Source organism: Haliotis asinina, chromosome 5 (genome assembly GCF_037392515.1).
Source record: "Haliotis asinina isolate JCU_RB_2024 chromosome 5, JCU_Hal_asi_v2, whole genome shotgun sequence".
NCBI classification, from domain to species: Eukaryota; Metazoa; Mollusca; class Gastropoda; order Lepetellida; family Haliotidae; genus Haliotis; species Haliotis asinina.
In genome coordinates, this window is record NC_090284.1 from 34,841,033 (window position 1) to 35,129,390 (window position 288,358).

At 39.8% G+C, this 288,358-nt stretch overlaps 5 protein-coding genes and 2 long non-coding RNA genes across 31 annotated transcripts; 4 read left to right on the plus strand and 3 right to left on the minus strand.

The window, feature by feature from the left end:
* Positions 1-322: 322 nt before the first annotated feature.
* On the minus strand, positions 323-151,265 carry LOC137284156 (paired box protein Pax-2a-like). 25 transcript variants are annotated; one of them, XM_067815867.1, is made up of 14 exons: positions 151,104-151,265; positions 82,475-82,660; positions 81,460-81,547; positions 65,397-65,432; positions 35,477-35,642; positions 28,787-28,984; positions 19,459-19,658; positions 13,487-13,554; positions 13,133-13,346; positions 12,584-12,691; positions 10,513-10,734; positions 8,220-8,336; positions 3,317-3,424; positions 323-3,061 (listed from the first exon to the last, which is right to left on the minus strand). In XM_067815867.1, the coding sequence occupies exons 3-14, from the start codon at positions 81,503-81,505 to the stop codon at positions 2,991-2,993; spliced, it is 1,554 nt and encodes a 517-aa protein (XP_067671968.1). In that variant the 5' UTR covers positions 81,506-81,547; positions 82,475-82,660; positions 151,104-151,265; the 3' UTR covers positions 323-2,990. The 25 variants fall into 25 exon arrangements, with proteins under 25 accessions (XP_067671968.1, XP_067671967.1, XP_067671960.1 ...); XM_067815866.1 differs by having other exon boundaries at positions 12,584-12,697; positions 151,104-151,234; XM_067815859.1 differs by lacking the exon at positions 151,104-151,265 and adding an exon at positions 82,795-82,940 and having other exon boundaries at positions 323-3,036; positions 12,584-12,697.
* LOC137284559 (uncharacterized) lies at positions 111,147-121,545 on the plus strand. The gene is made up of 2 exons (XR_010956912.1): positions 111,147-111,387; positions 120,995-121,545. It is a non-coding gene; the product is annotated as an uncharacterized lncRNA (long non-coding RNA).
* Positions 151,266-156,045: 4,780 nt separating the features above from the next.
* On the minus strand, positions 156,046-255,909 carry LOC137284153 (telomere length regulation protein TEL2 homolog). The gene is made up of 19 exons (XM_067815844.1): positions 255,433-255,909; positions 254,349-254,543; positions 253,380-253,534; positions 252,943-253,090; positions 252,186-252,288; positions 247,293-247,361; positions 242,954-243,095; positions 242,458-242,594; positions 238,143-238,222; positions 237,034-237,138; positions 234,262-234,442; positions 211,618-211,734; positions 211,424-211,495; positions 197,327-197,583; positions 195,546-195,645; positions 163,547-163,611; positions 163,124-163,239; positions 159,747-159,829; positions 156,046-156,283 (listed from the first exon to the last, which is right to left on the minus strand). Exons 1-19 carry the CDS (start codon positions 255,807-255,809, stop codon positions 156,263-156,265), a joined length of 2,523 nt encoding a protein of 840 aa, XP_067671945.1. The 5' UTR covers positions 255,810-255,909; the 3' UTR covers positions 156,046-156,262.
* On the plus strand, positions 181,228-182,271 carry LOC137284159 (olfactory receptor 51M1-like). Its single transcript, XM_067815875.1, has one exon. It carries the CDS (start codon positions 181,228-181,230, stop codon positions 182,269-182,271), a length of 1,044 nt encoding a protein of 347 aa, XP_067671976.1.
* A 216-nt stretch (positions 255,910-256,125) lies between the features above and the next one.
* Positions 256,126-259,856, plus strand: LOC137284571 (dynein axonemal light chain 4-like). The gene is made up of 3 exons (XM_067816421.1): positions 256,126-256,311; positions 258,226-258,309; positions 258,748-259,856. The coding sequence occupies exons 1-3, from the start codon at positions 256,240-256,242 to the stop codon at positions 258,910-258,912; spliced, it is 321 nt and encodes a 106-aa protein (XP_067672522.1). The 5' UTR covers positions 256,126-256,239; the 3' UTR covers positions 258,913-259,856.
* A 774-nt stretch (positions 259,857-260,630) lies between these two features.
* LOC137284134 (uncharacterized) lies at positions 260,631-263,494 on the minus strand. Its single transcript, XM_067815819.1, has one exon. It carries the CDS (start codon positions 263,257-263,259, stop codon positions 261,403-261,405), a length of 1,857 nt encoding a protein of 618 aa, XP_067671920.1. The 5' UTR covers positions 263,260-263,494; the 3' UTR covers positions 260,631-261,402.
* A 10,516-nt stretch (positions 263,495-274,010) lies between these two features.
* Positions 274,011-276,640, plus strand: LOC137283230 (uncharacterized). Its single transcript, XR_010956855.1, has 3 exons — positions 274,011-274,080; positions 276,089-276,277; positions 276,482-276,640. It is a non-coding gene; the product is annotated as an uncharacterized lncRNA (long non-coding RNA).
* The last annotated feature ends 11,718 nt before the right edge of the window (positions 276,641-288,358 follow it).

Below are 288,358 nucleotides of genomic sequence, written 5' to 3' on the forward strand. Positions count from 1 at the left end.
TTGGATGGACGCCTTATATATATATGTACTAAGATCTAGTCTCGGAAATGAACATATTTTACAGGAGAAAAGCAGTTTCTAAAATATAATAATGAAATATAGTGAAAAGGACCCCAGGGACTCTCATCATATTCAGAGACTGCGGACATTTTACACAAGCCACATAATCTAGACTTGCATGGGCTTTCTTGGTTATATTTGTTTCAGGGTGTGTATGGCTGACGAGAGACGCCTTGGTGATTTGGCAAACTTTCAACGTTTACCGCGGCGCCTATGCTTGAATCTCAGCACCTCAGACTGAAAACAAAATACAATCAACGCATTGTAAAAGAATAATATGACAATTTATTCATGTGAGTTCCACACATATACACGATTTAGATACACAAACAGAATAGACTATTGTTTAACCTCGAGTACCGTTCACAAACACTGAAACAGGCGGATCTGTCAGACACAAGGTCCAACAACGTAAAAAACAATATAAGAGTATTGAGCAAAACTTGAACAATTAAAGATCATATTTCCATTAAACTCATGAGGTGTAAGCATACACACCATCATGTATACAGCGTGGTTTATAAGCCTTTCCGTATATAGATGATTATAGGCGACTTATAATTCTGTACAATTAGAAATAATAAGCTTCATAAATTATGCGTTTCTAAATAATTCTTGTACCATTTATGCAAAAGAAAAGTTTGCTTTAAAAGGATTCAGATCTTTATGCGCATTTGCTATTTGTGAATATATTTAAGAAGGTTCAACAAAATGAGACAACAGAGACAAACATGGAAAGGAGTGTATTTCCATCCTGAAACAGTTTTGATTGTTGGAATTTGATTGAGCATGTAAGGTGCAAATAAGTATGTATTCGATAATTCTATAAGGTATATAAGAGTGTATCAAAACTGAATCTACAATATTTTGATGAAGAGTGTGTCTACGTAGATCAGCAGTGGACACCATACAGCAGATCATTAGTCGATGCAATTACAGGCATGGTTGAAAATGAATAATTACTTAAAGGAATACATGACGTGGGAAGAAGAAGAAAGAGGTCAAACTGTGATGGAATCTTACCGATCTAAAGAAAATGAATAATTTGGATACATTTTGAAGAAGCAGACCTTTCACTCTGTAAGTAGTTCTATTTTCAAATTAATAGTCTTAAATAAATGCAATTTATACTGGGAGTTATGCTTTATTTTTAAAAGGTTAAAACCTGTAAAATAATGCAGAGAGCTTTAAAAGTTTGTTTCGTATAAAAGCTACAATGAAATATACTTGCTATATACAGAAAGCAAATTGAGCACTTAATGGCCGACACGGGCCCCATGTGTGAATATGGAGGGGTGTTCTAACTACTATACCCCCACACCATATGCAGTGATAATGCGTCAAGATAAAAAAAAATGCCATTTATGACACAGAAAAACTGGTAAAATGGCATTGATGGCAAGATTTACTAACAAATACAACGAAAACGGTTATGGCTATGTTTGCATTCGCGCATTCTGTCATGTGTTTTCACATGAATGTGAAAGATAAATTGTACAATTATCTTGTATCTACAAATAAAATATACACACGGAATAACCGCAGTTGACTCACAGTATAATACCTCAATAATCTAGAATTTGTTTGACATAAATGAGAGCTTTTACCCGATATCTGCAAGAAATCTGGAACAGATTTTACACGTTAGATTCGATGTTACCGTGGTTATCGCTACGTAACAAACACACAAACGTATATTTGAGCAAGGCGTCTCCTCTTGGGGGAAGATATGTTTCTGCCCCAAAGGAGTAACGTAGGGAGTCCCATTCGGTTCACAAATATGAAACTATACGTCAATACATACTAAATGATTGACTTCAATTCCGCTAAGAATTGTGTTCCGAATGCGTTTCCATAAATACTGGTGATTCGCTCTACGGTCTTCGCTGCATGTTCATGATACATCTAGTATCTATGAGTCTAAGCCTCCATATATCTCTATATCATGACAGTCTATAATGTGTGTGGCAAATGAAATGTTTAATAAATATTGCACACAACAAACATTTTGATTAGTAGGTATCAGATCGACTGTTCGCAACGTCCCTCTGGCGCAGCCATGCTGGATGAAATGTACATGAAATTGATGATGTTAGGTGTCATCTGTATGGCACTACATGTGGGACAGTTTTCACTAAGAGACAACTATTTATTGGACATCCCAACTGTCATCAGCACGTTGTCACACCTATAGTTGAACATAACAGCAGTACAGAGGGCTGACCCAGGACCAGCTACCTCGGTACCAAACACCAATGGCATATATGAACATCTCAATGAAACAGCTCTGTGGAGATTTCTGTGGCAAGACAGCAGATGTAACACTGAGTATTCAAACAAGTACGTCTTAAAATATTTTCTGATGAATATGGATGTAAAATAATCTCTGATAACATAGACGTAACGCTGATATAACATCAGAACTAGATCCTCTTATAATACCATAATTTATGAGTCAATAAGTCTGAATGTGGGACTATCTTGTTATTTGAGACCAGACTTGGAGCGTTTTTATCAGTCACGTGACATAACTGACCAATCAACACAGACGTTACACTGTCCGACTATGTATCACACCGGAGTCTGTTATCTCGACACATGTTGGACACACTGATGACACACTTAAGTCCCTTGGCCTGTCAGGTCACGTGAACTCTTCTCCAAACCAGGAATTCTTCTGAAGATAATGTCGCTAGAAGTAGCGTCTCTATCATCCGTGAAATCAGTACCAGCAATCACGTGGCGATGTCCAGAGCAAGTCCAAGAGCATACATGGTTCAAATCACCCGCGCTATAACACATTTAAATATCCATCAGCCAGTGAAAATATGTGCTGTTGATTTTCAGCCAATCAGTAGGTAGTTTGGGCTGCGAAGACAGCTGCCGCGTGATTGCGTGCTTTATGTCGTAGCTCCTCCAGGCTCATGTCTCTAGGTTTTGCTGGGTGTGGCTGTTGTTGGGGGGTCGCTTCGGACACTGTGTGGATAATAATACGGCGTGTCTGTAATTTAGGAAATGACTTTGCAAGCAGGTACGATGTTTGAGATATATTGTGTTAGTAGACATTAACGATATTAACTGGTCAAACACATAACATTGAAAAGATAAAAAATCACATCGATAATGGTGAATTTAAAATAGTACGATTTGAAACAATTTACGCTGCGCACTTGTGACATTGTCCGATGAAATCTTCACATAAATTAAACATGGACTTATTTCAGTTGAATGTATTGTTTCTGAAATGTGAACTCACTTAATAAACCACTGGGGGTTCCATAACGCATTGCCCAGGAGGGGTCGGTGTAGGGACCAGCGCTGTACTGAGTGTATGGTGTGGAGTTGTACGTGGAATATTCAGCAGCTGCAAAGAGAACATAAAGATCATCAATGCCTGCGTGACGGTTAACACATCGACATCAGAGTCTGTGACTGTGAACACATCGACATCAGTGCCTGTGACGGCGAACACATCGACATATCAGTGTTTCACATAACACAGTGAACACATATATGACATCGCTATCTTAGAACATCGCTCATAAGACTGGTTACACGAGACTGCACCGTGCCTCAGGGTGCGACTTCCAAGTTTGCACAGATCACTCTAGTGCAGTTCTCTGCTTAGCTTTACTTTAATATCAGGACGAACAACAGTTATAAATTCAACATGTAATTGCAACGAAAATAGGATACACAAAGAATCTGAGCCAGCGTGTGTCTTCCGCGTACGTCAATCCAGTTCTATGGATTACATTACCGGGTAAATTTGAATAACCATTCACACATATTGAAAAACACTGTAACAATATCACTAATCAAACTGAAAAAAGGGATTATACAACATGTGTAAGCAACATTTGGTGTATTTTTTCATGTCTTGTATAAACATAAAAACCCCGAAGGTTTGCGTTGGTGTGTTTTAAATAACAATTCATGGGAATTAAAACGTCCTTTCATACTTTATGGTGGTTCCATTTTGTCGTTTACCGATAATATTTGTTTCAGTGAGTGTCATGTTACCCTCTGAAATAATATTTTACCAACTCGTATCACAGTTGTTTGGCCATCTAAACGCAGTGCAACAGTGTGAGTGGACTCAATTTACAGTGCGATTGGTGTACGGCGGAGGGCATATTTGTCTCCGGGCTCGATTAATGGCAATACCATTATATTTTATACCGTCATATGATACCGTATCGCTCATCACTTGTTTGAAATCTCATCGTTATTGTTTCAGTCACTCATTGTTTCGTTTCCCGACAGATCCAACTTTTCGTAATTTCCCTCCTGCTGTTGCCAGCTCCAATGGCCTCAAAATCCAAGATGGCGGATCGTGCGTAAACATTAAAACAATTGCCCCGTGGGGTGAATGCAAACTAAAATCAATAATTGAATAATTTGTCGTCGCGAAAAAATAGTCAGGTTTAGGATACGTCATCTCTGTTTCATGTTAAAATAACAGATGGTTCGCCACGATACGTACACGGGCTCGAGATGACAGCACCACCGTTCGAGTGTTTTCCTGAGCATTTAAATCATGTTTTCGGCCGCTAGGTGTTTCTCGCCCCGCGACACTATTATTTCTAACAACTCTACCTCGTTGACAGTTGAAAGCTCGTCGAAGAAACATAGCAGTGCTTATTTTGCCAACAGATCTCTCTTAATGAAATTTGGTAAATTGAGAACGGGGGATAATTGAATGCTTCTTCCCCATGGCCGTTCCCTGATTGGGTTTCGGATCATCACCGCTCGCATTTCATTGGCAACTGACAGCCGAAATTAGATAAAACCTTAACAATCAAGCCTATTTCCCTCCTCCATTCAAGCCCCACCACTCTAAATAATATTATTTCAATGTCATTATTTTTCGACGTGTTTTTGAGATCGACGCGTCCCGATAGCCTAAGACAATCGCGTTTTATCGCGAATTAATGGAGTCCCCAATTTAGAGCGAATGCAGCAACAACGCGACAAGCTTGCTCCGCTAATTAATAGGAGAAAAGATTTGTAAACTAACAGGCCGCCGAAATTAGAGATGCTCTCGGGGGACCAATTATTGTAGTGGTGCTGTCCGTAACAATGACTGGTCCCTGCTATTAAGTAGAGCGATCGCGACATGACATGTCAAGCAGATTTTCGTATCCAAGCAGTTTGCTCCCCAGGGCTTGTGGCGCGTGGCTGTTGCAGAAGCCGCTGCTATTACTACTCCTATGCGTTCATACGTATTCCATAAAGTTGCCACTGACAAGTGGCCAGTCTCTCCACAAACGCCAACCGGTCAGTCTGATCCTCGTTCTGAACATCAACAGTTTGGAAGAAGAAAACGTTTTCACGTTCGGCAGTGTAGAAAATATATTCGTAACTCTAAACATTTACTGTAGCTGAAAAAGAACTGTGATTCGATTAAAGATTTGATACTGACGGCAACGATTCACACGTGTAGAGCGTTATCTTAACTAAAATCATTTTAGAACGGCAGATCCCTGCTGACGTCATATAGCTTGCAAACGAGGCGCTAAACGAGATCTCGTGAGACATTTTAAGCACTTTTACAGCTGTCGCCCAACTTTTCAATAAATTTTCATCTGCCTTTCTATATTCCCCGTGCAATAACTATTTTAGCTACTGCCACAACGTTTACACTTTAATCACAAAACAATCGGCTAATTTCGCCCCGGCTTCAAGAGTATCGCTTACATTAAAATTTTCCAGAGCACTGTACCACCATATGAATTTTGTCACTAGGAAAACTGATACCAAGCAAAGCTGATCTTCAGCGCCCCAGTCATTAATCATTACAAGCATGGCATGCGCGAAAAACACGCGTTTTGCTACTCGTTGTTGGGGCCAGAGCTCCCTACAGGGTTATCCCACACCTTGGGGAAGGACTTTTGAAAAGACCCAGAAGCTGATTCTCTTACAGAGCACCATTAAGGTGATGTGCATGTATTTTTTTCAGTCGGTGGATCAATGTATAACTAAATACAGCAACGCCAAGGGCAACAGAATTACAATTCATGAAAAAATTAAACTTTAATATTTCCACTTCGTTTTCATTACGTTTGAAAAAAAAATGTAACAGATTTTGTGTCGCATTCAAGTTGAGAACTCTTTTACAATAAATTGGCGACTAATATCACAAGCAAACTAGTGGGTGGGGCTGCTGGCGGGTTTCAGCGTTGTGATGTTGCTGTGTGAGGTGATGGGGAGGCGGGGAGACCCAGGGGAGCCGAGTGCATTAGACTGAATTACTCCGTAACTTCAGTCGATCTAAATCGACTTGGATGTTACTGGGAGTAGCGGTACACGAGAATCACTCAACTTTAATAGCTAAAGCGGCGATTGGAAGCATCTTTGACGATCTATTTGAGGGTTTTCATAAAGACATACATCATGCAGAATCGGGATCTCAATCGCCCGCAGTCCCTCAGTGGGGAAATAACAGGATCGTTCCCCGTTATGATTACAAGCAATTTATCCAATTGTCTGGTAATTGCATTAGCAAGACTCGCAGGCCCTGTCTATTGCGGGGTATCCCAACAGGCCTGAGCGAGACTTGGCCGAGATTTACTGACATTATGCGAGATCCAGCATCAATTTAGTACAGCTCTCTTGCACTTTATTGCCCAGCTATCAGTAGTGGGGCGGGGACATTACAAGCCAGGCAAGCAATTTGTTTGATGGGTTACAGAAAACAAGGCAAATGTTAATAAAATTGTCTGCCACGTGATTAGTTATATCTCAATATTGTAGCTCGTATCATTCGCCCCATGTCAAGGTCTGGGATGCTGAGACTGCTCTGAGGTGGGGGAGGTGGGGGTATGGTGTCGGTTGTGGTCAGTCGTCATCGTCACCTCCCTTCATAATACTGTGCACTGTTTAATTAAGTGTGCGCCACTTTATATGCACTTCCATAGGCTAGTTACTGTCACTGTGAGGGTGTTTCTCAGATGGATAACTTGTACCGAGCTCCGTTTCACTATTTTGATAGCGTCTGTATAAAACAACAGTTAATTCCCTCTCAGCGAAGTCTACAGATCCCTGACCACCTACAAAATCTTGTTGCTCTGAACAGCGAACACACGACACTCGACACGGACACGTGCTAGCTGATATCATGCCCATTTGATACAGTTGATAACAATCACATGCACATAATCGCGGTGCCAATAATGGCAATCAGAAAGGGGCCTCGCAAACAGCAATCAAGGGCATCCGCCCGACCAATTTGAGACGATCGCGCGACCGATGCTGAAGTAACAATGGCCGACTGTCCTCGACTTAATCTCAATCCTGTAATATCCTGGGGGCTGCATGCTTAAGCCTCATTTAGGTAGCCTCTCTGTTGCGAGCAAGCATGGCAATAGGCTTCTAATTCAATACATGATTCCATCTAATTGCTGACGAGGAATTGAGAGCGTTGTGCTGAAGGTTATACGATTAAGGCACGGAAAGCCTTAGATTTTCCCCCTATGGGATGGGCCGTAATGTGGTGTTTGGGCTACGGAGAAAGGCCGTGTTTGATTTGTTGTTTGAGAGTCGGCTTTGAACTATGTCATATTGTGATTGGTTGACAAATAGAACACACATGTAATTGTATCATGTCTGCTTCTTGAAAGTTCGAACAAATACCTTAAAATGATTAATTTTGCTTGTAAACCGCGACACCAAAAGCCTTTCAAGCACTCTCGGGAATGACATAAAATTTGATTTTCATTCAGTGCCCATGCCCTTCTCACTTCAGCAGACGAGACAACGTTTGTTTTCACCTCCGCACACGAGGATAACATATCCGTGCAGGAGGAGGACCACAAACGCTAACTGAAACACGACCAGAACACAGGTAAAACCCGTCCCTCTTACACATGCATGTATCGCGAACGTTTACAACTTTCCTCGAAACATGACTACAGTCCGCAGTAATCGAAATCTCTGGGCCCACTTACACAAAGCGAACTTAGTGTTACAATGATTGTACCTCCCATTCTCCAACATAGGCTTAACGATAGTCGCAGTGCTAAGATCGCTTTGTGCAACTGGACCCTGGATCAACTCCAAAGACAGTATCTTTGAACCACTGAGCAACATTATCGTGACTACACTCTTTAATATGTTGACATCTGGCTAGTAACAGTTCCAGCAGATGAGCTACATACCAGGGACATTGCCGGTCTGATATATTCCTCCGGGTACTTGGGGTAGAACAAGAGGTACAGAGCTGTTGACACCTGCCTGGCCTGTATAGGTCGCCGTGCTGTAGCTGATTGCGGGAGCTGAAAGTTGAAGTCAGGGATTAGCTGCTGCCGAACAAAGCCACTGGCAGGCACAGAGGCTGCATGGAAACAAGCTCTGTCAATTACATGTTGCACTTTATCGATTATCGTATATGGAAGCTGAAGCTGCATCAACACTTTTGCAGAAGTTCTATTTAAAAACGAGCACAAATGAAGCTGATACAAAAGCTCATCTACAGGTTATAGAGATCTAATTTATGGTACATTTGTGTCAGACGGAACGTTATCCTATTCATTCATACTATTTCATTCAGTATCAGAGTGTGTTAAATCAAAACTGATTTGGAAACTACTGCGAGATATAAGTGCGAATTAACTGTAGCTTCTACCATGACATTCACACCCACACAGCAGCACCGACAATAAGACTCGTATATTTAATGGCATGTAGAATATTCGAACAGTTTTTGTGAATTACAAGATGTTGCATTGAAAGGAAAATACTAAAGAGATGAACAAAAGTGGCTGCTGCTGTGCGGGTTATACACGCTTAGTCTAACAGACGTGCTGGTCGTATGTAAGACATACGAGAAAACAGATCAAAGTAAATACAAGATTTGTCGACCATTGGGGGTCTTTGTGAAAACAATGAAATGACGACTGAAACCTTCCCCCAAAGAGTCAGTGATCCATAATCTCTTGTAGCAGGTGTTGATGCCTGCTTTGGCAACACTCTAGTTATATCACTGAATAATGCATGACTATCTCTGAATGCCGGACTAACAGCCCCAGGCAAGTGGATCATTGTGTACCTATTGACAACGATAAGTCTTTCTGATGAGTAATTGACTACATGAAGATCGAAATAACTTCCAAAGTGAAATATACATACGAGTAACGATAGCTTGAAATAAAGTAGTTTTCTTTTGAGCTTTAGGGCATAAAGAAGAAGAAACAATTATATAACAAAAAGCAACAGTTAAATTCTGCAGATTGTATTGTTGATCTTAGAAATGTATCTATGTTCCCTCTTTAAAGGTTGGTGCACAAGTCAGCCTCACAAGATACAACCCGATTACAAGTACTGGCCTGAACATCTTTTAGCTTCCTGCAGTATGAAAGCTTCTATTAAAGTTCCAAATCGATTTTAAGCCCGACTTTTATTTCCCCAAATTACTACAAAATGAAAGTGGGCTCAGAGTAAATAGGCCTGAAGTATGGAAACTCCAGTATACAAGAGTGTGGATCGCTACATGGTTCAACGCCCCCTGGTGGGCCTCAGACATGTGTGTGCACGTGCAATATTGTCACTCAATAGAAAAAATAATTGCGATTCTGGTGATAAAGAGGGGTTTAAGTGAGAACCCGAAGTAATCTGAGAAGTGGTTAGAATTCGTTTTTGAAAATCGAACTAATAAATTTCGCTGCAAATTGGAAAGAGTAATTTATAACAGTATAGAATCTTTAATCCAGATGTAGAGGGCAATGAAGAATTATCTCCCTTTTCGGAACTCTCCCATAGGTGTTCAAACAAAAGATTGGATTATGCATAGCCCTACGGGACTAGTAAAATAAAAACATTTTCCGGGCACTATTAAGGTTTTACATACACGATACCACTGCCAATATGTAAAATAATCCAAACTATTAATTCTCATTTACAATTTGACAAGTGTTTGGTGTCAGTAATTAGGCTGATACTGATAAATAACCAGGAATTAAGACATGTAGCGAGCAACAATTTGTTGGCACGTTAGCAATTTTCATGACACCGGTTCACGAGGAATGGTGTCGAAATTTATCAGATTATTGTTTGTTTGGACTGAGATCAGAACGCGCGGTGAGTCAGCTGTACAAGAATACCTGGTAGGGGAACAACGTGCTGGTAAATGAGAAGTTGGTTACAGTACTCAAGAACTGATCACCCCCTAGCGTGACCACTGCGCATTATGCGTGTCAGGGGCTGAAATAATAGCAGGCCTCCATGGGTATCATCCGTGATAAACAAAACAGAGTGTATCATTTCAGGATTACCGACATGTCGTAAACGATCAAATAATGACGTGCACGTATGTTGTACAACAAATCACATGCTTACTCATGCAACATAACAAAATGTGACGAAAGTATATAAAATACATATCAATATATACATACAAATTTGCGTGCACAATATCAACCAATAAAACGAGCTGTAACAACAAGCGACGCTTACTTGAGAAGGTCTGTCCAATGGGCGGGAGCGGTGCATAGGTCTGACTGATGGGAGCTACCGTGGGTACCGGTTTGAGCTCGGTAAAAGTCGTGCTCCCAGAATTGTTTGGAGTCCCGGGCTTGGAGGGTGGGGAGGGGTTATTGTTGTTGATGTTGTTGTTGTTGGTAGTGGTGTTATTGTTGTTGTTTGATGGTGAGGAGGAGGCGGCTGGGGTCACACTGGCTGCAACACGATACACCGCATGCAGGGTCATGCCACTCAAACGGGATGACGGGAGTACATGTACATTGCACTAGCTAACAATGTAAAATCCACTACATTGCATTACAAATACACACCGCAGATCTCGTTCACAATGAGAATACCTTAATTTATCACACTTTTCAATAAAATCAACATACTGAAATGGAACTAAAACAGCAGTGGCTAATGGCGGTAATTCGCTGTTGACATTTACAATCAGTTATGGCTTGCTCTACCAGATGTGTTTTATATGCACTTGAGTCATACGGCACATCATGTAAACGTTAAAAATATAGAAACTGAATAATAAATATACAAATTATCAACACGTAACAGTATTTATTTCCGTAAGCGAGATCTGCATTGTGCTGACTATATGTCATACCAAAATACAAACTACCAAACACATAAGATAACAACATTAAACAATAAGCATCACAAGCTATATTGCCTTGAACTAGCTACCCTGTGAAAGGAAGGAGTGTTGCATTGGGGCAGAAACAGCTTGGCCAACCTCGGGGACAAACCTGCTCCTTAATCGTGTCTAAGTGGGAAGCACTTCAAAACATTCAGACGACAAGTTTCTATCAATACATTTCCCTGCTTACTAATCATGGCATTGTCTCAACACACAAAGTCAGTTACAGCAACATTTGTCGCCCTTGTTAGGTATTACACACAAATGAGGCAAATGAGCGGACTGACATCCTGCTATTGTTAAGGATATGCGGGCGCCCCTCCCACAAACTCTATGCGAATCATTTGGAAATAATAGCAAAGTCATTCAGATTTTTAATTATTTCTCTCGACAAAATTAATTATGCAGTCTCTGCTGCAAAATATGTATGCCACACGCTGCGATATTCCCGAGACGAATTCATTACGATGGACACTTTCTTTGACATTATTAGTCAACAAGAGTTACGGCCCCTGGTTCCGCTCTTCTGATATCGCGGACAGAAAAAAACCCAGTGCGTGACGAGAGGCGAGATTCTCGGCCACTCTCGCATTATCTCTTGCGATTGCCAATAAATCTCCTTTCATCTTTAATTGCTTACATCTTGATCAAATAGCGTTTCAGTTCACGATAGCACCAGGCAGAAGCAAAGTTGTCTGCGACTAATAAATGCAATTAGTTACAATTGATTCTTTATACGACGGTTTATATATGGCGCATGGAGATTTGGAATGAGCCATCGGCATGCGATGTGAACATCCGTCTCGGGGCCTGATAAAGTTCGGCGACTGAGGAAACTGGGCCGTATTCTTAAAGTCTCTAGAAGACAGGCAATGTGACAAAGAGGGAAATCCTTTCAGAATGCACACATTGATTCGACGCCACACGCGGTCGGCATCTGTAATGCAGTATAATATGTACAATTTACGAAGACGATAGCGTTTCAGTTGGACGGCGACCAGAGTTGGGGCACTTCTGTTATCTCAGGATCCTAACGAGTCTTTTTCAGCTTAATGCAATTTGTTTTCATCTATGGTAATTTCCTTTGCCTTACAGCAGTCATGGAGGAAAGTGATATCCAGATTAGGCGGTTGTTGGGCGAGGACCACTGTGAAAGTAAGAATAACAGGGCCAGCACGTATTTGGGTGTTCAGTGGTCTGTCCCTGTGCTGGGTATGTTAGTGTCCTCAAGATATAACTGATGGTAAAACCAAAACAAATGCTGACTTAACATGATCAGAGCTAGGACTCCACAAGGCGGCAAGCTGTTCTACAGGCCCTTTTCTATTCGCTACGAAAATTATCATGATAATTATAAGAAATAGAAATTTCAGGAAACGGCAAATGAAACAATATAGGGTATGGTTATACCTTCAAAATTACTGGGAGGGGTACTGGCCGTCTGAATGTTGTCATTAGCAACAGGGGAGACAACTGGCTTAGCTTCCGATCCGGCAGGAACTGTGTTTATATGGGCAACTGTACCTCAAAGAAATTCAACACAAACATTCAAGCAACTAAAAAGAACGTGTTGTACAAAAACGTGAAATAAAGGGATTTCACAACATTTACGCTAAAAATAAATATGTGCATTTGAAAACAAGTCAAGTTGAACAACATGCAAGGGAATGTAACTACCCATTGACTTCATGCCATAACATCAGAACCAACCAAGGACCGAGAGAAATAATATATCCAACGCCAAAAATATTGCAGAGGCACCTATTTGATTCTTGGCGAGTTTGCTAGGTACGGAAAGGCTTAGCGTAATTTTTGAGAGTCCGGAACTGGGCGGACAATGCTTTCTGATATTAAGGCAATAAAGTTATACATCATTCCCTATTTTCTGGGCATGCAATTCCTACATGACACGGACAATGACACATACGATACGCTCCATGACATCAAAACAGGGCTCACCTATTGCGGGACTATAAGCTCCACCGGCAGCGTTCTCGCTCGTGTTTCCTGAGTGCAGGTATTCCTGTTTGATTTCTGCTGAGGCTGGGTTAGCTCCAAACTGGCTACTATAAGGGGCGTGAACAGTCGTGAAAACTCCGTTCTGAAGTATATCAGACTCCGTGCTGGCCTCTTCAGCTCGTGGTAGCTTGGCCGGCCGTTCGTACTCCCACATCTGAAGTGAGTTATCATTCTTTAAGAAATAGTCTTAAAAATGTCAGTGTAACACAGAAACATTTTTACGGCATTATTTCGTATACAGTGGAAACGCATTCGATGTGTGATTATTATTTATATAATGGACAACTGACTTACTCCAATTCTGTTTTCACTGCTGCTCGCACCCTCGTTACTGGCGATCCCATCCCGAGACCCGTTGTTCACTGAAATTACAAAAAAAAAAAAAAAAAAAAAAAAAAAAATAATTATTGGAAATTGAGACTGTTATTAAAATGTTTAGTGAAACATGATATATTAATTGAGATGCCACTTGAAGTTCTTGCACTCAATGGCTTCCCATGGGTGACTGGGACTGAATAATCCCTATGATGCCCAAATTTTAAGGGTGAAGGTATTGTTGTGTTGATTTGCATAATCATGGAAGATGAGAATTATTATTTCATGACAGCTAACGCTCAGTCAAAGAAAAAGGATATTGGAATTAGTTAAGGGTGAGCGGTTAATGTTTTCCTTCATTGCGAGTCTATGGGTGATTACCACATTTCTTTAATTGTTTTACGAGTGTCGCCAATTTGCCTAGAACGGAGGATAACTTCCACTCCGATTGTTACAACAACCGCGAAGCAAACAGGAAACTGTCGTGAGAGAATCTCTAGCATGATTCAACCAAATAAATGGCCCTTTCTGGACTTCCAAACTACTTCCGGTCGAGGGGGTAAGCACGCGCAGAAAACGAGTCCCAGAAACGCCTCTTGCTTAGTGCCCTCCACATGAAGTTTTGTAATTACTACTAATTTCCTTCTGTCCTGTAGATTACTCGCCCAGTCCCCAACGCAGTTAATAGAACTCCGCTAGGAACATCCTGTGCTCTATCGTGTCGCGTAATGTACACCATTTCGCCGGAAGTGAATTCAATAGATCGCTCCGCCATTGCTGAAGCCGATATTGCCAACGTCCTTTTGTAGGGAACGAAAATTAACAGCTTTGGATTTATGTCGGCAAAACTTTGCCCGCTTTGACGTTAAATAAGCATTCTGCTTGTTAACGCAAACTCCACAAAGCCCTGGAGCGACTTAAGCTCTCTCAACACGCTGATCGAGTCCAGACGTAACAGTTATTGATGGTTTTATTGACTGTAGCCACACAACACCACGGCATTCATGAAAAAGATTCTGGTGTCGTGAGGCTTTCAGAATCTCTTGTTTCCAATGCATTTCCCCTCTTGCACGCGAGCGTCAAGACAATAGAGCGCCAGTCAAACCCCAAGCAAAATTCTCGGCGGGCGGTTAGACGATGCTCTTAATTGACAAACGGATAAATTTCAAACCGATTAATAGCAGGAACCATACGACGTTTGATATGATAGACATTAGGCGACATGGGTACCCCCTCCACATGAATCCCGCCGCCAAATATAGGATTATTCACGCTACCAACCCCCGCCCTCGGAGCTACTGGACACGGTGTTAAGTGGCACTTCGTTTCCCCAACAAGAAGGCTATTAGTGTATACAGACACTTGAGAATACTTGTGACAACTATTGACCAGTGTATCAACATAGGACCCTTGGTCTACCTAACTCTCGTTGAGATCGCAACATTACGTGGCACAGAAAAGACTATTGGTTGTGTTGGCCAAACATGCACCAGCGACCTCTTTCAGGACCAGTCAAATCGGTCCGACGTGGACCAAGTGTCATGTATCTCGACTTCTCATTTACTACTACGGTCGGCTATAATGATTCAGCGTGTATGTTTACTGAGCCGAAATATATTTGACATTGTGTATGATAAAAAGTGAGTGTACGTCTCTGCATGCGTCATAAAGATAACTCCTGTCAGAATGCGCCGATGACAAAGATAGTAAAGTCACTGGTGGGTACAGGGAAGTGCATGGTATTTGTCTGGGAGGTGTCATGGAACGACTCAAGAATGAGCTAACAAGACCTCAAACATATAAGATCTAAATATTACGACTTTTTGACGGCACATCTACCCAGCTGAGCGAAGCCGGGCGGAACCTCGCACTAAACGTCCCTGCTCGTAACTCTCCACTACGTTGCTCCCTGCTCGCGAGAACACCGCTCTCTTGCAGGATATTCTCAACTGCTCATTTGCGAGTGCTGTGAAAAGCAAAGACACAGCCAGTTTATACCTGACCCCCTGTCGAGGATTTTCCTCTATCTTACAAAGAGACATGATTTCCCACTATCGCGCTTTCACGTTAGATCCTATCGGAAATGGGGTTTCCTCACTGAAGTGCACTTAGTCGAATAACAACCATTTATAGTAGGCGCCGTATAAAGCGAGCACTGCCAACTAGCTCCGCGAATGCTTTATGCCGTGAAGCATTAATTAACGACTGTATTGGAAGCAGAGAAGCAGAATAAATAAGTTTCTATGGACTAGATTCAACGTGTTTTCTCCAATCCTTACAAGCGAGAGAGACCAATTGGCGGGAAGCTTTTTCTGCGATGCCTTCAATGGCGGTCCTGACGATTCATTCTCACCTTCCAAATTGAAAGTGATAGCGAATTAAAGCTCAATAAATTCCATTCTTTACAGTTACTCGGCAAAAACACGTCTGTCTCGCAAGAAATGTATTTCAGCGTTGATGGAGAGCAGGCGACGATGTCAAACTTCACGTGCGTTACAATGGCGGAAGCGCGTGCAGTGTTGATCGTCTGCCACAGTGCACGCGCGGCGGTGTTGGGAGAGAAAGCAGCCGGCTAACACGGGAACATGTTGTACGGAGTGGAGATGGCAGAATGTACAAATTTTGTTTGATGTACGGTTGGTTGCTTCTTTAAGCGCTTTGCTTCATGAGTGGGTCTGCACTTCGCCACACACCACTGGTTATCTTAGCGCGGGGCAAAAAGGGACAGACCCCAGCACAGAGCTTCAATGTCAGCGTATACCCTATTGCGGCTTCGTAAGAGTATCGAACTCGCGGCTCTTAAACGTCGGCTAACACTTTTCTTTGAACCATGAAAAGAGAATCAATATATTATTACGAGTGTGTGTATATACAGGGTTTAGCCTCGGCATTGGCAAACAGCTTGTATGGGTAATAAGCTGCCATAAATGCACCGTCGTGTAGGACAAGAGCTGCGTGAACTCTGGCAAACACACACCGTTTACACAACACCAAGCCTCAAGTGGGCAGACTTAAGATAACTGTTGGGTCACGCCCCCTGGCATCCTGAATGTCTTTAATAGCCTCTCGCAAATACTGAAAAGCAATACCTTGCTTGAACACATTCAGTTTCCTATACAATTAGGCAACCCCTTTCTCATCAATATCCGTTCTGGGCTTGTTGATTTTAAAAAATGAGAGCAGAGTGGAACATGTAAACATTATATTTCTCACTCTGCAGACACGTGTTCGCAAACACAAGCGTCGGACAGCGAGCAGTTGCACACTGTGGAGCGCAGCGAACCAAATAATTGCAAGTTGATGCATACGTCATATCCCATGATGACAACATGAAACATAGCATATTGAAGTACGCATCATAGGCTTCTGGGGGCCCATTTGATCTTCATGCAAGTCTTGCTTGTGTTCGGAATCCAGAACCTTTCGTAGAAGAAGTACAGTCAGGCCGCGTTAATCCGAACACGTCCGTTTTTCATCAAAAACGTTCGGATAGTGAAACGTACGGACTACTGAAACGAACTTGTAATTAGTATTTACCAGGTTTGTGAAAAATGAGTTACATTTGCTGATTTTACAGCTATGATATATATCATGAGAAAACGGCTAAAAAATATCACGAAGAAATGTGTCGGTCAAATCCCTTTGATATTAGACCTGGGCACTATAACCAAAGACTGCCTTTGGTTGAAGAAGGCACTCGACAGGTTCGAGGCCCAACCCGGCAGTTAGTTACAGTGACAGCAATAGAACGACAATGGAATAATCTCTGTCATGTACAATAGTCACCAGACTCCCTCCAACAGTTAACGAGGTATCAGACAATCCGACCCCTGATGGCCTATGGAAACATTGATTCGTCCCCCGCTGGGCCAATGGCCTTCAATGTGCCTTCCGTCGCTTGGTCATCGGGGTGTCAGGTTTCCACCGTAGGGACCAAACGCACTCTACCTGTCCGACAGGTGACGTTTGAAGTTAATTGACCATTTCAGTATTGGTACCGAGGCTCGGCCAGCGTACACACACGTTACATCCAAGACAGCGAGCATTTAGACCATCCATTACAACTCATCTGAGGACAACTCTCGTCCACGTTTGCTTGTCGGCCTTTCAAGCGAAATAAATAATTCAGATGTTGCTTTCACAATCTCCGAGTCAATTTTCGTGATTAAATCGCCGTTAAACTCTCTCTCTCTCTCTTCTCGGATCCAACTCCTGTGAGATGGGGACAAGCGGCAAACAATGCAACAACACAAACTATTATTTATTCATGCTGCTCGAGAGTTAGAAAATTGGGCCACACCCAGTGGTGCTGGGGGTCAGTGATTTCATGACACTACGAGACCTGATAAACTTTAAAGCAACAAATTTAAACATCCCATTTTTAGTTGAAAACGTACACAAAACACATCGCTAAACGCCAAATTATGATATAGAAAAATGCAATTTATTTAATGATATTTTGAATTAATTTTAAGATATTAAACTCGAAAATAGATTTCCGATTTCTTCATACGTTTAAATTTCACCAAGAATTCGATACAAATCGACATTAAATTTTCAGAATTTTACAAGCCCGTCTAAAAGCGGTTTAATGTGTCTGGCTGAATGCCGAGTTTGAGATTACGGCTCTGAAATAGCCTTGTATCATTTCGAATACCCTGAGAATTGGTATTGTTTTACGGGATCATTTTCACTAACACCTGATCCCCAATGTTAAACGGCATGGTGCGCGCGCCTGCCGTAGCATATCTCGATACCCCCGCGTGCTGATACCGGTGTTAAGTGTGGGCCAGCCATACAGCTGTGAAAATGTCACCGATTTCAGAAATATATATCGGACAAGGATCCGCAGTGTAATCTTTAATATCGTGTTTTGGCAGTCACGCGAGTAATTCCTTTAAGCTAGAGTGCGGAAACTCCATGCAGTGGCGATAAAATACATTTTAATAATTGAAACTATTCTGAGAAAGGAAGTGTGAAGGATGTTTTCAAATCACGACATACAACGATAAACTGAAGCATGATATGCCACGTGACGTGTCCTAGCTACCTTGCTAAGCACTAAGTTAACCCGTATTTACGAGTGTTCAAATCAACGCGGGATAGCTATATTAACATATAAGCCTACACGTATGCATTGATATCTATATATATATATATATATATATATATATATATATATATATATATATATATATATATATATATATATATATATATATATATATATCCACATGACCCCCATGTTGAACCGATGGCTCATGGTATTAAATCATGTAAGATGCACAGTCACAATGAATAACCTCATATTTCGTGAGTTAACATATTCAAAAGTCACTTTTCAAACCAATATGAACACACGACAAGCCTTAGAAACGTTCGTGTTTACATACAACTCATACATCTCTCAGAAACATACACAAAAATTTCCAAATATTATAAAGTGAGGGCAGGCCAAGAATGAGAGAAGGGGACACGTAGCTGACTACTACCACTGATACAACTGCCTCGTTTGAACACGCACTTAGTCACCTCACACTATATTGGATGGGACACGTGGATTAAATCCCCCATTTTGAAGTTCCGAGGAATGGAGTGAATGACTTAAGTGCCAGGAACGCTCCGGGATTGCCTGAGGGGAACTTTTATTTCACCGTTTATAAAACCGAATACTTTGCTGGCCCATTATCAGACCATAAAAGACACCAACTCTGAATTTAATATCAAATGAACATTCGAAACATTATATGAAAAAAAAATATGTACATCATGTAGGCTAAACCTGCTCACCGTAAACTAGTATTTAATATTGGCTTTATTCCCATCCAAACACACACATAGCCGTAAACAGTCAGGTGAAAGCTTGATAAAGACATTTCAGAGATGTGACTCTATGAGAAATACTAAATGATTAACGCTATTCCTCCAGTTACACTCAAGTTGAAGCTAACCTTGTTCATTGTCTCCTTTCCTCTTGGCCGTCGTAGGGGTGTTGAGTATCCCGCTGATGGTGTAGCCACCCCCTGAGGAACGCTGAATGATGTCCCCATTGGGTGACGTTGTGGGCTGGCCACTCTCTCCTAAACCGTTTGGACTCGACTGACCGCTCGGAGACATTTTTGCTTTCTCTGCTGCGCGATTCCGCACAATCCTGAAACAAAATATAAACAAATAAGACAATAAGAATATATGGCTTTCATAATATCTATAAAATTCGTGCGTCAAAATGCACAGTGCAACTGGGACTTTTTACAGTTCCATGGTGATCTGTTTTATAGGTAAAAGATAGGAAGCTCCCCGTACGGTAACAAACATCAAACACCATGACAGTGATTGCTTGTTAATCGTTTACAAATGTTTGAAAAACGTTTGATCTTTGTGATATACTTTCAGGGTACTTGATTCAATCTGGCGCATGTCATGCTTCAGAGCAAACGGTTTCTGTCGATGCTGAGAACCCAGACACATACATCTTCTACACAATATAAAAAAAAGCACTCGGATCGCTGACGTAGATACACATATCACATTTTCACAGGTTCACGAAATATATGGAATACTGGACTGGCCTTATGTACAATAACGGAATGTCGATTTAAAATTGTTTTCAATCAATTCATGTGAAATATCTACCCTTTGATCCAAATGTTGAAAGACAGATAAAGGTAAATATTAGTTTTTCTGTTACGTAATGTTGCATGACGACTGAAATGTACATGGGGTGTAACCGTGACGACAGTCTGTGTAAATACAGGCTAGTTTTTGTCAGCGTTAAGTGTGACAGAAGTATGATAATCCCACAAACATTTTCTCTGTACAATCTATGACTTGGATAATGCGAGGCAGATATCAACACCATGGTTACCCATTGAACTATCATCAATTTTACAGGAAGCTGTATTCCCTGTAACGCGCTTCCATCAGGCTAGGGGATATTCAACCTCAAGCGATTGGATAACAGTATGTTTGTATTTCAAACACCGTTCAAAAGCAACAGTTTTTTAATAACATAATTGTCAATGCATTAAAAGACCAGATATATTTTCCTTGACTTTGTTTATGTGTTAAATGCATCAACCGTGTTTATGGACTAGCTCTACAACTCAAACATCGTCTCCTCTAACATATGTTTTGCGAAGAGTGCTTAAACGTTGCTTAAACGCTTACAGAAACTCCCGCTGATACAAGCTGTGCCCAAGTCATCTATATTTCATGTTTCATTACAATGAGGTATTCTGCGTCATTGCAAAAAACATATGTTTAGTGGCGAAAATTGCAACGGAGGAAGCAAAATATATTAACCCTGATTCCACACAACACTTTCATGGCACTGCTATGCAGAAACATGTTTTCCACGCGTTCGGGGCATTATAATGGTTTGCAGGAACCTTTGTATATACAGAAAGTGCCTTGACATGCTGGGGGAAATCGACAACCAGATCCGTCAAAATCAAACGCTCACATGACCTCTGACCTGTGCAACCTAAACAGGTGTAACTAAGGAGGGGAGCGGGGTCCTCGTTTGGAAATGTGTTTCGGCTTTTAAGATTAAAATTCCCTACGGAGGATTGTATGATTGATGAGTGTCACGTGGAATCACATTAAACCAACCTCGTTTCTCTGATGAACTTCCAATGTTTTCCTCGAGAGACGTGAAACGTAAAACAATCCAATCTATACCACTTTTTATAAAACTGAAAATACGTTCCTTGTTCACTGGCTATTTAGAAACTGAAACTCGTAAAGTAAACTAGTGTATGCCCCTGTATGTGAGAGCCAGGTACTACAATTACACAGCCTATTATACAGTCATTATCCTTCAACAACCCGACGTGGACAAACTAAACACTGCCATTACATGTTCCTGGCGTTTGATCTCGTATCAAATGTGTCAAATCGTTTAGAATTCTAACGACAGAAATAAGATAAGAAATGTATTTTAGCGTAGCCTATAAAATCACCAAGAAACATGTGATTTTGCTAAATGGGACATGAAAATTGCCACTGGGATGTATTCGATGCTGAAGTGGAGAGTTGCCCCTCGCCACAAGGGAGCTCTTTAAGATATACGTTAGAGAAGTGCTTGGTGTGAACGCATTTTGTTTCCAGCGTTGCAGCTTCAACGTATTCATATGGCTGCTAAAGCGTTTAAGGCGATGCTGATGAGGTAGCAAGACTCTACAGTTGTCGTAAGTTCTTTTAGGAAGTTGGTTATAACATTGAAATATCTGATGAATTTTAGATTGATATGAAATTATTTCGCTTGGCGCTTAACTAGATATACTGTACGTGTGTGGAAAGATTTACACTAACTCGTTGCGACTATGTGTCAGTTGGTACGATGACGATGAAGTTAATATTAATGCCCACTGATGAAACAACTCACAAGGGAAGAATCAGCACGATAATTATTCATCAACATAAAACCGTTTGAAAACCTGCCACAAAGAAGATTTTCTTCATAAATTGCCGTCTTCACATTTATTCATAACGCCATTCCCATCGGCTTAATAATAAAATATATGACTCTAAAATTGACAATCTGCACGTGCATAGAAATCGTTTATCGAAGACGCAAGACTTGTGTATCACTGTCTGAGAAAATATGAAACCTTAGACGTCTAGACATGTAAGTCAACCAGCCTCATTTGTAGTGAGTATTGGTAAAATACCATTTACCATTAACAAAGCTGCTCCATTTGCACTGAAAATTGGGGTTGGGGAAGTATTATTTTCCAAATACTCCAAGACATTTGGTATCTGCAGTCTTAAGTCATTAAACAGAATACGCCAATAAAACTGTCTGTTACCTTGTTGTGTTACTTACAGACTACGGTATTAAGCACTTCATCGGACGTCGGTGTAGACACTCCATGATGATGTACATACCATAGTGATATTTTAATAACACATATAGCCATTAATATCGGTACCAGGACGATGCAATATTCAAACGAAATAAGAACTTTAAAGTTGTTAAAAAGTACTCTTAGCAGAGGTTGGACCGGTCTGGTTGGCCTCTCATAATACATGTTCTGTCTGGTCTGTCGGGTGGAAATGCGGGTGCGGAGAAGGTCCGCTGACTGACCTGTGATGCCCTAGCACCGGCCCAGTGCGGAGTATGCGAAATGCTACCTATTGCGGGACGACACGCGAAGCTACACCTGAGAACCGTGTGTGTAGTGCGATACTTTTCTTGAGTTCACTGGGGACTTTGAGAAATTAAATTGAATACATCAATAGCAAAGTATTTTCACACAAATCAATTTATACTATCTTCCTTGAAAAGGCAATCAAGGATGATACTTGATAAAATAAATAAATATTTTATAAGTTTGTAAAATAACTTTCGGCAAACGGTATTCCATCCCTGAACTGTTAACAAAAATAAACTGAAATTATTCTAAATTAAAATTTGTTAAAATTTTATTTGTTCAGCTTGAAGTATTTTTGCCTGCGTCTGTAATAATTAATATTGTCTACAATACCGACATTTTCCGATGTATCCAGTGTATTGCTTCAGGGTCTAAAATATTGGTATTTGTCAGTAGGTCGTTAAACTGTCCAAACTACGTGTGTTGGTGTATCAAAGATTGACGGAGACAATGTGAACCACAGAACTGTTGCATGGTGCCGTGACGACTGGTGCCGTCGACAGATTTCACTCGGTTGCTAGAGAGCCAGGTTGCTTGCCGTTATGAATACCTCTTCTAGATAATCGGAGAGCATTTGAAAAATTCATCAGTGCATAGCCCGAAGTCTTTAATCTTTGTGTCATCTGGCTGAGATTAACTTAACCCACAATACTTCATAGTGGTAATGTAATAATTGGTGATACTGTGTGCAAGGCGGAAACACTATAGCGCCTAATTTGGAGGACGATGAACGGTACAAATTTATCTCAGCTATTTGAAGAGTTGTAAATTTAACTTTCTTGACTAAAGAGCAATTAAAATGTACCTTAACGACGGGCTACTGGCACAATGTTCACATTGCTGATGACAAAATATTGCCTCACAAATGCAAGAGTTACGCGACGGTTTCTGCTAGATTTCATCTCTTATACTCGTCCATTGTTGCATTTAGAGAGCGTGTTAAACCGATCGAGAACAAATGTTCAAATATTCCTGCAGAGCGATGGGCAGTACTCATGCGGAATGGTTCAATTAACTTGATAGAAATTTAAGAACGAACAAATTCGGGGCAATGTATTTGCGTTGGCCCATATGGGGTGTTGCCGTGTGGGTATCGGCCAGACATGGCTGAAGTGTCGATCTGTGCTTCCCACACTGACCGGCACATTGGACCAAACCACCAGCTAAACGTCCACATAAAGACACGCAACGGTTGACGACTGCGATGGCGAGAAGATGGAGAAACGGAACACCAGATGGCGTATCACTATAATGTTCTGCTTCAGTAAAACTCTATGGCATTTCAACTCTCGACCAGGCATTTGGGTATGCGATCGAGTCAAGACATTAATTAAACACTCCTAATACCACCCTCCACTTCTGGCAATCATCGGATACTGCGGGATCGAACTCAGTCTTCCAAGGCGACATAATCACGGCGTGGAACCATTTTCCAGATCTACCCTGTGTTGGAGGCATCGAGTCAGCACGACCTGCTTTCTTTGGATGAGATCGGGGGCAATTTGGACAAATAGAATGAAATTTCGCGATTCACTGCCTATTCTCACATGCTCGTGAAATATTACAACACATATCATTTGTAGTTTTCTGGGCCCTTTGGGAGTTTCTCCAGAGTCCGATGATGTATGATATTTGTGCCGCTAAGAACATCAGGGCAAATAATACCAACGTTATCGGTCGGTGACGTATTAAAGCCCAGCCACAACATGTATATATGCATGAGTACGGTGCTATCACCCTATCGCCTGGTAATATTATGCCTGCAATCACACCATATGGTCAGGGCAAAACAATTACGGCGATGAAGCAAATCGGTATACATGCGAAGTGTTAAATGATAATTTCTAAAAAAAGATTATCTTTTTTTTCAGATTTCTTTCAAGGGTAGAACATATAAGGACAACAATGGGATTAGCTTCGGCATGAAGCAAGTACTATTGAAGACATCATTCTGACAGTCATGGAACCCGAAACCAGCGCTTTCCTACCTCAAAGCTATTTATATTTTCACGGACACAAATTGCTTTAGAAAATGAAGATGAATTATTTTCTACCATCGATTCTCTTTCCCAAGTAAAACAGTTCTTCGTTCTTTCGGCAGCTGGGGTAGCCCTCAGCCGGGTTACAAAACGCGTGAATCATAGCGCTACAGTCGGTCATCATAATGGACCGAGAGGAAATGACAAAATTATTATTCCTTTGGCGAAAATTGATTTTAAAGGCATCATTTGTGTCGCAGGCGTTCATTCCCCTTCCAACTAGTTGTTTGATATTCTTTAATGTGAATTCATCGTCCCGTCTTAATTATCATTAGCCCCGAAGGGTATACATTAGTTAAAGAGAGTTTGAATTGGCCAAGAAAAAGAGCGATATTAGCAGCAGCGGACACGGTGCGGGCAGGGGCGTGGCGTTGTCAGTGGTCCGAGTGGTACTTGACCGTTCTATCTTCAACACTTCTACATCTCATATCCCACGACATGTGACGCCAATTAAAACAGATTTAAACTTTAGAAACCTCGGTGAAAAGCAGCGAGGATGCCGGCAAACCGGCAAACGATTAAGTGTGATGCTTTACGTTTCTCTCTTTACATAACAATATTCCACATAACCATGTATTTGGCCCTTAAGCGTGTGAATGTATTTGTTTATTTACAAGTGCAATAGACATGTCTGAAATCGACAAGTTTATATTGCTGTCAATCACCCTTGTTAAGTGCGGTGAGAACACCCGAGCCATTTGCGGTATAAAACTAAGGAATTAATTCCTTCCCTGTCTGATAAAGCCAAAGGATGGTAGGTCCACCATCTAAATACATTTAGCTACTACAAGCCCACTTAATGAAGCGTGGCCTGACGTTGGGTCTGTCCAATTGTTTAAAACCTGACCATCATTGTGGAAAATATGATCGCGTGAGATGACGGGGTGCACACGCGATAACATCTACGTTTCTCGTGAGAAAGGATGGAAGTTTTCGCTTTTAAATACTCGCACTTTATGATGTCTTCCGAATCAGCCTTCTGTTTCCAGCACTAAAACGAATTAAAGCTAACACAGTTTAAAACATCGTTTAAGACTTTATGAAATAGAAATGTGTTCACGGTCAGACAGCCTGAGTCACCTGTGACGGTCCTACTCGATGCCTAACAATGACCAGCAACGATGATGTCTTTGTCGACATGGGCGCTCATGAGGCTCGGAAACCTCATCGCTATTAAACTGAGGGGGGACATGGGAACAAATGGGAGGGTTTTGTACTTCACACCAGGGGTCTGTCTTTATAATAACTTTTAACTGTGCCCTGTCACTAGCGGCCACACAGAACAGGAGAGGTCCTAGATTTACTCTACTGTCAGACCGAATGATTCTTGTTTCAGCCCGAATTATAGACCGCTGCTTTTATAGCCCCCTCGGATTGGAAGCTGGGCCCCCGCGTTAGTTTAACACTGAGCTCGTAGCAGCGATTATCACTGGCTTAGCGGGAAGCGCCGTTGTTTTTCGTCCTCTCCACGAACTGCCAGCAATCGTTAAAGATTGATAAGTGTATTTCGAGACAAGCATACGAAGCCAGGGAGTGTAAAAAGGCATTAAAAGAGGGGTCATGCTACAATGGCCCAGTGGATAGACGGAAGGGGTTTGGGGTACATCAGACGGGTAGGCTGAAAGGCTGACCAACATCACAGAACACTACCTAATCCGTGATCAGAGTAGGACAGAGGTTCTTGTACGCCCAGGACGGGTGTCCACAGAGAGTTATTGGACAATGGTTCTTATTGTCAGTACCTAATTTTGATCAAAGAGATCAGAAGAGTTGTGTGTTTTGAGTATTAGAGAGTGAGTGTGTTAGTTACAGAAGGTCTATCATGAACAACACTTTACCGAGGAGTCAACTGATTGATGAAAGGATATATACGACAACTGGGTGTATCAGTCAATACACAGTTTGTTCCTGGCTTCTAGGCCGTCAGTGATTCTCCAGTGACATGTCAATGATAAAACGATTACCGTTACTTCGCTACACCTGCAACCTTGTCTTACATTAGGTTATTATCGAACGGCGTTTGGCTAGTTGTTGCCAAAACACACTGACATCCAATCCGACCATTCGTCAGTACCCGTCTGTGTTGTAGATCAATATTCGCAGAATGTCCGAAGAAGAATAGAAACTTTAAGCAAGCTAAAACTCTATCTGTCTGCATTCAAGACGTCTATTGTTTGGAAGTTTGACATGTGTCTATATTGCATGTTCACAGTTTTCAGCCGAACCCATTTCCACTTGAGAAATGGCATAACACTTGACTTAAATCCCTGAGTCATGTGGGTCCCCAAATCAGAAACCTGTAAGTACACCCCAGGACCAAGTGTTCGACCCTGACTTGCGTGTGGCAGACTGTTTTGTTTCCTTCAGCCGATAACTGCAGGCGTTTTTCAATACCCGGTGTATTGTTCGTGCTGTAACGTGTTTTCTAGATTAATGCTTTTTCGGGAGACCGTCCAGGCCAGTATGAACTTAGGAAGTGTCGGTTTCAAGTAATAGTGACACTTAAGACTTCTGTTGCAAACTGAAACCCATTCCAGGAAAGGGCCGTACCCAACTGCTTCTGTGTCTGGGGTTGAGTAAGCCCCTGAAGTGCTTATTGCTTGACCCTGCCACTGTCCCCTGAGTCACAGACAAGTTTGTCATGCCACAAGTAACATCTTTGCTGACCTTCATAAAAAAGCAACCGCTTAGAAATTTGGGACGTTCCTTCAGAAATTCTCTTTTCAAATGTCATCTACAATTTAAAGAAATATATCAAACTGGAATCCAAACTGTGTCCAGCATTAGTGTTGTTTGTTTCATTTCGAACTGAAATAGACATCTTCGGGCATAAGTAACTCGTTAAAGTTGTTGTTTTACGTCTCGGGCCACAGTTAGTAAGTTCTAAGATTGTACGTATAATTCCTACCAAACCGTTTTCGTGCCTAAGCACTTTGAAATACTACTGACAAAAAGCTAAAAATCAGACCGAGGGTATTGATTTCGGCACATTTGTTTTCTTTTTGACATGAAGTTATCGATTTCCAAGTTTCAACCATCAATAACCACCTGCCATGGCAGGGTGTAAGACGAGGGAACACCTGACTTGCCATACTGTAAGTCCGGTACATTAAACCTGACTTCTCCTTAACACGTAGTGGCACGAGATGAGGACATTCTAGCAGGCAGTAAGTCCCCAGATGGGCGTACAGACAGAACACGAGGTTGTACCTTAGACCGCCCTACCATGTGGTTCTCGACAGACTGCTTAACCTTGCATTGGCATGTCTGCCAAAGACGTTTTTGACAGATCTCACAAAAACTGTGTTAGTTTTATTGTGAAGGTCCCGGATGAGGATATCTTGGATGATTTAAACGTCTCTCTGGTGATAAAACACCCGTTATCTATGCATCTATGTGATGTACGTACATGAGCTCCGATAAGATAGTGTAGGTAGTCTATTTTCATCGGTGCCATCGATGAATTGTACACAACAGTTGAACACACACATACGTGCAGGGGACACTGAGCGGAGATTAGTATACTTGTCTATATACGTGATTTGAACGATGTCGATAGCATGAAGGTTTGGGATATGGCAGGAAACGCCGTGAGCGGGTTGTATATTGCATGCTTATTTCCCTGATTGTTTCCATGATACAGCATACGTCTCAGGCAAAACATGAAATAGAGTAGCCATGTACGCAAGTGATATGACGTTGTCCTTCTGACCAGTGATAGTGATCGGGACATAGACAACACTTGACATGAAACATCCAACCTGATACTAGACGATACAGACAGCATGGACAAACGGATACTCTCGGGAAATCTCTGATTATAGTGGGCTCCATATCACAGTATTGATTTCACCAAGTAGTCTCGCAATTGTAGAGCTTGTACGAAATCACCCAGACAATACAGACTTGTGCTTCAAACTTCAAAATCAAAACAACTGAATGAGCTTGTGGCATTTCTCTCTGATTGCTTCATTCAAGAAAAGTCATTTACATTTCGTCTTCTCAGCTTAAGTATCCATTTTTAAATTTTGAATTTCGCGCCTAATAATCTTCAGAGATTTCCTGTAATTTGATTGGCCACTCACCTGTTTATTGAACTAACACTGGGCACGTTGTCCTGGGAGCACACGCCCTCTGTAAGTAACCTATCTCGGATCTCCCAGGCAAACATCGTGGGGTTGTCTTGCTTATAGCGGGTTATGGCGTCGACTACTTTTGGAGTCGCCACTTTGGGTTTACTGCCGCCGATAACTCCTGGCTTGATGGAACCTGTCTCATAATACCTGCAACATACGTACATATACATTATACATAATCTGACCCGAATGTCGAGATAGACACATCAAAAGAACACGTATACTTCATTAGAAATCTGAACAGGCTTTGAAGGACTTGGAAACAATTTCAATGTATTCAAAAGTGCTCACTAAATATGTATTACATTTTGATGGAATTTAAAAGAATTTTCTCTACCCAGTAGTGTGTAGCCGTCAAATGATAGTGGGGGAAGGGTGGAGTGTGGGGTGTGGTTGAGGAGGTCGGGAAGAACATTTCCTGTGAGAGACCAATACTTTCGAAAAACAGATATGTGTCTATTTCATTCTGCATTTGTTTCTGAATTTGAATGTAAAATCAAATTTCACAGCCTTAGATACCACCATCAGATATACATGTATTTAGGTTGTATGTATGGTGGTGATAGCGGGTTTACTAGGTTCGGCATAATACACTCAAGAATAACGCTTTGTCGAGCATGACTGTGGTAGTAAAGTAATCTCACATATTAGCATAAATTTCAAGCTTAATTGACAGTCTGTTTTTGTACAACATTTTTCCACACGCGTTGCGGTTCGTTTTACAAGTGGCAAGATGCTTTCATGCCTGTCTACGATGTGCTTTAATGATGTGAAACATGCACTTGTAACTACCTGGTATGTTGTACGTCGTTTCAGTTTGAATACACGTACATGTTACATGCTTTAGTCAACATGTAATACGCATCAATTGACGGTGAAGCTTTTTATAGAGTAATAACTCAGGTCCGAACCAATGGCACATTTTATGTGAGCTATAACTCAGAATGTCTGGTACAGCGTTAATACTGCGGGTGCGGGGGCTTGTCATTTCCAATTAAACCTCGTAACACTACCCTGACAGAGCAACAGACATCAATACAGCTGAAATGTGATACACAAATAAATAAACAGAGGAGAAAATTAACAGAAATCGCCAGAATCGAATTTCTTGAAAACAAATCACGCCCGATCAGATTATGAGAATTTGCCTTTTTCCTGAGCTCCGTTCAATCGATTCTCAAACATGGTACCATAGAATCTAATCTATCGGTTCATCAGGAGCTGCGTGTATTTAACGTTAGAGAATAATGAAGACTCAATGTTGATGCTAGACTAAAACGGGGCGGGCAAAGACAATATATAGTTGTTGAAACGAATAGCTGGCTTGGCGCCACACAAGACAAACTTGCAGCTGTTACGCTTTCTGTCCGGCATTCAAAACTACTAACTAGGAAACTCGCAAAGTTTGTCGATAAACTAGAAAATGAAGTAAAAGCATGCTTGCCGGGGGCGATGGAGGGATCTATTGCCAAGAGTCCACTAACAATAAAGTTCATTACTAAACAACGGAATCGATGAGTTGTTTGAAGGATGGAGGCGCTGTCATTGTACAGTTCCTATCGTATGCAATCGACATCTCTTTCTGGGAAAATAAACAACACACATCGAATGGTATCCTGTCATCTGAAAATTGTTCAGATAAGAAATACACAGATAAGATCATTTATACCTAATAAATTATATGTAAAGTCGCCGAGATTAATTCATGATATTTAGTGCTTGAGGACCCTTTGACATGATCCCGACCAAAGCAACATATTCATGTAGTTCACTCCGAACATAGCAGAAACAAATATCACATTACACGGTAGCAGGCCTTATTCATATTCATTTAATATCCCGCTGTAATCTGCCCACATCTGATGCTCCAACAGCTGGGTGAATATATATATTTTCCAATAATGTTGTTCATTAACAGGTTCGTTAAGAGCGTCTACAACAGTCCACAATGCGCGCACACTCGTAATTTGAATGGTATTTGCAGCGACGCTAGTATTAGGGTCCGGGCTGTTGAGTAAACTGCAGCTACATCGGATATTAATCTCATTCCGAAAATGATATTTCCAAGTTGAATACATCGAGATTTAATGTAGCTGAGAATGCAAATGATTCTAAATGTAATGTATGCCGAAACGAGCAACAACTGTCCTCAACCTAGACAGTATAGGCACAGCAGTCTTCATTCATTACATTGCCATACTCCGACCTGAAGGTATGTGCATGGGTTGGTGTGCAATCAGAACATAAGCTGTTGGATACGGGGTATTTGATTACAAAACACAAAACGCTCGGATTACAATTACTGTTTTTCAACAAGCACCATACTTCTCAACATTGAATGAATATATTTCATGTATCACCTCTCAAGAGAGCTTCGCGTCATTAACTGCGCTTATATACAGATATTTAAAATCGATTGAAAGAAACAAGAATCATTTTCATATTCAATCAACTTGGAGGTCTCCTTTTAGTTTCATATTGAACAAACAACTAAACAAATGCACATTTATAGATAAGAGGGTGATCTTCTACAACAATATCTACCCAGTTAGGTAATCTGCCACGTTCTATTATTCATGTCGTTTATCTAGTCCACAAATACTGTTTAATTCTAACAAGCCACGAGTAAGCGTTTTTCAGGGGCTCAACATGTTTATTCATGAATCCCATTTAACAGAGAAGGTTTTATAGAGGATCATTACCTTCACCGTGTTCCATTAAGCTTCCTTATGTAGTACTGAATTATTTATCGTCATGAAAATTAGTAAATAAATAATAATAACTGTCAATATCATAACCAATTTCATGCTTGACAACCACGGAAAACAAAGGCAATTTTCGGGATAATTGTCAACAGTTTTCACATTTGAGAGTTTCTTTTGTTGGAATGGTCAACGAAAGCAGTGAGTTGAGAGAGTACAGGATAGGTAAAAGGCACTCAACTAGAATCTCGCGTATTAAAATGTAAGCTACTCTGAATAAATGTTTTGCCGATGTCATATTTATCTATGAGCATAGCCAGTCAGGCTTCTCGCAACAGCTTAGCGTTTTTTTCTTAGTGATGAAGTATTTTATCCGCACGTGAAACCATGTGGTGGGCGAGGAGTTTGGGATGTCCATGCCCCATCACTTGTCTCCTGCCATCTAAATGAGAGTATCAGAACCTCAACACTAACTACAGGTATTAAACATGGAACAGCCATCGACGCTGGGGAAACACATACGTTAATACCGAAATCTGATTTCAATTGTCTAAATCCCACGCTGAATAAATTATAGGACGGGTATATATTTTAATGATTACGTAGATACATTGATATTGCATTACTTCAAAATTCGGAATGAGCGAACGTTAAAATATATACTGATAATAACAGCATTGATAAGTAAACCATTATAATAACAAACTTTCTATTAAGATTGTCCATGTGTATGAGCTTCAACACGCTACCTCGGAAAGTTAAATATCTCATTATTAGAATAAATGTTAGATTGTACTGTCTATTCAAGGGGGCAGGTGTGCGGTGGGGGGGGGGGGGGGGGCTGGTGGGGTTGGGCAGGGGACATGAGGGTTTAACTACAACGGTCAGTGGTGGGGATTTAGCGTGAAACGAGAGCTGGCGAAGGATGTTTGATAACGGGTATTCTGTGTGGTTCTGGGGAATCCATCATATACACGCACACACCACGTCAAGGGGGAACAATAGTCAACAAAGACGCTTGTGATTGTCTTTCGGCGATTAGAGGCAAGATATGGCGAATCACGCAACCAAGCCCGCCTTCTATGCTCTGGTGACGGCCCCAGCGGCTGCTCCACGCAACATCGGCATGGAAAGAGGTTTAAAGTCCAACATGGCCAATTTGAAAGCGATTTCGGGTAATTTCTCCTCATTTGAAACTTGTTCAATGTCTGTGAAATGTGTTTGAAGCGCCTTCACGCTAATAACATGTACATTCCAACCTTCCAAACCCCACCGGAGCTAATTCCAATAAATTCACGCACAGGTACAGGGTAAACGTTAACGTCTCTTTCAAGTCATTAGCTTTGATTAAGGTGATTGTTGCGTCCATCTGTTTCTCTGTGTCTTTAACACCACAAGTCACAAAGTGCACAGACCCTAAGGTGTTGGCTAGTTGGAGAGTCTTCACAACACATCAAGGCACCATAGTCGTGATTGTGAATGCTTCATGGTTTGGGATACAGCACCAATAAGTCTTGTCTGTGTCGTATGATTGTTCAACAGCAAAACTCTAAACTGGAATTACTTTAATTGCTGTGATTTTGTTAATTGATGTATTAACAGTGAGGCAGCTGAGATCTAAGATCCGTATGTCCTAAACATTGCCGTGGGCCGAAAGTACAACATTCGAAATTCACAAAAGCATCTAGTGCATTAAGCTAGCCATTTATCGAAACTAATGTGTTAATTTAAACATGACACCAAGTTTAATAGAAGTTTTCATGGGAATAAAAACTATTCTACTGCCTTTGTAGATTTAATTGTGTAAACTCAAACCGGTTACTTTGTCACCATGCATTATCACATGACTGTCATTTATCAATATAAACCCATCAAAATAAGTCTCCTTTGAAGTGAAAAACAAAATAAAAGCCATATTCACAGGAAATAACACATTTTCCTGCTACTTTTTTTGCGACAGAACATGCGAATAAACCTATGCGTTATGTTTCTGATTACACGGAAGCTATTTCCTTACAACGCTGTGCATAAATAGCCTACAGATATTTTTAATCGCCTCCCCCCTCCCTACCATCCCCAAGAACACTGGATTAAAGATAATGTTTCAGGTGGTTTCACCACCTTCAATCGGCGTCCATCTCTGCAAGAGTGCAGCAGAGTTTGATGCGACAATAATGTGTATTAATCCACAACTCTTTAATAACCAACTGCACTATCACTGCTCAACAGCGAGCCAGTAAAATACTGTTTTCCTACAGCAATCTCTGTCACCCTGATGTCAGTGCGCGATCAGGAAGAGAGATTGCTGTAGCCTTGAGCACCAGAGAGAAATATGGAGCTTCTAGAGAGACAATAACGGTGGTTAGAAAGGTGGCTGTTTGGAAGCAGACGGCCACGCCCGCTTCAACAATGGTTAAAAACTGCTTGAACACACGACTGCGGCGAATTAGGGAGTACGGGTACATTTTGGAGAGAATCTGAGATCCTTATCGAAGCAAATTTGTATTGTTGTCCTATCTTTGGGCGCGTGTAACAAAGTGCTGTCTTAGTTCTGCAACTGGTAGACGGGAGACCAAACCCTTTCAGTCAAAGACGAGGTCCTTCCGAGCATCAAGTCGAAATATATTGGAATATTTTGAATATTTCGAATATTTCAACACATTGTGGGAAATACCTCGGATAAACATGAATGAAACTGTATGAGTATTCAAATCAAACATTCGAATTGTGATATAAATGGGACTACGTAATTTGTTAGATGAATATGTCTCTCAGCAGGTTGTCAAACGTAACACATATAGACACGAATTCCAAATTTCATGACTGTAACACCAGAGGTAGTTGGATAATCTTTATGTAATTTTGTAATTTTATCTTTTGTAATTTATCCTTTAACATATCCATTAACAAGAAGAAGATACACAGGAAACTCAGTTATTTAAATTACAGTGCCTCTTGGTTAATATTTACATGGATTTCGAAAAAAGAGATAGCAAATAATTTTCTGGCCACATGCACCAGAACACGAAAGACGGGAACGATCGGAGCGTCGTATAGGGACCAAAACAGAGTATAATTTGACAAGTACAAACAATTATGTCAAACCCAGTGTGCCTAACAATGGACCATATCTTTAAAGTGGCTGAGGAGCAATGTAGATTGCATTCCTTTATAGTGTGTCATGTATGACAATTCCACGACACTTGAGAACCACGTATAGACATCGCAATTATCTATGGGAGATGTCTACACTGCGAACCTGGGTATACTACACACAGACCGGGTCGACAACATTTTTTAAATTTAATTTACAGGTATCTGCGTGTTAAATTCAAGTTTTCAAAAGGTAATGTATAATGTATAACATTCTCTAGATCTGTGATTTGCCTTTAATCTGAATGTACATAATTATAGAGACGTCACAACGTTTGTCAAAGTACAGAACAACAAATGTGATGAATCACAAGAAACACTGCGGCAGACAAAGCATTAAAATTATTGAAAGGTGTCATATTGGAGAAAAATTAAAATACCAATAATTTTGTTATGTGTTCCATACCCTTTCTATTGAAATTTATTTCAACGCACAAGTGTACGATATTATAACACCCAAATGTCTGTTGACAATTTCAAACAATTAAATATAAAGAAAAAAAACATTCAAAATCAAATGGCCATCACTTTCCCAAGATAATGTTTGTTGGATTCGTTTAAGAAGATGCAAGATACTGGTATCTGATGATATGATGACATGTTGACAGAGGGAGGAGATACCAGTGGGAGGACTTTCTTCGTTTGAGAGGGGGATATGGACTGCGATAAAACAAAAACCGCTGAAGACACATTTAGATAAAGTTAGCCTTACGGAGAAGGGGCACTGCGGGGTAACAATGCCGTAGTACACGCTGGTAATGGAGTTGACGTTGGCCTCACGTACCTGCCGAGAATTTTGCTGACACAGCCGTGAGATACACGAAGTTGTCTTGAAATATCACAGGGACGTACACCCTGGTGGGCGAGGTCCACGATCCGGGTACGAACTACATCGGGCAGCGGTCTGCCATTGACAAACACCCCTCCTAACTGATTCACTCCGCCGTGGCCTGAAATGGAAAGAAATAATTGTTGAGCAAATTACAAAAAAGAAAACAAACTACCTTACACAAATTGAGACGGGATGTTGTCTTGGAGCGAAACCGGTATTCGGTTTGTCATCAACCTGAAAAGTCATAACTCGAAAACGTACACAAGTCAGTGATTATATTTATTGTGGTTTAATAAATCGCGAGAAGAGTCGTACACGAAAACGCTGACATAATTATATTGATATCCCAAAGATGTGCTTTCATTATTAAAAAGACTGTTGCATATTCAATTTCCGTTGTACAATTTCAGCGCAAAGCACCAGATAAATATCATCTGTAGACAGAAGCAAAAAACGGAGGTGGTCGTCATTGTAAATGGGTTTCTTTAGTAAGTGTATTTTGTATGCGCTGCGGCTAAGTGGTGTATGATGTCATTAAACATACATCAGGGCAGTGTATACATATTAAGATCATATCGATATATGTCCGTTTAAAAATACATGTGGGAACACAGAAGTATCGCTCATCTACCGTTTATCATTTGAAAAAAGAACATATATACTCAGCGCTGATTTGATTTACATTGAAAAGCTTTAAAGGAAAATTGGAAATCATTTTGCTGAAAAGGATGCATATTTTGTACACGTAAGAACTGTTACCATATGAGTACACGAAGCCTAAATATTCTCGTTAAGAAATATCCATTAACAATTTATAACGACGTGTGATGTAAGAATGCAATAAATAGATTAATCTAATGTAACTCAGGTTGTAACAGAAAGGGGAGAGACTGCTAATGATTCTTCAATTAACGTATGTCAGATGCTAACAAAATGTTATTGTAAGCTGTTGTAAAACTGCCGAGCAGAGAGCTGTTGTCGGCGATGGTTGTATTGAAGGAAATGACTTTACAAGTACTGGGGATGAATTCCCTCAATTCAACATGAACCAGATCCAGCTATTTAACTCCCTGTCGCTGAATATCCTCTTCAGGTGTTTCAAGCATCACCGTTTTCGGGGTTTTCAACCGACCGGAGTTTAAGAGGCCTTTTGTTATACCGCTGAAATAGCAGCAAGCTCGAAGGGCGACGAGTCCTTTAAAAACTGGCTTAACACAAAAATAATGAGAGCCGGGGCTGGAATATACATCATTCAGACATCTCGCCCAAAATAAAAGCCTATCATCTCAACATTAGAGGGAAAATGACTTACTTACTCACAGCTGAACTCCCCTTAGGCTCGATAGGTTGTAAACATTGCCAAAATATCTCTGTCCCATACAAAGTTGTTTTCAAAGTGTTACGTAAAGACACAATGACATAGCAAAATAAATATTCAGACATAAAATAATTATCCCGTTTGTAGACGGACTGTTGGAATTGGGATTGATCTCAGATATTGAACAAGTAGAGGACAATCCAACACAGAAGTTATGTTCTTGAGGCTTTAAACCAGCATTATAAATAAAGGAAGATAAATTTATCAAAATTTAAGTTCGCTCAATTTTGGCCGATACATTTGAAAAATTATGTTATTTCTGTAAATGGAATAGATAAAATATTTGTTTGGTAACAAAGATATGTATATTCCTAAATTGTAATAGACATGCCCAAACTGTAAACGCTGAGAAACGTTGTTACTGAGCGCGCTGTTTCGCACACGACAAAAAGTCACTTCCTAACTTGTCATCGACCGGAAAACCTTTAAGTTCATTCAAAATTTTCAGAAAAAAAATATGAACGATTAAACCTCGTAAAATCAATGCATCCACGAAAACTGAAACGTCCTTAGAATTTGAGAATTAAATACCCGGCTATTTCGCATTTATTTTAGCGAAGTACATATTGTATAAAAATTATAAATATAATTATCCAGTCAAAATTACCGATCTGATTATTTCTGCCCGTTAAAAGACATTGTTCCATTGAAAGTGACCAAAATTAAAAATAAAACATTTTGTTGTCAACTCTTCCCGTAAAGTCGCGCTTGGCAATCGATATAATCTAATGTCATGTTCACTGCATGATGAAATAGACACCGACGTTGTCAATATGCATATGCCAATACTCTGACAATGATGACAACCAACAATAAATATTTACCTTGATATGGATCAAAAGTCTGAGGAGGCCTGAAGGCAAACGATGGGTGAAACGATCCCCATGAAGGGTGATGCATTGTGTCCTGTTCCCAAAACATATTAACGGACGCCGGATGGACACTATGACTAGATAGGCACAAGAGTCATCAACGTTAGAAAAGTGAAGTCCAGTCTGTAGGCCAAACACCACCGTCACCCGAGTCAGCTAGGAGCGCACTGACGGGGTGGGGAGGGACCGGGGTTCTAAGCCCACTCAACAAAATAATATCCGTTGCACAAAAGATTACGAGTGTACCGGTGACGGGGAAACAGTAAAGAGTATAGTATGGGGTGCACAGGTTGACTAATGTCAACAATGTCCGCCTCTGCCAGTATAGGCCCGTCCAAGCTTGAAACAATCTCAAGAGTAAAACAGCAAGTCTTGGATTGGAATATGCGGGTGGGACAAGGAGCCCGCTCACGTGGACCTGATCCTGCGATAAGTTAATTAGCTATAAACAAACCGCGAGCTGTTCGCCTGATCAGATGAAACGAGCACCACTTTGAAAGGCAGGCATTTCTCGGGTTGCGACTCAGCCCCTGGTTCTGCCTGTCAGCGAGGCTCATTCAGCGATTGGTTGATGTTACCTTCCCTCAAATCGTTTATTTTCTGCTCGGTCCGCCTCGAGTGATATATCTGTTTCCCTTCTCTCTCGGGTGTAGGCCTGCTCCTGAACGCTACTGAGGGGAGGGGGACCTGCCATAGATATATTGACTTTAAACTGCCACTTGGCACGTAAACGTAGGATTAAACCTCTCCTCCAGATACATATTTCATATCTCGGGCTTGCGTTCGTCAATCGCGATAGTGTTTCTCAAACAGATATGACACAAAGTGATATTTTTGCAGAATATTGACAGTATTGAATACCATGAATAGCATTACATAGAAACGGTTAAGTTTAGAGGATAATTGACAGATTAAAAAAAACCCAACTTGTGTTTCGATGAACGTGATAATATTAACACGTCAAATTGCTCCAACTCGGGTAATTGTTGTGACTATTGTTTTCCGTCGTGGGACAGACAGGTTGAACTGTTTTGTCGCTGACTTTGTTGACGTCTCCGGTTTTAATACCTCGGTATTACGACTTCGTGAAAAATTGATATTGATAATTGAGCAAGTGTGAATGAGGGGACCTACGTCTCATGCAAGTAACACAGACAATTATGTGTGGAAAATTGATAGAACAGAACAAAACGGACAGCTCGAGACCACTGACTGGTCAATATCACCAGGGCAGGGGATAATCACGAGAAAGTGAAATTGATCGAACGTGTAAATAAACACGGATATTGATAGTTCAAGTGTATTTGCGTTGTCAATCATGAGAGAAGGGACGAGGTCGAAGATATCCATATAATGACAAATTTAGAAGAAATAAAAAACCGAGGTAACCCCTTACACGTGCTACAAGTGTTGATGTTTAATGTAGATGAAGTGAAGGATGTCACGCATGATGGGGTGGGGATATCAACTTGCAACTCGACACCTGTTTTGAGGGACCAATACTTTTAACACGAAGCCCAGGGACACGACATGAGGACGTGTGCAAGAAGATGACGGTGAAAAAACCCATCTCGGTAAAATCGCGAGCAGACTCCAGTTTAATACCGATATTTCCGCCGTTTTCGGCAAAACAATGTTATTTATTACTTAAAGCACTACCCGTGTGAATTCCATTGCAATGAACATGGGGTGTACATTTCAGCGGTGTGTACAGGCGACTGATAGCATCAACATCAGTTCCATCAACTGCAGTGTAGAGTAAGAACTGATTTGCCTACGGTGTGATACGGGGACTCTCAACCCTCTATTGCGTCGGAGATGGATTTGTATTTCATTGAATACCTGACAGTTTTCCTATTGATACATATCGGATATTGACATTCAAATTCAGCAACAGTGAAAGCGTGTATTTGCAAACACCATATCATCCAATGCTGGAGAACCGCAAACCTATTCTGTTTGCAATGAACGTGAAATCGACAGACAGCAGCAAGGGTTAGGTAGAATGCTAACATACCTTTGATAGACACGAGATCTGTGCTGCTTGATTTAGCAAGTAAATAAAGACACAGACTACGGATCAGGGAGCTTGGCCATCTCGAATCCAGTTACCACATTCCACACAATTATAAAAACGTGAAAGTCACTATGCCTCTAATCGAATTGACTCTACCATCCATTGAACACAGTAACGCACGGGCTCAAGTGTATCGTAGCGGACCACGGCTCTCTGTAATGCAATTTACACAAGTACTACAATGTCGATCAACTTTGAAAGAGATTTCTTTTTGGAGGTGTTCATTTCACTAGTCTGTGGTCATGAATGACAAGCATGCTCCGCTTGGAATCACGCGACTCCATGACAACATAACCAGACCCTGACCAATAGCTCGGCCTCACGGGGTACATACATCTACAGCATGTACATTTCACCGATATGTACAGCCGGGCGGGATTACGCAAGACTGACAGGTTTCAGAAACACGTGAGAAAATGTTGAAACGGACTTACTTTTGCACTGGTGATAAAAATCCATCATGTTTAGATTAGGATTTGGGTGGTGATATCGATAAGCAGCGGCGGCAGCGAGGTCCATGTTGCTGAAGGTTTGCCCGTGCATCCGTGTATTTCCGGGTTGGTGATGGTAGGCGCGGGTGATGAGGCTTGTCAGGTGTATCTGCTCGGATGGCCGAGTCGACTCTCACTTTTACTTAAAGTCAAGTGTCACCCTCTAACTGCCTGGCCAAAATACTTCACTCATGCACATCATAAAATATTTCTACGGTTTGGAGATAGATGACACAAATTCAATGACAAGCGAGCGATTTATCAACTGATTGCTTATCTGTTCAATGATCGATTACTCGGGTCCCTCCCGTTTCAGGTCTTGCGTGTAATTTATTTGTGCTCGTACGGACCCATGATCCGCCCACCGCGTCATATATGGCAGTCACGTGACGACCGGAGCTGTCAATCACGCTCCAATCGGCGCGCTTCCTGCCTCCCTTGTTAACCAAAGGTTTGAGAACAAACAACGAGTGGTTGTTATATTTGGCAATGTGTTTATGACAGTTTTGACGTCTTTATGAGAAGTTGACAATGTCTCCCAGTCGAGTGTCGCTGCAAGTTATATCAATGGTGTGCTTGCTGGGTCGGATCAGTGGATTTTCTCTCCATCTCATGCGTTCATTCCAAGCTAATTTTCGTTTGCATTGAAAACTTACGGAGCTTGTAAACGGGAAAACTAGCAAGCAACGATAAGACCTGTATTGACACCATTTATTCAAGTCGCTATTGTAATTCATTTCAGGCAAAACTAATATACGCTCATGATTTTTTTTCTAGAAAATGATGCTGTTTCATTGGTTCTAAAAAACAACCTGTTTTTTTCAGAACATCATAAATATATTTATCTACTTAAGCCTGATATCCATACATAAATATATGAAAACCTTCAACAGAGCATACATACAAACAGCAAACCATTAGATCGTTGATTTTTGTGAATTAAATCAGCACGGTTGTGTCATTATGAAGGTGTTCTATGCGATAATTGTCTTCGTTAACTAGAATCGCGAAAAAGAATGAGCAAGCATTTCATTCAAAATGATTAATGAAAGTGGTTTAGCAAAATGATTTATACTTGGGAATTGTATGAATGTTTTTCTACAAATTGTCCGCCAGATGTAGAGGGTTGGGGGTGGCGAGATACACCAGACCGACGTCCAGGTTGTCGCTGCTGCAACTCACAAACTTGTGCATCAGACGTAAAATTGAATGATTTAACTAAAGAAAAAGGTGGGGCTAGAAATAAAACGCTTCCCACTTGAACACGACCATGCGGGCTGGCGGACAATACACAGAGTTATCCCATTTGGGCGATTTGTTAAAGTGAGTCTTCATATCGCCATACGCCGCTGAAATGTACACACAAATATGAACACGACAAGACGTCAATTTCAAATCGTACCAGTGTTTTCCATTTCATTTATCAAGGGATGACACATTAATTTCCTAAATGCTGGACGCGGTGCGTGCCTCGGGCTTCTGTATGGCTGTAATCCCCTACAAGACCAACACATAATATCCACGCGAGCCGCAAAAGCAATTGACAATCTAAATTTTGACAATTGTGGCCAAGATTATACAAGGGATGATTTAATAAAGGTGTTAGACAATAGTAAGACAGTGAAATGCACCATTCTTATTTCATTAAAACCGACTAATATTTCCGATTGTTTCTACTTATGCGGAAACGTATCCCCTAGAAAAAGCTTGAAGTGGAACGAGCCTGGCGCGTGCATTGTTGTCATCAATTTGTTCGCCTTAAAAGCTAATCTTCCTATCCGTTGGTGCTAAACCTGACGCAAGATGTTGCTATTGAAAGGATTTGTTGACTCTAGCCATCTCATCCCATTGTGGCGCCGATACTGAGATGTTAAGATGACAAACACTTGTCACTCAAGGAGCAAGGAACAAGATTGGGCACAAACAACTCTAGGAATTAGCAAGGGATAATAGCCTGGCCACGAGGCTTCAACAGATTAACTCACGTCTTGTATTCATCTGTTTGATCGCAGACTGTTGTAATAAGTAAACAGGTAGAATTAGACAGAGAAAAAGACTCTTTAAGTCGCCATTGTCATTATTAGGATGCGACAGCTCGTGAACACTACATAGATATTACTGCTGATTAGACCTAGGCTGATTGGCAATCTGTTACTTGAGGCTATTGGCAAAAGCTTCAGTTTTGAATGCTTCACATGGTGAAATTATTGTCGTTTTTTATCAGTGTTTAGCAATACGTAACATCTGTGTGAGCCACATGTTTCTGCCTTTCCAATCATTTCCACCGTTATTGTCTACTGTAGGGGTGTTGAGTGTAACTGTTTGTGTGGAGCAGCGAGTGAGTCATGACTGTAGATATTAAAGTGTACCAACACACGGGTCACAAGGATGAGACTCGTCAATTTTAACAACAAAAAATTGGCATCAGAATATGATTGACGTCTACACATGACGCGCGGTTATAAATCGAGACATTATTTGAAATTTGGGACTCTTTTCAATTTGATGATTTATCCATTACTACTTGTTGGAATTCATGCATTCGAGGTGGAAACACACTGGCATGATAACATTTGTGATCACATCAAGCTAAACAAACATGTACCCGTAGTGCTCGTCGGATTGTATGGGCAATGTCATTTTCATTTGGAGCGAAATCCCTACTTGAAGTCCGCATCTTATGAAAGAAGCCGCCCATTGAAGGCAAGATGCTTGAGGTATCTATATGGTAATGCATGATCGTCAATTTCAAACTCATACAATAACCGGGAGTATGAGGACGGAAATTGAATGTGAAGGAAAGAGGAAGGTAGAGAGGATGAGAATCGGTGGATATGGGTCCGTATTCGGAAGGGGGAGAAGAAAGACGCCGGTTCCCCCTCTTGCAATATCCCCTGCGTTTAGAAGAGGTAACAATGCGGAGGGAGTAAATTACATGTAGCTACAATAGATGTTGTCAGTAGAGCGTAGTCGCTCAGTCTAGGTCCTTTGCCCCCCTCTCTAACACTCTCCATAAAGGGTGAAAGGCCGATGGTGAATATTCATTAAATTTGAAATATTTCTCTCCCCTGGTGCGAAGGGCGGCTAGAACAAGGTTTGCATGGCTTGGGCAAGATTTTTGAGAGGTGTCGCTCACATTACAAAGTCGGGGGATACAAAACTTGTTTCATTTTTGAAAAGGTTCGTTGCGAAGTATGAAGGTCGGTGTCAAGCTTAAAGTGATCTATAGCTTAGGCTAGGTGAGCAACAGAGTCCTTCTGAAGGCAGAAACGATCGACACCCGGTTCCCAGTGAGTGTTAATATTAGGTGGATTTGTTCACTTAGTTCCTGCATTTAAATCATGTTCTGAAAGAAACAACACGAAATGACAATCTGTACAGTGAGCAACTTTATTTTGTAAAACTATGGCGTCGAGCTGCATTGATGAGATAACCCATCCTTCTGGTGATACATTACTTCAATTTAGTTTTTCATATATTTCATGTCTTTGTTGTATATAACTGTTTAATAATACCATTTACGTTTTTGCTTATAATCTCATGATGTTGATTGACACTCTTCTAATCTGGCTTAAAATATCCCCGAACTACGGAAAAAAATAATAACTCATTACACCCCTCAGAGCTTCGCTCAGATTGAATGTCAAATACTCAGTATGTCCACGGGATTGATAATATATTTACATTTTTGTGATAAGGGTGAAAGAATACGAAAACTAGTATGTAAATACATGTAAATGATGGTACGAGGCGCTGCTAGACTGAAGGGTTGCAGAGACTTTAATGCTGTTAAGCTATGAACCACTCACGCGTCAGTATTGTCAGTGTCCTCCAGAAAATGAGATGCTCTCGTGTTCATATCTATACGTTCAACACAAACATTTATGTATTTGTTGTAACAATCTGATGTGATGACAACAGATTACAGAAAGGATATCTCCGTGTTAATTATTAACCGTAATTAGACACAATGGCCGACAACACCGAACACGGCTCTATTTCAAGCAGTTAATATCATTGTCGGTTTGCATTACAAAGTACTAGTATCTCACCTTCTGTCAGACAGTACGTGTGTGTCCACTTCACGCAAATAATACACGTGTACATGTATTCTCTTCGGTCAATTTCTGCTCCTTTTACCGTCAGTTTTAATATATATGTATTGTTTTAAGAAATTAATAAAGTTGTTGAACGAAATGGTATATATATCCTAATTTATCAAAATTACAAAACTACATCACAGATACACAATCAATAATAATTGATAATAAAAACCAAATTAGAAATGAACTGGATCAGATCTCAGGAAACAACAAAACTGAACAACATTACCAAAAACAACAACAACAACAACAGAAGATATGTACATCGATGTTGTAATCACTCTATGCAACAGGGGGGAGTAAATATAACCCGCCATTTTTGTAATGAAGCACTGATGAGTCTATTGCGAGTTCATGTCAGTAACACTATTCTTCCATATCCGATGTCGCCGTAATGTACATCAGTCTAGCTTAATGCATGTACGCGCGTGCATTACATGCTGTAGACGATAATCAGGTATTTGGATACGTGGAGCTTCGTGAGAAATGTACATGAGAGTGGCAACGTGGTTTTGGAGGACCCAGGATGCATACATTAGGAATGTGTATTCACTTGGAAAGTGACAAGTGTACATGTCAAAATAGCCTACATTTACATGCGACGTACATATTTAATTCATGGGCAACTAGCCCCGTGAAATGGACTAGCCTTATAGCATTTATAAGTGTCTATGGTGTGCATAATTTCATTCTCGTTAGCAAAGACAATACAATTGCTTACTTATATTTCTATTAAAACATGTTTATGATTTAGCCTACAAAATTCATAGCAAATGATCAAAATGTGTAGGGAATGAATTCGATGGTGAGTCGTTCTCTCAACTCGATAAGAAGGCCCCAAGGTCTAAATTTCTTCTATGATAGCCAGCAAAGTTAATCATTTAGGTTAATGTGTCGTTATCAGCTTATCGATACAATGCTATCTGTTGAAACAAATATCTCACAAAAGTCTTGTCGTTTCTGATAGACACACCACCCTTCAATGATCAGCTGAGATCTAGCAGGTGAACCGTCATCTTTGGCCGATCTGTCATTCATATCGAACATAACATAACTAGCAGACAAATTACACAGCAGTAAAAATGAATAACTTAATTATATCAAGGAAATAATATTTTATTTATGGCGTCGTAATTACCTTTCATATCACCGATAGATTGCTCCATAAGTTAAAATCGATGTGTTTTATTGTCCTTGTTTATACTTGTTAAACATGGAATACGAATCTCTCTACCTGAATACAGTATGAACAAAGGTGCTTATCTATCTATATATCTACCTGCATACTTATTCCCGTTTCCGTGTACCTACCTATGTATCATTGAAACCATCTATCTATCGCACATCTTTCAACTGTTGTCAAATCAAATAAAACCTTTGGTACCCAAAAGAAAACTTACTACTTGTTAGCACTGTTTAATAAAACCTGACATACTAACTAATGATAATAATTTATTTTGAAAATAAACGTGAACGGAAAAAAAATACTGAATCAAATAAAAGAGATGAAAACCCGTGCAATAACATTTTATGAACCCGTTTGAAGATTAAAAATACGTCATTATTATAAGATAAAAGTGCTGGCGACATGTGCCCGCAAGGGATTTCACAGAAGGATCATATGGTAGACGCCAACGCCAGGCGTGATGAAACGAAAAGCTGATCATACGCAATGCTTCTCGCAAACGTTTCAAAACAAAGATGACATCTCTCAAATAAACACTCAGCATACTTCTGCTCTTGCAGTCATATTACTTTTAAGGGACCATACTTTATTTTTTAATTAAAAAACCCCAAAACAACATAGTTGTACAATAACATAGACATGCATTCCCAAAGGTAAGCTACTTTCCCCGCAGGTGCATATCTAATAATGTCCTAAATAAAGCCAAGCGGGTTTTATACAAATATTTAAATTTCTTCGGACACGCAATTTACAAGTGGAAGTGATCGCACAGCTGTTGGACATTACTTTGGGGACTAAAAACATTTCAATTCATTTTTATGAAAATTTACGATAATTTGTATATTTCATGCCCGGCCTGTTCACTGATGAAATGAATTAATCTTGTCGGTGCGCCAACATGGGGTGTCAGTTTCACGTGGTGTCGATTTCAACCACGCGAAAAGTGTGGGCCGAAGTGAATCTTGTTTATGCTTTGATGTACGTGACAACGACACATGGACTAAGCACACCACCATCGTCATCTCCCTGTACCCAGGACACAACAGACCTGCAGCTGGAAGACGCACAACCGAAAGACATGAAATAGGATAGGATGTAGTATTATTTTATTTACGATAATTGTACCATATTAAGCTCTCTTCAAACATCATATATAGACAGTAAACAGTCAAAATGCTTTTTGTCGAACAGGAAATTGCGAGTAACATGTCACAACACATGTGTTTGAAAATAATAAAAACATTGCGCTGTGAATTGCATACATATCTATAAATATAGAAACCGGTAAAATTTAATGTACTGTGTTTAACAATCAGCTAGAATCATTGGATGATGATAAATCCAGTTCAAAACAATTTACTCCAAGCAATTACAAACGGAAGTAGGCTTTGCCCAAACACGAACGGAAACCACAGAAAAAGACTCAAGGAAAATTTTGTTTCTTTTGAAATTTAATGTTTTCGGGATTGGTGATCCTGAACCGATTCTTGATAAACGCGACTGATAGTGCCCCGTTTAACAGGGTCTTTCCCAACGCGGGTGGGAGATGGGTCAAAGCGCATGAATACCAAGTTCAAATACAAGGAGTTCGGGTACTCAAGTAGGCGTGGCCTTGCGTGCCCAAGTAGCCACGCCCCCTTTGTAGAAGAAATAGATACTTAGCCATGCCTTTACTCAGTTTTTGGGAGGTCTACTACGAATCGGCGTTACTTCATTCACTCATTTCGATCATTTCATAAAATCTTGATGGAATCTTACCAAGGAGCTGAAAGGCCATTTTCAGTGTTTCGATAACACATTATATGTGTGAAAAAACCCCTGATATCATGTCGTACAAGTAATTTCAAGCATAGAAAGCATATTGAATAACAGTACTAGATTGATGTTACAGTTTTCCACAATAGAAGACAAAACAAGTTTAACACAGAAGTACATAGTTCTGCTACAGCGGCGCCCCAGTCACATGTAGTAAGTCTTGTATTCTTTCCCCGTATGAACAGTATCAACAAAACGGCTAGGTCAATATATGATCGTCACCTACTTATAACCTCAACGCAATGTACCCAGTATTCTATAAGGTTCTGAATCCAAGGAATTCAGAGGAGTAGAGAGGATCCTCTCAAATAAAGTCACACAATTGAGAAATATTGTCCCCGGAGACAAGGCCGATTTTCTCATTCAATTTTCCGTTAGGATTCGCTCGGCGGCCTACACATCCATCAAACCTCTCTCCCCCTCCCTCTCGGCTCTAAGACGCAAACCCTTGGGAATTGCCACTTGGAACCTTATAGTAACTGTATAAAAGGGTCGCGTCTTTTATTAGACTCTGATGATTACAATAAATTCGTGCAAGGATCGGAAACAATTTCAGCAAAGTTTGGCAAAACAAGAAAAAAACTCGTTCAACATTAAGTGTGACACTTCTCGCAACACGAAAACACAAATGACTCTGGTAGGATCATTTATTATGCTTTCGGTTTTGATGTGCTATTACAGAAGAACTATGATGACTTCCCGGCAATCCGAGCTTTTGCTGAATAATAAGGGAAATTTGATCAAGCGGTCTTGAAACGAATTGAAACGGAGAATGAAACTGCGCAAAATTGCACGAAAATTAAAACATTTTTCATGATCACTTCAATAATAACAAATTATTGAAAAGAGTTCCTCTTTTGACATACCTAACAAGAGACCACCTCAAATCTGTTTTGATATACTTGAAACTCGTTCGCGTAATTATTATAACCTTAATATATTCATCAAGACAACTTCATATAAAATGTAATTCGATCAAAAGATGAACTGCTTTTAACTTTCAACGTGTGTGGGTATTCTAGAGTGATCGAGAATATATTTTATGATTTTCCTGTACATTACCTATATTCTGAATCGTAATGCCGGCGTGACAACCAGCAATGGCAGAAAACAAAGAAAGGAAACTGATAGCAAAAGGAGAGATTCCTTTATCTCAGCTGTCTGATGAAGGCAAGGTCATGGCTGAGCATCGGTAATATGCTGAAATCTACATCAGAAACACAACAAGACATGTACGACTGACAGTCACGTCAATCATGTGACAGTTGAACCCTACAGGAAGCAAGAGAAATCCGTCCTACAGTACAGTGCAAGGCAGGACTGATGAGTTAGTGTGGGCTAGTATGGTGATATATTCAATAACACAGCTCTTTACCACTTGTTCTTCACCTTGAGTAAAGCCATGCAGCATGGCCCATAAACATGTGTTTTTTAACACACGTTTCAGGCGTTAGAAAAAATACATCATACGTGTTCCACACTCAGCTGGAAGGAAGTACACGGCATCATCACAGCATAGGTATTATTGTGTAATTATGATGATTTTAATCGCCTGTTACATTTCCACCGTACAAACTTTAATCATAAAAATTTATAGAACTACGTGTAGCATTTCCCCGACGTATCATGAAAGTTTTATGGAAAGAGAATATCAGTAATAAAACCATAATAAACAGAGTTTTATGATCTGTAACTTGAAAAATCAATTGCAAAATGTTAAACCTTTGAAACTGAACCCATTCCAGTCGAACCTGTCAGCTGTCGAAAATGTATATTTCAGTATAAGTGCGCTATAAAGACATTTCTCATGCTTCAATAATTGTCTAATTATTTTTTCTGTGGTTTTCTTTTCAGGGGAGATCGATCTAGTGTTGCTAGCGTTGTATACAAAGGTAAACATAGTATGGATGTGTTTGTAAGCATGTCCTCACGACAGGGGAAGGGAAAATATCCACAAATTCTGGCCACGGCTCAATGCGCTGCTAAAACACACGGGACAATTACTGCATGTGCTGATATCGACATGTCATAGACCTGAAACATCCGGTCAAGAGCAAGGGCAACCCTTGCTAGATTCACAATTACCAAAGTCACACAAATACAGTGTATCGACGAGTGATGGTTAATTTGACGACCTAAATAAGAGGGAAATTGCTATATAATGTTCTCTTAGCAATGCAGTGCTTGCCTTAATGCCCTGTCAGAGACAAGTGCTCTCAGTGTTGTTGATATAAACAACCCCTCATCGATGTATTTTCTCTGCATGGGGTCGGGGTTAGACACTTCCGAGTGCACATTATTTATATGTCGATGACTTCTTACAAAGACAGTACTTGTGACCAAAACTTTCCACTTTCATTAATAACAAGATGATGAAATAAGATGTAAGTTTTAAGAAATATCCCATTACCTTTAATCCGTCCCGTCCGTCGTTGGAAAAACCCTGCACATGAGCTGGGAGATTGGGGCTGAAAGTGGTAAGGGGGAAAGTTGGACGGAAAGTACCCCCCTCCGTCTGAGGACTGTCCCACATTAGGATAGGCACACGACGAGGAGAAGTCATACTTGCAGTGTGTGTTTAGTTGAGGGTATGTTGGTCGATACGTATAGGTCACTCCATCCCCAAAATACAGCATGTCCATGATGACTGAACACTTTGCTGCTGTGTCCGTAGTATAGAGAGTCCGGTACAGACAGGTTCAAATACACGTGAGACAGAAGGATTATAATCCGGCGCGTGCGCTGTCAGTCACAAGTGCGAAATGTACATCCAGTCAGCTGATGTAGATAATGCTACCGAGCGCAGCACCCAAATCCTCTCCGCCCTCTCTCTCTCTCTAACGCTCGACTCACCGAGGGATGAAGTTGCAGTCGCGAGCCAGTTTGCTAGGGGGAAGCACGGCATGAATTTTCATGCAAGCGAGACGCTCCATGACAAATTACTCTGTGTCTTAACTTCCCTTAGAAGTGCTGGTGTCTTCATCATAGATACGCGAGGCGAAAATCAGAATGCAAATGTTGATAGTGATACGCTCCTTCAGTGAGAGTGATTGATACCTCGCCACACTTGTGACGGGCGTTCGCGAGGCTTGTTCTCCCTGCAATTACAACTAATTCTTCACCGTAGAGGCACCGCGCCACGACTTAGCCAGGCCCACCACCACTGTTCTCTAGTGCACGCACACCTCGTGGCAACATGTAACAAAATTTGTCTCCTATTTCTGGGAATTATTTTTTTTTTAAACAGCGACCGACGTAGTTGGAGCAAGCGGTTGAATGCCACGACACATAGGAGAGAAAGGCTAGATGACTTTATGCATGAGGTCGCTCCAATCAGTATTAAACCGATCTAACCGAATCAATTGACAATACACAGAAATACCTCACGTGGTAGGAAAGTAATCATCTGCAATACGGGGAATTGTTGTGATCATATACTTAGTGTTTATCACAGATTTGCATGCCTACGGTCTTACACAGATGCGGTAACTCATACAGAGGATAGTGACAAATATTCGGAAACTTAGACTGATAATCGTACAATCCATTATCATTAGACAGTGTGTAAATCCGTACGGAGTTATCTGTATAAGAGTGAAGTGGAAGCGTGCTCAATGTGACGACTCCACATAAAACGACTGTAATACCATACCAGTCTCACGAAACCTTTCCACCCTACATGTACAATGACATCCTCCAAATATTGATGTTTCATTTAACATTGTATCTGGCAAGTATGTGCTAGATTTAATGAGTTGAAATAACAATAATACTTTCATACTACTAGTTTTGTGGAACACGTTATTCACTTTCAGTGTAGTTAATGACAATATTACAACGGCGCTTGTTTCGCCATCGGTCAGCTTGCCGAGTGTCGCTGATTCTAATTCAAACAGATTTTCATAATCATCACTGCTACGATAAAAGCTATGAAGGCCGCATGAATGCGACATTTCTGGCTTAAAATTGATTGTTTCTGAATCTTTTCCATCTCCCTGAAAACCAAGCAAAACCCATGGGTGGCTTCAACACGCCCTGGCCCCAAACAATTGATTTGTGTAAGCGCTAATGTGCGTTTTGATGCGATACTACTAGGCAGTAATAGACCAATAACTACCGATTAAAACCGTGAGATTCTTCCTCTCAATCTGACACTAATATTCATATTTCCCCGACAAAATGGTGGACTTTTACTCGTTTCCAACTGTAATCAGCACCGACATTAAAAGCAATCGGAATGTCTCTATGTCCGCAATGGAAAATCATGGGAGTTTCCCTTGGGACGACGAGTGTCCCACCACCGTGCTCCCAACACAGTAAAGGTTATCGTTTCAACTGCGATTAATCCCTGCTATCGAATTTCATGCACATTTAAAAATGAAAGCATTTAATATTTTCATCTTGACGAGAGGTTATCTCTCCGCGACGAGGGGACTTCTAGTTTTACATCTTCCATTCCACTTCATTAACCACGGTAAAGGAGGAGCTTTTTACTTTTCTTTAAGAAAAGTTGATTCATTGATTCTTTGAGCTGAGAAATTGGTAGTGTTCAGAGAATGACACACCGAAACGTCCGAAAGAGAGTATTGTGGTGTAAATTCATGTAAAATTCCATACTGTGTACAGACATTATAACAGATAACAGTTCAGTTTATGTAATTCATTGTTTCCATTGGTATACTCAGGTTTAAGCGAGGACATATACATGAAAACATATCTCGTTATACCTGTATTACTTATACTTTAATTTGTGTCGGAGAAGAAAGAATTAGAAAGTAATTATGGCATATTTTCAGAAACCACAACGCTATCGGAAAAAATGCTCTCAATCTGTTTATTTCCGATTTAACATCGTATATTTTACCCATCTATATCTTAGCATTTGTCACCTAGGGAGAGGGCTTATGAGGTGTCACGTGGTTACCCTCACACAATAAATTTACCGTTTGGAGCAAAAATGTGACGGAATAGTTTTTCCCTGACGATCAGGGTTTGTGACACGGGGAGTTCGCTGAGGAGCAAATTTATCGCAATGCTCGAAAAGTTTTCATTTGACGAAATAATTAGCATGGAGAGAGCATTAATAAACTTGTATTCGCTTTAATTAGGTTTAGCGTAGCGTGAGCGATGTTTCGACGCAACTGCAAAACGGGAGTCCTTCAATAAAGGGTCCTGTTCATTTGGAGGGGCAGATAAGTCTATGCATCGCGCCACTGGGCTGAAAAATTGCATTATTCTCCCCATCAACATTTTCGACTCGCGGTCTTTCTTGTAGCTGGCATGGAGGGACACGTCGGGGTGTGGATACGGTGTAGAAAACTCGAGGACAAATAAGAAGGAAATTAACAGACAGTTGAAATGCCAACCTAATCAGACCAACTCCCCGGCGACAATGGCCCTGTGCGGTCCGGGGCGAGATCCGAGTTCGGACGTGACCCGGGAGACAACCGAATGAGCCATGCTTGGTGGCGCTCCAGATTAAATCCCATTCCCGGTTTTTATCACCTCTTTTCTCTCGTTCCTGCGTCCAATTTCTCCCTAGATTTGTAGATGTGGCGGGTTAAATGTTCACCTTAGTTAAATCAATCTTGACAGTTGTTTTACTCCAGCATTCAAACGATGGTGATGAAATCTTGCGGCGAATATCCGGATTAAACTCGGCCACACGGAACGCTTAACACCCCTTGTATTGAATTGAATGTCGGGTATATTTTACACTGTTCCCACCTATACAGGCCAACTGACGTTTTTAACGCTCATTCACAGTGTCGTGAGTGTGTAAATAAGCTGTTTTATCCCACACATAAACACTTCAAACAACAGAAATACTGATGATTGTATTTCTAAACAGCTATAATCTACTATAGAACTTACACATCATACGAAGCTCGTGCATGCACTTTTGTTACGAAGACAAATCGAACATTGTAAGAGAACGTTGTCCGAATTCTATCTCATTGTCAGTATATAAATATTTGTGTTTATTGTAGAAAGTGGAGAAGCGACTAAGATCGTAACTTCATAATGACAGTATTTTCCATGATAAACTCTCTGTTTAATGTGGACACAACTTATCAGGTATTCTTGATACGAATAGTCGAAGATGAATCATTCAAAGACAGCGTTCGTATCAACTCTTCAAAAATAAAGTGACACCTTTCAAACACATACTTTTCCGTTTTGTTTCAGGACGAGGACCAGCCAGCAAGGCCTTTTGTTGACTTTAACTATCAATAAACGCGTCAATATGAAACTTGAACAAGGGACGCTCTCCTCAATAGGAAGGCTGACAATACCCTGCCACAATGTGAATGCGACATAACGTGTTCCTCCCTACTGGACGACCTTCTTTATTTTCCTCATTTTCCTTGATTATGCAAACCTGCTTGAGTGTGAACATTCATTATCTACAACAATCAACACACCATGAAAAGCCGCGCAGAACACAAGGGCCAAGTTCTTGTAGAGTGAGGAGCAGGAAGGGAGGCGACGTTGCCGGGACCTTCCAACTATGATATTAATCTCCATCCAGGTGCATTGTTCTTAGTAAATACAACTAGTATGGAGAACACTAAAGGCTAATTAATATTGCAACACCCCATTATAGTTTTCTTAATGACAACCGTGTATTTACCGTGGAGGTACCGTGAGAAATCCTACATTCGCATAGATAGTGCTAGTAATTAAGCGTTCTCTCTGAAAGAGGATTTCCCATGTCAGATAGTTTTATTATTTTCCTTAATGTTTTGAAATAGTTGGTTTTCCCGGGAGCCCGAGATAGTTCTACGTTTAATTGATATTTGTACAATAATGTAAAAATGTATTGACAGCTGAAGCATCATAAAATATTAAGCGGTCAGTGATAATAAGAGTATTGTCTTCTTGCTCCCCCTCCAACAAAAACACACAAAAAGAAACAAACTCAAATAAGAAAATATACAACTCCCAATCGGCCCTGCCAAAGAACCAAATACAAAATGAAACAAAAAAGCACCCCGAAAACAAAAACAACAAGAACAAAATAAAATACGGAAAAGAAACACAAAACTATACTGTAACAAGATGGGTAGTCTTTCGAACTAAACATTCGTTCATTTTGCTTTATCGACGGTCACAATGTAAAAATATATCCTTACATATTTCTAAAATGTTTATTTCACTTCTCATACGTATTCATGTATTTGGTAAAAACAATCGCTGCTGGGGAAATCCCCGCTATGAAGAAGACCATCCGTTCCAGTCAGTGAGAAATGAACATTTTGTTGCGGTTCGTTTCTTTCCCTTCGTGTTTTTTTGTGTTAAACTCAGATCGAACTCCCAACAAGTACGAACGTTTCTAAAGGCGCGTGATAATGTTGTGGTATGTATTTCAACCCTTTGTATATTTCAATCAGCTTGGTTTTGTTGTATGCTTATTCGCTCTTAATGAGATTCAATGAATGATAAAAAAACTCCCCTTGCACTTCAACATGGCGTACTTTCAATGTCACTCGCTTCGCTGCCAAAATAAGCAGACTCACGGAACTATGAGCATTGTATTGTTATCCAAATACATTGCTTTGTGGTTCGAAACCAATATTCACAACATGAATAGATATGTTAATATTTTCGTTTAGAAACGTAAATAGGATGTTTAATTAATATCAGACCGTACGACACATATCATGACAAAGATTTTGTTTATGTAAATAATCAAACATTTTAAACTGAAGAAGCCAATGGAAATACCATCAGAAGCCGGCTATATGTCAAATCAGCATATCTATGTTCCAACATGTTTTGACAATATTTTAATTAAATATAAACGCCTACCGAAATAAATGTCTTGTGAGAAGATTTACTCTCGATATGCAAGGGGAGTTTTAGTGACATACCAGTCTAATATCTCGGCAAAAGCGTGTGTGTTTGGTTATATTGAAATAGGATGCGGCACGACTCTTGTAAATTACACATGTGAAATGTACATGAAGCATCAAAGGGTCACAGAGCGAAATATACACCTAGTTGACGACAATTTGATGAGTTTTCAAAGCGATATGACTAGGTGCTAAGAAAATTACGAGCTCCTTGCAATTATATTCGCTTTTCACTGCTGGGGGTTCCTAAGGGAAATTGCTACTGTGAAAATGAGAGGTGATCTTACAAAAAGGCACACACACATAAACACGCAGATATATAAATATACAGCGCACGTGCTTGTTATCTATATACCGACAGATGAGACCATAAACTGACGAATATGCCTATCTATAAAATATCCGGGAGCATTCTAAACGGTATTCCACATTGCCTAGCCATAACCCGACTTGTGGCGCGGACAATCTCGCCGTGCGTTCTTATCGTATATCTAACCCCAATAACATCGAGAATTAAATAAAAAGCACAAATCTAGTATCTGCAGGATCTCCTTATGTAAGGATAACAGCTGAAGACAGAGTTTTTCTGTTCTTTCAACTGCTGTGAAGGACAGGCTGTTTGTAATAGATTTCGCGAAACTGACAAGATTGTCCCTTTCTTGATTTTAATCACAAGGATACGGCTAGATATACCGTTGTTGTTTTTTCCTCTAACTTGTGTATAGGCAATTTCGGTTCATCCCTACACGTGTGCAAACTGTGTACATTGTGTTTATAGGCATATGACAGTTGTACTTGTTTTTATGTTGCCTGCCAAATCATGACTTTTTATCGAAACGCTTCTGTCAGTATTAATCTTTCTAAGAACAAATAGGAACATTTATTTTTGCTGTTGTCTCTGCTAAAAAATATCTATTCACTATCCATGTCATGTAAACACCACCCCACCCCACAAGCCCCAAGATCAAGGAGATATCAACTTTGAAAATTGCAGACGCATGTTTTTCATCTCTAATCAGACTACAAATGACAAAAAATAACATGGCATATTTCTATGTTAAATTTCAATCATGTTATAACACATAAAATGAAAACGACCGGGACAGATATTGTCGAGTTCGTTGCCTTAACTGCCTTAGAGTGAACATTTTAGCTGGCCTTGTTGGCAGCAAGGGATCTTTTGTGTGAACGCTCTCTTTCTATCGCACTCTAATACGAGGGAGCTGATGCTCATTTCTTGTGTAAGTGGGCGGGGCCGAAAATAGGCCCCGCCTTATAGAGGCTGGCTTATAAAACAGTGCGCCCCGCCTCTTAACCCAGAGCTGCAAGATCCGCCCCCTAATTTCTCCCGCAACGCTTTAGAGGAAGCAAGTTACCGCCTTCACGAGCATGATCGGTCGCGGGCGCTGAGAAGTGCGCGGTGGTCAGTGTTTAACTGTCCACAAAACGGTCAGTTATTGACAAGGAGGAGTAATGAATTACGGTAATGTACGGAGAGAAATTGATTCATATTTTTGTATACACAGACGTCGTATTGTAGCTGAAGGAATGAAGCCGCCGCTTATCATTGTTATCTTATGACTGAAACAATTGTAATGAGCTGGCAGTTGCGATTAGTGTCTCTGGTTCTAATCAGAGATTCACAGTTTTCAAAAAATAAAAGCTTTAGACCATTAAAGTCACTTAATGAAACAGAAGCCGAGCTGTACAGCGAGATAACATCGAGGATATTTCTACGATGTTATTGGCGTATTTAAATTGAGATATATAGATATCAGTATTTTGCAAGACGATATGTAAGCAGTGTTCCAGGACTGGTATAGTCACTCCAGATTTCGGAGCGATTCACCGAGAGCGCTATACTGCGGCCGATGTTCCCACAGTGGCGATATGAACGTTACATTACTCCTCTACATTAATGGCAAAATATTAGATGAGATTTATGAAAATTTAAAAATATTATAAACTGTTATCTGTAACAACGTCGATTGTCACTGACATGCCATTCACTCTCCAGCCGACATAGGGCCTTCCATGTAGATAAGCACCCTGCCTCCATGCATTGTGGCCGCTATATTGTACTTATCGGGAGTTAAATTTGAATTATATATCACGTTCAAAATCCTCTGCAGATAAGAACGTTATCCTAGGAGATTTTTCATGGAAATTATTAATCTCATAGACATTTCTTTAAAAATTAAACTATGAAGTCAGTTTTCGATCATAATGATTTTGTTCTAAGATATTACACATTGGAATGAAATTATCAGATATACATCACGAATATATCATTTCCCTGGGAAAGTTAAAAAGACGCTAGAAAAAATAAAGAGTTATGTTTCATAGGATGAAAAAGTATCTTTAATTCATGCATTTTTAAAAAATACACTGTACCCTGACAATATTTTAATTCCACATTAACAGTTTGTTCACATGGAAATAGTCCACATAATGTGAAGGACCTATACAACTTGTTAATTCCTACACATAACAGAACGGCACAGATCAGTTGTGTATCTTTAACGACATTATCTCCCACAGAACGAAAGGAAACTACCATGTCACCGTGTTTTCAAACTGTTAGCATACGTATCTGTGTTTATGAAATAAACCAGAAATCAAGCAGCTTTCAATTCTGATCGCGCAATCAATGACATCTCTACATGTACTCACGCATTGACATTTTAAACAAACATCTGTGTAAACATGCAGTCGAGCGGCACCGTGTAAACATCTCCCTGTCCATTTCAGTTTGTATATTTTCGTGTGTCAATAACGCTTGTCGTTATACATGTTATAGGAGAAGTGAGCATGCAAAGAGGATATATTTGAACATTTAGATGACTACTCTATCTGGTGTTGTTCTAAGTAATAAATGGGAAAACCCTGTTGTATATCACAATGTCTCGAAAATCGATTCTACTTTGAATAATGCGTTGCTAGCTGAAAGGCATGCAAACGCCTGATAAACATACTATACTGTGTTATTACATGTATCAACTGTATAAATACAATTATGTTTATTATTATTTTTAACAATGATAAAGAAGCCAAGTATATACCATAAAACATGATTCAAAGTTTAGTCTTGACCTAAATGGTGAGTAAAAAAGTCAACATCAGTAGTGCGCACAATTATTCAAGTATAATAATTTATTGGACAATCGTGGTAAGATTTATATAACCTTCTGATCCATGTTGGAGATAAGCGGAATTTGTAACTGCCCCTGCTAAAGTGTTGTTATTTCTAACTTTCACTTATTAGCTCATACGCCCATCTGTTAGTTAATTTGAAATTATCATTTAATAATTTCCAAGTCATAAATTTTAAAGTTGAAAAAAAAATACAGCGGAAGCAGAAGAGTGGAGATGTATGGAAAGTTGTCCGGCACAAAAGGGGGCGAGTTGAGGTGCTTTGGATGCTAGCCATGCGTGATTCCGTCACCACGAGATCTTTGTTACATTACTGCAACGACACTGATGGCTTAAGTACATTGCTTAAGACGTTATCTTATAAAATATTAAAGTCACATCTGACCACAGTCGATAATTACAATGCAAACATTAGCATGGCGCCGGTGGTCCAAGGGAGATAACTAGTATTGTCTTAACTTGTCTCCATGACTTGACCAATGAGATCCGTGACCGTATCAAGTCTTAAGCAAACAAACGCAACTCCTCCCCTACCCTTTAAAATATCATCAGTGGTTGAAACACTGCAGTTGTGACACTGATGTGAAAAGGTAACAGAATAAGAGAATTCGGAAAATAATTGAAGAGCGTTTAGCGTCAAATATTTTTCATGGAATCACATTGCCCAGTTCGTTGCAGCATAGTGGATGATACGGGAAGCAAGTGTCGCAAAATGTTTGTTATATAGGTAACGCACGTACAACACTAACATCATCCTGACTTGCTTTTTGCTGCCGGATAGACACCCTGAATTGTATGAAGGATGAAATCAGATATGCTAGGCGCTACAGACACATCCTGAGTGACGGGGTATGCCAGGTGGTAGACGTGGCAAGATGTTCGCTTCACACACAGACACGCCACAAAGTAGTAAGTGAGTGAGTGAGTTAAGATTTACATTCACATCGGCAATATTTCAACCATATCGTGATAGATATTCAATTTACCATAAATTATGTAATTATTGTAAAATGCCTGTCAACGAATGAGAGTAAAACAACTAGAATATCTCTGTAATTCATGTAAAACTACCACGTAAGTCTGAAATATTTTAACTAGAGAACTCAATACAATACAGAACCAGACTATATAGTGCCAACAACTGAAGGAAAGGACAGATACCATAGCTGCTGGATTGACGACAAAATAGGTGCTCATGGCAAAAGTGTTTTTCTTTTTGAAAAATGTTATTGAGCTGTCAAAACAGAATTAGCAGAGAAGGGGAATATTTAAAAAATAGCTCGGACAAGGAGAGGGAGGATGTCAGCAACGCTGACTTTGTCAAATATTGTCAGTGATTGTCGATCTTCCCTACGAAAGAATAGAAACTCCTGAGTGAGACTCTGCGGGTCATCACGTAAATTATGGGCATTTAGTGTCACAACCTCATCTTCCGTCTACACACAACTCGCCAGTCTGGAGTCGGGGACAACTGGGTCGGAAGCTTTAACAGCCTCCACTCTATCAACACTAATTAGATAGCGGGACAACAGAATATGGGCATGCAGTTCTTCATTGTCCAGCAATCATAGCACAGATCTCGGTTTCTTTAGATCACGTGACCTAGTATTGTTTGTCACGTGACACTTCATTGTACGGTCCCAGTGAACACTATGATGCAGTGATGGCAACAAGAAGCCGCCTAGTGGCGAAACGTTGCACGTGCAAATACCGGTTGGTGTGAATACGTTGTGAGCGTGTTGTGGCGGTCTGTGAAAGGACACATTACGCGGATGTAAGGCAGTCCAGGTTAAATGAGTCCATCTGAGTAGTGGGAACAATAGCTGAACATTCGGTGCTGAGGGAAACACAAGGAATTGCCACATGACTGTTTGTCTGGAGGTCACAGCATCACAGGCAGAAACAGGGGAGATAACATGTCTTGCAAAATAATATAGTTTTCTGGCATCGTTAGACGTTGTGTAGCTTGTAAACCTTTCTCCCTTGAAATTTTACTTAGGGACCGAAAACGGAATTTACTGGACGTTCATAAAAAAATAATATATCTGTTATGACATAAACCAGTACACTCTCAACCAGTAAGACCTCACGTCTCCCCACTGTCCACCCACAAACCCTCTATCGTCTACCACTAGCACAGTGGCTCCACGTCTCCCTATAGTCAACCAACAAACCCTCTATCATCTACCACTAGCGCAGTGGCTCCACGTCTCCCTATGGTCAACCAACAAACCCTCTATTGTCTACCACTAGCACAGTGGCTCCACATCTCCCTATAGTCAACCAACAAACCCTCTATCATCTACCACTAGCACAGTGGCTCCACGTCTCCCTATAGTCAACCAACAAACCCTCTATCGTCTACCACTAGCACAGTGGCTCCACATCTCCCTATAGTCAACCAACAAACCCTCTATCATCTACCACTAGCACAGTGGCTCCACATCTCCCTACTGTCCACCAATAACCCTCTATCACCTACCACCAGCACAGTGGCTCCACATCTCCCTTTTGTCCACCAATAACCCTCTATCATCTACCACTAGCACAGTGGTTCCACATCCCCCTACTGTCCACCAATAACCCTCTATCATCTACCACCAGCACAGTGACTCCACATCCCCCTACTGTCAACCAATAACCCTCTATCATCTACCACCAGCACAGTGGCTCCACATCTCCCTTTTGTCCACCAATAACCCTCTATCATCTACCACCAGCACAGTGACTCCACATCCCCCTACTGTCAACCAATAACCCTCTATCATCTACCACCAGCACAGTGGTTCCACATCTCCCTTTTGTCCACCAATAACCCTCTATCATCTACCACCAGCACAGTGACTCCACATCCCCCTACTGTCAACCAATAACCCTCTATCATCTACCACCAGCACAGTGGTTCCACATCTCCCTTTTGTCCACCAATAACCCTCTATCATCTACCACCAGCACAGTGACTCCACATCTCCCTTTTGTCCACCAATAACCCTCTATCATCTACCACCAGCACAGTGACTCCACATCCCCCTACTGTCAACCAATAACCCTCTATCATCTACCACCAGCACAGTGGTTCCACATCTCCCTTTTGTCCACCAATAACCCTCTATCATCTACCACCAGCACAGTGGTTCCACATCTCCCAACTGTCAACCAACAAACCCTCTATCATAAGAAAACCTAACAAACACTAGGACAGTGGTTCAACGTCTCCCTACTGTAAGCTATAAAATGTCCCGTCATCTGCCACAACCCTTTGTTCCCCACGCCACAACTACCAAGCAATGCACTATCTACCACATACAGCACAGTGCCACCCCCCACCCACCCTTCCAAAACGTTCCAGCACCAAACCATCACCTACCGCCAGCAGAGCGCTCCCCATACTCATACTACTATCAGTCGCCATCTCCTCAACTTGAAAGAGCTAGTTACCAATTTCACGTGTTCTCCCAGAACAATAAACTGTAGTACATCAAACGCTGGTCCAAGAGTCGAGCCGAGACATTATCGCATGTTCCTGTGAAACATCGAGCTGGGATCTACTGAAAGTGGCATCGCACGTTATCATCGTTTCCCATTTAAACTCAAACAATGACACAAAGGGAGGGGGTCATTCTCGGGGAAAATATCGCTTATGGAAAATGTAATATTGTTCCGAGAAAGGCGTTAAAGGTAGCCCTAAAACATTTGCTTCATTCTGCCTCCCACATCAAAGGGTTGACACCTGTTTCAGATAAAATCGTTATACATTCCTTATGGTGGCAAACATCAATTAGGACAGAATCATAAGGAACCTTCACCAGGTAAATTGTTCCATGAACGACATCACCTCCGCCTACAAAGTCCACACCATACATAAATGGATGTGAATTCTGAGCGATTTCCATAAATATCTAGTTTTAACTTATCACTTACCATATACTCCCATAAACTCCCATAAATCACCTACCAAGTGTCACTACAAAAGGAATCAACTCTAAATGTGCACTAACTACCAGTCATTTAGTAAACCCTGGTTTAATGGATACAAATATGCAGTCATCACACAATGATAAGTGTAAAGGGAAGTTCTAGGTGTATCTCTCATCATATCGACGCTTGTACACTTCTTAGGATTCGCCTGGTTAAGTAATCAATTGAAAAGTTGTATAGAACAAACATGTGACAAAATACTCCCAACAAGATTGTAATAAAACCCCGGATCGAGTCTTCTAGATTCACGACAGAGTTAATAGTAGCCATAGACGATATATAATTCTTATGCATTTTGGAGGTGATTTATTACGGAGATAACCTGCGTGTGTAACTTGATGCCTCTCCCTGGCAGCTATGTAGGGCTACACGTTCAGTCGTCCTATGTTAAAGAATGTGTCAAGTCATGGACAACTGTTCTATCTACCCGTGACGTCCAGGTAATGCTATACTTAAACAGGTAGCTGCTGATAGCAGCCCCTTCTCGTCTCAGAAACTAACGGGGTGCGAATATAGCGTGGGACTGCTGTTAAATGATGGCGACTTACAAATACATATTATATGCATTCCATAATGGTTCAGTTATCCGAGATCTGCATGCAGCTGGAATACGAACCTCTGGTGACGTCATAATTGAAACAGTATTTAATTATCGATAACCCTGTGGGTTTTATTTCATGTAAAAAAGCAGGAAGCGGTTTTGAATTTAGATGAAACCAACCTCACATTTTGTTTAAAAAAATCGCAAATGGTTAATATCTTATCTTAGCTTTGGGTTTTCTGTTTCAGTCTGAATAACATTATCAGCGGATGCAGATGGGGACAAAACCTTCTACATGCCATATTTGTGATTATATAATTTAACAAAGACTTTTTAGCGGGACAGACACGACATATTCAACCACTCCCGCCGAACGACATGCGCAGACACCGATGCGTCATACATTTCATGTTCGAAGTAAACAGTGGAGGAGTGGGCGGAGCAATACAAAGCTCAATCAACCTTCATGAGCCGGATATTCCGGAGACACTCGACACATACGACGTAAAACCCCATGGCCTATTAGAATCTCCCCATGCTGCTTCGTGGCCCTGCTTTTGTTTATATCCTGTAAAGCAAACCAACAAAGCATTTCTAAGACGGGAATATGTGGTCAACAAAGCACGTACGGAGTGGCCCTGATGAAAATCTTCAAGGTATAATTTGACCGTCATTAAACCAAGGTGGAGTAGAGGTAAAGAGATATTAAAATATTGCGAGTGTAACGTGAAATGTGAAAACACCTATCCTCACTATAGTGTTGGTATTCACAATAACCATGAGTTGTGAAGGACACAAGGATCTCCAAGCGCCATGGCTTCTATGAGTTGTCACAACTTTTGATGGGGGTTCTTATTTCATTTTATCAGACCAACTGTGAGATATTTGAAAAATACAGTTGTTAGCCAGACTGTATGAGTCGAACACGCGAAATATTGTATGACCAAGAGACCGATGTTTACACCGAGATTCACTCAGCCCCGACGCCGGACGCCTGAGTGAGATTTGTCACGGTCGGTGGTGCAGAGACAGACAAGAAAAGTGACATGTCGTATCTGTGACATACAAGTCGTGTATATATATATATATATATATATATATATATATATATATATATATATATATATATATATATATATATATATATATATATAAGGTATGTGAAACCCACTACTGTTTCACATGTCATGCCCTATTTGCTACACCGCTACACCAGTGTAAGGAACACGACCAAGGTATCTACGTGAAATCAATGTTCACTAACTTGGACGGGATTCTACTATTCTGCTCATTCAGAAAGACACAGAAACTGACGAAGAAAACATTGTACACTTGAAACACAAAGAGTTATTGGTTGTTCAATATATGTTCACCAGACCGACAGCTCCGCCTTACGGAAGATGGTACCACCATTTCGGAAATAGAGCAATTACGATAGATTTCAAATGAAAAATTCGATTTCAAAATCGACATGGCTAACAGTACACTTAGAATCCCTGTTCGACAGGTAGTAAATCGTGTACTATTTCCCATAGTGTCAGCAGAAACACAATGCTCGACACCTGCAGAGCACGGTTACAATGGACATTCCTCGCCTGGTTATTGTATATTTGGAGATCAGGTGTAAACGTGTATAATGTTGCGCGTTTATCTACCTGTTTGTGTGCTCAGTGCGTTTTGAAAGACACCGATCAAAGACCATCAGCTGCTTAAGACCAATTTAAGCCTCCAAGGACAAAACAATGTCCAAATATTGCTTTAGAAGCCCCAGGGGATCCCTAGACTTGTTCTTTTATAAGCCTGTCGAGATGATTTAAAGAATGCGAATTGAAATTGGTGTTTTTGAAGGGACACCTGGTCTACTCCCAAGCCGAGAAGTAGACGCTCTGTCAGAAGAAGCTGGACGGAATGTGACAGGGGAGTTATCTCCCCCTACCCCTTGCTGGGACTATTACTGTTGTGTCTGAAATGTCCTATAGAAATGTGACATAGCTTTACTTTAATTTGTTATCACAAGTGTGCTGCTGTGTTGATATTTTGAATTCATTATAAATATTATTCATCATGACTTTATTTGGTGCTCCGAGCAAAATTTATGGTCCCATTTACTATGTAACCTAAACAAATGGCATATTACGTAAACACATGCCAACTTCAAACAAATTATTGAATAAATGACACGTCAGGCGAAATAGGTGTGCGCCATTTGGGCGACTGCATGATCGTAAATGAATGGGCGCCAACTAAACAGCTGGTTTAGCAAATGAACTTCAACGAAAACAATGCTCAACGCAAAGAAATGAAACCCTATCATTCCCAATGCTACAGAAGTGGTATTAGAAAGAACTTTAAACATTTGTTAAACATGCGAGTGAGTGATGGAACTTCTACAAGTAAACGCTGAAACAGCCAAGTCACTCACCGTTGTCCTGGGTAGTAACCTTGGTCCACTGCATATCTAGAACAAAGAATACAGTTTAGGCATTTCACTTATGTCAATTTTCCTTGAAAGGAATCCTCTGAACCTTTTCTTGATTTCCAAAACAAGCACGGAGCATAAGCCAGAGGCAATCATGCCAAACGGATATTGATTAAGTCCCAACAAATACCTGACCGTAGGCGGGACTTTTAGGTCAAGGTCAAAGGTTAACCATATATCAAAGATGGCGGATCGATGTGTATAACTTTATTTGGCCACAGGTGTTTCCAGACTGTCACAACAAGCAAGCTGCTCTCGCACTCCCGCGTTTAAATGAAATGCAAAACCTGAGAAGGATTCCGGCAAATCACAATGATGGGCGTTGCTAGTGGTTACGTCATTAATTACACGTTGTCATATTGATTGTGAATCATTGCTATGACACCAATATGAAATATACCTAATGGAATTGAAAAACATACCGTATCTCAATATGTTTGTCAGGGTAATCGCGCAGAAGACAGCTGTATTTCCCACATAGTCGTTATTGATTGCACGAAGTAGTCGAAATTATATAACAGACATGTGCTTGAACTTGGTTCTGGACTTCATGATCTCACATTTATACCGCTGTAGTGTAAGGGAAACAGATCGGCACGACAGTTTTGTATGTTGTAAGAACAAGCACAGAGCAAGGCACCATCGGTGTCTTACCTGGTAACTAACATCTTGTCGATCACACCAGGTGCTTTGCCTCGACTGACATGATACGCGGAAATCTACATGTGTCAATTGCACTACACACGTCTGTTGACGTGATGTATGGGAAGGCCCTGCAACACGACCCGCTATCTATACACGATACTCACATCACTCAAATGATTTATATGAAAGGTCGTACGCTTGGATATCTGATTACAAAAGCCAAAGTGAAATTTTACGGAGAATAAAACCATCCCGATCAATGTGAGAAAAGAAACTAGTTTCCTTGTGGACAGAATGTAAAGTTACCATAATCACACACGCTTGGATTTCCTGGGATGAATATTGCGCTTATTTTCCACATGGCATTGTATGTGCTTACGTGTATAGTATTACTTTATCTGAATGACACGAGGGTTTTATGCACTTTAAAAGATATTTTATCTTGGGATTGGGACCCAGAATAAGCAGTTTCTAGCAGTTAGGACAATCATCCTGTTTCAGCATGTCTGCATGGCATACTGACGGCAATGACGCTGCGTTAGCTGAAATACGCGATGTTTTAGCAGTTTGAGCAATGTAAAGGGAAATATCGATTGATTGTGGAATTCGTCATGAGTGAGTGAGGTATAATTACACGTTACTATTTAAGCTTATACGTACACAATGTCTTCAGACTCCTCCGATACCCTCTGAACCAGTGCTATCTTTCATATGCCCACTGTTGTCAAATCTTTGAGACATACACTGTTATCAAATCTCTCATGCGTATGCCGTTGTAAAATCGTATGGACATCCACTGTTTAAATATCTTATAGATATACACTGTTAACGGTCACAGAGGTTCAGTGGAGTCAACTCCTACTGATATACACTGTTGTCGGTCAAAAAGTTCGGTGTTGTCAACTCCTGATATATAGGCTGTTGTCGGTCACAGAGGTTCGGTGTTGTGAAATCACACACGTTTTCACAATGATACGCAGTATTTTAAATCTTTCTAATACATATTGTTGCCAAATCTTTCACGCGCAAACTGTGATCAAATCTAAAAGATGCACTCTAAACTCAAAGTTTTTATACGCCCAATGTTGTCGAATCGTTCATATACACACCGTTGTCAAATCTGCCATATAGACGTTGTTGCAAACTCATCCATATACACACTGTCATAAAATCTTCCATATACAGAGTGTTGACAAATCTGTCCCATAGACACTGTTGTCAGATATTATATATACACAATGTTGTCAAATGTGTCATATAGACACTGTTGTCAAATGTGTCATAGAGACACTGTTGTCAAATCTGTCATCTAGACACTGTTCTCAAATCTGTCATAGAGACACTGTTGTCAAATCTGTCATATACACACTGTTCTCAAATCTGTCACATAGAAACTGTTGTCAAATCTGTCCTATAGTCACTGCTATCAAATCTGTCATATAGTAGACTGTCACGAAGACATTGTTGTCAAATCTGTCATGTCGGCAGTGTTGTCAATCTTTCTAATACAAATTGTTGTCAGACCCTCTCAGACACAATATGTGACACAAACCTTACAGATACAAAACAATGTCAAATCTTTCAGATACACACAGCAGGCAAATCATACAGATACACTGTTCTCAAACCCCGCATAGACAAAACAATGTCAACCCTTACAGATACCAAACGTTGACAACCCTTGCAGAGACAAAACAATATTAAATCTTACAGATACTCACTGTTGTCAACCCTTGCGGAGACAAAACAATACTACACACTGTTCGCAAACACTGCAGCCAAACCAATGTCAATTCTTACAGGTACACACTGTTGACAACCCTTGCAGAGACAAAACAATATCAAAATCTCACAGATACACACAGTTCTCAAACCTTGCAGAGACAAACAATGTCAAATCTTTCAGATACACATTGCTCTCAAACCTTGCAGAGACAAAAATGTCAAGATGCATTTTTTTCATCAAATCTCACAAATGTACATTCTTGCCAAACCTTACATATGTTGCTTTCTATCACATATTACAAACGTACACTGATGTCATATTTCACAGACATGCAGTGTTGCCAGTTCTTTAACAACACCATGATGTCTAGTCAAATACCACCCTTCCTGCCGTTTATGTCCAGGTGGTATAAACGGGTGTGTTGGAGACAGGGAAATATTTCGGTGAGTGAACATTAAACCGCCGATTAGGCATCAAAGAAGTCCCGCCAGGTACGGACAGAGGACAGCGTTCTATCTGTCCATGTATCAGTACCTGGAAGGACGTCATTATCGACACCAGCGCCAAATCACAACCATAATCTACAGCGGTATTCCACAACCTACAATAAATGTTGTCTGTGAAGGAAAAGGGAACTACCTATTAATCAAGCGGCGGTGCGCGTGTAGCTCAGTGCTCGTCTCTAACGATGACGTACATTGTACGTACACGGAAACACACGAATCCCGTACGTCTGTCTTATAACACACATCAACATACAGTTTGAACATTAATATCAGATAACTGCATGTCATAACGACAGTGAGCACTTAAGGGTTTTTTTTGTAGCAGCATGACATTTTGCAATTAATGTTCACAACGTAATTCTAAATTCCGGCCGTAAATTGTAAATGAGTAGACAAGGTACACATTTCCAGTCTATACTTTACACAATACCACACAAAACGTAAGAAGTCAGAGGTGTAACATGACCTTATGATATAACAATATATGACAGGTAAGGAGGGAGAGCTGTGTACTAATCCATGTGACCATACACTTACATAAAATACCGTCCACGATCCCATGAATTCCCCATATAATGGACTGGCTTGCCCAAACCTTGCGTTTGTTTCGTGAGAATGGAGACTATTTGGGCTAGTTGATAAAACTCTGGTGGTGTACAAATGTGTTTTGAAATAGTAGAGGAGCGGTCTTTGTCAGCTGTAATTGCCCGGGAACCTATTTTCAATAAGATTCTGCAATCTGTAGGTAAGGTCGATCCCTGTCGAGTGTTGTTGTATCCGCTTCACTGAACATCTTTTGTCAACAAATGAGGAATTCGACGGTCATCATTTTGAATGTAAAATGGCATTCATTTCCAGAAAACGCTCTTCTTCTTCTTTTGATAAATGAATAAATCGCCTCGCATTCTTAGGTCTAAGCCCGTGGCACAAAGTTTAAATATTCAGGCTACAGAAAGACTTTAAATATTTTTTTAGTGTGTTAAACATTGTTCTGTCTCATAAACAGTTTCACCTGTATTTCATCTGACAGCGGGTTCTTGTCATATTTGTCCATGACAATTCGACCCAATTAACTCTCGACTAAAAATAAAACTAAAAATGGCATATGTACATAATCACAAAATGCAACGTTTCCACTATTTAACTACAAACAAGTCTGAAGCTTGTCGACAGAAACACGCAGAGAAATTCAACGATGCAGTATGAACTGTTTCCGTGACTTGCTTGCTTCGTTATAATCGGTTACGTGTGAAATAAGCCAATTGATGAGATATTAAACATGTTTTATCCCATGAACACCCAGTCGACAACACTTGTACATTGACATACACGGTTAGGTGCACACTGGGTATTGTGACACATTGTAGTTGTGACATACAATTTATGTTTGCCTTCATCTCCACCATTATAAAGACCATGCTAGGATTCATGCAGTATAATGGTGACATATGTCATTATAATGAGACCATGAAACAGATGGAGAATATTCGCTACGTTTACAGATATCTACTACAACTACGTAGGTTTAACATTTAGTGGCCGTAACTCTTTGATTGAATCACCATGGCTTCTGACCGTCCTTATTCTGCCGCTGGAATCACAATACTGTCACAGTCAGCTGAGAGATCACTGTTGCGTGCAACGACATCGTCGGCATAGCAGTGACGTCATGTCAGAATAAGATCCGAGGTATCGACGTTCTACTGCTAATTTTAGAAAACCCAAAAACAACAATAGCTAAAACTGGATTGTAATGAGAATTGAGTTTCTTATCCCCCCTAGAAGATCCTCCAAGCTGTTAAATGTGTTAAGGACAAGCTAATTGCATGTGCGTTGATGTGAACTGATGTTTTACTCTGGGATTAATTATTCTTGTACATTTCTAACCATGCAACTACCGTTGAAATTGAAATACGATTGCAAATGGTACCTGGCAAATATATCGCTAACAGATCTGATCCTAGATGACACAATAATACACATGGCTGCTATTCTCACAAAGGGTGTCAATAACTGATATTCCTGGTATCTCTCTGGAATGGCAGCCCTGGAAAACTGTTGAAATATACGGTATGATGTACGTTATTTGGAATGTGCAAATGGGATATTCATGTGTGCCATTCAAAGGATATGACGTAATAATCAATTTGGTAGTAATATACAAGTACGAAATATTAAATTTATGAGCAACACAATGAACCAGTCATTATATAACGAATCAACATAACAAAACAATAAACAAGATAGAAGTCAAAATGTATCAAGCGCATATTTCCGGTAATTGAATCGTGATGTAGTTAGTTTACTGATCAGTATTCTAGCTATATGACCCCGGTCTGTAAATAATTGTGTCTGGACCAGGAAATCCAGTGGTCAATAGCATGAGCATCAATTTATGCAGCTGGGATACGACGACACGTGTCAACCATGACAGCGAGCCTGACCACCGATCCCGTTGATCGCCTCTTACGACAAACATTGGTTACTGAAGATCAATGCTAACCCGGATCTTCACGGATTCCTCGTGCTGCAACATTGACTGTCAGTGCGAATATGTGGCAAGTCTAGATTTCCACAGTTTGAAGAACGTCTCTGTATTCCTTTTCATTATATTTTATAATCATAATTTAAGAACTGTTTATTTCAGAGACTAGGCGTTAATCTACTCAGTTAAACCCCCTACGGCTTACACAACACAGAGTAAACAAGACATGCATGTCGGGTAGTTTCACACCTATAATGTAATATAAATATACCATGCCGTATAGCATCATGTCTTACATCTATAAAAAATATTTGGCGTCATCTATGACTTAATGCGTTAGCAAATACACGTGGCACAAAATGAACAGGGTCCTGGAAGTGTTCCTATAACGATGATGGATCTATGTTTAGATTATAGCAATTATCATGTGGTCTTATGAAAAAGAGGAAACGTGGTTAGTTTACAGTAACTGTCACATGGTCATATGAAAATGATGGGGATATGTTCATATGACAAGGTGGTGTCACCTTTGGCAAGAGGGTTTGTTCAAACTCCCCCCCCCCCTTCAACCCTGCATAAAAATGGGTACCCGGTGGAATAAGTAACTATTAACATTCCAACGCCTCAGAGGCAGCTTGGGTGATCTGGGGTAATAATTATCACATTTTGTGCATGTGACTTGTACGTGGAAAAGGCACATTATAAGGCTGGGCATCATGTGTATGAACCTGGGGTCATGTGTATCCGACACGGGGTATGTGGAAACTTGGCACTGGATATATGACTCGGGGTATAAGGAGACTTGACCATGGATACATGACACGGGGTATGTGGAAACTTGGCACTGGATATATGACTCGGGGCATAAGGAGACTTGACCATGGATACATGACACGGGGTATGTGGAAACTTGGCACTGGATATATGACTCGGGGTATAAGGAGACTTGACCATGGATACATGACACGGGGTATGTGGAAACTTGGCACTGGATATATGACTCGGGGCATAAGGAGACTTGACCATGGATACATGACACGGGGTATGTGGAAACTTGGCACTGGTTATATGACTCGGGGCATAAGGAGACTTGACCATGGATACATGACACGGGGTATGTGGAAACTTGGCACTGGATATATGACTCGGGGTATAAGGAGACTTGACCATGGATACATGACACGGGGTATGTGGAAACTTGGCACTGGATATATGACTCGGGGTATAAGGAGACTTGACCATGGATACATGACACGGGGTATGTGGAAACTTGGCACTGGATATATGACTCGGGGTATAAGGAGACTTGACCATGGATACATGACACGGGGTATGTGGAAACTTGGCACTGGATATATGACTCGGGGTATAAGGAGACTTGACCATGGATACATGACACGGGGTATGTGGAAACTTGGCACTGGATATATGACTCGGGGCATAAGGAGACTTGACCATGGATACATGACACGGGGTATGTGGAAACTTGGCACTGGATATATGACTCGGGGCATAAGGAGACTTGACCATGGATACATGACACGGGGTATGTGGAAACTTGGCACTGGATATATGACTCGGGGTATAAGGAGACTTGACCATGGACACATGACACGGGGTATGTGGAAACTTGGCACTGGATATATGACTCGGGGCATAAGGAGACTTGACCATGGACACATGACACGGGGTATGTGGAAACTTGGCACTGGATATATGACTCGCGGCATAAGGAGACTTGACCATGGACACATGACACGGGGTATGTGGAAACTTGGCACTGGATATATGACTCGGGGCATAAGGAGACTTGACCATGGATACATGACACGGGGTATGTGGAAACTTGGCACTGGATATATGACTCGGGGCATAAGGAGACTTGACCATGGATACATGACACGGGGTATGTGGAAACTTGGCACTGGATATATGACTCGGGGCATAAGGAGACTTGACCATGGACACATGACACGGGGTATGTGGAAACTTGGCACTGGATATATGACTCGGGGCATAAGGAGACTTGACCATGGATACATGACACGGGGATATGGAAACTTGGCACTGGATATATGACACGGGGCATATGGAAACCTAGTACTGGAAATATGACAGGGCAAGGAGAAGTGTACTGTCCGCAACCTGGGAATGCTACTATAAACAGTTGTCTGACACTGACGTTGATACGTCTAATCCTTTCTTGGAATTCTCAATCCCTGAACACTTGAAATAATCTGAAAGTAATGTCTAACCCCTCTGAATTCGTCATCAACATCACAATAAACCTAATTATACTAATGACATCAAGGTTAAATCGGCATTCAAGTTAATCCTATCTAATTCCCGCGAGCAAACAGAGTCAAAGATGTTTAATTAATTTGATGCTGTTTACACGCTAATTGTAATCGGGGTTAAAGAATTGTAACATACAACGACTGAAGTGTTTGTAAGCGACTTTAAATCAATAAAGGCTACTTGTCCCAACGCTATTTTGTTACCCAGATGAACCTTTTAAACAACACAGGTCAGTTCGGTGTGATTTCCAGGACGTTGTTGCCAGGGCAATGACAGTGCCATGACAACAGCGGGATGGAGACAGAATGAGTGGAGGGTCGGAGGGAGGGGGTGTCACTGTCTTGTCAGGTGGACGGTGAAAAGTGAAGTAGGTATGACAACTGGTGGGTGAAGGATGGGCGGTCATCGTGCTGTAGGACGACTGATGACCGGTGTCGGGAAGCGACACGCCAGCTAATGGCCTCTGTACAGTTATTGTTGAAACCGCTGCAGGAGCCGTACACTTGTTGCTTTGACCTCCGAGACAGGTCAGCACTGGCCCGGACACGAGAGAACTCGAGCTTGACCCTCACTTATTCAGAAGTTAGTTTAACAGTCGGTATTATTGTCATGAACCATTCAGTAAACCCAAACAGTACCATGACCCTGTGGGACAACTATAACTATAACAACTATAGGTAGCTTTAGTTCGTCTGCACACATGTGTAGACGCGGGGATAATTGACACAACTGGTAGACGTGAATAACTTTAGCTCAATTACACAATTACATTTACCAGTGAAATATATAAACTATTACGGTTGTACTTAAGGTTTCGAGAACCATGTCCATGTTTAATGATTTACTATTGGAATAGATTATTTGACCTAAATTATGTCCGCGATATTGGCGACGAGAGGCACTCCCAGCTGTGTGGTGCCAAACCTGCAGATTCCACAGTTCACCATTAATCGTGGTCCACATCTAGCTGGGGTCATGTCCAAGACGTCCGACCCACACACATCGTTCTGTAAGAGGACAACTATACACGCATCATTCAGCAGCTAGCAAGACCTGTTTAATTAGTGAATACAGGTACCTACTGAAGCAGTAAATACCGGCTTAAGTTACGTAATTAATCCTGCTTGTTCTTTACACCACTGTTACAGATCTAGTGTTACCAGAGTAGAGTCTTTCCTCAAGCTACACCTTGTTCAACACAAAGGGCTTGGATTTTATCGTAAACAATCTCCTTCTTTTCGAGCCATCCCAAAACGGAGGAACGAGAGAAGGCGAAGGCTTGAAATCAGGTGTCAAAATGGCTCGAGGTAAAGAAATGCGACCAGCGCAGAAGCCTTCGCTCCCACCGACAACCCAATTTATCATCGGGTCTATCTTTTATATCTGCCATTTATTTCGCCTGGGGCAAGCATAATAAAAGCTCCGACTGAAAGCACTGTGATGGGAGCCCCGTTGTAATTTTGCCCTCGTAGACCAGTTTAATGTCTTCTTCACCCCCCTAACCCCCTGCGAGTTTATTTGAATGACAATACGTTGGCGTAGAAACCCGCTGGATGCCATGTGATGGTTTCCACGCCACATTCCACTGGGATGTACAGTCCACCAAACAGGTAAGCGACGCGGCTTAGCGTGGCCTCACCGGCGGCCATGCTTGGTCGAGTCGCGATCAAAATAAACGGAGCCAATGTTGGCTGATGAAGGACTTTCAACAGCCACTTGAAATGCCTCAGTCAGAGAGTCACTCATACGTAACATCCACAACTTGTCTGACCTTGCCAGCCTGACCTCGCTGCCTTCTCAACGTCGTAATCAGAAGGGTTATTGCTATAATTAATTCACACATAAACAGTAATACCCAAAGAAATAAAAAGCTATACATTCCAGGTGTGACAATAATGCATACCAAGACTTTCATCTGGTTGAATATGCTTTCCTGAACCTGTTTGCTTTCGATAGGTTTCATTGTCACTTTGGTCTGCGTCTGTGCGACTCCTGATCGCGGCTGAAGTACAAACTATTCTGGTACGGCAGAAATCTTGGCTGAAGGGTCGGTAGTACAAGCAATATTGTAATTCATAATACATTTATACAGTGAACGTAGCTGAATGGGAAAAGCTTTACAGTTGACACTTCAAAGGTGACAGTCAATACACACAGTATTTAACAAGCAAGGCTTATGGGGGATTGGGGCACCGCGTGGGGAGCGTGTACGTCAGTATTTACAACACAGAAACTTGCACTGTAAGGCATAAAGGCAACATTCACTAACACTCCCATGGAGTGCAATGTCAGAACCTGTACCAGCAATAATACCCCCCGGCCATTCACCGAGGGAGCTGAGCAGGAGTCCGCTCCAAGGGCACAATTGTCACCCCCAGGCCCCTGCCCGTCACCTTCGCTCCTATACAATCTGCCAAAATGGCTGATGACTCTCGCACAATGCTTATCGACAGTAACTACTTTGCTAATAGCTCAAATGAATTCAGGTACTGGGCGAAATTGCTTTTTAGCCCCCTGATGACCTTGTACCACCACTAAGCCTTGAGTCTCTTGTTGTGAAAGGCTCAAATAGTCTACATTCCTCATAAACCATGCACATTTACAGATTGGGTCAAGTTTTTAAATGTCTTTTTCTCTCTAACTTCTCGTTCCAAATCTTAGAACAGAATTCCAGTGTTTACATTCTTAAACGCAGTTCCAGTCTTAAGTATCAACATTACAAATAGGCACACATTATAAACGTTAAAACATACGCATGTACATCCGACACAGAAAACTAACTTTCCACAAGCCAGAAATAAAAACGTCAAACGATTGCCAATTTACAGTTATCCCCTGAACCTAATAGAACAGACTGCAAGATTACGATTTTCACTATCAAGCCTGTCCTCATCTGATATAGTGAAGCACATATCCTGTTTTGGGAGTTCTATAAATACACCTAAATGGTAGGGGATCAACCAGCTAACTAGGCGTGTCCCCTGGGGGTACATCCAAATCCACGGATTACATCCTTCCCGCCAGTAATGACGACATAAGACACACCGATTCCCATTTCAAAAGATAATTTAAAAATCTATTGGTGGTTCTTATTGTCAGCAAAGACAAAAGATGTCTGGCTTGATGAATGGAGCAACTGATGACAGTGTATTCAGAAACGCATGTGTTAAACAAGTTGAGACACCGGAGAGGGAAGGAACACAATATCTTGAATAATGACACCCTGCTTGATGGCTTCAATTGGACCGAACACACAACTGGTATTACTTACACTGGGAGCTGTAGTACCCTGACAATTGACGGTAGTGGTTTTGTCAGGTTAATGAAGGTTGTAAAGACTACACATTCAGAGCAGGATCTTACACAAGATATTACACAGCAGTCAGCGACATATGGGATGATATGTTCTGCAAGATATATGATGCACGGGGTAGACATGTACATACACGTTAAGCGTTTAAAATCTAGTTAAACATCCGTCGTCATATATGCACGAACTTGATTCTGGTGGACTCCATAAACAAGGATAATTATCTTTTAAATAGAAAATGCAGACTTGATTGCTTCATAGTTTTCCATTGAAACCAAATGTCCACCCACTGGCCTATTAAGCCATGTCACCATTCCATATTTCCATAGCAATCCTGAAAACTGCCTGCCCTTACTTGAGTTAGCCTACACAGAAGAGGATGTCGGTACTCAAGGCAAGTGTCACGTCTCAAAACCATATTGTCTTACCCACATGAACCACCCAACCAAATTTGGAACCCCTATGGTTGGCAAAAATGAGTCAAAATCACTTGACAGGACGGATAAAAGACTTGGAGGCGAACATATTTCTACAATTCTCAATAGAAAAACCTTCTGTTACAAAGGAGCTCTTGTCTGTCGAATCAACCCCCCTGCACTTCAATTCTGCTGACAAATCCAAGCTGAGGAACATCTTCTTGTATGTATGCTCGGGCTTATGCTATTGTGGGACGTCTAATACTGCTAGTTGGTTTGGGCCCAGCATGGGTTCCGTGTTGAAAAATTTGATGGCCTAAACATGTGATAGCTGAGCGATCCTGAAAGAGCGTTCGTCACACTAGGGTGAATCTGTCATCATTCCCCCTCATTGCCCAATAGAAACTCTTGAAAAACATTTCTTAAAAAGCTTATCAGCAGATATAGCCTCATATATGCGAGGTTCTGCTTGGCTGGGCTTCTGCAACACACTGCAAATGGTTTTGGATATATTTTATACAAGAAAGGTTAGCCTCAAAAGGAGGAACATAGTTCATTTAACAAAGAAATGCCGACTTGAATTACAATATGGCTAAATGACAGGTTGATCCTATTCACGAGTCACTAGACAAAAGTTGGATAAAGTCCTGACAGGCAGATATATGCCATTACTTGGGGACTGAAGACCGGGTATAGAAGGATCGCCATATTGTTTTCTTAGTGTAGGCCACTTCACCCTCTGTCCCAACGATCAAAGTCGGTCTATATTTTCTTACAGTATCTCCTTCTGAAAGGACTATTTCGTCTAATGGTAACTTGATGGTTTCTTTATACATAGGATGCTTGATGGTTATATACATAGGATGCAGTCGTTCCCCTGTAGTGACAGATTGATGAAGTAGTAGTAGACATTTCACTTGTTCAAGACCATCGTCAAAAAGTGATTTTCTGTTCAGCAGTAGCGAGATGAAACACGCCTCTACTGATGGAGCATGGTAGGATCTGCATGACATAAAAAGTAATCCCAGTCATCTGTTCAGACAATGATCCTTCCATGATAAATGAAGAGAGGGATTAATTGAAAAAAATACTATATTTCCTTGTGTGCGTTCCCTGGACACAGGGGTTGTTGGAGCCCTCAAGTTCCCTGGTGTCTTTATAAACACTGAAAAGCTTACGCGGTGACTGTATTAAACCAATTCCAACAGCAACGACACACATAAAGGTATTAAATATTGGTCAATATTGACACGACGGGCTAGTTCATAAACGCTTGCTGCACTGTGTCAGTCGATCTAGTTCATTGCAATTTTGGTTAACTGCTGTCAGTCAAGCAATAAACAGACAAATTGTTAAATGTATCAGGTGAATGGCTTGCCACTAAATGGAATGTGTGCACTGATGATGTCAAAAAGATGCCAATTACATGCCCATTGTTAATGGAAACAGACACAATAGCATTTATGCTGGATATTGTATGTTTTCCCAATACATCTGTTCCCTGTCTGGCTTTCACAGAGTTGATGTATGCAGCGATATTTCAAATACAGCACATTCCAAGTAGATGATCATTAGGTGGAGAATAACGGAATCGCGCACGCTTGTCAATTGAAATACCACCGACATGTTTCTGGACAATAACTTTAACTAACAACTATAAACTATTTATACTTTATACCATTGTACATTGCACATCACGGCATGTTTCAGTAAAAACAAGAGCTGAAACGTCTTCTTATCCCCGATTTGTTCAGAAGTATCAAACATACCGAACATAAATCATCATACCTTGCCCACAGCTAGAAATGGTTGTCTCGGTAATTTCCCCCATAAATGATGAACGTAGTTTAAGTAACAATCATATGGAAATTTAAGCCGACCACAAGGAGAGGTGTTGTGTCCTTTACTATTAACTGTATACAGACACAGAAGAGATACGTTATAAATAAGTTATTATTCTTGGCCGCTAGGCAGCACTTCAGGGCTGCTTGAGTACTGGTGTTTTCTTCCCTATTATTCCCTTCTCACAAACAAACCAGCAGTAATTGTCAATGGAGATGACACAACAATTGTGACTTATTTATTCATGGGAAATATGGTTAATAATTCAGGTATTTCTCCAGGGACCCGTAAGAAAGTAGGCGACTGTTGCACCTGTCAATTAGAGTAAATTAGCAACACGCCGAAGTGTCTCTTGCCTTCACATATGAAAAGGAGGTGCGTGTTTATGTGAAATGTATCTATATATTTTGCGAGACACACAAGTTGAATGGCGATGTCCTCGAAATGTATTTAAAGTTTATGTATGATAGAGAGCTGAATTTAAATGAAACATATTTAACTTTACACACATGTATAAGTATGTTGACTTTGTAAGAACTGTTAGACACTTTAAAAATCCGTATCTGAATGAATGTAAATGGGATAAAAATACTGCATCAACTCAAATTATTAGGATGTCAACAGAGGCTGTAGATAAATCATTACTTGCAATCCAAGTAATATCTCGACAGACAGAAAGTCATTAAAATACATTTCATCATGAAAACTTAATGTCTTCATTTGTGATGTTTTATTGCCTACAAGTTAAGAACACGTTAACAGTCTCGTTATTATTTGATCATGGTACCAAAACAAATTGAGATCGATCATCTACTTTCAATGGGATTAATTAAAGAATAAACATTAAACAGGATCGGTGGTCTAGTGATGCAGTATCGATCATGTCATCAATACCAAAACTATGTTCTGGAATTCACGCTTCGAAAGTCGTGATCGATTTGCTTCGGTTTGATCTTGTTGGGGGGTAATGTCCGTTTTTTAGCAACATACAGAGTCTCATTATCACCCATTAATAATTTCACTCAGCACACTTGAAGGTGTCTATTGCGGTCTTTACGATAAATGTCTATTTCAGAGGTCTAAACATATTCCGAAATATTTATTTTCACAATGTGACGCCAAAGGAATTGTCTTAGATTTTGCGTCATAAACATCAGCAACGTTCATGTCACGGGTTAATGGTCGATTTCATAATATGTTGATAGCAACTTCCCAGTTGTCAACAGTGATTGGTCTGCCAGCAGCTTACGGATATAGGTTTGTCAGTGTAATACCCAACATTTATAATCAATGCAATCTTTGAAACGAGTCACTTCATGTTGACGGCTCACATTTTCAATTACAATTCAGTGCTAGACTGGTCCCGAGACACAGGTTAAAACTATTTTAAAGTATGATGTCCACAGCGAATGTCATCCCAGTTCGATAGGTGTCACTGGGGACACTGAAATCGACAGGAGAATCGATGTGTCATACTGATTCATGCCCCAGACATCCTTGCTGGGAACAGCAACATCTAGCAGATTCTCTCATATACTTCCCATATCACACATCATATACATGTGGCTGTGTTTACCAGTTAGAAACTACAACAGTGTTTGTTAACATGCAAAGGTATTCGTGCGTTTTACATCTAACAGGGGTCATAGTTCATTCATCAACATGAAGGAAATGTGCCTGCTTCGGGACATGTAGATTATCACAATAAAGTATTTTAGACCGTTCGCCTTAATCCAGCCAGTGGAGACATCAGACCGAGGGAGTTGAATTTATTACATTCGTGGCGTTGACGTGTAAATTAAAATTCAGCAAAAGGGGGTAAAAAATAGAGCATTATGTTAGATTAATGTACGGTATGTCTGAATGTCTCTTGATGTGTTAGCGAATATGTAGAAGGTGACAATGACAAATACTCATATGTGAAAGTACTCGTTCCGTACATAGAGATCCATGCACCCAGCAAATGGAGTCAGTGGTTCATGCTTCATATACTAGCAGTTCTTCCAAGAGACCAGAGGTGACCAGCAATGACCAGAAGTCACCGACACAACATACTGTGAATATGCTTTAATAACGCGCTAAGCCATCAACAAATTTCTTTTAATCATTCTATTTGAGTTGACCTTACGTACGCCCTTGGCTTTGGCCAAATAGGTCTCATCGCACCATGTAACTTTAGCAGATACAAATCAAGTGTCAGGTAGAAATAAGAAACGCTAAAGCAACCCTAGACGGTAGCATTTAACCATAAACGTTTTACATATTTAATATAAACTAAACAGGTGACATAAACCATGGCAACACATTAGATTGCGAATACCTTCCACACGTGGGGTACCCGTAGGTCAGGAATAGCCCGCAGCGAACTGATAACTATGTCGACCGTCCCGTGTCATCTGCAGTCAACAGGGCACGGGATAATGTATAACCCTGTATAACGCCTACTTCGTATACGAATCTTGTAGAATACCCTCGCGTTACTGAGGATTTATAAACTATATGAAATGGTACCTTACGATAGGAGGTTTCACATTTAATCATCTTTTTTCAAAATTAAGTAATTAAACAAGAGACACGGGCACACTAAAATGCAAAGGTAATGTCTGGTGGGGTGTAAATCTATACAGCATGTCAGTGGGGAACACAGCATTACCAGATAAGACAATGTATGGAGAAAAGAGGCGTTAATGTGAAGAGAAGTGGAACGCATCTCGACGGTTCATCACAACACTAAGATGCATGGCAGGGTGCAAGGTGAGATGAACTCAATATATCTACCTTGTTTCTCCATAGTAATGTTGGGCTGGGTTGCAACTTGATTCATTGTAGCGTTTTCTCTCGCTTGAAATTGTAGGTTCCACTCAATCTTGGGGAAATAACATGAAAACAGGGGATTCATCAAAATTGTCAAGCCAACACATCGCTTTGAAATTGACATGAAAAGGTAAGGTAATACACAGCTACTGACAAGTTTTTTACGAGAACACGTCTCATGATATCCTCTTTGAATAACAAGTATAAAAACACTCTTCAAATTTACGAAAATATGCAACTATGATATTTCCCATATAAATCCATTATTTTGTTATCGGTTAGGAAATAGATATTATAAGAAAACATCAATTTGAGAAATGTCTTGTGGAATACAGAATACAACTACATGTGTAGAAAAATCGTCATAAAAACAAACTTTCATAAATAAGCATTTCAGAACTCATATGACATATCCCAAATCGACAAATGTTTCACTTCACTCAAAATTAATTTGATTTAATTTTGAGTAAATAAAATGAAGTATTCCATGACAGTATGGTAGTGAAAGTTGTATATCATGTTGTTTCAAGGCAGTATTCTATGTAGTTGTACTTACCGGTGTCAACATGGTGCATAAGTAAGATGCTACAACAAAGGTAGCATATATTAAGATGAAAGTAATCCGTGGTATGTAACTCCAAGTTTATCACGGGCTTCTGGGGTTATGAGTATTTAACACCCCAATCCAGACGTGTATATCACAAACTAATATTGCCAAACCAAATACGCGATAGGACAAGAGTGTTTACTTGCAGGCTATCTTAAAGAAAACTCAGCTACCAACTGAGAGTAGATGTTGTTCAACTGCGATAGGGTCGGGTGTCCGTGTCGCCCTAGCACCATGCATATGTGACGAGAGACAGACTGAACTGATGCAAGGACTATCCTGACGTTGACAAGACGGCGATTTGCTGCTTGAGTGCCGATTCAGGGACCGTGGCGAGATATTACGAAGCAAAGTGAAAAACACAGGACATACCTTTGCCTTCTTTATTGGGCTGCGACATTATAGGCTTGAGTGAGCGAGGGTCGACGGCTTCTCTCTCCGTCCTATTGGTTGTCTGACTTCTCCCTTCCTTAACCAAGTGTAACAGCTGAACGCAGGACAAGTCCTCAATCACAGCTAACACTGTCCATACGCCACACACAAGCAGCCCGGGGACACCTGAAACAGCCCCTGGAGAGTAGAGGACAACTCCGGATCTAACTCACGCACCAAGGTTGGAAGGAAAACAAGCTTCCTAACCCGTCTCCGACTTCAAGTTACAGGTGTATTCCCACCCACCTACCTGTGTTTACCTGTTCAAGTTGTTGATCAAAGGGGCTGCCGCGATCCACGGCTGACTGGCGATACTTTATCGATATAACTATTCCAAGACACACCAGCTCCTACCCGCAAGTCTTGGACTGAGCTACAATCTCGTGTCGGCCAGCTTGTTGCTTCTAGTCCTTACAAGGATTGTACCCCATTGTATCACTCGGCCCTTTTCCCCGAGTCATGCATATTAAAAGTTGTTCCCGGACCGTGATTGGCCGAGCGTATCGCGGGCGCCATAAGCCGCCTCTAGCCGAGCCGTGCTGGAGTTGAAGCAAAGGCGACATACCTTTCAAAACCGAGGATTTCTATTCCCAATCAACCTTTTCTTGCCTTTACAGCTTACTATAAACTAAGTTTATTCGCTACTCGTGCTTTGATGTGTGTTGTGTAGCCTGTATAGGTATATTATTACGCACTATTTGATACAAGACCTGCTTCATGTATTCCTATTCCTTTACCCTCGGGGGAGATTTGGTGACGTGGTATATACTGGCGTGTTCGGTGAAACTTAACAAGCAGTTAGCTACAGTTTCGAGATGTCCGCTTTGCTTATACACATTCGTGTACAATAACTGGCTGAAATTTACCGCTGTGAATATACCTATGTTGGTCGCGTTAAACGACTTCCCAGGTGTGTCTTGACAGCTTGCACGGGACGGGCTACCTGTAGTGAAACCAACAAGATATGTCCTATAACCACCTTTAACTGATCGACGAGGCACATTAACCCTAGCTTCACACCAACTGGAGACGACTGCAAGTAACCAGCAACACGGATGTTTCGGGGTTTCCAACTGACATCACGAAATTGACATAGCTGATATATTCCATATTATTGACCTATATTATTGTAATCTCATAACCATCAGCTGCCAGTGTTAATGTCTATGTGTGACAGGTGATAAACATGGTCAGCTTTTTTGCAAGCGCATATATTTTATTATGCGCAGGATCTGTTTGGTCAATGATATTGAAATGAGATGTAGAACTGCTTAGACAAGACACCACGGAGAAACATTGTCGTGCAAGTGATATTCAGTTGCTTTTAGAACTGAGATCAACAACTGTACAGCTGACATGAACATGGTGTGTACAACTACAGATTCCTGTTTATACAGCATTCAGAACCAGTATCAACACATCCTCCATTAATCGCTACTGTAAATGTGATCAAGTGGCAAGCGAAGTAATTAAAGCAATGCTGAAGCTGTCGTTTCAGAATGTTTTCCTAGCTACAAAAACATACCTGCAATTACTACAACTTGTCAAACCCTGTCAACATTCCGTCACTCAAGCGCTAAGTACCACTATTGTCTCACAACCATAGTAATTCTCCATTCAGGTAGTTTGGGGAGCGCAGACTGCCTCTGGCTGGGCGAATAGAACCACTGATACCCCCACCCCTGCAATCTACCCTGCCCCCGTAATTGTACCCTTTTTTAATGCTAGCCAACTGTTATCCCGCCCAAGGCATATTTAATTTCAGTGATTATGTCATCAATTTTCTATTTACGACCACCAACCAACATACCTATCTATTTACTGTTAAACTGACCCGTTTTCTGAGATTTGTGCGGAAAAGTAATTTCAGAAAAAAATGACGCAAGTTTAAAAACACGCACCTCCTCATGCATATATAGGGCAAAGGAGCTACGACATATTCAAGGGGTAATATGTTTATCTGAAAAATAGTTTTCAAACTTGTGACATTCGCGACCTATAATTTACGTATTGAAATCATATGCGTACCCCTAAGTGATACTGACAACATAAACATGCCACACAGGACCAACACTAATCACAAACGAGGCTGCGTCTTAAAACCTATTTTTATGTTTTCCCCCACCCCACGAAAAACAAGTCCATACCACTCCCCTTCCCCCGGGGTAAAGAGGTCAACTGTCATCTTGTTTATGGGATATTCTCGAGGTTTACTCGTGTTTTCACACCCGGGCTAGCTAGCCCTTACAAATGCAACGTACAGCGAAGCCGTGGAGTACAGTTATTACTAAAACACTATTGTGAGACTATTCTATTTCTGGATACAATAACGACCAGGCCGCTCAAAGAATTTGCAATTCATTTTGAAGAGGGAAACCCCCCGAAGTGAGAAGCCAGCTGAATAGAAATATTTGATCACGGAGATATATTTGCCGAATAGATGTTAGTATTTCGACGAAGTGGAGGCCGTCGTTTCTCAACCATTGAAAAAAGCCTCAACACGTCTTTCGCTCTTTTGTTAATAGAAGAGAATTGTGAATTAGAAATTGTTCCCACATTTGGTGTCAAAGTATGATGTTGACATTGTAGATAGACTGTGTGAATACATGTCGATTTCACACTTCAGTATGTTAATAGGATTAGCGGATTAGCATGAATTTTAATTTTGCGTATTCTACACTAAAAACGTGTTTATTGCTTTTAGAATCAATAAGGAAAGTCGTCTTTTCATTGGATTTTATATGGCGCTTTAAAAGGTGAATTGAAATTGCTTCATAAACTCGACAACAGACTGAAAAAAATGAACAGTAAAGAAGAGTGTTGAAGAGTGTATCCTGTATTGAAGAGCGTATCCAGTACTGAAAAGTGTATCCAGTGTCGAAGTGTCAATTCTTATTGAAATGTATGTCAGCTAATTATTTTAACGCACTAATTAAAACAATCTAGTTGATATATTTACAAACAGATGTATATATTTCTCATTACATCACCTCTTCTCTCTCTCTATCTCTATCTCACATAAAACACAAAATTGTGCATTAAAGAAATTGACTATTAAATATTTTTTGAAAGTGCAATGTATTATTTCTAACACTTTTCATCTAAAAAAATAGTAAAAAACTAGAACTTAGTAATTCTACATGTGATACACTGACGAGAGAAAAATGAACAATTACACATAGGGGATCAATGTATGACTCTTCACCAACAGTCGTCAATACATATGTTATTAAAAAATCAGGACAGAGATAAGTCTACATAATGACGGCAGAACTTCAGCCGGTGTGGACCTACATTGTGCTTGTGCTATCCAATGACACTGAAAGACTTGAATAGATCGAAAACACCGTGCCCTTGATACCCTGTGGCCCCGGGCAGACATATCGCTTATATTGGTGTATGTTTGAAATGTTTTAGCTCGTTACGTACTTGTTTTTTCTGAATAAAACAAAGCAACAAAACAAATAAAAGTTAGTGGTACGTTATTGGAGTTTTTGCGAGGCATATTACATAGTTTAAAAATCATCGCATGTTCCCAATATTTTTAACAAAATACTCAACGATATGTTGATTATATAAATGGAAGCAAACACCAGTAATCCAATATACATATAGTCTTAAGAGAAATAGAATTCTGAATTATTAACATAATCGATCACGCAAGACACTCGTTTGTCAATCAACCGTTCTCGGAGAGACTGTGAAGGTATTCGGAGCTGGAGAAACATCTCCGACACGTCTTGTTAGCACGGGCGTGCGTGATGGCTGCGCATATCGTGCGTGAAATGACCAGTCGAGCCGTTTGACCGTGACTAACATGCTACTCTAAACCGTTGACTTTCACGCCGTTCATAATTTTGTTCATACAGTATGAATGAGCGACAGACGGGTTTGTAATAGCTTCCTACATGCCCGGCCGTGACGCGAGACAGTTGCGTGCCTTTCTCAGTATCCTGGTCCCATTAATACATAAATACCACACTTAGCCAACTACAACCAGCCTTGTGATAAATATATACCGAGAATAATAAGTTAAGCGCCAGCCTATTCAAAACTAAGATGTGAAGTTGTGAAAATGTTAGGCTGAACTAATTGGGAAGACCAATCCATACTTAGACAAGGTTAATCTGGTAACTGTTTTAGGGATGTCATAATCAATGGTATTTACAATTAAAGGAAATATTGTTACAGATAAGATGACACTACTTTTTAAACCAAATAATAAATATTCCTTTTGTGCTTATTCAAGACTATTAAATTTAGGTTTCACTTGTTAAAAGTGACAATTATGTGACCATATAACAGTCATTTTTGACTTTCAGTTTTCAAAAGAAGGTAACCTTTTGAGGAAAACAAGCGCATGCATCTTGTTGAAAGTAAAAGATAATTTCCATTACGGTTTTGTTTTTAAACAAAAGTGCTAAACCAAATTATGATAGGAAATCTTTCAGAAAAAAACGGGCTATGTGCCAACCTATATTTTTGTAAAATATACTGGGTGGCGCTTAACTTTTTATTCACGGTACATTTGAAAAAAGTACATTAAGCAGAAAAGATAAATCTGCTCTGTGAGAGGCTTACTATGGTGCAATAAAAATATACATATACAATACCTGACTGGCTGTACCATATCGACACTGATCTGCTGCAGTATTTCCAGGAACAGCATGTCAATAATATTTGCCACCTGGCTGTCCTCAACGACGCATGCCAATTCCTTGGCGGTTCCAGTATGCTTCATGTACAACACTGTACAGCTTCACAAACAAGCTGTTTTCACCCTACATAGAGGAATAGTTAATCCTCGATAACGTGAACTGCAGACTACAGTTACGGTCAGACAACAAATATATATGTACATAGCTACGTCCAGAAAACAATATAGATACGTCCGGGCAACATATATGGCTACGTCCAGACAACAATATAGATACAAGACAACATATATGGCTACGTCCAGACAACAATATAGATACAAGACAACATATATGGCTACGTCCAGACAACAATATAGATACGACCAGACAACATATATGGCTACGTCCAGACAACAATATAGATACGTCCGGGCAACATACATATGTGTGTAGCCACGTCCAGACACCATATACTAATGGGAACAAATATGGCAACACATGAAAGTACAAATATTCCAATATTCATTTCCAGGTTTCTTCACAAGGTATACATTCCACTGTGGGTGAAATTCTGGAAAAAGATAGGAACACTTTTATTTTCATGTGTTCCCTTATTTGTTTCCATGAGTATATGCACATCCAGGCGACAAACATGACTACCTATAAGATTCGTAATATTAAAAAAAACACCCCGTTGATCAGAACAAAGACAAACATATTCATCTTGATGAATGAGATTTTTGTACATGTGTTGACAACCCCAAGGCAACGATAGGTCTTCGCTATCCAACAAAGGGTGAATGACTGGGGAGGAAACAGTTTATTATCTCCGTGTCTCTTTAGATATAACCTATAAAACTTATAAATCAGTATTTATGTAAAGACTAAATTACACAGGCACAATGGAGGAGTGTACCTCACTTTGAAATTTGTATCCCCTCAATTTAACGACAGAATATATGTACAGGCATCATGAAGCTTTGCACTGGGCACAACCTGCACATTCTCTTAGAAAAGCAAGAAAAAGTAAAACCATGGTTACACAAAACTATACATAAAAAGACAACAATATACTCAGACAACTGAGGAGTTTCAGTACAGAATTATGGTAGCTGATTTGGGCTTTCTCGTCTCGCGTTGTCGCTTTCTCGTCTTGCGATATCGCTTTCTCGTCTTGCGATATCGCTTTCTCGCATCCAGATTTTAAGGCGAGAAAGCGATGGTCCAAATCAGCCACCATACAGAATAGTACTGACAAAAGATTGCCTAAATGCCACTTATTAGAAGGTACTCTAATAGGCATATTTCTTTGTAGACGATTTTTGATTTATATTAGCTCGGTTTATCTATGTTTTGCCACCATCTGCAACAATGTGCGGTGTACTGAAACGCCATGGTCGATGCTATTTCATGTTTCTTACGTGCTCGGTGAATTACATTTTGTATTTTGTATGTATCTTTGCTTCGATTTATTTGAATTGAACTGTATGTTCCGAACTATTGGCCCGCGGTCTCAAAACTACATCTTGTATTCAGGACAGTATAACAACATCATCACTTTTACATCAGAGCATGACGGGATGTTTTATAACTTACAGGTTTTACAACTTGCAGTCATTACAGGTAAACCTTAAACATCCAATTATGGAAACACACGAGACGAGAAAAGAGTGACCTTTGTTAGATGTATGTAGTATGTTCCAGATATACTGTATATTATGTTATTACACTCTGCTAGGAAGTAAAGGGGATGGACATATAGTGTTCATTCTGTCCTTCCGTCCGTCCCGAAACTTTGTCTGGAGCACATCTCTTAAAGTTTACATGCTAGGTTCACTAAACTTCACACATATGTTGACCATTACCCATAAATGTGTCATTTACTTTTTGAAGTTTTTCAGAATTTTGTTTGGTGCTGTTTCCATGGAAACACTTTTAAATATGTATGAGGGTTTTGTCCGGAGCATATCTCTTAACGTTTTCATACTAGGATCACCAAACTTCATGTACATGTTAATCATTACTTATAGACGTGCCTTTCATTATTTTGAAGTTTTTCAGATTTTTTTGTTGTTTCCACTGAAACATAATTTAGTTAAACAGTAGATGGCAAAACTATCATCTGACATGTGTATAAAGTTTAGCAGAGTCAACGAGAAAGTCTTGTGAGCTGCTGATCCTTGTTACATTATATATATCAATATCAGCCATTTCCATGTCGAAAAGTTGGGGTATGTGAACTGTGCTCACTTCTACACTTGTTTTCATAGCATAAAATTATTGAATATATAAATATAAAGAGAAGCAATATTCCAGCTATATAGCAGTGGTTTAAATAATCGAGCCTGGACCAGACAATCCAGTGATCAACAGCATGAGCACCAGTCTTTGCAATTGGAAACCGATGACATGTCTCAACCAAGTCAGCGATCCCTACCACCCGATCCCGTTAGTCGCCTCTTACGACAAGCATTGGTCGCTGAAGACATATTCTACACTGGAGTTTCACGGGTCCAAAGTAACAAGACAGTGAGCACCATTAAAGTAGGAAATATGCATGTTATGTGCTCAGTTAACATGACCATAACAAACAAACAAACAAACAAACAAACCTGAAGTTTATGAATTACAACTAACGTCAAAAGATGGATGATGGATCTCAAGCAAAGTTAGTTATGCTGTCTGAGCTTATAAATAATTAGTGTCTCTTTGTATAACGTTAGTGGAGATCACTGATATCGATGGGTGCCTGTACTGTCTGTCCACGGTCAAGCTCAGCACACTAACATAAGACTAGTACCTCATGGTACAGAGTCAACATTTGTCTGTGTGAACCAGTTAGGGGTGCACTGTCCACCTCGCGGTTACAAGCATGGTTATGGTGTATACAAGATGTTACAACGCTCTAATTACTTCGCACAATATTAGAATATTTAACAGAATAAGAAAAAGCTGTATTGTATTTCGTTAAATATAAAATAGCTGCACAAAGAAATAATTTGATTTTCACTACCGTTTTCTGGTACAGTGGCACCAAGAGGATTAAACGTAAACAAGCAATTATGTACTTAAAAGTCATAAGAGTTTCAGCTAAACCCATTATAAAATGTATATATGATTTATCAAACACTGATTATGCAAACTGTCCTAAAGAGGAGAGCTTGCCCCGACGTACCACTATTAACTACAACTGTAAAGCGTTCATCTAACAAACAAACAACGCGGAAGACACGGTCAAGTCCAAATAGGCAGTTGCATGAGACATCATGTTTTGTGATTGGTCAGTAAACAATATTTTGTAAACGTCCTCTGCATGTCCACCAAAATATTGGAAAACTTTCCTTGAGATCCTGAATGGCTTTAAGTCGCTCTTCTTCGAGGAAGGAAATACCATTCTCAATCTTTATTTAAATATAAAATACAAAAGAAGCCGGTTTCACAGTTGCCCTATATATCTTTTGTTAGTAAGCAAATCAGCATGAGAGCATTTACTATTTCACCTTTGAGGATCTCAGATGTGCGATATGCCTGAAGTTGAAGTTAAATTCCAATCCGCGAGTTTTTGCCAATCCGCGATGAATGTATGATTCACATGCACAAAAAGACACGCAAGAGTGAATGAGGGAGTTTAGTTTTACGCCGCAATCAGCAATATCCATGCTATTCCTGCGACAGTTTGTAAATAATCGAATCTGGACCAGACAATCCTAAGATCAACAGTGTGAGTATCGGTCTACGCCATTGGGATACGATGACAATTGTAAACCAAGTCAACAAGTCTGAAATCCCTTACCCGTCAGTCGCTTCTTACGGCAAGCATGGGTTGCTGAAGGTCAATTCTTACGCGGATCTTCGCGGGTCAGACAAACACGAGTATTTTTAAACTTGCTGATATTCTTACATCAGTGTCTTATATTCAAATTTGACAGAGATTGTATCATCCAAGGTGTGCAGCATTTCACATTTGTTGTGCCAGTAAACATCATATGACATTCACTTTGAATTACTTGCTGAAACAGACCTGAACCTCTGAAGACAACGGCGTAATGGCATTTCCGGCCTTCACGTCATGACACGAAACGCCTGATGGGTCAACGGATGAACTTTTCTCTTTAGTTTGCCACGTGTGTCAATGATATACAAAACCCAAAGATATTTTGACACAATTAGGCTATTCTTGGTTCTCGTCTGAGCTTACCAAAAGATCAGTCTATCATGGCAGTAGCACTGCTGACAGATGTATGAAGAGATTAACATTTGATTGTTTGGAGGTACTGTGCTATTCATTGAAGAGAGAGTTATAATAAATTGAAATGGGTGAACAAACAGCGTAGCCAGAAGTTGTTTAACACTATCCCATGCTCACCTGAAACACGGCTGTGCTCGTGGAAGAAAGGTACACCCTATACTTACAGGACAAAAAGAAAAACGGAACTGATTATATACTGTTGTACAACAAATCAGTCCTTAAGATGTTCATGCGAAATCTATAGATTATCATTATGTATCCATCTCTTTATAGTGCGGCGCTAAAGTAATGACAAGGCCCATTTACAGCGATTGCCATTTGTTTAATCACAAGCAACAACCAGATGGATTAAGCATGTTAAAGGTTGTGGTCTACATTAAGCAGCATGTACCTACAGTGACCTACATTAAGGAACATGTACCCCCTGTGATCTACATTAAGGAACATGTACCCCTTGTGACCTACATTAAGGAACACGTGCCCCCAGTGACATACCTTAAGAAACATGTACCACCAGTGACCTATATTAAGAGCCATGTACCCCCTGTGATCTACATTAAGAAACATGTACCTCCTGTGACCTACATTAAGAAACATGTACCCCCTGTGACCTAAATTAAGGGCCATGTATCCCCGTGAGCTACATTAAGGAACATGCACCAAATGACCTACATTAAGGAACGTACCCCTGTGACCTACATTAAGGAACATGTCCCCTCGGTGACCTAACTAAGGAACATGTACCCCGCACCTGATCTGCAGAAACTGTGACAGTACACCCGTCTTCATCTTTTGTGAATATAATACAGCATGTAGTTTTATAACAACTGCCAAGAAATGAAACACCCTAAGAATCAAAGTTGTCATCATTCTCTCGCTACACATTGCTAACTCAAACTGCTAACACATTCAGGTTTTCTACCTAATTGTTTCATTTAAATAAGTTACGATGAAATAGAAAACAGCTTTTGCACACATGAAAAAGATGCAGGCACACGACTTCCATTCTGCATGTGTTTGTACAGATTTACAGACAAAGAGGATTTTGCAGCTACATCATGTGGGCAAGATATATTCGGATCCAGGCAACACAAACTTGTGACTGACGGCATAGGAACCATTGAAAGTTGAAAGTGCTTATGCAGAAGAGATCAAGGCTTACCCAACCCACCCTGTTTTACAGGTAAAGAATGTAACCCATATTTCACTAAATAAACCCAAGTTTTATAGGAAAATAATTTAACCCACATTTCAGTCCGTTAGCTCAAGCATTATAGGTAGAGCGTCTACACACATTTCAGCCGTTTATACGCAGTTTTACCGGCAATTAATATAGCTAACATTTCACTCCGTCCGACAAAAATATTGTAGGTGAAGAAATTAATCCAAATTTCATCCCGTAAGCCCAAGTTTTATAGGTAATGAGTTTTACCCACGGAGTGAGCAAGATTGAGTCATTCTGCCCTAAGCCTTGCCATATTGGTTCACAGATAAGGAGTATCACTCAGAACAATGGAACTGGATAACATTTGTTTTCAACACCACTATGTTACAATTCAAAACTGGAGTGATAATTTAGTGTGGAATTCGATACAGTCGCTACATTTGGCGCATTGTGATGAAGGCAAGATTTGGGGAATAGTGGACAGGGCCGATAACTCCACTCCAAGCTGACGCAAAAATGGAACAAAAATCAATAACGGTACAATTTTTGGATCTGTGTTGAGGTCCACCGAATGACATTGTCACTTTTACATTTACCTTGACGTGCAGTCTGCTGGACAGACACGAACTGAATATACGGAACGGGTGATGTGTGCAAATATGTGCTCTTGGCTCGCATGAAAATGGGTGTGAGACGACCGATCTCCTGGCTGGCTGTCAGTCGAGGTTTTATACATTCATCAGCACGAAGCCAGTGTACACCGCTGATATGAAGTTGAGATATACACATTGGCAACAGGTGTGTCTTTGTAATTAGCATATCATCACCAAGGCCAAAATTTTATACCAGTCGCAATGTTCGAGGACAGACATTTTATTACTCAATGTGACATTTAGAAAATGATCATTAACTCGATCAAACGAACAATAATGATGTTTTCCAATCTTTTTCAAAAATAATTATGAAAAAAAAAATGTTTTAACTTCCTCCACAACTTATTACAACATCACCACCTGAAGCGGACAAGATGCAAAACGGAGACTTTGATAGCCACAATACTTTATCCTAGCTAAAATTACTTTCTGTAATTTAACGTAATTTTTATTTATCCCCGGAAGAGATGGAACGTTTGGTGAATAGAGTCTGTATATTAGTTTTACAGACTCAAACTAACTTTACAAGCATTCAGTATTGCTCTTTCATTTCACGTTTGTCTAGGAGAATGTTACACATGTTGAGAATTGACAAAAGACATTTAGAACACTCGCTATACACTAACTTAACTTCAGAGGGTGTAGGGTGGATGGGGGCTGGGTTCGGGTGAGGGTGGGTGGAGGTTTGTGTTCGAATGGAGTGAATAGAGAAGGGGATGGCAATGAGTGCTGGATGAATATGATAAAGGTGGGGTGGGGGTTGGGGTGGGGGGAAGGCTGGGGAAAGGGGGTATAGGTTAGGGGGAGTGTCCTCATGAAAACCCCTAATGTGGCACCCATTCTGTCGGCGTTTCGAGTTTACAGGATGTTTTACAAAGAGGAAAGCGCAAATAATTTGTAGGAATAACATTTCATAAGAAATCGTTTATCCGTGCAATTGTATAGGCCCATACAAGCCTCCCAGCAGGAGGCGGCTTCATGACATGTATATTGCATGACTCACTGGGAAACATGGCAGATCCATCATGAAACATATGTGAACATTGTCCCGTCCCCGGCACTCATTGTCCGTGATGGTATCAACACTTGCTGCTGCTGCTGTTGCTGCTGCTGCTGAAGGGAGCTATCCTGACATTCAATGCACTCAATACCATCAACACATTATTTTCAAAACCGTCTTGATCACCACCACCATGGCTCTCACCATCTAATATAACACATAACGCCGTGTCAGTTGCAATTTATTGTGAGCAATTTGAATATTATTTGTCAGTGGTGATATTGTTATGATTCGAAAAGTTGTGCAGCACAGGAGGCTTATGAAACATAATTTTTGGTATGTTCAATAAACGCTCAAACTGGAATCTAAACAATAGAAGCAATAATTGTTATGATGTCTACCTTTACTAAGCCCAAGGAAAGTGAACATCCATATTAAGATTCTAAACAATGGCCGGAAATAAATGTGGTGCACTAAGGACTAACGTGAGAATTTTGAAGGCGAGTAGTAAAATGTTAACCCTTGACAAAGTATGTGCAAGTGGTTTTGATAATAACAGATACGTTCATGTGAATGATTAATTCTAAATGATCTGAAATACCAAGCGACTTCTGCCACGTCGTTCCACAACAGATTGTGTGCGAGAGCAAGTCGTCTCCTGTCATTAACCAAATCGCTTATGACAAGGTCTCGTGGATGGCATCTAGGCTGTCATGGCAGTTTCACCATCCAGAAGAAAGCAAAACGATTTTCTTTTATGAAAGTGAACAAAAGGTTATTGGTCATCAGGTACTGTGGATAGACTCGCCGTATCTCTCGCTGAGCTCTCCACAAGCGCTGCAACTTGTCTGCATTCAGCCCAACAATCAACCACTGTAATTATCTGAATGTTTCCTTTCCGGGTCTCTAGGGTCAATACTGAAAACATGGCAGGCCATTTAACGACTGTCTTCTTTTCTTATTGATTTCTTATTTTCGTATCTACCTTAAAATGGATCAAAACTGTTTTATGACATTTCAAAATAGGTTTAGATATGTTTATCTGCCCTGGGTATTTATTATCAGATTAAAATTTATTACAGTAATTCTACTCATTTTGTTAACTGAAATGTTTGAGGTTGCAAGGTATGCATTCATGCTTTTCGAAATACGTAATAATTGTCAGTGATTTTAAATAGGACGTAAATACATGTTCATGTCAAATAACCTCCCCGTGAACTGTAAACGTTCCCAGAACATTTCAATCGCAAATTATACAGATATGTAACACCAGGAGAGAGAGCTGAACCCGAACCAAAAGTGCCTGAACTCCACAGCACCATGTTCCGAGGATGATGTGCTGCAGTTCTGTGGGAGCGATAAGATGCAGTTCGATGTGGGGACGATGTGCTGCAGATCTTTGTGGGACGATGTGTTGCAGATCTTTGTGGGGACGATGTGTTGCAGATCTTTGTGGGAACGATGTGTTGCAGATCTTTGTGGGAACGATGTGTTGCAGATCTTTGTGGGAACGATGTGTTGCAGATCTTTGTGGGGACGATGTGTTGCAGGTCTTTGTGGGGCCGACGTGTTGCAGGTCTTTGTGGGGACGATGTGCTGCAGATCTTTGTGGGGACGATGCAGATCTTCGTGGGGACGATGTGTTGCAGGTCTTTGTGGGGACGATGTGCTACATAGCTGTGTAGGAACGGTCTGCAGTGTATTATGTAAAGGTCATCTGTTAGTGCTGAACTGTTCTTCCGGTACGTGGAGCTGACAGTGCTGTGGTTTTACTTTGGTTATGGGTATACGCAGACATATTGACAGATAGAATAATCAATTGATATCAGTCTCGGGTATGCCCCAGTCCAACATTACCCCAACAATGCTTCTTTTTCACTGGCCCACATGTCACTGGCAGCAATAATTAAGTCAACAAAAACACACCCCTCTCGAAGTTGTATTGACATTATATCAATACCAACCTAATTACAGTTATTATTTATGTAGTAGCATGAATGGACACGGCTATTATACTACAGTACTACTAAAAGTACGATTTTTTCATCATGTCTAGCGTCCCCTGAATCAATGCTGGGCAAAGATACACTTTGCTTACATTTTGAGTAACAAAGCGATTTATTGATTAGTGGAAATGACAAAGGCAATGCATTGACAATGAGGTTACTTTGCTCCGTGTCGTTTACTGAACAAATAGCAAGAATGTGAAATGCATGTTGAACACATTCCAGCATGTCCCCCTCCATTACTCAGTCAGTCGAGAAGAGCATGAAGCCTTCTTTCTTAGTTTGTCTATTTTACGACCGCTGTAGTACGAAAATTGTGTTAGCGTAAAAAGTGAAGTGTTTATGTAACTCAGCAATGACTGGAAATACTATTTGTTTAAGAAACAGAGTGAACACAAATTATTTATATGGTTTACGGTAGTGCTTGATTGTTTTGAATCTTTTCAACTGTGTAAAATAAAAGGGTTTTTGTCTGTCATCCGGGGAATCAGTATCACATGTGCAAATACCACAAGAACAGCAAGCTGACTGCCTAAGCTAAATTTGAACTAGTCACACATGTCGTTGTTTTCTTTAGAAAAGACAAAATAGAGAACGCCTCTTGTCTGTGTTTAGGGTGCTCCAATGCACCTGTTTAGGAGAATATTCAACTGAACGAAAAAAAGAGAATGTGTCCATACTATTAATACCAACTCATATCTACTTGATTTTTATCGAAATAATTCTTTTTTACGAAAATGTTGGGAAACATTTTGTTTTCAGGCTATATACATAATACAAATGGTTCTCTGGATGGTTTGAAAGATACTGTGTCCTGATCCCGATGAAACTATTATAAAGCGATGGCTACATATACAGTGGTTGATTACCCTAGACGATCAGGGAGTACTGTTTACGATAATACTCTTGCGTACAAATAACCACAAGGATAAAATAAGAGCTAAGCAAAGGTCGGTTTGTTCTGAAGAGATGATAAAATGCCAAGGCAGTTCACAGCTCTAGTACCCCAGCAGTGTCTTCAGTGCCATGACAATACAACACAAACTGAGGTGCCCCATAGATTCAATTCCTGACACATGATGTGTTAATTACACACAGACACACACACACATACACAGACACACACACACACAGACACAGACACACACACACAGAGAGAGAGACACACACATATATATATACACACACAGACACAGACACAGACATACACACATATACACACACAGACACACACACAAGCATTACATGTATACATAGACTGATACTATCATTCCCGGTAAAACAGGAATTCCTATATTGGGGAGCGAATACAAAGGGCTGTTCTAAATAGTCACTTAATCTGTTCACTTTAGTGAACACAGAACACACCATACTCCGACATTATATCCATCAAGCCGTAGATTCTTGACCTCAATCAAACATGGTTTCAATCCACTGAAACTCAGTGAATATTGAATGAGTTGCTTCATTGCCGTCCTACCCTTTACCTGACGGTTTAAGATACCTCACCACGTGTAAGCTCTCAAATTTGACGGTGTTCCATACCATATTTTTTTGTATACGTGTATACTAAATAACATGACTAGCATACGTGATACACTTGCAGAAAACAAAGCTGGATTCAACATGGGTATTCTGCTATAGACCATATAGTTATTTCACATGTTAATTATGTTCACATAATACAAAACTGTTTATTGAAGAAGAAAAAGGCTTTATGTAGCCTTTGTAGATTTGGGGATGTTTATATTCATTTGGATTAAGAGGGAGGATAAGACAGCTTCCGAGTATTTCCAGTTCTGTAAAATCTTGTGTTAGAAGTAATAATAGTATGTTCACTGATTATTTTGAACGTCCAATTGGTTTGCGACGGGGTTGTATTTTAAGTCGTTTTCATTTTTGTCTTCATAAATGAACTTTCTTTAGAAACTGCTGATAATGGCAAATATGGTGTTCAGCTGTTCCCTGACTGACTGAGTTTGGTTTTACGCCGCTTTTAGCAATGTCCCAGCAATATCACGGTGTGGCATACCAGAAGTGAACTTCACACATTGTACCCATGTTGGGATTCGAACTCGGGTTTTCGACGTGACAAGCCAACGCTTTAACCACTAGGCTACCCCCAGTGCCCTAGCTCTTCCCTGGTATGATCGAAATGTTGTTATTATTATTTGCTGACATGATGTGATTTTAGTTTCCAATGTTATTACTGGTCTTCAAAGACAACTTAACATTTTAGAACAGTATGAAGATGCGTGGGGTCTGACGTGAAAATACCAAATATTGCTGCTTTTAGCAGAGGTGGGCGCCTGTCGAAGCACGAAGGGAAATAATGTTTTACGATAGATTCGTATAGATATCTCGGTATTCTCTTTACATCCCCAGGTAAGTTTCATGACTGTATACAGGATGTCATCTAGGGGTAAAAATATAAACTAAATATTGTCGACTCTTCTGTCTTTTTAGGTATTTGAGAAGCAGTTACAACCAATTCGTTTATATGGTGACGAAGTGTGAGGTGATAATTTTTATAAAACTGAAAATGTCCATATCACTGGATGTGACAAGTTTTTAAACGTAAGTGCTCAGAGACCAAATGTCATTGTATACCATTGAATGTGGCCGAGATCCACTGTACATAAATGCACAATGTCGACTTGTGAAATTCTGGCCAAAACTTACGTGTGTGTGTCAGAGAATGCCAAAGTAAGCTTATGACATGTTACTTCATTATGAATCTTATATTTCTTATGTTTGTAGCCTCCTACTTTAATATGCTTTTGAGTATGTATGGTTGCCTCAATGTGTTTGTGATATATTAGGTTTCTTTAAATGTTTAAGCATTTTGCAGTTAATACGTGTTATCAGTCATGGAATGGTATTATGTAAGAAGTTTTCTATATGGAAGCCCGCTAGAACCAGAACAGTATCTCACTCTAGGTGTCGAATTATAAACGTGAAAGTTAAACGAGGGAAGGTGATTGGAAATGAATAAAGTTAGCGATTATGTCAATCGTGTAACAATGGAACTGAAGCTAATCATAATTTTATCCTTGTATGTAAATAATATAGGAATATAAGACAGTGTTATCTACAATGCATGTATAACCATAATGTTCACAAATTTGGAAAAGTTAAACCATTCAAAGCGTAGTGATGTAAAGAAAATTTATGTAAATGTTTGTCAAAGCTTAATGTTAAGAGTAGCATATATAAATCTGTAGCATATATAAAGCACCCGTGTACATTGTGTTTAATTCCTGTTCGATGTAAACGTGTAACACTATGTGTATGTGGGCCAATGGCCTTCGTACAAATAAACAACTTGACTTGACTCAACACAGTTAAGTGTAAGATCTATAGACTACTCAAATACGAAGCATGGATCACAAACCGATGCACAGGTGACATATGTAGTAACAGAAATAGTAACAGAGCCTTATCCTGCTGTAGAGAAAACAAAGCGTTATCCACGTGGTAACCAACCTCTGCTCTTCCAGCCAAATAATGAAAGACTACATTTGATCATGTGATACGACAATAGTAACACTGGAAGTAAATCACAGATTCAAACCAATGTTCAGAGTACAGCCAAGTTGCGAAATGCCGAGTACCATTATATATTGGCCAGGTTACCTTGTATGAAAGCCAGGCTCTTATTGGGAGCTCAATGTACAGGTAATGCGTGGAACGAGTGTTACATTGTGTAATACAGGAGCTGTGAGCACCATCACTTTATCCATGTTGCTCCGTTTGTAGATCAACGTTAAGATTACGTGTAGTACTGGCTGGCTGACCAACGACTGGACAATGAATCAGTATGCAGTATGGGTTTTGATTTAATTACATGTTCGACTTGCCTTCGAAAGAACGATGTCTAAGAATATTTTGGTCCGGCTTGCGTGGTGTCGTGTTTCTTAAACAGACAGACTATGAAATTAGTTCATCGCGGAGTAAAAGGCACATGAACCACACTGCGGACGTAAACTCCTGAATAACATCTGGGTTAGGGCACAAAGACTTGACTAATACTGGCAACAGAAACTCATTTCACTATCAGGAAACCTTTCCTTGTTGACATGGCACAATAAAATATACGAAAAAACAACAAATTAATGGAAATGACAAGAATACACTTCCTGATAATTACAATACAAGGAAGTAACAACAAAAGGCAGTTTTCATGTTTATTATTCCAAACAATGATTTACATTTTCAGACTAGTTGTGAAAACAGTAAATTGCTAAGAAAAACGTAGATAATTTTATAAAATGTTACACACTGCGGATTTTCCTCCTCAAAAGTGGACGCTATCGGTTTCAAAATCAGCATGGGGTGCTTGAAACACAGACCATTTCGAAATAGACACGTCAACCCGCTGGGAGTATCGGATTACAACATAATCTTGTTGCCTCTAACTTAGGTCAATTCCGGCATGGGATAATCAACTTCCTTCATGTTCAATTTTCCTCAACCCCGTCTTGAACTCAGACTCGGTGAAATAAAGAACAGTCTGAAACCGACACCCTTCCTTTTGAAGAATAAAACTTTGAAATGGAAAACTAAATTGATGGACCCATCATAATTAAATGGCAAACTTTACACCTAGACTTCTTGCATTTCGCCTGTCCGCGCAACTGACGCTTATTTAATACTCTAAAAAGGTCGTAATGTTTTATGAACAGAAATCTGATTAAGACGTTTTTGAAATCTCGGGGTTAAAACTGGGATCTGATCCTTAAAGTAGATTAGGCAGTATTGTTAAAGCCATCAAATATATAATACAGAATAGATATGACATCATTCTGGGGATTGTTAAAACACAATTACATTGCTACAGACTCCCTGGCTTCCTTCTGACGCTCAAACACAGGTACTTTCATAGACATTTGTTGTGAATGAGCTGAGTATCAAAGAGTGACTGATACGAGTTCAAATATAGACAGTGATTTAGGTATCAAAGGGTGAGTGACTTAGGTTCAAAGTTAGTGAGTGAGTTAGGTATCAAAGAGGTCCAATGTTAACTTGGTCCGACATTTTCAACATTATCTAAGTAACATAACTGTCTGTCAGATCTAAATAGGTACAACTTCGTAGAATTTAACGTAAGGCTTTTGAGACAATATCAAGCACCGTGTCTGTGGGTCGTCTGAATTGAACTTGATGGGACTGAACCGTCTGTGTGAGGCACGTATCACCACGGTTTTACAGCAGGCTGCTTGGCTTGAGTATGCATGCTGCATGACAGGATGGTACATACACAGCCTGCGTGTAGTATTTTGTATATCAACATTACTTAACCTAACATACATTACTCTTTCATTATTCATGAAAATGATAAATCGGTGGTGCATAAGTATAACAAAAAAGTATATACAAAATATACAACAAGTTGACCACATGATATATCAATAAGAGTGTTTACAAACAATTTGAATAAACTTGGGTACATTTTGATGGGTAGATATTTTACTTGAAAAACTTTGAATTTTGACAAACTCGGTCAGGAACAATAAGCTTCTTTTAACTATGATGTACACTCGTCTGCAAAATATTTACATTTACATGAATAGTGAAACTCATCTCCGACCAAATATGAATCCGATAAATTCCAAAATCTGTGTTGATCAGATCGCCGTGTGACGCACGTATCACCCAAGTTCTACAAAACTTGGCGCGGGTGCATTTACGTGCATGTAGAATGTGTTATCAACATTTACTTAACTTAGACAACCTAACCAGATTGAAAATGTTAGCACATTCGGCTTGTTTTCACAAAAGTACTCTGAATCTTTTATAGTTAAACCAGAGCATGAAATCAGCACTTTTAGCATGACCTTGACACGGAAAACAAGGCCACTGATCCGACCCACATAACGTGGGAAGTCGAGTGTGACGTACACAAAAGACTTATTTATAGAAACTTTTTGTCCATCATAAGTTCACATTTTGATTGTTCATACGTAACCCCGTCTGATGATAGATAAAGAACAGTATCCGTACTTGTGAGATTGCATTACTCTTTTTAATGTTTTCTAGAATTTACTCCTTGCACGTGTGTGTCGTAAACAGGTATGTTCGCACTAAACTGCAATTACTACAAACCAAGGAAATATTATTTCAAGATATAAATGATCTGTACATTCAGGATGAATCATGTCGTGATCACAATTATATAATCTACATGAACCATTTCCTCCTGTGTTAGCAAGTCCTTCTATGGACCATCTCTTAAGGACCATCATCTCGACCAGCTAGAATTTCCAGCAAGCATACGATAAGACAATGGAAATCACGAAGTGATTTGTACAAGAGATATGGGGGCTTATTGTTTTACTGGCATGTCTTGCCTAGTTTGTATGCATGACTTTTTTTTGGTGTATTTTCAGATACAGGCATAAGAGTATGTCTGTTGGTGCCAGTTGGTAAATATAAGAGGACTATGTCCGTCTTATCGTAAACCTATACAGTTTTCAAGCACCGCAATTCTTCTCCACACGAGCGGAGAACAACAAACACGATTGTAGAGAGTGCGGATCTAAGCAACCAAATGTTGCGTTTTAGGTGGAAGTTTCCTCTTTTGTAAAACGTGACATCATACAAATGTCACGTGGCCGTAACAGCTGCGTTGGTAATATTGCTGCTGAAACCATATTGAAAACTTAAATGTCTGTGTTTTATTATGTCCTTGTCACGACGTGTACCAACATCACGAAATACAGTTTGATGAAATAAGCACATTTCAATGAGCAGTGAGACGCTGAGTAGTAGAGTGAAACACAGTTTGATGAAATAAGTACATTTCAGTGAGCAGTGATACACTGACTAGTAGACTGGAACACTGACACTAGGTTACAGGAACAGTCAATGAAGCGTCAAAATACACGTGTTACAAATTTGTGGTGTGTAATGTTTGCAGTTCCCTATTTATACGTTATATCGTTATGATCAACTCTTCATTTCTCGCGAAACTGGCTTTGAGCTACTTCTCAACAATCAAATATGCAATCATTGTTGGGTGGCACTTGTAATGGTTCACACCATACAAGCCATACAAACATACACGAAAACGACAATCGCACGGGACAAACATCTGTATATATGCAAATAAACTGGTATGGCACAAGTATACATGTATCCAACGGGAGTCAAGGTATCAGACAAACATAACGATGTCTTAAAACATACAGGTATCAGACAAACATGCATGTCAAGAATACATGCACGCATCACATACGTGCACATGTATCAAAAATACGGATCATACTACCAGAGGTATCACAAAAACAAACAGGTAGCGCATAAAAAGTTTCAGCAACATCTCCCTGTCGTCATTAATCCATCATTCCGTCGATCACGAACAATTCTATGACTTATGTAGGCTTGCGTGTTTAGTTTTGAAATCTGGAGCATTAGTAGGCTAAAATAAGACATTTTAATATCACATCTTTCCTTTACCAAGTCTTGTCCACGAGGGGAGCCAAGTGGTACGCGTGTTTAGTACATATCTACAGCTTCTACCAATGTTGACGATAATGTCACGTTCACATTTGGAAATGGTGAATGTCCCGTTTGTCGAAGATTTGATGTCCCGGGACAAACACTGACACCCACCCGGATGTATTTCCTCACCATGAATGGACAATGATATGTATCACTTCTCATGCAGGGGGTGTAGTATTAATGTGTTCTACAATATTATTCAACTCGGAGTATGCATATTTCATCAGCTATGATGATTACGTCTCATGCCAGCTTTAATGGATCGCTGACTGAGCGCTGCATGGGGCCTAGTCTGCAAATAAGCCAACATACCAAAGACAAAAAAACTTATTCTTTATTCACGCGTCAACATTTTTCATGTTAATTTGTGTTAGCAATCTCAACAAAACAGGTTTTACTTACTCATAACGAAACAATAATATCATTTTTTATGAGAACTTATCTTGTCCATGAGAAAAATGTGTCTGTAATTTGAAATGAACATGCATGTAGATTTCAGTCACTTGATGCGTCAAACTGCCAGTTTCAAGGCTCCAACGGGGCACTTGCGTATTTTCCGCTTGAGTGCACGTGGCTGCCTGCTGCAGAGGCATCATTCAGCCCGACTGCAACATCGGCGTTTGGGTCAAAGGTCATGCCGTGGATGTATCACAGAAATATTTAGAAACGAATTATATAGTAGTTTATGTCGAGTATAAAAATTAAGCAAAACTTCATCATACAACTCATCTCATCACGTTTTCACGGGTGATGTCTTGGTCCTGTTGTTGAAAGACCTCAATCATCCAATAAACCTCAATAATCATACCGGCACAGTGTCACTGAAATCGATACGTAGCAGTAAAGTGTTGGACGAGTAGGACTTCCTGGAGTGAGTGAGTGAGTGAGTGAGTGAGTGAGTATAGATTTGCGTTAGCTTTGTAAACAATATTTCAGCAATATGACAATAAGGACACCACAAATGGACTTCAGAGAGTGCACCCATGTGGGGATTAAGAGCCGGAGTCTCCGTTGTGACGAATCTTTAACTATCAGGTCCTTCATCTCACTGACCAGTCATGGCAATTAATGGTACGATTCCAAGTATTCAGCATTGACCTGAAGGGTGTGTGTGTGTGTGTGTGTGTGTGTGTGTGTGTGTGTGTGTGTGTGTGTGTGTGTGTGTGTGTGTGTGTGTTGGGGTGTGTCTATGGGGTGTGGGTGTGGGTGGGGCGTGTTAGAGGTGGGGTTGGGGGGGCGTGCGTGCGTGTGTGTGTCCAGAGGTCCCTCGAGCACAGAAAGAAGTCACTAACCGAGATGGCGATCTCCGTTACCATGGAGTCGATAGCCTTGGACAAATTGTGTATCAAGTGTAACTGTGAAAAGAGTGTGAAACAGTATACGTTTTTGCTTATGTGGGAAGGCTAGAAGCAGATGGTGTCAGCAGGCAACAGAAGTACCCTTGACCTTTCGTATAACGTAGACGAGCCCTTGCTCAGTTTTATGTCGGGAAAATGTCCGCCGCAATATCTTCAGTACCGCATATATCTATCAATACTTTTGTTTCATTTTTTGCACTTTATAAAATAAATCAATATACATAGAATGACAAAGTGCTAAACAATTGGCATTCCATGTCAGTGTTTACTTACTTTCTCTCATACGAGGGCTCTATAGAACAGAATTTTGAATTTACAATTTACATATTTATTTAACAAGGAAACACAGTTAAAGGATTATCTGCATATTATTCATTTAAAAACATGTTTAATTTATTTCCAGCAAAAGTATTTGCATTTTGTTTAATTTTCAATCAATTTTACTAATAAAAATGACACATAGCTTATTGAAAGTGTTGAAAGATACATATTTGATGATTAATTATCATCCGTTGAGAAACTGGCTACGTTTAAAGAATCCTGGATTAATAATGGCATGGATTTATTCAATAAGAACCATGTATGAAAATGACTTTCTAAGTGATGTGTTCACTTTTCACACAAACGTCTGCTATTCACTAGTGGTCCACGAGACGGGGAAAATAAGAAGTTTCTTCCTGAAGACTGTGTGGCGACGCTTTACTTTATTATAACATTTCTCTGAGTTGTGTTGTTGTTTGGGGTTTGTCACGGCATCTGTTAAGACAAAATAAGAACAAAACGTCTGTCTGTAAGATACATGCAGGATACCTGTAGGATACTTGCAGGATTGTGCAGAACATCATTCGCATAGATGTATATTAAACAGTCATGTGACAATGTGGTCATGAGTTACCTATAACACAGATCTATATATCGAGGATTTTCTGTTGGTAGAGAACTACGTGTTGCATATCTGTTTACATGACAACATACGTCAAAATGTGTCGCTGTACCGTACAAAAAAGAAATAGTGATCATGTAACATATAGCATATAGTATACAGAAGCCCCTCTAATACCCCCTGGGTGGGGAAATAGGGCCGACTGTCCTCTCACAATGTAGGAGGTTGTCTACAATATACATGACGGTTTCACACCCGGATGCATTATAAACAATACAACACAAAACCTAGAGAAACTAACACACCTAGCGAGACGGTGTGTCTTATACATGTTCTCGGGCAGAAGTAACACAATTTGAAAGGATAGTTATCCCCAAGCGCCTCTTTAAATCTTGCAGCCCTACATGTTTGTGTAACTCGTATCACACCCACGTAATAGGGCGTTTGTCATATAATGTCGTACGAAGATGCTGTTCTACAAGGACGCTGTTCTACAAGGACGCTGTAGTGCAAGGACACCGTCATGCAGGAACGCCATCATAGAAAAAGGTTGTCCTTCAAGGGCGCTGTCATGCAGAAACGCCATCATACATGGAGGCTGTAGTGCAAGGACGCCGTCGTACAAGGATGCTGTCGTACAAGGGCGCTGTAGTAGAAGTTCGCTGTCATGTTTGAACGGTGTCGTACAAGGACGTTGCAGTACAAGACGCTGTCATGGAAGGACGCCGTAGCACAAGGACGCTGTCATGTAGGAACGCCGTCATACAAGGACGCCGTCGCGGTAGCTGAGTGGTTAAGATGGCTGACTGTGTGTGCTGGCGATTAGGTGCTTGACTCTGAATGGGTGGGTTTAAATCCCGGAGGGGACTCAAACCAGCTAAATACAAGGATCGGTACTTTACTGAGAATGGCATTGTGTGTTCCCAGACTCCGAATAGCTATTGTTTCAGCCCCTGCCAGATTGGGTAACAATAGTTGGGTATGGTTGGGCATAAACATGTCTGTTGTTTAACACCGCATCCAGCAATATTCCCGCTATATCACTTCCATCTGTAAATAATGGAGACAATCGACTTTTTGACACAACGAACAATTAAGATCTGTTGACCCGTGTCAATCAAGTCACAAACCTGACCACAAGGTCCCTTTTCGCACGACAAACTCGGTTACTCGGGTTGTTCTGAACCGGGTCGAACATAAAATGTTTATGAGTAGAATATGAGAGATAAAAGTGCATTTACAACTTTAATAATCATGTTCACATTTAATGAACTATGCTGCCTTTCCGCTGCAAGCTTTTCGCTGTTCTCTCAGTGTTACATCAACATCCTTGTCAAGAATGAAATCAATAATCGAATTTCAAAGCCTCATAAATCAAGCGACGGAAATCAACACGTGTGCTAAAGGAAACAGGTGCTACTAATCACTGGTCTAGATATTAACAAAGACCACCACATGGCTAATTCCCGATCAAACGATATGTCAGAACCTTCATGTGGGACATTAAATCGACATGAGATTTTAAAGTCCCAATCAGACGGAACAATAATATGGCAGTCGAAATGCGTGGAATGTTGGCGCGAATCTTGATATTGAGGAGATGGTTGCAGATAAACACCCGGCCTACAGACCTCTCATCAAAGAGAGGGGGTGGTGATTAATAAACCCTTTATAACTAGTCTTCTTCAACGTTCGTCAACGCCTTCGTCGCCATCATCATCATCATCATCATCATCATCATCATCATCATCATCATCATTATCGTCATCATCGTCGTCGTCGTCAACATCATTATCATCATCATCATCCATAAGCACAGTCCTGATTTGAAAACAAAAAATGCAGTTATGATGACATGAGCGTCTTCATGAATACATATACATGAATATATTTCCCATGATCGCCATAAAGATCATCAATCCCCGCAAGCTTATACAATAGAGGCCAACTACGATATCGGTATAGCCCACTCTACCAGCATTACGTGCAATTCTATGCCTACACGCAGCTTTTGAATCAGATTCACAGTCTGCCCGCATCTATCTGCATGCATCATTTGAAGTGACCAGGTATTCTCTGTTTATGTAAATGGACGAAGCTGGCTGTCAGTCTAGAAGTATTTTCAGGATAAATATACATCTGTCACGAGAGAGATTAGAACCGCCAAAGTGCGGCATGACAAACATTACAATGTGCTTGCTTTCAAGGCTCCTGACGCTCCGGATCCATGTTCTCTCATCATAAATGATGCAGTCTTGAAGCAGGTCCAGCTGATTTGGTTGAGTGGTTCTAACCCCATCGTGAGGCAGACTAAAGGCTGACATACAGGACTTGAAACAGTCTATCGTCTCAATCTCCGATGAAAACAAATGACCTTGAGACGATGGTCTCTGGGATTCCACGGGAATAATTCTTATACAAGTAGCAATACTTCTGGTGGACAGCCGTCCGGAAGGTGATATCATGTTGATCTGCTTAGGCAACGTGGTGAGGACGTCGTGGTGAGGACGTCGTGTTGAGGACCTTTAACATCACCAAAATGAACTCTTTACCCCAGTGGGATCCGATCACTCCTGTACCGATGGCAGATGGATTATACTGAATAATATTCTGCAGCGAACACCATTTATGTAGTTCTACTCTAGGCCTAATGTAAAGATAGCATCAAAATCACGTAATATGATACACTCAGCCTTATCACCCATACTGCATATCTTGACCATGTTGAACACCAGTGCTTGTCACCACCCATTGGACAATGTGATCAATACTCGTGCAGTTTGTCTATGAACATGTGGACACTGTTTCAACAGTGGACTGAATCCAGTATGTTTTTAGTAACCTGATACCTCCTGTAGCTAGTTCCACATAAACAAGAATTTTTGGCGGGTGGGAGGTGTCATACTAATTACTGACTAACAAGTTTACTGCTGGTAACAGATCCTAAAAGATGGGGACATTTCTAGCATTTGGCCTAGGACTAGTTCAGCATAGTTGGGCTGGGCAATTTGTAGATAACCCGCGTATGTACCATATCTATAACTTTAATTATAGCAGTGTGAGGCCAGTATACTCTTCCTAGACACACGTCTGGGGCGTTGATGCAGCAAACAAGGAAAACATGTTACCTAACACATTTAAGGTGTGATCGATGTACTTTAGATTCTTCGTAGATAGGGTCAGAACTTTCCAAACAGCCATCGAAATTTAGCCGACATCCAGAACGATTTAAGGCAAAGTAAATAATATTCCAATCGCTACATTTATCTGCATAATTAATGGTAGAAAATGTCATTAACTGTAATCTGGTAATGCCAAAGAAGTCGCAGAACTCTCGAATACCGTTAAGTAGAGGCGAACAAAACTGAAAAGGACGTTCAAAAATAGAATAAGAGTAAAGAAAGATAATATTACGCCTACGCTAAATCGTGCTTTAACTAGCACCTTTTGGCGGTAGTAAAGTCAGAAGGATACAAAAATGGTACCGTACTGATCGTAATAAATGTCTTCTACTTTCTTGTAAATCAATTTACTAAGCTACTAATCGACTGCATACTGATACTCAGATTCCATGAAATATTCTCAACACTCCCAAAGAATATATATATAAATAACCTACACCTGAGAACACAGACACTTAACTTTGTATAGACCCACCTTTACGTGAGAACAGAATCACTTATCCCAGTACACACCCATCTATACCTCAGAACACAATCACTTATCCCAGTACACACCCATCTATACCTCAGAACACAATCACTTATCCCAGTACACACCCATCTATACCTGTACACAATCACTTATACCAGTACACACCCATCTATACCTGTACACAATCACTTATACCAGTACACACCCATCTATAACTCAGAACACAATCACTTATACCAGTACACACCCATCTATACCTGTACACAATCACTTATCTCAGTACACACCCATCTATAACTCAGAACACAATCACTTAACCCAGTACACACCCATCTATACCTGTACACACAATCACTTATTCCAGTACACACCCATATATACTTCAGACAACAATCACTTATCTCAGTACACACCCATCTATACCTGAGAACACAATCCCTTATCCCAGTACACACCCATTATTATTTCAGACCACAATCACTTATTCCAGTACACACCCATATATACTTCAGACCACAATCACTTATCTCAGTACACACCCATCTATCCCTGAGAACACAATCACTTATCCCAGTACACACACATATATACCTGAGAACACAGACACTTATCCCTGACATATCCATCTAACTTCGATAAAAGCCACGTTAATCGAGTAATACATACACTGCTAAATACGTACCCGAGTAAATACAGACACCCATGCATATATCAATCTACCCGAGAACATATCCACCTTCCCGATGACATACCCGCTTCCTCCAAAGGACAAGTGCAGGTCCGCCTAGAAGAACATGTATGCTACCATACATCAAGTTAGCTGCTAGGCTAAGTCAGATTGTCTCCGCTCAATTCTACCCTGATGAATACGGTAGTGGGAGGGGAGGGATGCACCTCACTCTGAAACCCAAGCTTACCCGCGATCCCGGCGATCACAATGCGAAGGTTAACCCAGGATATTTATGGGATCTTCTCGTTTACAGATTCCAAAAATTCTTTAACGTTTTCTTGGCACCACGCAGCCGGTATAGGTCGCTACGCCCGGCCAGCTGATTGGTCACAGGAATCATATACATATCCCTTTTCAGAGGTTGTGACTCAGCTGATTATGCAGGAAGACATCTAACGTGTGAAAGTACAGTGAGGATGCTCGAATTTCAAAGTGTTCCAACTGAACAGCAAATGTAATTCCAACCTATTGTATTCCATTTCTCTTCACAATAAACAAATTATGCAACATAACAATTACATAATGGTAGCAGGCAGCGGAACTGAAAATATCGTTTCATTAAAAATATGAAACAGCTGGAGGTGGAACCCAACTGACCATGGTCCAACTCACAATGGGCACGTGTTATATTGTTTATGGTTATAACACTACCTTACAAGATGCACCGCTTGGTGTAGTCTGTGGCATTAATGTGTTCAATGGAAGTAAGTTCTAAACACACAAGGGCTTCACAGTTGTATAGATACCATATATGGAACAAGTGCTTCAGTTTTTGAACACCAGTTACACTAAATGCTTGGACGGTTTGATGGGTAGTCCTCCATCCCCAGTTTTATCCCAGGCGGAACTAATGATCCCGTCATCAGAGGGGTGGCTTGTCCCCAGCGTCTAGAGAGTGCTCATGAAACAGCATCTGGACAGGTTTGGGTGTTGTCAAGGAGGTGTCTACCTAACGACCTGTCCCAACCTCTTGCCAAACCCGTTCTACCCTCGTTTCATACCCCGTTAATTACAGGTAAATTCCTTTCAGCAGGTAAGTGTAGCAATCAGTACATGTGCATGGGTGGAAGCTGTAGATCATTGAAGGTCAGGGAAGGATACGGTATGTGTTAATGAGGGTAAAGCCCAGTCTTATCATCATTTCTCCTTTTTGATATCAATCTCGTTGCTTGAAAATGACATAATATCAAAGTTGACTGACAGTTATCGTATGAGGCAAATGTATATTGGAGAGTGTTATAATTCCAACCATGGCGGGTAGCACACACATTATGTAGGGTTGCCCCCACGGGCTATTGTGTGTTGGGTCATGGCTTCACACTCAAGGAACCTAGTTAGGAGCCCGTGGGATTTTGTGTCAGCATCCTCGTCATCTGTGTATCTGAATAAACGAGAGATGCGCATGCACTTATATTCAGACAAGATGTATATAAGTGTTAGAGAAATATAAATAGACTGCATGTATGTAAAGACATGAGACGAAATATTATAGACGTGAGATATACTGAGACATGTGACTGAGAGGTGACAGAATGAGGTCAGAGTGGATGTAAGAGGAGCTACAGAGCGTGAGAACACATGTAACATGTAAGAGATGTAACATAGCACGTAGATCTGTAGAATGTTTAGACAGAAATGTCCCGATGTGATACTGCAAACAAGGTTAAATACTTTAAGGCCAAGATGAATCTACTTTTGTAGATTAACTTATAAAGTGAGAATTCATGAAATGACTGAAATATATTGTTACACAACCATGAAGCAAACTGGCCGACCCTCTTTGCCATTTCACGATATGACTGATTTTACAATCTGACTGTAACATACACTGAATGCTTTAAGCGAGTCTAAACTTTTGATGAGCAGCATATAGTGAACATGTGTGGAGGATGTTACTCAATAGTATCGAGGGCAAGGTAAACGGTAGTTGTAGTAGTTAGTATGTATTACAAGATTAGTGGTTCCATGTCTTGTCACAGGATTGCTACTTCCGCCAGTTACATACTTTAAACACTGTGATCTGAGATTCTAAAGATTCTATGGTCCAAACCTGGGACTGGCCAGTTATTTCACGGAGGAGCTTGGTTTAGTCTGAGGTTGTATTGTACAATGCGGACCTTTGTTTTAATTAGCAGTTCATGACCTCCTCACCTGGTATAATAAATGACTTGAAACTGTTTTTTCCTATTTGACTGAATAATTCTTCTTTCTCCTATTTTAGTGTCTAGATCTCTGTCCTCCTTTTACTCTGTAAGACGTAATGAGATCCATAGTCGTTGTACTAATTAATACAAGAAAAAGGGCCAAGGCGGGGCTTCATAAACGAAAATGATGGCATCCTTTTCTTTGTTATGATAACTTATTATATGTCAATAAAGGGAATGGAAAAGAATTCATATAACAAAGAACACACAACTGAAGCAATGCCAAGCATACCAGCAGTAACATGATGTACTGTATCATGAATATATCTGATGGCACATGATGGCACACCATTAACATATAACAAGATAATGTGCACTGCAATCATAAATTAGCCTTGGATCTTTGGCGACATTAACTGTGATTACTGTCACGCTCAGATACACAGACATAGTGGATCTATTATCAGGTAAATAGGAAATATGTTTCGCATTTCTACGAATTTCGAATATTAGAAATATTTGCAGTAAGATGAGACATATAGATGAACTAGTCCCTCATCCTAGTTAGCCCACTTTTATCCAACCAGTGTTAGAACCGAAACGTCAGTTGTGTAAGTGTAATAAAGGCCTTGATTGTTTGTGCACCAACTTCATGCCTCTCAAAGCTGGTAACATATGAGGTAAACAGAATATTGAATAAAATATATTAGTCAAAGAAGGGTGGAGTTAGTTACACGACATCGTACACCATTGGCTGCATATGTGATCATTAAATTAGTGGCATATGAGAATATACATGACCATGCACGTCAGTTAATGTCTCCATTGTCTAAAAGATATGAAAACATCCGAGGAAGGGACGTAACCGCTGTGTGCGAATGCATACCCGCTGTAGCCCAGGTGTCACGAGATGCTTATCTGATTCACGCCGCCGCCGCGTCAGACAGCGAGCTTCAGACATGTCCGGACGGGACTGAAGTTGTTTCTAGTTTTACCTCTCCTAACTATGTACCCCCAGCTGTGAGGTAGAAGCGATCGATTAACAGTTCACTGAAATGCACGTGCATGTCATGAGAACAACAACGGTCGCCATGGCAACATATTGGACGATTACGTTGTCGTTATTTTGGTTTTGTTACCGACAAGTTGCAATCGTTGTGTGTTGTATGATAGGTGAATTGTGCAGATGAACGAAGAGCTGTTTTAAATAGAACCACTCTTGCTAACATCTCCATTACAGGTGCAGTGACCACGCGTCTTGAACAGCTTATTGCTTTCTTTAGTCATCACCGGAAACATACCATTATTTATATATAACTTTTACACGATCTGGCACAGGGAAGTCAAGAATGGGGCTTCTTTTGCTCTGACAATGTATAAATTGTGTAGTTATCAATAATTTGCTCAATAAACGGCAACGTTATCTGATTTCTGCATAGTTTAAAGTCGGGCGATGCCAAGACGTTACAAATTAATCGTTGTGAAAACATAGTAAAGTGGGTGAAATGGCAGAATTATTTGAGAATTTAACCATCGGTGTAAAATACATGCAATGATGATATATATATACCGGCATTTATTACTAGTATTATTAAGATACACCACAACGTTGTGATGTGTCTTCTAGTATTGCTAGAAATGATACGAGGTAAGGTTAGTCAGGTACTTTGCCATATCCAGTAATATACGTCACATCCACACTTTCTATATCCCTGTGATGATCAACCTTACAACCGAAGAATAAATTTACTGCAAAAAGAGATTTCAATGTAAATCCCATTGGTGTTATCAAAAATACCAAATCTACATCAAAGGTTCTTGTTGGCTTCTCATGACGAAGGAACTGGGAACAACACAGGACCCACAAATAACATTTATTAAAAGATGAATTCTTCATCAAAATCAGTGAATCGTCAACTGACTTCGTGGAAACAAAATATAAAAAAAACTGTACATGTATTTAGTCATCAAAGCGTAACCGAATGTTTAAATTTGTATAAAGCAAAAACGCGGAGTATCATTTGAGATAACAAGCCACCTTATCAGTATACAAGCAGGTTAGGAGTATTAATAAAACTTTAAGTTCAAATATGATTTGGCAAACGACAATAAGTTTCTAAAGCTGTTACCCTTAAATATTGTGATTTATGAAATTTCACTAAGGTGAATCAGTGTGATGGTAGAGCGCCCGTCCAATGACTGCGCGTTGTATATGGTCCTTACAAACTTGTTAATATCACAATGTCGTTCTTTTGTTTATTATATATGCTTATTGCACACACTATTGTGAATTCCCTATTTCGTTTTAGGAATTGAAACACGATGTCAAGTTTGTACATGTACTATTTTAATATCTAGTGTTTACGTAATGGAATAAAACACCTTGTATGGGAGACTGTGAGATTGTTTGAGCGGCTGAACCTTGGAACCTATTACAGGCAAATCCTGTCTACCACTTACAACCCATTCTAGATATATGCGAGATGACGGATATTAAACATGTGAGTTTACTAATTTGAAAAAGAAATCATGAAATTATAGTCTAACGACATACACCCATGCTTGTCTACTCCAGGAGTGAGAAGAATGGGAAATGGTCCGCTCATTGAAACTTATTGGAGCATTAATTGTAATTGCCCGTCACATAAGATGCTGTACAGGAACGACTTCAGTGTAGAAACGCATGAGTGGATAATGTGTACTTTCAGCTGGAATGAAATGAGAATAATTATCTTGTCAAATTATCATAAAATATCAACTATTTGAACATTTACTGAAACTGTGTTTCTGAAGTTCATGACCTTGGATTACTGACACACATCTTCTTCAAACTGACTAAGGTTGTGTCAAGTAATCCACCCTGCTGCTTCTCAGTGTCTGCCTGCAGGTAACACAACATTCAACACAATTCCATGAAGCATATTTTGTTCAACTATTCGAAACGTATATGAGAATAGTTCTATTAAAAGCTCCCATTGAAGGATGAAAAATATGTGTTTCGTGAAACAAAACAGAAGACATCCAGCTGTGACTCAGATTTGATGTGTATGTGACAAGAAATGGTATGAGTTATTATGTTGGGGAAATCATGACATCTTTTCATGCGTTGACAGATTCGGAATCTTAAGAAATATTTGTGATTTAGGTTTTATGACGGAGGATATAAGACAGGTATATTGTATGATGTTTGAATTGTTTATAAACATATACAACTAATAACCCGATTTACTAAAATGTCCTTTGTTTCAGGTCACCCATCTTTGCAACTAGTGTATAAACACTAAGCAATGACGATACTGTTTATTCACATGATTGCCTATGTATTACAAGTCGGTATCGACTTGCAGTTTTAACATACTTGTTTCCGTTACTTATTTCTCCTCAATGAATTATTCAACAACACCGTGATTATCCACGCTATAATTACACCGATGCTATGCAGTCTGAGAGGTGATGTGTAATTATTTAGTTTTATGACTGACAATATTTCAGTACCACCGACCAGCGGGATAACACCATCTTCATTCTAATTAGATTCCTGAGTTAACTGTTCAGTAAGAAGTTCAAGATATCTCTGTAGATTCACGGTTCATCAGCTGACATCAAACGCTAGATGTAGTAGGTCTCCGGCTACCACAAACAACACATGGCCATATCTGCTGCCTGGTAGACAGACGCAATGAATGTAGTTAAAGAATGTTCAAATATTCATACAAGACCATTTCAGCTGTTACAGTTTAAATGTCGACCAGAGTGCACATGGGAGAACCAAATAGTTGTTTGACAGTTATAAATAAAACAGAATAAAACATATGCCTGATGTAAATTGTAACACATTTCTTTTAAATATCAACGATGTTAGTTAATGAAATTGGTTGAAATAAACAGATTAACAGAAATCGTTTTCATGAGAACTGCTCATGTTCACACACTTGTTTAGTTCACCTAAAAATCAAACTGCATCGAGTAAAGTTGAATACGATCGGAAGATGACGAATAGATCATCTGGTAATAGATATTAATACCTTTCATTTACATTCTGTTATTTTCTTACATGTATTTGATCATCATGACGACGATGGAGTCAAGAAGAATACTTTCTAAAATCTACATTACATGTTCTGAAATCTCTCTAGTATATTTGCCCGAGTCGGTGACAAAGTATACAAGACAAGAGGACAAAGTCTTCCATATTGCCTACATTGATAAATACTGGTCGTACAAATATAAGAAACCTGATACTATGGAAACGTGAAAATATTTTCTTTCGAAATTAATCTAAATCAATAAAGATGCCAAACTAGACTTACCTATTTTCCGGGTTTGGTGAATAAATATCGTATGTGTGATCTGCTCTGGAAAATAGCTTTACTCTATTTATGAAGTTAAAACTGATGTCACTCGGTTTTATATTAGCAAAGTACAAACACTGAGTTTTATTTTAATATCTATATTATTGAACTCATGACAATAATCTTTTAAACATTGCGACTATTTTACAATACATCTGTTCTTGTGTGAACAGTACCTTTAAACAGTATGGAATATGTTTCAAGAATATAGTTTAGAATAGTTGAATGAAGTATGTCTGTACAAGTGAGTCTAAACCTTTGATAAATAGTAGGTATGATTTCCGTATATATATATGAAATTTAGCTTGATGAAATTGCATAACGTTTTCGGAATGCTCTCGGGAAGCGAGCACTACCCAAAATTCAATCCAAGTCAAAGGTGTTGCTATTGAAACTGAAGCAAAGTTCAATAATTTAAAAATAAACTTTTCAACAAATTTAGTATCTAAACACCATTGAACTGCTAGATCTATCCATGAACCTATTTTTGTGAAACATGATTGTTCCGGTTCAAGATCTTCCCATGATGCGACATACTGCACGGACCTTAAAAACCCGGTCTTCCACTAATGGTATCTTCCCATTTATATCTACTACTAGCTACTGTTACTACTAAAATATTCTGTAAACAGATTCTGAACAATTACCTCACCAGAATATTTTCAGGCACATTTATACACGACGTGCCCCGAGTTGATAAAGACGACACATGACAGTAACGTGAGATTCTCCAGAATTTCAGTAGACAGCCTCCGATGCCATAAGTAGGAATGTGGGATATCCAGACGACTCTTATATGTATACTGTGTATTGTACAACGCATTACGACAAAAGGAACGTTATCAGTAGATATTACAATAATCAAATAATCAAACTGAAAATTAATTGTGGCGCACATTCCTGAAAACATATTTCTGTGAAAGTGGTTTACTGCAAGACATACCAATCTAACTAAACATTGCATGGGATGTTATTTCTGTGATAATAGGGTGACTCGCGTGACGTGTGATTCACAGATGGGAATAATAGAGGAACATGAAAGCAATAAATGACCAAATCAACATGTGTATTGTATACACCTGAAACATCACATCCTACAGGCAATCAGTACAAAGAGCTCGCTACATTAAATTAGATATAATAAATAAAATAATACCTTTTTTACATACAGTGCAAGTAAAATAATATATATTATTTATAGGGTGAAACGTATTATCAGGCTTAAATTAATTAAACGTAAATTTAAGTAGATATATTACCAAAACTTTATATAGATGCATCATATCTGTAGATATACTAGACGCAATTGAGTGTGTTTTGAATTAACTAATAATATCATATCCCCCAAATGCCCACTGCAATTTATAAAATTCATTTATGACAATATTACAGTGAAATAAATATGGTAAAAAACAATGATGATAAATATTAAGCAAGTCCTTATAAATTAATCCACGCATGACTTGCCACATTTATGACGGGCGGGGCTTAACAGATGAATATGTACACTTGCAAATGAGGAGGGCTGGCGGTGCACGCCTCCCTCTACATATGCATACATTTGTCGCGAACACTACCGGAATCCGTGTATTCCCTTTGAGCGTGCATAGGTGTGTAAAAAAGCTTTATAAAAGGAATTATTAATATCATTATTTTCACTGAAACATGAAAATATTCAGAATATAGCGATCTATTTACATGGACCAGTGCTCATGATGTAACTCACTGGATTATCTGTCTCCATTAGAAACCACAGACATCATGCAGGTGCCATTTTAGTGACTGCAGTGTTAAACAACAAACAAACATACAGAAGTATGAGAAGTGTGTGATGCCTCGACTCACTGAATGTATGTATTCCTGTTCGGAGATGTCGACGAAGCTATAGAGATATTGTGCATGTTTATCGTTTATCAGTTTAGGGTCTAACGCGCAAGTGTCCGCTTCCTCCTCTGTCGTTCATCACGCTCGAGTGTGAAATGCACGTGTCCGTCCCCAGTGTCCCCAGTGTATGTCATTTGTTACGTTAAAGTCTGACACGCATGTCCTCTGCCTGTTACGTATTACGCTTTGGTATCTGTCGTGTATTACGAGTCTCGCACGCAAGCGTCCACAGAAACGGACGAAGAAGAACATTCGCGGCATTGAAAAAATGTTATGATTTAAAAATTATGAGAGAGTTTAGTCATTACACAATGACCATCAAAGGGTTAAAGAACTTCTGGTTAGATTTAATGTTGATTTTAACGCTAAAATTTCCACATATATATGCGCAGACCAAATCTGTTTTTGCCATATTTTAGTAAAACTCAGTGAAACAAATTCCAGCGTTTTCACATCATTCCGTCTCACAAAGTCTACGTGGAAGCGTACCATCCCTCAGCATGAAACTCATGAAAAACACAAACCAAAATGTTACCCCCTTCTCAACAGGTTATGCGCAGAAATGACAGCCACGGCATATTTCTGTGCTCTTAGATACATTATGACTTGCTGTATATTACCAGAGAGCAGTTATTAGATTATGCAAGACAAGATATGATAAATAAATCTGAATTTTAACGAGTATATTTTTCCCTTCATTTGACACTGTGATGAGGGAATGCGAGCCAACTGTCTGCATGACTTGTTTCGTTTTGTTAAGAGCTCGGGTGGGCCAACTTTTCACACCTCTCCATTCGGCAAGATCAAACGATATCATATAATGGAGTGAAAACATGCTCCGACAATGCTGATTCTTATCGACAAAGTTTCCTTGCATTGTCCTCATCGTGATTCGGCAAATTTCATAAGAAAATATATTCTCAAACTTGGGGCAAAATATGTATATTTGTAGAATACAAAGTACGATTTCAAGCGATATAGTGCTAAATATTTAACTACGGCGAAACATTGTTTTCCTGTTGTCTACAGCTTAACGATATTCAGTATAGAGAAAGACAGTATGCTAATTTGGCTGTACAGACAAAACCTCCTTTGGGCCTGTAGGTAATGTCAAGTTCATCTACGGAAAGTATACATTTTGGTTAAAAATATTCTGATAAAATATAACAATCGAATTTCAAACAATGTCCTGAGTGGAAGTACTGAACTTACCGACACTATAACCGTACATTAGTTTTCGTGTTTACATATGTGGAACCACGTCATCACTGCTTGGGTTTTACTCAATGCAGATTTACGAATACTGATTCAGTATGAAGCGAAAACTCCCAAATTGTATTTTCCTGTGTCAAAAGAGTTTGGGTTATCTATCACGTTCAGAGATGACATGGCATTTGTATGAACACGTTACTTGATGTATCCTACGTAATACTATATATAGCTTAGTTATACAGTTGATATCAAGATTTGGATAAGAAAATTGTGTTAGCTAAAGATATACTATCTGTATCAAGAATTATCGTATTTGACAAATTTTTTTGAATAGAGATGTTATTCAAAATCACTTAAAACATAATCAGTTGTGTCAAAGACACATTGAAAGCGGAAAAGAAGACTGTTCGTACTTCAATATCACAACAATATGGGAGCATCGCCAAACTATACTCATCCGCTTTCTGTACCTGAACCTGAGTAGAGGCGCCGTCTATGTAGGTATTTGTAAACAGGTTCATACCTATTTTTGTTCATGGATAACCGTGAACAGAAGGTACACTGAAGAGACAAACAATTCTTGCAACAGCACCTTACTGTCGGACCACATGTTAATGTCAGCCTGTCAGCAGCACATGAATGACATAAACAAAAGAAGAAAACAAAACGACAAACAACGAAAGAAACAAACATACAAGCAAACAAAACCCAAAACACGACCCATAACTTAAGAGATGTAACGAAGAATTACATTCCGAGATTGCTTTGGTTTGATCCATTCCATGAAAATACGGTATGAAATATTCCGTGCAGGATATTCCAGGTAAACATTTAATACGACATGTGTCTCCGTCCCACTGTATGGCAGACAACAACCTGGGAGAACCTCGTCTAATAATAGGCATAGATTATGAGTGTCATTAAAAGAATCTTTCAAGCATGTTTAAGTCATGATCCTACTTTCAGTAACCCGCAACACAGGGCAATGTCAGCTGTGCTTCACTAACTACAATGACTAAACTGTTTTCAGAAAACCAGACGAAATCTCCGACGTCACCTTCAGCATCGCGCCGCATCTGCATGTCCACGCTGACCACAATCACGATGGTTTCAGGAGCCAAGGAAGACGGCCCCTGCTCTGTACGGGGGATCATCTGACATAAACATAGTTTATTTATTCGCCTGACATCTTGTAAGGCTAACACGATATAGTATATGTAGGTATCTACAACGACCTATGTACGCACTTACACAGATCGGATGTAAAATGCACGCATGAACCTGTAGTTGATAGAATTTTTATAGAAATGGCTGGCTTACTTTGCGATAAAATAACTGTAGGATCAAACACACAAAATGCATTATATGTGTTTATATGTTTATATGTTTATAATTATACATGTAAACAGTAGAAGACAAATATGAAAATAAATGCATAGAAAGTGCAAACTTAACGGAAGAATATTGCTAAGACCTGATATTGGTATTGGTAAATATCCACAACGACAAACTATCAACACAAGGCAATGAATATCATAATGTAGGGTGGCAGTTATGTACGTATGTGACTCCACAGACACAGAATAGAATAATCATACAAATGGAACTAACACTGTTTTACGGAGATATATTCAGCTCATGGAGCAAAGACCATTCCCGTTTTTAACAAACATCTCCAGTTTCAAAACACATAAAGAAAATATATACCGCAGAACCCGCCGTGGACACTCGGTCAGGAAATGAACACCAGAAACGAGTTGATTCTACGCTGAATTTACACAAGAAAGAAATGGTAAAGTAATATTCAACACATTTTGTGAATAAAAATCCACAAACAATTGTGTTCCCGTGGTTATCTGTCTGAAATGTGCCAGTAATGTTTCCAGCGTCTTACTTGAATTGTTGAATATCGTTCCATGACAGACCGGAAACAGAGGCAGGTTACAATCCATTTACACAATAACATTCTTTTATTGCTTCCCAAACAGATCATTGCACAGAAGTACTAAACAACGAACATGCCTTTAATGACGTGTAATCATACTAATCATTCACATTAAACAATGACAGAAGAGGATACCGGTTCTCTTTATCAAATATGCCATATTTGTTTCACACTGTAGATCAATCCATCTGTAGGAACTTGGGATGACAACATGAACAATTACGATACGCGAAATTTGAGTTCAGTTAGTAGTCGATATAGTTCACATATGTACACAGTCAAACTTACAAGTACGTTATAAATACATGAATGAACACTTTGTTCAATACAAACAGTGTTGAGGTGAAATAGGCGTAATGCTGAGATAAACGGATTAGCATATTTCTTTGCCATGGTGCAACAGCTCCATCCTTGCTTATCTCAATTTCCTTTTTAATAGAGTCAGACTCTCGTCGCAGTTTTGAGTCACGGTCTGTGGGTCTAGTCAGGTCGTCAATGTGAATTATTCGAGGGGCGGATATGGCGGAGTGAACGCCTAACTGTGGACTAAACACCACAAAACAAGATGGTGGATAATCATAGTATTTACAAGCACGGGGCATGACTGACAGCCCGGCACTGAGCGTCATATGTCAAAATATCATTAGTCATGGAGGTATATGTACCGAGTGATATAGACATTTGTTCATTTCACTCGATCAAAGATGCTCCACCTTGCGCACCGAAGGGCCATTTCCAGATGAAATTACTTCTATATATGGACGTTTGTAAATAGTTTAAGATGCCTAGAATTCCGGAAAACAAAACGTGCATGTACACAAGAAATGAACAAAGCAGGAACAGATGAAACGAGGTGGTCTTAATAAATACAAGTATTTGTACAGAATGAAATGTTGTACGACTACTGTCGATTTGATTTACCGTATAAAACAACACCGACGCTTCATTCATTATAACCCGAACGGAAACATGAATATTGTTGTTCTGAAACAAACAAGGCATCAGACAGTGTCCATTTACAGTCCAGTGTACCATGGCCCGAGTAGCGCCCTGAACTAAGGCACACTAGTGGAAAAAACTGTTATATTAATATTTAGTCTTACTAAGGCAAACACAATGCGTTGTACATAAAAAAAACCCCATCCAACAGCATCACGGTCAAATATGGCTAGTCAGTAAATGTAGAACTCTGTGAACCATGTATTTATACGCGTTTAACACACTACTTCCTTTGGAGCAAAACCAAGCCATGTGCTGGAACACTGGCATGTCTGTCAACTATGATACCCTATGTACCCGTGAACAATGTGCATCTCTCCGTCCATCTCATGCAATATACATGCATTGCAGACAAGATGAAACAAGCATATGATCAACAGATGAATGATGTCAGATCCAGTACAGTGTACACAGGGACAACAGATGAATGATGTCAGATCCGGTTCATTGTTCCCAGTGACAACAGATGAATGATGTTAGATTTGGTTCAGTGTATCTAGGGAGAACAGATGAATGATGTCAGATCCAGCACAGTCTACCCAGGGAATACAGGTGAATGATGTCAGATTCGGTACTTGGAAGAACACATTGAGTACATGCGGGTGGATTAGCGGGTGGGAAGGTGATGGAGTGTGAGGAGATGGGAGCGTCAGTGTATAAAGAATTGAGTAGGCGATGGCGCAATATACAACTGCTGCAAGTAGTGGCCGGCAGAACACAAGGCAACACACGATAATACAAAACTAAATTATATTTCCAATATTAGGTTATTAATACTTAACCGTCATTCAAACGACAATAGTTGATATATCACTCACGCTTTAAGGATATATAACTGCCTTAACCCCGAAATGAGATTTTTATAACTCGCCCAGAACACAAGTATGCCATGCACGGAGATGTCATTTCACAAACCTCATCTGGGGTAGCACCTGCAGACAAGGGCGATGCTATCGACATGAAATACGACACTTCAGATATCAATCAGGTATCTAGATTTATTGCGCGTACCCTTTATATTCCTCAACCTGAACATCACAGGATGCACAACAAGCCTAGAGGAATTTCCGAGCAAAGACGGAAATATATGCTAGATATACTGTATCAGCTTACTGAAATATCGGTAATATTTAGGCACTTTGACAGTTTGTGAATTATTGGAAATTCTACCCGCTGGTACTGAAGTCATGACAAAGGGCAGTTATGTCACGTGACACACCTAAATTAGAGAGACTCCACTCACCGTGTTTTGAAAAGTGTGTTATACCACCCATCACCCTTCCACCCCCATGTGCATTATATACCTAACAGGGAAACCTTTCCACTATCCAACACAAAAACGACGTCGGTTCCAAATGCATTCCCGTGCTTCAAATACTCAATAACACCCGGAAATTGGCCAACATGATGTTTATCGACATTGTAAACTAAAAAGTAAACCAAAGGGGTTTTACTGTCTGCACTCGTTTACATCGAGAAGGGGTACAGCAGTGAAGTGTCATCAGCTGGCCGTTTCAGCTGGTTCCCATGGTAGCATCTGGAGTTGCTCATTTCTAACTTTACGTCAGAATATGATTTGAATAACGTCACCACTGTTAATGACACAACAAAACAATTGTTTACGTGTCGATACGCAGTGAATAGTCTTGCAGTTTCCGGGAATCTAATACCATTTGATCATGTTTTTCAACCAATCAGATTACAGAACACAGTAACTTTTGGTTTACAATTAGGATTACACTTTCTTAGAAAAGGTACAAATTCCAGTACTTTTGTTGGGTTGAGTCCCATCCGGGATTACCCCACACATGATCGCCAGCACACCATGTCAGACACCTATTCCCCTAAGCCTGTCTCAACCAAACAAATGTAGTAGAACCTATGCTAGAATATATTCATCACTCCAACATACAACCGTCTATTCCAAGTAGGGATACCTTCCACACGCCAATATAGAACGATGTATTCCAAACAGGCATACCTTCCATTCTCCAACATACAACCGTCTATTCCAAGTAGGGATACCTTCCACTCTCCAACATACAACCGTCTATTCCAAGTAGGGATACCTTCCACACTCCAATATACAACCGTCTATTCCAAGTAGGGATACCTTCCACTCTCCAACATACAACCGTCTATTCCAAGTAGGGATACCTTCCACACGCCAATATAGAACGATGTATTCCAAACAGGCATACCTTCCATTCTCCAACATACAACCGTCTATTCCAAGTAGGGATACCTTCCACTCTCCAACATACAACCGTCTATTCCAAGTAGGGATACCTTCCACACTCCAATATAGAACGATGTATTCCAAACAGGCATACCTTCCACACTCCAACATACAACCGTCTATTCCAAGTAGGGATACCTTCCACTCTCCAACATACAACCGTCTATTCCAAGTAGGGATACCTTCCACACTCCAATATAGAACGATGTATTCCAAACAGGCATACCTTCCATTCTCCAACATACAACCGTCTATTCCAAGCAGGGATACCTTCCACTCTCCAACATACAACCGTCTATTCCAAGTAGGGATACCTTCCACACTCCAATATAGAACGATGTATTCCAAACAGGCATACCTTCCACTCTCCAACATACAACCGTCTATTCCAAGTAGGGATACCTTCCACTCTCCAACATACAACCGTCTATTCCAAGTAGGGATACCTTCCACACTCCAATATAGAACGATGTATTCCAAACAGGCATACCTTCCATTCTCCAACATACAACCGTCTATTCCAAGTAGGGATACCTTCCACTCTCCAACAAACAACCGTCTATTCCAAGCAGGGATACCTTCCACACTCCAATATAGAACAATGTATTCCAAACAGGCATAACTTCCACACTCCAACATAGAACAGTGTTTTCCAAGTAGGGATACCTTCCATTCTCCAACATACAACCGTCTATTCCAAGCAGGGATACCTTCCACACTCCAACATACAACCGTCTATTCCAAGTAGGGATACCTTCCACACTCCAATATAGAACGATGTATTCCAAACAGGCATACCCTTCCATTCTCCAACATACAACCGTCTATTCCAAGTAGGTATAACTTCCACTCTCCAACATACAACCGTCTATTCCAAGCAGGGATACCTTCCACACTCCAATATAGAACGATGTATTCCAAACAGGCACACCTTCCATTCTCCAACATAGAACAGTGTTTTCCAAGTAGGGATACCTTCCACTCTCCAACATACAAACGTCTATTCCAAGTAGGGTTACCTTCCACACTCCAATATACAACCGTCTATTCCAAGTAGGGATACCTTCCACACTCCAATATAGAACGATGTATTCCAAACAGGCATACCTTCCACTCTCCAACATACAACCGTCTATTCCAAGTAGGGATACCTTCCACACTCCAATATAGAACGATGTATTCCAAACAGGCATACCTTCCATTCTCCAACATACAACCGTCTATTCCAAGTAGGGATGCCTTCCACTCTCCAACATACAACCGTCTATTCCAAGCAGGGATACCTTCCACACTCTAATATAGAACGATGTATTCCAAACAGGCATACCTTCCACACTCCAACATAGAACAGTGTTTTCCAAGTAGGGATACCTTCCACTCTCCAACATACAACCGTCTATTCCAAGTAGGGATACCTTCCACACTCCAATATAGAACGATGTATTCCAAACAGGCATACCTTCCATTCTCCAACATACAACCGTCTATTCCAAGTAGGGATACCTTCCACTCTCCAACATACAACCGTCTATTCCAAGTAGGGATACCTTCCACACTCCAACATACAACCGTCTATTCCAAGTAGGGATACCTTCCACACTCTAAAATACAACCGTCTATTCCAAGTAGGGATACCTTCCACACTCCAATATAGAACGATGTATTCCAAACAGGCATACCTTCCATTCTCCAACATACAACCGTCTATTCCAAGTAGGGATACCTTCCACTCTCCAACATACAACCGTCTATTCCAAGCAGGGATACCTTCCACACTCCAATATAGAACGATGTATTCCAAACAGGCATACCTTCCACACTCCAACATAGAACAGTGTTTTCCAAGTAGGGATACCTTCCACTCTCCAACATACAACCGTCTATTCCAAGCAGGGATACCTTCCACACTCCAAAATACAACCGTCTATTCCAAGTAGGGATACCTTCCACACTCCAATATAGAACGATGTATTCCAAACAGGCATACCTTCCACTCTCCAACATACAACCGTCTATTCCAAGTAGGGATACCTTCCATTCTCCAACATACAACCGTCTATTCCAAACAGGCATACCTTCCATTCTCCAACATACAACCGTCTATTCCAAGTAGGGATACCTTCCACACTCCAACATACAACCGTCTATTCCAAGTAGGGATACCTTCCACACTCCAATATAGAACGAGGTAATCCAAACAGGCATACCTTCCATTCTCCAACATACAACCGTCTATTCCAAACAGGCATACCTTCCATTCTCCAACATACAACCGTCTATTCCAAGTAGGGATACCTTCCACACTCCAACATACAACCGTCTATTCCAAGTAGGGATACCTTCCACACTCCAATATAGAACGATGTATTCCAAACAGGCATACCTTCCATTCTCCAACATACAACCGTCTATTCCAAGTAGGGATACCTTCCACTCTCCAACATACAACCGTCTATTCCAAGCAGGGATACCTTCCACACTCCAATATAGAACGATGTATTCCAAACAGGCATACCTTCCACACTCCAACATAGAACAGTGTTTTCCAAGTAGGGATACCTTCCACTCTCCAACATACAACCGTCTATTCCAAGCAGGGATACCTTCCACACTCCAACATACAACCGTCTATTCCAAGTAGGTATAACTTCCACTCTCCAACATACAACCGTCTATTCCAAGCAGGGATACCTTCCACACTCCAATATAGAACGATGTATTCCAAACAGGCATACCTTCCATTCTCCAACATAGAACAATGTTTTCCAAGTAGGGATACCTTCCACGCTCCAATATACAACCGTCTATTCCAAGCAGGGATACCTTCCACATTCCAACACACAACCGTCTATTCAAAGCAGGGATGCCTTCCACACTCCAACATACAACCGTCTATTCCAAGCAGGGATGCCTTCCACACTCCAACATACAACCGTCTATTCAAAGCAGGGATACCTTCCACACTCCAATATAGAACAATGTATTCCAAACAGGGATACCTTCCACACTCCAACATACAACCGTCTATTCCAAGCAGGGATGCCTTCCACACTCCAACACAAAACGATGCTAGTATGCTCAACAAAAGCGATGAATACCGAAAAAGAAAACCTTCCACATTCAAGCAAACAACGTTTTCCACGCGAAAAGATCTTCCACTCTGCCACCTACCATAATATATTCCCTGTGAGAAGACCTTCAAGTATATGCATACTGAGTGAGAGAATGGGACACACGTTCCAGAATACCACAGTGAATAAGCATGTGGATTCCCTGTTCTTTTAACTGTATGACAATATATACCCAGAAACACCCTCCCATTCTTCCAACAACATACAGTGCAACATAATACTGTTGTAGAGTAAGTGAGTGAGTATGTGAGTGTTGTTTGCGCCACCCGTTGCAATATTCAATATTCAAGCTAATATCAAGGTGAAAGACAGAAGAAATGAATTTCAAATACTGTACCTCATCAGGGAGACAAGAAAATAGCTTCACTGTAGAACAACACTTCATTGTCAAAGACAAGAATATAGCTTCACACTCTGTGCAACGTTTTATTTTCAGAAACAAGAACATAGCTTTACTGCGTGTACCACACAGCATTGTCAGATACAGGAACATGGCTTCACTGAGTGTACAACACTGCATTGTGCATTGTCAGAGCCCAGAACAGCTTAACTGTGAGTACCAAACTGCATTGTCAGAACATATCTTTACTGTGAGTACAACATGGCAGTGTGCATTGCCAGAGACAAGAGCATAGCTTCATTGTTCGTACAACATTGCATTGTTAGAGACAAGAACAATGTCAGAGAAAAGAACACAACTCCTCTGGGAGTACAACATCGCATTATCAGGGACAAGAACATAACTTCACAGAACATGGCTCCTCTGTGAGTCAGAGATAAAGCATGGCTTCACCGTGTCACAGAAAAGAACATGGTTCCGCTGTTCCGAGAAAAAAACATGCTGCTTGACTGTGTGTCAGACAATAACATAGCTCCACAGTGTGTCAGAGAAAAGAACATAGCTCCACTGTGTGTACCACACTGCATTGTCATACCACACGGCTTAAAAACAACACATATTGGGTATATAATTATCATTGAAGTACACTGACAAGATACTAGAATATAAACATAAGACCTTCATCAGACTACTTCCTGTATTACCCTGACATAGCAGTGTACACTTTGTGTGTACTGGCTGTGAGTCTGTACCAAGACATAGCAGTGTACACTTTGTGTGTATTGGCTGTGAGTCTGTACCAAGACATAGAAGTGTACACTTTGTGTGTACTGGCTGTGAGTCTGTACCAAGACATAGAAGTGTACACTTCGTGTGTACTGGCTGTGAGTCTGTACCACGACATAGAAGTGTACACTTCGTGTGTACTGGTTGTGAGTCTGTACCAAGACATAGAAGTGTACACTTTGTGTGTACTGGCTGTGAGTCTGTACCAAGACATAGAAGTGTACACTTCGTGTGTACTGGCTGTGAGTCTGTACCAAGACATAGAAGTGTACACTTCGTGTGTACTGGCTGTGAGTCTGTACCAAGACATAGAAGTGTACACTTCGTGTGTACTGGCTGTGAGTCTGTTCCCTGACATAGAAGTGTACACTTTGTGTGTACAGGCTGTGAGTCTGTTCCCTGACATAGAAGTGTACACTTCGTGTGTACTGGCTGTGAATGTGTGCGTTGACAAGATGACAAGATGCTCTGCCTTGTTCCTAGAAAGAGAACGGCTCACATAGGCATGTCAATACAACGTTCCATACCGCGTGTAAGATGAGGGTTTTAGCTTCAATGAAAACAATTTGCTTTGGAATTGGGAACATAAAACCAGCAGTATACCCGCTATACTAAAACGTATTCTCCACGTTTGCCAGATGTCAACATGGCTTCAGGTGCTTTACACATCTCCAGGTATTAGTACAATAAGCTCATTTACAAATGTTCAACAGATATGCTATCAGCTTTTGCAAGTTTTATTTGAGCGATATTTATCAATTTTAAGCATGTCATCCGAGATGAAGAGACTATGACTTGATACCTTAATTCATCTCAAACTGACATGTTTGTTGTCTGGGATGACAGACTGATATCGAGTTCAGTTTAGGATGTTAATTTTAAACTTTGGAAAGGTTGTCTTCCTTATGCGACAAACGCTTGGCCACATGTTACAGTCTGAAAAACATAAAGACAATTTTCTTAACGTTTTCAAAAATAGAAATCGCTCAGGGCTACGTTTAACTTCGAAAAAGGGGATTAATAAGTTCTTTAAAATGTAATATGGACCACTTTGTGCGACAAAGCGGAAAATCTTACTCGATTCAATCATCATATTTCTCAATTAGTAATTTGTGTGTACTAGACTAACGCTTTAAGCAGGCAGGCGGTACGGAAAGCAATTTCTTTCGTTGCTCATTTCAAAGTTTGGAGAAAGGGGTAGCTATGATGCACCAGTAACAGCAGCGGCTGCATTGTCATACCGTTGTTTGTGTTGAAGATGGGAACTTACAGCAGAGGGTTAGGTGTTTACGCCAGGGGAACTCACCGCTGGGTAGTGCTACAGATGCCCCGCAGAGTAATTGATCAATCTTTTCAAAAATAGAGCAATATCATCAGTTTGTGAAAGGCGTTTCAAAGTTACAAAGTAAGAGGACACCCGGGATCTTAACTCAGGTCTGCGTCACCAAGTAGCAAAGTGACCTGTGTGAAACCCGACGCTATTCGTCAGATATGATCAAGTTACAAGCCACATCTTTATGGACAAATCCATTTGGGGTTAGCGTCCACAAGACCGGCGTGATGGTCTTGCCGCGATGCCATCGGTCGTGACATCAAGTAGCGGTTTCTTTGAGGTTTTTGTGTGTCAAGGGGGGTAAGAGATTTGGTATGAACCCTCACAAGGGGAACACTGACGATGACAGCCACCATGACACCTTGCTGCCCGTCAGTGATGAGATTGTCACCATGCATTTACGTTCCGTCGTCTCATGTTCTTGTGCACATAAAGGATTCCTCCACCGATGGCCAGTGTAGCGTTAAATCGGTTTTTGAGCTCCTTGGGGTAAGCGAGTATACAATAGCAAGCGAGTTAAATTTGGAGGTGATATATCGAAAGACATTGTCTTGCCTGAGAGAAGATCATAAGCTTAGCGGACCATCAACTATATTAGCAGACAACCAGCCATTGACAATAGATAGGGAATATGAACGCAACAGATTTTTTGTCAATCAGAGCTATTCTGGCTATTCTGGACAAAAGTCTATCTGTTAATTCTTAAGTACTATTGGTACTGGGTTGGAGATTTCCATCAATGTCCCAGTCGGTGATCGCCAGATTAATATTTAAGGAACATGTCTACATAGAAATTGTAACAGCAAAAATAGTATTCAAATGAAATTTTAGTCTTTTTCTCAAGGAACATTAATCCTATGGCATTTGGGTACTCAAGTGAAATATTGAAATTAGAATTTGGTTAATTTTTTTTATGAATAAAAGTATTCTTTCAAAGAATGAAAACAATGAGAGCCTATTTCACGTTTTACTTCTGGCCTACAATAAGAGGTTATCACCAGCGGGAAGTATAACATTGTATTTAGAAAACAAAGCGATAAAAAAATGATTGTTAAATGTCACTAAAGACAGTTTCCGACATCTCAACATTCATACTTGAAGCTCCATACATATGGAGAAATTGCAATCTTGATCATGAGATTGTGTCGACGAATGATAGCGTTACCTTGAATCCGTTCCAGTTCCTCGTGAAGGTGTTGATTTCACCTATAAATAATGGTCCATGTCAACCTAGGGTCGGGAGGGGTATAGGGACACACTCCCGCTCTACTTCATATCCACACAAAGTAGTTTCTTTGAGGAAATGTTCATTTTTATGCTGGAAAGTTTAGAGGAAGTTTTCATGTCAAAAACCGAGGGGGGCGGGTTATACATCAGGCAGAGATAAGGAGATGAATTATTTTCCGTCATTGAGTAAATAAAGTTCTTTTGTTGAGTTTTGAAAACAGAGTTTCATGGTGGTAATATATTGTCACTGAGGGCGCACACAAATACACAGACAGACACACAGACAGACAGAGACACACAGACAGACAGACAGACACACACAGACACACAAGCACAGACGAGAAGATATACGAGTAAGTGGGTGAGTTAAAATGTAACATCGCATAGGCAATATTAGTCATAGAGCGACGAAAACAAGGTAATCAATTTTAAATACCTGTCGACAATATACGATATATGTATGTGTGTATTGTGTATATATTCACAATTAGCGCAAAAGCAGTCAGAATCGAAGAGAAAAATGACTAATAGCTGTATATGCGTAGGCCATTTTTAAATGACATGTTTGCCTAAAGAAATACGTTAAAAGAAATTGGTTGAAAATATTACCTGTGTCCGGAAAATAGATATGTATTTAAAATTTATAATTATCATAGGGAATAAGGGAACACATGATGGTACAAGTGAGTATACATACATACATATACACACCTTATTTAAAACCCATCTATCTATCTATCCATCCATCCATCCATCCATCTATCTATCTCAAGCCCTCAATACACAAACTGTCCCCACCGTTATATAGGTGTATTGGGGTATTGTCTTTCCTGCTCCACTCATCTATTCTCCTTTCCAATACGTAGAACGGATACTTCAACTGCCAGTGCCTGGAACTTACGGACAGTATCTGTCGGACGCAGCAGATTTCCAGGAAGTGACCGGAGACGCACTCGGATATTTTACCGGCGCATCACTCAGTATCACTTCATTTCCCATAATAAGGTCGAGGCCAGTCAATCAGAATAGTTAGGTGTTTTGTTGAAAACCATAGACTTTTCAGGGTAAACCGTGCTGACCATTTGTGGACTGCCAATTTTGGGATGGCCATTTTGGGCTGGCCAATGTACACATGTGTGTTAACAAAGGGGAGCTGACCAATAGTAGTTCATGTCAAGTGATTTGGGTTATCCTGCTCTTGAATCCCAGAGATGTGGTGCTCTTGTCACAAACCTCCCAGCTCACATTTTCCATCATCTTTTGACTTAATCATATATGAAATCATTTAAATGAACAAACCTGAATAGGTATTCATAGTGAATGCGTCAGTGAAAACTATATTTCGATCGTTGATATAAATAATCAAATGAATGAATAATGTAACGTCGCTCATGCTTCTTGCATATCCTGTGATGTTATGGCTGCTGTTGGGAACTGATATGTCGTCTATATACATTACAATGACTTTTTCTCAATCAGTGAGACATTTGTACCCTTCCTAGATGTTTGTTGTAGTGAATCACATGGCTGTTGTGTTATCTGCCTCTCTTTCCATTTTCTGTATTACATATACGACTGCAGTCTTGGTGTTCTGTTTTGGATACTGTCCTAAGTTATCCTTGAGAAACACTGGGTAACGCAGGTTCAGTACAGTCAACCCTAATCTAATCACAATCAAGTGAACTCCAGATGTGGTAGCACCACCGCCCGGTGTGAGGTAGATCTGTGGTAGTGGATGTCAGTGAACTCTAGATATGGTAGCACCACCACTCGGTGTGTGGTATATCTGTGGTAGTGGATGTCAGTGAACTCTAGATATGGTAGCACCACCACTCGGTGTGTGGTATATCTGTGGTAGTGGATGTCAGTGAACTCTAGATATGGTAGCACCACCACTCGGTGTGTGGTATATCTGTGGTAGTGGATGTCAGTGAACTCTAGATATGGTAGCACCACCACTCGGTGTGTGGTATATCTGTGGTAGTGGATGTCAGTGAACTCTAGATATGGTAGCACCACCACTCGGTGTGTGGTATATCTGTGGTAGTGGATGTCAGTGAACTCTAGATATGGTAGCACCACCACTCGGTGTGTGGTATATCTGTGGTAGTGGATGTCAGTGAACCCTAGATATGGTAGCACCACCACTCGGTGTGTGGTATATCTGTGGTAGTGGATGTCAGTGAACCCTAGATATGGTAGCACCACCACTCGGTGTGTGGTATATCTGTGGTAGTGGATGTCAGTGAACTCTAGATATGGTAGCACCACCACTCGGTGTGTGGTATATCTGTGGTAGTGGATGTCAGTGAACTCTAGATATGGTAGCACCACCACTCGGTGTGTGGTATATCTGTGGTAGTGGATGTCAGTGAACCCTAGATATGGTAGCACCACCACTCGGTGTGTGGTATATCTGTGGTAGTGGATGTCAGTGAACTATAGATATGGTTGAACCGCCACCCGGCGCGCAGTATATCAGAACATCAAGATGTCTTTTTGTACAAACCGAACAAGATAAAATATAAAGACGGAATGGAAGCACAAGATAACAATCCATATTGACGGTCCAATGAATTTTGTTTGCCATTATTTCAAGACAAGTTGTAAGATAACATAAAATGTTCATTTTGATACAAAATCAATATGAGAACACACTAAACACGTGATCTGCGGGCGGACGGAACACGTCTCTTGTTTGTGTTATTGTTTACGAGATGGGAAGCACTACTTAACCGTACCATGAAAAAGTAAGTTTTAGATAATGTATATAGCAATAATGACTTACTCAGTGTTAAAAAAAACACACAGTTAAGTTCAATTTTTAAAAAAAAACAAAAAACTCTCAAAAAAACCCCGTATGAGCAAGTTCCTTTGAAACCACTTCCACGAACGATATGTCACATGCCTCTCTGAATGTGTTGATGTACGTTTGATTTTATGGAACCAATGACAGTCTCCGTCGTATTTTACGTAACAGTTTGTCCCCAACAAGCATACGGCACCCGCGCGGCGAGCGACCTCAGATGACCTCATGCCCAGAGGTGACGAATCGAGGAGTGTATATGGTAAAGGGGCCATATTGTCACACCATCACCACGCTTGACTTGATCAGTCACTGGAGTGAAACGCCAGTCATCAGGACCGACCAGGCCTGTCCAGCAGAAAACAGCTGGCCAATGGCACGCACAACATTGACACACCAATCAATGACGAGAGATGACAGTTCGGAAACTGTTAAGTGACGATAGCACTTAATTACATTGTGCAAAAAACATTTACACACGCCGACGACGCTTCGCCATCTACTCCTTGTTTATGACTTAGAGAGTTCAACTGACAGGTTTTGTTGAATGTTTATACAACTGTAGTTACGATCGTTTGAAAGGTGTAACCGTGTACAAAGAATATGTCTATATTTAACCAAGTATCTCGGCAAATGATGGTCATGTACATTGTGAGATTCGATAAGTATGCAGTATAAAATATAGTAATGGAATACCCTATGTTTGCTGGCTATGCCCAGAAACTCATTCTGTGTGTTGGAAATGAAAATGTATAATTTTGAAAAATAAGGGAACCTAACCCTCAATCTGGATAGGAAGTACAAGCATTTACAAACTTTTTTCCGAGCTGCTAAATTCATTTCGCCTCAATGGTTTATAGGTTATTAGGAGTTTCCTTACACAGTGTACTTTTCTTCTCCGACCTCCAATCCGATAATTTCTAACCATAGTCAACCATAATCGCAAGGATCAGTTTCTGTTTCCTATTGGTTAGTGGGACATCATCTTATGAACACACCACCATCTCTTTTTACCGCTACTCCTAACAACGCACGGGATGCACATGCACAACGCAGTTACCATATTCGCGTGCATGAGAGTTCATTCTTGATTTTGACCGTTTTCTAGAAGGTTTATAAATCACTGATAACTAATTTTGACAATCATCACACAGTTGTTAGTGTTTGTTTCTTGCCGTATTCTGTTTGAAAATGACATTCGAACACATGCACATTCTACGTCAAACACTAGAGATCTTTCAAGAGCGAACTGTACCAACAATTGAAAGAAAGTGCAAGTGGTGACTTTCAAAATAGTCATTGTTATCATGTGAACATTGATTGACTCCGCTATACATGCATTTGTTTCAAACGAAATTAAAAATGAAGTTCCCCTGCTTTGCTTGAAAAGTATAAAAGAGACTTGAGTCAAAACGAAACCCTCAACACGAATGATTTACACGATGTGGCAGAAACGGTTTTCGTCAATGACCTTCTAAACTAAGACATAGGTGGTTCAGTGTATAATGGTACTGATCTTTGTTTGTACTGAAAAACTCATACCCACGTCATGTGTAATAACACGATACACTGTTCTCCCCGTACACAATCTGTTTAGGCTCATAGTGTGTAGCGTCAATATTTGTCTATAGGTATGTTACGTGAATGAGTGAGTAAAGGATATATATTGGCAGGTACATATATTACTTGTGTTTTCGGACTTGAAACAATAGAACAGTAATAACAGTTCACGCATTAACGTCGTCGTGTTGATAAAAGCGACAAAACCCCTTTCCACATCCCCAATTAATCTCCCCTCCAAAGCAGCAGCCGACTGTACAGTTATGACCATATGATAAGTATGTATTTGTTTTGACAGTGTCACCGCTGTACGGCGTAATTTGTAAACAGCGAGTCTAGACCCGACAATTCGGAAAATCCAGTGATTGCCACCGTTCGACCAGATAACATGTTTTTTATGAATCACTATTAACTAGTGATAACAGCAGACTTTGAGCGTCTTCCTCCCCACCGGTGGCACATGTCATAAACATGCAAAGTCTGGCCAGTGTTGCACCAGAAATAATGGCAAAACGCACGGTACACGTCAAAATAGGGAATTGCATCGGACATCACTTCTGTCACTGATGCATCAACTGTGGAAATGTCCTCCAAATGTAAAACATTTTGAAAGCTTTGTCAAGGCCTTGAACATCGTAACCTTGATCAAACAAGTTCTGAACAAAAGTATGACACTCTTTGAAGTCTAGATAAACCGAGCATGCTCTGGGGTACCTCAAAAGGCTGGGGTGTTGGAATATTGCTAGACATGAAAGTTTGAAAGTTGAAATCATTCCTTTCGTCCTAGTGCCTAGAGGGGAGTTTTTGTCACTATGAAGCTCTATGCAAGGATCTAACTCTGTCAGAGACCTCACCGATCTCCTTAATTTCCACGTCAGGTAGGTGAGTCCGTGGTAGGGAATCGCTATTGCATGGTTATTGAAGGATACTAGGTAATCGATATACCCGAAGCTTAAAGTTAAACATCTTGGTCAAATTACCTTGTTTTGATTTTGCCGACCCCAGCAGAAATTATCAGTTTGCATAAAGAAACTGATCTGCAGGAAGGGGAAGACAGTTACAGCCCATGGGCTTCTTGCTTCTTGTCCACATGTTTAACATCCAGCATCCATTTCACACACTGTAAATTTCACTTCAAATAACATTAACTTTAAGGACTGACAATTGTCCTGAACCTGTGAAAAAAGATAACGCAGGTATACCATGTAAGTATATCAGACAGGTAAACCACGATGACAGTGAATCTGATTTCTCTGGCATGTTTAACTGATGTTTCAGAGCAATGTCATTTATTAACAGGGCCAAACCTTCGTGGCCTTCTTAATTGTGATTGTGAAATGAACCTAGTTCTGTAGTTTTGTATGTGATATGCACGACAGTGTTTGAACAGACGGGATAGTTAATGGACGGTGTTCACAGCGATGGGGCCAAGGGTAAGTTTGGGTGCACACTTGACAGCGAGGTAATCCGACTGTACCAACAAACCCACAGCTGATTCCCTCGTAAAAAGAACCTTCAGATATCTTATATTTCTTATTGTCCATATATATTTTAAGGCCTTTATAAGCAATAATTATGTACGTAAAGAATACAATGGAATTTAAAATCTGTATGCCCGTGTCGCTTTCTACAATACAACAGTCCACGGTTCGTTAATCAACTTAAACTAACACCGGATTAAATACCCTGAATCGCTGCCGACCATCTAGTCAAAAGTCTCAAGCATCATTCACTATTCGATCATAAATTGCATCTACAAAGGCAACATTGTCAGGTCTTGGATTTGAGGAGAGTTTTACGTTGACAGAACAGGTGCAATGTACTTGGCTTTCTCCTGCCCTGTACACGGGCTGACATGGGCAAGACCATGTGTTAAACACCACCCGTCGGGGCTGGACAAAGCTGGCATACTCTCACAGCTGACTTTACCTGCCACGTGAAGAGTAGGGGGAGTGGGAGAGACATAGAGGGACCCTGGCAGCAGAAACTTTTCCCATCGGCAACACTACTGTTAATATTCTTTCAACAAATAGCTCTTTACAAAACATATATTTCGCATCAAATAACCCTTTAAGATGTGGATGACTTTGTATAGGGTCCGGGATTGCGGTGGAGTTCTCCCTTTGTGGGAACGAGATTGACGTGAGGGGCAGTGTACTCTGTTTCAAGGTTTACACTCGACAGTCGTGTCAAATCAATATACCCTACGGCAAATGAACTGTTAAACAAACAAAATAAATAAAATAAATAAAATAGATAAATAAATAAATAAATAATATTTCTTTGTTGGTTTAAGCTTATGTTTGGGCACAGTATAGAGCTAGGGGTTATTCTACTCCGTTTTCAAGTGCTAAAGCAAAACATGTATGTCCAGTAAAGTAAGGAACTTGAATTATGTGTTTCCAAATCTCTCTGACAGGCAAATCGGGGGTCGAGCAGTTGGCATCTGAAATAACTCGTCAATGCCAGTTGGGTATGGGTCCTGCTGTGGTGTCTCCGTCAGTGATAGTGGGGTATTGGTACCTTTGTGGTGGCTCTGTCACTGTTAGTGGAGTATTGGCCCTGTACAGGTGGTTCCGTCAGTGATAGTGGCCCTGACCTGCACATATGGCTGTGACGAGCTGAGGCCCTGGCCTTTGTGACGACTTGTGTCCTTGCCACCATACAAACGTCAAAACCGATATGGAAACTAAATCGTTGGCACACTTTGGATCGACATCTAAGAACCAAAGCAATATTCAACTTTGTCTAAAGACCTATCTAGATATGTTTCTGATGCTAATGATGTAGTGTACAGATGGAAAGATAAAATGTTATTATTCGAACCATCCATATCTGTCCCAAGGTAATGAAGCATGTCTCATTATCACGAAGTCAGGACAAACTACCCCACGTTTCTCACGCACTGAGACGCCCCGGGGTAAACATACAGAGGAACACAACCATCTGCATCCTAGTGCATATATGAATACACGTGTCCCGTGAGTTCCCAGCATACCTCACCTGACGTTTCTACTTCTCTATCCTTCTTTCATCTACATCCTAGCTCTTCTCCCTATGCATCCACGTTCATCCTACCTCGTCTGTTATTAGTTTTAGCACCACCACCCGCGATGAGACTTCCCTCCACTTATATCTCTCTACCGCTCATCAGTAGGGTGAGAACATTGTATATATGTATTAAGAAGGCACGTAGATGCTTTCCATGTAGCTCAGGAACTGACGGCCTTATCGTCTGCTATGGTTCATGCAACACGCACGAGTAAAATAGCAGACGACAATATTTCGCTGGTGGTCCGTGTAGCATCGATACCGGTAAACCACGGAGGAAACAGAATTACACGCGTGATTCACCGGAGGAGCTCGGAGGCTGGCGTGCAGTGAGGTGATTCTGCTGGAAGTTTATCTGATGGCAAATATGCATTGAGGGGCTATATTGACTGGCTTTGTGTGGCTGTCACCGTGGACCCATCAATAGCATTCGATGGTCCAACTTTCCCATGGACAGCCAGTCTTCCAATACCACCAATCATCTTTTGGAGTGCTCCTGTGGAGTCGTGAGTCGCTGAGGCGGACAGGAGGTCGAGCTGCAGCAGTCAGCCATCAACTTATAACGGAGGTGACAGCTATAAAGTCAATTGATGTGGTAATTAGTTCGAGTATAGTTGATTAGATCTGTTAATTGCTATCATCCTTGATGAAATAATGAAAAAAATAACCGGTACAACAATGGAAATGAAACTGATTATACATTGCTTGTTTCTTGAAAGTTTGGTGGCCATTTCAAAGTTGACAGTTTGCCATGACAATCCGTCATGGACTAAATACAATTTCGTCAATCATAAAAATGTGTGTTGTTGTTGTTTCTGTTGCCTATTAATGATTTGCGAAACCACACAATCACAGGTTCTTTCTCTGCAGTCAACGTCGCCGCCGATACAAACGATGCAATCTTTCAGGGTCAGAGCACAAAAGCTAGTCGCCACCAGATACAGATTGTACGCGCACAAACATTCAGTCACCATGAACCGTTAGTGTGATTAGTTTACTGAAAAATACTATAAAAAGTGATGCTCTATCGCGGCTCACGTCACATCTCTCATGACGCCGGAGTCAGTGCCCGGTATTACAAGTGATGCTCTATCATCGCTCACGTCAAATCTCTCAGGACGCCGGAGTCAGCGGCCGGTGTTACAAGTGATGCTCTGTCATAGCTCACGTCAAATCTCTCAGGACGCCGGAGTCAGCGGCCGGTGTTACAAGTGATGCTCTGTCATAGCTCACGTCAAATCTCTCAGGACGCCGGAGTCAGCGGTCGGTGTTACAACTGATGTTCTATCATAGCTCTCGTCAAATCTCTCAGGACGCCGGAGTCAGTGGCCGGTGTTACAAGTGATGCTCTGTCATAGCTCACGTCAAATCTCTCAGGACGCCGGAGTCAGTGGCCGGTGTTACAAGTGATGCTCTATCATAGCTCACATCACATCTCTCAGGACGCCACCTGATTATTGATACACCCAGAACATACTGATTGAGCTAGCACATACAGAGTGGGGTGAAATTAGAATTTCACACAGATCTTTCCTTGTCCCTATACATTTCACTATATACACCTGGAAGAATCCAACTGAACGTTGACCGAAACGTTTGATTATGCATAGCTCACCCATATTGTTCCAGCTGCCGGACCTAATTTTTATGGGTTGGGGTCAGTACATGTTAAACTGTAGTCACGAATTAAATCTTGCACGAAAACGTTTGCAAAATTGCAAATTCATGTGGACCAGCTTCGGAGCGTTTACAATACAACTGCCATGTTCATCCCAAGATGAGGCGTGTGCGACCACTTAGCACCGGTCCTCAAAGACATACATTAGCTTCCAGAAGACAGACCACACACTGATCAACACCGAGACAGAGAACAATGCTCATGACAACAGAATGTGTCTTCACTTCATGGTCTGGGTCTAATCGACTCACAAGAACTCGCAACATTTTACCAACGTGGGGAACATTAGGTCAGGCACGACATAATGGTGCCACCGGGTCAGACAACAGTGCATGGAAAAAGAAGACTATGCCGGACTGGCGCTGCCCTGTGGATGAGCTTCCAGCTGCAGTCATACAGATGCAAGGATGTCAAAAGGTTCCTGTCAAACCCTATGGCCACCATACGCTTCCACACAGCATATGACGGCGCTTTATGAGTAGACAGCTGGACTATACAGGATGTCATATGTAAATGTATGATGGTTAACAGTATATTCTTCCTCATCGGTTGATGTCCTTATTGACAAGAACAACGCATATGCAGATGCGCCAAAACAGTCCGGAACACAATAGTAAGTATCACAATTTCGTGGAATCCACAGACATGGGAATAAAGGGAAAAAGAAAGACCAAAATACACTGATACCCCATATACAATGCAGACAAAGCTAGTACAGCATCTGCCTGAGTGTGAGAGGCGGCATCACGACCAGACGTGATTCTGATTCTGTAGAATCAACACAGACCACAGGACAAGGAGAGTATCAGGATTGGTTCTATGTGCATGGACTGGTTCGAGCCATCTTCATGTCACCTTTGTCATAAATATTGTTTTACTTTTGGGTATTATTTAGTTAAATAAAGAACATTTTTAACGTTAGTAACAATTATCTCGCAATGACAACACAGTTTTCGTCTGCGTGTTACAACAACCAACACGTTTCTGCATTCGATCAGTACATAAAGATCCTGTAAAGGCGCGCCAGATCAGAAGGTACCTTGGTCCTTAAACCTGCATGGCCTGTCATAGCAAAAGCTAAATTTGACGCACTGTGATTTATTGGGCGTAATACCTCGAGCTCTCGAGGGATTTGCTTCTTTAGGCTATATCTCAAGTCCGGCATTTCATACACATAGCCCAAAGGTCACATTCCAATTGGAAGATAAAACATCAAGACATCATGTGGACGGAAGACAGTCTAATGCGCATGTGTCACCATCCGCTTCCGGTTGATAAAATACTTCTGTGACGAGCGGAATGATCTACAATGAGACCTGAGTAATGGATGGCAGTTCCAGGGGCGTGTGACGTTCAGTTAGAAAGGATTCTGCCGACGGCGTTAGGGAAAGAGATTGTGCGCCTCCCCTTCCCCTAAATGAGTAAACACATCGAAGAATACCGATAATTGATTGTATGTTTACGTTGGAATATGTAACAAAAGAGTATCGCCTTTGCCCATCACTACCCTTTAAAACAGTTACATCCAGCCCGCCGGTAGAGGTCAAGGGGTTACATCCGTTGTCTCTGCAACTAGGTCGGTGTGCGGGTGGCCGTGTAAACTCGTTACAATAGAGCTCATTACAGCGACACAAGAAACTAGGTGTCGCTGACGTCATGAAGCATTAAAGTGATTTGAGTCTCGGCTTACCTAGAGATAAATTTCATGTGACGATGGATTACAGTTTCGTTTAACATGGCGTGAAAAAAAGTGTGACAATGCGACACCTTGTGATGAATTTTGTTTAGAATACAAGTTACGGTTATCAAAACAAGTCTCATGAATCAACTCGAAGTGAAAAGAAAGGAATTGTGGGATTATGTAAATGTGACACCGAGTATCCAGTTACTTCGTCACCGTCCTGCGATAGCTGGAATATCATCACTGTAAAACCTGCATATACCCCTACTTCCAGCTGACAGGTCGGCGCACATGGCTCCTGACTTCTCAAGGTATCGGCGGTCATACGTTACCATATTAGCTGCATACAGCAGTCAAGGCTATAGACAACTCATTCATGTTAATTAACGTTTGGACGCGAGTTCTTATCGATCAAAACTATACCATGGCAACAACAGCCTTAAGAAATACACGAGTGACTAGGTCTGTCAGTGTCATATCCAAGAAAGGTATTTCATATGATGACGACATGTTTCTGTGACTATTCAGTTTCTTCTGACATCGTTCAATGATTGACACAGATAGTGGATGAGTGAGTTGGTGTGTGGGTGTTATGGTGCATCCTGTTAGTCTGCTGGATATACACCATGCACTAAAGAGCTGGAGGTGGTGTACCCCATCTTTCAGTGCCCAGTCACAGTCCACACGTTTCTCAAAAACATATGTGATTTCTTGACATGGATTAGAACACCTAGTAAAATCATTATCATCATTATGTGACAGGTGGGCGTGTTCAAGCATCAGCGTCCGCAACATCCTCGTCATTATCAACAAGACAAATCAGTCGCGTCAGTGGATCTGACCTATATTCAGGAAGAAACTAGAAGACAATGCATATAATTCATCCACCACCCACTGAGACTCCTTTTGAAATATTCATGTATAGGACACAGTCCATCATCATATTTGCTACATAGAAGATATCTGTCACTTGAGACCAACAAAACAAAACCCAAACAATTCCAAGCCATTCGCCAATAACGAAGTAATGTATAATGTATTAGGGGCTCTGCTAGACAGAGTCTTGATGCTTGTGTCGCCGTCTCCAGGTAGCACTGCTACTTATGTATACGCCTAGGGGATGGCCGATTCTAGATTATTTAACTTTCACCAAAAGGGGGTATAAATTGTACTTAGAATCAATACTTTTCAATACTCTGTCTTGTGAGACAAGACAGTTTGTTATTCTGTTACGGGGTTTGGGGTAAGAGGTTGATGGGGTTGCTTGTATATGCATCAAAAACAATTTAAATAATTAGTCCCAAGAAATGCTTAAAAACATGCTTTTGTTTTTGATTGCTGCAGAAAAAACAAATGATCTATTATCAACAATACATCATGGCCAGATAGATTTTGGAGTGAGACACAAAAATAAAAAATTATTTACTAAGAGAGCGCGTTGACAAAGACAAAGTTTATCAGTCATGGCCTCTAGTCACAACCAGTCACGCTTCCAGAGGTAATATAAATTGATTACATTCTCTGTTTTATCCCCTGCCACTAGGTAGGTAGGAGTTGTGCAGATGGTTTGTTGTTAATCTGTTTTTTTAGGGTACACGACTACTGCTAGCAAATACCTACGTCAGATAATCCGGACTAAGCATACTGAGGGTTCGATGACATGCCAGACTGACCAGCCGAACCATGAGGTCCCTTTTCTGACCAGCACCACTGGTTGCTGTGGACCTGTACTTGAGACACCAGCGGCTCCGTGAAATAGGTGGAGATATGGGAATCTCGCTGTCTGTCTGTTTGTCAGGGTCTGTTGACGAAACAGAAGACTGAAACCATTCAGCCCTCCTAAATAATATGTGTACAGATGTCTGGCCATGGGTTGGTCCCTTTATATGTTTTGTAACTGTTTATATTCTTTCCGGTTTCCATCAAATAAACTTCCAGTCAGTGAACTGGCGATGAAGCAAGAAGTCATCGACTAGATGTTTGGATTTCCTTATCTTTCATATAGTTTTCTTATTCCGCGCAACTAAAACCAAGGCTGAACATTTGTCGACTTTTGATTCCGCATCTTTTAAGTGATACATCTGAGGATAGACACGTATTTCATGCTTGGAATTTACTGGACGCAATGGGAATGCAACTCAATAAATTATTTTCTGTATTCTCGTAACTTGTCACTAAACAACATGTTTTCTGCCATACAGAAGTGCCAGTGAATGTGTGTATTTCCTTATTGATTGAAATGCTGGTAGTGACGACTTCCCAACATGAAGTGGGAGATTGTGTGTTACGTCCTCGTGTTACTACATGATACAAATATGTGATGTAGGTAGTATAACGCACTATGTAGGTAGTATAACGCACTATGTAGGTAGTATAACGCACTATGTAGGTAGTATAACGCACTATGTAGGTAGTATAATGGACTATGTAGGTAGTATAATGCACTATGTAGGTAGTATAATGGACTGTGTAGGTAGTATAATGGACTGTGTAGGTAGTATAAGGGACTATGTAGGTAGTATAACGCACTATGTAGGTAGTATAACGCACTATGTAGGTAGTATAACGCACTATGTAGGTAGTATAACGCACTATGTAGGTAGTATAATGCACTATGTAGGTAGTATAACGCACTATGTAGGTAGTATAACGCACTATGTAGGTAGTATAATGCACTGTGTAGGTAGTATAAAGCAGTATGTAGGTAGTATAATGCACTGTGTAGGTAGTATAACGCACTATGTAGGTAGTATATATAATGCACTATGTAGGTAGTATAATGTACAATGTAGGTAGTATAATACACTATGTAGGTAGTATGACGCACTATGTAGGTAGTATAATGCACTGTGTAGGTAGTATAACGCACTATGTAGGTAGTATATATAATGCACTATGTAGGTAGTATAATGGACTATGTAGGTAGTATACTACACTATGTAGGTAGTATAACGCACGATGTAGGTAGTATAATGCACTGTGTAGGTAGTATAACGCACTATGTAGATAGTATAATGCACTGTGTAGGTAGTATAACGCACTATGTAGGTAGTATAACGCACTATGTAGGTAGTATAACGCACTATGTAGGTAGTATAATGCACTATGTAGGTAGTATAATGCACTATGTAGGTAGTATAATACACTATGTAGGTAGTATAATGCACTGTGTAGGTAGTATAACGCACTATGTAGGTAGTATATATAATGCACTATGTAGGTAGTATAATGGACTATGTAGGTAGTATACTACACTATGTAGGTAGTATAACGCACTATGTAGGTAGTATAATGCACTGTGTAGGTAGTATAACGCACGATGTAGGTAGTATAACGCACTATGTAGGTAGTATAACGCACTATGTAGGTAGTATAATGCACTGTGTAGGTAGTATAACGCACTATGTAGGTAGTATATATAATGCACTATGTAGATAGTATAATGCACTATGTAGGAAGTATAATACACTATGTATACGTAGGTAGTATAATGCACTGTGTAGGTAGTATAACGCACTATGTAGGTAGTATATATAATGCACTATGTAGGTAGTATAATACACTATGTAGGTAGTATAATGCACAATGTAGGTAGTATAATACACTATGTAGGTAGTATAATGGACTATGTAGGTAGTATAATGGACTATGTAGGTAGTATAACGCACTATGTAGGTAGTATAATGCACTATGTAGGTAGTATAATACACTGTCTCGGTGTTAAGACCCATCTGACATTCCAGGATATATTTGTAAGTGAGTGAATCATCGTGTTTTGATATCAGATTAATGAGACATAAGAGCGCCAAAGGACATGGGGAGAACGCTACCAGTTTGGTCAAGTCCAGGAACAGTCATAACGTAGAAGGGTGATAAACCAGTTACACTGACGAACCAAACTCCATAACTTAGCAGGTATTGGTGAGGGCACTCCATAACCACATGAAATTATGAATCGAGATTATCATCGAGCTGTTTGCCAATAGGTCTGAGATAAGCAACTGTTATATAGGTCGTCATCAGAACAACTAATCCTGTCTTGTCCTGACACAAAATATAGCATCAAGGCAAGAAATCATCATCTCATGAAGCTGTTATCGGCTTTCAGATTGGAAATGAGAATCATATATTGATGGTCGGTAATATTTTGTTAATACTTGCCCCTAACTGCCAGTCCCAGTGTGCAGAAGATTTGAACGAAGTGCCAATTTGAACCTGCACGAGCTCAATGATGAAGCGCTGAATCAATGAATCAACGCTACAGAGAACGTCTTAATAGCAGAATCATATCAATCTCATAAATCAAAACAATGTGCTGCCGATGTGTATAAGTATAGGTAACCAAATGAAACCCGTAGTGTTTATCATAACAATTGTCACGAGAAATAATAAAAAATATATGCCTTGCTGGAAGATACGTTTTGCATCAGACCTCGGTAGTCACCATACATATATGTTGAACAAAACGCTTCCATACTTCCTGATATACTGACAAAAAGTTGATGATCTATAATTTGGAGGATATTTTTTAGCAAACTCTATTTACTCTACAAATAAAAAATCCCTTCCGTAATTACTTTATTCGGTATAAAATATTTTTCCAGTGAAAAATATGTGTTTGACAGATTTATAAAAAGCAGTTAATATTATCATTTTATCACAATTATTCACTTTTTGTTCGGTCTGCAGACTCACATTGTCAGTGTGTTGGCATCATAATTCATCTCGATCATTAGAATATGGCAGACATGGTGCACAAAGAAACGCTGCATTACAAATACAACAAGGGTTCTTAGAGAGAACTAATATGTAGTTGCAATGTTCGTGTATATAGTACACACATTGCTCGAAACCAACTGTAAATACATCTGATAAGTGTCTGATAAAGGCAATACAAGCCGTCACTGATGGGGACATGGCACACCCCTGAAATGATTAATACAAATATCTATGAAGTTTCCATGTATTAAAACAGAATGCCAGAAATAACAGTACGCTCACCGTCAGATGACATTTCCAAGAAATACTAGGCATACTTTTGCCACATAGCTGTGTGATAAATGGTGGCAATCGTGAAAATTGTCATGACTAAAGTTATATGTGTATATGAATATATACAATGAATATTGATGTAAAGTTTGTGTTCTTGTACCAACATTGAAACCCCCTGTATTTTAGTCACGTTAGCTTCCCCACCATATGTACTTTTACTACACGTGTATCTGTCAACACTGCATAAATCAAAAGTAAAAAATAAAAATTACAAAAATCTCCAAATATGTACGTAATTCATAATGAATCAAGAAAGAATTTCCTGAACGGATACAAAATGTATTATTCAATTGTCATTTATCGATCTCATTAGTATTACATACATCCTACTGAAATGAACGATCTCCCACCCAGAAGAATGTTGGTTATCTATACTTCACGATAACCTATAATGATCAGTGGCAGTCAAACGGATATATTTTTACTTGGATTAAACGTTTCTATCCAACCTACCGGATAAAAAAACCCAACATATTTGCAACAAAACATCTCTCTACGATTGTATCCATCCTCCGTATACATCCTCATACATGTATTCCAAATTATTGTTACTTAACAGAGGATGGCGAAGCATCGAAAAAAGTACTTGCATTAAGTTGTTCAGCTTTGTGACCCCCAAGATGTACTGGAATGACAACAGAGGATTCTTTGATGACCTTCTATTTGGTTACATTTTGGGCACACTGAATAGTATCAGAAAGAAGCCTATTCCTCCATCCAACAAACTAATTACGGCCTCCATAACCCGAAGTTTGTTAAACGACATTGCATTATATAGAGTTCCCAAACTGGTTATTTCTGGACATCAGTGGAGATTTTATTGGGGGGTTCTTCATGGGGTGTTTATACAAGTGGGTTGAAGTGCCCATGCGTTATATGTCCGTAATAAACCTTTAATCCCTATTCAGCTTGAAAGCAATATTCCTCCGATTAAAATTCAATGTATATGGAGACAAACCCACAGCGATGAATTACCACAAAACGCCACATCTATCCCAGCTCTGTACAATAGGCTCGTCTAAGCTGCATTGAAATTCTAGTTAAAAATAATGCTGATTTATGTTGTAATATTCATGTTACATGAGAACAAAAACTGCACTTTCTCATAAGACGGTAGTGAAAACACATCATTTCACAGTAAAAAAAAACAAGCAACCGCCACACCCGAGTGAAGCGTCTTCGTGTCAAATCCTTTTTACGACATATTAAATCTAAACACCTCTTTATAAGGAAGAGTTTGTAGGAGCTGTACCTATGGAAATCTGCGGGATGAGACCTTCAGAAATTAGGCAGATGGTTCAGCTATCTACAGATAGGGGCCACACAGACACTTTGATAGGGTCTGGTTTTTGTGTTGCCCTAAACTGCTTCAAAACATTTAAGAACACCTTATATATGCGCACCGAACAGTTCATATTTTTTAGGCCAAGGATAAATTACATGGGTTTGTTTTCCTAAAGAATATAACTTAAACTTAGAGTGATTAATAAGAAATATCACCGATCATGCTCAATGCGTTTTAGACAATCCGTTGGTTATCAGTTTGGTAAACAATGGATTTATGTTTTTAGCTAAACTGGATTGATTGTGGAAAGTTATTCTCAGTCAATACTGTTTAATAAATATCTAACTTGTTTGACTTTTTGAAAAGACAAGCAGTGCAATGTGCATTGCCGACACTTTGCTAGTCCACTGTATTCACATCCTCCCCTGGCGTGAAGTATATTTCATGGTGAAATGGTTCATACACAGATGATCGTACTGTGAAGAAAATAGGCCACGTCTATATTTAACACTCCCTTCAATATTTCCACTCCTTTTCGTCACAATATATGATCAGTTTCTGTGACGATATGTACCTGCAAATTGTAAACCGCAGGTGAACCATGTTACAGGTTCCATTTAATTATAACAATTTCACTTAAAGATGCTAATTCAAAAATGAAAAATAAAAAAATAAAAATAAAAAACCCCAACAAAATAGCACATCAGTTTATATTGGACATCACTCTGAAATGAACGGCGACAATGATGTATTTGTAACTTAACACAAGTCATGCGAAAGTTATGCATGAATGTATTTATAGGAGAGCTCAGGGGTTGATACACGTGTACACCCTGAAGTAAATGGTTTTGTACTCAGTTGTTTTCGGGCATGGGTGGTAACTAAATACTAGTATCTATTATTGTTTGAGTTGAAACCTACACGCTGTATTCATCACTACTGGTGCTGACAGATATGTACCAACACGTATTTCTGTGGGTGTTATCTACAAATTACCAATTTTAATTAATGTGCATGGTTGAAACATCTTGTCATATTAGTATAGCTACACCGGACATATGCTGATAATTGCGTCAACGGCCACTTAATACTGACACATAACTTCAGTATTTGATATTGTTGAAGAGTTAAAAATAAAATTTAGAACATTCTTCTTGAAAATCTCTTAGAATATATAAATCCAAGCAGTATATCATTCCAAGAAAGAAATAGTAAAACATTCAGTTAAAAAAACAAATCGTGTCCAGTGTATTTAAACTTCATTACAAACAAAATGGGAAGGAAAACAATATGATATTCACAATCAAATAAGAACTTAGACAAAAAAAAAAAAAACCCACTCGTCCGTTTTCCAGACCCTTTTCGGGTAATGATAAACTTTTTTAACTTCAAGTTTGAAATACTGACAAAAGGCGGAGACACTTGTGTCACTGGTCAGTACCAACCGTACTTACACGACACACTTTTTGAAGAAATACCATCATAGTGAAAAGTATTTTTTTCGGGGTATAAAACGGGTACCTCATGTTATTTCAATTCAATCATTTTACAAAGATGGATACAACTGTTTCACCTAACATTATGAAAAACGATTATGAATATATTATGAAGATGATAATGTAGAGCATAGATTAGCTACTATTTTAGTAAATAATGTAACTGGATTGAAACAACCCCATAACATTCTCGTTTTATGAAGTGTCAGCGTCAGTAACCATGTTATTGATCTCACCGGAAGCCTGATCGAAGGGAGGCTACTCTAGCCTCATACTTAATATTCGATAATATGCAAACTTCGTGCAGTTTCGCCGATCGAGACTGCGTGTGCAGGAGAGTAAAGCCTTACACTCATTAAAGGTATAATTTATTGTAATTCATTCTTTATTTTCCCACACACATCTATTCAAGCCCACGAGACAATGCGCATTATCCAGTCAGTCTTATGTAATGGCGACATGAACACCGGTCAAACATAATCACACCGGCAGGTGAAATACTCAAATTTGATGACAGATGTACAACCTACCTTGCAACAAGCACTTGGACTAAGTCGATCCTGGTAAATTGCAAACCCGTTGCTTCTCCCCTCTGCTTCCCTAGCCCGATGTTTCACACACCAAAGATATACACGCCTCAATATAAGATCACCAGGAGGTTGCACGAGCACCGACAAAAGCACGTGCCATATGAAATTCATGTTGACATCAATCGTCCAAAAAGTTGCTTGACGTGCAAGAACTGTGATGTTCTTTCTGAAGTGATAGGTGATCTAGTTGATATATTCAAACTTTACAAAATAAAATACAACTTTGAAACTGAAATATGAGGTGGCATTTTAGAAGCTGGACGTCAGATATAGCAAATATATATATGGATGACAGATTCTTTAATTCGGCAGGCGAAACGTCGTGCTCTAGAATTACAGAAGTTGTCACCCATATATACTTGTTGTATCAATATGTGTGTCGTCCATTCAAATACCCCGCACATATCATTTATTTGAACAGTGCTACTGCTGTGAACAGTTTCTTCAACAAATACACTGTGTTGAGTATATGTGCGTGCGTGCGTGCGTGCGTGCGTGTTTGTGTCGGGGTAGTGGGGTTTTTTGTCAAATAATATTTATTTTCTCTGCTGGATATGTAACCATCTGGTTATGATTATTTGTTTGTCGTTATTCTGCTAAATAAACTGAACAGACCTGAAATTTCATTGAGTGTGTGTGAGACTAAATAAACGGAAGCATGTTTTGTTACCATAAAAAAGCATCGTAGCTAAGACATTTGAAATACATTACACTCAGTTTATCCGATGCAATATCGGGTTATGCGCGGGCCAAGCGGTTTAAAACACTCATCAGGATCAACATTAGCACTACTCATTTTGATCTACAACCATTGAAGGCAAAACGGCTTATACAAATGTCAACAGATTTGTTTCATCAAAATGCAAAGACCTTACAAGGGTACAATAAGTGAGCCTGTGGCGAAATACTATTATTTATGTACGCATCATTACCGTTACATTATGCCAGTAAACATGTGTCGGTGTCTATCGATATTCTCTCATACACGCTAAGCTTATTATCAAGTGCTCTCAATTATGTCTATTAGTGTCAAGTCATTTAACATTAAGAAGACAAAGCTCCCTCTCGCTTCCCTTATCCTGCCATTAGGGAATATCGCCATACATTCACTGAGATGCATATAGCAGCTCGACTTTACAATGTTCTCATGACCAGCGTCACATGTAAATGGATTTGAACTATTGTTGTGTCAAAAGTAACCACTATACTATGAAAAGCTCAAAAGATGGTTTTCGCTTGCTTAAAATGTGCTTACATTGAATAGTACCAAGTCTGTTTTCTAAACATGGCAAGTGAGTGACGCTGGTTTGTGGTCCACCACCAACGTCTCTGAAGTCTATATGTATCTAAGAGTTATGATTGAATACGTGAGTGATATAGAAGCTAATATCTACTCATAATGTGGTGTGATAAACTGATCTCAGGGTGATACTCAAGGTGGACAGTGGACAAGAAGGTCGGGAGTCATGTATATGTTAGATTGTTACAGATTGACATACAAACAGGTTAGCCTGCGAGTAAATGAGTGAGTGGGATTTCACCAGTATTCCATCAATATCACGAAACACCAGAAATGGGCTTAACACATTGTACCCATATGGGGAATAGAACCAGGTATTCAGTGAGACGAGCGGACGACTAAAGCATTAGGTTACCCCACCGGTCCAGACTGTCTGTGAGTGTTGGTAATTGTACCGCCAGTATTCAACGCACTACTGTCATTACGGAGCAATTGGTTTACTGATATAAGACACATGATACTATACGCCACAGAATGTGGGATGTAGATGAGGAGATGATCTACAACTAGGACCACAACTGGCAATGTCATGACACGTCATATAAAAAGTCGAACTATCCCCTCTGACCGACTATTTGACATTTCTGCAAAACAGTTGTTGAAACATAAGTCGAAAGTTGAAGAGATAGACAACAGGTAAATACGGCGTGGTAACTGTTGTCGTCAAGCTCATTTGCGTGTCTTGGCTGTGTTACAATAGCAGACGCAGCTGTATCGCGACATGTGCACGCTACACTCAGCAGACAAATGCCTGATGGAATGATACTCATCATTGGAGGATCAAAAGGGTGGACAGCCCCCACTATGGTATACATTATGTTGGATTCCCATAGAACTAAACTACTCAAAACTACTATCTCGCCGTAGTTGTGCTTGGCCGACTGAGATCTCATGTCGTGTTAATGCCATCTAGTCCAAGTACAGGACATTGCGAGCAGGGGGCACGCCAACACTGTGACAGAAATACCCAGGTCATGGACGGAACCAATACCGAAACTAAGAAACATGAACGTAAACGCCTAATACAACAAAAGCCAGTGTCGCACCTTGAAGGGAGCAAACACATCCAGTTGCTCACGTCTGTACACTGTGGATCACATGATCTACATGTCTAGTAAGGTAAAAATCATCACAATGAGTTACTCTTCAAAAGAATATTATACAAAGGTAACTAATACGGTTCGCTTGAGCAAGGCACATGAAGTTTGTTTTTTTTCCGAAAAAACAACCAATTTGTTGGCCGGGGATTCCGGAGTGCCCACTGATGTACCACATGACCTACAGCGTGCGGGCCCGGGCGCACGTGCAGGACAGACAGGCTGATCCATGACTGTGCACGAATTCATATGACCGAGCATTTGTGGGCATGACATTCATGGTAGTGATTTATCACAAAACGGGGCAAAGAGATCTCCAATGAACTTTACCACAGATCCTTTTAGAACTGTAATCACCGTAAAATTGCTTGTTTACGAGCATATCGGGTTTGGTTGTTGGTTGCGTGACCAGCTCGCACATACGGCGGGGTGGTCATAGAGTTATTTGTTTACCGTGTAAACTGTTAATCTAGCTTATGGTGAAACGCACACCCTCCTTCAGTGGGTCAGGGGGTAGAAAGTGGGCGTGGTCGCGACTAATCACACGGGTGCTCGGGAATCTATACTCCTGTAAAGCCCTGAATACCTGTAGGCATAATTACAGTGCTCGATCTATACAAGTAATGTCTCTTTAACTCAAACTTCAAAGGCAATAGAACACTTGGTTTAAATTAAAGATTTGTTCGCTTGACATGTCCTTATTTCCGAAATCCCGCTTTCCTCGTGGACCTGACCTTTCCGAAAGAAGAATGGCCACCAATGTTGGTACGACTAGCATTATTTTGGTCCACCATTGTAAAGGACAAACAAGATATCACACGTTTAAAGCCCCTGCAATGTCGTAAAGTGAGAGCATAATCTGAAACTACTCGTTCGGGGACAAAAGAAACACAACTTTGTCACAAACTCGAACACAGACTGGATTAAGACAGGCTGAGTGTACAAGGACATGTACGTTACTAATGAATGAATATGATAGTCTTGAATTCTAAGAGAAACATAAATGGGTTAATCGTGTTGTTTGAGTGTCTGAGATCGGAGTACGCTGCACTCAGGTTTACAACTAATGGTAAATATATTGAAAGGGAGACGTTAACCTGTAGCGTATTCAGTCGCTGATAAGGTTTTCAGTTTTTCCTTCAGATCACAAATCGAACAATGCCTGGTTGTAAGGTTCAAAGAGATGTTAATTATATACACATCCTGACGATGGGAAATGCATTTTCCAGGGAGACTCTAACAAGTTGTCAGTATTCCTCATTATAGTTTATATTCTGAGAAAATATTTTCTGGATAATGTAAATGACAGTTTGAGGTCATTCTCCAGAGACACTGAAAGCATCCGTGGAAATATTGTAAGTTCATTCAGTACGGGATAACCATATACATGTGCAAATTTGAATTCGCGACAAATCATATCTACCCAAACCAAGCTATTTGTCATCCTGTTTCTGCAGACTAGTTTTGCACTTCCGTTGTACGACTCCGTTCACGATTTAGAGGTCAAAGGGAAGCAACTGTTCCCATGTTCATGAATCATTATTGACCACTGGTCTCGATATATATTTACACAACAAGCGCTGTTAACGGAGATAAAACACTCATGCTTACAGCGTATCAAAAGATAATGCAACTTTCACAGTTTCATTACTTACCTTCGGGAAGATTTTACAATCGCTTCTCCCAATTTCATCTGGTGTCAGTCAGCGACAATACATCTGTGACATACACCAGGTAAACAGGCGTGTAGTAAGCCAATTTAAACAAGCGTGTAGAAAGCCAACTTTTCCGTGTATGCCCTATAAGTTTGCAAAACTCTATGTATACATATATTATTAAAGGTTTGCCCAACTTTATTTTCAAAATCATATATGTATGCCCATACTTTTTGTTTTATAATGGTACCTACGCCCCGTTCAACTGAGAATTCCGAGTTCTGTCCCAGGTACATGGGATTACAGAGTGGTTGCCCGAATACTTTGAATATGATCAAAGCACAAACACTACAATATAGAACTGACTTATAGTAGACCCAGCGCGTGTAGTCTTTTCATGACAAACAGTTCACATGGTGACCAAGTTTCAAAGGTCATTTAACAAAATTTCTCTCTGTATCACGCATGCACGCACGCGCACGATCTGATCGGCATATGCTTCCACATAGGTTTATTGTTTATTTCAAAGAGTAAACAAACTGGAAGTAATCAGCTGTACAAGTACAGTACATGGTACACAGTGTCGGGGTGCTCCATTATATGTTTATGTTCACTAGAAGTCAAACTGGGAGAATACCCAGTTTATACAGGTGGTCCCACTAGATACAGGTCCTTGGTGGCATCCACTGAAAGAACCACAAAGCACCAAGAAGCGGGCAACAAATAAAGGAACATTATTGAAGGCAATATTAATTCTAACATCTGACACACAACCAGTCCTGGTATCCAAGGGGCCCTTTTGCAGTGTTAACAAAAAATTAAAACATTACTGTCATTTCATATGTTTATTTCATTCAGACACCATTCAGACACCACAATATTGTGCTTCTCAGTCTATATGGGGTTCCCTTGATTCACCTCGACCCTATGACCTCTACAAGGGGGGCGACTGGTCCTATCTTTTCCTGCTGACTGCTACTGGTGCAACATGAGGACCTTCTCCATCAGTCATTTCTTGGGATCATCTCTTGTGAGAAGTCTTGTAAGTCATGATTTAGTATGGAACTCCTGTTGGAAATAAACACACATGAATATTGAGCTGATCACGCGCTGACATGAACTTTTATGAACATTCAAATCTCTTTCAGGAACTTTCTCCAAATTCAGCTTGCAACAAGACAACAATATATTGTTCCCCTGTAGCTCACCTGGTCATGAAGTTATCATCTGAAATGTCAATGAATACTGGTGACATATAAATTGCAGTCAATTTCCTTTCACAAACAAAAAAAAATATACAGTATATGAAATGATAATATTTTAAGAACACTTCTCAAACTTCAGTAATAAAAATAACATGTAATACTGTATGATACTGTTTAACAACTTTACAATAAGTACCAAACTGTCAAAGTTTCTGAACACAAAGTTTTGGTGCTAAATTTATGTTTCTAATGTGGTTGTTTCCAAGTTTTGGTATTTTAATGACATAAAACAACCGCTGTCTTTTCACAATTATAATCAGGCATGTGATATAATTTCCACTGACTTACTTTCTAATTTAGGGCAGCATAAATAATTTTCATGAATTCATTTTTTGTAAGATCGAAGTACAATTTTGCACATTTTACACATTTGTGAGGATTCATCTTACCTACAATCACTTAATTTCTGTTTAACTTTCCATTGTTTATTAATTGAATGGCAACAACTTAATCAACATATATACAGTGCCGTGAAATACTTGAACATGGCAGCCTATGGGATTGCACATTGTGGAACCATATGTAAGTTGTCATTATGTCATTAGCTAAATAGTAGTTGGAGAAATGAACTGAAATTATGTGTGCAAAGAAGAGATGATTTCACATTTTACAAAGGCCCATCCTAAACTCACTTCATGAAAATTATCTATGCGACACTGAAATAACATGCAAGTGTATGGAAATTATGTCAAGTGTCAAAATATAATTGGCAACATTCCCTAGACGTTTCCACTTCATCTTCCAGTGATCAACGGCATGAGCATTGATCTGTGCAACTGGGAACCAATGACATGTGTCAACCAAGTCAGCAAGTCTGACCACCTGATCCTGTTAGCCGCCTCTTACGACAAGCAGAGTCTCTGTTTATGGCAAGCATGGGTTGCTGAAGGCTTTCTCTACCCCGGACCTTCACCGGCCTGCTATGATCAGAGTGAAATGACAAGCAAGACATGAAGCCAGTCTGGAGTTTATGCTGTTCAACAGGAGAACTGTTGGTACTGGGTGAGACTGGTCACATAATCTGCAGCTCCCCTCTTTAACACGAGGAATGCTACTGCAATCAAGACCCAGCAGATCAGCATACACTTTGAATAATGACATAAATGTCATGAGATCAAGGCACAAGTTGTGACAAACATTGTCCATCTTTCTTGCTGGCTTGCTGACTAGAATGTAGTGTTTGTCTTAAATTCAGGTTCATTTAGGATTACATAAGCAGGTCATCTCCAATGATGTACAGCATGGTTGTTAAGTCCAGTTATGTAAGCCTCAATCAATATTAGTTTTCTTGTGTCCATAATATAACATGACAGAACTGAGATCATCACATAAAATACAGAAACATTTCAAATGGAGTGAAAGTGCATGTATCATTTAATAATAATCTTTACAAAATGTCAGCACAAGTGTTCATGTCTCCTTGGGAAGAGTATAATATACTTGGACTAATTAGTATACAGTGATTCACTAACTATCAGCCTCACGCATCCAAAGTTTGCTCTAGAGATGGTCAAGGAAATGAAACATTTTGCTATGGTGCAAAGCTCACTTGAACTGTTGAATCCCGTGGCTACACTGAAAGCCACTACAGGAACTCTGATACTCAGTCAGTTAACAGTCAGTCACAGTCCTTGATGACTGATTTCATCACAAAGTAAAGCTTTTATATGTGTGTATGTATTAAACAAATGTACTTTGTCAGTAAGTGTTTTGTCTTTATACATATTCAAGCAATATGTGTTGCATGCACAATTGCATGCTGGTCAAAGGGAGATAACTCCATTAACTTCTGTGTAACTTGGACTGCTGACTAATGTACTGTCGGAAATACAAACAAACTTTTTTTTTTCATTTATATCTACAATCTACTTAGAGAGATTTGTGGAGAAATTAATTATGCGATTTTTTTGTATGTCCAAAGCCACTTATTTGGAGCAGACCATGACTTTATGTGCAATGATATTGCATTACAAATAACACTTTTTAACTGCCCATTCTAAAATTAAAGTTTTAGAATGGGCATCATTACTAACGACATTTGTCGTATACATTAACAACTATAATACTGAAACTATTAAGGATGATGCTTCAGAGGAGTCTCACTATCACTATAAAAGGAAACAGGTTGAAGGGGTCGTCTGGTGTGTCATAGACACAGACTAAGCTTTTTTATATCATCATACATTTTACATGATCTCAACATAAACTTTACGAAAAAAGACACAGTAGATGTTTATCAACAGATGAGACATATTCAACACACATGGAAAGGCATAAAATACATTTCAGATGACGCCTTGTGTCTGTCAGCAGCACATGCGTTTCAGCTCAGGTGAGTTGACGGTTCATTATCATACCTGGCTGAGCAACCTAACAGCCATCATAGTCAGATGTATTGTTTTAAGCAGCTAGTCATATTTTTTTCTATGTTTTGTGCAATTTTATAAGTAAACATGCCTTTTTGGATATCCTATCACGCATCACAGTGAATGCCCAGTTAGGCCGAGGTGGGTTATTTTGACCTGTACTATTTTCAATTGTCCAAATTTTAGGTATACAGAGCAGAGGCAAAAAACCAGGTTTTTTTTATTTCCTACAGTACTTTAATTCAGACTTTCTTGTCTGTCCCAAGCCAGTCTGCATTAGACAGACTGCACTGTATTGAGGTGTCCAGTTCAAATGTAGGTAGCTGATCAAACATTCGCAGTTTTATTGTATGATCGGTGTGAGCAAACACTTAACATCACATCAGCATTGTTTCAGCCACACAGCAAACATCATCAGATGTGTGTTAGGTCTTTGAATGTCATTTAGAAGTGAAAATACATAAGAATGAAGATTTTTATGGATATCAACTTCTTTATGAGAGAACACAACGTTTCGGAGTTAATGCTTACTCCTTCATCAGGTGATGAAGGAGTAAGCATTAACTCCGAAACGTTGTGTTCTCTCATAAAGAAGATGTGTGTTCATTTCTTTATATTTAATGTGTGGCTGCATCTAAATTATTTAAAGAAGAATATTTTTAGTTGTCGAATTGTTAGCTAAGATCTAGACAATTTGAAAATTGAATTTTTGTATATTTTGAAAGGTTCAGACGTGTGTTGTATGGTAAACAAACATTGTGTTTGTCTTTGTAGCTATAAACACTGAAATGCTAAATGTTCCACCTATGTAAAATTTGATTTGTTGAGACTCTAATACACACAGAGTATGACAGACTGCACTCCAAGTCTTGATAGCAGTAAAACTTTTGATCAACATACCTGTTTGACCACATTCCCCAAGAGCACCAATGCCTGGAGTGCCAGTTTTTGGCACTCAGAGTCAGGGTCTCTGTCCATCAGCCCTGTCATACAAACATCAGAGATAAACCAAGGATGGATTGATTACCACAAGACCATTTTAAACTTTACATGTGTACCAGCAAATTCTGACACTACTAGCAGGTAAATTAAATCAGTGATAATAATGATATGCAGGTGCACACTTTTTTGTACCGGATATAGGTATCATTGGTTAGTTGGTGTTAAAGGCCTCACTCAGCAATATTCAGCTGTATGTTGGCGGTCTGTAGATAATCAAGTCTGGACAAGCATCAATCTACACAACTGGGATATGACGAATCTGACCACCTAGTCCCAAAAGTTGCCTCATGGGTTGCTGAAGACCAATTCTAATGCAGATGTTCATGGGCAGGTAAAGGTATGAAACCAGTACCATGGATAGTGATATTACACAAGAAGAGTACTTCCATGAAACCTGACAAGGAAGGCAAAACTGCAGTACTGAGTTTGTTTCATATTTGTCAATATGGAACAAAGATATGTATTCAACATATATATTGTCTATTAAAGGTCACATGCAACGTAAAACACAACTTTGCAGATTCTGGTACCTTTTGGTGTGCACTTGCCGAAACAAATCATAAAAAATGCCAATTCAACCTACAAAGTTGAAAAAAAAACGCGATTGAAAAAAAGCCTGCGAAATTGGAGTTCAAATGTTTCACTAAATACTGTTTCAACAGCTGTGCTGCGCTGCATCCATAACGCATGCGCAGTGAATAGGTTTGCAGAGCTTGAAACAGTATGCATGCCCGGTGTATGAGGTCATGAGCAGTGGTCTAATCTCGGTTGTGTACACAAACAAGTAAATAATCTACTCATTACGTAAAACAACTTGCTGATTGTGGTAAGCAGTCTCTGTCACAGAGAAAGCTCAGTGTCTGGTTTATTCACACCTATATGTCTGTCTGCCTGTCTGCTAAAGACAACATGCAATACACAGCTTCAATCATTGACCACGTGCAATTTGAACTTAACACCTACCAGACTATACGCCATAAACAAAATAATTTGATTTATGACTCGTGCACCCGAGTCCCGTGTCTGCCACATTATGTAGCTAGGCACGTGTGATACACATGACATGTGTTTATGTCTGTGGGTTGCAAACAAACTACATTCATTTTTTTAGGATGACTGGATCTGACGGAGACTGGTGCAAACTCTTGTCAGTTTCAAGTCCTGATTTGTACTTGGACGAATGACAGATTCCAGCCACGCAGTAGTTTACCATCTCTACTGACATGATTTTTGATTGGATCGAGTGCAAATTCAGAGAACATGTATTTTCCAAACCCAACATCTCTATATACATTCTTCACGGATAATGATTTCTTTTTGTGTATATGATTTTGTTTGACAACAGTATATAAATCCACACTGAAACGACAAATCAAGTACACAAAAAGAAGTTGTTGTCCATAAAGAATCTTACTTTTTTTGTGACTGGCTATACTTCTAAATTGCCCATCAAACAGATCATCTTTCTGTACACACAATGAACCCTCAGCATATAAGCAAATGAAACAGCCAATCGGAAGCTGTCGTTACACTTGAGTGCATATCCACCTGCTATGACTGGGTTCGGTCTCCCGAGGACTTCGTTTCGGGGGAAGTAAGCCCAAGTACAAATATTGCACTTTTGAATCGCGATTGTACGCTTATAATTGTGTTTATTTTTTTTTTTTAAAGCAGCAATGTATATTATATGTCATAAATATGTGATAAATGTACTTTAATTATGTTTGATTTTTTGGTTGCATGTGACCTTTAACAAAAATACTTTGCAGAACATGAGAATATTTGGACCAGTGTTTTTTTTGTATGCTGATTGTCTCTCTGATAACACTATTATTGGTTTGTAAAAGAAAAGCCATCTAATGGAAAAATAGTAAATCATGGCACTTACAAGTAAGTATGACTAACACTGTGATTGTACATGGTAAGGTCAGTAAAATACCTTTATAACGAACTCCAAGGGACCACTGAAATTAGTTTGTTATATCCGTAGTTTGTTATTCACGAAAATCCATTGAAAGAACAACAAAAACACACTACAATGTATATAGTACAATACAGCAACAATGTACTCAGCTTATTCATGCATTCATTCATATGACCATTACATACGTTTCACTGCAAAATCAGTTATCTTGCTTTGTCCACGCTTGGCCGACTGCATGCGCGCCACAGCTTCTTTCAAAGATTAATTACTGGTAACTGGAACTCCCTGGTTCACCATACACTGATTTCAAAGTGAGCACCGCTAATTGGCAGTGACACTGATTCAGTTCGCTCAGTTTGATATTCACACCGTTAATTAGTGTTTCCTGGGACTCTTGGGGATTGCAAATGAGTTCGCTATAGCCAGTAAGTTCGTTATAGAGAATTCATTATTCACGACGTTTTTATATGATAACTTATAGTGGTTTATTCGGGACTTTTAAAACAGTTCACTATAGTCATCAGTTCGTTATATCCGTGTTCGTTATAAAAGTATTCTACTGTAGTATATTTTATGGAGAGCTACGGAAAGCTGGAACTTATTCTGTGGTATGTTAATCATAGTTCTTCAAAAAGTCTGTGGGCACATTGGGGAGTACCGACAGTTGTATGGGAAACCACCTGTGACTGTTTGGTTTGCTGCATGTTTTAATGCTTTTCATTGCACTCAGCAATATTCCAGCTATATGGCCCTGATCTGTAAATTATCAAGTCCAGACCAGACAGTCCAGTGATCAACATTAGCAGCACTGATCTATGCATTAAGGATGGATGACATGTGTCACCCAAGTCAGCGAGCCTGACCAGCCGATCCCATTAGTTGCCTCTTATGACAAGCATGGGAAAAAAACAGCAAATCGGTATTTTTCATGGTTGACTTCTAATGATGGGTCAGCCCTTAACATATGTGCGAGTTCCTTATAACACCTCCAAAAAGTAATGGTTTCATTATTGCAAAAGTGTTTATTGCGTTATTGTAAAAATGTTGTGGGTGAACTGATGTCCTACAGACAGGAAATCATTTGTACATGTCATGAGGGACTAGGAAATCTAGCAGGAGAGGTCATGTCCACAAGATACAGGTCCAGCATCAGAAACTCGGTGCACTAGGACACTCATAACCTTTCACATGATGGCCATACCCATAGGCTGACAGCCATTTTCATTCACAAACAGAAGACATGAGGGCAGACAATGGAGAAACATACACAAGTTTGACTGACTAGGTTGTGGGCAGAGAGACGATAATGACAGGACAAAGACAGTGCTCATGGACAGTACCGAGCACCTACCTTCCAGCCACAGCTTCATCTCTGTCACCTCTACCTGTAGGTCTGACATCAGACTGTGACATGGCACCACCAGGATGATCATTGATGTGGCAAACAGCACTGCTTGGCGTACAAACCTACATGAATACATTGAAAGTCATTCAGTTTGACATGAATGTATACAAATTTGACATACAGATCTCCATGAATACATGGAAAGTCAGAGATAAGATACATTAAGAATCACTAATACATGTATGAGGCAAACAGCACCGCTTGGCGTAAAAAAGCAAGATTAATGTGATACTTTGTACCACATTAACAGTCACTATGATGAAGCAAACAGTACTCCATATTTGCTAGTTGTGCACCTAACAGTGTACCACCAGAGGACTGTTCATATGATATGTGAATGTACTGATACTGACTGACACAAATACTTACACGTCAGTATGGAACCTGAGACCCCAGGTGAACTCCAGCAAACATCTGCCCATCTGCCCACTTGTCTGCAACAAACAAGTTCTCACACAACACCAATATCAACACAGAACGTCACAGGAACATCACATACCATGTGAGTATCACATGTCATAGGAACATCATATACACCACAGGAGCATCACATATGAGAGGAATATCATATACACCACAGGAGCATCACATATGAGAGGAACATCATATACACCACAGGAGCATCACATATGAGAGGAACATCATATACACCACAGGAGCATCACATATGAGAGGAACATCATATACACCACAAGAGCATCACATGTCACAGGAATATCATATACCATGGGAGCATCACACGAGACAGGAACATCATATACCATGGGAGCATCAAATGTCACAGGAACATCACATGCACCACAGGGGCATCACATGTCACAGGAACGTCATATAAACCACAGGAACACCATGTATGACAGGAACATCATATACACCATAAGAGCATCACATGTCACAGGAACATCATATACATCACAGGAGCATCACATGTCACAGGAACATCACATAACATGGGAGCATCAAATGTCACAGGAACATCACATACACCACAGGAACATCACTTATGACAGGAACATTATATGTACCACAGTAGCATCACATATGACAGGGACATCATATACCATGGGAGCATCACATGTCACGGGAACATCACATACCATGGGAGCATCACATTTGACAGGGACATCACATACCATGGGACCATCACATGTCACAGAAACATCATATACCATGGGACCATCACATGTCACTGGAACATCACATACCATGGGAGCATCACATTTGACAGGGACATTATATAAACGACAGGAGCATCACATGTCACAGGAACATCATATACCATGGGAGCATCACATGTCACAGGAACATCACATGTCACAGGAACATCACATGCCATGGCAGGATCACATGTCACAGGAACATCAGATACATATTATATGTCACAGTTCATCATATATGGTCGATTTCAATGAAAAGTGTACACACCTAGGTATAAAATATCCAAAATAGAATTGCTTGCACCTTGTAATATATATCTTTTTACTGATGTAAAGTCAACATATTTACCTCTTATGAAAATCAACCGCCATCATTAATCTCTAAAAGAAATTTTTTAAGTTGCCTACAAATACCAAAATGATTCCTTGTATATCCTGTGAATAGAGGGATTGTATGTTTGCCAAACATCGAAAATCACTGTTCTGCATGCACCATATGTTAATGACTCTGGAAACTCTGGAGCCGCCATATCATGACTTCTTTCATGTTTCATAACCTCAAGCTTTACGAAAATACAGCCATCTTGGTACCTTTGTTTAATGTAAGTGAGATAGCTCCACTTAGTGTTCTTTTCACAAACATCAGAGAGACAACCGGTGGAAGTTTGAAAATGCATTCAAAACTAAATTTTCAGTTGAAGATAAAAGAAAGTGTCCTTGTAGGTAACAAATATCAAATCTTTGAAGCACATTTAGAAGTTCTATAGTTCCTTGTCTTTCATGAATGTTCATATATTTCACACTAAATCATATCTGGTTTATTAAAACATCTGACAGTTCGGAAATTGGTTAGATAAATACACAGGACATGTGAATAAAGATTGTTTACAACCATGAACACAGACATTTTTCTGGGCTGTCTTCCTTATATTCTGGAGTATAACGTTCCGGGCTTGTTCTAGTCCTATCATCAGGCAGAACTGTTCTACCTGATGATGGCGATAGAACAAGCCCTGAAATGTTGTAATCCAGAAAAAATGATGTAATGAAGCATATTTTTTATGTGTTTAAAGGGGCACTGATGCAGAGCAATTTCTGTGGACTGGTTGTTTCTTTTGTTATTGTTTTTCTCCTGTGAGTACCTGGATGATATCCCAGAATTCGTGACTGGTTCGTGATCTCTGCTGCACCACACATATGCGCAATTGACAGCTTATGTGTAGACTGATCAACAAAGATGAAGTCATTTTGCTTCGTTATTGTGAAAACAAATGAAACACCTTGAAGTTTACTCATCTGACAGTGGTATAAAAAAAAAACCTGTTAGGACTAAAAAATAACAAAGACAGTGTACCTCTTTATATTTTGTCTCATAAACCTAATTTGTTCCTTGTCACATTTGTATGCATTTTAAAAGTTTTTTTTTTTTTTTTTTTTTTTTTTATTATTCATTCAACTCAGTAGACAGTTACACAAATAAATGATGCAACAGCACAAGTACACAATAAGACAAAAGTTCATATGGATAAAAGTTATACATACTGGATATATGGCAGCAGTGGTGACCATTTTCTGTCAAATGGTAACATTTTATTATTCTTAGTCGCAATAAACTTTTCAGTTTTGAATATATCACCCAGTATTTTTAGAAATGCGTCCAGTGATAACTTGGTGTTTTTAATACTTGATACATGAATGTATTTTTTACCAGCAAGAAGTATATGGTTCATTAAGTCAGTATTATTTCCACCAATTAAGACTGTATATTTTGTCAGGGTAAATGTTTCTGTTGTTTTATTGTCAATATATTCTTTCAGTTTCAACCAGAATGTTTTCACACATTCACATTCCCAATAAATGTGTATCAAATTTTCAGACACTAAGTTACAAAAAGAGCAAAGTTCATCATCAACTAATTTCATTTTCAGTAATTCTTTTTTTGTGTATATAATATTATGAATAAATTTAAATTGAAAGTCAATCAATTTAGTATCTTTTGTGCATCTTCTATAATTTTTAAAAATATGTTCCCATGGGATTACAGTGTCAAAGAGTTGTTGCCTTTTTTCACATGTAGAAGGGAAATTTTCAGTACTTATAAGGTTATCATAGAAATATCTTGACCTCTTTGGTGCTGAAAGTAAACATATCAGTGAAGTGCTGAGGTAGTGATTATGAACAATCAATAGATTATTTCTAATAGTATCTTTCCATTTTCTTGGTATATCTGAAAGAACCTGGTAGTAATCAAGAACTGTGCCTTTGATTTTGTAAGTTTTCTTAAGTTCATTAAATGACAAAATACCTTGATCATTACACAAGTCTCTTATAGAGTGAATACCCTTAAAATACCAATGTCTTATAATAAAATTACTATTTTGGAATTGATGGTTGAACCAAAGGGGTTGAGATAGGATTTGATTAATATCTGTAAAATCAGTTTTATGTGTTCTATAAAATATTCCCCATGCTGCCAACACATCTTTCCAATAGGGATTAATTATTTTCACATAATTTTCAATGTTGGCTCCAAGCAGAAATACATCCTTGAATGGAAAGGTACTAGGGCTAGTGTTTTTATTTTGGAGATATTTATTTAATACTGACAGTTTTAATGAGTTTATGCATACCTCTACATTAACCATTCTGAGTCCCCCTTCTTCATATTTTCTAATAAGTGTTGTTCGCTTTATCTTATCGCGCTTATCATTCCAGATGAATTTATAAAATATATCGTTTAATTTATCAATGAATTCCTTTGGAGGATTTGGGAGTGAAGTGAATATATGCACTAATGATGAGAGTGCTAAAGTTTTAATAACCGTTATTTTCCCTATTAATGTCAAATTTCTTTTTCTCCAATTCCCTAGAGTTCTATTAATAATTTCTAGTCTTTTTCTTGTATTAATTACCCAAGGTTATTCAAGTTAGGATTAAGCTTTATTCCTAGTACATCAAAATCCCCACTGTGCCAATCAAGCTTAAGATCCTGACATATTTTACATCTTGTTACTACCTGCCATTGAACCTATCCATATTGCTTTAGTCTTCTCTACGTTTATTCTTAAACCAGACATTTTGTAGAAATTATTTAGGGTGTCAATTGCTATGCTTAAGCTTTCTTCACCTCCATCAAGAAATAATTCAGTATCATCTGCATATTGCCCAATTTTATGTTCAGTATTATTCAACGTCATTCCTTTTATTGCACTGTTCTTACGGATCATTATTCCTAAAATTTCTGCCACTAAAAGGAATATGTAGGGAGAAACCGGGTCACCTTGTCTACAGCCCCTTTCATTGTGAAAAAACTGAGATAGATGACCATTTTGTATAACACAATATGTAGGATTATTGATTAATATTTTGATCCATTTTTCCATATTGGGTCCAAAGCCAAATTTTCCTATTGTTAGAATTATAAATTCTTTAGAGACAGTGTCAAAAGCTTTTTCAAAGTCAATAAGTAACAACAGTCCCTTTTTACCCTGTAATTTTGCTTCAAACATAATATCATATAACAGTCTATGTTCTCACTAATACATCTTCCAGGAATAAACCCTGTCTGAGTTTCATGAATTAATGTATTCAAAGTTTTTTTAATTCTATTGGCTATACATGTACTGAGTATTTTATACACAGAATTTAGTAGGGAAATTGGGCGCCAGTTTTGTAACAACTGTCTATTTTTGTTAGCTTTTGGAATACATGTGATGACGCCTCTTTTGATTGTTGGACTTAACATATTTTGCCTGAACGTTTCTGATATATATCTACAAACCCAAATATGGAGATCTTTCCAGAAAAATTTAAAGAATTCTATTGGGAAACCATCTATTCCTGGGCTTTTGTTATTTTTCATTGATTTAACAGCTTGTGTTATCTCATCTATTGTAATGTCACCCTCAAGAGTTTCAGCTTCAACAGTTGTTAGTTTTGGTGTAATAATATCATTGAATATCTCAATATATTTACTTGCTATTGTACCACCTGATGCATATAAATTTTCATAAAATTTTCTCTGCTCATATAAAATAGCCTTACCATCTGATATTACTTCTCCTCCATCATTAATGACAGTATTCATAAGCTTACTGGTATAATTTCTGTTTTCGAGATGACAGAAATATTTGGTTGTTTTTTCTCCTTCCTCGTACCACTGAATTCTATTTCTTATTTGTATACCTCTTATTTCAGCTTCTTTTAATTCATTTTAATGCATTTTAAAAGTTAATACAAAAAAACCCACATGTTCTGCTTATACTTACAGTGAATTTCTAACATGATTTTAATATCTAAACATTGTATAGATTGCCATTGTGAAACAAGAAATAAATTTAAACAAAATTCAAATATTAAATTCAAGGCAGAGGAAAGTTATAGCAACAATGTGAGGCTATCACCTCGTTCAGGAATGTATCCATCTATATCCACATAAAAGAACGATATTCCATTCATCTGCAGCTGGTAAATAATCCTGCTCTATGTCTTGTGTCTTTCAACTGTCCCATATGCGAAAAAGTGACACATGTTTTGAGAATTTTTCACACTGGTGTATACATAATCTCACTGGTCACCCAGGACAGTACACCTGGCAGCTAACTTTATGATGTCCGCCATTTAGTTAGCCAATAATGAGCAACAATCAATCAGTCAAGGTGGCGGTTAATTCTTTGTAGGAAGGATGTTGTTTTTACACTCGTACTTTACGACAGGATGTATTCAGTATAGATTACGTAAACCTACACTCAAAAACACTGCCTTTTTGACAAATCTGCTGTGGAAGTAATTAATCAATCAGTGTGTTATCGGTTAATCCTTTGATCAATGCTTGTTTTTATAAAGCAGAGGATAAACCCCCTTGCATCACTTACATGCACACATTACATAACATGCAATACATTCGTTACATCAGACCTTAATTTATAATGTTGAGTATTTACTCCAGACAGGAAAATTGCTTTAAAGGTCACATATACTCTAATAGGGTACAAATGCAAAATCAGTTGCTGACATCGTTATAAATGAAACCCCGTCATTAAAACTGCTCATTTTCATCTTCAATTACCTTAAATTGACCTTTTTGTCAACAGTGCAAAATTCTCAGCCGAAAACGAAATTTCAACCAATCAGAGCGGCGCGTCTCCGTGACGTAATAGTGGGTATAGAAATGAGGGTCTGTGCAGTATTCATCTACATTTCAAGGGTTAAACTATTTCGTTTACAGGTTTGTACGAACCTGAAATCGCGAAAACTGTTGAGAAAAATTAAAGCTATATGTTCTCACAATCTACTTTTATTAAGTTTTGTCTCCTGCTTTGCCTAGATTTTGAGTTACAACCCTTGTTTTCATAGACGATTCTGTCAAAATCACTTGGTGTCGCTAGGTTGTAATGCGTGTTAGGTGGTATAAACCTACACGTTATTTGTTATCATTCACTTGATGCTCAGGTAATGAATTTATAACAGGTATAATTAGTGGTAACGCCACTTATATTACCCGACAAAGGCCCCAATTTGGCATTTGTTTTGTCTGGATCGATCAAAGGATTAACCGATAACACGCGGATTGATTAATTAGTTTTATGGGGATTTAAATGGGGGATTTGTCAAAAAGTAGTGTTTATGTATGTACACTTTCTAATCTATACTGAATACACTCTGTCGTGTCTGTGTCTATGTAAAACAACACCCTTCTTTCAAAGGATTAACCGCCAATACATTGATTGCTCATTATTGGCTAACTAAATAACTTTTTAAAAAGAATGACGCACATTATGCAATTAGTTGCCAGGTGTGCTATCTTGGGTAACCAATGAAACTATACAGCAATGTGAAAAACCTGAAACGATACATCACGTTTTCGTATATTAGACTGTTAAAAGACACATCACTTGGGATATCTGCAGATGAATTATATATCACTTGTTTTTGTGGATATTGATGGATACATTCTTCGAAGAAGGTAATAGCCTGACATTGCTCCTATAACTTTAATTTTAATATTTGCATTTTTGTTTTTAATAAGTTGTCGTAGCTTTCAAAAGAATCATTGTTTTCATCGTTAAGTGTAATGATGCAGACGACATACACTAGGGTGTGCGTGCGAATTATGATTCATATAGGAAAACTATGAAATGTCTACATATTACATTCCTCTTATACATTCGCAGATCACTTCTTTTTATCAAGTTTCAAAATGCATACAAGTATGATTATAAAGTAATTAGGATTATGAGTCCAAGTATAAAGACGTATATTGACAAGTGTCTACATACTGGTGAGTGAACCTTACAAACCAAGTAAATTTAGCAAGTGAAGAAATTTATCGTGCAGCATTTTCACTTCGACCCCGACCTTGCTTAGGTTATGTTACAGGTTGTGTCATGCAAACTCCTTTTGGTAATGATTCAAATACATATTTATGTAGTTTTGAGTTTCTAACGTGATGAGGACAAACCATACATAATCTTATTAATTCAAATGGATTTGACTTCACGATTTTCAAAAATGGCGGCGCCCTGTCTTGGGATGAATGCTATTTAAGTTTGTTTTCACCGACTTACAAAAGGACAATTACTTCTACTGGTAGTAAAATATGTATTTTATTGATGGACAACAGGATTTTACATGACACTCCTTATAACATAACAATTTCACTCTTGGAATCGGTCAATATATGGGGTCAATATAAGATTACTTACGATAATATTGTCACTTCGACCACAACTTTGTTTCCGAGGAAGAAAGCATTATATCCATGCAAAAAACTTTTGGTCAACAATGTGTAGTAAGCAGTCTTGATTTTATAAACTCGATGAAACTTGAACTCCATTTTCTATCTTGGAAGTGTGGTAGGCGGCGAACCATCCGATTAAGTATACACCACAGGCTTCCACAAAGCTCACTTCGTGCACACTAACAACCAATCTAAGCACAAACTACGGAGTCTGGTGGAAATCTGTGCATATTGACACCATCCCCCGACCCGAAGAAACAATTGACGGCAACACAACAATTCGGCATGTCTTTGGTGACGTCGAGAAATCAGCAAAATGACGAGCTTCCTACACATTTTCTATACATTTAACTGGAAACCGTTCCTTCTAAGACGTCACTGTAGAGCTCTGGCGACAGTGTTACGTAACCTGTCTGCGGTTTCGTTTGCAGGCGAGAGAGAAGCAGACGGCTTTTTAGCAACTTTTAAGCGCTTGGTATGAATTAACCACAAGTTTGATTTTTTTTTTAAAAAATGGTATTTCGTTTCGTTAACTTTGGTTAAAATCTGAGGGCGCTTCAAATGGTACTCCCTAGAATTTAACAAATGGTATGGGGGCTTCCAGTTGCGCTTCGTAAACTTTGGTTATAGAAATGGTTATAAAAAGGGTAAAAGACAGGGGTGCTCCAATTGGTACTCCTTAGAAAGAAACAAACAGCATAGGGACTTCAACAACTTTGGTTAAATATGTGTAAAAATGGTACCTTTTAGACTCACCAATCGTCTTGGGTACTTAGAGGGGCGCTGTATAAACTTTTCATTTCTGATAACAAATCAGAGGAGTGCTATACTGGTACTTCCTGGACTTTGAAGAGAGAAAGACAAGATGAGGGTCCAACTTAATAGCTCCTACAAAAACAAGGCTTGTTTTGTGTCTAAGGTTGCATTACGTCAGGGACGTTCGTTAACAATAATCATTTTAATAGTTCATTGTTATCTTTTTCAAAACTAACAATGGTGAACCAAACCCACATATTTCAAATAATTTTGTACACAAATTGAGAAACAAGACTAAAATATGTCACTTGTCAGTGCATTTCTTATTCTGAACATAACGAGGGAAAAGATAGAGAAACATTCTACATCAATTAATTACACATTAATGCTGTAAAAAGTAATATATAACATAACTTTGTGCTGCATTTACATAAACTTTACATGAGAAGTGTAATTGAATGCTATATTTGTAGGTAACTTTATGAATTAAGCCCTAGACAATATCTGGGGATTTATGCATGAAAAATTTGTGAATCAGATTAATAAACTTCTGTTCATCCAGTTTGACTAGTATTTAACACACAACATGTTTGCAACAAAACAATAGTAAAATAAAAGTCAAAACGAATTAAAATGGCCAGTTTTTGTCTGGCATAAGCCTAATTTTTAATTAAAAATAGTCATGTTATATATGGCCGAAATCATCTCACTTCTGCCAGTGTGATGGGCACACTGAAATAAATGAAGATAGTCGTGCTAAATTGTTATGGGCCCAAACATGATGTGTACAATTTTCGTTACAGTTGACCACATGTCTGAAATGCATACTTACCTACTTACCTACAGTGTACACACACTCACACCCACACGGATGGCGTATGGCATAACATGTTATTAGCAAATAAACAACATTAAACACTGTTTTATTTTTATGTGTCTTCTGACCTACCACACCTAATTCATGAGTACTAAATTAACATGTCTGCCCTTATCTTCGTCTTTCAAAAGCAATTCGGATAAAGAAGCCTGATATGATTTCTAAATGTAAAAAGGTCAAATCAGGGTTCCTTAGCTGGAAGCCATACTAAATATCAGATCTGGAACTAGCTTGACCCTTCTGAATGACACGGACATAAAGAAACACAAGCCAGCATAGCATGATTCACATGTCTTACAATGAAGATATTAATATGTGGGACACAGTACTGTAATTTCTCTTCTATGACTGGACACTGGGGAGAAAGATATCCTAATGTGTCTCCTTGGTGCACTGATGTTAACACATTACTGGCACAACGCAGGTGGCCAATGTGGAGCTCAGAATATCACAAAGCTGCTGTACAAGTACATGGAAACAATACAGTGACAAATCTATAGCTCACCAGAACTAACAAGTGTCATCACTAGGAGACAAATCAATACGGGTCAAATTGTTTCTCTATTTGTCCATTGTTGAGTCTGTGCTAGTCCATTGTTGTCAAAAACTGTATACATGTGCTCACATCTATATTGTCAAGGCGAGGAATCTGGTATTCCAACTGTCTGTGTAGGGACGACTGAGAGCAGGATAATGCTGCTCGTCGGAAACGCCCTGAGTTTGAGCTGGAACTCTGTTCACCTCATTCATGTCTATTTGTTTTTTAAGTGTTGTGTATGCAACTAAAGGAGTTTAAACACAATGTATTCGTTCGTCTTCATCATACAATTCATCTAAATTCTCCAGTCACCGTGTATATGTGTTGAGTGTGAGTTTAGCTTTACGCCACACTCAGCAATATTCCAGGTATACGGAAGCAGTCAGTAAATAGTGAAGTCTGGACCAGACAGTCCAGTGACTAACAACATGAGCATCAATCTGCACAATCAGGAACCCATGACAGGTGTCAACCAAGTTATCGAGGTTGACCACCCGATCCCGTTAGTCACTTCTTACGAAAAGCATAGTTGTCTTTCATGGCATGCATGGGTTGCTGAAGGTGTATTCTACCATGGGACCTACACATCATCTGACAGTTACTTGATGTTTTTTTAGACTAAGTTTGAATTGTTTCCATGGAAATCATGAAAAAATAAAATAAATGCTATATATCTGTAAATAGCAAAAGGCACCACTTCAAGATCTGTCTCATATATCTGCCATGATCTGTTGAAAGATATCTTATGGTTTTCGAGTTGCACTCCGGAAACAAAGCCCATCCCTATGTTTCCATGGAAACCGGGAAAAATGAAAATGCCAAAACTTTGTAAATAGCAAAAGGCACCCCTCTGGGATCTGCCACACATATCTGCCAAGTTTTGCTGAAAGATATTAAGAAGTTTTCGAGTTGTGCTCCAGAAATGAAGCTCATCCATCCCTATTGAGACTAGGTCTGAATCGCTTCCATGGAAAATGGGAAAATGATAAATCAATAAACAGTGAAAGGCACCACTTTAGGGTCTGTCTCACATATCTGCCAAGTTTTGATGAAGGATATTAAGAAGATTTTGAGTTCTGCTCTGGAAACGAAACACACCTCTCACTTTTAAGACTAAGTCCGAAATGTTTCCATGGAAACCAAAAAAAACAATAATTCATAAAAACCTGTAAACAGCAAAAGACTCCACCTTTGCTTCTGACTGACATATCTAGCAAGTTTGGCAGAAAAATAAAAATGGTTTTTGAGTTATGCTCTGGAAACAAAGGCCACCCCACAATTTGACCAAAGTGTTCCATGATAAAACAATAATATAAAAATGTCAAGAATGTGTAATTTGGAAAAGGCGCAACCATAGGTTCAGGTTATTATATCAATCAATTTTAGTCTAAAAATACTGAACGGTTTTTGAGTTATGCTCAGGAAACAAAACAGACAGATGAGGTGTGGCATTACATGCCAGAGGGATAAAAATATTATTAGTAAGCCAAGAATATTAAGAGAAACAATTACTGAATTCATACATTTTTCAAAGCTTTAAGTTTTACCTACTAACAATTTGGGCTGCAGAGAAACCCGCATTTTCTTTAAATCAATAAAACATACTTGATACTAACAGACCTACCTACTTACCTACCTAACTACTACCTAGATGTATTTATGTTTATATTTCCCAACAGATGCTTACATCTACATAAACAAACAAACAAACAAACCCACACACACACACACACACACACACACACACACACACACACACACACACACACAATATTGAACATAAACTGAAGCTATTGAAGGTTTAACTGTATCCGCTAAAATGCAATCCAACAGTTATATTCATATTGCATACATATTCACTGAAGTTTACAATGTAAATATTAAGTCTCGAGAAGTCTAAAATTAATGCAAGGAAAGAAGACCAAAATGGTAATTCTATCTATATCTGGACTGTGATACTGAAGCTTTCTCTTTCTGAGACTAAGAAAAAAGAATTAAAACACTGTAAAGAAACTGAAAACTGCAACCTTATGGACACATTTCATTACGTCACAGCCTCAGATATAGCAGCTACAATCATTATCCTGTGCTCATCTATCACACCAAGCCATCACTGCCTATCAGACCTGGCCAGCTGGTGCTGCTGCTGCTGCCACCGCTGTGTTGGATTCGGATAGGAAATGAAAGCCACTGTATACTTATGATGATCACAAGCTCATGCAGCTAAGGTAAGAAATCATGTTTTAATCAATTGTTATTTTAATAATATATTGGTCTAGGATCATATAATCAAATTCTGGTTTGAAGTTTAACTTCATCTGTCAGTGATACAAAATGTTAGGACTGAAAATCTAACCCATAGTCAATGTATGTCTTTCTATTTTTGTCTTAAAATTCTTATGTTTTACTATTAGATTTTATGCATTTTGGAACTTCATTAAAGTACACAATCTGTTACTTTTATATGTATAACATGACTGTAATATCTAAACATTTTGTGACAAGTACAATAACATTTCACACACAGGCTTTAATTGCAACCTAGTGTGTTTCTCATTTAACTTCACACTGAAGAAAAATGAAGTGAAATAATTCTGCTGATGCAAAAACTGATTACAGTTATTGCAATAACATCGGTCTAATACTTGTTGGAGGAATGTATTCATCAGTATCCTCATCATGGAATGATAGGCCATCTATCTGCAACTGACAAACAAACATGTTCTATGTCATGTCATTCAACAGCTGATATGCATGTATATAATATTCTAATGTGTGATAGCTTCTCAACTGGTCACATGACTGGTTCAGGTTTTTTACACTGTTTTATAGCTAAATTGGTTACTCACCCTAGTCTTTGAATGGCAGTTAGAATTGAGACACATAAAGGCAAAAAGTTCATAGGTGTCAACTTCTTTACTATGATGGTCACAACTGCCTGATAAAGGAATAAGAAAATACTCCAAAACATAGCCATTACAATATGGAACACCTGTTTGACAATGGTTCAAACACAATGGTTCTGCAAGATTTCACTATGTAGATTTATTAGCTGCCATGTACAGACAACTTAAACACAAAATAAGAATCTGCAATTCAGCTGTGTGACCTTGTACAATTTCATTTATGGCCTTATTAAGAAATGAAATGCAGATTAAACCTTTGACAACTATTTGCATGATGTTGATCATTCTTTAAAAAAGTAACCAGTTAGACAATAAGGAATGATCAACCAGCGTACTGATGGTCCATGACATGATTAAATATTGAGGTAAAAAACAAAAAATAGGATCAAATTGGCTATGAATAGGATGAGAAAAACACAAAATAGGATCAAATTGGCTATGAATAGGATGAGAAAAACAAAAAATAGGATCAAATTGGCTATGAATAGGATGAGAAAAACAAAAAATAGGATCAAATTGGCTATGAATAGGATGAGAACAACAAAAGGAGCCAACACTGCTGGGATACTCTATAACAATCAGACAAGAACTAAAGGGGATATTTTCAAATATCAGTATCTGATGGACATTTACTGTTCTTAGAGTCCCATTGTTAGGTTGAGGAATTTCTGCAAGGTTGCCCAGTGTCCATTACAGTCGAGGGGGCAGAGAAATTTAATTGTATGTGGGAAACATGTTTCCATGTTTCAGAGGCTTATAATTTGGTATATCGAAAAATAAAGAATCAGTTTAATCCACAACACATGTGGAACCTCTTTTGAGCTGATTGCTCTAAAGTTTCTTGTATCTGTTGGAATGATGTATCTTTCATTTGATTTATGGAATCTGATTCAGTTAATACTTCTTGATTGATGTCTGGAAGCAGTTTTAAAACTGGTCTGTTAATAGTTTCAAGGGAACCAGTCTATAGCAAGGGAAAACACTTCAAAAACATTGGGTGGCTTTTCACCTCAAATAAAGGTAGTAAAATACAAATGTGATGCTCTCAGGTAGTTTAGATCATGCTGATCACGATGAATGTGTCAATGGATGCTGAAAACATGTTCAAAAACTACAATCAGCTAATTAATATTCAGGTTACATAAGTTTGCAAAACATATGAGTTGTGTATAGCTTGAATGCACAAGTTCTGGTACAGTAGGTCTGCTGATGTAGAGGGAACTTGTGCTACTTTGGATGGAGTGTTTTGACGTTCGAATCAACATGCTCAAGTTTTTTCTCTTTCTTGTTATGGTGACATCTATGAAAACGTGTGAGGTGAATCTTTTAAGAGATCTTTGTTTTGGTCAGGAAGGCTTGAATGATTTCTTGTCGGCCCTGTTTGATCAACTTATTTTTCTTGTCTTTGTTGATGTCAGTGATTTTCCCAGAGTCTTGGTTCCAATCTCTTCCTTCATGCGGTGGTACTTGGAGAGTTCGGTCAACACCAGACGGAACTCTTCCTCGGAGAGTTTACTGTACGTGAGCAGCAACGATATGTGGTCGTCGATTGTGTTCAGCTTGGCTTTGGCCCGAACCCTGATCTGGTCATGTGTTAAGGATTCCTGACAGACCTGATAACCCGGTGGTGACGGGGGCGACGCCTACCATGTCTAATCCCATGCCGGCAACCACGACTGCGTGTTGACCCCCATCAATCACATTTGTTGCCTTATGTGTAATCCCAGTTGCATGTCACGTTCTCATTCCATTTGGTGTTTAATGTCACGTTTCTGTTCCATTCACAGTTTCAAGCGTTCGATCCATGTCATCCATGGCCAGATACAATCCTTTTTTTTAAGTTAGCAAATAAGCTTTAATTGGTTCTCTCTCAATTTTGTATGAAAATACTTTAAACTGATGAGGTCTAAGTGTTCAGGTAAATAAATGTGGTAGAGTTGAATAAGATCAGTCTCGAGGCTGGCAGAAGGGACTGTTCCTGGTTGTACATAAGTATGACAACGTTTATGTTGATGGCGATCATACCAGTGTATTTTTGACCCAAACCGTACTCTCACATCTTTTGTGGGGGCATCTCTGAGAAAAGTTTTTTGATAATACGTGTAGCACATGGACCCATAAGCTTTCATCAGGAAGTTTTTTCACTTGTATCGCTTTATAGCGTTTTTTCTAGACAGCTGACTAACATGTTACCTATTTGTTCTGGTAATGGTGTGACATACATCCACTTTCCTGGAGCCACATAACTTTGCAGTAGTAATGCATTATTTTTAGTTCGTTGACATTATCATCCTGATCTAGGACAAGATAAGGACCAGAACAGTAATCCAGTTCAATTGAGATTTGATGACCAATTCTCGTTGCTGGTAGACATTTTCTGTACCAAGTTGATCGAATCCTTGTGTGTTCCCAAGATCAGAGAATGCAATGGTGGTGCTTTGTTATTGGTTTGAAATGTCACTCATGGTTATACTCACGAGAAAATTATATGTAATTGATTTTCCATCAATCTTTGATTGACGTATTTGATTCTGATAAAGTTGAGATCTTCATGCAAAAGAAAAGCCCTGATCTGAATGGGTCCTCTTGCCAAAACATGGACACCGTCGAGGCTTGCTAAAGGTGCAGATCCTGGTCACAGAATGATCAGGCAATGTCAGCACTGGTGTCCGTCATCCCAGGATGACAGTCCATTCAAAAGAGACTATGACGTGGAAGTGTTGACGAGATAGACTTCGATGATGAGCGTAGTGTGTAATTTGATGTTGTAATCCGTATCGAACAAATACTGCTGGTAATTGGGTATGTCAGTCAGTAAAGATACAGATAAAGATACTTGACGGAAGCTAATATGCTCCTCGTGTGACCCAGTATTCGCATTACTAGAATGGTTTTCTCTCTTGATGGAAGTTAAAACATGAGACATAACCATTTTGTAAAAGTAGGAAGGATGCTGTGATGGTGGTGTTGAGCAACAAGTTGGGCTCTTAGAAATCAGCCAGCGATTCTCACTGGCATGCATTGTTTTGTAAGTGGAGGAAGTACAAGGTGTTTTCTTGCTGAGCAGATTGAATCCCTCGGTGTCACAGAGATCGCAGAGAGTGACGCTGGGACGATGGTTCATCATGTACTACGTTCCATTACAAAATAGTTTTCAATTGGTTTTGGGATAATTTCCCAGACACGTACTTCAAACCCATGAAATGGATGTTGTTGGGTAAGAAGATGGTAGAGAGTGAGATCGTGTCTCCCACGGTCATGGTGACGTCATGGTAAACGGAGCAAATGTGGTATTGTTGTTGTTTGGACCCCTTTCACGATATCAACATCAGATGATGATGGTTGTTGCCGAGGTAAAGTTGGATGACCAGCATGGAATTCGCCAGCAGATTTTCCAGGACGTCAAACACACTGTTGAATTCTGCCACCACCTCTAATCCCACGTTTTGTATCTCGGGTTTACTTGAGAGCATGTGGGTTATTTCACATGATAGTATGTTGACAACCACGATGCGTCTCTGCAATGGGACATAAGCCAACAGCAGTGTTCTGCTGTTGATGACTTTGGTCAGGTAGTGATCTTTGTTTTCTGTGAACCCGATCTCAGAGAGCTTGAACACTCATCGTTTGTCGTCTGTGAAGATGAGCATGTGCGGGTTGTCTTGAGTGACAATTGTCCTCTCGATGTCATCACGGTCGAGCAGCTTGCCGCCGAACGCCGTGGTTATCATTCATTTGTCCTTGATGCATTGACGTTGCTATATCCACTGCCAACAGGCACTTGGATGCATTTATAAATGTTGTTTTTCAGTTGCAGGGTGTACAGCTTGCTCTTGATGCCGGGTTCATCAAAGCTGCGTGTGTCCCCTAGGTTGGAGTTCGCCAGGGTAGCACATAACCTCAGCCGCATGTCCATTCCGTGACCCAAAGCTGGAGTCATTGTTTGACATGCAGCATGACCCTGAGGTAGCTGATATTCACTGTTTCTGCTTTATATCTCACACAGATAGATGGAGTTCCATGAGGGTGCCCCTCATTAACTTTTTGTACTATAAGAATGGGAACAATTCAAATTGATTGTCATTGAATTTTTCTGTTTTCATGGCCACAGTTCTCAACAGTGTGTAAGGGCATTTGCCTTGCATGTTGTCCAACATGCTCAGCAGATCGAGATGAATGCACAGTTCATGATATAGAATGAGGTTGGGTAGTTGCGTGCCCATTAATTCACATTAATTAAGAGTTTAGTTTCAGAGCATTACATCCGCAACTGCTTTGCTAATTTCTTCTTCTACTGATAGTTCAGCTTAAGATGAATGTCTCACTCCGAATCCATATACAGTAAGCAAACTCAATTGATCCTAGTTTGTAATGAGGGTAATCTTTATTATTTCATTTCAAAGTTTAAGGTTTTATGTCATAATTTTTCATGGGTACCTCAACAAAGTTTCTCTATGATTTCTGTCATTTTCATAAATTATTCAAGTTTTAGCATACTTTAATTTACACCGTGTATGACAAGTTCACTGGCAGTGAGATGTTAGATGCTACCATATGTTTTCTACCTGTATGCTGATGATATTTCCTTTAACACTAGCTTACTGACCTGCTGATCAAGACAAAAACTGATATATTAATGGGGTTTGGCACAAGTTTATTACTGCTTCACCAAGAGATGTTATAATGAAAGCAGATGTCAAATTTGAGTACTAAATTTGAACAATTTGAACTTGTTTGGGAAAAATCCAAATGAATATAGGCACCAACCAATAAATTGATTAATTAAAGCTACCCTGGTTACCCAGGTCTAAAGATTGCTACATCTGCCAGCCAAAATGGCCATCAAACCAATAATTATTCGCAATATTTTTATATCCCTCACTTGTTGACTCTGCTTTTCAGACTTAAGTAATGAATGTGTTGTTTTGTTTCAGGGCTAACACCAGGGAATACATGTGGAGGGCCCTCTCAACATACTGCTTTTAATAAAATACTTGTGATAATCATGGCAATCAGTGCTCCAACACCCCCCCACAAAAGGCGACACTGAAGACACTTTGTTCATATATGACAAGCAATGTCCGACAACTGGAACACATCTTCTTCCCACTTCAACATGACCACACTGTTTGGAACGGCTCCTATAGAGGCAGCTGCTCAGTTCATATTTATGTTTATTTCCCTACTACTTGCCGGGGGAGGTAACTGTCTTGTCATCACAGTTGTCCTGAGACAATGCCAGCTTCATGAAACAACATACTACATCCAGCTGTGCCTTGCTGTAGCTAATCTTCTGTTCACTGTGTTTAACTTGCCCACTGTGATGTCAGTATTGAGTGTTGTGCACACGGGATTTACTGGTCCCTGGTGCCAGATACAAGGCTTCATCACGTTCACCACTGGAATTGCCAGCATGATGCTCTACACACTCTCCTCTCTCGATAGATTAATCTTCATCTTGCATCCCTTCTGGTACATCAACTCAAGCTGGGCTAAGCGTCCACATATCTACATCATATCCATGATTACGTTTGTCCTTGTCATTGGCACTGTTCCTCTGGCCAAGCAGAGCTTCAGCTTCCATGAAGGCATGATGGTGTGCACTCTTGTGACAACATTCAACTTTAGGAAACACACATACATCACAATCATAGGCACTGTTCTCTTCATCATCTGCATCTTCATCCTTATCATTACCCAGATCTCAATATTCCTGACAGTCCGGTCCAAGATCAAGAACATCCCCCGTCTGACTCGCCCGTTGAACCAGCAGTCCAGCCAGCACCTGCTGATGACATGGAAAGCCAATCTGAAGGCCCTCAAGCCCATCAGTCTTACCATCATCATCTTCCTGCTCACATGGTTGGCCTATAGTGCTGTTATTATTGTGGACAAAAGGGCCCAGAACTTCCGTAACTCAACCCAATTCAAGGCAACTTCCCGTGCTATCTGCCTCGTCTTCCTGACTCTACCCCAATTCTGCAACCCTTTAATTTACACAATGACTGACAAGAAGTTCTGTGATGCTCTCACTAGGCTTTTAAATATTAGAAGTTTCCCTGACAACAACATGCAGCCACAGACAACTCAAACCTCACGTGAACAGACATCACGGTTCTAGATATTCACAGTGCCACAGTGTTGGAGATGAGGGGCAATGAACTTCAACAACCATTGTCACTTAGAAGACATCATTCCCTGCTGCAAATTATCAAATAAAACTGAAATAATAATAAACAACAAGAAGGTCGTAATTTAAGATGAAATTAAATGTCAAAGAAAACATGACCTCATCCTCTCTTGACATCTTGCTCCTCCTCCATTAAAACAAACACACAAATATTTTCAAGACTCACTTTGACCTTGACAGAAATGTCATACTGTATAAAATATGTAAAAATAGTAATAAATTAATTGCTCAGTGAAAAATATTCAAGGGATCTCTTGAAAGTCTGTGAAGAAAATCCAGTGAACTGTTCTTGAGATATCTCGCGGACAATGTTAACATGCAGTTTAACATGCTGAAATCTTCAAAGTGTCACTGTGACTTTAAATACTATGTGAAGGTCACCAAAATTAACTGGGCCCAGTGCCTTCCCTGGATGAAGCTTGAAGAAAGTCCAGTGAATGGCTCTTGAGATATCTTACTGATCAGGGTAAAATATTAATGTTATACTTCACACGACAGTTCCTTGCCTAATTAGTTATCCGTCAGACTAATTTGTGTGTCAAATATAATCATGGCAGTCATTTCCTTTAGGATATTCATAAATTCACATCATTTCTAAACTGCTATATACAGTTATACAGTGTACAAAAATTCAAATCTGAGAGTATTTGTAACAATGAAATGCACGTTATTGCCCATTGTGTTTCAAGAATCATTTAACAAATCTTGTAAGGCTAATTATGTTTAATAACTTACATGGACAATCAGAATCACAACTTTCAATTTGAAGTTGACTTTAGCTCGTGAGATAATGACTAAATTAATCGAACGTAAAATGTATGTGACCAAAATGTCCGTTACCAGCTTGTGCAACACTAACTGAAGAAACTGTTGCAGAGTGGTTTTGTGTAAGGTTCATGAACCAGTACCCATGTGACAGACAGCATATGTTCAAAATGAGTCTTGGAGACCTGAACTTGGTTGCAGAGAAGTGAACAAATGAAATGTCACATCCATCCAAGATACAAGCTGGGTAAGGGTAACTGAATTATGTTCCTCTTAAATTCCCATCATAATTTTACAAAAAACATAAACACAACCATATGTTCATGCTGCAGATCGTTTTGATATCTACAGATTGTCAATGCTGCTTGTGGAGCCTTTTAATGATTTCCTAATAGGATGTTCAAATTTAGTTAAATAAATAAAACACAGGTTTATACATTTACTGTACAAAGCAGAAAACATATTTCCCATCCATTACTTAGTGCACTTTATTTGTCTCTCTCTATATATATACATATTAATGTAAACAAAATCACAGTATTATTTTATAATCTATTTTTCCCCAGGTTTGGGGGTGGGGGATAACAGCGTTGAGGGGACCAATTAATGGAGGATTAGTGATGGAAGCCAGAGATTAATATTTCTTGTGCTTGTTGTGGAATGTTTCCTACCATTTGCCCTGATGATGGTTTTGATGGGTGTGGCTGTGGTGAAGTATGTGTCGATGCCTGCTTGTTGCTTGAGTAGACGGCTAATGTGGTGTGATGTTTTGCCAATGTAAGGAAGTGAAATGCAAACAGGAGATGAGTCAGACTTAGTAGTTTTGGGTTTAGGTGCGGGGTTGATAGTGGAGTTGATGATGCGGTCAACAAGTTTAGTGGGATAGTTGTTGAGTTGGGTAAAGAAGTGCCTGAGATGATTCAGTTCAGGTTTAGTGGGGAGAGAGGATAAGTTTACAACACGGCGGGTGAGGGTGGAGATGACGCCGGTTTTAGTTCTGAGAGGGTGATTAGAATCAAAGTGGAGGTATTGGTCAGTACAATATTTCTCATCAAAATCTGTACACAATCCTAAAATGTGACTGAAAATATGGAAATGAAATTGTTCAATCATACTTTCCAATCTTTTTTTCTATGTGTACTTTGCTGTGGAATCCTAATTTACAAACTTCCACAATTCTGGATTTATGAACTGCCAGCATTTATGTCGAGGTATGTCACACAACCATACCACAAAGAAGATCCAAGATACAGTCTGCACCTTTAGAGATATTTAACTACTAATTACTAATGAACCTAAGGTGCAAAGAACATTTACTAAGTTCAAAGTTGTCAGTAAAATTACATATGGCCATTATTGGTTCTTTAACAATGGTGATCTTTGTTTTATTTGATTTGAGATGACATCTCTGGAGGACAAAACATCAATTCTGATCTATTTCCTTTTCTGAGATACCTACTAATGTCATCAAAAATATATTAAAGCTGTTTATTTTAATGTGCTAAAATTCATAACAAAAGTTTACAAAACACACACAAAATGCCCCAAAGCTTTCTCTTTCTGCAAACCAGTGTGCAGTTCAATATGGAGGTCATTTTCAAATTAATAATCAACAAACCTTACACAATTTGTCCCCAAACCAACACATTGATGAACACTACTTTGGCGCAATCTTCAAACATTGGTCACCTCCTCAAAAGGTGATGATTTCTACATCAAATTTGGGTTAAATGTATGTTTCAATATTCATTCCAGTGACATGAATAGTCGTCTGAGAATTTTGTAAAATATTCTGTTCCAAGACTGAATACTGCCGCACCAGGGTGTGACCAAGGCACCATTTGTTTTTTCAAATTCTCAAGATGTTACAATAACTTTTTTATGTGTTATGATACCAGAAATGTTCACTTTCAGAATGATTTTAAGTAAATATATTATTTTTAGAAAAAGCAGGAAGGCAAGAGCCAAGAAACTAAGTCAGTACCAAGTGATTGCTCTGTCATGATATGTATGTAGTTTTTGAATGCCTAGCTCTGCTTTAAAACCACATGAATCTATTATGTCAGTTAAGTAAGTATAATTATTTATAATTGAATAGTTTATTATTCATTTTATTGCCTTTCTACATTTATCAAAGGACATAAGTTTCTTAAAAAGCATACCTTCCTATTATTTCCAATAATTTAATTATAATGACAGTTGTAATTACTGTATTATTATAATACACTAATGTGTCTCCCATACATGTAAAAGAATTGTGTTGTAACAAAAATTCAAAACAAATAATGTTCTCCTAGTTAAGAAATACAATTTTATTTCATTCTGTCCAGGAATCCAGGAAGTCACTATTCTAGTTTTCGTCTCGATCCACACAGAGTAAGGTAATTCAGTTCCACAAAGTCTCATGTCTTAAAAGAAATTCTGAAATATTTAAGTCATGGTTTTACAGACACTCCTAATAATTTTGATATTTTGGATATTGCGTGATAGACATCTGCTGACACAGTCCATTTGAATTTTGCATTAAGTTACAGATACTGTACTGCAGAGAAGGCCTTCAGATTGTGCTTTTTAAACTTGAAAACATTCTAGAGTGTGTGACAAATTTAAGAATATCTACAAACAAAGGCGCCAGTAACCACCACATAGTTCCTTAATGTAACACGTTTTGCTATTTTGGTAGACTCTAACCAAAACAGATTAAGTTGTGTAAATCACAAACTTGGCAGCAATACTTTTGTTGTTTTATTTGTTTCATCTTTTGTTTTTGTGTAATGAGACTGTTCACTGAATCTGTCATTTGATGCAATTTATTGATGGGTTATTTAACAGAATACTTGTTTACTTTGGCCAGAATTGGATGGGTAGGCGCATGCACATGTAACGCCAGCTCTCGCACAAAAAGCCCTACAAAGCTACTTATGGAGTTCCGAGCTAGTCCCTGATGGATTAAAAAGTAAGTTTCTAACCAACTGAAATAATTCTTGTGAACCCTCTGACCATTACCCCTTCGAAAATTTGACTTTGGAACAGAAAAATCACCTCACATGTGAATATTTCAAGTGTGACAGGTCAAAGGTGAAGTTGTGTGAAGCATGCCATACAGGTATCATGGAGTGGTGTGACTACAGGTGTGTTGACTTTCATTTATCAGCTGTGTTTTCTCTCTCATTAACTATGCTGCCAAAAAAGATTTTACTGAAATAAATGCTGACATACATGAACTTCGTCACATGATTTCAGAAATGCCCACGAAACTGATATTAAAGAGCTTTTGAAGGCCACTGTTGATGAGTGTATTAAATCTCTAAGAGAAAACCTAAAGGCTGAAATTTCACGGGCTGTTGTGTCCAAAATTGGCACTGACCAGGTTAAGAGTGATGTTATGGCACTACAAAATGAAATGACAAACTCTGTAAGGACTTAATAGACAAAGAAGCTAAACTTGACAATTTGGAGATGAAATTATTAGAAGTACAGGCGTGGACAAATGAAGATGTCAAGTAAAGCAATCAGAATGAACAATTCCCAAGGAAAAACAGTATTAAAGTGTTTAATATACGCTAAAACAGAGGGTGAAGACTTGAGAGAGAAATTCGCAGATTTCAGGAGATCTAAGGCCAATCTTGACGTAGGCCAGAGCAACATACTGGCAATTCATAGAATCGACCATGCCAATAAGTTGATTATCAAGCCCAGTCTCATCAAATTTGCTTCATCCGGAGCGAAGTCAACAGTAATTCGGTTGAGGAAACAAATAAGGAGAGATCCGAGGTGAGGTTATCTGATGACATGACAAAGGCTAATGTCGCACTTATCAACAGACTTAAGAATCACGATGGCATTGACGATGCATGGTACTTCAACGGGCGGGTATACGGAACCACAACTGAGGGTTATAAGTGTCCCTCCAACTCCCTATTTCACTGATAGGGCATATAACATTAACATTCTATGCCTCCAGCACGATGGAGCATGTTAGTTTATTTGAAATCTTACTGATGTTTCAAGTTTCAGTTGAATGCCTTCATATAGGTGAAGTAAGCCTATAATGTGTCGTGTGATGTATAAAGTGTCTTACGACAATCCACATAATGTGCTACATGGTGTCATATACTGTCGGAAAATACAACACATAGGTCCATGATGTCACCATCAGGTGTGACATAATATGTTTAAATGTTATCTTCAGGACATACGAAGATAACTATGGACACCATATTCCAAGACACAACTTTTTTTACTCGAGGTTTTTGTTTCTTTGTTCTTTGGGTTTTCTTTCTTTTTTGGAGGGATGATTACAGACTTAATTTTATGTTCATTTGTGGAAGATATTCCAATCCATCCATCGTTGTGTTATCATGTGCTTGCGTACTATAAGCAGCAAATATGGAGATGACACTGATTACTATGTTACTATAATTGGATTCCTGGATCCAATTTATAACAGTGAATACTGCTTTATGTTATTTAAGTTTGAACACACTCCATGATTACAATTATTTGAGGAAAGGGCCACTCTCCAAGGGATATCAATCATTCATGTTGTATTTTTATTCTCTCTCTCGCTCTCTTTCTCTCATATGCAGACTCACGTCGCTTGCATACAATATATAAACAATGAGTAATTTGTGTATTTTATCCTGGGGGCCTCCAGTCTGATTCAGTAAAGTGAAGAGATATTTTCAGTTTTCTAAGAAAGAAAAAATCTTCCATTATATTTCTTCAAGAGACACATAGTACACTAGAAAATTAACAGCACTGGGCAGCTACATGGGGCTACAGAGGTTTCTTTTCACATGGAACCAGTAACAGTGCGGGAACATTAAGATTGATCAAAAAATAATTTAGAATATGAAGTTCATGAAATAATTTCGGATGATAATGGTTGCTTTGTTATATCTGACATTACAATAGAAAATATTAGATTTTCAGTAACAAATATATACCGACCAAATAAAGATTTGCCAGATTTATTCCAAAATCTCTTCTCGGAATTACATCATTTATCCGGGGCTATTATTTCATGTGGAGACTGGAATGTAGTTCAAGACTATTACTTAGATACCTGTAATATAAAGCACAGAAATAATACTGGGGCATTTGAGAAAATTAATGAAATAAAAACTAAGCTAGGGTTGGTCGATCCTTATAGAATTTTTAACCCTGACAAACAATAATATACATGGCAACAAAGCAGACTTGACTATTTTCTTGTCTCTGAATAAGTTATGTCCCTTATCAAACGTGTATCCATAGATATCAGTTACAGGTCTGATCATTCTATTGTTTCACTTGAGCTTGTGTTGAGTCCCAAACAGCGTGGACTGGGCTACTGGGAATTCAATTCGTCCCTATTCTACAACTGTGACTATGTCCATCTTGCTAAATTAACTATACGCGATACTATACTTGAATACCATATCTCTGGAGATTTGGGTAACTTAGAAAATATTGAATTATCAGTGAACGATCAATTATTTTTTGACATACTTAAAATGAATATAAGAACTAAAACTGTAGGGTATTCAATTAAGCGAAAAAAACAAAATGAAAAAGAAGAGAAAATGGTGGAACGTGAAATATATGAAATGGAAGCCAGATTTTCAACCTTGAGTAGTAAGGAAAATAAAGATTTATGCTCCAAAAAAGAAAAACTTGAAAATATTAGAACCGCTAAAGTGAAAGGGCTCATATTTCGGAGTAAGGCTAGATGGTACGAAGAGGAAGAAAAAGATATGGAAATATTTTACGAATTCAGAAAAGAGAAATTATATCAATAAAAATATGGGTTTACTTATAACACCAAGTTTTGACAAAAATGGAAGACATATTACGAGAATCTTCCAATTTTCGTAATAATTTGTATAGAAGTAAACATGCAAGTGACTGGTTATCCCCCTTTTCACACACGTTTTTATGGCGCTTCATAACCCATATAAATGTTTCTTTATACGTTTGAATACCATCCTTTTCAAGTTTATTTGGGGTGGCAAATGTGAGAAAATTAAAAGAAATATGTTAATAAGTGACAATGAAAAGGGGGGTTTGAAAATGATAAGTATTATGTCATTCTGCAACTATATGAGGATTAAATGGATTAACAGACTATACAATGCAAAGGGACTATGGCAGCACTTAGTATTCCAACACTATCTCCATAAAGGGGATATCAATCTCTTTAACTTTGAAAGACATAAACTTTTATCCTACTCAAGAAATATTAAAAATTTGTTTTAGAAAGATGTTGTAGTATGTTACACTTGTATTAATAAAACACAGACTGAAAGCATTAGAGACTTTATATGTCTACCAATTTTATACCATATACTGATATAAGTCTCTTTGTTTCACGGTATAAAAAAGGAATGAAAACTATGCAAGATATTATAACAGATACTGGTGATGTGAAACCATTTCTTATACTAAAAGTGGAATTTAATCTTCATGAAACATATCTCATATATTTAAGATTTTTTAAGTATATACCTAAACAATATCTTGATCTTGCTAAGGCAACACCTCATTATGATGAATTAGCCAACACTGACTTCTATTCTTAAACAAATATGTAACTCAGCTGACTGTAAATTTGTCTGTTCACAGCTATGTGACACTCACACAATTTCACTGGATCATCTTCAACTCAAGTGGGAATATAAGCTTGATGCTGTTTTATCAGACACTTATTTTGCTGACTGTTTTACAATGATAAACGCATTCTCTTCCCACAGTGGTTACTTCTCGCATCTTCCTACGTAACCTCTGTTCTAATACGACCCTTTCATGGTGCAAGTGTTCAAGACTCATGATTGGAGGCAATCAGATTTAGTAGTGCAATCAGCGACCTTGTTTCAAAAGTGATCGTTCACAAGATCTCGGTAAGTTCCGGATGCATCATGAAAACTAGAACCTCTTCCCGAGCGCGATACTCAAATATTTCTTCTAGACAGAACACAGTCATGTCATTTTTGTTTCTCCACATTGTTTGCATTTGTCAAGTTGAATCTAAGTCGATGTAACACGTGTTCTGATTGGACAGAAAAAAGGGAGATAAATCTGTTGCCATTTTTTTGCTGCTATAGGATTTTATGAGAACCGCGAAATATGGCTGTATTAGAACACAGGTTCGTAGGAAGATATGACAAGTCACCTCTGCGGGAAGAGAATGTGATAAACGTTGTTACCACAGAAAATAAAGCTAGGAATTTCCAATTTGGAATAATGTACAGAATAGTCTCCACGAAGTCATTTCTTTGTAGAACAGGAATTAATCAGGATGATCTTTGTACTCTATGTGGCAGAGAAATATATACACTAGAGCACTTATTCTTTTATGTGAGAAAACCAAACATTTAATCTCTCAGTTAGTAAACTGGTACAGTTTGAACACTGACACTCGTCTCAACATTGATATTACAAAGTGTTTACTGGGGGATCCTGAGGCCAGTATATTAGTAAACCACATTTTTATCATTATCAAGCAATGCATCAATAAAACAAGATACATGTATGCCGCTGCGGAATTACATTTTGATCAACTTTTCTGTTCCATAAAACATCACTATCATTTAGAAAAATATATTTTTGGTGAAGATCACCCGGATTTCTTTTTAAAAATGATTAAAGGGGCACTGATGGGGAGTGAATAATGTTTCTCGCCAATGGTCTAATTACGAAACCAAACTGCAAATTGGTCAGCGTCTGCTCCATCGACTGTGACGGACAAAGGGACTGGGATCCGGTCCACATTAGCAGAATTTCTTCACCTAAACAGTCAGGAGGCCGGATGCCCATCATATGCGATTAAAAACATCCATGGTATTCCTTGTCTGATTGTATTATCTTTCTTGAGTAAATACTCAACATTATGAATTAAGGTCTGCAGTGGCAAATGTATCGTATGTTATGTAATATGTGCATGCAAGTGATGCAAGAGGGTTTATCAACTGAGTTACAAAAACAAAAATCGATCAAAGGATTAACTGACAACACATTGATTGATTAATTACTTTTATCTTCTACAACAGATTTGTCACTGTGTGTAGATGTACCAATCTATACTGACTACACTCTGTCATAAAGTGCGAGTGCAAAAAGAACATCTTCCCTTCAAAGAATTAACCACCATTGCATTGATTGATCGATTGCTCATTATTGGTTAACTAAATTACTTAGAATGGCAGACATCATACAGTTAGAAGTTTATCAGGTTTCAGAGAGGTTTCACTACTTTTTCGCAAATTAGACTGTTGTAAGACACACAACACAGAGCAGGATTATTTACCAGTTGCAGATGAATGGAATATCATTCTGTTATGTGGATATTGATGGATACATTCCTGAACAAGGTAGTGACCTGACATTGATGCTATAAAATTAGGCTGTTTTAAATTCATTATTTGCATTTTGTTTTAATTTATTTGTTTGTAGCATTCAGCAGAATCTATATGACAGAAAACACACACTAGATCGAGTATGTGTGTGAAATAGGATCCACATTGGCAGTCTATACAATGTTTAAAAGTTACAGTCATGTTAGAAATTTACTATAAGTATAAGCAGACAATGTGGTCTTTTACTAATTTTCAAAATCATACAAATATGACGATTAGGGTTATGAGACCAAATATAGAGATGTACATTGGCTTTGCTTTTTTCCGTCCTAATAGTTTTCTACCATTTCTACCACTGGCAGATGATTAACCTTCGAAGTGTTTCATTTGTTTTCATAATACATTTGTAATGAAGTAAAGATGACTTCGCCTTAGTTGATATGTCTATAATTAACTCTCACTTGCGCATATGGACTGCGCAGCAGAGGTCACGAACCAGTCATGAATTCTCGGATATCATCTGAGTACTCAAGGGAGAAAAACAGTAACAAAAGTTTAAACCAGTCCACGCAAAATTGCTCCGCATCAGTGCCCCTTTAAACCAACAATTTGTTATGGTGAGTATTCCTATTCTGCACTCTCCCATCTTGCCTACCTCTCTTTCCCTAACTCTCCTTTCCTTAACTGTGTTTATCCTCCTCATGCTTTAAATGCCATATGTTGTACATTGTAATTCATAGTCTGTAATTTATTTTCAAACATGTACATCACTGCCTTTGTTTTAATTAAAAAAAAGGAAAAAAAAGAATACTTGTTTACTTGGTCTTTCCTTTGTTTATAGTTATTTTCAGGTAAATTAAAAGCAATTTCAATGAAAAAGCCTCCATCTAGAGGTTAATTATGCTGTCTGTTCTAATACAAAAAAAGTGTTTTGGCTAAGGTACACACCATTCATTTCATGTAGGAGATCACAAACTGATAGAGCCTCAGCATTTATGAAATGTATATTTATTCTAAGTAACAATATAGACATATATGAGAGATTGCTTTACCACAGTTTCTATATTTATATGAAATAGGAAGAAATGCTATTCTTGGATGGACACGAAAAGTTTATAAATATTGAGACTTACTGATGAGTATTCCCTTTTCTGCACTACCTGACCTTTTGTGATCAAGTGAAAACCACTAAAGCACTACAATTTGCTTCTGATTTATTTCTGTAGATGGAACATTTTCAGGGGTCAGAGAGTCTGATAAAATTCATTTCCAAGCCGACTTCACGTGTTTCCATACACTGATATTGCAAAGTTTGTAGCTTAAAATATATAAAACTTAACTTAGAATATTTCAACATTTTAATCCAAAATAACATATTATGAAATGGATAGGTAACCTTTGAACTTCAGGGGATTTATACTTTTATCAAGTTTACTCACAAACAAGTGGACCTGCTTATTGGGTTTCAGAGAGAAGTCTAAATTTGGGGAATCTTTGTGAGCATCATTGCAGAAAATTACTAGTGACCTTGAAAATTAACTAAAAGCCACCAAAATTAACTGGGCCTTGCACCTTCCCTAGATAAAACTTGGTGTTGGATATGAAGAAAATCCAGTGAATGGTTCTTGAGATATCTTGATGACAAGGTAAAACGCTAAGGTCCCCTTGTGGCCTTGAGGTCAAAGTCACCAAACCGGACTGAGACCTTTCTTTTATATGATAAACCTATATACCAAACATGAAAAGAATCTAGTCAGTGGTTCTTAAGATATTCCAATCTGTACATATGGATGGACAACCTTGAAAATTAACTGAGGGTCACCAAAATCAACTGGGTCCTGCACCTTCCCTATATAAAGCTTGGTGTTGAATACAGTCGTGTCCCGTTTATCCGAACCTCAGATATCCGGAAAACTCGCCTTCCGAACGAAAATTCCTTAAAACGAATTCACAACTTTGTAAAATTACTCATCTGTCAGGAAATCCGGTTTCCGTAACAGTACGGTCATTTTCACATACAAACCACAAAGTCATGTGCATTTTGTCTCGTATATCCGGATGGTTGAGCACCTATATGTTTACACACGAGATTACCGAGGGCCTCGTATGATGTAACAAAGAAGTTGGTAGTCTTTGAAGCGTGAGAAAATTAACTACCCCTGAGTAGCAAGGTGACACTGAGTTAATTTTGAGGCGTGTCTATTTGTGCGTCACTATAATTAATTAATCCGGATGATCAAACAAGCCTGGACAGCTGTGAGCGAAAAGACAACTCGTAACTGCTTTCGTCATGTGGGTATTTTCCAATCAAATGAGGACCCACTAGAAGTCATGGCCTTGTTGGAACTTCGCGATGTACTAAGATCCTGTGCACAAGTTGCAACTGTGACTGCCGATGTTCTTGTGAATGTAGATAGTGATGAACTGACCGGCGAAAGTCCTCTCGCTTTTCATTACAGCCAGTGCAAAAGGCTATGTTTGATTTCTTCAAGCGAGCATGACTGCATGAACAGGTATGAGACATTGTATGCACTGATATTTGTTTATGTGTAATCAATAAAGAAATGTCTGATGCCTACTATGTTCGTTTCTTTGTATGTTTCTTTGTAATTCAGATAGCCGAAAATTCGCTTATCTGGACAATTTCAATAAAAACACAAGTGTTCGGATAAACTGGGCACAACTGTAAGAACAAAAGCCAGTGAAATGTTCTTGAGATAACTCACTGGCAAGTTTAACAAGCAGCTTACATGCTGAAATCTTCAAAGTGTCACTGTGACCTTGAAAATTAACTGAGGGTCACCAAAATCGACTTTGCCCTGCACCTTCCATAGATAAAGCTTGGTGTTTAATATGCAGAAAATCCAGTAAATGATTCTTGAGACATCTTGCTGAAAAGGTAAAACTCTAAAGTCCTCTTGTGAGATGAAGGGCAAGATCACAAAACCTGACTGAGACCTTTCTTTTACTGTGATAAACCTAGACACCAAATATGAAAAGAATCTACTCAACGGTTCTTAAGATATACCAAACCATAGGGAAGGACAGACAGACTAATACTATTTAATACTATAATAACGATGTCTTTAATTTGTTAATAAAAGTGAAAAGGTCTTGCCATACTCCCCTGCATAACGCTTACCAGAGCATGTAGGGCAGCATACAGGATCATGCCAAGATTGTACACCACTCTTCCCTGCATAACACTTACTGGAGCATGTAGGCAGCATACAGGATCATGCCTAGACTGTACACCAGTCTGCCCGGTAATAACACTTACGAGAGCATGTAGGGCAGCATACAGGATCATGCCTAGATTGTACACCAGTATGCCCTGCATAACACTTACTGGAGCATGTAGGGCAGCATACAGGATCATACCTAGACTGTACACCAGTCTGCCCTGCATAACACTTACTGGAGCATGTAGGGCAGCATACAGGATCATACCTAGATTGTACACCAGTCTGCCCTGCATAACACTTACTGGAGCATGTAGGGCAGCATACAGGATCATGCCTAGACTGTACACCAGTATGCCCTGCATAACACTTACTGGAGCATGTAGGCAGCATACAGGATCATGCCTAGACTGTACACCAGTATGCCCTGCATAACACTTACTGGAGCATGTAGGCAGCATACAGGATCATACCTAGACTGTACACCAGTATGCCCTGCATAACACTTACTGGATCATGTAGGCAGCATACAGGATCATGCCTAGACTGTACACCAGTCTGCCCTGCATCACACTTACTGGAGCATGTAGGGCAGCATACAGGATCATGCCAAGATTGTACACCACTCTTCCCTGCATAACACTTACTGGAGCATGTAGGCAGCATACAGGATCATACCTAGACTGTACACCAGTATGCCCTGCATAACACTTACTGGAGCATGTAGGGCAGCATACAGGATCATGCCTAGATTGTACACCAGTTTGCCCTGCATAACACTTACTGGAGCATGTAGGGCAGCATACAGGATCATGCCTAGACTGTACACCAGTCTGCCCTGCATAACACTTACTGGAGCATGTAGGGCAGCATACAGGATCATGCCTAGATTGTACACCAGTCTGCCCTGCATAACACTTACTGGAGCATGTAGGGCAGCATACAGGATCATGCCTAGACTGTACACCAGTCTGCCTAGCACCATGGTGTCCTCACAAAGAAGATCAAACGTGTTCTCCTTCCTGAAAGTTGAAGTCATCATTATTAGAAGTACATTATTACAACTTTGCAGATTCTGACATGCACTTACATTGGTATTTGCTTACCGAAACAAATCATCAAAAATGCCCATATAACCTATAAAGTTGAAAAAAATAGTGATGAAAAAACCCTGCGAAATTGAAGTTCAAACGATTCACTAATTTTTCCGCCAGAGCTGGGGGGAAAGAAGTTTCAACAGCTATGCTGCGCTTCTCTCATAACGCATGCACTGCACTCATAATGCACATGCACTGAATAGGCTCAAGGAGCTTAAAACAGTATGCCTGCCCCAAGTATGAGGTCGTGAGCAGTAGTCTAATCTTGGTTGTGAACACAAACAAGTCAATATTCTACTCGTTACCTAAAAAAAACCTCATGTTGATTGTGATAAGCAGACTGTCAGAGAGAAAACTCGATGTCTGGTTTATTGATGCCTGCCTGTCTGCTAATGACAATTGTTATAAGAGTGTATTTTCTATAAATTCTATTATTAATTAAGTAATAATTATTATTGGGTCACAACTCTTAGTGCTTTGAATGATAATTATTATGGGTCACATTTCATATCATAAATGGTCAGTACTTTGGCAGCAGGCTTTGAGGAAGTGCTTTAGCGTTACCTCCACCTTACCTTTATGTTTTGATTATTTGTGTTACTTCCGGGAGACTGTTCTAGAGCTTTCCACGTTGATGGCGATGGTCGTGTGTGCTCAAACTTTCACGAAATGTTGACTTTGTATATAAAGGCTAGCTGCCATGTTGTTGGGACACGGAAAAACACACACATATTACTGGAGTATATACATCATCAATCTCCGTCAAGGCTTGATCTACATAACCACTGCCTGACCGCTCACTGTGTTACATTTTGCATAACTGTTTCTCACTCTCACATCAAGACTTCAGTGAGCTGACATTATATTTTGTGACCCATTATTTTAGAATTGACTCAATTGCATTGTTTATGTAACCTCTCTTGTGAATCTGTTTATTTTTGCCTCTGATTGCTGAATACAAAAATACTGAAAATCTTAGACATGTCATGACCACATGCAATCTGAAATTAACACCTACTTAACTTATAAGCATATCAGCAAATGAACCCGTGGACAATGAAAATGCTTTGTTACACTTGTGTGCACACCCACCAGCTCTGACTGGGTATAGTATCGCTTTGCTTTCATTTGAGAAAGGTAAACCTTTGTACAAAATATTGCACTTTTGATTTGAGATTATACGCTTATAATTTTGATTATTTTGTTTTCTTAATCAGCAATGCAGTTTAAGTATCATGAATAAATGATATCTGTGTTTAAATTATGTTTGAATTTTTGGTTGTATGTGACCTTTAACTATTGCCATGTTATTCCCATATGACAGGTAAACATAATATACCTTGGTACACTTCCACTGCTCAACATGCATAGTCTCTAGATACAAGGATTAGGTGAATACTAGAGTGACAATATTAGATGTATATTTTTAACTCTCAGCATAAGGTCCATACATGCCTCCATGCTAACTTATATGGAAGATTTGACTGCAGTAATGATGTTGTCTGAACATATATAACATTTTGGTCCATGAGTGTACCAACCATGTCGTTTTGTTGTTAACTCTAACTTGGAAATGTAACCTGAGGATAACTGGGAGAACACACACCTGTCAAAGTTTTTCATAAGAGGGTAGAAGAAGTGTCCGGCCACTGGTGCAAACTTGCTGATCACAGGCTGTGGCAAGGGTTGTGAGCGGCCTCTGGCAAACCTTCGCGTCTTGGATTCTATCCTTTTCTCTACAATGTCCCTCCATGAAGCACCGTCAGCCTGGCTGGAGTGGTGTATCTCTTCCACCTTACAGTGCGCTGCTTGCTCATATGATGGAGATGGTTTAGACAGCTCCGTGGCAGCAGCCACAACAACCTGGGAAGAACGATGGGAACAGAGTTAAAGAACGGAAGGAAATACTTAGGACTAACCTCCTCCACCATACCCACAGCAAATGACGCAATACTAATGGTTACTGCTCTTAAACCAAAGAGCAATTTCAGAAAAAACACAAAGTCTTCCATGAAATTTAATAAAATTATATTCAGTCAAAGAATAATCCAATCAAATAATGAAGAGCACCATAAAAACGCATTTGACTTTCACAACACAATTTCTTGTTTGAGTTTAGCAAGCCAATCTTTTCATGTAAGTGTGGTTAATATTCAGATAGTATATTGAGGGCTTGCTTGATAAGTCCAGGCTTTTTTAATATGGTAGCTAAGTCCCTGAAGACTACTGACAATGAACTAGTTACAACTGCTACCTGTGCAGTGAGGAATCATGGAAGTTCTCTACTGAAGTTGTCAGCTATGGCAAGTGTCATCTGTGTTTCAGTCAATAGTGTTCAGGTTTATTTCATTGAAAGCTTGTGAGAACTGGTAAGAAAATCACATCAACCACTGGTTATAAGCTTACCATTACTAATACATACTTTGAAACATATCTCTGTTGATACTGTTTACACATAAATCCTACATCCAGAGGGAAAGTCATACTGGCTTTAGGTTTACCTCCATTTCTCAGCAGGAGGTTTTTTGCACAAGGCATCAGTGGTGGTGGGATAAACTGTTCCACATCAATCATTGCATCAAACTTCTATATGATAGGGTACTTCTTCAGTGAACCACTTGAAGTTCTGGGAAAATGTGTTGAGGCTCATTCTATTTCTGTCTTTTGTCAAACAAATATACATGGGGATCTTACTCTCTGCATATAAGACAATACCTGACAATGCACAACAGGAAATATATTTTAAATGATAAATCATCATGCTTTAAGACTTTAAATGGCAAATTTCACAGTTTCATTCACCATGTTAAATATCATCTGTTAATTACATGTGATGGGAGGCTCTCTCGTCTTTAGTCACTGACACATAAATTTATAGTGGAAACATGAATTAATGCAAGCAAGGAATACCTACATTTTTCACCTTTAATTCTCTCTCCCATTACTGTCAGCAAGAATGACTCTACTTTCCCCACGCTGAGTAGTGAGTAATTCATCAACAGTATACCTGGAGGTCACTTTCACAAAGGTAGGACAGTTTCATTGATGCATGACAGAAAATGTCCTCAGTTCGAAAATCTATGATAATGGTTTTGTGTTCACAAGTCAAGCATTGCCCTCTCTCAAACCATGAGTTACCTGTCCTTGGCAACTGCTACTAAAAGCATAATAAGCATGTGTGGTCAATGGGTATCTACTTCACGCCAGTACACCAAATGTCAATATACTGTAAAACAGTGTACTGTTGTGTTTGTAGCAATCATTGTAACAAATTTGTGAATGGCCAGAAGATCACTATGCACAGATTTTTCCCTGCAAATATACGACTGATAAGGGTTTGGATTCAAAGACGCAAGCTTGTCCATTCCAACTTCATATACACAAGAAATGACAGCATTGTGCAAATGACTTTAGTGCCAAATCAGGCTTTGCATGTGGAGTCGATCATGTGATCTTCCCATTGAAGTTTGGCCTCGAGAATTGAAAAAACACTTTTAAACCACAGTTCTATTGGTACTTTAAATGCCACGATTGCCAAATCTGCAACGTGAATGTGCCGTTGGCATGTTGCAAGCGGGAAGATCAGTTATTGACGTCACAAGAGCAATGGGATGCAGCCATTGTACTGTGTATGACTTGCGAGGTCGTCTACAACAAACTGGCACCACTTCTGATCGCCCAAGGTCGGGTTGTCCATGAGTGACATCACGAGCAGAAGATTTCTGTTAACTACATGAACCAGGGCTGAGATGTTTAGAGGTCAGCTATCATCACAGACCAATCGGTTGCAGGCTGCCAATCTCCATTCTCAACGTCCATATCATGGGCCAATATTGACACCATTTCATCAACATCAACATCTGCTGTGGGCCCAACATCACCTCCAATGGACACAGAGAGTCTTTAGCAATGAATCCAGGTTTACCCTCAGATTCGCGGACGGCAGGCATAGAGTCTGGAGATGACGTCGTAAACAGTATGCCCAATGTTGTGTACAGGAAGTCGACAGATTCGGGGATGGAAGTTGCATGGTGTGGGGTGCTTCCTGTGGGAACAACTGTTCCCGACTTTTGGTCATCCATGAATCCCTCTCAGCTGCTGCTTACCGCAACCAAGTGCTCACCCCTGAACTCGTTCAAAACGTTGGAATCAACATCATGGACTGGCCATCGGGGTCCCCTGAGCTTAATCAAATACAGCATGTGTGGGATTCACTTGGGAGAAAGCTTTGTGGTCTTAGGAACCAACCCCAGAATATTAAGGAACAAGGCGCTGCCTTGCAAGAGCAATGGCACAGATTCCCCACCATGTGTTTACAAGCATCAGGCAGTCTATGAGGAGATGGTGTTTGGCAGTGGTGAATGCGCGCGGCGGCCATACACAATATTGAACAGAGAAATTTCGAATATTTATTCCTGTGACTTGACATTCTGTATACCCATGTTTTGGAACAGCGGTGTAGCCTAAAGAAACTGGTTGTGGCACTGTCAGTGTATCGAGTACATCACACAGATCTCAGCAATGAAATAATAACAATTTACCATCTCTTGTTCTTTTATAGTGCCCTGAAGAAAGAAAGTGAAGTTTATTTTTTGACTCAGTATACAATTAGACCCTTTTGGGGCCTTGTATCGTATGATTGCTAGTTACTTATGTCATATACAGATCAAGAATTGAGATTAATGGATCCTTTTCCTTATTTTCATGACTGTAAATGTGGCTGTATTAATGAGAATATAAAAGAAAATATGAAATTAAGTAGATGTTATTAAAACAATGTTGGTATGGTAACTTTATATATCCCTTTCAATAAATCCACCCAAAATTTAGCATTGCCAAAGGTTTTTATTCCTTTATTTGATGTTCTCTTTACTTTCTAAACTCTGAAAAATTAGGGAAAATTTCCCCAATTATTGCATACATTTCTAAAAACATGTCAGCTCATGGGTGATTTTTTTTGGTGGGTGAGTATCTTGTCCATGGGCCTACATGTGAGACTGGTTTGGTTGAAGGCCTTCGTGGGAATATATGGATACTGATCATGTTAATGAGATTGCTTTGCATATAGAAGATATTGATACAAGTATGTGTGATGAGCAAGCAGAGAAATCAGAAACTCCCTGACATCTTGACTACTGTGGTTCCCAAATGTTGACCAGTCTCTCTGTGTATAAATGAACCCAAACAGTTTCAGAACTTGTAACATCAGCTGGAACTCAGACATATGACAATGAAATAATTTATTGCAATGCAAGCACTCAAACAGATGACTTATAGACTCACAGCACTGGTATTCATGTTGACAAACCAACATTGGCCTACAATGATATCAGGTGCTCTGATGAAAGTGTTATGTTCTACACAAACAGATGACTTATTGACTCACAGCACTGGTATTCATGTTGACAAACCAACATTGGCCTACAATGATATCAGGTGCTCTGATGAAAGTGTTATGTTCTACACAAACAGATGACTTATTGACTCACAGCACTGGTATTCATGTTGACAAACCAACATTGGCCTACAATGATATCAGGTGCTCTGATGAAAGTGTTATGTTCTACGCTGGAGTTCCAGATTTGCCAACATTTGATGAAATGTGTGATGGTTAGCAGGTATACTCTGACACATCTGATGTGGGAGATCACATGCTTTTAGGCAGATTGGTGAGTATTTCATGATTCTAATATGACTGAGATTACGACTGTTACTAGATGACTTAGCATTCAGATTTAGAATTTCACATGAAACATGCACCAGACTCTCCAACAAGTGGTTTGACTGTTTGTATGTTCAACTCTCATTTTTGTGGCAATGGCAGGGTAGGGTTATTCATGCAACTATGCCAGATTTATTAAGAACAAATAATCCTACCACTAGTGTGGTTGCAGATTACACAGAGATATGGACAGACACCTAATTCACTTCAGGTAAGGTCACTTTTATACTGTGACTATATGTCACACATGACCTACAAAGCTTTGATAGGGATAAGTCCAGCTGGTGTTGTAACATTTTCTTCAGACGACTGTTGTGGTGGTATCAGTGACAAACAGATTGCCAGACTAAGTGTATAAGGACGGTGATGCTATTATGGCAGACACAGGTTTTTTTTAAATCTCTGACTTAGCTACACCTACAGATATTTATTTCATCATTCCCCCATTTAAAACTAAAAAGCAGCAACCGTCTCAACATGAGGTGAATGTAACCAAGACAACTGCACATTTGAGGATTCATGTTAAGCGGCAAATGGAACTAATTAATAATTTTATCATATTACAAGGTTTAATTCCCATCACAATGGCTTCTTATGTAACAAAAATATGGCATGTATGTGTTTGCTTGACAATTCTGCAACCACCTCTTGTTCTTAAATGACATAAATTCAAGGCCAAAGTACATGTAACTTCAATGATTTTAAGATTATTTCTTGGAATGTTAGAAGACTTAAAGAAACTTATGCATAATGATTTTATGAATTAGTGTAGGTTTTTGGATGTTGTTAACTTTATTTTTATCTTCAACATATGTTGCCTGCAACATATTTTCCAGACACTTTTTTCACTTTGGTCACTTTGAAACACATAAGAACATTCTGCTGAAAATGTACATAATTAAATGCACACAGCATTTTGTTTACCAACGTTCGGACTGCTTCCCTCCATAAATACAATATTATAATATACTGTTACTCATTAGGTCAAGTGTTGGTTGTGAGAAGGCGACTAGAGGTACTTGGAATAGACAACAGAGAATCACGACTCGGTGATCAGTATTGATCAGTAGATGATCACTGTTGGTAAAAATTGACAAAACAAATATAAAGATTCTATATTTATTTACATTCACAAATACATTAAATCAGAGGGGACACACTGTCTAAAAACAGTCAGATCTGTTGTTTCTCTGCAACATAAATATTGTCCTTCGTATGTTCAATGGCACACAGTTATGTATTGTTAATAAGAACTTTGATATTTTCAGAAGGAACCTAATTTTCGGTTTATTTGTAGGATGTGAATGCCACCTCAGCCTTATGTGTAGTATAAAGTTGACACATTTGTAGCTTTATTGGTAGAACAGGTCATTCCATAAATGTGATGTCAAGAAATGTGTTCAATAATGAAACAATTGAAAATGATTATATTAATAAATACAACAGTTAGTAAATGATGTGAACTATGAACAGTTAACCCTAAAGGGAGATAATTTATCAACACTACTTTCTATTGAATTTTCATTTGTGGCAAGTTTTGACTGATGCTCTAGGTAGCCTTATGCAAATACCAAATTGTGATATTCCATAGGATGAACATTTGTGTTTACAACATATACATACAGTGATTGCGGCCTCAATACTTCAAGAAAGACTTCACTTGACTTTATTTTTTAAGGCAGTGTGTTTTTTTCAACCCTTATGTCCTTTTCACAAAGTGAGATATGCAAGAACGGAATATGTCCAACCCTTGCAGTAGTCCCAATTATGACACTTTGCTGTACATGGCACTGTTCACCATAACTAGAACATACCAAACTGAGGATCATCATATCACTGGACATTGCCGTGGTACAGTAATCCTGTTAACATGGGCGTTGCATATTGTGCATCAGTCGCGTAACTACAATATTGCATTTGTGAGTAATTATTCACATTCATTACCTAACATTCATAATGTATATCATATTTGCAACAAAGTGTACTCATTGCAGCCCTATTAATTAAACTGTAATATTATCTCTCTAGCTGTTCAACAGCCATCGATGTTATTGACAGTGAGTCAATACTGATCTGATCATAGTGATCATTGTTTGCCAGTAAAATAATTTTAGTGATCTATTTGTGTACATATTTAAAAACACTACTATTTAACATGCAAAGCTGATAATTATTACAAGCTATCAAAAAAGAAGACAAAAGCTTCGAAGAATACACAGCATGCTAAGTGTGAGGGAAAACAACAAACTGATTTATAGGAACTAATTGCAGATTGTATAGATTATTAAATTGAGCAATCACATACGAAGTGTGAAGCAACTTAGTAACAGAGAAGTCTATTTCTTGTCTCATACAGAAAGTGAATTCATGATACTTGCTTTCACTGTAACTGTACAAAAGGAAAAAATATGTTTCATGTTGGTTATATTCCATCACTTGACCGTGTACAATGAATTGGTATTCTGCATATGCTAATTTGAATTCAAACTTTTGAGAACTTTAGGCAAACACTCTAGAAATAGGCACTTGTCATTTTCACATAGTGTAATTGAACACGTTACAGGCAAGTATGAACTCTCCTCATTACACATTGCCATACTGTTGTAATCATATTAATTATTGAGAATAACTCTGGAATTTCATTAGTCAGGTAAAATATTTTGAACTGAGTCATTCCAGACTTTCCATGAAATCTAATTCTGTAAACAGTCCACCTACTCAAAGTCTAAATCATGAAGTCACACCACAGTCTTTCAGTAATAGCCATTTGTCTATGAATTCGATAATAATATACTCCTAAAAAAAAGTAAGGGATAATGAACTTTCAATTTGGATAGGAAGTATAAACGTTAACAAATGTTTCAAGGACAGACATCTTATGAATGCACCACCATTTCCCTCTATTACCACTCCTACACCTAACGCATGATATGCATGTGCACAACTCAGTATGGGGTCCCATTTTTCATTTGACACTTTTTGAAGAAGGTCGAGAAATCACTAACAACATTAATTTTGACACTCATCACACATTTGTTAGTGTTTGTTTCTAGTCGTTTTTTTCAAAATGAAAATCGTATACATGTAAATTACTTTCAAAAGCGACTACATTCCAAATAACTATGGTTACAAGGAAGTGCAAATGGTGATGCACTCTCAAAACATTCAATAATATCATATCAACATTGATTGACTCCAATAAATCTCTTAACTACTTTTAATCGTAAATATAATGAAGATCCCATCAGGGCTAGCACCAAAGTGGGGATTATTTTGGGTTAACAATAAGACCACATTGTTCCACACTGACAGTTTTTATTTACTGTTTGGTACACCTTGTGTGTTGCAGGTTGGTGACAGGTTCCACATGTACAAGCACTAATATCAGAAACGTTTCTGTAGCCATAAACGTCTTTAAGAAGATTATCTGGCTTTCTGTCATTGCGCTTCAACACAACATCTCCAAATTTAGAAGAAGTAAGTCTTTCACTTCTGGCACCTAACCACAAGTCGGTTTAATGCTGACATTTTGATAATGTCTCGATACAGTGGGCATCTTCCTCTGACACATGGCATGCAATCAAATAATGCCTGCATTTCTTGCTGACAATTATTGGAATGAAGATCTACATTGTCACAATATGAGAAGGAAATGTTAAGAAGGGGAAGCATTGAGGGCTTCATGTTTGATGGCAAAGAAGTGTCTGCATAAAACTTTAACCAGGCAGAACAGGATTTATTACCTTCATATTTCTGTTTAAAAAGTTGACAATTGACAATGGGTTTAATGTAAGCTCCTTTTTCACTACCAGTATTATCACACTTCTCTGAATTTGAACCACTGTATCCTTTTCCTGTACATCAGAAGATGACTTTCTAAAGTCCTGAGATCATGTTGGACAATGTTTCCTCTTACGAGGATTGTTTCACTTGCATGGTTGGGATGTGCATGATGTAGTATGGGCTTTCCTCCTTGTCACATCGACTAAACAGTTGCACAGTGGTGCAATGTGATTGCAAGCCTCACCAGCTCTTCTGTTTTTCGTATATATAAAATAGTTTTGTATATATAAAATAGTTCTGTATATATAAAATAGTTGCAACTGTCGGCCTGATACAATAACAGCTGGCGCTGGGCCTCCAGGCTGACAATTACTTCAAATGTTGATGGCTTCATAAGCCTGAGATGGGACTAAAACAAAAAGAGTGGACATGTCTGTCTTCAAAATGTACGAAAGACTTGTGCTGTGGCTCATGTTCACGGTGAGAACAAAATAATTATAGAGTTCGGTCTCTGGAAAAATCAGGAATGGCACTGTGTCCGATATCCAGACTGTGAGATTCTGCAGGAATACTCTTGCCAGGGGGTGTTATCAACTTTTTATGAATTTGTTGTGTCGTTAGATTTGCCTGCTTTGTTGTGCATGCATTTGTTGGATAACCCTTACCCTTTTTGCCCTCTCAACAAGCCCAAACCTATTACCATTAACATACTGGCCCTGATCACATAAGACTGCATCCTTACACTGATCAGTAAAGCTGAAAAAACACTTAAGTCTTTGAATATACTGGTAAGCATATTAAATCTGGGTGAACCCTTCATATTTCAAATGTTTTACATACTGGCAACAAAATATGTACATCCAGTTTATTATGATAACAGTTCCAAACATTTTCAATTTTCCTAATAAAATATTTAGATTGAAAGAAAGAATTATTGACCATATTATTGATAAATCCTTTGAGCAATGAAAGCTATTTTTACGGTGGCACTATATAAGATGTGGTGTATTAATCAACATATGTTTTGTAAGTTGATACTTCCGCTCTGGCCATGATTCCACATGTTGTTTAACATGTCATACATGATATCTTAATTCGTACAAGAACTGCTAAATGGCAACCTCTGTCAGGTAGTCTGGGTGATGATGTCACTAATTATGCCTGTTATAAATGATGACAAATACACAGGGGCAATTTTATATGAATGGTGACAACTAAGTAGTAATTACGTCATTGTATGCTGCCTACAGGGCTGAATGGTCATTGCTGATTGGACAACACAAATAGTACCACACATTTGCCGTGTACAGAAAGTAATGTATAAGTCTAATGACGAAAATAGATTTTTAAATCACACAGAAATTGCAAACTGGGATTGGTTTACTTTTGATTGATTGATTGATTGAAATGTATGAAATTTGTGTTAACATTACAGGAAAATTGACATGACATTATTACAGGACATGATTTAATATCAGGGTACAAAACATGGAAATGGGATCCAAATCAATCTCATCATACTCATCATAGCATAATAAAGCTTGCACTGCTGGAATACTTGATTAATATCAGACTAGAACCTTGGGAGACATCTGATAGGCATCAAATGACTCTGAGTTTTTGTCCACTGTCTTTACTGGCAGTAGCCCAGTCTCATGTCACATTCGGTAACATGTGCTGGCAAATCATATCTCACAGCAGGTAATGAGACCAAGGTGTTGACACCATACATCACCATCCTTTTAATGATGAAATTATCTAAAAGAGAAAAATACTCTCAAAGCCAAGCAGCACACATTCCTGATTTCCTCATTTCTAGGTATTCCGTTTCATTATGATATGAAAACCAGATGACAAAGTCATTAATATTCCCCATAATGGCAAACTACTCTTCAACAATATGTCTTCTAGTTATGATCATGTCAAATGTTTTGGTGTGTGTATGACAAAGTGGAAGGAGAATATTTAAAGGTTTTGCTCTAGACAGGGACACAATCACCAAATTCAGTCAAAACCACACTTGTTGCCATGGAAACTATTTTATTCAGAAATCCAGAACTGCCTAAAGGCACCAGTACACCACCAGACATAACCATGTGCCAAATTTGGGAGAAGAAATAGTGAATGGTTTTAAAGTTCAGCTCCAGGAAAGGGCACTGTGTCCAATTTCAGTCAAAGTCAAAGTTGCAGCCATGGAAACACATTTCATACAGGAATCCAAAACAACTAAAAGGCACCAGTATACCAGCAGATCTGTCTATGTGCTAAGTTTGGTGAAAAAACAGTGAACAGTTTTGACATTCTACTCCAGAAAAGATGGATGCATGCACGGATGCACGAATAGAGAGCATATTAAATGCCATGACAGAAGCATCAGATGTTGAGATATGCTTCTTTGGAGTTCATCTTGCCAGCATATATGGACACATCACAACAATTGGGCACTAGTTGCTCAGTACTTCACATAATGGTCACTGTGGTCAGGGTCTTGTGACTCAACTCACATTGTAAGCAGAAATTCTGCCACTGGTATAGTCTAGTTGCAGAGAGGAGGCACATCTTCTGAACTGGTGATGTTGGTGATGTGTGATCAGTTCATTTCATCCATCAGTTCATAATAAGTATGTTCATTATAAACATAGTTTACTGTATATGATAAGGAAGCAACAAAGTCATTTCTTCTTTTATGCATATGAATTGAAAAGAAAATGCAAATATTGTAATCACAACTGTGAAATTTACCAAACTCACAGACCCAGTGCTTACTAAGACCCAGCATTAACTGGACACCTGGCGCTTAAACTGACAACAGAAATAAATACAGATTCTACATTGGTATCACATTTGAAAACTCCATTGTAAATATGTAACACACCTGGAGACTTGGTGCATATTTCTTGAATAGTTGTTTCAACCCCGGTGTTTGCTGGAGCCTGGGAGAAGGTAAAGGGGTAGCCTCAGGGCTAAAGCATTTGCTCATCCTGCTGAAAACGTGAGCTCTGTTCCATACGTGGGTACAATGTGTGAAGCCCATTATTGTGTCCCCTGTGCCATGATGTTGGTGACACATGTGGGGGTCTTCATCTATGACATCACTTGTGTACTGTACATATTTGTCATTAACATTATCAAGGTACACACAGTTTACACTTTCTTGTATCTGTTCAGCCAAATCATTTATGTTCATGTCAACTGGTCTTTAAAAAAAAGCATATTGGTGAGAAAACATGATCAACTAACAAATTGTCAGCTCATCCTTTGATCAAAGTATATTGTTTTCACATTTGGTCCCAGGCATGGTATTTTCATTCCATGGCTGTAGTAACCGGAAATCCACTTTTCAAGAAGAACAGTGATTAACGAACAGCCTTGTTATTGTTCATTCTCTAATTGATGTGTTTCTAACCTCATCTAACCCATTCCTCTTGTGTTGCATCATCATGGGCACATTAGATGGCATTAACAAGATCAGAGACATATTTACAACCCAGTCTCACCAAATGTGACCCACTAATTGCTCCATACTCGTGACAACCTGGCAACCCAGTGCAAACACATCTGAGGCACTGGGTCTTTAACTCAGCATCTAACAAAGCCAGGTCTCATTAGCTGCCATTATTTGCCAGCAGACAAAACCGAGTTAGACTTGAGATGCAGATATCTGTAAGGCCGGAAGACATTTACACAGTTTAGTAGTAGTAGTTTAGTAGTAGTAGTTGCAGTAGTAGTAGTTGCAGTAGTAGTAGTTGCAGTAGTAGTAGTTGCAGTAGTAGTAGTTGCAGTAGTAGTAGTTTATTTATTTGCATATGAGGCCATTTGACCTACAGTACAAAATAGTACATAGCATAGATGCGTTACCCGATATGTATATAATATGGGTAAAAGAAGCAAATTTTACTAGCAGTATTTCGGAGAATACACTTGTCATAGATATATCACATGGTAGCTAGTTATGTTATATATCTGAGGACATTGGATGGAGATAAAGTGACCGGTTGGATATAACATTGGCATCACCTTTGTCACCTTCGACAGCTTCACAGTGCTTACATAATGCAACACTAACACTGACATTTTTCTGATCAACTGACTATCAGATAAATTACAACAGCACAGGTTTATATGGGATGGTCTATTATATAGTTGAGTTATCAGATGTGTACATGCCATAAGTCAAGGAGACCTGCATTTTGTTAACACTGACACACAGTTTACATACATACTAAAAGGCACATGTCAATTCATTTCTTCAATCTAAACAAGCAACCAAACAGAATGCTGGATGTCCATCAAATGACCGTATTTGGAAATATCACCCATGGTTCCTGTCTGATGTTAATCAAGCATAACAGGAGTGAAAGCATTTTTTTCATTTCTGATGCATAGACGATATGATGAGATTTATTTGTATCTCATTTTGTATGTTGTACCCTGAGATTAAATCATGTCATGTAATACATTCATGTCAACTTACCTGAAATATTAAAAACACATTTGATGTATTTGAAGCAGTGATGTATACTCATGATATTGCGATGATATATAAATCTACTTATGTAATTACATACAAGCAATAACTTCTGTAGAATGTACATACATATGTGTGTTCATTTGTCTTTCACTTGATGCTCAGTTAATGAATCTATAATAGGTATAATTAGTGGTAATATCATTCACATTGACGGAAAACGGGTCCAGTCTGGCATTTCTTGTGTCTGAGGCAATTATTTAACCTCATAAATTCAGGTGTGATGTAATGTTTTATATGTTATTTAATACGCATGTGGAAGGGCAACATGAGAACAATTATCATTTGAGTTCCAACAACATTGATCCAAGGATTAACCACTGGTAAGTCCAATCTATTTAATTAGGTTTCCACACACACACACCCATGTCCAACTTGTAATGTGTAGATTGATTCCTCATTCCTGTTTGACAAGTTGAGTTTTTAAAAGAATTGTGGACATTATTAAACAGTTGTCACATTTGTTATCTGGGCTGACAACTGAGATTTTATGCCAATGCGTAAAACTTGAAACAAGCTACGTGAGGAAATATCATTACCTGTAATGAGCTGAAAGTCGGTAATACACAAATATAAGAATAATAAATCTTTGGAATTGTTATAGTGATAAACTACATGTACACAGTTTGCAGCCTTGATCCTTGATCGATCAGTGACACAAAAGAGGTAGCAAACCATACATATCATCCAGGTACCCAAAGAAAATTACAATCACAAAAGCAACAACCAGTCTCACTGAATTGTAACAAAGTAATTAACCAACAAACCAGAGAATGATGGCAAATACACAGTTGGTGTGTTTTTAAAATATAGCAAGGGGAAAGTACTTCAGGTGTGATATGCAATTTGTTTGAAAGATAAACTGCTGCCGTTTGAAGTATATGAACTGACATTTGTTGGTCCGAAAAGGAATAGGAACACATAATTCTCCTATACTGTATTACATAATTGCACACACACATTTACATGGTGAAAGGGTTTAGTAAGCAGTATCCCCTCACTGTCACCGTTTAGATCACCTCACTGTCAACATGGACTGTCAACATGGACTGTCAACATGGACTTTCCTTGGGTTAAACCCATCACTCAGTATAACTCCTACAGTTCCAGCAAAACAACTGGCAGTTGGAGTGTTGGGCTTTTCCTTAGTGAGGTTGAATACCTTTGCCTGTGCACATACCGTATGCAACAGGATGCGACAAGAGCGTATGTCTGTTAGTTTTATGTTACATGGTTATTTCCCTGTATCTGAGTTTTAATCATACTTTGTGTTATTTTGGCCACACAAACATTTATCCTGAGGTAAACCTGGGCAAAGGTTATCTCCCCTTTTCAAATATTATTTTGTATGCTGTTGTAATTTGAGATATTTAGAACACATTTTTCTACAAAATTATACCAAATTTAGCAATTTCTTGACATTTTGATATTTTGTATCCAACTTCCTTAATGCTACAAAATGTTTTACTGATAGACTTAGTCAGAATCAACAATATACCAGTCTACATCTACACAATGTTGTACAGAAAGACTTAATCCGAATATGTGGTCTGTATGTAGGATATATTGGTGACTGTTTGTACAACACCGTATTGCATACATGTACCAGAAATAAAGATTTCAGATGGAATTTGAACAATTTTCAACAGCATAGTCCTATAGTTGCTCACCTCTAGAATGTCCATCCTCTGCCTTAGGTTGTAGTTCCTCTCATAGAACTCTTGTGTAAGATAGTCAGCCACCTGAAACATCAAGGGTAAGCAGCAGTCTCTCATTGTGACAGTAACCTGAATAACAGTTACTGTTCTTGAAACAACACTAACATGAGTAACAGTAACAGTTAGCAGTAGAAGTTGAGACATACCTGTTTGGGACACTGGACTGCGAGAGCCACCATTGCAGCAAAGCGTCTGCTGTTGAAACCACTGTACCCGGCACTGTCACTGAGGTGGAGTAGGACCTTGCTGAACTCAGCAGCTATCTGAACACAAACACAACAGGAGTACTAGCACCAGCAACAATGGCCAAGGGGCCAAGCAGTGACTAAAGCCCATTTTACATGCACATACTTACTTATGTAAGTTAATTTATTTCTGAAGTAAACTTACCTACCACAGTAGGTGATTATTGGAGTAGGGGCATTTATTTGTAACATGTCATTATATCCCCCAGCTTAGAGCCTCAAGGAGCAAATATACTTCTACTACAGCTCTTTGGGAGAAGTAAATTACTTACAGGAGTAAAAACACCCATGTGAGGAAAACCATTTACATGACATATTTACTTACCTTAAGTATATATACTTATGTAAGCACATATAAGTATATGTGTGCATGTAAAAAGGACTTACGACATGGTACATGAGAACATGGTGCATGAGGACAGTTGCATGGCCACTCACTGATGTAGATAAACGTAAATTCATGATTTTCATGAAGTCCCCTTATTCACATACAATGATATTATCTGAAGATGTAATCATTGTATCTACATGGTTATATTTTGAAGGATATAAGACAAATTATGTATGGACAATCAGTACCAAAAGCTGTGGGTTCAATTACTCAAAAACACATCAGTGCAGAAATACAATACACATTATATTAGGCAACACTAGGTGCAATGACTGTAAGTCGTTGTTGAGAGTTTTATCATTTGTTTTAAATAAGACCTGAAAAACATGCATAAAATATCAAAGTATTCATCTGAGGAGATAAACAAATGCTAATGATTTTTATGTACCAGAATTAAACCTTTCATTGATGGCATATTTTGTCATGGAAACTAGGGGCAAAATATCATTTCAAAATGATTTTTAGCAAAAGCCAACACTTCAAGGATGAACCAATATCAGAGCAAAGTTTGGTTAAGAACTATAGGACATTTGTCTTGATGCTCTTAAACTAACACCGTCCTCATCTGAACTGAAGTCTGGTCTATGAAACAAACACGGTCCTCATCTGAACTTAAGTCCGATGCTCTCAAACTAACACCGTCCTCAAGTCTGGTACTCTCAAACTAACATGGTCCTCATCTGAACTGAAGTTTGGTGCTCTCAAACTAACATGGACCTCATCTGAACTGAAGTCTGGTCTATGAAACAAACACTGTCCTCATCTGAACTGAAGTCTGATGCTCTCAAACTAACACCATCCTCAAGTCCGGTACTCTCAAACTAACACTGCGCTCATCTGAACTGAAGTCTGGTGCTCTCAAGCTAACATGGTCCTCATCTGAACTGAAGTCTGGTGCTCTCAAACTAACACGGTCCTATCTGAACTGAAGTCTGGTGCTCTCAAACTAACATGTTCCATCTGGACTGAAGTCTGGTGCTCTCAAACTAACATGGACCTCATCTGAACTGAAGTCTGGTCTATGAAACAAACACTGTCCTCATCTGAACTGAAGTCTGATGTTCTCAAACTAACACCGTCCTCAAGTCCGGTACTCTCAAACTAACACTGCGCTCATCTGAACTGAAGTCTGGTGCTCTCAAACTAACACGGTCCTCATCTGAACTGAAGTCTGGTGCTCTCAAACTAACACGGTCCTATCTGAACTGAAGGCTGGTGCTCTCAAACTAACACGTTCCATCTGAACTGAAGTCTGGTGCTCTCAAACTAACACGGTCCTATGTGAACTGACGTCTGGTGCTCTCAAACTAACACGGTCCTCATCTGAACTGAAGTCTGGTCTCTGAAACAAACACTGTACTCATCTGAACTGAAGTTTGATGCTCTGAAACTTACACCGTCCTCATCTGAACTGAAGTCTGGTGCTCTCAAACTAACACAGTCCTCATCTGAACTGACGTCTGGTGCTCTCAAACTAACGCGGTCCTCATCTGAATTGAGGTCTGGTGCTCTCAAACTTACACCGTCCTCATCTGAACTGAGGTCTGGTGCTCTCAAACTAACATGGACCTCATCTGAACTGAAGTCTGGTACTCTCAAACTAACACTGTCCTCATCTGAACTGAAGTCTGGTGCTCTCAAACTAACGCGGTCCTCATCTGAATTGAGGTCTGGTGCTCTCAAACTAACACCGTCCTCATCTGAACTGAAGTCTGGTGCTCTCAAACTAACGCGGTCCTCATCTGAACTGAAGTCTGGTGCTCTCAAACTAACGCGGTCCTCATCTGAACTGAAGTCTGGTGCTCTCAAACTAACGCGGTCCTCATCTGAACTGAAGTCTGGTGCTCTCAAACTAACGCGGTCCTCATCTGAATTGAGGTCTGGTGCTCTCAAACTAACACCGTCCTCATCTGAACTGAAGTCTGGTGCTCTCAAACTAACGCGGTCCTCATCTGAACTGAAGTCTGGTGCTCTCAAACAACCATCACACCATCAACAACCTCCTACAGGCCAATGGAAGAAAACACCCGCAAGCCATAAAACCCAACCCCAAGGATGTAATCTACAAAATTGACTGCAATTGTGGGCACTCATACATAGGAGAAACGTCCAGGCCTGTCGACACCAGATTCCAGATCACATAGCGGCCCATCTCGATCGCCAAATCAACTGGGCTGACTACACCATCCTTTCAAAGAACCAATCAGACTTTACCAAAAGGAAAATAAATTAAGTTATCAACATCAAACGATACCGACCCCTGATTAACAGAGACCAACATTACCCCATCCCCACAGCTTATGATGAGCTCATCAAACCACTGTAGCCTACTACACAAACCACCCATTCTGTGTACCTCACTGGCTTACTTAGTTATCATCACATTGTTAACTTGCATTCATACTAGGCTCTGTGCACTACTGGCTTCCATGTTATTCTTGTATCCATTGTTAACCCTTCGTCTTTATCATCACTTGTTAATTAGTTTATGTATATATATATATATTTCCTGTTCTCTCCCTGTATCATTTACACTTTGAAAACGATACAAGAACCTGTATCGAAACATCATGTTCCAGTATTAAAGAAGTTGTCATCCATATACACTTATTCCATTTACTTCCAACTTCTAAAATATGCCTCTCAAGTAAGTAAAACTGTCCTCATCTGAACTGAAGGCTGATGCTCTGAAACTAACACGGTCCTCATGTCTGGTGCTTTCAAACAAACGCGGTCCTCATCTGAACTGAGGTCTGGTGCTCTCAAACTAACACTGTCGTATCTGAACTTAAGTCTGGTGCCGGAAACTAACACCGTCCTCAAGACTGGTTTGTTGCCGGGAGAAGAGAATGACATAAAACAACCCAAGCATCAACTGTAGTGTGCAGGTAACTGGACAGAGTGGACTAGACTTATTGAAGGGGACAAGCAGTTGACTACAGGCAGTGGCCTTGAGAGGATGTGTCATGTGAGTGAGTAAATATATAGCTGAATTTACATGGTAGCAGAGCGTAAAATTCACTTTAAAGAGGAAAATGTCTGTGAATTTTAAATCACCACCAACACTGAAAGAAGATAGTGTTTATGAAGTTTGGAAAAATGAGTTGAATGTTTGAATATCATCTGGAGTTTGATGACAGATGTAGTTGAAGAAAAGCAAGCATTGGCAGCTACTCTCACACTTACTGGTCAAGCTAAGGCTAAAGCTTTGGACATTGATGTGACAGATTTAAACAGAAAAGGAGGATTGAAAACCTTACTGAAAGCACTTGACTCCTCGTACCAGCAAGACGAGATAGACTTGGCCTATTCTACATACACCCAGTTTGATAGTTATCGTCGAGCATGTGGGACAAGTATGAAAGAATATATCATTGAATTTGAGAGAAGAAATGGCATGTGCAAAAGATACCAGCTGGAATTTCCTGACCCCATTCTTGCTTTCAAACTTCTGGATTGTGCAAATCTTTCAGTTAGAAAAAGGCAATTGGTCCTAACTGGTGTTTGTGACAGAAAATATCAGACAGTAAAAGCAGCACTAAAAAGAATATTTGGTGAAAGCATCACAACTTGTATTAATTCTGAAAATTCTATTGATATCAAACAAGAAACAGCATACATGACTCGCAATGATCCAAGGAGCAAAGTTAGCTATAAATACTTCACTGAAAATAGAACATGGTCACAGGGTAGTAACCAGAAAGGAACTAACCCATTAGACAGATTTGGTCGCAGAACAAAGTGTGTGATTTGTGATTTGCAGGTCAACTTTCCACTGGGTAAAGGACTGTCCACACAAAGATGAAGAGAAGATCAAAGTGACAGAAGACATCTGGGAAGAAACATGCAATCTTACCTTGTTCACCAAAGAAGAAAAGATAGAAAATCACATCCTTATGACGGAAGACTTTGGATGCGCAGTTCTAGATACGGCCTGTACAAGAGCAGTATGCGGTCGACAGTGGTTTGACAATTTCATAGGAAATTTAAGTCAGAAGAGAAAGGCTGATGTGGTTACTAAAGAGAGTGAAACAGCATTCCGATTTGGAGATGGAGTCAAAGTGACATCATCCATGACGGCTTTAATTCCTGCAACAATTGGTGAAACTGAGTGTAAGATAGAGACAGAGGTAGTGAATGCTGATATTCCATTGTTGTTGCGCAAGCAATCCCTGATGAAAGCTGGGATAAAGTTGGATTTAGGTACAGACAAAGCTGAAATGTTTAACAAACCAGTTACTCTCAGTCTGACCTCAAGTGGCCATTACTGTGTGAAAATATCAGGAGACAGAGCACATATTGAAAGTCACCACATAGACCAAGAAATCCTGGTGATAGAAGAAACAGCAAGGAAGGAAGAGAAGAAAATTATCATGAAGAAGCTGCACAAACAGTTTGGACATACATCGAAAGAACACCTCAGAAAACTGATTCAGAATGCTGGTGTGATTGACAAAGAGACTATCAGTGTGATAGATGTGATAGATGAGGTGTGCAATGCATGTGCAATTAAGAGACAACCACCTAAGCCAGCAGTTGGCCTTCCTCTTGCTTCAGATTTCAATGAAACAGTTGCGGTAGATCTCCATCAACTTGAAGACAGAGTATGGTATTTACATATTATTGACCAGTTGACCAGATTTAGCTCAGGGGCCATAATGAGAAGCAAGGAATCAAGAGAGTTTGTAACAAAGTTTTTGTCATGCTGGATAAGTGTGCATGGTGCACCGAAAAGACTGTTCAGTGATAAGGGTGGCGAGTTTAACAGCAGTGAAGTGAGGGATTTGTGTGAGAACTTCAACATTGAGATAAAGACCACAGCAGCATACAGACCCTGGAGTAATGGACTTTTGGAGAGACACAATCAAAGTTAGTAGTATAGGGAATGACAGTTCTGGACCACTTTCAAGAAATGTCTCTACAAAGCCTTATTTAGTAAATAAGGCTTTGGTTGGGTCATTAGCTCTTGCTACTATTACCCCTACTACAAAAAAGTTGGCGGTAATTACTATGCCTACTTTGTGTTGGTAGGAGGTAACACTGTGCCGTACGGTACGATCAATAATTCTTCTCTTACAAAACCCCTACCCGGCCCACCCCTCAAGTAGTACAAGTTAGGTTCGTCGGCTTTCATATCCACTTTATCTATGTTGTAAGTTTTGACTGACCATATAGGATCGGTGGCTCGCTTACGGTTATCGCCCTCGTGTTCCCCCGGCTGGTATAGATACCTCACTAGGGCCCTATCTGGTATCTGTTTCTCCTTCCCACGCAATGGAGCGGCCGACTCTGCAACTATTGATTTTAGTTTGATAGCGTCTGCCGGTTTCTTACCGGTGAGACGGGTGACTTCATGGTTGATTGCCGACACCACCTTGGGTAACCTCGTGACCCATTCAGTCGATCGTTTTCCAGGGGTGGCCATCTCCCTAGCATACTGATAGCCGAACAAGCGCTCAGCCAAAGTCCTATTAAATCTCTCAACTATGGCTTGGCTGCGATGGGCTCCGGCCGTGCCACGCCTGACCTTTGTATCGTGTTTGGCTAGCAGTTGTGACACGGCACCCATGAACTCCCGTCCGGGGTCAACTTGCAGCTCTGTTGGCCACGTCAGCGGACTGCGTTTGTATATGCGTTCGAATCCTCTGGCTACCTGGGCCGAATCTTTCGTGGTCAAGGGTTCGGCTTCCTTGTAACGACTGGCTACGTCCACTACGGTTAAGGCATACTTGTACCTCTTGTCGTGGGGTAGGAACAGTAGGTCTGCCTGGTGAACGCTATTAGGTATGTTAATACCGAACCTCCTTCTAGGCACGTAGCGTGGTGCCGGCAAATAGATCTGCCACAGGGCTTGTTTTTCAAGCCACGCTTTGGCTTCCTCCGGGGGTACTCGCGCTATTTTAGCTAGCTTATCTACTGCGCTAGCTCCTTTCCAGTACCCACGCGGGCTGTAGTAAATAGCCTCAAATTTTTTCATGTCCATACGCGTATGTGTTTATCCCATCAATAGCTATCCAACGTTTCGTGTCCATAGGCGACAGGGACGTCTTGTTTATAGTCAGTCCGTATATCTTATGTCTATCACTTCTAAGTGTGTTCATTTTATGCCTAAAGGTACGGGTCTTGAACAGGGCTTCCTTGAATCTGGCGTGTTTGATGTGTTGTTTCACCACATACTTCTTAACCCCCTTAGCCTTCCGGATCTCACTATTGTCGGCTTTCAGTATGGAGTACATCTTAGGTCTCAAACCTATGTACTCGGCTATGGGCGTGCCAGCACACTCGTCCTTCATCTTACCTAGGACCTTTTTATTTACCGTACTGTGTATGGCATGGGTCTTAGGGTAGTCGCTGGTGTCGTATAAATCGAGGTGTTTTTTCATGTCCTCGTACACGTCCTCGGTTCGAATCTCCATCAGCAGGGAATCCGTGTCAGTGTACAGCACTTCACACCTGTCGCCGTACTGTTTCTTGAGCTCGTTGTAGTAAAAGTCGTACATCAGGTGTTTGGATAAATCGAGGATGCTCATCCCCACGTAAACAGGCCGGTTGAATTTTATGTGGCTTTTCTTCATGTGTAGGGCAACCAGGTTGTCTGTGAATATCTTACTACGGTTGAATGCCGGACTGGCTATCAATCTCCTGAGCTTGTCTTCCTCACTCGATCGAACCAGCTTCACGGTCACGCGTTTCCTCAGGTTCTCCATAGTCTTACCAAACACCGAGTTGTTCATGAGCTTGTAGAGATTTTTCTCAAAATCACTGGTGGCTTTTTTTCGTAGGTCTGTGTTCATTCTGATGTAGGGCTCCATCCATGGACTCTGGTCGAACATGAGCACCCTGTGTATTTTGGTCAGCCTCATACCCAACGACAGGTACAGCTGTAGGTTGCGATAGTGAACGATGTACTTGGTCTTATTCATTAAGTTAGGCACGAGTTTTTCAACGTCTGTCACACGCCCACCTGACAAGTTATGTTGGTACTCAGACATCCAGTCTGGGTTAACCCTCATACGTTCGGGGGCCAGGGGGTAGCTGTTGTGCGATGTGTGTAATTCCTTGGGATACTCTAAGTCAACCTCGAGGATATAACCTTTGTTCGAATCTGGTGCAACCCCCATAACATCAACGTGGGGTACCCATTCGAATCCCCCTGTAGGTAGATACTGACTCATGGCCCAGCCGTACAGGTTGTTTGCGTCGAGGTAGAGAATGATTGGTTGGTTTGTTAGGATCGTAACCTTTCACGTATTGATTATTTGCTTTCGCGTATCGTTTGGATGCCATGGAAACCCCACCTCGCAAACCTTTCTCAATGAATAGGTGCATGTCGTAATCTGTGAGCAATTCCAAATTAACTCCGGTCTTTTTAAGTAAGGCGTCCCACGACAGACCTGGGCTGGTGTAATACCATGCGGGGTCGAGTTTATACTGCTTGAAACATGTCCGCCTAAACGTTTCAAACACGTCGGCTAACAGCAGTACATCTGTCCTCAAGTACAGGTCGTGATAATCACCCAGGTTCTTACAACCCAGTTTATTCCATACGTTAGTCGCGTGCGAGTAATCATCTCGTGAGACGGACGCCTCATTCAGCTTGCTATAAAAGCAGTCAATAGGGGGTAGTCTGGTCTCGGTGAACTTAGCCCAACTATCCATGTACTCATAGGGGTACACACCCTTCCTCATAAGCAGGGGTCTAGTCTTGGCGTCTGTGTATCGATCGGTGATAGGGAAGGTATTGTTGGCCTTGACCAGACTGTCGAGTGACGACAGGAGGAACTGAAACGAGTCAATGAACCTAAGTCCGTTTAAGCTGAAGGAGATGTATCTCTCCATGTTGTTGGGGATGCACGTTATATTACCATCGATTTTCGCGATGGCCTGCATGATCAAGTGTGAGTCGTACCCTCTCAAGTTGTGAAAGACAACGGGGATGTTTATTGTCTTAGGGTTGATTTTAAGCTTGAGGTTGCACGCGTTGTGAGCGGTGCCTCTATACTTACCAGTTATGTGACAGTGATCTCTCACCGAATCACCGTTAAGTGGTGATTCACACACGTGACAGTTAGTGCTACTAGCGTGGGCTAGCCTGTCGACTCGGGTCAGACGCATGGGAGCGATTTTATACAATGCATTCCTAATAATTTTTTCTTCCTCCTGCAAACACTTTAGAAACCTTTCAGCCGCGTCAGGCCCCCTATACACTACCGGAGCTTTCGTTTCCCCGTCACAACGGACGACAATGTATCCAAACGAACAGGCTTTATGCTCATGTGTTTTGTGGGTGAAGGGAGCCTCGCCGGCGGCACAACTGGGGGTATCCCCCACAACTAAGGCTTCGAAATCGGCATATATAATATAAGGCACAGACATTTGGTTCTTGTGGTTACTGAATTTTAGGATATTATCACCTTCCTTAGGCATGTCGACTCGTATGGCCGTCTGCCCCACACCTTGACAATCATCCCGGTGGGATTCTAATAAATCAGCTCGACTGAAACCGTGTAGGCATCGTACACAAAAGTGTTTTTCCCCATCGTGTTTCGACTGGTCGTGCAACAACCGGCTGAGATGTTTTATCCACGTGTAGTGATACTTTTCACCTCGTTGGATCATGAATATATTGATAACTTGGCGATCCTTCACCGGGCTGACCCTGTGTACTATTGTTGTGTTACCTTCGTGCCCAAAGACATTTATAGCCAGATTATTCTGTTTTTCTACTTTAGTGATCTGGGATATGGGGGTGGGTTCATCTATACCATCCCAGTTGAGCCCATTGTCTTGGGGATAGCTAGAAAGCCTATCTGAATGAGTGCCAGCTGGAAATAAGGCTGACCTGATAGCTAACCTCAGGCAATCGTTTCCTCTATTCTTAACGTTTACTATGGCATGTTTGTTCCTATAGTAGGGAGGCAAGGCTAGGTATGACCCGCCTCTGAACGGCACGTAGTTAGCTATGTCTAGATAGATATTATCGATTTTATCTACAACCCACCCGGACCCCAAGTGTGTGTAGCGTTCTAGGTATTCTCGTATCTGCTGAAAACTGGTATCGATTGATGTATCAATGGTCTCTGTATGTGTGACGACCTCTTGTTTACCTCGGAAGTAAGGCTGAACATACTCAGTGGTACTCCCAACCTGCTTATCGAGTGACATTTTCACTGTGATCTGAAACTTGATACTTCCTAGGTTATTTAGTTCCTGGTTGACCTTATCAGCTATCAGAGGCTTGATATCTGTAATGTCTATGTTTCTATCAACGTGCATGCGCCAACCTCTCAAATAGTTACCTACTGCGCGCTCAGTGCGCACGAACTGTAGGTCAATAGCTCTATTCTGTCGTAATAATTCTAAAAGCTGTGGTTTTCTCATACGGGAATACCCGCCTAAACCCAAATCGTGTGCCTCGACTTTCAGTTGTTTTACAGTGGGTACGGGGGCATGTGATAACAATGCGGTTAACCCGGCTCTCCCCAGGTTTGAATAACCCGTGTATCCAAGCTGTTTTGCTTGAGCTTTTAATTGTTTTACTGTAGGAGGGGCTCCTAAACCTAGTAATCTCAACAATGCTGACTTCCGCATTCTAGAATACCCGATCACACCTCTCTGTTTTGCGACCCGCTTGAGCTCGCTTACAGTAGACATCGTGTTTACACCTAAGAGAACCAATGTCTAATTGGTTCACAGTAAGGGGAGGTAACCCTTTCACACACTGGAGTCTATCTTGAGCAGTCGCCTACGTTCTTTTATGTAGCCCTTTTTATTCTCGTAGATGAGTTGATGTCTGACTACGTTCGCTCCGTGAGCTTTACATAGACAGTAGTGTCCTTTAACCCCGATACCACACACAGAACACGTGTAGTTAGGACTTCCCATATGGAAACAACAGAACCCCTGATTCCTGCATTTCCTACCACAGGCCTCGGTCTTCCCCATAAGTATGTATTCGCATCGGTATGGAGCGGGTCTCATGTTTACTTATATAGGTATTTTAATTTAATTGCTTCGCAACCAACGCAGTAGCTGCTATACCCAACACTATGAAGCCCAGTTCACGATTCATTTGTCCCTTGGATGGTGTGTAGTACTGAGCGAGTGTGGGTTTATTGAGCGGTTCCAATTGTTTACCAGTTAGTAGATAGTATTCTTTCATTGCTTCATCGACATCGTTGAATGTTTTAATGGCATGGTTTTCACGCTTGAGTTGTTCGTTAATAAAATCGATCCTCTGGAGGCGTTTTTTAACGTACTCGTCCTGTGCTCTTTGTAATTTCTCAGTAGCGAGATCGTGTCGCTTCCTTTCTTCCTGTATTTCAGCCGCGTGATCATCTCGTAGTTTCGAGAAGAGGAAATTACTCCCGGAAAATGCCAGGGCATTCACTAACGCCCCACCGACCATCATAGCTATCGTGGCCATCCCTATATTTATTTCATTATATTATCAGGTATTATTCCTTGTTTTACTAGGATGTCTTTTGTGGCCATCGCCATACCAAGTTTCATTATGAGCATACCCATATCCTGCAGGTTGAAATCTAGCTTGATAGTTGGTTGTTTAAGCACCATTTTAGTCAACCGAGCGTACCCTACTGCTAGACTGGCGACCACTGTGGCGTGGTATGCGTCGTTGACGAACGTTTTCCCCTCAGACATTATGTATATGATATAAAATATTAAAATTATAACATGATATGCGGGTCGACAGTGGGGCCTGCCGGCGGCGTGGGGGGTACCCCCACACCCCCAGGGTTTCCCTCACTGTGGGAGGGTACCCCCACGTATAACCATGTTATAACCACGGCAGCAGTTACACCTACATCCAACAACAGTCGGGGGTTGGCCACTTTATGTTGGTTACACCACCGTTTTTTACCGGCAGCTACTCTCTTAGGATTCTTCTGCCTGGTTACTGTTGAAGTGGTCTCCACCGTCACCTCGGGACTCACTGTTGGGGGTGGGGTCTCCTCCATCACTGTTGGGGGTACCTCCACTGGGGTTTCCTGTGCAGTATCCATCTATACTATTATTATTATTCTTTCTCTCAAATTGACAATGTTTTGCCGTGATAATCGCCGCCGTCACTGGAGCCAACAACATACCATATTTGTGGTGCAGCCCGCAGCTGATAGAGCTCACGGCGTGTTCGATAAAAGGGTCTTTCTCGAGGTCCTCCCACAGGTAAAGTCGGCGCTCTGGTGGAATGGGAAGGAAGTGTGATACAATACCGGTGTATATCTGGGTCATAGCCGATCCTATTGTCTTTGTCATTTCTGCTCCGAGCCGGGACTCGTATCTAGCGTACAGCTTATCGATTTCTTCGGCTGTCATTTTGTGAATTTTATCCGGAGTGTAGTCTCCAAAGTAATGTTTGGCTTTGCCGCCAACAGCCAACGCCACCAGTTTCTCTCGCTTGGGGGAATCCCCCACAGTGGGGCCTGCCGGCGGCGTTGGGGAGACCCCCAACTGTTCGAGCAATTCCTCACACTCCATCTTATAATATAACAAGTAAGATTTAGTTTTAACTATATAATACCCGATGCAGACAAAACACAGAGAAATGAAGGTTAAGTTGCACACGACAAATACTTCAAATATCATAGCTATATGCTTAGCTTTGCTTAGCTTTGCTTAGCTTTGCTTAGCTTTAGCTTAGCTTTAGCACACTATATATGCTACTGGTTGGTCGGTCTTTAGCACGAGCTTAGCGTGTTTAGTTTCAGCGAGCTGTTTCTTCACCCGTTCCCGTTCTAATTTACTCATCACATCGTTCTCTCTCAAACACTCCTCGAACGAATCCCTGTCCTTGCAGTGAAATAAGGCCACCCATCGCGTCTGCTCCCTGAGGTCTTTCAACACCGAGTTGAACTTCTGCGTTAGCACCCAGACGATTTGCATGCCGGCCGGAGAAGGCCAGGTACGATAGCATGTCTCTCTTTTTTGTTATCTCGCGATTAGCGCTGCAGTCGTCCAGTATGAACAGCGTCGGTTCCCCTTTAAATTTCTCGTGAAGAGCTTTCAACCAGTCCTGCAGGCGTGTTCCAGGGCCGATTTTGTGTACGTCGGGGTCCGTCATCACCCAAGGTCCCGCGTACGTTTTATTCATGCTCAGAGTAGGGCACATGATAACGATGTTATCGAACACATCCTTGTAGTAACCCTCCAACATATCCAACACGAAAACGGTCTTCCCACAGCCAGTCTGCCCGCACACTATGGCGCAGTGTGGGTCAGTGGGGAGGTGGGGGTACCCCTGGGGGTACCCCCCATCAGTAGATGGCTTGCACGAATCTCCCATTGTCTATATTAAGTTGCGCGTCCATAATAACGTACAGATATAATTTCAACTTACCAGCGGTTTGAGCCTTCTTAGTAATCTGGATGGTTATCCCTTCGCTGCCGTTATCTATACGGCGCCCGCTACCGTGCAGTTTATCATCATCCGTGGATCGCATGTCCAACCATAGGGCGTACTTGGTGGTCAGGTATTCACCGATCTGCACGGAGCCGAGGTCCAGGTCCTTTGTTATGTAGTCCCCAACTGGTAGCTTTTTTATCTCATCCCACTGCTGGTGTGGTCTCATACCATGACTGAACAGCTGGTTGGGCACGCCCTCGATGGTAACTTCCACCTTTTCAATCTCGGGGTTGAAAAACTTCTCGCTGTCCCTCCGGAATGGATCGTAATCCTCCACGGGGACGACCAGGATACCTTTCATCGATCGCGCCGGCACGTTCAGGTTGATATTCCACACAGTGTCGCTCTTATCTCGCACGACTGATCTATGCCTCAGTACGCGATCGTACAGGATGGCCATCTTCCCAGAGTACTGGCTTCGAACCTGCCTGGCCAGCTCCGGGCTAGTTACCATGTCGAACTCCAGAGAGATGTTGTCTATGGCATAACTAGCCTCATCACCGTTCGGCGTACGCACTACTTTGCTATAGTCGTTAAACGTGAGCTCGTATTCGAGCCTATCACCCAGCGCGGCCTGGTAAAACGGCGCGTGTCCCGTGAGCAACTCGAAGTCGAGCGGCACGCAGAATCGATTCCCGTATGCTAGAGCGATGGCCTTTTCACCGTCCGATAGCTTGTCTTGCTGGTCTTGCGTGAAGACGTATCCTATGCGCGCCCGGGTTGATTTGCTGATGCCCTGGTACACATCATTGACTCGTTCTCTCTCGCTTTTCCAGAGATCCTTGTAGCAGTGAAACACGTCGCTGTCGTCGATGCTCAGCACCTCGTTACCGCTGATCTTGACGGTCGTTTTCTTGATGATAGCTCGACCCACGTTCCGCACTAGCTCGCGTTTGTCGTTGTCGGAGGTCAACGTGATATTGAACGCCAGTCGAACAGTGCCTGGTACAATGAGGTCATTCTCACCAAGGTTTGGAAATCTAACCAGCAGAGTTTGATTCTGGTCTATCTTGCTGGGATTGTTGGTGATGGTCACCGACTGGCGCACGGCTCTGGCTCCTAATGGCTCTCTCAATCTTCTGAAAGGATCTAATTTTCTGCCGTACATTGTTATATAAAAGAAATATATTTTTAATACTAATGGATGAAGACATAGATATGACGGAGATGCCGGGCGCTAGTGCCCAGGCATTCGATGATGAGCAGGAGACCTCATTTACTAGTTCACCATTGAACCAAGAACTCTTGGAAACAACGGTAAATGATTATTACGAAAGTTTAAGAAGAGATAAAAACTACGTTGAACCACAGGGTCGATACCATAAGAATTTTTTTATTGATACAAAGGGTGTTCTACGCCTTAAGTCTGACCCAGGGGTTGACCTCTTTAACAAGAGCAATAAAAAACCACTGGCCTTGTCAACTCTAGCCAGCCGCCATGGTGTCGAATTTATCCGTGAACATCTAAACATGAATGATTACGGTGGTGCAATACCTAAGGCCGTTAAAGAAGATCTGCAAGCTACCAGATCCCACCTCACCATTAGAGATGAAATGACACCACAGCGTGCTACAGAAGCCTCGGACAGCATAGAAAAACTGTTGAGCACCTACTGGGACAAACCGTTACCGGGGTTTGACTTTCCAGTAAGGGAACTGCGCGGCTTAGACGAAGCCGTGAAACGCGTGCGTGGAGAACTCGTGAACAACATGGGGAAACTGAACGAAATCGACGAGCACATCGCTAAGGAAAAAACCAAACTCAACGAAACTGAAAACGATGATATGAAGCGTCGTATCAATGAACGACTACGCGATTTAGAAGACGAGAGACGTACACGATTGGAATCCGCTTCCTCGAATCGTGAACAGCTTCGATCCCAGATCAGTCGCATTCGGGAAACAATCGATAGAATACTGAATGAGGATACAACTTTAGCCAACAGGATTCGGATATTGTTCCGGGAGCAAGGGATCACCATCGCCAGCATTCTAACTGCATTGGGTTTCATCATATCAACCCTGGTGGTGTCACTGACAGGGGGAACCCCCACACCTGCCGGCGGGGGAACTCCCACTCCCACAGGCGGTGGTGTTAAAGACTGGATAAAAAAACTCGGGGAAGGCCTAGCTAAACTGGCTGGTAAAGCCGCCGAAGCCCTTCCCGGCATCCTGGGTAGCATCGTCTCGTGGTTGTTGAGCGCTCTGTCTAAAACTGCCATGTGGCTCAGTCAAAACCTGTGGGCAGCCATCGTCGCCGTGGCGGGTCTGGTGTACGTAGCGGCTAAGAAATCTTTAACCAAATAAGTCCCAAAGTTACCCCACCAACCACTAGGGCCGTTTTATTATCGATATGCTGCTGATAGGGGGGTACCCCCACATGCATATGGGGGTGTGTGGGGGGCACATGAACTTTAGACTCCGGGGGTGGCGCCACTATACCCTTTTCACGTGGTGGGATGTGTGGGATATAGGGGGTGTTAATATCGGGGTTGACACCAGACTTTTGGTCCGCCGTGGCTATGACTATTTTGTTGTTATAACCCACCACTTTTTTTATTCTCAGTTGCATATCACTCGGAGCCATGTACAACCCCACGCCGAACACGTAATTGACTTTCGATCTGGCGTATTCTAACACGTTTTGGTAACGGTCGATGGCCCTCGGGAGATCAACTGGAGAATTGATAGCATCATCAACGTTGGAAACGAATTGTGTCTGAGCGTCGTAAGCAGTTCCCTTACCGAGGATGTTGGAACGCGTCATCGACTGCGCACCCAACAGCGCCCACACGTACGTTCGAATCGAGTCGTTCAAGCGTACTGTACCAGCACGAGTGAATTCTTTCGATGTTTTTGAGATCATTTTAGTCCAGGCTGTGGCTGCATCAGGATTGGTTTGCTTTATACAGCTGACATGGATCTTTTCATTCGTTGTGGGGCCTGTAAATGTATGACGGTTTGGGTTGTATGAACCATCTTTAGAACCGGCATAATATGTTCCGGACCTGTAGAAGTACACGAGAACTATACCGAGACCATGGTTCACACCAGGAAGGCGAAAGTCTTTATTCGTTGGAATCTCAAACTCCCCACAAATACGTTCATAAGCGCGTCTATCATAGGTGTTATTCGTCATACTCCACGCTTTATCTTGGGGAAGAGGAGCACTTATTTCCTTCAATATTCGTCTCGTTTGATAATAAATATGAAACAAAATAACCGCCTTACTCAGTTCGTCTATACCGTAGTCTGGTGTCACACCCGACCCTGTCGTCGCACACCACACAGCAAAGTTGAGTTGGTTCTGCCAAAACTGCATTGGGTTTTGATTCCAGTTTACCACCGCCTGCGCGTTATTAACGGACACGATATAGTTTTCAAAGATATCAATAAAGGTTGTTTTAAACCCCGTACCATCTGCATTCACCACGATTTTCAAGTGTGCTAAATCCATATTATAATATATAAATTATATATTATAATATGTACATAACACTTCCAGGGATAACGAGCGGTGAGGCCGTTCAGCTGACGCACGCGATCGATAACACGTCAGGTCAACTCGAAGTCGCACTCTGCGATATCACCTACCTACCGCAATGGACTAACATTAATATCAGCAACAATAAGCTGTTCGTCAGTGGAACTCGCAGCCAGATAACTGACGGCTACTACAGCGTGTGCTCTCTAAACGACGAGGTCTTCAAACCCCTGGGAGCCGAACTCAAGATGAACGACTCAAACGGCACAGTGGTGTTAATCAACAACGGAAGAAACCCCTTGAGGCTCGGCCGACCATTAGCGAGGATACTCGGTATGTCTCCTGACGAGATAAAACCAACAACAACCGTCACAGGTACGAAGTTACCCGACCTAGTACCGTACCAAGAGCTGTACATTCATCTCGATCAGGTGAGCACAATGTACAACATTCAAGGAGGTCACCCTTCCACTATACTGAGAGCAGTGCCGGTGAAAACTGAGAAATACAACGACGGTAGAACCGAGTCATTTTCACCACTGCAGTATAAGAGATTAACTCAGGGCAACATACCTGAGCTGACAATATCGGTGTTAGATATAAATCATAATCCTGTAAATATAGGATACCTCAGCTTAACGCTTCATGTAAAATGACCAGCGCACAAGGGCCCGGAGTGAAAAAATGCGTCAATATCGGGATCTCCGACCTCGGAGACACGCGCGGTTTCGACGCTCCCGGAGTAGATGGTAAATCGTACGCCTTGCAACTGAAAAACAACATTTACAAACGCGTTGAAATCCCCTCCGGTGGAACCCTAAGTGATATGATAGATACCACAAGAGCAACAGTCAACACTAAGTACGCCCTTGTCAACACCGGTGATAATAATTGGATAATATACCCATCGTTCGGGGGTAAACTGTTCGACTTAGACGATGTTGAGAGCACTACCGTCGCCCGAAACAAGCCATATATGCTCGTCTTCACCGAAGATGACAAGTGGGTGTTGTTACCCGATAACGACGACTGGTTTCTCAATATTAGACTCGTCTCTCCCTACGTGTTCACGGATAACAAAGACAACCACCTAAACAAAGTCGTGAACAATGGAACCCTGCTCGTGGCTTACGTCCCAACTCAGAGACGTAGCGTAGTCGTCAGCCCAGTCAACACTATGGCAGCCCACATGCTATCGAGTAAACCGGCCATACAAAACGTGAAATTGCAGTTGGTGTCTGAATTCGAAGGCGTGGTCAAGATACTAGAGAGTCTACCGGCAAACTCAACACTGGTCATCAAAGTCTACCTAGGGGAACCATCAGGGAATGATATCGAGATCGTGAAGGGGATCAAACTCGGGTGGGTGAAACGACACCAGTATCAAGTTTGCAACGTTTACGTGCGGGTGGGTGTTGGAGCCGACACCAGTCTGCAGGGGGTCAACGTGATCGTGGAAAACAAGATATCACTAACCAATATCTTCCTGCCTGACAACATACACTTCATGGGTATGAAGTTCACCCCTGAATTATTATCAGAAAACCAGTTGGAAATTATATCGTAATAGTATAATAATGACCAGTCATCGTCCCAACACTACGCTTAACGACCTGGGAGATACGGAGGGATTCGATCAGCCTGGTGAGGAAGATGAATTATATATCCTGCACTTCAAAGACAACGTGTACAGACGGGTGTCGTTATCAGATTTTAAAGAGCCCAAATGGCTGATCAACTTAACACTCACCTCACCTTATATCATATTAAACGAAAATAGGTTTGTCTCTAAGATTAGGAACAACGGTATCTGGGTCGGGGATTTCATTCCGGAGGTATCCATATCCATAAGAAGTAACGGGAAAAATAGGTTAAGGTCTGTATTAAAAAATAAATTAACATTTAGCAATAATCCTTATGGTAAAGATCTTGTTGATAGAATATACTCCTCTTTCACACTCATCATAGAAGTCTTCTTTAACCAGGAAAACATCGCAATAGTACACCAAATTTTACCCGGGGTGTCAATACGCTGGCATGCCGTACACACAAACGAATATTGTCGTATTGTTATACAACGGGATACCCCCACGGGTCCTATAAACCACTTAATAAGCCTCCGTAAGGGAGTTTATATTACAACAGAAAAGTCTATTAGCCTCTTACCTATTACCATAACTGATGGTCTAGAACTTGTAGACTTCAAATTCATTGATAGATTTTTAACTGAAACCCAATTAAAATATCTTTCCAAATATACATTATAGGATGGGTCTGTACCCAGTCGTAGAGGAAGTAGCGAAGACGCTGGAAACCGTAGATGGGTTCTGCTTGAGGCAGTTATGTGATGTGAAACGTCAACTAGAACAAGACCGTGACACGCGTAAAGCACTATGTAAAAAGTACAATAGAGCTTTCAATATCGTGGACGGGGCTGACACTACCCTTATGGCAACCAGCATGGGACTAGGGGCGGCAGGCGTTGGGTTGTTAGCTACCATCGTGGCTGCACCTATAGTGCTAGGTATTGAAATAACAGCTGGAGTGGCAGGGTTAGCAGGGTTGGCGCTTAAGTTAGTATCACGCAGACTTAATCGTAAGGCATTGAAACACGACGAGATCAGGGTTCTGGCCGAAGCAAAGCTGAACACAGTGAGTGAGCGTATTTCCACGGCACTCTCTGATAGTAAGATCTCAGAAGAGGAGTTTCGTTCAATCCTATCTGAACTCAAAAAATATAACGGAATGAAACAAGATATTCGTAAGTCTCGTAAGTCTCGTAAGTCTGCTATCAGCGAGGACGAGAAAAAAAAGTATATAGAACAGGGGATACAAAAAGCCCAGCAAGCCTTTATTATGAACACCAAAGAGATCGTAGGCGGTTCACGTTAAACTGTTTCATCGATATAAACATGACATAGGGGAACACGAGGGCGATAGCCGTAAGCGAGCCACCGATCCTATATGGTCAGTCAAAACTTACAACATAGATAAAGTGGATATGAAAGCCGACGAACCTAACTTGTACTACTTGAGGGATGGGCCGGGTAGGGGGTTTGTAAGAGAAGAATTATTAATCGTACCGTACGGCACAGTGTTACCTCCTACCAACACAAAGTAGGCATAGTAATTACCGCCAACTTTTTTGTAGTAGGGGTAATAGTAGCAAGAGCTAATGACCCAACCAAAGCCTTATTTACTAAATAAGGCTTTGTAGAGACATTTCTTGAAAGTGGTTCAGAACTGTCATTCCCTATACTACTAAGTTTGACGATAATGTTGAAGAAAGTTCGTCAAGAGCAGAATTTTGATTGACAGCACTCAGCTGGGCACTCTCAGCCAAGAATACAATGACCAATGTCTATGGCTTTAGTGCACACCAGTTAGTTTACTGCAGAAACCCAAACTTGACTACGAATTTGACAAATGACCTACACGGAACAACTGAGAGCAAGACTATTGGACAACATATCAACACTCTGCATGCTATGAGGCAGGAGTTCACCAAAGCTGAATCCTCTGAATGAATCCAAAGAGCTTTGAGGAAACAGATCAGGCCAGAGTCTGGTCATTTTGTTAATGGAGAGAAAGTCCACTACAGGAGACCTGACAGCATAAAGTGGCGGGGACCAGTTACTGTCATCGGACAAGAAGGGGTTGTGGTTTTTGCTAGACATGGTGGAGCTTTGGTTAGAGTACATAAATGCAGGCTACAAAAGTTAGGAGACCAGAAAGAAACTGATGACCTGCATGAATGAAACAAAGACAATAGTGAAGGAAGTCAAGAAACTTCAAGTTAGCAGGAATATGCCCTTGATGACACTGACAACAGTGGCTTAGATGTGAGAGACGGTGATTTGAACAGAACAGATTGGAGCAAGGTCAAAAGTGGTAAAAGCATCTCGTATGAGCATATGGATAGTGGTGAAATAATGAAGGCCAAAGTGTTAAACTGAGCGGGTAAAGCTACCAGAAAGAACAAGTCTTGGTATAATATAGAGCTTCAGGGGGAAGACATGAAAGGTGTAAGACAGGTGTATTGACCTGACCTGTAAGGTGTATTGACCTGAGCCAAATAAAAAGTCTACAAATTTTGAAGGAGTCTGATGAGTGTCTAAAAGAATCAGCAGCACAGACAGATGATATTTCACAAGATGAAGTTCTCATTACAGATGGTATTTCATGGACTGAAGTCAAACAAGCAGAGTTACAGAACTGGAAAGATAATGATGTTTATGAAGAAGTGGAAAAAGGAAATCAGAAGATGCTGTCAACATGCTGGGTCTGTACTATGAAGGAAACTGAAAATGGAATCTTGCTGAAAGCCAGACTTGTTGTGAGGGGATTTGAAGAAAACAATATTTGTGACACTGAGAGAGATTCTCCTATCTGCTCAAGTGAGTCCCTGAAGGTCGTGTTGGCAGTTATGGCCGAAAATCAATGGATACCTAGGTCAATGGACATCAAGACAGCATTTTTGCAGGGCCAAATAATAGACAGAGACGTCTATTTTGAACCACCAAAAGAATACAGAGGGTGGACACAAAACATCAGCTCTCAGACTGTTTGGCCAAGAGAGGGGCATCACCAGCAAGGCTGCTTCAAGTCCATTGTGACAGGCAGCTTTGAAGCTTTGCTGTGACAGGAAATTTTGATTTTAACCCTGTACAAAGTTTTAATCAGATTCCAAAATGACAAAAAGAGATTTATTGTACTGATATGGGACTCGGACTCCTACCTTCATGTTCCTGAACTTGTACATAAACATGATAAAGACATCAACGTCCATGTAGATAAAGTGGAATTTGATCTTTTCAGTTATGAAAAAAAAATGACTAAAAGAAAGAAAAGAGGGAATTTGATACAAGTTAAGTTTGATGCTAAGGCTACTAGAGTGTAGCTCACATGATAGCACCTGGACTGTAATACAAACACAATAGATGGGCTTGGATACTGATTGGCTTTGACTGGACAGAGTGGACTAGACTTATTGAAGGGGACAAGCAGTTGACTACAGGCAGTGGCCACGAGAGGATGTGTCATGTGAGTGAGTAAATATATAGCTGAATTTACAAGTGAGAGAGAGAGAGAGAGTGTGTGTGTGTGATTAAATGACTGATTTATGAGATGAGAGAGAGAGAGAGATTTATGAGGTGATTCAGTTACCTAGACTAAGGTAAGTCGGGTAACTCTAGATGGGTGACTGGGAAGTACATGGCTGAGAGAGTTGGACAGTAAGAGTGTCTCACACTAGATTGGACGAATGTGGAGGTCAAACAAAATGGTATGCACTCCAGTTTATTGTTATATATATTTGAGTAACTTTATACTGATTTGGTAATTTTGAATGTCTATATTTTGCTTTTGGAGGTAACTTTGTCAGTGAATGGATGTCAGCCATTTTGTCTAGTTCACTGCGGACTGAAACCTAAGATTCTTTTTGTTTTGTTATTTCAGTCAATCTTCAGACTTCAGCATTTACGAAGAATAAATTTGAGGAATTGACATTTGTTTCAATTGGATAGTTGTGAAATAAAACAAGGACTCTATATCAATCCTTGGCTCTACTAATATCTATTGAGACTTGAATCAATAAATATTGAAATTGAAATGAAATTGAATTGACCTATAATAACAAAGCTTTGTTGAAGAACAGGTCCAGAGTATATATGAAGATAGAGTGGTGACATGATCCCCTGCAGGATATGCACCACATGTTTCTCAACCTCCACAATCCCGACATCACATTTTCAGTCACACCATGCACCCATTCACTACAAAAGCCATCAAGTTAGGTTGCATCCCATGACACTGAAAACTGTCATGCATGACATTTTAGGCAGACGACATATAGGAATAGGAATGTATCAAAATCACTTAATGCTTGTCACTGGGAGACATTTCATCCCTGTACTCTTTGCACAATTTATCTCTGAAAATGTGTTTAATGAAACATGTCAGTTTCATGTCTCTAAATGACAGATGCGTGCGTGCGTGCGTGCGTGCGTGCGTGCGTGCGTGCGAGCGTGTATGTATGTATGTGCATACATATTCTGAGATTGTGTAATCATCACATGCGTCTGGTGTCTGTTGACATCAATGTCCATAAACATCCTTACCTCAAACGACAAAGCGACCAATAAACCAGCAAGCTCCAACAGATAAAACAACAGATTTTCATGAAAATGATCTCAATTTCACTAAAAAGTTAAAATGAAAGCAAATTATGAAACAGAGAATTTTTACCTCATGAAGTCCATCTGGATTCCTCCTGATGAGCGTCTCAGCCTCCTGGAGACAAACATCCACTCTGTCCACATCGTCTGCACTGATCAAGCCATCCATACAGTCACGCACATACTTGGGGGCCTTCACCTTGGTCTGGACTACATCGTGTGTCATGTCAAAAGGCTGAAGGTCATCGTCGCTGTGGGACATCAACAGAAGACCTTGACACAATGCCAACAACATAGTCCATCACAAAGTGGACATTTATATTTATGCTCATCGAGCATACTGTTAAATTATTGCCTTTCCCTCACATACATATAAACCCACAATAAATATATCTGGAAGACATAAATATACAAGAAACTATGAAAATATGAAGCAGATGTCTAAAAAAAACCAATGAGCATAACTTGCTTGATCATAAAGGAGGATCCCACAGGCCTGACTTGTCTCCAAATGCTACATTGTAGGTCTAACCAGTTTACCAGCTATGCCATTTGAGACAATGTTTCACATATTACACTATTATTAAAATCAGAACTCAAGTTTACATCAGCGCTACAAATACCTGCCTTCCTGACTGCCAGGGACAGGCTGTTTTCAAAAGTTACTGCTAGATACCCTGATGATCAAGTTAAAATTCTAAGTTTGTTACCTTCCTTCATAAATTGTAACATGTTATTCTCCTTTGATATTGGAAACTATCCAAATACATTATGAACATTTATACGCACTTCACAGTTTTTCTTTGGAATTTCTGTTTACATTCCTCCTTGTGTAATAGCATGCATTCCTTGTAAGGACGACAAAATGCGGACATGTTTGACATATTACCAAATCACCATTCATGGCATTATCTGACAAACCACCAATTATCATTGAAACATCATTGATGACCCTAGAGTCACTAGCAATGTTCTGCAATTATGTAAACCCAAACACCAAAGTGGATTTTTGCCATATTACAGAGAGTTCATAAAATCACTTTAGAAGTACCTCAAGGTCTGAATTACATATTGCAGTACTTGCTGCCCCATTTGGGATTTGAAGTTGCACTCTCAGAGTAAGACACCCAATTACTAACAAAGTCAGCATTCCAACCCAATCAGCAGTCATCATTAATATGGAAGTCTGACAATTGGTAGTCTAGATCACATACATTTACATTAAAGAGTGTGCTGAAAATAGTAAAATTCTGTTATCTTGGTCCCGACATTGTGATAACAATCCTCTGGAGCATAAACTTATATGACTTTGGACAGTGTTGAATATCACTCCTATGTATTTCTGCACTTTCTTTGGGTGAAGCTATGTCTTGTATGAATGTTTGAGAAAGCCCAAATTCACAGAGAAAGATAGCAGATATTGAGAGTCTTCTAAACTGGCATTCACTCAGTCATTTAGAAAAAGAAAACTGTCCAGATAACATGGAATTCTTATACCCTGCAGACATGTATTTGGCCTAGGTTGTGACAATCAGAAACTGCCATGGAGCAACTGATACTCCAAATAGCAGAAGCCTGAACTGGGGCTTTTTCTGTGATGATCCAGTAATAGCCATTGTGCAACTGATACTCCAAATAGGAGAAGCCTGAACTGGAAGAGAGTATCAGAGTCGTGATGGATAGGAAAGTGTAAATACACATGTGCAGGGCCATGGATATCAGAGTCCAATACTGAAATATACAGAGACACCTGCAGACACTTTAGCTGGCTTCCTAGATAGCAGTTTCTTTGTCATCTTTGTTTTTCCCTTCACTGATGACAAGGGCATACTTCTCTGAAGCTTCTGATTTTCAACACACTCCCAACAATTTCCACAGGGTTCCTGATGTCATATTCACTTTCCACATGTCCAGCAATTCCTTGTGCCCAAGAGGGAAGGATTCCGATCCTTAGATTTACCCAGCATTACAAAAGAAAGCCAAATCTCATATTACAGATGAAAAAAAAGCACCTGGAGGATCGTTAGGAAGAGAAACAACATAAACTTTTGGATATTCAGGAAAAAAAACAATAAAATGTTAGAAAGATGTATTTGTCAGAATTGTTCTATTTTGGAATATACTTTCTCAGTATAGTATCGATTGTACATTTTGGTGGTGATTCCCAAAGCAAAAGACATGATCAGAATATTTGGGCGCTTTTCAACCCATGAACACTCAAAACAAAGAATGAGGGTGTCTGGGTCCTGTTCTACCTTTGCAGGCTGAATTGGTCAGGGTGGCGGTGTACTGGACCGTTATATAATTAGGGGTGGGTACTGCAGAGAATTTTCAAACTGTGATATGTTGCAATGTGAAAGGACATACTGCAATATGTATTGCAAGATTTTGCAAGAAGATTTTTTTTATATGAAACTACTTATAACAGAGTTAATGCTCGATTTACAAAACAAAATCACAACACCATCCCACCGCTTGATTAAGCTTTAACAGAAAACTATAATCTCCAATCTCAAAAAAAACAGGCCTGAGATTTTAAGACAGCAATTTCACCTAGTCAGGACATATCGTAGATCAGAGTAAACATTTAAAACATTCAGGTCCAAAACATTGAGAAACAACTGAACCAAAAGTAAAGAAGACAACTTCAAACCAAACTTATACTGGTTTGTGATATAAAGGATGAAAATATCCGAAGATTTCCGAATGTTACGGCATTTTCTGATTGCATGTCGAAATATCGGCCTTCATTTTCATATCTGAAGCGGTATACCAGTAAACCAGTTATGTTGCACAGCCCTACAGATGATATGGAGCACTGATGATGATAGGGTTAACTCACCTGTCCAGGTCAGAGTCCATCAACGACTGCGGTGGATGAGAAGCTTCCCTTGGGGCAGCAGCTGGTACAGGGAGGCTCTCAGATATATTTGTTTTCCCAAACATCCTGTAAGGTAAGTTACATTGTCTATGTTGATAAACAAGGCCTAGGTTTTCAAAGCTCTCTTAGCGTAAAGATAGTCATAAGTAGGGCTGGGTATTGCCAATATATTGTGATGTGTGTTGGCGTATTGCAATACATATTGGTGCCCAGAAACCTACAAGCACAGGTAGGGTGCCCTGAAACCTACAAGCACAGGTACAGTGCCTAGAAACCTGGACACATAATCAGGGTGAAGAAGTATTTGAACCTACAGTTATTTGTACCTATCATCACTGTACTAGATGAACCAAGATTCATCAGACAACATCTTTCAAAGAAACACGATAACTTCCAGCATTGGTGCTATTTGCCAATATGCTTGATGTATTTCTCTCCACTAGAACAACCAGTAAATGAAAGCATGCACAGATCAAATCATGAACTTACAAACAGATATTGTGCAGATCAAGCCATATTTTCATGGGTATTTTTGAAAGACATCTGACAGCTAAATGTAGGCAGTTTGAATTTGGTGCTGCTTCAAGGTGTACTGTGATATGGTATGCCTGGTGACTGGAGTCAGCCTCTCTGTATTCCTTGTTATGATGTGGCAGATTAAATAGTTAAACATTTGGGCTGTGCTCAGTTGTGTGACTTTACAAGTACAATGGCTATACCAGGCATTGTAACAAGTTTTGTGGAGAGGTTGGTGTGCTGGCTGTGTTCTTCTCTAGAATGTCGTCTGGTTTAGTGGTGAGCAGACAAGTAGACATATAGACTGCTCTCTTTGATCAGAACTACTGCAGAAATTCAGAGTCAATTTGATGTGAATTCATGTCTCCATGACACCATCAAGTTGACCAACTAACATGCTGTAAGCCTTTACTGCTGTGTCCTGAAGACATCCTCCATATGTACAGGCCATGCAGTTCAGTAAACCTACAGCAACCTTCCATCCATTCACACAGATCTCACAGTCCCTAAGCACCTGTTGATATAAACAAAGGGAGACAACAAATGGCTATCACCTGTCCAGCGTCTCTACACTTGGTTCTTCAGGTATGGCAGTTGCCGCCACTAATGCATGGATCTCTGCATCACTCTCTGACTAGTAATGAAAAACACAAATACTCACACAAAATACTCACTTAATGTACAGAACAGACAACAGTCCATAGTGAAGGGAGTTGTCTTAGACAAGCTATGACAGAATCTACACAGAAAATGTCCCAGAAAGCATTCTTACGTTGGTTAACATTTTACCCCAGTGTTGCTTCAGTGTTGGCCTAACATCAGCAAAGAAACGTTGTCCCAATGTTGGATAAATGCCTATTTAATTCCTCAATACCTCTTACCTTCCCTGAAATGTTTGTACAAATCTAGAATACTATCACACAGCAGGCCAGAACTTCATTAAGCCAAATTCACTTTGGGCTATCCATGGAACAGCAACTCAGTTAAACGCACTCTCCCTTCTTTGCTGGACACATTTGGAATGCTTGATGTAGGCTCAAGAAAAATTTGAAGTCCTTCTGAATAGCGTTAGTTGAAATATTAAAGGTATTTCAAAACAACTTTCAAGTCTATATATACCACAAATGATTCAAGACAATATTAAAAAATAGTTGATTTTCAAATTAATAACCATCAGACAACAGGCCCTGTTAAAAAGCCCAACACAATAATGTGAAACATTTATATCTTTCTTGTCTTACCCCGATTTTAACACTGCAGGCAAGAGTGAGAGCAACAAGATAGTTTCTGCATCTGATGTCCCACAATCCATTTTCTCGATCAGGTAAATAGTTGACAGCAACAAAATGAAGAAAAGATTATTCTGGAATAGATGACCCTAATTTATTTCTGAAATTACACAAGGGCATCCTTATATTTTTAGACATCAAAAGAAAAGGAGGAAGACATGATCACAGGAGATCGTCATCTGTATTGAAGGTGTGCTCTTGGGCCTTGGCCTCTGAATAAAGAAAAGAAACTTCACAAAATGTAACATATAAGAATAATGAATTATTTTTCTCTGATGATACCTCCGTGTATCCAAAATGGGATTCCGGTCTTTTGACTCTAGTAAAACGTCGGCAAAACCTACTCAAACCCATCCAATCATCTCGCAAATGTCCAACGTGAACGTGTCGTTGGCATGCGGCAAACAGGAAGATCAGTTATTGACGTCGCAAGAGCAATGGGATGCAGATGTCGTATTGTGTATGACTTGCGAGGTCGCCTACAACAAACTGGCACCACTTCTGATCGCCCAAGGTCGGGTCATCCACGTGTGACGTCACAAACAGAAGACTGTCACATTCTCCTGCGTCACCTACCTGACAGATTTCTGTTAATTACATGAACCAGGGCTGAGATGTTTAGAGGTCGGCTGTCCTCACAGACCATTTGAAGTCGGTTGCGGGCTGCTAATCTCCATTCTCATGGGCCAATATTGACCGTTTTATCAATGTCAATGTCTGCTGTGGGCCCAACGTCACCTCCGATGGACCCAGAGTGAGTGGAATAAAGTCGTCTTTAGCGATGAATCCAGGTTTACCCTCAGATTCATGGACGGCAGACATAGAGCCTGCAGATGACGTTGTGAACGGTATGCCCAATGTTGTGTACAGGAAGTCGGCAGATTCGTGGTCAGAAGTTGCATGGTGTGGGGTGCTTTCTGTGGGAACAACTGTTCCCGACTTCTGGTCATCCGTGGAAACCTCTCAGCTGCTGCTTACTGCTGTATTTTCAGTTCAATTTTCAAACCACTATTTAACTAAATATATCACATTTATCAACTTATATATGGTTCCACAATGCACAATCCCATGGGCTGCCATGTAAAAGGAGTTCATGCCATTGTACATAGGTTGATTAAATTATTGCCATTTGATAAATAAGCAATGGAAAATTAAACAGAAATTATATGATCATAGGTAAGATGATTCCTAAAAAATATGCACAATATGACATGGATCCTACAAAAATGAAATAAATGAAATGCTGCACAGAATTAACACGTATCTATGGAAACTGATGTGTCTAAATGTACAGGTTTGTAGCTTTATTAATTCCGTCTAATGCATAACGTTACTCACAGTGGTAGTTTTATACTACAATAAAACCCAAGCAAACACATCCACACAGTGATCAAAAACTGAACTCGCGGTTCGCTTACACCAGGGAAGCTCCCATTACATGATGACAGTTACTGAACCTCTAATAGTTTATTTACCACTGCCATAATAATCAAGAGTCATTAGAAGATGACATATTCCCCCAGCACCCACATATTTGAAAGGACAAATCATCTGACAGTTACTTGACATTTTCTTAGATTAAGTTTAAATCGTTTCCATGGAAGTCATGAAAAATATAAATGCCATATATCTGTAAACAGCAAAAGGCACCACTTCAAGATCAGTCTCATATATCTGCCAAGATCTGTTAAAAGATATGAAATGTTTTCTAGATGTGCTCCGGAAACAAAGCCCATCCCTCCATTTTGAGACTAAGTCAGAATTGTTTCCTTCTAAACTGGGAAAATGATATATCACAAAAATCTGTAAATAGCAAAAGGCACCACTTTAGGTTTTGACTGATGTATGCACCATGTTTTGCAGAATAATATTGAACAGTTTTTGAGCTGTGTTCCGGAAACGAAGCCCTTAATTCCATTTTCGAAAATGTTTCCATGGAAACCAAGAAACTAATAAATCACAACAAGAGTCATCAGAAGATGAAATATCCCCCTGGCCCCCACATGTTTGAAAGGACAAATCATCTCACAGTTAGTCACTGTTTTTCTAGACTAAGTTTGAATTGTTTCCATGGAATTCATGAAAACTATAAATGCCATATATCTGTAATCAGCAAAGTCACAATTTCAAGATCTGTCTCGTATATCTGCCAAGATCTGTTGAAAGATACAAAATAGTTTTTGAGTTGTGCTCTGGGAATGAAGCCCATCCTCCATTTTGAGACTAAGTCCGAAACGTTTCCATGGCTACCAAGAAAAGAATACATCACAAAAACCTTTAAAAACCAAAAGGCACCACTTTGGATTCTGCCACACACATCTGCCAAGTTGTACTGACAGATGTTAAGAAGTTTTTGAGTTCTGCTCCGGAAATGAAGCACTCCTCTCACTTTTCAGACTAAGTCCAAAACGTTTCCATAATAAATCACAAGATCCTGTACATAGCAAAACGCACCACTATAGGTTCTGATTGATATATCTACCAAGTTTTGCAGAAAAACATTGAACGGTTTTTGAGGTCTGCTCCAGAAACGAAGCCCATCCCATCATTAGACTAACACCAAAATGAGGCATGGAAAAGCAAAAAAAAATAAAAATGCCAAAACTCTGTAACTAGCAAAAGGTACAACTATAGGTTGAGATTATTATATCTATCAAGTTTGGTCTAAATATGGAACGGTTTCTGAGTTATGCTCCGGAAACAAAATGACTACGGGTGGACGGATGGATGGACATATGAGGTGTCGCCTATATCACCCCGCATTACATGTCGTGGGGACAATAATGAACCAATTTGCATTATTAAATTCCACTATCAGGTTCATTTGGTGGTCGTGTAGGTTGATGGCTAGCTGTTATCTCCAGACTGCAGAACTTGGAAGTTAGATCCACACAAGTAGATTTACACCTGATGGTGACTTGCCTACTTGGAACTTTGAACCTACATGCACTCTTGATCACAACCAGCTAACTAAATGATACCGATTTTGAAAGCCATCAGTGTGATCACATAAACCTCCTGGGTTTCAGTCATGAATTTCATTAGCTGAGAGTCATGATGTGGTCAACACATGACATGTTTTTGATTTCAAGTGAATAATCATTCATGCTGGTATTACTGAACAAACCATTGTTGTTTTTCAGGGGGTATAGTTCGGATACAGAGCTGAATAATAAAAACACATAATGAAACACTTACTGCCGTATATTCAAGGAAAACTCAACTCCGAAAGCCCAGTTTGTGATCATGTCGCATTATCTGATGGAAGAGTCAGAGCACTTTCTGGGAAAAGCTGACAGTTTGGGTTAGGGTCCTTGAATATAATATCCACGATGCTACCCGATGTTGGGCCAACGTATGAAATCCGATTGCAATGTTGCTAACACTGGGCCAACATATGAATGCTATCTGGGTTCACTTGATTCAATAAACAAGAAGTTGTCCATAAGTCATATGGTTTATTATTAATATTTGAAAGGGCAAACTATTTCGATACACTCTGCTAAAATCTTATATGGCCCGGAAGAATTTAGCTGATGGAAATGTCCTGTACCCTGGGTGTGACGAGTGTTTGACTAACCTGGAAGTCAAGCTGTGGTCCGCCTGGATCCACCTGATGTGTTAGGACCTCAGCGACCTTCATGCCCAGCCGCCTCATCTTTGGATCAGAGTGGCCGATATGACATGACACTCCAGGCATCAGGAGACGCACAAGTTCTGAAATAATGTAATTTACATACTATTTCTGCAACTGATGCCATATAATAGCCTTTGAAGACAGACAATGACAGCAACAACACTGAGTCGAATTTCATAGCTCTCACATTTAAGATAACTGGGTCATACGTGACCATGTTTCTTTCTTCTTTAAAGCATTATTTCCACTAAATATGTAAACTGAATTGCAAATTGTGAAATTGCAGTGTGTAACATTTTGGAACTTGTCTGTATAAAATTTTTACAGATGACTTCTTTAACAATTGCACAAAGATGATTTAAATAGTACTTATTTGTATACCAGCAGAGAAAAGGTATTCTTCTCTGATTCTGGAGAGGGTTTGGCATCGAAAACTTACCATCCTTGTATGTTTCCTTTTCCTGAGAGTTGAGATGTCCAACACAGATGAGTACTGCCTGGGAGATGTAGAGGTGCTGCTCGTACGTTGTGTGCTTGATACTACTGGCATCACCCCACACCTCCAGCAGGCATAGTAACACCTGCACAGGTAGACAACATCAACATGTGATACACTGCCTAGTACACTGTGTGCTTGATACTACTGGCATCCCCCCACACCTCCAGCAGGGACAGTAACACCTGCACAGGTAGACAACATCAACATGTGATACACTGCCTAGTACACTGTGTGCTTGATACTACTGGCATCCCCCCACACCTCCAGCAGGGATAGTAACACCTGCACAGGTAGACAACATCAACATGTGATACACTGCCTAGTACACTGTGTGCTTGATACTACTGGCATCACCCCACACCTCCAGCAGGGATAGTAACACCTGCACAGGTAGACAACATCAACATGTGATACACTGCCTAGTACACTGTGTGCTTGATACTACTGGCATCCCCCCACACCTCCAGCAGGGATAGTAACACCTGCACAAGTAGACAACATCAACATGTGATACACTGCCCTGTTACACTGTGTGCTTGATATTACTGGCATCACCCCACACCTCCAGCAGGGACAGTAACACCTGCACAAGTAGACAACATCAACATGTGATACACTGCCCTAGTACACTGTGTGCTTGATATTACTGGCATCCCCCCACACCTCCAGCAGGGACAGTAACACCTGCACAAGTAGACAACATCAACATGTGATACACTGCCCTAGTACACTGTGTGCTTGATATTACTGGCATCACCCCACACCTCCAGCAGGGATAATAGCACATACCCATACTACACCATTGTCAGCCACAAAGTCCAGATACAGTCGAACCCCGTTTACTCGGACACCACATATCCCGAAACCCCGCCTTCCGGACAATTTTTATGTGAAACGAAACTTACGTTCATTAATTGTACTCGCTTAACTGGAACCCATGCTTTCGGACTCGGATGGCGAATTTTCAAACCATTCCTACAGATTTCCATTGAAAAATTATCCAGTTATCCGGAAGGGGAGATACGTGCAACGTGCATGTGTCTGTGTCACGTCACTATCGTTTACCACACGACACGGTGATTTCACTTTCAAGCTATTGGAAAGCATTTGATGTGAATTGATTAATTAGCCATCAAAACACTAGTGATGTGTGTCACTCGAGATTGTTCATTAGGACTTGGCACGTGTGTGAACATCTCATCAGTAGCGAAAACACATGCTAAGTAGGATTAGGTAAACTACACTGTAATCAATTTCATCTAACTTACCACCTTGCGATACATGATTGCGTATGATACGACCTGACAAATGGTAACCTGCGTTCCGCCTTCCATGTATCATTGGTACACTTATATGTTATGATGATTCGCTGTTATTACTATTGACTGTAATATTACTTATTGATATACATACATGAAATTGTTTTGCTTTCATTTAATTTTCACGTTTTGATTGTTTGATCCAGTTGACCAGACGTCTCGCTATCCGGACGATTTTTGAGTGAAACCAAAACGTCCGGATAAACAGGGTTCGACTGTACTCGAACAGGTCAATATAGATGTGGTTTTCTAAATAACAATAACAGCATCCTTAATACCATCAAAGCGACTGGCAAATCACCCACCTCCCAGAAACAAGAACCACTGAGAGCAGTTTTCCACAGACAGACCTATACAGGTGAAACATCAAGACCTCTCAAAATCTGAATGAAAGAGTATCAGACCTTGGTATCCAAACTTGACTCAAAATCAGCCGTATCAGATCACATCAAAAACGACCCCAACCACAGTATCCAGTGGGACAGAGCCTAAACCCTAACAACCGACCTCAAAGACTTTAAACTCAAGAAACTCCAAGAAGCCATCTACATCAAAAGACTGCAGCCATCAACCGTGACCAAGGCTATCACAAACCTCCAGCATACTACCAACTCATCAAAGATCCTCACCAATGCCCTCCACATGTATACATCCTCATCATTGATAGCCCTGCTTATGTATACATCCACATCATTGATAGCCCTGCTTATGCATACATCCTCATCATTGATAGCCCTGCTTATGTATACATCATCATTGATAGCCCTGCTTATGCATATATCCTCATCATTGATAGCCCTGCTTATGTATACATCCTCATCATTGATAGCCCTCCACATGTATACATCCTCATCATTGATAGCCCTGCTTATGTATACATCCACATCATTGATAGCCCTGCTTATGTATACATCCTCATCATTGATAGCCCTCCACATGTATACATCCTCATCATTGATAGCCCTGCTTATGTATACATCCACATCATTGATAGCCCTCCACATGTATACATCCTCATCATTGATAGCCCTGCTTATGTATACATCCACATCATTGATAGCCCTCCACATGTATACATCCTCATCATTGATAGCCCTGCTTATGTATACATCCACATCATTGATAGCCCTGCTTATGTATACATCCTCATCATTGATAGCCCTGCTTATGTATACATCCTCATCATTGATAGCCCTGCTTATGTATACATCCTCATCATTGATAGCCCTGCTTATGTATACATCCTCATCATTGATAGCCCTGCTTATGTATACATCCTCAACATTGATAGCCCTGCTTATGTATACATCCTCATCATTGATAGCCCTGCTTATGTATACATCATCATTGATAGCCCTGCTTATGCATATATCCTCATCATTGATAGCCCTGCTTATGTATACATCCTCATCATTGATAGCCCTGCTTATGTATACATCCTCATCATTGATAGCCCTGCTTATGTATACATCCTCATCATTGATAGCCCTGCTTATGCATACATCCTCATCATTGATAGCCCTGCTTATGTATACATCCTCATCATTGATAGCCCTGCTTATGTATGCATCCTCATCATTGATAGCTGTGCTTATGTATGCCAGACTTTCCCTTGTGTATATTTCAGGCTTCATTTGTTATGCTTTTATAAGCCCATGTGTTGTAGTAGTGTGTGGCTTCCTATTTCCTAGAGTACGGTACAAACATTTCCTCTTACTTGCATTGTATATATGCTCCCTTTCCTCCTACTGTTCATCACTAGCCTGGTAACGGTGTTAGAACCTACACCAAAACATTGCTCTCATAGCAATAGAGAAGTCTGTCATCCATATATTGTCATCCTTACTCACTGCCCAAACTTCTAAATGCCTCCCAAATAAGTTAATATACATGTTTTATCAACATCTGTGGAAAATATAAATACATGTATTGCAAGTCATGCAAGGCTTTTAAGGCCACTGCTCTGGAAATGTGGACAACTATCATTTCCCGCCTGAGTTTAAATTCTTTTTAATGGATATTAAAAAACATAATTGTCAAATATGCCTTGCAATAAAAAAACACCAATTCTCAATAAGTCCTGTCTGTTTGCCATATTTGGTAATGATTGTAAGAACTTGAACTTGTAGCATATTATGAACATACCCTTGAAGCACCTGGTTACAATACCAAAACCTGCAGGTGGGAAAGCAATGAAAAGTTGACCAAGAGAAATCACATGGTAAAACCAACCATTCAGTAAAAATGTCAAAACAAACACTGGCAAACATTTCCTACAACTGATAGGCAAACACTTCCCCCAAGAAAGCAAGCTTCCAAGACCTTCAACAGATCATCGGTTAAAATAACTACAGCTGCATGAAAAACATTCAACTGACAATCAAGGTGCCTAACAAAGCAGTACTGACAACAGCAAGCCAAACGCCAACCACGAAGAAATGCAACTGCAGGTAAACTGCTCGCTTAACGGTAAATGCCTGATGAATGACGTCATCTGCAAAGCCACTGTAACTACTCATGTGAACACCATGTCATACATAGGGCTAGCAAGTGTGGCTTTCAAACTGAGATACCACAACCACACAAAATCCTTCAGAAATGAACACTACGAAAAAGTAACAGAATTATCCAAATATATCTGGCAAATTAAAATAATAATGAAATGGAACATTTTATAGCAATCAAACACAAGTAAGCGAGACACAGGATTATGTAACCTCTGTATTGAAGAGAAGCTGGAAATTCTCAAGATTAACAAAAGGACTGAAAGACTTTCAACCTGTCAGAATGGACCACAAACAAACCAAGAGAGAGGAAAAAATAGTTCCAAGCAACTTGATTTCAATTTGTCTGATGATTGCTTCACAAAACACTTGTTTTTGTGTGTGCATGAAACTCTGAGTAACCAACTTGAAAAATCCAGTGTACCAAACATACATATACATATGTGATATGTATACCTTTAAATAGAGTTTCCGTCTTGTATGTGAGATTGCCAGGTAGCCTATGATATTCTGCACTACAAGAATCTGAAAAACAAAAATTTGTGGTAAGATCACAGTCTAAGTAAGCTTAGTCTCAGAGTTATTGGTTACGTTCCTACAGTGAGTCTAACAAAACCTAGTAGGAGGTTGCGCTATGCAACCATTGAGCAACCTATGACCGTCCAATCAAATGTAAGATGGCTAAATGGATTTAACCAATTGGACAACAGCTACTATGTAGGGTCACCCCTGTCACTGATACTTATCTCTCAACAAACAAAAATAGCTTTTGGAATCATTCAGGTACAAACTTTTTTGAGGGTAAAAGTTCAAAAGGTATGAACAAATGTCAAATTTTGTAATTCAGTAAGCAGTACTGTGATTAGTCAATCTCAAAAGATAAGTCATATGACATATGACTAGGGTTTGTTAGACTCAGTGCAGGAGCATAAACAAATAACACTATGTTTACTTCTGGGTAAACTCATGATAACGTATACTGAGTCAAAAAAGAGACTTCACATTGTTTCTTCAGGGCACTATAAAAGAACAAGAGATGGTGAGATGGTTAAATTGTTATTATTTCATTGCTGAGATCTGTGTGATGTACTCTAAACACTGACAGTGCCACAACCAGTTTCAATTCTTGAGGCCAATGGAAACATGTGCAAATGAAGAAAACTACGATGCAAAGATCACATGATCAACTGCACGTGTAAAACCTTTTTTGGCACTACCGTCATTTGCATGACGAATGGATGGGTTTGAGCAGGTTTTGCTAACGTTTTTCTAGAGTCAAAAAATAGGGATCCCATTTTGGATACACAGATTTATTTTGTGAAGTTTTTTTTTTGACTCAGTGTATTTTAAGTGAAAGTACAGACCGTGAGGTATGACATGTAAATATGAGAGAACAGACAGTTGGCAGTGTTAAAGTATGAATGTAAGAAGGAAAGTCGTGCATGGACACATCTGTCTGATCTGTAAGAAGGGTGGTGATGCATGGACACATCTGTCTGATCTGTAAGAAGGGTGGTGATGCATGGACACATCTGTCTGATCTGTAAGAAGGGTGGTGATGGATGGACACATCTGTCTGATCTGTAAGAAGGGTGGTGATGCATGGACACATCTGTCTGATCTGTAAGAAGGGTGGTGATGGATGGACACATCTGTCTGATCTGTAAGAAGTGTGGTGATGCTTGGACACATCTGTCTGATCTGTAAGAAGGGTGGTGATGGATGGACACATCTGTCTGATCTGTAAGAAGGGTGGTGATGGATGGACACATCTGTCTGATCTGTAAGTAGGATGGCAGGGTGTGATTTAGCTATTACCAGGTTGCACTCTTGCAAGCTACTTTTAGCTGGTGCAAGTAACAAGGAACACATGTTCGATAGAGCAATAAAAACATACCAAGGAATCTGTAAATGAAAATTATTTCTGACAGTGCTTCTATCACTTCTGGAGAAAACGCAAAGCAAATGCCACTAAACAGATTCTTTAAATCTGTGACTACAAGTTCGAATAGTGTTTATAACAGTTGAATTTCTGACACTCATGGCCCACTGACATTGACAAGCAGGGACATGCGGCTGATAAAGTTCTGAAACTTAAACATGACAATCCTGCAGATGATTTACTGGATCTGAAAAAGGGGAAATGTTATAAATTTAGAGGGAATGGAAAGTGAAAAGGGGCCGGTTGTATTTACATGAAACTGAAAATGCTATGTATTGTTGACTTTGTCAAACATTTGACAAGAGTGGCAAACCAAATTCATTTAGAAGTGCTTGTAAATCCCTTCGACTGCACGAAATTAAAACACATGAAACCACTTTGACACATAACAGAAGTGAAGCAAGTGAAATTGCTTCTGTATGTGCAAAAAGAACTGCTTCTGTCTTACCTCTTGAACACTCTGTAATGAAAATATACTCTCAGAACACAAATATTTTGAAAACATTGTTCACTGTTTCATACAGACTTGCTAAAAATGAAAGACCCTATAAAGATTTTCCACAGGTATTGGAATTAATGTCTGTCACAGGAACTGATGCTGGACAAAATTATTCAACAGACAAAAAGGCAAGGGAATTTGAGTTTCACTGAACAAAGTAACAGCAGTGTGACTGAAGTGGAGTATCCCAGAGCAACCAGTCACTTTAAAGGTAAAAGAAGTCCAGAAGGTGAAACTGGAAGTGCTGTGTCAGATGCACATTGTGTAGTCCAGAAGGTGAAACTGAAAGTGCTGTGTCAGATGCACATTGTGTAGTCCAGGAGGTGAAACTGAAAGTGCTGTGTCAGATGCACATTGTGTAGTCCAGAAGGTGAAACTGAAAGTGCTGTGTCAGATGCACATTGTGTAGTCCAGGAGGTGAAACTGAAAGTGCTGTATCAGATGCACATTGTGTAGACCAGATGATGAAGGGGAATCTTGTGGAAAGATTTGATGTAGAGCATGAGGTATGTGGGGCATCTTAAGTCTTAAACCCAGAGAGGTGGCCAGACAATGCAGACATGATCAACACTTATGGTGATGATGAGATCAAGGTGTTATTTCTGCACTTTGAGAGATCACTTACTTCGAAGGGATATAATTTGGCAAACACTATGTTTCACTTGACATCTATGAAGAAACAAGTTCTTAGGATTTTCAGAACTGAAGGGCCTCTTGATTTCATCACTCTGTGGGAAAGGATTGGAAGAAGCAATGACACCAAAGGCGACCACAAGGACATTCTTTCCCTGCCTGTGAAATCTTCTCAATGTGAGAGGGGTTTCTCTTTAATGAAGACAGTCACACACAGGCATCCAAGATCTTGTCGAAAAGATTTTCATGATCTCAGATCTGAAACTGAGGATTTTGCCTGGGACAGCCATGAAATTGATGATGAACTGTGAAGAGATAGACAATTTCTTTAGATCTTTTAGATTTGGTAAGATATAGTCTGGTTCATAATTATTGAGAATTTTTCTTCTTACTTTGAGCTATCCTAACACCTCAACTGATTCACTGATACTTAAAACTAAGTAATGGTATAAGGGAGGTAACTCATCTTGGCCTACTGAGTATAGTACAATTAGAGTTACCTCCCCTGAATTTGTAGCAGACGTCATTTTCCTCAGCACTGTCAACAATGTCTGCTGAAGATAAAAGAAGGTTGATTTTTGAGTTGTGTAATCAAGGAATTGATGATGTAAATACATTGGCAGAGAGAACAGGAACTCCTCTTTCTACTGTGTATAGGATTAGGAAGAATTTTAAAGAGGGAAAGGATTTTGGGCACCAGAAAGGAGAAGGGAGACCCAGAAAATTGGACTTCTCAGATCGCGTCCGGTTGGGAATTTTAGCGTCTAAAAAGCAAAGGGCAAGCATCTCAAACATCAGGTATGAAATGATAGAAAGGGGATCAACAGTTGTATCAAAATCTACAGTTAGAAGAAATTTGATTGATCTTGGATGGGAGAAAAAGACTGGAATTCCTTCTCCTCTCATGAAACAAGAACATAAAGACAGGCGTGTTGAGTGGTGTTTGGCACATGAAAACTTTGACTGGGAAAATGTGATTTTTACTGATGAAAGCTCAATATGGGTATATCCCAATAATGTGAAAATATGGACAAAGTCTGCGTCAGCACCGTTGTATCGACGACCTAAATACAGCCCAAAGTTCCATGTATGGGGAGGGATATCCTTATTAGGAACGACCCCCCAGTGTGTGTTTGAGGGAAATCTGACAAGTCAACGCTACACTAACATATTAGATAATTTTCTCCTTCCAAGTGCACATGTGTTTTATGGAAATGACTGGATTTTGCAGCAAAATAATGATCCTAAACACACCGCAAAACATGCCAAGCGGTGGTTTCAGGAGAAAAATGTGACTGCATTACCATTTCCTGCATATAGTCCTGACTTAAATCCCATTGAGAACATTTGGGGGATGATGAAGGAATGTGTGAATCAAAAGGGGTTGACAAAAATTGAAGACATGAAGAGAGAAGTGGTCCGATACTGGGACAGCATAACTCACGAGACACTAACCTCTCTGACAGGAAGTATGCCTACCCGTCTTAGACTGTGCCGTGAAGCTCAAGGAGACTTGATAAAATATTAAATTGTTACCTACACAACATGAAAAGGTCAGTTCACTTTCACAATACATTCAATTTTATCTGATTTGTTCTCGTTTAATAATATGAAATGCTTTAGCTATTCTCAATAATTTTGAACCATACTGTATCATTTGTCTTATCTTATAATGTTTTAGGTGCTACAAGTATTTTGAAAATGCAATCAAAATTATACATCACATTGCACCTGCTGCAAGCTATTCAAAACAAACTAAATCGCACCCTGGATGGTGCTACATGGACACATCTGGTTGATCTGTAAGAAGGATGGTGATGCATGGACACGTCTGCCTGATTTGTAGAAAAAAGGTGATGCATGGACACATCTTTCTGATCTGTAAGAAGGATATCCTGCATGGATACATCAAGAAAGAAGGTGAGCGAGTGAGTGAGTTTAGTTTTACGCAACACTCAGCAATATTCCAGGTAATGGCGTCAGTCTGTAAATAATTGAATCAGGACCAGGCAATCCAGTGATCAACAACATGAACATAGATCTACGCAATTGGGAACCGATGACATGTGTCAACCAAGTCAGTGAGCCTGACCATCCAATCTGTTAGTCACCTCTTACAAGAAGCATAGTCACCTTTTGTGGCAAGCTTGTGTTGCTGAAGGCCTATTCTACCCTGGAAGGATGAATGGAGATATGTGTCTGATCTATAAGAAGGAAGGTGATGCATAGACACATCAATCTAGTCTGTAGGAGGGAAGATGATGCACTGGCATACCTGGCTAAAGTGTCTGTGAAATAGTAACTTTGTACACAGCAAATTCTGTATAGAGAGGTTCTTCATAATGCTATCACCAAGAAACTTCCCAGCAACACCATACCTGAAAGGAAAATTCTGAAGCTTCAACACTATGTCCCACATAATCATTGTGCTTACATACTACAGGTTATAAAATATCTGTCTCTGCAGGTTAGTGCTTAAACGTACTCAGTTCATCCAGCTGTGATTCTATTCTCTTGGGAGTCTCAACAATAATGGCAAGCCATGAGAAGAAATTTAAATCATTATTTAAATCTAAACTTCTGATTCCTCCCAAAATCAAATGTAATACACACTAAGGTAGATGTTTGAGGAAGCTAGTCCTACATACTAAGGTAGATGTTTGAGGAAGGGAGTCCTACATACTAAGGTGGTTGTTTCAGGAAGGGAGTCCGAAACATCAAGGTAGTTGTTTCAGGAAAAGGGTCATACTTACCAAGGTAGTTGTTTAAGAAAGGGATTCCTATATACCAAGGTAGTTGTTTCAGAAAGGGAGTCATACATACCAAGGTAGTTGTTTCAGAAAGGGATTCCTGTATACCAAGGTGGTTGTTTCAGAAAGGGAGTCCTACATACAAAGATGGTGGTTCAGGAAGGGAGTCCTACATACTAAGGTGGTTGTATCAGGAAGGGAGTCCTACATATCAAAGTAATTGCTTCAGGAAGGGAGTCGTTCATATCAAGGTGGCTGTTTCAGGAAGGGAGTCCTACATACCAAGGTAGTTGTTTCAGGAAGGGAGTGAGCACACTTTCTAAACATCGTGTTGGAACCCCAGTGATGATTCGCTCACACACCCGGCACCAGATGTAATCTGACTGTACTTTGGGGTAAAGCAGTGGCAGCAAGTATGTCCAAACATGGTCTGAAAACATAAGGAGTTAAGATGAAGCAACAGCAAGATATTACCCTACCACTGTGCCAGTGCCAACACTACAGACAGCTTCATTACCTAGTTGGTTGGACACTGCAATAAAAGAAGCATACTGATATGAAGCTCACATCATTGTCTGTATACTGACACTTGCTCCACGACACTGATTCCACGACACTGGATCTTGATATTCTATATCATCTTCAGTTCCACTGTTGACAGGTATATTTGTCCCCAGTTAGATATCCCTGAAATCCCCTCATATTTCAACTCTTCCCACCTGCATGCCCTGCAAGGGCCAGTCTCCCCAGCACCTTGCTGACAAACTCCAGGGAACAATCACTACCAGCAACAAGACATTCTCGAGCCTTTTCCAATGTCCTGTAGATGTCTTCACACACCAAGGGCACGTAACTTTGAGGGTAGAACATTTCACTGGAACATATCAGAAACAGAAATCTTCTCTGTTGATAAATACATCAAATGGACATGTCCTGCCTTCCTCAATTCCTCAATGATAAAGTCTAAACATACTACCATGTACTTTCAAAACCACAACTGCAGACCATCGTCTCAACATAATCAAGATGACTACTAGCTTTAAGCAATGATCAGTATCAGTAAGAGGCAAAAAACAATACAAGATGAGAAAGTCACTAACCTTGGTTGGACAGGGTACCAACATGAGACTTGTTTTATTTTTTTGTTGTTGTTTAACACCACATTCAGCAGTATTCCAGTTATAGGGTGGCAGCAATATGTCTGTAAATTACTGAGTCTCGTCCAGACGATCCACTTATCAACAGCATGAGCACTGATCTATGCAAGAGAGATATGTTGACATGTGCAACCAAGTCAGCATGGCTGACCACCTGATAGCTTTAGTCACCTCTTAATAAGCATGGGTTGCTAAAGACAAATTCTGACCAAGACCAACATTGGATGTCAAATTCAATTTGACATCAACGGGAAGAATCAACTGGTCGGACAAAAGTTGATTTCTTTTGTTCATGATGCATGCCTGAGCTTGTTTCTGTCACTGTAGCAATCACTGCACATGCACAATGAAATGGCTTAGAGAAAGTGCAATCTGGCGAGCAAGTGCAATTTGGCTGGTGTGGGGATCCCTCTCACTTAACTGTAAACATGGTAAACTTCATCTAGTGATGATCACACAAAATCTATCTTTATTGGTTAAGAGATGTTAAAATTGCCAATAAATCAGTGAACTAAAATGTGTGACACGGACCCTGTTTCCTTCTGTAGTTTGTTGGTGACAGTTTCTGGCAGGGACACAATGGTAGTTGTCAGCTGATCCTGAAGCTGCAGGTCATTATATTCAGGCAGAGGGAGTAGTGACTGTTCCCAGAATATCTCCGCCAGCTTATGTTCTGTCAGCAATGTTTCCAACAAAGACACACACCTATGAAGTTTAAAACCAAGCCTGAAAAAGGAAAGAACTAACTCAAAACAAGCATCTTGTTTACAAACAAAAGCATTTCAGTGCATAGGCTGAGCTCTGTCATCTGATAGTTGCAGTCTCATTGGATACAGTGGCCCTCTATTCCACCTTTCTAACACTGATAAGTTGATACAGTCTTTTTGGAGGTGCCACACACATATACTGACATTGATTTGCTTGCTCCAGTTGATCTGTTACAACATAGCCTCTGTAATTTGTCTCTGGTATGACAAATTGATAGTGGATTTTCTGTTGCAGACATGCATATATCTTTGTCAATGTCATCTGTATGAAATTTCATTTCAGTATATTTTCTTGCAAGAATGTTTACTTTCACAATTCAGAAATGTAATAAAGTCGTGTAGTCATTCAAGATTTACTACAGTAAAATGTCTGTCTGATATGTTCATGGATATTGATGGGTTGTTTCTGACACCACATTCTTTGTGTTTGTTGCTGTATGCTGAACTCAGAAAAATATCTGGTAGAGATGGATGATCAAATATAAATAACTCATTCTGAGAAGACAGTCAAGTGACTGACATCATGAGCACTAATACACATTACTGGGATATGACAGCCTGCTTAAAGAAATCATGTGAACTTGACCACCTAATCATGGACATGATACAATAGAATGACAGTTCCAATCATGAAAACGACACAGAATGGAATGAAATCAACCTAGAGTATGTTCCTGTATTCTGATTTTGACTAGGCTACGTTTCTGTATACAGAAACATACCTGGGGTACACACACATCTGTCACCAGTGACCAAAGAGTTGCATTTCATTTCAGTTTTCAAGTGGGCAAACAGTATACCAATATTTACATACACATAAACAATAGCATATAAGAGACATATATTACCCAGATTTAGAAACAGTTGAACACAGAACTGTTATAGCTTGAGTAGCAGGTCCATTCATGAAGATCTTCTCCAACGATTGCACATTTACTTTTGAATATTTGGACACTACTTCAACGGTCAGGGAATTCAACAGGCGACTGCAACATCTCGAATAGTGAAACTGCCGAAAGACACTTCTAGCTCTTGCTAAATCTGAACTAGCAATGCCATCAATGTGTTTTAAGTGCGAAACTTCTCCATCACATACAAATTGTCTAAATTTCGTCAACATTTCGACATAATCATGATTAAATTTGTCACATGACAACCCGTTCTCGATTTCCCGAGCTATACGGCGGACCTCCGACTGCAAAGGCTGTTGTTGCATATTGTCCATTTTTCATAAAACATTTATGAAAGTATTTTCAATCATATAAGTTTGTAAACAGAAGCACATGTTAACATCCGTTTCCGCAAATATTCATAGATATAAACTTCCTTAAAACTATTATATATATTTGAATAAAAACATTTCATGTTTTGCCAACATTTGATATTTGTGTTATTTATATATCATAGAATTACTATACGTACTTAAGTATAAATTTCAAACATGCTATTGGTAAGAAAATGAAGAACAAAACGACAATGCGAGGAAGGGGAAATTTGTGTTGTATATTAGTAGTTTTCGAAGGATTTTATACTACTTCCGTTACACATGCGCACTGTTACCTAGTTACCAGTAGCGGAAGGCAACTGCGGCTAACATTTCCACACATTATTTCAGCGGTTGCTGGTGCTATCGTTTACCTTTCATACCTAGAAAGATGGCAGAACAAACAGAAGAGAAGAAAGCAGACACTGATTCAAAGAGAGTACACACGTATCCTCTCATCAGGGTAAATATCTTGATCTTGAAATTTGGCGCTCTCAATCTTTTGTTGTTTACAAATTTGAAAATGTTTCAGATATTTGGATATTATTGCAGGAATTTGTCACTCTACCAAAGATGATTCGAATTGTCATTTCATTTGCAAGATTTCATCGAAAAGAATTATCTTGTCTTCAAACTATGAAAATGCATCGATTTATGTAACACACTATCTGAATATCCTGTTAAAGGCCTAAACGAAGATATAAATAATAAAAGTAACATTAGAACTCGTCAGTGGGGATTTTAATATATCAACTCTTGATGTGCCATTCTTCTTTGTGATTAACAACAGAATCTGCACCATTTTGTAAGACAATAAATCAGTTTATGAAGTTAAATCTGAAATCCTTTGTAAAACCATGGATACTCAACAAGATCATTGGTATGATCACAACACCCTTGATCTCCTTGGTTGTGGTAGCTGTTGTGATCATGACAAATGTTGTTGTATGCCATAAATTTAACTTTGTTAGCAAAGTGCTCAAGTAAATGTGACAGTTACTGCAGCCAAAGTTGACGTAAACCTATTGTGAGCACAACAAAACCGACAGGTAAAATCAAGGGAGGTAAACCTAGATGTCAAAAGTATTCTGTATTCGACAATGAGAGTATGCATGAGGAAAGTTTAAAAAAACAAATTACTACATGCAAGTTACTGCTGTGCAAAACATTTTGGGATGTCAATTAGAAGTTGTACATGAAATCCTCAAAAACATTGTCAATGAGTTTCAGTTATATAGTCTTATCCAAAGTCTTTTCTTTTTCTGTCATTTCTGCAAACTGAGTAATTGTAGAGACTTTCTCTGGCAGTCATGCTCAGAAGTGATCATATCTTGGCTGGTTGCATTTTAGAGCTGCAACAAATATGCTTTGAGGCGAATACAATATATTTTACAAATGTATAGAAACAAATTCAAACATTCGTTCATGAATACTTTTCAAGAAAATATATTAACAAACACGTAATTGCTGAAATTGAAACATTTAAATGATATTTTGTCTTTAAAACAAAATGAGGCAAATTATGTTACATTTTGAGTGTCTCACTTACATAATTTGATATAAAAAATAGTTCCAAGTGAAATACTCTCTTAAACATATTTGGAAATATTTGATTCCAGTGACTATGAATGATGGATTGAATTCATGAAGTGACATGGTTCTATGCACTGAATACACAAGAGAATCATAACAGGACTAGTTACAACTTACATGAACCAGTGACTCTATCTTATTCTATCACTTGCCCTAACAACATCCTCGTCCCCCTGATTTCGAATATTGTTTGAAAAAATTCCCTTTCCTATTTAACTGTTTTCATTATTTCCATTGGATTCCATTCTATGACCATGTAAAGAATAAAAAAAAAATATTTTCATTTTCATGCTTGAAGAAAGTTCAGAGGCAAAACAAATTTATGATGGTAATTTACAACGGCCAGTTGATGGAGATGATTTACAGATCACTAGCCTGGCACTTTAGCCAGCTTGCCCACCATGCTATTTCATCAAACAGCATCTTCTAAAATACCTATGAAACATCTACGGATTTGTCATTTTTCAAAAAAAAAAAAAGAAAAAAAAGATTTTGATAGACATATGCTTTGAATGATTTCATTCAAATTATGAATGTATGTGATGCATTTTTTGCATATCACCCATGCAGTAAAGAGACAAGTAGTTACAACAATGTCTGTATGTCTGTGTGCCACAAATGTCACATGTCCAGAAGTGTATGTTCCCAATGAAATGCTAAAGTTTGCACCAAGTCATACATACATTGCATGTGCATGTGTACATATATTTTCTGCTCTTTGTTGTACATGCATATTGTGTTTGAAGGATTTAGCTAACTGTGTTGTTCATTGTCTGATTTGAAGCATTCTGATATGAATGATGAAATGAAGACTGAAGCTATGGAGTTATGTGTCACAGCCTGTGAGAAGTTTGCCAGCAATAACGAGGTATGAGCCCAAGTGTAACAGTGTTATTTCCAAAACTTATAGAAGTTATATAAATAGATGAAATCAATAGTTTCAAAAGAAAGTTAAAAAATATACATCCAATTCCATACTTTGTTCTTGTATATATTCTATAATTTGTAAACTGAGTCCCTGGAACACTAATTTGAAGCAAACCACAATGTCAAGGGGTCCTTGACATAATTGTCTTAACTAAGTTACTTTGAAATTTAGTGGAGTCTCTAGATTTAAATATTACACAACAGCAAGCAACAGCTGACCCACCCAGCCCCCAACCCTCCCCTCCCCTTAACACCGAACCCTAGTTCACTTCAGTATCTGATGGTTGTCAGAATATCAGAGTGATCAGAGTGATAGACAACTGTTAACTATAGCATGTATCATACTGATATTATCAACTTTATCCATAACTTGTCGCAGAACGCTGCCAAGATGATCAAGGAGACAATGGACAAGAAGTTTGGTGCCTCCTGGCATGCAGTGGTTGGTGAAGGCCTTGGCTTTGAGATCACCCATGAAGTGAAGAACCTGCTGTATATGTTCTTTGGTGGCAATGTGGCCATTGTAGTGTGGAAGTGTTCCTGAACAGTTGAACAGCTGCTAAACATAACATGGAGCTGGTCATGTTCCTCCAACATGGATCAGTCACGATACATTCTACATCATACATTATCATTCAGTGACCGTGTCACTGGGAATTGTGTTCAGTGTGTAGATAGTGGGAGGGGTGTGAAAGGGTGACATGACTTAATGTGGATGTGAAACAAAGTATGGACAGACATCAAGCGTACTAAGTTCCATTTTTAACTTCTTTATTCAGAGACATGTTGTTTAAATACAATGTAGGTGGATGGTATGTTACTGTTGATGAAACATATTTGGTTCGTTGCAGAGGTAACATTTATGATTTTCTGTACAAATCATATCTGCTAGTTGTACATATTTGATTTAGATATCAATATTATACAATTACTCTGCATTGTTTCCTTGTACAACATCAATGTTGTTGATATGGGTCATCTCTCTTTCAATGTCTGCCAGAAAATATATGTTCCAAATATGAAAGATGTGTTAGAGTCAGGTTTGAAATACAGGAGAACACACATTAGACTAACTGAACACACTATAGTTATTATTATTATTATTTCTTACTTGGCCGTGATACTTTCCATGTCATAAACACTTTGCACATTTTCTTGACCATCTCATTATGACACATTACCTATTGGCAGCCATCTTGCAGCATTATCCTGTGTTGTGCACTTGCCTGCTATGTCATAGCATAGACCAACCTTTGTATGTACCTTGGAGAAGTATCCTTGTATTATTGCAGTATATATGCCGCCTTTACTGTGTTTATATGTGTGTTATACAGTTTCCTATTCCCTTGACGTAAGACCAAGGTTGATATCACTTGAGCTATGCATTTGTACATAGCAGTTTCAGATTTTAGCATTCCATGTACATATGTTACCTTTATTATTACTATTATTGATGAAGTATAATAATAAATGAAATTTTAGGATCCAGACTTGTCTTTAATCCAACTTTGAGCAGAGTGAAAGGGCAAATGGCCTGTATGTTCTTCTGGTATGAGTAATTTTGCAGAGTGTTGTCCCTTTATTGCTGGTCGTCATCGTGGATTCACTGTTTATTATTCCTAGTGTATAGTCCCTAGTGTGTCTTTGCCAGATGTTTCAGTGGTAAACACTGACAAACTACGGCAAAATACACCATATTAAAACTGATAGTCATTCATGTGCCATCTTATGATCATCATATACCATTCAAAAAAAGTAGGGGACATTCCATTTTGTGAGCAGCAAGTGTCAAAGCATATGAGAAAAAGTAATATATATCCATAAAGATGAACATTTTGAAAGGAATTAAATAAATTGTCACATTTTCCCTTAATTTCTCCTCTTCTATTTCCTCCTTAGCTTCATCATTTGCGTTTTATCAATGTATTAAATCCAAAATCCCCTACTTTTGTGAATGGTATATATCAGAATGCATGGACTTTGACCAGTACCCATTTTGTACACCTGGACTGTACTCATCTGCAGTACAGTAAGGTATATCTATACACGTTTATACCAAACTGACGTAGGTTTCTAGATGTTTAATCCATAATTCCAAATAAATTGTAAATAGCACCCCCGTCCCACCCCTCAAGCTGCTGTCACACAGACAGACAGACAGACAGACACACACACATACACACACACACACACACACACACACACACACACACACACACACACACACACACACACACAGAAAGAAAAAGTAAAATTTAAATATAAACTTCAATTCCCACTTTTTATTTGAGCTCAGTATAAAAATGGTCATATTAATAAATTCTTATTTGTATTTTCAAGGGTTGTAAACACATAATAGCATGAACAAGTCTTAAATAATGCTTTACGACAATGCAAGAAGGAAGATAACCCCAACCTCATACATAATGTATTCGCAGATAATCCCATAAACAGATAAATACATCTGGAATCTGGGCACAAGAAACATGAATGATGTGATTAAATTAAATGAAATATTCTAAGATGCATTATTTACAGACGAACACACCACAGGATACATGTTAAGTTCTGTTACTGATGACTGGATTAATATTTCATTCAGATTCGCATGGACTTGGCTTTCTACAAAGACTATGGTATGGTTAAACGGTTTTAGATGATCTTGATTCAATCATTCTCACATGAGATAATAGTTACATATGGTTGTAACCGTGAACTGATACAGGACTATTTAGATAAGACTTATGTACAACTCTAACGATGCCTTGTATATCGGTGATATATCAAACAGACAGGACGTTTCTTTAACAGTGTGATTATATTGGTCTGGATATATCCGATCAATTGGATGGGACCGGATAATGGTGACAAATCGTTCAGTACTGGATTTTCGGACCCGAATAAGGAAATGTCATTGCAAGTCGTGTGTAAAGAATATCCTTGAAACGACAGCAGAGGTATGTCTGAGCATCGGATTCAACACAACAGAGATAGGTTCACCGGGTGAGGGATGGGTGTATTTTACCCAGATTGTTCACAGCCAATATCTTGTGTCATCCGTATTTGTCTGTGTTGTACCCAGCAGCTCAAGGAACAAGTCAGGGCCCTGGGTGTTGTGCATGGAAATGCACTGGCGGAAAAAGGCGAATGCCGTCCCATATATGCTTTCCCACCCATTCAAGGCCTCTCTTGGTTCGTTCAAGTTGGCACTAACGTGATCAATATCAGCATTTCCGTCCGATACCCACGTCGACCTGATAGCAGCAATGGGGTACGTTGACCGGTCTCTGGTATAGTTAGCGTTTTTTACATGGAGTTCTGTGTCATCACCTTTAGAGTTGATCTCCAGGTCCACCACACTTGAATCAACATAATCCAGATGAAACTTCAAGGAATAAGGGTCAACAATAACGGTGGATATTGGGGCGTAAGGACGGCTGTCCGTTGTGTTGAACTGACCAATGACGACAGAGGATCCAAACGGTACATGATTGACGCCGTAAGGAACAAAGGCATTAATGTTAGCGAGTCCGTCCTCATATAACTGGAAAATCTCGTTAAAACCTTCTGTCCAGCGAATAGCCCTTGACACGCTTATTTTTGTTATCTTGTCCCATGTGACTTCCGAATTGACCATTTTGACTGTCATTGCACGAGGTGCGCGCCACCATTGGTCCTCGACCACTCCGACAACCTTAGTTTCATCGTCCTCGTAGATAACAATGTTCTTGTCGGGGATCTTTTCTTTGCGTACGAGTTTGAGGTTGTCTATCACTGCTGTTACACCTGGTGGAGTCATGATTGTGAGGTTGACGTAGTTCTGGTCATCCGGAACCCAGGTGAATTCCGGTATTTCCCATGTGTAGAACTCGCCATCATTGGACGTTGGTCGAACCATTGTCAGCTTACCAGCACGAGAGCTATGGCCAAGCAGGATAGAAAATAGTGTCTTTGATTCCTGGAACTTCAAGATGAGAGTTGAAGCAACATCTACATCAGATTGTCGGGAGAAGGATTTATCCAGGTTGAACTGGAAATTCACTGTGGTGAATTTGGCAGTATTATCTCCTCCAAATGTCATTCGAGCATTACTCACGACCCGTGGGATTTCACTCGGAAGAACTCGGAAGTTCCGAAATTCCCAGATAATGTCTGACACAGGCTCACAACCCGTGCTGTCTTTCTTCTTGTCGTTGAGGAGTGTCCTGTATCTCGGCGGTGTTGCTGTCAGGCGGTATTCTGTGATGCTTTCATGGAACAGATGATAGTTGATGTTTCTGTCTTGAGCACAAAACGTGTTATGGCTCCTCTGAACCAACTCACCCGAAGGAATGTCGTCTATTGATTTGATGGCAGAATACTTGATAGATGCATCACAGTGGGCCGTGCAGCGGAAGAAATCGTCTTTAAGAGAATCGTCGTCGACTATGAGAATCAGTGAGTCAATTTCAATACCATAGGTGTCCGTGGACCGGAAAGAGAGCGTCACGACGTGTCTGCCAGGCCAAAGCGTTCGCTGTTTCCCAATATGACCGCTATAGTGGTACTTGTTCCAGTTGAAGCCGAAATTGGAGTTGCTGTATGACGAGAAAGATCCCAGATACTCGCCGTCCATGGCGACATCCACAATATCTTTATCGCCGTCGTTGGAAAAGCGGATGTTGGCAAGCGTGACTGATGTGTTTTTTCTGAGACAGAAATCCACTCTCAGAATGTCACCTGTGTGGAACGGCGATGACCTCATGGCCGAGGCTTGGGTTCGGAAAATAGATTCGCGCTCCTTGGCAACGGTTTCTGCCTCTATGATGAAAGGCCGGGCGACGGCTGGCGCCAACAGAACCAGGGTGCAAATGAACAGGTGCAGATACATTGTCAGTCTTGCTTTATCCATCTCGAAATTGTCTTAAAGCGTTTTGGTCTATGGATTAAATTGATTTAATCCAACTTTTCAAAGTCAGTGTTAATACTTAAAGACGAATGAATCTGGAAGATCCCCAGTGTGTTAACTGTCAGTCTCACGGAGGAAGCTTCTATAATTACACAGACCAAGCACTGAACAATTCCTTCTGATGACGCTCTCTGATTTCTTTGCTTAAATAGTTGATAACATTGTCACGGTGACCGCACATTGGCCACAAGATTGCGGAAATGAGCGCACACATTTACGCAAGCCTGTCACCTGTGATCTAGTATAGGGGAGGGTGCGGACGGAGCCTTCGCCCCCCTGGTATCTGGAACAATGTGGGAGAGATACACACAAAGGGGACATCCATCACAGGCAGTAGGCCACGCCCACTAACTTCTGACGTTGTCAGATTGTCTTGTATCATCAAGATGACATTTTCCCTTTTTGTAATCCACACTCGCTACATTTTGAAGGCAGACGGTCGTGTTAACGCACAAGCGATGGCGGTTTCGTTTCATATATGTTCAGCCTCGTCCGTATGTGAGAACTCCTGATTCACATTATGTTCATGATGGAACGTCATATATCATACCTATGTCATATTGTCTGTTATGTGTAGGTCACACTCGAAATAAACACACACCAGTTATGAATGTGAATTATCATCACTTATGTGTATAGCCTTGTGAGAACAAACCTAACATAAAAATGCCACCAGTTTAGTAGCCAAGGAAGTAGTACACCCGTAGCGAAGTACGTAGATTACTTATGCGAGTGTTTTAACGCTCTGTGGTCTTACCAAATGCAATGTTGTACGTGAAAGAGATATTTAATGTCCCCCTTGTCCTTGAATGTGTTGTTATTTGGTGTCATTTCCTTTACTTCCTCTGATACAAAAATCAACACTTTCTCCTTCCTCTATTAACTTACTGAGTGAGTTCAGTTTTACGCCGCACCCAGCAATATTCTAGCGGTCAGTAAATAATCGAGTCTGGACCAGACAATCCAGTGATCAAGAACATGAGCATCGATCCGGGCAATTGTGAACCGATGTGTCAACCAAGTCAGAAAGCCTGACCACCCGATACCGTAAGTCGCCTCTTACGACAAGCATAGTCGCCTTTTGCTTTTGATGGCAAGCATGGGTTGCTGAAGGCCTATTCTACCCCGGGACCATCACGGGTCATTAACATACTCATACTCATGTATATATACTAATAACATTGTACACAAGAAATATATATACAGTGTTGAGTGTTAAACAGAAATCACTTCTCCCTGAAGATACACGATTGAAACATGTAGGAGACGATCCGTGTATATATATAAATGCACTAAGGCATCTTCAATGGTCTTGACAGATAAAAGCAAAACATCGGATTCCTCATAGTTTCTCACTTTTTAAAAATGAACTTGGAGGTGGTGTAATATTTTAATGTTTTTCACTTTCAAGAATATAGAAGACGGGTGTGTTGACGAATTTTAGCTAGGGTATAGAGGCGTTCTGGCAATCTACTGTACGTCAGGCACTATTTTATATTCTTTCTTGTGTACAATGTTATCTCAGACTAGGCAGTCGGTTGTAGCTGTAAGCAATATACAATGACCCCAGTATAATATGTAACCGAGTCAGGCCACACTCTGTAGCTACCCGATCCACATGACAAGCATGGGGTACTGTGGACCCGCCTAGAGGCTGCATCTGAACTTCACTCATCTACACTGTCATATACTAGGTATATAATATGACAATTAATGCGCATTTCCTGGACGCCATTCACAATATGATTTAAGGCCGCTCTTATGTTGCTGTTTCTGTATGTAAAGAAACCAGTATATGTGTTGGGGTCAAAGTGGCGGGTTCCGCGGCAACACGTGGCTGACAATGCCAGGTGGTCTGTGCAAAGTGCATCACGTTTGTTCAGTTAAAGTGAGACCACGGGCCCAGAGTTCGGACGGTTTCGTGTTGTTACAAATATAGCGAGCTACATGAACGTGAAAATACAACAAACTATTATTTTGCAACTGTTTGGGAAAGCGATTTGTTTCACAACACTTTTGGGGGTCCAAACATGTTATTTTGTAGTTATACTGAAGATATTACATATGATACAAAGCTTCTGATGAATGGGGACCAGCAGAAACACTAGTGCAATTAAATCTAGTCTTGCCCCGAGCAATGCTCCGATGAAAGTGAATCATTGGTGTATATATGATGCTTCTGCTAATGTAATAATGATCGGGACCCGCGAAGGTCCCGGGATAGAATAGGCCTTCAGCAACCCATGCTTGCCATAAAAGGCGACTATGCTTGTCGTAAGAGGCGACTAACGGGATCGGGTGGTCAGGCTCGCTGACTTGGTTGACACATGTCATCGGTTCCCAATTGCGCAGATCGATGCTCATGTTCTTGATCACTGGATTGTCAGGTCCAGACTCGATTATTTACAGACCGCCGCCATATAGCTGGAATATTGCAGAGTGCGGCGTAAAACTAAACTCACTCACTCACTAATAATGATCGGCGTGACCAGGGATGCCAACATGATGATAACAGCCCTGACACTGACGCCTTTCCTGGAAATGTGTGGCGGAATGTACATTTCTCTTCATGTTTCATTCAAACAAATCCGTGAAGGAAGTGAAATTCTTGATATACAAGATATACCCCACCACATTATTTCCGAACTGTCCCTTTTTAACAGAAGCCTTCCATATTCACAATTAGTTCTTAGCTGTTGATTCAGGCCCGTCAAGCCTCATCACTTGGTCCAAAAGACATGATATTAGATTATTTTTCAAGCTCTCATGGTCTTTGTAGCCGAGGCCATCAATAACACAGTCTTAAATGACATCAGGTTTGGTGGCTCCACCTTGGACAAATGGTCTCAGACAAAAAAATGAATTTACTGTATACACTTGCACAAAAAAGACAATTTCTATTATATACAGATTACTCTAATTATCATAAAAACCACGATATTGTAAGACTGAATAATTCACAGTCAATTTCAATCAGTTTTAACACAATGGTTACTCATTTACCAATAGACTGACGCCGCACAGTGCTTTGATCGGGCACCAAGAGGAGAAAGTTGACAGCACGGCAACATACAACATTGTGACAGCAGCCTGATTCAAGTAAGCCATAGTATTATCAAGTGTGGACGGATGTTCATTCCGTCAAGCACCGGTCTACTATATACCTATGCTCGACTGAATATCTACAGATATATACGTTAATAAGGCACCATATCAATCACAGTTGATACCAAGACGATGGTAGTCGTATGGCGGACTTTGAATTTCTGGTAGAAAGTACCATAAATTTTGTAACATGTACACAACAATGGAAAGTTGCTACAACGTCCGTCTTACAACACAGTTTTGTGACTAGTGTGTTGCCATTCTCATCCGTTATGTATAGATATGCTGAGATATGAAACAGATGAGGTGGTTTGATACTTCTCTATGTGTTTTAGTGGTTGAATCTGTACCTAAATGAAGCACCTGAAGCTTAGTCTAAACATCTGGACCAAATTCACCTGTTTTGATTTTGCCAATCCAAGATGAAATTCAAATTCATATGTATCAAGAAACAGACCAACAACAAAAGGAGAACACGTGCTGCCCATGGGGTTGCCTCTAAATCTCCCCTCCTAAGTTTCACATAGATTATATCTTTGTGACGAAGTCAAGCGTTTCTCAAATTGTTTTAAAGGAAATTTCAGATGTCATTTACATTCAGTTTTGACATACGGTTTCTGACAATGCCCCGTGGGTCAAGTATGATGTTTTCCCCCTTGTGTTTGTCTCGTGATCGGTAGGTAGTTGCTTATAACTACATTATTCAATAAAGCCAGTAATGGTCAATTTACATCCGTCACAGGTGTGGAATGAGGTCAGATCAAAAAACTTCATTTCATATTCCCACATTACAACAACATCCGCACCCTCAAGGGCGTCCACGTGGATGGGGTTGGTTCGGCCAGTGAGTTGTCAGAGTACAATCCTAACGGGAAAACAAAGTGTTCTGTCAACTAGTTTGCCATCTCAATCTGTTACAACCACCATTTGTGTTTGTAGTATGTACATCTGCGGGCAAGACAAAACGCAGTTGCACATCCTACAATACCTTCTTCCCCAACCTGAACGTAAACTGTAAGAGTGGCAGTGAATCTGTCATGGCGTATGTCACGTCAGTTTGTGAACGATGAAAGGTGTGGTGGTTAAAGACGCAAACCGCCAACATTTCACAATCTACTCCGCCTGACGTGCATTTATCATACCCGATTGTTTGGCTACACATGAAGCATGTACATTGTATGTACAACATGGTAAGACAAGGCAGGTCATTCTCAGTCAGCTAATCATTTCAGTCATTCCCTGGACCGTACAGTGTGTAAACTGCTTTTGTTTAAGTTACAAAAGTGCTACTTAACAACACCTTCCCGGTGACAGTTAAACTGATTTTATAAAAACAGCTTTCAGTTGTAACCATGTCACTATTAGTATTCCTAAAAGTGCAAATTGTAACCACCGAAGATTATTGATATCACTCTTTGTCACGTAGCGAAATACGTGTATATCTGGGGTGTCAAAATAACACAAAATTCAGGAACCCTGCACATGTGCATATGGGGTAATGTATACCATACTGACGATGTTTATTAATCTCCCACACAGTGTCGTACACTCTACGCACATCGGGGGTTTTCTTTAGTGTTGTCCAGTTTTTTTGTTTTATTTTTGTTACTGGCATTGTATGTGGTGTTGCGAGTAAACTTGATGATCAGTCTTTTATCGAGTATTTAAAAACATTTGATATTGTCTGCTTAGTAGAAGCTTTTGCTACTGATTGTCTTGGACAAGGCTTGATTACTGGCTATCATGTCTACTATGCTAATGCAGTAAAGTTGTCAATGTCAGGCAGACTGTTTGGTTTGATAGCCTGATTTGTCTAACGTTCACCAAAATGTTTTAAGGTCCTTAAAAGCACCTATACCTGACAGGTTTCTATAATCCCCGCAAGGATCTGCATATTACAAACATTCTGACACGACATGCCTTTTGTACAAGCTTGACGGTTTACTCTCAGAACATATCTCCGAGTTTGGTGATGCTGATATTGTAGTGTGTGGTGATATGAATCCTAGAACAGGTGATGGCAACAAACCTACCCGTGAGTATCATGACATATTTGGTCGTGGTAAAGAGGTTCAAATGGAAGGTGACGACCAGGTTCCAGTAAATGATCGATTGTCCAAGGATCATATCATATTGCAGATCAGATTCAGACCATTTACCCGTTGAACTATTTATATGTATACCTTCATTTGTTGACTCCGATTCCGATACAAGTGGTGTTGATAATATTTGGTATAAATGGTGTGAACCATTAAAAGATGTATTTAACTCTACCCTAGAGTCAGCAGCGTTAAGGTATGGGGATGAGCTATATGCCGAATTAGATGTTGGTTCCGAATCAGCCCTTGACAAATTTGTTTCTCAACTTATGGATGCTGCCAGCTGCCAGGAGAAAATCAGCTACAACAAGGCACATTCACAACAAATCATTTAGACCAAATAGAGAGATACGGCTTGCTAAAGCTGGTTAAGTTTTTTCGGCGTTACAGGAATGAGTCTAATCACAGTGAATTGTGTCAGCAAGGAAACCATTACAAGTCTTTGCGTCGTAAGCCGAAGTCAGATCTTCAAGTTACAAGACTCTTTAGGCTAAAAAGTTCTTTTGATTGCCCTTAGTCCTTTTGGTCCGAGATACGTAATCTTCAGAACAGTTCCCCCTCCTCTGCCAAATATTTCTAAATTTGAGTGGTTGACTCATTTTAAAAAGGTTTTCACCTCCGACATGTTTCCTCCCTTCACGTATGGCGATAACAGTGCTGTCGACGATACTCACGATTCAATGGAGGAAGCAGATGATATGCTACTGAACAGCCCCATGACCTTTGGAAGAAGCTGAAAACGCTATTCTCCATCTAAAATCAGAGAAATCTGCGGGTTTAGATCATGTTCTACCAGAAATGCTGAAGTCATTATTGTGTAGCTTTCTGCCGTTTTTGACTAAATGCTTCAGCCAATTTGACAGAGGCGTGTACCCAGCTGAATGTGCTAAATCTGTCATTACAACCATACACAAAAATGGTAAGACAAATGATCCAGATAATTATAGAGGTGTAAGTATTTTTGGCAGGTTTTTGCAAGTATTTTGAATTCCAGACTTACCATGTAGTCTAACATGAGACATATTATCCCTGAAACACAGGCTGGTTTTCGGAAAGATTATTCCACTCATGATCATGTATTCATGTTTTATGCCATTATCACAAAGCAACTGTTTTTTTCGTAAACATGAACTGTATATAGAATGTGTTGATTTTAAGACAGCGCTTGACTCTGTGAATCATGTTAAGTTGCTTGAATGCCTTAGAAAACTTGGTGTAAATGGCAAAAGGTACAGAATGGTTAACTCCATATATTCCAGTCTGATAGCATGTGTCAAATGTAAAGATGACCTAACTGATTTCTTTGATTGTCCAGTTGGAATTAGACAAGGTTGTGTTCTTAGTCCGATTCTTTTCTCTTTTTATTAATGAATCGTCTAAAAAAGTACAAGACTCAATTGTTTCCTGACATTGTTTGAATTTTACCGTTTATCTTTGCTGATGATGTGATATTAGTTTCTGATACAGATGTTGGGTTACAAAATCAAATTAATATCTTAGCGTCTTATAGTGTGGTCCTGCTGTTAATATGAACAAAACTAAAATTATTGTATTTCGTAGAGGTGGACCCCTCTCTGCGAGAGAGATCTGGTTTTACAAGGTAAAAGCATTTCTATAGCGAAGGATTATAAATATCTTGGTTTGCTCTTCAACAGTTCAATGAATGTAAAGAAATCTGCTTTCGATCTTTCACTTATGGCAAAAGGGGCTCTTTTGCGTGTTTTCGCTGTAACTAATAAATTAGGGACGCCGCCACCCCATTTGTTTTTTAAACTATTCGATACACAAATCCAGCCTGTACTCACTTATTGTTCCGAAATTTGGGGATACACTAGATTAGATGTTATCGAAAAGGTACACTTACTTGCTTGTTAAAAGTTTTTAAACGTTGCATTGTCTACAACAACTGCCATGGTATATGGGGAATGTGGACGCCACCCTCTGTGCGTGATTATTAGAGTAAAGTGTATTCGATTCTGGATTAGAATTTTAAGAATGCCAGCACATCGCCTCCCTAAACTTGCTTACAACATGCTATTTCATTATGATAATCTTGATAAAGTCACTTGGGCTTCTCACATCCGTATGTTACTCTTCTCTCTTGGTTTTGGATATATATGGTTCTCACAATCTGAGGAAAATGTTGATACGTTCATCAACTATTTTCGACAACGTCTGATTAATAACTTCAGGCACGACTGGGTGTCTACGTTAAGAGACAGTTCACGCTATGCCGCCTATGTCTATTTTAAAGATACTTTAGAATCTGAAAAATATTTATCTTGTCTTCAAGGTAAAAACATTAGAAACTTAGGTGTGCGATTTAGGCTTGGTCGTACAAGTCTTATGATCAATGAAGGTAGAAAACGTGATATTGAAAAGTCTTTACGATTATGCCCTTTGTGTAGCTCTGGAATTTTGAGATGAATTCCATGTCATGTTTTTGTGCCCAACTTTTAAGTTACTGGGAAGCAAATATCTTGACGAACATTATTGTCCAAAACATGTCAGTTATACCGTTTTCGCTAATCTCATGGCTATAAAAATGAATTCAAGCAAATTTGTCTGATCTGGCATTATATGTACATCACGCACTGAAACTAAGACATTCTATTGTATAATTATTCTACCTGCATGTTAATATCCATGTTTCTAATAGGTGAATGAGTGATTACAGCAGCATAAATTAGACCCACATATTGTATCTGTGGTTTGTATATAGGCAAATGGCCTTTCATGCAATAAACACTTTGAACTTGAACTTGTTACTGGCATTCAAAACGTAGTTGGGAGGGTGAAATACAACTCAGATTTGACATGACAACAATAATGCCTCTTAATCCATCATGCCATACAGTATACGGAAACTGTACTCTGATGACGCCACAACAGGCGTGGGAGAATGTGTTGACGCTGGTGAGTGAGTGAGTGAGTGGACATTATCGACGCTATTGCGCCACGTTCGCATATTGACAGTAGTACTACCAGGCGCTGTGACGCCCGGGCTGGTGTGCAGTTGGGTCAGAAAGTGTCCTCAGCAAGGCCTTTCGTGTCTTCGCATTGTCAAAAACGACAATGCATGTACTTCAATAAAAGAAAATGATAATACAATTTTGTAATACGGATTATTAACCAAGTTTATTTTCACGTGGTAAAAATGATATGCTAGTATTGCGAGTAGAAATAGTTGGCATTGTGAGAGCCTTTGTCAAGAATATTACAACCTGAGGGAAGAAATCCATTTCCTATGTCGCCTGAAAGATCCAAATGCTCAACACGATGGTGATGACTGATCGGCGAAAGACTCGCCATGTTGTTCGTTCGTGAGGACCTTACATCATCACACAATTAACATCGACTATGTAGACAGTATCAGAGAATTTTTCACATGTGACTACATCCACATCCAGTCTGAACAACCGTCCCAGCAAAGGAAGTAGACAACATGGCGGCCGCCAAAAGCTGGCACCTACGGCAAGGTCTTCATGTATTGGAATACCGAGGGTGTCAACGTGGTGGACTAGCTTGCAGGAGGTCAGATGGTTAATATAAGTTACACTGTAGGCACGATCATGGGATGAGGTGAAGTGTGGAATGTTCAGGAAAGCTGTACTCTTCCATCGGAACAATACAGCAATGTCCTAGTCAGTCACTGTGATGGCAATAAGACCTAGTGAGGCTTCAAACACCCTAACAACCACATCCTTCCTCTGCTTCCGTGGGACTTCTTGTGTTCCCTAACGTTTCCAAGGACGACAGCATTGCCGTTGTAGGGAAACTGTGGACGAAACTGGGATAAAATAATGTAGAAGGAGAGAAGTAGATCACTACACTTGATTATTTACATTTTATGTTGTACAAATAGCTTATGAATTCACGCTTTTGCTGTACAACCCAATGTTGAATGCATCTCTTTAATCTTGGAAGTAGTCTCCGTATACTTGCAGATTTGGGGTAGAATGACGCCATGTAATATAAGTAAACACATACTTAGATCAGTACATAGTTACATTCATGTGCATTGGGATGTTTTAAAAATTAATACAGGCAAATAATTACATAAAACTCCGTGAAGTCGGATAGAATATGAGTAAAGGTAAAAGAGGTGAACACTCAACAAAATATTGACAGACAATAAATGTTGCTACATAGAGCATATTGAACACTACTAAATGAAAGACACATACGATACAGGTATCGATGGTGTTGGCACTGTAACCTATTAAATGAAATGTTTGCCACAGACTCATTTAAAGCGCAGATAGTAAATTTACTTATGCTGTGTTTAAATTGAAACATCTGTTTAAGGGTATAGATTGTATAATACAGATGAGTCAATGTACAATTTGGTCGGTCATCTAAACGTTAATGCAAAATTATATCTTGCAACCACTTAAAATGACAACTGCGCGTTTTGTGTTTTAGAAACAATAGTACGTATAATCTGTATGGCATTCACAGCAAAGAAGGCAATACATGAATTAATGCATGCGCTCAAGCTGATGTCAGCCAGTGAGAAAACTACAACTACAAAGAGGGTTTTTATTCATGTAACTGTCACATGAAAAGGCTCCACTCGATACGGGAGCGACAAGGTACCAAACCTCTTCCGGAATTTCTCAGCAAGGTTTGGGTTGGCCTTTCATTCAGTAACTGATGCAGTTTGGGCTAAAATATAGGAATAATTCTGTCCAAAGAACTGATCCTATTTCCTCTTCTGCATCCCCAGAAGCCATGTTCGATGGCTCTTTATTATTATTCAAAAACAGTTTACAGAGTGTATATGTACCACGCATTTTTTCGTGTACGAGTATGTAACTCTCGGTGAGAGTATTGGTTTGGATCCGGGATGAGACACAATCCCCAAACGTATTAGAATCTGTATTTTTCTTAAATATCCTAACCCCAAATATAGCAACTACTCCTGACCACATTTCAAAAGGTATGCAGTTGTGTATTGAGCGGTTTTCTCAATGTTTAGCAACTCGAAATAGAATTATGTTTTAAAAATGATATACCCACGTCGAAGGTTTTTTTTGAGTGCTGACTCAATGTTAATGTTTTAAAACAATTTCAGCGTGAAATGACACATTTGATATCATCAAATTTGTGTCGATGAAACATTCACAGCAATCTTATATGAGACTAACTGCCAATTCCGCTACAGCCATGAAACAGACATGGTAATGTGAAATACGTTGAATCCGTCTATATCCCGGCGACGGCGGCCTCCACCCGTGCACTTGGGTTCATGTAGATGGCGTCACACTCACACGTTAACAGGATGGTGTGAGCTGGCGTCAGGTTAAGTGATGATGATCACGTGTCAAAACTTCAAGGCGGGCTCGTCAATCATTCAGGATGTTAACATTCCCCAGATTTGAATTCACACAACTGACGTGTACGCGCGTGCGATGTCTCTGTGGGATTGTATATTTTATGACAAGGTATTTTCTGGACCTTCCAATCCTCCTCTTGGCTGTAGCTGGTCAGGAGTCAGGAGCAAAGCTACATGAATATGCATCAGCAGAGAATACTCACCTTGACAGAAAATATACTGGTAAGAAACTGTGAAATGAAAAAAAAATGTTTTCATTTCTATAACAATGTATTCATGGAACCACGCAAGACGAATCTATATGAACAATACTTTGTGAGACTGAACCCGAACCAAACTCTGACCAGATGCTGATACAGGGGCCACCCACCATGTGACATATAAATGATGTGTACCTGATGGAGACCCCAGGTCACTCCACAGAACTAACTTGTTTGTCATTATACTTAATATGTCAGATATCCAGATGTGTCAAAATCCAAGTGTGTATGTACACAGACACACGCATGCACGCACACACGCACACATACACACACGCACGAAAAACCGCGTGCTACATACTCACTTTGTAAAAGAGTTTTGGGAGTAATAATCAGCAACCGCGTTTTCCACAAAAATAGAGGTATGACAACTGGTCGTCTAGACAAGTCAAGTTCTTCGTGCAGCCTTCTAAAATTGCATTGTGTAATGTTATAGCTGTCGGTAATGGGAGCCTTGTCAGAGGGGTACGTGGTACACTACCGGTTTTCACACATGTATGTTGGGAATAGAAGCCACGGTGGCTTTGAGAAATATATTAAAATACCACACTGGATTCAACCCCCCAAATATTTAAATATGTACAGAGACAGTTATAAAACAGTTTGTTTTATGTGATTACGAATTCATTTCTCAGGTTTCCATTGAATCAGTTTATTATCATAGAAAATTACCTCGCCAACTTTTTCACAAAGTGCGACATGCATATAAGTAATTACACTTAGAAACAGTGCCAATTTTACGTTTCATGGAAAAAATCATACTCGGTGTGCTTTTGTGTATCCGTCAGATAATACCAGTAGTATTTGAGGGATGTGGCATGTCTAAGTGACAAACCACCAAAAGATCCATTCTTATATACCACTGAATAAAGAAATGACGCGGTGTATAATTAAGGGTATACACACTCGGGCGTTGTGGAGTCACTGTGTTATGCTGGGATTAAACTTCTAACCGAGGAAGACGCTCTAGATAATAAACGTCATGGTGACGTCTTCTGCCTCGACCTGTAAGTCACATTCCTGCATAATTAAAACAAAACCTTTGTTTTTCTGCTCACTAGGCCGGCTGGAAAACGCCGACCATACACTCCGACAATTTGAGAATAACAACCTGTTTACTTGTTTGCGACCATGCTACTTAATGGTGTAATATCCCACCAGTTAAAGTCCATATAGGTTAACCGTTCAAATGCATATGGTTAAATAAAAAAAGTTAAATGTTTCTCGGGCATCGGCGCGTCATTTTTATTTGTGCGCGTAACTACTATTTATTGCCATTTTAAAAAGAATAATTTTCACTTGGCTGCGTCCCGATCATCCATTTGTCGACTACAAGAAAGAATGTCTGTAAGAACGAGTGTGACTGAATCATGAACACGTGTTTAACTTTCCAAGCTATATTTCTGAGCATCAAGATGAGAAAAAAGAGAAAAAATAAAAATACGTTTATCCCTCGTCACCATTTTTCTATCAAAAATTAAAAAAAACCCAAAGCCCTACCGCCCTCGTCACTCTTGAAATAAAATGTGCCCGGAAAACATTTAACTATTTTTATGCAGCCTAATGGAGATGATTAATCGAATGTCTTCCATTTTCTATGGAAAAAGACTCGTTGTCAGCATTATACACAACTCTGTATTACTAACACATGGTATGTACGTCATTCTGTAGATAGGTCAACGCTAGAGTGAAATGTGCTGTTTGTGACACATCCCCATATTAGTTGTCATGCATTCCCTGTAAACGTTCACACAACATTGGCAAAGCGATATTCAGTTCGGCAGCCATCATCTGTTTGCTAACATCAGAAATGGCCAGTTGTGTTCACACCCAAGCACGACATATAACGTAATTACCAACGTATGAAAAGGCAAACTGATTCTCGGTCAGATCAAGTTTCGTTCAACTGAGGTCGACTGACCTCTTCAAGGAAAGAAAGCACCGTGTACAAGATGATGATATGTTGGCAGCCACAGACGGACAACAGACAATCCGCCTGGCAGGCTTACATGTTATCTGTCGTCCGCCTGACAGAGGGGAACCAATGCAAACTGCTGTATCATCTCTACACAACACCTCAGGCCTCTCCGACCTCACCTGCTGGCTGATATACATCATTGTAGTGACGGGTGTAAAGTGAAGATGCGTCGGAGATAGCTGTAAGTGACAACCATCAATCAAAAACGTCTATATTTGATATTGAATGCAGATTACCCATACCTTACCTCACAGCTATTAAAAATTAGACAAAAAAGAAAAAACGATTTGAGTACAGGGAAATGTTATTTCCGACTGCCATGTTATACAACGACAGTTACTGTGATGTATGTTTGTGTGTCATGCCTCATTTGTTCTGACTTCAGGTTTCCACAGGAGCCCCATTTGAAGCAGGCAACACTAGTGCCCATATAGGAAACACATGTAGATGTATGTGTTTGGCATGGACTTTCACACAAGGCAGAAAAAGATTAATTCGGAGCCACTGTAAAATTAAGGCCGTTCAATCTTCACGGTCACACATTGTACATACACGTACACATTTAAAGGAAATAATAGTGACAATTTAATCCCAAACACAGTCTGTGGTCAGCTACCTCTGTACATGTAACATGTACAGTATGTTGTTTCATGTAACATCTCACATTATGTAAATGTTTTAGAAGATCGTTTGTGTAGTCATGTTGTGTTTCAACTGTTTTCTGTTTGTTTCTTCTCCTTCGTCTTTGATATACATGTAGTAGCTTATGATCCTACTTGATACAGTTAATCTTGATCTCCTAAGATAGAGTGAATTGTTCTTGATCAGTGAGGAGAGGAAGGATGCAGGTTTGAGAAGTTTCCCCCTGCAGCCAGGAGATATGGTTGCTGATATTAACCCAGTTGACGGTACAGAAACTATGTCGGTACCTCAACTAAACTCTAATGCTACAAACTGATTGGCAGATGCTACAAATTTGTCGAGACCTGCAGTGTTGTTCTGTGCAATCAACCGTTTCATTTCATGCGTCCACAGGTGCCACTGTGGAAGAGGGTAATCTCTGTAATTCTGATCCACAAACGCAAGCTTCTCACACTGTCTTTCTTGTGAGTATGGAAAGGGTTTTTCTGTTTGTAGGTAGTCTCAGTGTCGTGGACAATATATCGGTTTCCGCCACACATAGTACCATTTGTCCCTCCACCTGCATGTTATACCTTAATAATTGCAATATCATAACAACATAGGCAAATAATGGCAGTTACATTTCATACATTCAAATATTCAAACATACTCGAACAAGTTGGCAAAATAAGTTGCCAGAATGGGTCTGGAAATGAATAAATGTTTTTAGAGATGCTGAAATATGGATGAATTGCGTATGTTTAATTCCTTGTTTCACATCTGTCTGCCCCGCAACCCGGGGGCGTTGCCTCTTTAAAGTAAATCTAAATAACTACATCCTTGTCTCGTCCTTGTGTATAGAGCCCTGGAGGCAATACATGTTAAATTACCTGATTTAAGCTGACACTATATCTTTGGTGACACCACACACTTGACAAATAACCTCTAGTGAAACAAATATCCATAATCAGAGAAATAAGATTCGTTATGAATCGGTGAACCTTCACTTACCTAAGGATAAATAAAATAAAAATAAAATATAATAAAAGAACTAAACGTGATAAAGAGCCCTCCGTGTTTTTGAAAACGATATAAAGTTATTCCATTTTATTATTTTGAGCTACTAAATACTGGATTGGCAGTGCAACTTAACAAAACAATGAGATCGTAAACCCAGTTATATGTTTGTCCCATATGTGTATGTACACAAAGTACCTGTTATCAGACTCCCTCTTTCGTGGGAGCCATACTTGGTTAGATCGTTGACTTCGAGTGCTGGCGATGAAATGCCTCAATCTGTGAGAGTGGATAGAATCCCGGATGGGACTCACCTCTCGCAAAGTACTAGATTCTGTACTTAACTGAGGAACATGCGTTATGCTTTGCCTGTCATTCTAAACACATGTAAAATGTGTGAGTGATTTGTGGATACACACCTTGGGACAGTGACAGGTACAAGATCTGTTTGACGAAACAAAAGAAAAGTTTGTGAGTCAAGGTTTTCAATCATTTTCTCGACGTCAATGGAATGTCAGTTAAACTTAATACACATACCATTACTTTGCTTTATACATTGTCAAACTAAGAGGTGAGACAGTCTGTTCTGTGAACCGTGTTTCTGCGGTGAATAGGGGAGGTATGATAACTGGTTAATGTGGCCGCTAGTCACGTTGAAATCCGAGTTCGATTCCCCACATGGGTCTACTGGTTGAAGTCCCCCTGTGGTGCCTCCGATGTTGCAACAATTTTGCTAAAAGCGACGCAAAACCATATTCACTCAGTGGAGAATGATCTCTTATGAATATATAATATCGGATTGGTGAGATACCATCATGATATCAAGTAAAAAAGACTTTACAGGTAGTTTCGAAACAAATTTGGGTTTGGGATTTCCGTATAAACACATATTTTTGACTAAGAATAAGGGATTTCAGTTGTTTTACCGTGGTCTTTGCGTCCAGAGCTTTCTCTTGAACATGCTTGCAACGTGGGTCATCTCAAAGAATACATATTCATTCTACAAATACATGCACACATAGTTTTAATGTGTACATTTGTGATACGTACATGCCTACTGTATTATTATAACTGTTCTGAAAATATATATATATATACAGTATCAACACCTATCGCAGATAGTTTTTCAATATGGTGTTTAGCTGACGTCTGCGCATTCATAGCTGCACGTGCCGCCTTGTGACATGAAAGTGACACTTCCCTGAATTGCATACACAGTTTCATTGCTCAAGTCCATGGCAGAATATCGTTAAAGGGCCGATGCCTTTCTCTGATGGTCAGATACTTGAAGCTTTTCAGAAAAAGATATATTTGAAGGTAACGATAACTCAATGCATATCTGAAGTCGCTAGTTGTGTATTTTCCCTTTGTAAAGAGATTCGTATCTTGGGGTCATATCGCCTGATGAGCTGTCGTCATTTCGTAGACTATTCGAACCAAAATCTTTCAGTTGTGTGATGCTCACATTTTTAATTAATCCTGCCTTATATTCAGGTAAATTTACCTCTCTATTTAAGTGCAATTAGGGAATGGATTGGCAAAAGGCATATCAGAGATTTGTGTAACACGATATACCTAGGATTATACCTTCTATTTGACATGGATGCCATGTCTGTCAACACAAGTCACAGAGTACGTGACCTAGACGACCAGTTGTCAGTCTTCCAAATTTCTCTTGTAGTTCGCCACGATTATGGCTTTTTGTGGCATGTCAGCAATAACCATATCTCAAATATCCTTCATTTCCTCACTCATCAAGAAGAACTCACTCTATCTTGGGTGACACGTTGTCTTTCACATTCACATAACACCTTGTATACTACTGTGTAGAGGTATTCACATAAGCACATTCTCAGGTATTCAACTGAAACGCACGTATAATATTACGTATGTATGTACACAAACTCCTTGACACAATCAAAATGTGGTCCTGCTGACGTTTTGCTGTTGTACGTGTGTGTGTGTGTGTGTGAGTGTGTGTGAGTGTGTGTGTGTGTGTGTGTGTGTGTGAGAGAGAGAGAGAGAGAGAGAGAGAGAGAGTGTGTGTGAGAGAGAGAGATAAATACGTACGAATAACATTATCTATCCTATCGTATCTAACAGTAGCTTTGACGAGCAGGTGTTGCTGCCTGGACCGGTGTTGAGAGCTGTTCTTGCAATCCACCACTTGCTGGTCTGATCCACATTATTTATTGTCCACCCGTGAAATAATTGTGATGATGTGACTGTAGTTTAAAGCAATATACGCCCTCGCCATGTCTTCAGACAGAGCAATCAGTGGCACGGAAGAATAGGTTAATGATAAGTGAAAAGGAGTAAAATTATTAATCCATTATAGCAACGAAAATAACAACAATTTGCCACATCTCATCTGTGTTTGGGACTGATATCATAGCTGTGTCTGAGGTTAGTGTCATAGCTATATCTGGGACTGATATCATAGCTGTGTCTCGGACTAATTTTATAGCTGTGCCTGAGGTTAGTGTCACAGCTATATCTGGGACTGATATCATAGCTGCATCTGGAACCTTGCAGGGGACGGGTCACCGTTTCCAGTACGCTAACATACGGCATGGTGGATATTTGGGCAAATCAAATTTAAAGCGTATACCTTCCTAAGACCGTCAGTTTATGAGTTGGGTGTACCTCTGGGAACGATATTCTCTCGTACATCCACAAACCCGGAAGAGATCCAGGCGATCAATGGATTCCGAATAGTTAAACTCGCCTCAGTCAATCTCATACCTGAAGATGTTATTGGGTACCTGTAATCAATAAAAGTACACAGCTAACAGTACACATGCCATCCACATGTCAACATCTGTCAATGGCAGTAACGGTACATATTGATTATCCTGGCATCAACAATAAATTAAGACTTCACCTGCAGGTGCAGTACAGGAACGGAGGTGTGGTTAGAACAAAGGTAGATCGTCAGGCAACTCAAGCATCACCTGTCATATATGACTGTATAGGTCTTTAGAACTTGTGTATCAGCTAATTGTACAGGATAAAATCAATCGTTGTGTCAGGCTGGTCCATAAGTACACAAAATGCTGAAATACGTTAGATAATATTGACATGGTTACATTGGGCCTACAGTTAACGCAAGCATTTTGGAATTATCTACAATTCAATTTTCCACAACCATTTTACAAATGGAAACAATCAAAGGGATTAAGTGTGTTTTGCTATGGAGTAAATGCAAATTCATCCTTGCCTATATCGTATCGGTAGGTAGCTAAACATGCCTGTACAAATATGTTTATTTGAGAGTTGACAAATGCACAGTGTTCCTGCATATCCCAACTGTATCATGATATCATGTCAGTAATGTTGAACATTCAACCCAGTGGTTGATATCACGAACAACGCCCTGTGGGGTCTGTTATCACTCTCCTGGGTTACAGCGACCTGCCCTAACCTGGAATGCAACAGGCTTGAACACGCACACTGTGGCACAGTAGTTGTATTTACAGGTGCTGATTGTTGTAACGAACCCACACACCCTGACGGTTCCTATCATGTACATAGCTTGTCGTCCCTGTCATACACCCAGATACCATGTAAAATAAACCAACGGGAGATCAGTCCCAAGTAATCAAACCAGTTTGGAATATCTGTATAGTTTTTATTACCAAAATGCTTCAGTAGCGTACATGTCTGTAACAAATTACTGTTTCCTAAGACTGAGTATGTGTGTGTGTGTGTGTGTGTTTGATCTAACAAGACTGGTGCATGCAAATGAATACGCCTGCCTTTGCTGACGCTGGTCCGCTGACCTTGCTATACCCAGTCTATTGTACAAATACATCGTGGGAGTCACTGCGCACTTGACAAGCTGTCAGTGTATGTCCTACAAGCCATGGTCTACAAACCACTTAACCCAAGGGATCACAGACCCCATGCAAGGACGATGGCACACACCTCGTTTTGTTAGTCAGGCCTCACTACTGAATCAACCGCCCCGTACAATCCGATACCGCCTTGCAAATGGCCGTGTAAGTATAATCTCCACTGCATGGCAGATGCGTTGCTGAGGGTTGATCTGCAACAAGAGAGCTATATATCATTTTAGTGGAATTTGTTGTCATATTCCCAGTTGGTTTATCAATTATTAGAATCAAACCCGAGTCTTCAGTTCCTTGTCCGAACGCATTCCGATTCCTCTCAAGTCCCCTGCCAATGTTGTAGTCTCCAGTCATGTCCTGTTCAGCCGCGTTTCTTCTTTAGTGCAAGGAATAAATGACTCACTGCACAAATAAACACAAGTACTAAACGATGTTCTTATTTTGAAAAAATCACACACTGTTTTTCATATAGTTATTATCTAGGGTAACAGTGTATTGAAATTTTTTTTCAGGAAGCACATCTGGACCTCAAATCCTGATGTGTCGGTCTTGGTAAAGAGAGTCGTTAATCTATAGGTGGACGACCCATGGTGCAGTCGTGAGCCATGTACTTTGGGTGATTTACACATATCGAGAGAAACTGATCTGGCTGGATCTCCGGGACTGTCCAGTGATGCAATGACAGTGTCCCCGTCGTCACAGCTGATTGAAGATGCTCATGGTCATCACTTACCAATCCCCTTGTAAGGAGGGAGGGGGAGTGAGGAGGTGGGGAGAAAATGGTCCATGGCATGCCCGATCATCTTACCAGTACAACACACTTCACGATGCATCGCCCGATTATCTTGACAGAACAACAAATGTCTCTTTGTATCCACGATTATCTTGACAGAACAACAAATGTCTCTTTGTATCCACGATTATCTTGACAGAACAACAAATGTCTCTTTGTATCCACGATTATCTTGACAGTGCAAAAAACGTCACAATGAATTCCCGATTATCTTTACAGTACAACACACTTCACTGTGTGCCCTCCGGTTATCTTGACAATACAGTGCGCTTCACGATGTATCACCTGATTATCTTGACTGCACAAAGCACTTCACCATGTATCCCCCGATTATCCTCATAGAAAAACACACCTTGTCATGTATCCGCCGATTATCCTGACTGTTCATCACTTTTCACTATGTGTTTCCGATTATCTTAACAGTACCACGCACTTCACTATGTATCACCCGACTGTCATGATCGAACAACATACGTCAGTATGTATCACCGTTTATTCTGATAGAACACCAGATCACACTTGTATCCCGGCTTATCTTGACAGAACAAAGCACCTTATCATGTATCCCCCGATAATCGTGACTATATAACACATTTCACCATGTATACTCAGTTATCTTGACAGTACGACACATTTCACTATATATTCCGATTATCTTGACAGTGCAACATGCTCGTCCATGTATCCCCCGATTATCTTGACAGTACAACACACTTCACTATGTATCCCCTGATTACCCTGACAGAATAATACACTTCGCTATGTATTCCCCAAATATCCTGACAGTACAACACATTTCACTGTGAATCCCCCGTTTATTCTGACAGCACAGCACACCTCGCCGCAGTTCGCTGTGTATTCCCCACTTATCTTGACAGCACAACACACTTCACCATGTATCCCCTGATTTAGTATCTCGATAGAACAACATACTTCACTATGCATTCACCAGATATATTGACTGTACAACGCACTTCACTATGAATTCCCCGACTATCTTGACAGTACACCGCACTTCACTATGAAACCTCGGACTATTTTGACAGTACAACACACTTCATTATGTATTCCCCGACAATTTTGACAGTGCAACAGTCTTCACGGTATATGCTCAAATTATTTTATTTGGAAGTACAACTTCACACTTCACACCATGAATTCCACCCACCCCCCTCCACCACACACACACGCGCACGCACACACACACACACACACACACGCACACGCGCGCACACACACACACACACACACACACACACACACACACACACACACACACACACACACACACACTGTCTTAACAGTTCAACACACTCCACGATGTATGCCCCGATGATTTTGACAGTACAACACACTTCACTGTGTCTCCCTGCCAGGAGTACTATTACTCTCCCCGGATAATATGGCCTCTTATCGTGAATTATTGACCTTAGTCCTTACATTTTCCGATAAACATCTCTTGTCAAACGGATGGGAAGTTAAATAATCTACAATGGTTGACGACACGTCAAGAGTGCATGATTGCATGATGAGTTATAGAACCACATCAACACACATGTATTATTTTATATGGTATATTTTATCTTCTACCTGTCCCTCGATGTTAAACATTCCTTCATATCCTAGATTCCTCATTTTTAGTTCCTTAAATTATTTTAATTAATATCCAGTTAAACTTACCAAAGTGTTCTGAAATAAATGTACCATGGAACTGATCATTCATGAAAGAAATAATACACGACTTTCGTTTATCTTGTCAACCCCAACAGGTTCAAGGCGATCCACCCACTCCACTGACATCAAAAATCAGATTGATGTTTATTTTATTTGTATTTCTCTTCAAGCGTTAGATTTGTACAAGTCACGTGATATATGAGTCGTTGATTTCCCCTGAGTATCCAACACTAGTGGCAGGCTGAGAAATACACAGTGTACGGGCGTAAAGGCTGCAACGTACCTATCAGATGTTGCTAACGATCAACACGTGTGTTGAAGTTTGTCCTTTCAAACCTACTTCTTGAGGAAATCGTTTGATATCAATTATTATGTCGTTTCATGCGACTGACATTGGCAATTTGAACTTATGTGCACTGATAAACATTTTAGAGTTTTGAATTAAATTGAGAGGTCCTACATTATACTATCTTAATAAGTGTTTTTACTCCACATGAAAATATATGTGATAGTGTGATTGTGAATGTATCAGTTAAGACGATTGTGGATGAATTTTTAGATAGGTAAAGCAACCTTGACTGTCTTCATCAGTAGAAAGGGACTGTGGCTGCAGCGTCCGACTGTCACTCTCAGGGGGTCCCTCCCAAGTCAGTGTCTGATGCAGTGTCGCAATGTCCTTCGAATACTTATCACTTCTCTCAAACAAATTGAAGGACTATACCAATCAATCTGTGATATATTTATGGATACAAATGTGAAGTACATTTATCCGGCATCCAGCATCAGCTGGGGCATATACACTACTTGCTGGTCTGGAAAAATACTGCGTTGCTGATTGGCTGATATACTAGTACTGTTATTACAGAAGATCTTGATACAACTGATACACCGATGACACATAACACCTTGATATGCCGAAATATTGATACTACAGAACATCTTGATATACCGAAATATTGATACTACAGAACATACTGATATACCGAAATACTAATACTACAGAACACTTTGGTATAGCTGAAATATAGTGACAGTGATCTATATCCAAGAGGTTCATACTGACACAGTGACCTACATCCAACCAGTTGATAATGACATAGAGACCTACATCCAACCGGTTGATACTGACATAGTGACCTACATCCAACCAGTTGATACATAGTGACATAGTGACCTACATCCAAAAACCTGATACTGACACAGAGACCTACATCCGACCGGTCGATACTGACATAGTGACATACATCTAACCAGCTGATACTGACATAGTGACCTACATCCAAAACCTTGATACTGACATAGAGACCTACATCCAACCGGTTGATACTGACATAGTGACCTACATCCAACCAGCTGATACTGAAATAGTGATCTACATCTAATCAGTTGATATGGACATAGTGACCTACATCCAACCAGTGGATAGTGACAACCAGGAATCAGTTGATGATAAGTATCATATATTGTTTTTTCTGCGTATTACTGTACAACTGATTTCAGAAATGAATTAAAACTTTAACATTAAAATGTCATCTGCAGAGCGAAATATAATGTTTTCGGGACGAAATCGATTTATAGTGTAAATGTAGATTGTTAGATAACTGATCCTATCGGTAGAAAGTGTGTTACCATCGATAATGTCAAGTAAAAACAAATATAGAACACTGCAATAAAACACATGTCATCGATACTTGGGAGTTGTAGCTGGGATTGATTGGATATTACCTTGGATCCCTGTGGTTATGGTGACCTGCTCCCCTGCGATATGGCAGGACGTGGTGACTGCACGTTTGCTACGTTAGATTTGTTCACATAACTATAACATCTAATCTTCTTTTCAAAATTAGTTTGAACGGAAAACGGAATTATCTTGACAGGACAAGAAAATGTAAATAAGCATCAGCTAAATTCCAAATGATAATGGTTAAAATTTGGTTTGTGCGTTTTGAAGTTGTCTCGTGTTTGAAACACCTGCCGTTGTTGACATACTAGCTTGCACAATCTGTCAACCACTACCAAGTGGGGAAAGTCAAGTATGTGCATGTGATGAAGTCTTTCCCTCCTGAAGGTGCTGGTCTTTTGAGCTAAAAGATGTAAGCTTGAGGTGGAAGAAATGCCCGACATGAGCCAGGTCCACTGGCACATGAGCCATGGGCACTGGCAAACCAAGAATAGTGCTCATGGGGAACCTGGGGTGATCAGAGAACTCTGATGCAGCGGGTTGCAGCGCCTCTGACAACTTGGCCTGGGGTCCCACCTAATTCCCAAAGACTTGGAACAGTGGTTAATCAGTTAAGCTTAGCAAATATATGCTAACAGTAGAGTAGACTGTACAGATCCTGCTATATCAGGAGCAGGTGTTTATGAATCACTATCAAACGGTGACGGTAACAGGTGTTCTGGGGGAGCGCATTACGCCCCATGGGTGGTCTGTATGTCTTTACTTCAGTATGATGATGACAGGAGGAAATATGGGGAAACTGCTTGGTGTTGGTGATGAGAGAGCACTTCTTGTGGGACAGACTTTACTCTGATCAATACAAATGAAAGAACTTGGGTAAACGTGACCTATATATATCCACTAAGGCTAAGTGACATCATTAAAGAGCGTCCTTTGCTAACATTGGAGAACTCCTTGTTGGTTAAATGGTCAGTGCCGTGGCTCTGTCGGGGAGATACAATACCAATAAAATCATCTCCCAAAGTTCAGTATCTTGTTAGAAAATCATAAAACTACCCTCTCGGTATAACGTACGCGGCTGTCGTGACCACTATTTTCGGGTGTCGACTATCAATGTATTCGAGCTCGCACCACGGTGAACAATATAAAAATATCTATTTCATGGATATGGCTGTATATCATAGAGTCCTAGGCAGGTGTTAGAAATCCTGAAGTAACGTGCCTTTATAAACGCAGCTGATCATTTAATGAACAAACGAACCTGTGCATTGTGCTAAGTAATCAAGAAACATCATCACGGTCAATCTTGGATTTGAACCCATTATCACAAGTCTCTAAGGTACGCAACTCTTCACGGATGGCTTGGCTACAATTCTTATCCCCAAGCCAGCTGAGGGTACTGGGCATGACAGTATAAGGTTTTCATCTTTAGTAAGAGTTCATGGAATATTCCTCTTGCAGAATGTCGCTCTTGCTATCTATGAATAGCATTACACGTTTACAGTAAATATACAGCATGTATACATCATTCATAATCCATTAACAGACGTCAATCCACTTTCCAATCCAATTTTACTTTCAAAAATGAATTTTATGTTTTCCTTTCATACTGTGCATACTTTAAAATTGGATAGTGTCTAGATATGACGTTAAATCGGCTTCCCTTCAGCAGCTTTATACAGACACGCAAACATAGACTAAAGATGTTGTCACGTGACCGATAAAATGCCAGTTTGGGGTCAAGTTTTTACGTGCTTATATTTTCCATGCAATTCTGAATGTACAATGTATACACATATTCTCAAACTTTATAAGGCAAAATTAAAAAATATGTTGCAAGTAATGCAAGACCTAGTTTTGTTGACAGATTTGCAGAAAGTAACGTATCTGTCAAAATTTCAAAAGCAAGATAACAACAATCTGTATTTTGAAGAAAAGAAGCCCTTATTTTCCACGAGGAAAAGATTTTCCAAAGGGGGAGTCGTACCCCCTAAAGAGTTATGTTTACTTTATTCTGCAGGCCTTCATTGTCTTCGAAAACTAGTTTCAGTTAACAACAATTACTTACATCTCAACCCAAAGCGGTTGTAGTAGCAGTAATGTGTCTGCTCACCTGTTTGGCGACAGCATCATTTGATGTTACTAGTAGAAATTCTGGATGAGAAAGGGCAATATCTGCTTACTGTAAACTTTTTGATGATGTAATTCCATGATGAATTACTACATCTTTCGGTTGTAATGCATGGTCTTGCACCATAAAGTTGTCCCGTCCGTGTCCGTGTCCGTATACGTGTCCAGTGGTCAACCCATTTGTCCGTGTTGTGAACTTCTACATCAAGGAGAGTTGTGTTAAGATTAAAAAGGCTCATTCCTTGCTGAATGAACACATAGATGTATTGAGCTTTAATGCAATATACATCTAGTAAGCTTGTTCTCTGTATATAAAGTATGGAATGTGTTTCTACGTTAAATAAACGTGTGTGAACGATGGTAAACCTTGTATCTATAAGATTTGAACGAAATCATTCAAAGGTTTTGTTGTAAACAACATCATTAAAAATGTTCTTATGTCAGGAAAGTTGCTGCATAAGTGGAAATTGCTGACATTGCATTAATTAGATAATT

Excerpts from the sequence above, each read along its gene's own strand:
- LOC137284156 (XM_067815848.1), bottom strand. The coding sequence starts at position 50,088 with ATGGACATGCTGTATTTTGGGGATGGAGTGACCTATACGTATCGACCA. Across the intron at positions 28,985-35,476 it reads GTCAGCAAAATTCTCGGCAG|GTATTATGAGACAGGTTCCA; the intron begins GTACGTGAGGCC and ends CGTATGTTGCAG. Across the intron at positions 8,337-10,512 it reads CATTGGACAGACCTTCTCAA|CTCCCGCAATCAGCTACAGC; the intron begins GTAAGCGTCGCT and ends TTCAACTTTCAG.
- LOC137284159 (XM_067815875.1), top strand. The coding sequence starts at position 181,228 with ATGTCCGACAACTGGAACACATCTTCTTCCCACTTCAACATGACCACA.
- LOC137284153 (XM_067815844.1), bottom strand. The coding sequence starts at position 255,809 with ATGGACAATATGCAACAACAGCCTTTGCAGTCGGAGGTCCGCCGTATA. Across the intron at positions 237,139-238,142 it reads AGTGTAGAGACGCTGGACAG|GATGTTTGGGAAAACAAATA; the intron begins GTGATAGCCATT and ends CTTACCTTACAG. Across the intron at positions 156,284-159,746 it reads TGGGGAATGTGGTCAAACAG|GAGTTCCATACTAAATCATG; the intron begins GTATGTTGATCA and ends TATTTCCAACAG.
- LOC137284571 (XM_067816421.1), top strand. The coding sequence starts at position 256,240 with ATGGCAGAACAAACAGAAGAGAAGAAAGCAGACACTGATTCAAAGAGA. Across the intron at positions 256,312-258,225 it reads ACACGTATCCTCTCATCAGG|CATTCTGATATGAATGATGA; the intron begins GTAAATATCTTG and ends TCTGATTTGAAG. Across the intron at positions 258,310-258,747 it reads AGTTTGCCAGCAATAACGAG|AACGCTGCCAAGATGATCAA; the intron begins GTATGAGCCCAA and ends AACTTGTCGCAG.
- LOC137284134 (XM_067815819.1), bottom strand. The coding sequence starts at position 263,259 with ATGGATAAAGCAAGACTGACAATGTATCTGCACCTGTTCATTTGCACC.